The sequence below is a fragment of the Mobula hypostoma genome, chromosome 24 (assembly GCF_963921235.1).
Source record: "Mobula hypostoma chromosome 24, sMobHyp1.1, whole genome shotgun sequence".
NCBI lineage: Eukaryota > Metazoa > Chordata > Chondrichthyes > Myliobatiformes > Myliobatidae > Mobula > Mobula hypostoma.
Window position 1 is genome coordinate 46796117 of NC_086120.1, and position 282163 is coordinate 47078279.

The 282163-nt window shown below is 42.0% G+C and overlaps 3 protein-coding genes across 18 annotated transcripts; all 3 read left to right on the forward strand.

Annotated features, from left to right (window-relative positions):
* The first annotated feature begins 10192 nt into the window (after nt 1–10192).
* On the forward strand, nt 10193–197205 carry LOC134337446 (transcription factor 12-like). Of its 12 annotated transcripts, none has more exons than XM_063032463.1 (20): nt 10193–10469; nt 11306–11397; nt 11920–11992; nt 85929–86005; nt 90952–91054; nt 114980–115047; nt 117248–117383; nt 118353–118402; nt 140355–140457; nt 150539–150678; nt 157375–157522; nt 161110–161174; nt 161528–161606; nt 162610–162683; nt 163775–163978; nt 165995–166115; nt 168882–169044; nt 172454–172683; nt 185195–185340; nt 195174–197138. In XM_063032463.1, the coding sequence occupies exons 2-19, from the start codon at nt 11326–11328 to the stop codon at nt 185335–185337; spliced, it is 2049 nt and encodes a 682-aa protein (XP_062888533.1). In that variant the 5' UTR covers nt 10193–10469; nt 11306–11325; the 3' UTR covers nt 185338–185340; nt 195174–197138. The 12 variants fall into 12 exon arrangements, with proteins under 12 accessions (XP_062888533.1, XP_062888530.1, XP_062888528.1 ...); XM_063032460.1 differs by having other exon boundaries at nt 10194–10469; nt 11338–11397; nt 163772–163978; nt 172451–172683; nt 195174–197135; XM_063032458.1 differs by having other exon boundaries at nt 10194–10469; nt 163772–163978; nt 172451–172683; nt 195174–197134.
* A 9440-nt stretch (nt 197206–206645) lies between these two features.
* On the forward strand, nt 206646–223951 carry LOC134337218 (cytochrome b-c1 complex subunit 10). Of its 2 annotated transcripts, XM_063032046.1 has the most exons (3): nt 206646–206938; nt 214842–214968; nt 220657–223951. In XM_063032046.1, exons 1-2 carry the CDS (start codon nt 206889–206891, stop codon nt 214957–214959), a joined length of 168 nt encoding a protein of 55 aa, XP_062888116.1. In that variant the 5' UTR covers nt 206646–206888; the 3' UTR covers nt 214960–214968; nt 220657–223951. The 2 variants fall into 2 exon arrangements, with proteins under 2 accessions (XP_062888116.1, XP_062888115.1); XM_063032045.1 differs by lacking the exon at nt 220657–223951 and having other exon boundaries at nt 206744–206938.
* Nucleotides 223952–244333: 20382 nt separating this feature from the next.
* mbd3a (methyl-CpG binding domain protein 3a) lies at nt 244334–274826 on the forward strand. Of its 4 annotated transcripts, none has more exons than XM_063032065.1 (8): nt 244336–244499; nt 256521–256619; nt 257387–257546; nt 259347–259484; nt 259874–259964; nt 261066–261243; nt 269816–269950; nt 272450–274826. In XM_063032065.1, exons 1-7 carry the CDS (start codon nt 244390–244392, stop codon nt 269943–269945), a joined length of 906 nt encoding a protein of 301 aa, XP_062888135.1. In that variant the 5' UTR covers nt 244336–244389; the 3' UTR covers nt 269946–269950; nt 272450–274826. The 4 variants fall into 4 exon arrangements, with proteins under 4 accessions (XP_062888139.1, XP_062888138.1, XP_062888135.1 ...); XM_063032066.1 differs by having other exon boundaries at nt 257387–257540; XM_063032069.1 differs by lacking the exon at nt 256521–256619 and having other exon boundaries at nt 244334–244499; nt 257387–257540.
* Nucleotides 274827–282163: the final 7337 nt, after the last annotated feature.

Sequence of the window (282163 nt, forward strand, 5' to 3'; positions counted from 1 at the left end):
CCCCCTACCAGGAGGCTCCTGAACCATCGTGGATACCTTCACTCACCTCAACACTGAGGTGATTCCACAACCTATGGACTCACTTTCAAGGACTCTACTACTCATGTTCTTGGTATTATTTTTTAATTGCACAATTTGTCTTCTTTCGCACGTTGTTTGTTTATATATGTTTTTCATAAGTTCTATTGTATTTTTTTATTTTCCTGTATATACCTGCAAGAAAATTAATCTCAAGTATATGGTAACATATATGTACTTTGATAATAAATTGACTTTGAGTCTTTGCTCAATTTTGCTGATTTGCGCCTGCCGTTGTATTTATTATTCCCATGTATATTGTTTACTCTGGGAGTTTCAAGCACACAAGGAATTTCATTGCACCCTTGTGTATATGACAATAAAGTTATCTGAATCTGAATCTGATCTGGGTCACATGTTTCGTGTATCCAGCTGAGGAAGAATGGGAAAAAAAGCAGCATTCATTCAATCGGAATTTGCCTGGAATGAAGCGTTATATTTATGAAGATAAACTTGATAAGTTTGGAATGTTTTCATCAGCACTGATTAGCAGATAATCCGATTGATGTTTTCAAGATTATGGAGGGTTATAATAAGGTTAATAACTGATAATGGGATGAAAAACTCATGAGAGTTAAAACAAAGGGCAAACAATAACAAATTTATGTATAGGACTGTTAGAATCTGGAACTCAGTGTCATGGGCTGTTGAAGCAGCCAGTAAATAATTTTAATAGGAAAATGATTACTTATAAAGAGGAAAATTGGCACAAAAGGGAAATGTTCAACTGTAAAGAGACATTACACTGTTTAGGGCATAACAATGTAATGAGCAAAGGGATTCTGGGGTGCAAGTTCATAGCTCCCCGAAAGTGGCTACAGAGGCCGATAGAGTCTTTAAGAAGGCATGTGGCATACTTGTCTTTATTAGTTGAGGCACTGAGTTCAAAAGTCAGGAAGTTGTGTTGCAGCTTTATAAAGCTCCAGTTAGATCATATCTGGCGCATTACATAGCGTTCTGGTCGTTCCCATTACAGGAAGAATGCCCAGGCTTTAGAGGGGTGCAGAAGAGGTTTACCAGGATGTTGCCTGGTTTAGAGAGCATGGGCTATAATGAGAGTTTGGAAAAACTTGGGTTGTTTTCTCTGGAGCGGTGGAAACCGAGTAGAGGTCTGATCGAGGTTTATGAGAATATGAGAGGCAGAGATAGAGTGGACAGACTTTTCCCAGGGTTGAAATGTCTAATATGAGAGGGCACGCACTTCAGGTGGCGGGGGGGGGGAATTTCAAAGGTGATCTGAGGGGCAGGTTTTTTACACGGAGATTGGTGGGTGCCTGGAATGGCCTGCCTGGGGTGGTGGTAGATACAGACACATTAGCAACTTCTGAGAGACTTTGAGATAGGAACATGAACGTGAGGGAAATGGAGGATATGGACATTGTATAGGCAGAAGAGATTAGTTTAGTCAGCCACTAGATGGCTACTTGAATAAGCATAGCATTGTGGGCCGAAGGGCCTGTTCGGGTGCTGCACTGTTCTATGTTCTATGGGCTGAAGGGAAAAAAGTGGCCTGAACAATGCTGCAAAAATTCCACACTACCAATTTTTTGATTTGAATAGTTGGATGACTGATTTAATAAATCTTGATATTAATTGAATAATCATGGCATCTTCGATCACCGTAGGACATATTGCCTGATTATAAATGTCAAAATTACATAGAACATGGAAGAGGACAGCATAAAAACTGTGGCCCTTAGGCCCATGAGGCCTATGACAAACGCAATGCCAAATTAAATCTCTTCTGCATGCATATGATCCATTTAGCTCCATTCCCTGTGTATTCATGTGTCCAACAGTCTCTTAAAAACACACACACACACAATATCCTGGAGCAACTCAGCAGGTCAGGCAGCATCGATGGAAATTAATAAACAGTTGACATTTTGGGCCGAGACCCTTCATCAAGACTGGAAATGAAGGGGCCAGATGCCAGAATAAAAAAGTGGGGGTTGGGGAGGGAGGCTAGCTAGAAGGTGCTAGGCAAAGCCAGGTGGATGGGAAAGGTAAATGGCTGGAGAAAAAAGTATCTTATAGGAGAGGAGAGAGGAGGGGCACAAAGAGGGAGGTGATAGGCAATTGAGATGAAGAGAAGAGGTAAGAGGGCACATAGAGTGGGGGATGGAAGAAGAGGGAAGGGGGAGGTTAGACAAATTGATGTTCAGATAAGAGGCCAGAGTGGGGAATAGAAGTTGCACAGATCAAAATTTCTCCTATCTTTTTTTTTTAGTTTATGAGGACACACAGTCCTCTTTTATTGTCATTTAGTAATGCATGCATTAAGAAATGATACAGTGTTTTTCCAGAATAGTATCACAGAAACACATGACAAACTGACTGAAAAACTGACAAAAACCACATAATTATAACATATAGTTACAACAGTGCAAAGCAATACCATAATTTGATAAAGAACAGACCATGGGCACGGTACAAAGTCTCAAAGTCTCTCGAAGTCCAATCATCTCACGCAGACGGTGAACCTCCAGCGCCGCAAACTTGCCGAAGCAGCATCCCGGAAGCATCCGACCACAGTCCGACTCTGAGTCCATCCGAAAACTCCAAGCCTCCGACCAGCTCTCCGATACTGAACACCGAGCACCATCTCTGCCGAGTGCTTCAACCCCAGCCCCGGCAACAGGCAATAGGCAAAGCCAAGGATTTGGGGCCTTCCCCTCCGGAGATTCTCGATCGCACAGTAGCAGCGGCACTGAAGCGGGCATTTCAGAAGTTTCTCTAGGTGTTTCTCCACGCTTCTCACGGCTGTCTCCATCAAATCAGGATTGTGCACGGCCCCCTAGTTAACACGTATCGATATCATTCATAAAGGCCGCGCGCGCTGCGCCATCTTTCCTTATAGTATTATGGCAAACTCCTATTGGATTTCATCAAGCTAGAATCAGAATTGGAATCAAGTTTATTATTGCTGGCCTATGTCGTGAAATGTGTTGCTTTGCAGCAGCAGAACCGTTGCAAGACATTAAGATTTAATATAAGTTACAATAAAAATATATTTTAAATTAAAACCCTATACAAAAAGAGAGCAAAGCCTGAGGTAGTATTTATGGGTTTGTGGGCTGTCTCTCTTCTTTAGTACATGGTGCACTTCACCCACTTGGCATCTGAGCACCATCACAATTGCTTGGAACAGGGGTTCCCAACCTTTTTTTATGCCATGGACCCCTACAATTAACCAAGGGGTCCGTGGACCCCTGGTCAGGAACCATTGGCTTAGAAAATTAAGAAGTCAATGCCCATATGCAGCATACTTAGATGACCCTCAGCCTTGGGTTGATGATGATAAGCAATATTTTGACCAGATAAATGGTCGTATCCTGCAAGAGAATGACTGGCCACTTCACTGTAACACTCACTGATACTATAATTATCATAATTGAATCTTAAGGACCCTGGAGGAAAAGAGGCGGGGTGGGCTTGAGCAGAAAATTATCTACACACTTGGTATGGTTGCAAGACAACATTAAACCAGGCTAGTCTGTACTTTTGGACTCACATTTAGAATCCCAAAGCATTTCCACCATCAAGAATATGATGGAATCAACTTCCCCCAACAGATGGAAAATGTGTAGGACTCATCACCACAGAATGTGGATGAAGCCAAGCACTAAAAGGAATTGGGTATAGTCATTCATTATTATGTGTTGTGTCCTATGATGTGGACAATCATGATCTTATCCATGACCATGATTGTTCTGGGCAGATGTTTCTACGGAAGTTCAAAGTTCATATATGTCACCTTATCCACCGCTGAGATTCATTTTCTTGAGGACATACTCAATAAATCTATAGAATAATAACCATAACAGAATTAATGAAAGACCACCCAACTAGGGCATTCAACCAGAGTGCAGAAGGCATCAACTGTGCAAATACAAAAAGAAGAAATAATAATAATATATAAATAACCTATAAGTATCGAAAACATGAGATGAAGAGTCCTTGAAAGTGAGACCCTTGGTTGTGGGAACCTTTGAACGATGGAGCAAGTGAAGCTGAGTGAAGTTATCCCCTTTGGTTCAAGAGCCTGATGGTTGAGGGATAGTAACTATTCCTGAACCTGGAAGGGTAGGCTCTTCTTCCTGATGGTGTCAGAGAGAAAAGAGCATGGTCTGGGTGGTGGGGATCCCTGATGATGGATGCTGCTTTCCTGCGACAATGTTTCAAGCTGGGGTGCTCAATGGTCAGGAGGGTTTTAACTGTGATGAACTGGGCCATATCCACTACTTTTCGTAGGATTTTCTGTTCAAGGGGATTGGTGTTTCCGTACCAGGCTGTGATACAGCCAGTCAATGTATTCTCCACTGCACATCTATAGAAGTTTGTCAAAATTTTAAATCTCATGCTGATTCTTTGCAAGCTCCTAAGGAAGTAGAGGTTCTGCCATGATTGCACTTATGTGCTGGGCTCAGGAGAGGTCCTCCAAAATAATAACACCTAGGAATTCAAAGTTGCTAACCCTCTCCACCTCAGCAAGACCAAGGAACTGATTATAGACTTCACGACAAGAAAACCAGAGGTCCATAAACGAGTCTTCATCGGAGGATCCAAATCTTCCATACCCTTCAACCATCAGGCTCTTGAACCAAAGAGGATAACTTCACTTGCTCCATCATTGGAATGTTCCCACAACCTATGGACTCACTTTCAAGGACTCTTTATCTCATGTTCTCAATATTTATTGCTTATTTATTTATTACTATTTCTTCTTTTTGCATTTGCATAGCTTGTTGTCTTCTGCCCTCTGGATGAACATGCTAGTTGGGCAGTCTTTCATTGATTCTGTTATGGTTATTATTCTACAGATTTATTGAGTATGCCCACAAGAAAATGAATCTCAGTGTTGTATATGGTGACACACGTGTACTTTGAACTTTGAATGAGGGGTGATTAGATAAAGGTATACAAAATTATAAGGTGTATAGACAGGGTAAATGCAAGCAGGCTTTTTCCACTGAGATTGGGTGAGACTAGAACTAGAGGTCATAGATTAAGGGTAAAAGGTGAAATATTTAAGGGGACCATGAGGGAGAACTTCTTCACTCAGGCATAGTCTCATGGACCTGTACCTGAACGATAGCCTTCCAAAACCCAACCCTTTTCAAAATTTCTCTTAAATATTCACATAAAACCTACATCCACCACTTCCGCTGGCAGCTCGTTCCACTCTCTCACCAACTTCTGAGTGAAAATCTCAGCGGAAAAAGCCAGACACCGGTTCCCTAGGCCTGAGTCAACATAGTAGTAGTTGAGTTCATGAGACTAGGCAGAATAATAGTTCAGCATGGACTAGAAGGGCCGAAGGGCTTGGTTTTGTGCTGTGGTATTCTATGACTCTCTGAAATGTAGTACTGTTGGATGGCAGCAATCTCAACCACAGCCACCTTGTAAACATTCCGAAGGAGAATGAATTAACTGTTTTTTGATCGCAAATGTTCAGGAAAGAATAATAGTCAAAAGTCTTTGTGAAGCAACGTTTTGTGCAGTAATTTAATTTCAAGGAAACAACAATCTAATGGTAAAATTGCAGATTTATTGTGAGTTTTGCAAGAATCCACCAGCTTTTCCGAGTCATTTAGGTCTGATGAGCTCGAGCTAACGTAGAAGGGGCTCCAGACATGCACATTGGCTCACACCATCCATCCCCCCTTTCTACTGTGACGTAACCATCCACCAACACTCCGTACACCCTGCATCCAGTGACTTCAGCCTCCTGTGCTTCTCTTCCTCATGATCTTCCTCCCTGGAGATCTGGAAAGCTGATAGCAGAAATGCCAGGATGTATAACGGAACATCCTTATTCTGTGTATGGCCTGTTTAGTAGCAACACCTCGCACTTACTTAAACTTTCAGTTCAAGTTCAAATTTATTGTCATTCAACCATACACATATACCAGGGGTGATGGATAAGTTCGTGGCCCAAGGTAGAAGGAGTCAATTTTAGAAAACCTAGCACATTCATTTTTCCTACATTTACACACTTAGTCCAGCGGTCGTGGAGCCCTTAGTAGAAGTCTTTGTAGAAGTCGGCGCCTTGGACCTCTAGAAGTGGTCCACAGCATGGGGTGATTGGTAAGTTCGTGGCCTAAGGTAGAAGGAGATGAGTTATTAACTTCAAACTTTCTGTATTTTCACTCAGAGTTGAACTGCACATGCATGTAACAAGAGCTGTATAACTCATCCCCTCCTACCTCAGACCACGAACTTATCAATCACCCCTGCAGCAGACCACTTCTACAAAGAAGGGATCCGTATGCTTCACGACCTCTGGACTAAGTGTGTACACGTGGGAGGGAACTATGTTGAAAAATAAATGTGCTAGGTTTTCTAAAATTGACTCCTTCGTCCTTAGGCCACGAACGTATCAATCACCCCTCGTATGTCACCAAATGAAACAAAATTCCTCCGAAACAAGGCGCAAAACACAGTACATATAACTCACTCACATAACACATAAAGTAATATTATTAGAAATAAATTAACAAATAATGAAGTGCATTTACGACACAAGTTAGAAAGTACATAGTATAAAGCTGCTGGCACTTCATGAGCCCTGGCTGGGGGCAGGGAGTTCGGTCGTCTCACAGCCTGGGGGCAGAAGTTACTTCCCATCCTGACAGTTATTGTCCTAATGCCTGATGGCACCCCCTGCCTGATGGTAGGGGGTCAAAGAGATTGTCGAGCAGATGGGAGGGATCATTGACAATACTAAGGGCCCTATATGTGCAGCGGTCCTGATAAAATTCTCAGATGGATGGGTGGGAGACCCTGATAATCCTTTCAGTGGTGCTTGCAATCCTTTGTAGGAGTTTGCGGTCAGATGCCATGCAATTCCTTGGGACGTATGGAGGTGAATCATAGAACATGGAACATTACAGCACAGTACAGGCCATTCAGCCCATGACGTTGCACCAACCTTACAACCTACTGTAAGATCTATCTAGCGGTCTTCCCTCCCACACAGCCCTCTCAACTTTCTTGTTTTCCTTTGAATTAGTTTTATGTTTCGGAGTTACAAAACATAGGAGTGACCACGAGTAAATTTAAAGCAAACCCGAGATGACTACCTACCTGTTGAAGTGCAGCAAGATGCTCAAGTTTTTAAAAAGCACAGCAAGGAGGTTGAGTTAATAAAGCTCAACCTGCAAAAGGAAAGATGATCCAAGTTTTTTAAAAGGCAGAAAACGTCAGAATTAATGGGTTCACGTCATGAAGGTGCAAAAGTGAACATTGTACCAGAGTGTAAACCTAAGAGGTTCTGCAAATGCTGGAAATCAAGAGCAAAGCAGAATATTGGAAAATTCAGCAAGTCAGGCGGCATTTACCACCAGAATCCCGATGAAGCACCTCACTTTGAAACATCGACTGTCTATTCCTCTCCATAGATGCTGCCTGACTGCTGAGTTCCTCCAGCATTCTGTGTGTGTTGCTTTGGATTTCCAGCATCTGCAGAATTTCCTATGTTTATGACGTGGTCCTCTATTTTTCTATCATCCATGTACCTACCTAGGAATTCCTTAAATGTCTCTAATGTATCTGCCGCTACCACCACCCCTGGCACAGTGTTCCATGCAGCCACCACTGTGTAAAAAATTTCCTCTGATATCTCCCCTATACCTTCCTCAAATCACCTTAAAACTATGCTCCCTCAGTCGGCCATTTCCTCCCTGGGAAAAGGTCTCTGGCTATCCAATCCATCTATGCCTCTTATGATCTTGAACACCTCTGTCAAGTCACCTGTCACCCTCCTTCGCTCAACCTTCTCTCATAAAACATGCTCTCTAAACTGGCAGCATTCTGGTAAATCTCTGGACCCTCATTCAAGCTTCCACATCCTTCTTATAATGAGGTGACTGGAACTAAGCACAATATTCCAAGTCCTTGAATAAAATGTCTGATGACTTGCTATCTATCAGTTCCTTGGCAGTGGGGTTGTACACTCAGTGGCTACTTTAATGGTTACAACCTGTTCTTTAATGCAAATATCTAGTCAGCCAGTCATATGGCTGCAACTCAATGCATAAAAGCTTGCAGACATGGTCAAGAGGTGCAATTGTTGTACAGGCCAAACATCAGAATGGGGGAAAAGAATTGAGAATTTATTTACTTAAATCTTTTACGTCCATCCCACAGTGTGGGAGAGTAAAAATCTTTCTGTTATGACTCCGTTGCAATGTACAGACATGTGAATCTAAGTGATTTTGACTGTGGAATGATTGGTGGTGCCAGACTGGGTGGTTTGAGTATCTCAAAAGCTGCCGATCTCTTGGGATTTTCATGCATCACAGTATCTAGAGTTTACAGAGAATGGTGTGAAAAACAAAAAACATCCAATGAGCAGCAGTTCGCTGGGCAAAAATGCCTTGTTAATGAGAGGACAGAGGAGAATGGCCAGGCTAGTTCAAGCTGACAGGAAGGCAACAGTAACTCAACTAACCATGTATTACAACAGTGGTGCGCTCTGCGCACACATTGATCCATGAAGTGGATGGGCTGCCTCCGTAAAAGACCACAAGCATACACGCAGTAGCCACGTTTTTTGGTACAGGAGGTACCTAATAAAATGGTCACTGAGTGTACTCACTCCCTTAAAAAGTGTCAAGGGAATTTAATATTTAAAATCGGCCTCTTTGACCAAGCAACACCCAATTCAGTGTATCACTGGGATATCGGGCTTCTCATCTTAAGGGAGGGATTGACCTTTGGTTGACTGGGAGCTGTGACTGAGCCAAGAGAACACATCTATCTACAGTCAACACATTAAATGTTGCAACCTTGACCTCTAAACCATCACTTCAGCTGCCCAATCTCTCTAATTTGCTTATTATGGTATCTTTTGATGTTCTAAGACTGGATTTTAGTTCTTTCTGTTATTAAATTACTTCCTTTGTGATAGCTTTCATAGTCTAATTTTAGAACCCCCTCTGTAAAAAAAAAGCTTTGCCTTTTAACTTTTATCTTTAATATTCATAACCATCAACAAATAATATTTAAACATCACTTGCGATTCTTTCACCGAATCTAAAATATTTATTTATTGTTATATAAGGTCTTGGTACCGTGTTTTCGCACTTTGGAAATGTTTCGTTTTAAATGAAACGTGACCACCAAATTGTGGGCAAAATTATGCGGTTATCCTGTTATACCAGTCTAATTTACACAAGACTTTAGCAGCTAGTGCTGAGGCAAACTTTAATTCGGAGATTTCCAATTAGCCTCCAATGCCGATGTTCAGAATGCCACACGCTAAATGGCGTGTTTGCTTGTGATATTTACTTTTTGCGTATCTGGAACGTGGGTGTTGTGTAAAATACACGGCGCATAAGCCGAATCAGAAGACCAACTAAGTTTCGACCATTAAAAATTACAAGTGTGCGTGAAGATGATTCTTCTCGCCCTGAGTGATCCTGTCACGCTGTTTTAAAGAGGGAGATGTCTGATCTGCTAAGGTCTAGATAGCTGAGGCTTTATATGCGCAAAACACATACACAAAAAAAATTAATTCACAATTTAGTTCGGCCCGCACTCCGAGCGCTGCAGCGCCTGATTCGTCAGTAAGCCGGACATTGGAGAAGACTTGGAGGCGCTCCAGCTAAACGATGACATCACCGCCATTCCAAAGTCCTGCTCCAACGAGCTCCGTTTCCTTTTCCTGCGAAACATCAACGCAACATTGCCGGCGTTTTGGGCTGGGATGGGACACCAGTTTGCAATCAAGACTTTGCCACCACTTGGCGTGAACGCCGCGGAACGATCGATGGCCGTTGATGTTTAACATTGCCGCACTTAAAAGCACAGTGTAATCTACGGACTGCAAAAAAATAAAATAGGCTATCACTCCACCCGCCCTCCTCCGCTTCCACAACCTTCCCTCCCCGCACTCCCAGCTCCCAGCTCCCGTGGACGAGCTCCCGGCCGCCCGAGAGCAGCGCCGCGGCTGCCACGAGGGCGGGCGCGCGAGGCCCCTGGGCCAACCCCCCAGCCAATCAGCCACTCGGACGCCGGCCGATCGGAGGCAATCGCGTCACTACAGTGGGCGGTCCGGCCCCTCTGATTGGCTGCTGAGGCCCGCTGCCTGTCACTCAAAGGTGGAAGGGGGAGGGGAGGGGGTGGTAAACCCACAACACTCGAGCAGCCGGCTGTCCGCTTACGCGGAATATATTGTCCCCAGGGAGGAAAGCGCCCCTCCGCCCGCTTCTCGCACGCCGGCCGCCGCAGGGTTTTTTTTTTGTTCGGCAGCCGTTGTCGAGGAGCGCGGTTGGCCGCCCGCAGCGGGGCCGGGTTTTTTTTGTTTCTGCTGGCCGGGACTGAGCCCCCGGATGTTGGCGCAGGGATACCTCCCCCGCCTCACAATGTGATCATGTTTGAAGAGGGTAAATATGTCGGCCGCTGGGGATGCCTCTGCTTGCAGTGTAGCCGCCGTTCGGGGGGCAATTCACCTCAGATAGTCAAAGTTTGCAAAGGGAGGATCCGAGTGCCAGTACAGGGCGGGCGGGCGGGCCGGCGGTTGGGGAGGGGGGGTGGTAACTATACCCTGGGAGGGCGCAGAAACCCCGCTTCCCTTTCATTTAATGTTGGCTTTTCGGATGCTCGCCGAGGAGGTAAACACACGGCATGGACTTTTATTGTTACGGAGTAGAAAGTTGTATCAGGGACCTCGGGTACGGGTGCAGATGGGAAAAGTACAGCCTCTCCCCCCCCCCCCAGGGGCGGGTTGATCTAGAGGGTGGGAGGGGATGTGTCGGTCGGTATCTCCACGGGCCAGAAAAGTGCTTTTTCCCCCCGAGGTTAACTACTGCTGCTTTTTTTTAATGTCTGAAGTTGTTGCGGCTACTCTGGAGCGAGGGGCGCACATGCACAAACGTTACTGGGAATCGGGTGGCTGGGGGTTCGCATTAATGCCCCCATTTTCAATCTGTGAGGGGGCTGAGCACTGCCCCCCCAAACTTTTTACTTTCACGCCCAAGTCAAAGTTGGCTGCCCTTTGTTACTTTGTCCCAATCCATCAGCGATGTTAACTTCTGGTGACTGTGAAAAGTGATCTGTTCTTGCACTACTTGTTCATATTTGCATTTTCTGTGTTTTTTAAATGGCAAATTCTCTTTTCTTTAACTTGAAGACAAGGCGATTTTGAATCGTGATTAACATCACGGTGTGGTCAAGGGTAGTAAGGTTTTCTTTTCCTTTTCTTTTTTAAACCTTTGTTTAGGGGTGTTTTAATTTGTCAAAATGAATCCACAGCAGCGAATGGCAGCCATAGGGACGGACAAAGAGCTTAGCGACTTGCTGGATTTCAGTGCGGTAAGAATTATGGCGGTGTACCATGTATTTATGACCGATATATTTTCTTGCGGTATCGACTCTTTAACGTAATTGTGCAATAGTCACTCGTTTGATTTGCGATTACCACCATTGCAGTGGCTGGTATTTGAATTTTAAGCGTGAAGCCAGTTGGATGTGAACTGTTCCTGGAATGCCATTATCAAGCGACGCTGATACTGTCAGGGGCTCAGTACTGTAGACAATCTTTTGTTTTACCAAATTACTTTATTTTTAACAATACTTAATCCTGAGGATCTGTTGCAAGATGGTAGCACCGATTAATTACTCGGAGCGCGAGTGGGTGCACTTTGAAACGAGTTCCTAGACTTGCGCTGTGGAACTAGTGTGAAATTGCGTGACTGGTTGTGGATTTAATGAATTTGATTAGCGAAAAAAAACTACTTTTTTTAAGCTGCGGTGTTGTTGATAAGACAGATTTTTGGAAAAATGATGAGACGCCCTGTTGCAAAATCCTTTATTCAAGTGACACTTTTTTTTCAGATGTTTTCCCCGCCTGCTTCTAATGGAAAAAATCGACCAACCACGTTAGGAAGCAACCAGTTTGGAGGGACAGGTACTGTGCGCTAATCTTTTATAAAATGGGCGGTGTAATTATGTCAGTGAATTGTATTTTGGCAAAATTTATTCTCTTCAGCCTTAGAATCTGGTTTGAATTGGTAGAAAGGTTGTGGATTGAAAGGACTGGATCCGTATTAGGTCTTAAAAATTAAAAAAAAACAATAGTATAGTTATTCACAGTTGAAACATCAGTGGGGAATGTGGAATGGTGTAAGGTATCTTGGAAATATGCCTGAGGGGATTTTACTGACTAATAAAAAGGCAATGGTTTGACGAACAAAAAAAATAATCGTAGGAATTGTTTTTTTTCCTGATAATTTTGCAATCTACTTGGATAAAATCCAACATCAACAGATTTTTTTAACTTCTATATTGTCTTGTGCTTCAAGTAGCAGTCAAAACATAGGCTCTTCTGGTGAAAACTGCTTTTTTTTTGCTTAGCTGTGGGCATCTTGTCCAGTGATTCATTTTGTGTGTGTGTGTTCCTGCTAGAAAAGCCTCCCAAGTTTGTTTTGAACATAATGCATTGTGTCCTGACATCAGTATTTCATTATCACTGTTATAATGCGGGTAGATTAATTTCCATATGAATGGTTGCACGGTGGTAATATCTTGTGTGGGTAACATTTGAGATCGGTGTCTTGTAACCTGTTTCGATCTCTGAGACCAAGTGAATCAGATGAGGAAACTCCACATGGTGAAACACTTTCTAGTTTCGTTGCTTACCCGTGAACTAAAAGCCAACTTGAGTATTGACAGGCCTCCTTTAGTTGACAACTCTGTATTTAACTCCTTTGGGATCTCCATATTACAGCAATGTCAGGATGGAGGGTGTCTGCATTTTTAAACCAGAAAGTACAATGTGAAATACCTTCAAGTGAGGGAAAATGTAGTATAGCTGAAATGTGAGTAGTTGTTTCATATTATGCTTGGATGATTACAGTTATGTAACTTTTTTGTTTTTCTGCAGCAATGATTATTGAGCTCTGTCATAGGTCACCTGTGGATTTGCAGGCATTTGGCAGTCTCCGGGGTGGTTGGGAGTGAGAATGGGGGAAAGAATAATATTATTCTGCTTTCCAGGTGCTGGTCAATGCAGAATAACAGAGTGACAGGGAAAAGATGGGCAGAAAGGCAGAACCAGGTTTACTATCACTGGTATGTGTTGCAGCAGTACATTGCAATAAAAATATAAATTGCAATAAGAAACTTGGTGTCATATTTGATAAGAAAAATATAAGTTGCAACCAAATTTTGTATATATAATGTGCATGTAGACATGTGTAAATATATATACATAGTGCAAAAGAGAGGAAAAAAGAAAAATAATAGAGGTATGTACATGATTTCAATGTCCATTCAGAAATCTGATGTGCAGTGGGGAAGAAACTATTCTTGAATCGTTAAGTGTGTCTTTGTGCTCTGTATCTCCTGATAGTAGCAATGAGAAGAGGGCATGTCCTTGGTGATGGGGGTCTTTAAAGAGGGATGCTGTCTTTTTGAGGCATTGCTTGTTGAAGTTGCCCTCAATGCTGGGGAGGCTGGCTGAGTTTGCAACTTTCTGTAGTTTTTTTTCCAATCCTGAGTGGCCCCTCTGTACCAGGTGGTGATGCAACCAGTTAGAATGTTCTCCATGGTTTCTGTGATGTAGTGCTCTGACTTGAATTAAAAATTTCTTCCTGGAGCCTTTGAGCAATGTAGGGTAGCAGTGAATTTTCTAAAAGGATAAACTGTTCCTAAATATAAGCATTAATAAATATATATTTATTGAAACTCAGTTGAGATCATTGTCATATACACAAATGTACAGGTGCAATGAAAGACTTGCAACAGCATTACAGACAATTTCTATCATCAAAGATCCCCACCATCCGGGCCATACCATCTTCTCACAAATACCATCAGGCAGGAGCTGCAGAAGCCTGAAGTCCCACGTCACCAGGTTCAAGAACAGCTACCTCCCTTCACTCATTCTGTTATTGAACCTCCCTGTACAGCCCTAATCACTACCTCAGTGTAACCGCACTATGACCACTTAGCACTACAATAGACTTTGTAATTTTTCGTTCTAATTGAGTTTAACTTTTTTTAATAAAAAGTACAATTGATGTTTATTTTGTCTCCATATCTGATGTAATGTGCCTGTGACGCTGCTGCTTGTCAGTTTTATTTATTTGTTTAGAGACACAGCATGGAGCAGGTCCTTTCAGCCCACCAACTTGTGTGCCCTGTAACCCACTTATCTGATACTAGCCTAATCACAGGACAACTTGGAATGACCAATTAATCTGTAACTGGTACATTTTCAATAGGTACATTTAATGTCAGAGAAATGTATACAATATACATCCTGAAATTCTTTTTCTGCGCAAACATCCATGAAAACAGATGATTCCAAAGAATGAATGACAGTTAACTGTTAGAACCCCAATTTCCCCCTCCCACACACAAGCAGCAGCAAAGCAACGACCCCTTCCCCCCAACAGCAAAAAAGCATCCGTGCTCCCCACTGAGCATTCAAGCCTGTAACAAAGCATCAATAAAATTACAGACTTGCAGTACTCCAAAGGCTACTCGTTCACCTAGTAATTCAACATACCATAGGCTCTCTCTCTCCCTAATAAGGGAAAAAGAAGTGACCCCATATCACAGCGAAAGGGGAGACATAAAACAACTCGCTGATTTATGGTGTTAAGAGTCTGCTGCGTCGCTTTTTCTGAGCTCTGTGCCCAAAAACCTCAGGTCTCTGGGCATATAGCAGCAGGCTCGTTGCTTCCAATCTTCCGTGTTCTGCATCAGTTGGCAGCAGCAACACCCAGCCTTGGATCATGCCGGCTTCGCTGCTGCTGCTACTGTACGATCGAGAATCTCCGGAGGGGAAGGCCCCAAATCCTCGGCTTTGCCTATTGCCTGTTTCCAGGGCCGGGGTCGAAGTGCTCGGCAGAGATGGTGCTCTGTGTCGGAGGGCTGGTCGGAGGCTCGGAGTTTTCGGATGGACTCAACAGTCGGCTGTGGTCGGGTGCTTCCAGGGTGCCGCACCGGCGAGTTTGCGGCGCTGGAAGCTCATGGCACGAAGAGTTTTTTTTTCCTTCCTTCTACCATCTGCGTGAGATGTTGGGACTTTCGAGAGACTGAGACTTTTTACCGTGCCCATGGTCTGTTCTTCATCAAATTACGGTATTGCTTTGCATTGTTGTAACTATATGTTAATTATGTGGTTTTTGTCAGTTTTTCAGTCGGTTTGTCTTGTGTTTCTGTGATGTCATTCTGGAGAAACATTGCATCATTTCTTAATGCATGCGTTACTAAATGACAATAAAATAGGACTGCGTGTCCTCATAATCTGATCTAATCTAGAACCACAAAAGTCCATCACCCTGAAGGCATGCTAGTCTTCCAGGCCACATCCTTGGGATATCAAAAAGTGGTTGATCATAAGGCCCTGAGAGTGGGTCCCATTTCTGCAAAGATCTGAAGTCAGCATGAAACTCCAGGTCAGGGTCTTCAAAAGAACCTTGAAAGGGGAAAAAAGAGATATCAAGGTAGAAATAGAGCTGTTTCTGAAGATACAAGTAATGGTGCCGCCATTGGGTGCCATCCTCCCTAAGCTCCGCTCTGGACTGTGGGAGGAGACTGAGTACCCGGAGGAAACCAGTGCATACACGGGAAGGAATTTACAATTTGCAGTGGAAGCCGGAATCGAACTCTGATGCCCAATGCTGTAATAACATTGAGCTGAATACTGTTGCAATGGCATTTTTTAGTGCACCTGTGCATGTGTGAGCATATGGCAATAAACTTGACTTTCACTTTATCCAACTACATTAAACAAAACTTAACAATTTTTGCAAGAAAGAACACAAATAGAATGAAAAATTGTCCTAGATTGCACTGAACTGCTCCATTCTTTCTTTTTCTTTCTCTTTCCTTTTTCTCCCTCTTCCCCTCAGCAAGAGCGGTCGGGGGGGCGGGGTTGGAGAAACAAACTGCACTTTGTGTACAAAAGGGATGTTGAGGCGAGCAATTCAGAGATGTAATTCAATCAGTTTTGGGCTGATATCTTGAACCAAAGTAAAAGAGCTTGAGTTTATAAAAGCCTGTTGGATCCAGAGATTAAATTACAGCCTTGAGGTCCCTGCACAGCATCTGTTGTTTTGTTATAACATGGTTTGTAAATTTTAAGTTGGCTGTGGCATGAAGCTTTTTGTAGGGCGAGAATTTTGGCAGCATTTATCTAGTTGGTGAGATTGTAGAATTGCAGAAAATTTACGATAAAAAATGTGATTCTTGTATTGCATGAAAAACTTAGTTGCACCTTTGAGTAGTAGGTGTAAACACAGATTCTGCAGGTGAGTGCACAGTAGCATGGCAGTTAGCCTGACAATATTACGGCTTTGGCTGTCAGAGTTCAGAGTTCATTTCCTGACACTATCTGTAAGGAGGTTGTACGTTCACCCCATGGTTGTATGGGTTTCCTCTGCGTGCTCTGGTTTCCTCCCACAGTCCAAAAACCTACTGGTTAGTAGGTTGGGTTATTGTAAAATTGTCCTGTAACTAGGTGAGTGGCTCTTTAGGTTTGTATATCTAATAAATAAATCTTGACCAGCACGTAGAAATCCTGATGAAAGCTCTTAGCCTAAAACATTGACAGTTTATTCCTCTCCATAGATGCTGCCTGACCTACTGAGTTTTGTCTGTGATGTTCAAGATTTCAAGCATCTGCAGAATTTAATTTGAGCTGGTAAAATAGTTGGCTACTAGAATCACCTTTTTAATGGCCTCCCAAAGCAATCTGTTGACAAACTTAAACTCATTTGGTATACTACTGCTAGATTTTAACCAAAACCAGGATGGGGGAACATATCACTCCTGTCCTAGCTACTCTGCATTGGCTTCATGTATCTTTTAGAATTTAATATTTTTTTTTAAAAAAGCTCTTAATGGTCTGGGACTGGAGTACTTCACAGAATCATTTTCATTTTATAATCCTGCTCAAGCTCTCAGGTCTTCTGCTGAAACTTCCTCAAAAGATGATTGGTAGGTCAGCTTTTGAACTACACTCAACTGTGGAATTCAGTACCTAAAACTATAGGGGATGCAAACTTAGTTAACACTTCTAAACAGCTTGAAACCTATTTATTTAATCTTTTAACTAAATCTTTTGGTCTTTTATTTTCATGTTTATTTTTATTTTTTTATTTTCATGTTTGCATTTCATCCCATTGTAAAGCACTGTGAACTGCATCGTCGAAATGAAAAATGCTCTGTAAATATTATGACAATAAGTACGAAAGGGAGTTGATGGACGTGTGAGAGAGAATTTATAGGGGTACAGGGAAATAAAAGAGGGAATGGGACTGTGTTGAAACACCAGGGCCTTGCACCTCATTTTTCAAGTATATATCCAAGTACTTTTTAAAGTACTTGAATATATAATTCCCTTTCAGGAGTAGAATTCTAGTAGTCACATTACTAGCTTAGTAGCCCAGAAGCATGGGCTAACATTCTAAAGACCACAATTCAAATCTCACTGTGGCAGCTGTGGAAATTAAGCTCTGTTACTGATCTGGAATTTTTTTAAGAAAACAGTTGTGTCTTTTGCCTAACCTGCTGAGTTTTTCCTGCATTTTGAATTTGTTTCTCTGAATTTACAGCATCTGCAGAATCTCTTGTCTTTTGCAGCGATGGTTATAAGCTGTTGTAACAAACTGCTGTCCATGTCCCATGCCTCTGTGCAAGGTCTTGGAATTGTGGAATCACAGACTTCATCTCCATTTGCAGCCACTGACTTCTGCAACTTGGTGACTGTTGGCATCACAGTAGGCTCTCTTCAACAACTGAGTTTAGAGGCGTGTCCTGGCCTAGGCAGTGTGGCTGGAGTTTCATGTTTTTTCCACTTTATTATGATGAACTGCATTGTGCTCCAAGGTATGTCCAGTGCCTTTGGGATGGTCTCATACCTTTCCCTAGATTTGTTCTTCTCTATTATAATTTCTGTAACTTGTCTTGCGTGGTTCTTTTGTCTTCATTTGGTTTGGTCTGTTGAAAATCTACCATATTGTTGGACCTTACAGAGAGGGTATTTATTCAGGTGATCCTCCAATTTTCTATGTCAACAAATTGGGTGAGTTAGTAAGATAATTTATATATACAATATTGCACCTTACAAAGGAGTTGAATACCTTATCAGCCTCACAATTGTGGCTTTTAATTTTTAGTAAATTGTTCAGAGGGTTTGGAATTGTTTTTCAATGTGACATGATGTACAATGTTTTGTAGATTAGTTCAAAAAATCCTACTTCAATATTTTTTAAATATAGAAAATGAGACAGTAAAATGAATATATAGTTATAGGGGCAGAATACTTTTTCAAGGCATTATGCCGTTGATGGCGGGCAGGCTGGTGCCAGTGATGCATTGGACATTTTTTAATGACCCATTGTAGAGCCTTCCTGTCCGCCGTAGTGTAACTTCCTTACCGTGCAGTGATGCAGCATGTTAAAATGCTCTCGACTCTGCACCTGTAGAACGATGAGTATAGGTGTACATAGTCCAACTCTCTTCAACCTCATTAAAAAGTAGGGTGTTGGTGAGCTTGCCTGGTGGTGTAAAATGAGGGATTGCCCTTAAGGAGTGGGAAATGGGCCGATTGAAATGCGCTAGATGTCCACAAAGGTGATGGGTCTCCTGTGCCCTAAGCACAGGTGATAATTTGATCCAGTTTTTGGAGCATACGGCATTTGTGATGAAATCATTATAGCAGCCCCCTGTACTCTTCCTGGTGCCATTACACCCCTCTGTTAGTATTGTGATCAATCTCTGGCCGCAACATTAAGGTTGTGCAAGTGTTGGACGTTGCATGCAATTTGGTGGCTTTCAGCAGTTTTCCACTTCAGAGCTTGTTACGGCATCATTTTTTAAACGTGGCATGAGAGTTCAAACTCTTGAGACATGTAGGCACCAAATCAGGGAAATGCTTTCCTCAGCATCCGTTTGTAAAATAGGCAACTGTTTTAAAAAGTTGAATGATTATGCTTTTGTTCAGAAATGACTGCTGCCAATTCTTTATTGTACATGGTGGCTGTGTCATTGTTTCATTGTGTGTGAATAGTAATGTGGCCACAGTTGACATATAAATTGTGTTCGTACAGATTTTAAAACAAAAATGTTTGGGCTATTGATATGTACTGTACTGTTGTCAACTGATTTCTGCCTTGTTCTACTTGCACTATTAATCTTCCTAACTTGCATCCCTATAAATACCTGAGTTTATTTAGCACTCCACACCCAAGTGTACTTACTCCATCATCCCTATGCTTTCTAGTTCCGTATCAAGCAAAGTGTTCAAAGCCCTCAATAGACTTGTATTTCCTCTCCCTGTATTTGTAATATATTCCACCTCCAAGAACTTGCTGTTTTAGAAATGCAGTGTCCTTCTGGCCCAATGAGCTACGCTGCCCAGCAACCCATCATTTACAATGACCAATTGACCTATACCCAATATATCTTTGGAATATAGGAGGAAACCAGAGCACCCAGTGGAAACTCATGCATTCACAGGAAGGACATGCAGACTCCTTGCAGGTGGTGCCAGTGTTGAACTCTGAATTCCGGTATGCTCTGAGCTGTAATGGAATCGCACTAACTGCTCTGCCGTGTTTGCTAAGACATCTGTACTCTGCCTTGATTTGTTTTTGATGGTGACTAGATTAGCTGTTGCCCATTCTTTTAGTTGGTCTTAATATTCTCTCCAGAAACGCATTCCCCTTTCTTTCATAGCTTTACAGTAGCTGCATTTCATTTCCTCTCTATTGTGACTTGCTGAACTTTGATAATGTTCTTGTGTAGCACCTTGGAGTATTGTATAATAACTTTGAAGAGCACTTTTCATACAGATATTCAGTACTGTGCAAAAGTCTGAAGCACCCTAGCTATACTTGTGTGCCTAAGACTTTTGCACAGTACTGTAGTAATTGTATGTATTGCATTGTGCTGCTGCTGCAAAAAAAAATAACAGATTTCATGACATGTGAGTGATAAACCTGATTTTGATATGGGTTTCAATTGTGGACTGAGAGTGGGAAGGGGGCAGGCAGAGGGGAATCATGGAAAAGGGGAAGGGAGAAGGGAGCGAGTGGTAAGTGCCAGAGAGACATTCTGTAATGATCAATAAACTAATTGTTTGGAATCAAATGACCTTGCCTGTTGTCTCAGTGCTGCGTGTGTCTGCATCCTCGCAACCCACTGCCCTTGGCACTCCTCAGCCACCTGTCCCACATCCCTCGCCACTCCCAACGTCCTTTGCTTCTGCCAGATTTACACTCTCTGCTGCATAGTACTGTAGTTCAAAGTGGTTTACAATGGGATAAAAGTACAAGTATGCAAAAAAAAACAAAAACAAACATAAAAATAAAAGACAAAGATGTTAGTTTCAAGCAAGATTAATCAAATAGGTTTTGAGCTGGCATTTTGAAATGTCATCTGAGTCTGCATCTCTTATAGTTTTGGGCATTAAATTACAGTTTAGGAATGTAGTTCATATATAAAAAAAAATTGACCTGCCAATTATCTTTGGGGGGGGTTGTTTAAATTTAAGAGATCGTCAGTTGACCTGAGAGTTTGAGCTTGTGGACGGCTAGGTGGTATGGCTCATTAGGCCAGAAGGGCCTGTTCTGTGCTGAATCTCTAAAATTTGGAAGGCTGTGTGGTGTAAAAGCAGCTGTAAATGAAAGGTAGAGTTACGTATAGAGTTCCATTTGAAAATGTTTCAGATTAACGCAAAGTTTTGAATAGTCATTGACCAGGCATCAAAGAGCCTTTCAGATGTTGAGACACAGAATTCATTGAACTTTAAACTGATTGCTTGGGGCACTGGTTCCTTTGTGGCCTCTTGATACAGTAATGATATTTCCTTATGACCTTTGTGTGTGCTTGTAATAATTTTTTGATTGAGGCATATTATTTCCAAAATGACTGACACACAGGATTGCGTTTGTGTGCATTTTCTTTTGTAGTTTCGAGATTTAAATTTTCACTTGACAGGAAACTAGAATGTAAGAAATTCAAGGTTGACAAGGTTAAGGAGCAGAATACAATTTAAGAAAGCTTACTGATAGTGTATGATTGTTAGTTATAATATGACGTTCCTTAAGTATAGCAAGTCATGAGTCAGTGTGCTAATTGTCCAAGAATTTATGTTCTCTATTATTGTGGACTTTTCAGCACATCAACAATCAATGCACATGCAGACAAGCTTTTACAAAGACTCATCATGTGATGAGAAGATTGAATTTTAGAATGAGTGCCGCAAAGTTTTAAAACATTTTTTGGGGTGGTTGTGAGCTTCCTGAACTTTGTCATAACCATGAAATATACACCAAGTGAAATTTTCTTTCTCTATTCCAATTTTCACAACAGTTTTCAGTATTTAAGCATACTGTATTTTCTTACCAATATCTTGATGGTTTTGGCTCCTGAAAGTGATCATAATAGCAAAAGTGCAAACTGCTCTAATATTGAGTAATACTTTTATGTAGTGTTGCAAGATGCTTTGAAATAATCACCTGTTCCTGTCTGCTTTTAATCTCAATCTCAATATTAATTTTCCAAAATCGTCTACAGATTGCGTGACTGAGGATGCCTTTTGATGTGATTCATGAATGTCAGTGAGGCACAAATAATATTCAAAGTTAAAAGTAAATTTTTCAGAGTACATATTATTATGTGCCGTGTTGTATGACCATAAGACAAAGGAGCAGAAGTTGGCCATTTGGCCCATCGAGTCTGCTCTGCCATTTTATCATGAGCAAATCCATTCTCCCATTTAATCCCACTCCCTCGCCTTCTCACCATAACACTTGATGCCCTGGCTACTCAGATACCTATCAATCTCTGCCTTAAGTACACCCAATGACTTGACCTCCACTGCCGCCTGTGGCAACAAATTCCACAGATCCATCACCCTCTGGCTAAAAAATTTCTTCGCATCTCTGTTCTGAATGGGTACCCTTCAATCCTTAAGTCATGCCCTCTTGTACTAGACTCTCCCACCAAGAGAAACAACTTTGCCATATCCACTCTGTCCATGCCTTTCAACATTCGAAATGTTTCTATGAGGTCTCCCCTCATTCTTCTAAACTCCAAGGAGTACAGTCCAATTTTTTTAAAGAGGGGAACTGACCAAAGTATGATGTCAGCAATCATGGTATTTAGACCTTGATTGTTCTTAGCAAATTTTTCCACAGAAGTGGTTTGCCATTGCCGCATTCTGGGCAGTGTCTTTACAAGATGGTAACCCCCGCCATTATCGATACTCTTCGAAGATTGTCTGCCTGGTGTCAGTTGTCACATAACCAAGACTTGTGATATGCAAAAATAAGTAAATATATATATATATAATCACTATATACTACTATTAAGATTAATTTTCTTGCAGGCATTCATAGCACAAAAAATGAAATTGACAATGTGCAAAAGACAAACTCTGCAAATGCAAATGAATAATAAAAACGAGTTAGGTCTTTGAAAGTGAGATTGCAAGTTGTATTATCAGTTCAGTATTGAGTGAAGTTATCCATGCTGGTTCAGGAGTCTGATATTTAAAGGCTAGTAACTGTTCCTGGTGGTGTGGGACAGGAGGATACTGTACCTCCTTCCTGATATCAGCAGTGAGAGGAGACCATGGCTTGGATCCTTGATAGACCCCTCTTCCTGTAATACTGCGGGTTAAAGGTGTGCACACCCCAAGGGGTTCTGGTGAGCTCTGAAACCATACAAGTGAAAGTGACCAGAACCCATAAGGTTGAATGATGGGGATCCTGTGCAACATAATTTCTTCAATGTACAGGCATTTTGTTTTAAAACTTACTGAGCACTTTTAATGAGAATTGAGCTGTGTTTAAGGTAGCACTCATCTATAAATTGTGCAATCCCACCCTTGTGATGACGAGAAATTTATTTTATAAGATGTAAATGAATCACTGTGTATTACCACATAGTTAAGATATTCAGGATTACTAATAAATTCCCCTGTTCAATTGATGCAGAGGTCCTTTTGGTGTAATTTTTCTAGTCGTATGTCACAGAAACAGGCCTTTTGGCCAATCTGGCTCATGCCAACCACTATTCCCATCTAAGCTAGTCTCATTTGCCTGTATTTGACCAATTCCCTTTTCCAATCCATGTTTATTTTCATTTAGATACCATACAGTACCAGGCCCTTCTGATCCAATGAGCATGAGTCGCCCCCATTACACCCATGTGACCAATTAACCTACTAAACCGTACGTCTTTGGAATTGCACCTATCTAAGAATATTTTTTAAATGTTAATGTACCTGTCGCAGCTTCGTCCTCTGACAGTCATTCTGTATACAGACCATTCTCTGGGTGAAAAGATTGCACCTTGGGTTTTCCGTTAAATCTCTCCCCTCTCACCATAAATCTGTGCCCTCTAGTTAATTTCTGAACCCTGGGGGGAAAAAGGTGGTGAATGTGCACTGTCTATGCTCCTCATTCATAAGGGAGGAAAAAAAAGTCCCAACCTGCTCAACCTCTCTCCATAACTCAGTCCTTTGAGACCTGGCAACATCCTCGTAGATTTCTTCTACACTCTTTCTAGTTTAATGGTATTTTTCTTATAGCAGGGTGACCAAAGTCTGAATGCAGTATTCCAGCTGCAGCCGTGCGAGCCACTAAGGACGGTCCGAACAGTGACTTAACCTTTAATTTGCTGTGTTGTAAGTGGGTTTAATATTGAACCACATCATCCTTGGTTATTAAAAGTCAAAGCAGCTTCAGTGACTTTTGACACGTTGAACGTCAATCTTTTTTGGGCCATTTCATGCAATTAAGACAGAAAGCATTGTCACTGTGGTCTAAACTTTAAGGCATTGGGAAACACCTCTAAAACTTGGGTTTCAGTGTGAGTAACTGCTGTATGTAAGGAATGTTTCTGGGAATGGAAGGGTTAAAATGGGTGTTTGATGGCTCTGAGCCTGTACTCGCTGAAGTTAAGAAGGACGAGGGGACATCTGATTGAAACATCAAATATTGAAAGGCTTATATAGTGGATGTGGGAAAGATGTTTCTTATAGTGCGTGAGTCTAGAACGGCACAGCCTCAGAATATAAGGACATCCATTTAGAACAGAGATGGAGGGAATTTCTTTAGCCAGAAGGTGGTGAATCTTTTGGCATTCATTGCCACAGATGGCTGTGGAGGCCAAGATATTGATTATATATAGAGCGGAGGTTGCTAGGTCCTTGATTAGTCAGGGTCTCAAACGTTATGGGGAGAAAGTAGGAGATTGGGATTGAGAAGGATAATAAATCAGCCATGATGGAATGGCAAAGCAGACTGGATGGCCTAATTCTGTTCCTATGTTTGATCTCATGGAAAATGTGAATGTGTACAGTCAGTACTTGCACATCATAAAATTTCAAAGTACAGATGCCTTTTGCTTTTAAAGTAGTTCAGGTGTATTATCAGTACATATATGTCACCATATGCGAACCTGTGATTCATTTTCTCGCAGGCATTCACAGTAGAACAAGAAATATGCTAGTCAGTGAAAATCTACATATAGACCAACAAACAACCAATGTTCAGAAGATAAACTGCAAATAAAAAAACTAACAGTAATAAAAATAAGTTAATAATACTGAGAACGTGAGTTGTAGAGTTCTTGAAAGTGAGTCCATAAGTTGTGAAAGGTGAGGTGAGTGATGTTATCCATGCTGGTTCAGGGGCCTGATGGTTGGGTGTAGTAATTGTTCCTGAACCTGGTGTTGTGGGACCTGAGGCTCCTGTACATACTTACCCATGTTAGTAGTGAGAAGGGAGAATGGCCTAGATGGTGGGGGTCCCTGATGATGAAAGTTGCTTTCTTGTGGTGGTGCTCCCATGTAGATATGCTTAATAGTGGTGAGGCTTTTTCCTGTGATGGGCTGGGCCCCTACAGTTATCTTGTCAGCAGCCACACTCTAGGACATTCACGTTTCTATGCTGAACCTCTTTAATGGCCATCTTCCTTCTGAACAGCATTCAGCATGTGTGAGTGTCGTTCACAACATATTATATGTAATTTTTACAAAAAAAACAATTATAACATCACACATTGTATAGGCAGTATTCACAAGAAAAAATTAGAACACACAACATATAAGCAGCATTCACAGCTTGAGTTGTACAGTTTTGTAAAAACAACAGACTTGCAGCAGCATTCACAACACAAATATAAATAATACATAATTTTTACAAAGAATGCTATTAGAACAACAAAAAGCAAAGTTGATACAAGGTCTCAGCCCGCAATGTAGACTTTCCATTTCTCTCAGTAGATGCTCCTGCTCTGAGTTTGAGCAGTTTTTTTTAAATCTTTATTCCAACTTCCAGCATCATTTGTTTCTCTCCACTTTTCTATTTCTCTCTTATCCCGCTTTTTTAAGTGTCGCTTCCATCAGACTTATGGTTGCTTTTAACCTTTGTGTCGGCTTGACATCTTGTGTTTTCCTTGTGCTTGTTTTCCTTTGATGTACTTGTAGATGTTTCTAAGTTCTAAAACCACTACTCTGTGCAAATGTGGTTGAGGATTTTCTAAACCTGTTTGATCCACTCTTGTATCGGTGGTATTGAACAGTTTCTTAACTTCTGAATAAAATTAAGTAAACAAACTTTTTTGAATTGATGTGCTTGTTTCTGTGATCTATGGTGTTGAAAGAAACCAATATAGTAGTTCCAAGTTGAATGTTGTTGAAGGCTCGGTGGGGGGGTTGTTGCGTGCTGTTCTCTTTATGCAGAAACCACGGACTGTTTTGTGAATTGCTTTTGTATGATCTGCTTTGTTCTCGTTCGTCGATAATGGTCTCCCTGGCAAGAAAATTTCCCCAGGTGAAGTTTTGGGGATAACACCAGGCACTCCCTGGTGACTTTCTGTGCACAAAATAGGCAGACCTGAGACAAAAATAGACCAATAGTTTCACATTTATCTCATTTTAATCACTTGTAACACCTCAATTCAAACTTTGTCAGACCCATTTAAAAGATTATCAAACAAACCTTTCTGGTGTGTCCACTCAATGATTCTATTGCCAGAACAATGGCACTTTCATTCCTTTTAGAACAATGTGAGATCAGGAAGGAAAAATCAGAATCCGATTTATTATCACTGACGTGTCATTAATTTGTTTTGCAGCGGCATAAAACCCATAAGTTACAGTAAGAAATGTATATAAATTAGTGCAAAAAGAGCAAAAAATAGTGAGGTTGTGTTCTTGGGTTGGTTCATTTTGTTCAGAAATTTGATGGCAGAGGGAAGAAGCTGTTCCTAAAACATTAAGTGTGTGTCTTCAGGCTCCTGTACCTCCACCTTGATGGAGAGGGCATGTCTTGGGTCATGGAAATTCTTAATGATGGATGCAGCCTTTCAGAGGCATCACCTTTTGAAGAATCTAGTTGACTTTGTAAATTTCTGCAGCTTTTTCTGATCCTGTGTAGTGGCCTCTCCATACCAGTTGGTGATGCAACCAGTTAGAATGCTCACCAGAAATTTGTGAGGGTCTTCAGTGATTCTCTTTGGTTTGAGCTGCTTCCTTTGCTTATGAGAAATGGCCCATGTTTTCCCACAGCCTGTTTGTAAAGGTTGGGGGAGAGAAGCAGTATTGTGTGGCTGTGGTAGGTTGTGTGTTGACTTTGGTTTTTGACTGACAAGATCCTTGCATTTAGTTGGTTAAGTTTCATTTAATTGGCTCGGCACAACATTGTAGGCCATAAAGGCCTGTTCCTGTGCTGTATCGTTCTGTTTATGACCTGGAGCTCAACTTGTAAATGCGTGGATTTTGTGCACTTCATCTGCATGTTCCCACTCAGCTTGACGTTGAAAGCAAATTTATTATCAAAGTACATATGTCAACGTATACAACCCTGAGATTTGTTTTCTTGTGGACACTTGCAGTAAGTACAAAGAAACAAAAAAAGATCAATAATAAGAATAATAAGATAAATATTGAGAACATGAGATGAAGAGTCCTTGAAAAATGAGTCCAGAGGATATGGGAGAAGGGGTCATTGAATGCTTTCTCCATTTAAAAAGTGTGGAGACAACTGCATCCTATTCATCCTGACACTGGAATCTGGAGGAACAAACAAGACACAGTGGATTCTGGTTCATTGGTCCATCAGTTAACTAGGGCAGCTGCTTACTTGGACAATCCTTTTTTTCCAAAAAAAAAGCTCAAAAGCTAATGGAGAAAATAGCCAGGTTTCCCTTCATCTAGTTGGGATACTATGGCACTTAATTGGATAGGAGACTGTTGTCGAACAGTTTCTAACCAGCATCAGTCGAGTGAATATTGTGTTGACGTTTGACATTATACCGTGCTTACAGCAAACAGTTTTTAAATCTTGTAACTTGCGTGTGTGTGGTTTTTTTTGTGTTAACACAGTTCAGAACTGTTTTGCTCACTGTGTCTTCAAACATTCAGGCTTTAGAGATGCTGTAGACATCCAGGAATGAAAATGAAACAATTTCACTACTTCGTTAAAACTTGTTGAACTTGAAGTAGTGAAATTTTCTTGAATGTTACAATGAAAATAAAGGTTTGGAGGATGCAATCATCAAAGACATTATTTGAAGGCATTATATTATTTGCACTAGGTGTCTGTGCTGATTTTGTATTATTTACAGTCAATCACAGCAACATGCACTGGATAAATTGCTCTGTCGATTATTAGAACTAATATTGTTTTATAATACTGTAGTAGTATTGGTGGTGTTCTAATTCTGTATTTCATTTAATACATAATTTGTTACTCAGTTAAATGTTAGTTTGTCTCTTTTATACCTTTAACTATTTTCATGAAACTTCAGCTAATTGGGGCAGCTGCTTAATTTGGTCAAAATAGACTGGTCCTGATGTGTTCCAACTAACCGGAATCCACTGTGTTGGGGGAACTCAGTGTGCTGAACAGCATCTGGAGGGATATCGCATTGAACAATTTGGGAAACCAACATTTTTTTTCTTGAAGGCGGTCAAGATGTGGCATCTAAAATCCTAGCAGATTCTTCCCTTTCCAGATGCAGTCGTGAATTCATGTCAGTGTTAAGTTTTTGGAACTTCAGGGATGCTGAACTGGTGATTGTCAGCTGGTGCAGAGCTTTTTCCAGTCTGCTATTGGGCAATGAGGCTGATTTATGTAGTGTTTTGTTGGCTGGGGTTAGGTAGTTTCTCCACTGAGTTCTTTTGAAAATGCTGCTTGCATCAACTGCTTCCAGTCTGTATGTTCTTGATAAGCAGCCCTTAGCAGGGAGGGTCCTTTAGGTATTGGAGTTGTTTAAGGGATTGATAGTGTGCATGTTGTGGTTATCAGCTCGCCACTCCATCTCCTGTCCTCTAATTACACTGAGTTCAGCCTCTTCATTCTTTTTTTTAAGCATATTTTTCATGTTCATACTTAGGCAGTGTTGGTGAACTCTGGTAGCTCGGTGTATTCCGGGCACCCCAATGCTTTGTGGCATGTGGAAGTAGTGTAACTGCACTTTTTTTTAATAGAGCCCTTTGATATTTTTTCTTACTCCAGTGTCTTCTGGTGTTGACCTTTTAGAGATCAGTGTGGTGGGGTTGGTCAAGGCTTGGTCCTCTTTGGCACCTGGTGTGGCCACTGTAGACATCCTTGCACTCTCTGGTGGATGGCATCGACGAATAGGTTCCAGATCAACACTGATACCATGTTTTGCTCTCTTCTATCTGATGAAACAGGCCAAGTTGCATTCACTTTACGGAATGTAAATTCTATTGGAGTTAACTTCCCCTATCACTTCCTCCATGATTACCTATCCTAGGGGTTGTGTGATCACTGAATTGGTCATTCATTCCAGCCTTTGAGGTGAGTATGGTAGTTATCCTCTGGTATTGCTGCCTCATTCTGTATTTTAGTGTTTAAAAATTGAAGAGAGTTGTAAACCTACTGATGTGGGAAGATATCTGTGCTGTTAATTTGAATTGAGCAGCTTGTTAATTAAGGAATACAGTGTTTAATGTCTGTCATTTATGTGAGTGGGGGAGGGAGGAATCTGGTAGTTGAGATGCATTCTATATTGAGTTGGAGTGTGTAGCTAAGCAGGGAGGAGTGTTGTGTATTTAACATTTCAGCAGTATTTGAGTTGTATTCTAAATATATTGATTAAGCATTTTTCATTGAATAATTCAGTGTTATATGTAAAAAAAATAAGTGAATTGCATATGTCATGATGCTGCCACGTCATATACGTGTGCCTCGCTTAGTAAATAAGTAATAAGTAAAAACAAAGTTAGACCTGCATTCCTGGCTCCGTGTTTCCTTTCAATTAGTTTTTGTGCATTGGAGTTACAAAACACAACAGTGGTGATGGGGAACTGCTAAACGAACCCAAGATGACTACCTAACCTGTTGAAGTACAGCAAGATGCTTGAGGTTTTTTTTTAAAAAAAGATACAGCAAGGCTAGCACATTCTTCTTGGAAACGGATAGAGGATGTAATTTTTTTTTTAAAAAGGTCAAAACTGGAAGAATACCCAGATTCATAAACAGTGAGTTGCAGGTGATAAATTTTAGAAAAAATACAAATGGCAGGATACATCATAAAGATAGATATGTTCGACTGCACAAGAGATAACTGGAATTTTTATACTGAATAGATTGGGCAGTATTTTGAAGCAAATAAATAGCGAATGAGAAGCAAGTAACAGTTTTGAGTACATTGGGTGTAAAGGCGAGCATTTTGTTTAGAAGTTTAAATGCTCCAGCCAAACCAGCCTACATGAGCTTTGCTGATATTGTGAAAGTGACGTGGGAAAATTTGGAACCAAAACCATTGTTAATTGCTAAGCATTTAGTTTTCATAAGCAAAATCAAGAGGAGTCAATTTCAGTTAGTGTGGCTGAATAGACGAGATTGTCTGAGCATTGTCAGTTCACTAATGGGCTTAATGATGCACTTAGAGATCGTTTAGTTTGTGTAATCTTACAAGTAAGCATTCAAGGCCTTGAGATTTACAACATGTAAGATGACAAACAATATGGCTTACACCAGAAGTGAGTGGCAAATTAATTAAAATGGAATTGGGTACTGGCTTGGTGTTTTCAGTCATTCCACAAAATGAGTTTGAATGGCATTTCACAGATACTGAAGTGAAGAAATGTAATTCCTGTGGGAATAACATTTGTAATAGTAAAATACAACAACCAAGAAGCCACTTTGGGCTTGTAAGTGGTTAAGAAAAAAAACAGGAGGGCTAGCATTGTGGGGGCATTATTGGCTGAGACATCTATAACTTGGAGATCCATCCATGCATTGCATGCCACATCCCCAGGAAGAGAGTAATCTGAGAGCAAATCAAGGAAGGTACTAGATAATGCCACAGCAGTATTCAAGGATGGCATTGGAAAACTTAAACATATCAAGGGTAGAGTAGAGTTAAATGAAAATGCTGCACCCAAGTTTTGCAAAGTCTCTCTGGTTCTTTATACCACCCATGATAAAGTGGCCAGTGAGCTAGATCGCATAGAGGCTGAAGGAATTCTTTCTAATATTGATTGGAGCCGGTGGACCCAGTAGCTAAGAAGAATGGGTCTGCCAGGATCTCTGGTGATTTTTAAAGTCTTCATCAACCCAGTACTGAAAATAGATGACTACCCTCTGCCCAGGATAGAGTATATCTTTGCAAACCCTTCTGGAGGAAAACATTTCAGCAGAGTGGGCTTAGCTGAGCCCTACTTATAGATGAAGATGGAAGAAGAGTCCAGGGTATTTCTCACCATAAACACTCAAAGGGCTTTATCACTATAATAGACTTATTTTTAGAGTAGCAGCTGCACTGTGACAGAAAGCCATGGACCAGGTGCTCAGTGTTAGCTGGGTAACATCATTGTTACCAGTAAGGATGACATGGGTCATCTCAAATCTAGACATTTTAACAAAGATGAGAAATTATGGACTCAACACAATGCAGGAAGTGTGAATTCTTTAAATTTGCAGTGGTCACACCATCCATTTACAAATGTGCTGAAGAAATTCAGTGGTGGATGTCCCAAGGCCGAAGGACATGTCACATTTGAGTCCATTTTGGGATTTGTCAGTACTATAACAGATTCCTGCCAAACCTGGCTACATTGCTCCATCCCTTAATCAGATCAGGAAGAAATGGCAATGGACAAAGCTGGGTGAGGTGAAAGCATTGTCTCGAAGTTTTGACTGGTGGCCTGGGATGGGATAGATCAGTAAATCGAGCAGCTTGCTAAGCACTGTTTGGGATGCCAACAAGTCCAGAAAATGCCAAAAACAGCACCTCTTCATCCCTGGGTAGGTTATAGCTAAGCAGGGAGGAGTGTTGTGATTTAATATTTCAGTAATATGGTAAGTATATTGTTTAAGCATTCTTGTTTAATCCATTATGGGTTGTATGTAAAATAAGTGAATTGCATTTGTCATAACACTACCATGTCATAAGTGCATGCCTTGCTTAAAGTAAAAACAAAGTCCCTCATTGTTTGTTTTGGAGTTGCATTTTGTAACAGGCGGTGTGGTGTTTTACTGTTCGAGAAACCTGTTCTACTCCAACTTGCACTTCTAGGCCACATGCTGGGGAAAAACTGGTACTTGCTATTATGTTGGGCTTCAACTTGAAGTGCTTCAGTTTCAGAGGAAAATAACTTGCAGAGGAAATGTGGGGTTTAAATATCTGGCCCACAGTAACTGACATGGACACAGAGCCCAGCGGTCACTGCCTTTGACTTGCCAATTCTATGACACAGTCGGAGTAAGGCAATCTCAAACATCTGAATGATCCGGAATGAAAGGGTTGCCATTAGGAGTGTTTGATGGCTCTGGACCTGTATTTGCTGGTGTTTAGAAGAATTGAGTAGGGTTCTCATTAAAACAATTGAATGTTGAAAGGCCTAAATAGTGAATGTGGAGAGGATGCTTCCTATAGTGGGGGAGTGTAGGACCGGAGAGCACAGCCTCAATAGAGGGACATCCCTTTAGAACAGAGTTGAGAAATTTCTTTACCCGGAGAATGGTGAATCTGTACTTCATTGCCACAAATGGCTGTGGAGGCCAAGGCATTGAGTATATCTAAAGTAGACATTGATACACTCTTGATTAGTAAGGGTGTAAAAGGTTACTGGGAAAAGGCAGGAGAGCAGAATTGAAGGGGTTAGTAAATCAGCCATGATGGAAAGGTGGAACAAACTCAATGAGCTAGTTGGCCTAACTATTCTTGTGTCTGCTGGTCTAGGATGCAAACAGAATAACTGTACTTAAGACCAGCTGAAACATTGATGACTTTACCAGCAATAGGTATTTAGAAACCATTTGTGTTAGCTTATCTGGTAATGTGTTTAGTTGAGAGTTGTACTTGCTGTTGGAGTTTACTGTCAGCAGAACTCATTTACAGTAGTGTCAGAGGCTGAACTCCACCAAATGGGATCTGAACATCAACATTTTGTTCTCTCAAGTTTAAAAAAAGAGGCAGTGATTAAAATGTAAGTGTTAACAGACCAAAGAGAAACCTGGATTTCAAAATTTCCAATAAATCAAAATTTGGGTTTTCCTAAGAGTTGTTGACTTCCACAAGAAAGAAAGGTTCTTTCAGGGCCTGCCTTAATTGAACATGACAAATTTACTTGGAGATTGCCACTACTGGTATGTTAGGAGTCTGTCTGTACCAGCAAAACTCTGTGAATGCAATTTGCTGAAAGACAGGACATTATCGTGTGTGTGTGTGTGTGTGTGTGTAAATTGTATTGTTCGTCCATCGGCGGTGTCAATGAGGACCTCAACACCAATATTATGGTGTTGAGACTAGCGTGTGATTTGGATTTAAGTGAGGGAGAGTTGCACAGCGTCTGCCTCACTCTCTCTCCCCAATTCCCATCTGGATCCAGTGGCAAGACAGAGTCGAGAGGACTGGAGATGGGACTAAGTGCAGTGGATGACCAGGATATCTTCTGTGTCTTGTCCTGATCTACACATTCCACGATGCTTGTAGACACAGCCGCCTTGACCGTTGGACCTTCCATTGGTCTCATCAGCTCAATCTGCCAGAGTCTGACTTCACACACTGCGGTAGACAAATCCCTATCTCACCTAGGGTTTGAGACCTGTTGGCTATCCTCACTTGGATTAGCCGGCTTGTCGAAGCCATTGCCTGGGGTGTGGCCGCTGTCGCATGCAAATAGCTACGGGGAGCCACAGGTGCAACGAGACCTGGGTGTCATTGTACACCAGTCATTGAAAGTGGGCATGCAGGTACAGCAGGTGGTGAAAAAGGCGAATGGTATGCTGGCATTCATAGCAAGAGGATTCGAGTACAGGAACAGGAAGGTACTACTGCAGTTGTACAAGGCCTTGGTGAGACCACACCTGGAGTATCGTGTGCAGTTTTGGTCCCCTAATCTGAGGAAAGACATTCTTGCCATAGAGGGAGTACAAAGAAGGTTCACCAGATTGACGAAGGGTCTCGGCCTGAAACGTCGACTGCACCTCTTCCTACAGATGCTGCCTGGCCTGCTGCGTTCACCAGCAACTTTGATGTGTGTTGCTTGAATTTCCAGCATCTGCAGAATTCCTGTTGTTCACCAGATTGATTCCTGGGATGGCAGGACTTTCATATGATGTAAGACTGGATCGACTAGGCTTATACTCTCTGGAATTAAGAAGATTGAGGGGGGATCTTATTGACACATATAGAATTCCAAAGGGATTGGATTGGCTAGATGTAGGAAGATTGTTTCTGATGTTGGGGAAGTCCAGAACAAGGGGTCACTGTTTGAGGATAAAGGAGAAGCCTTTTAGGACGGAGATGAGGAAAAAATTCTTCACACAGAGTAGTGAATCTGTGGAATTCTCTGCCACAGGAAACAGTTGAGGCCAGTTCATTGGCTATATTTAAGAGGGAGTTAGATATAGCCCTTGTGGCTAAAGGGATCAGGGAGTATGGAGAGAAGGCAGGTACAGGGGTCTGAGTTGGATGATCAGCCATGATCATACTGAATGGCAGTGCAGGCTCGAAGGGCCAAATGGCCTACTCCTGCACCTATTTTCTATGTTTCTACGTGAGAGCTGAGTGCCAGGTGGGGACCAAAGGTGGACTAACCGCCTTGAAAAAGATGTGACATGTTCCCCCACCAGAGGTGCTACTCCCCCTAACACCCCATACACCCCATGTATGGAGTGTCAATACATTAGTACTCTATATACAGTTGCAAGAAAAAGTTTGTGAACCCTTTGCAATTATATTTTTCTGCATTACTCATAAAATGTGATCTGATCTTCATCTAAGTCACAATAATAGACAATCTGCCAAAACGAACAACACACAAACAATTGTACCTTTCATGTCTTTATTGAACACATTATTTAATCATTCACAGTCCAGGCTGGAAAAAGTATGGGAACCTTTGTTTTTAATAACTGGTAAAACCTCCTTTAGCAGCAATAAGCTCCACGGAATATTTCCTGTAGCTGCTGATCAGACTTGAATAACAGCGAGGAGGAATTTTAGACCATTGCACAATACAAAACTGCCTTAGTTCATCAATATTGCTGGGATACCTTGCATGAACAGCCCTCTTCAATTGAACAGCATCTCAATTGAGTTAAGGTCTGGACTCTGACTTGGCCATTCCAAAACACAGATGTTCTTTTTAAACCATTGTTGATTTACTCTTGTGTTCTGGATCATTGTCTTGTTACATCATCCAATTTCTACAAACCCCATTTCCAGAAAAGTTGGGATATTTTCCAAAATGCAATAAAAACAAAAATCTGTGATAACTTAATTCACATGAACCTTTATTTAACTGACAAAAGTACAAAGAAAAGATTTTCAATAGTTTTACTGACCAACTTAATTGTATTTTGTAAACATACACAAATTTAGAATTTGATGGCTACAACACAACAAAAGTTGGGACGGAGGCATGTTTACCATTGTGTTACATCACTTTTCCTTTTAATAACACTTTTTAATCGTTTTGGAACTGAGGATACTAATTGTAGTAGATTTGCAATTGAAAATTTTGTCCATTCTTGCTTGATATAAGACTTCAGCTGCTCAACAGTGCGTGGTCTCCGTTGTCTGATTCTCGTCTTCATGATGCGCCATACATTTTCAATAGGAGATAGATCTGGACTGGCAGCAGGCCAGTCAAGCACACACACTCTTGTGTCTACAAAGCCACGCTGTTGTAGCCCATGCAGAATATGGTCTAGCATTGTCCTGCTGAAATAAGAATGGATGTCCCGGGAAGAGACGTCACCTTGATGACAACATATGTCTCTCTAAAATCCTAATATACGCCTTAGAGTCAATGGTACCTTCACATACATGCAACTCACCCATGCCGTGGGCACTGATGCACCCCCATACCATCACAGATGCTGACTTTTGTACCTTTCGCTGATAACAATCTGGATGGTTGTTTTCATCTTTGGCACGGAGAATTCGACGCCCGTTTTTTTACGAAAACTAGCTGAAATGTGGACTCATCTGACCACAGCACACGGGTCCACAGTCTTTCGATCCATCTGAGATGAGCTCGGGCCCAGAGAACTCGCCGGCGTTTCTGCATATAGTTGATGTATGGCTTCCTCCTTGCGTAATACAGTTTCAAGTTGCATTTCTGGATGTAGCGATGGACTGTGTTAAGTGACAATGGTTTTCTGAAGTACTCCCAAGCCCAGGTGGCTATAATTGTGACAGTAGCATGATGGTTTCTTAGGCAGTGCCGCCTGAGGGCTCAAAGATCACGCGCATTCAACAGTGGTTTCCAACCTTGTCCTTTACGCACTGAGATGTCTCTGAATTCTCTGAATCTTTTCACAATATTATGTACTGTAGATGTTGAAAGACCTAAATTCTCTGCAATCTTGTGTTGAGAAATGTTCCTTTTGAACTGACTAACAATTCTCTCATGAATTTTGGCACAAAGGGGTGAGCCACAACCCATCCTTGCTTGCAAAGACTGAGCCTCTGATGGATGCTACTTTTATACCCAGTCATGGTACCTCACCTGCTACCAATTAGCCTGCTTAATGTGGAGTCTTCCAAACCGGTGTTACTTGAACATTCTGTGCACTTTTCAATCCTATTTTAACTCTGTCCCAACTTTTGCTGAGTGTGTTGCAGCCATCAAATTCTAAATTTGTGTATATTTACAAAATACAATTAAGTTGGTCAGTAAAATTATTGAAAATCTCTTCTTTGTACTTTTGTCAGTTAAGTAAAGGTTCACGTGAATTAACATATCACAGATTTTTGTTTTTATTGCATTTTGGAAAATATCCCAACTTTTCTGGAAATGGGATTTGTATTAAGTTTCAGGTGACGGATCTGACATTCTCCTGTAAAATGTCTTGATATAATTTTGAATTCATTGTTCCCTCAACGATTGCAAGCTGTCCAGGCCTTGAGGCAGCAAAGCAGCTCCAAACCATGATGTTCCTTCCACCGTGCTTCACAGTTGTGATGAGGTGTTGATGTGCAGTGCCTTTTTTCCTCCAAACATAGCGGTGTGCATTTCTGCCAAAAGTTCAACTTTTGTCTCATCTGTTCAGAGCATTGTCCTACAAGAATTGTGGAATGTTCAGGTGGTCTTTTACAAACTTGAGACATGCAGCAATGTTGTTGTGTTTTTTGGAGAGCAGTGGTGTCCTTCCATGAACACTATTCTTGTTCATTGTTTTTCTTTATAGTGTATGCATGAACAGAGACGTTAGCAAGTTCCAGAGATTGCTGCAGGTCTTTTGCTGTTACCCTTGGGTTCTTTTTCACCTCCTTCAGAATTGCATGTTGTGCTCATTGTGTGATCTTTGCAGGATGTCCACTCCTAGGGAGAGTAGCAACAGTACTGGAAGTCATCATTTGCAGACCCTGGACTGATGAACAGTCGGGACTTTAGAAATGCTTTTGTAGCCTTTTCCAGCTTCATGCACCTCTACAATTCTTCTAAGGTCCTCTAAAAGTTGTTTTGCTTGAGGTATGGTGCACATAAATAGATCTTTCTTGAGAAGAGCAGGTTCTGTCAGTAACCTGTTTTATAGGGCAGGGCACTTCTGCAGCCCACACCTCCAATCTCATCTCATTGATTGGAACACCTGACTCCAAATGACTTTCGTAGAAGCATTATCCCAGAGGGTAATGACCTAGACTTTGATTGTTTAAGTGGTGTACTCAGGATTGACAAGAAGTACAATTGTTAGTGTGTTTTTAGTTTAGGCTGTTTGTCTATTATCATGATTCAGATGAAGATCAAACTACATTTTATGAGTAATGCAGAGAACCAGGTGATTGCAAAGGGTTCACAATTTTTTTTCCTTGCAATTGTATATTAGCTAATCTTATGCAGACGCCTTAAAATGAGTTGCTTCAGGCAGATGGAACTCATCAGCCATGGTTGGCAGCTCATCCAAGAAAAGCAATGCTCCGATCTCAAACTTCTGCTGCCCTGTGGCTATTCCCACTCATGAGGAAGGCTTTGGGAGTAAACCCCGAAGGAAAATCCCGAGCTGGAGTTCTTGCAGCAGTCCTGGGTCAAGTTCAAAGCTGACTAGCAATTCCACTGGTGCCAAATTGTTTTGGTCACTGCTGTTCCGTTGGATTCATCACGTGTGGAGAGAGCGAGCCTGCTGCATGGGCAACAGCTTGTCCATATTGTACTGCCCTGGCTTGCGTACAGCTAGGACGTGACATCCATGGTTGACACCGGCCAACCAAGGGCCTCCATATGCATTTATATATTTTTTTTTGTTCTCCTTTACACTCATCTACTGAAGAATGAGAATAAACAATCTTGAATCTTGAAATGATATTGCAGAGTTTACCTTTCATTAGACTTTTTTTGGATGCTGAGAGAATTGAAAGGATAGCTTGCTTTAGATGGATTATACTTTTTAGTAACTTGTATGCCCTGGGAATGCTTCAGCCTGACTGACAATAATGGGTAGATATCCTTCTGCTCTGAAATTTAGTCCTGACGAAGGGTCTCGGCCTGAAACGTCGACTGAGCCTCTTCCTAGAGATGCTGCCTGGCCTGCTGCGTTCACCAGCAACTTTGATGTGTGTTGCTTGAATTTCCAGCATCTGCAGAATTCCTGTTGTTTGCTCTGAAATTTAGTTGTTCACAAAAGCCTCTAATATATGTGTCACCTTATGTTTTCGTTTCATTTACTGTCGCTTAAATGTACAAGGTCGTAGTTGGCAAAGACAAGTGCATGTCTGTATGGGAATAGGTTCAGAAAGTATCCCTATTGTTAGAATGTTTTAAAGTGGCCCCAGATTTCCTGTTTTTCTTTATTTTAAAGCGTACCTCCACACAATTAGCCTTCCAGACCGCCTGAATTATCCAAAACGCTTGCTGATTTTTCTGAAGTAAACAAGACTGATGGAGTCTATTTATTGCTTATGAGCCTTATCCTGCCTTTATTTTGACTATAAACAGCTCTACAAGTCTGTCTACTCTTGTTAACAATCAGTGATGTTATCAAGGTGATGAAAAACGTTCTCAAATGTGAGTAAATTTCAAAGATTGTGTCATAGAACACTAGATTCAAGATTGTTTAATGTCATTTCCAGTATACAAGTGTAAAGGAGAACAAAATAATTTTGTTACTGTTTTGCATCCAGATCCGATGCAGCACAACACACTAAAATAAAGAACGCATTAAAAATACAATTAATATAAACATGCAAGGTAGCTTGTATACATTGATTATATGTCCACAAAGTGAGGCTAGGCACAGAAGTGTCTGTACATAAGGTTCCTGACAGGAAATGATAAAGTTGTGGTGTTTGGGAGTATGGAAGGGTGGGTTAGTGGGTGGAGGTGTTCATCAGCCTTGCTGCTTGGGGAAAGTAACTGTTTTTGAGTCTAATGGTCCTGACATGGATGCTGCATAGCCTCCTCCCTGATGGGAGAGGGGCAAATGGTCCGTGAGCATGATGTGTGCAACCCTTCAGGATGTTACTGACCCTTTTCTGGCACTTTGCTGTATATATGTCACTATAAGGCAGAAAGAAGCCCTTCAGCCCACCTAATTCATGCCAAATTATTACCAGGCCCATCATTCGACCCCAGACATGGCTCTCCAAATCTGTGACATCCATGTACCTAACCAAATTTCTGAAATGTTGCAAAGGAATCTGCATCCACCACTTCTGCTGGCAGCTCATTCTACACTCTCATCACCCTCTGAGTGATGAAATTCCCTGTCATGTTCCCCTTAAATATTTCACCTTTCACCTTTCACCTTAACCCACAACCTCATTCTAGTCTTACCCTACCTCAGTGGAAAAAGCCTGCTTGCATTTACCCTATGAAATTAATTTGTTCTTTATAGCACTGTGTTCTGTTAAATTCATTGCTTAAGGTTTAGTGGGATTTTCTTTGACGCACATTTCTTTCAGTGAAATTATATACACGCTGTTAAGTCATTACAAGTTTCATACATGTGGAATCTCTATTGAGCAATGTGTGCATCTGTGTAGAAACTAATCCTGAATGGTTTTAAGTTCTAGTTTAATGATCATTCAACCATGCATGAATATCAATGAATACAGCTAAAGAAAAGTGTTCCACCAGGATCAAGGTGCAAAACACAGTACCAACAGTCATATAGGGCACATTCTGATTTGATGGAGACGGACGTGAGAAGTACGGAGGAACATCTGGAAAACTTCTGAAGTGCCCGCTTCGCTGCCGCTGCTACTATGTGGTAACTGGAATCTCCGGAGCAGAAGGCCCCAAAATCCTCGGCTTTCCTTGTTTCAGCGGCCGGGGCAAGGTGGAAGCTGCTCGGCAGAGGATGGCGCTCAGGAGGCTGGTCAGAGGCTCAAAGTTTTCGGGCGGATGGACTCAGTGTCGGCTACGGTCAGCTGCAAGTTGACGGTGCCTGGAGGTTTATGGCAAGGAGTTTCTCCCTTTTGCCACCTGCTATCGGGGACTCGGGAGTCAATCGACTTGGGGGCTTTTGAGACTTTATTTACCGTGCCCATGGTTTGTTCTTCATCAAATTATGGTATTGTTTTGCACTGTTGTAACTATATGTTATAATTATGTGCTTCTATCAGGGTTAGTCTTTGGTTTGTCCTATTTTCTGTGATATCACTACGGAGAAACGTATCATTTCTTAATGCATGTATGCATTTCTAAATGACAATAAAAGAGGACTGAGTGTTCTCATAATCTATAACAATATAACACTCACAACACACTGGAGGAACTCAACAAGTTGGGCAGCATCTTTTCCACAGATGCTGCTCGACCTGCTGAGTTTCTCCAGCGCGTTGAGTGTTGCTTTGACCCCAGCATCTGCAGATTATTTTGTGTTTACTATAGCAATATAAGACAACAGTTGCACAAAAATATAGCCCAAGACCCGAGTGTCATGTCCTATAAATTGATGGTCCATGGATGTCAGCAAGAACAAGCCCTGAGCAATCCACGGACGAGCACACGCATGCACTCCAGCTTGTCAGCACCTTTTTCCTGTTTTTCAGACAATGCTGGTGTAGATGAACTTTAGTGGGGGGGTGCTGATGTTTCAGTGCAATCTACTTCAAAGCAGTTAGTTTGCAATGGAGAAAAAAGTAACATGTAGGAAGTGAAAAATACAACATTTGAAGGAGAAAGTTACAAATTCAGCCAGCTCCACAATGGGCACTAACCTCCCCATCGTCAAGGACATCTTGAAAAGGTGATGCCTCAGAATGGTGGCATTCATTATTAAGGACCCCTGTCACTCAGGACATGCCTTTTAGGAAATTCACTGTTGCCCTGCATCACTGAAGGGCATCAGGAAGAAACTTTTAATTCAAGTACTGTAATGGTTCAGTGCAACCACAAATGTAGACAGAGCAGAAACCCCTGTCACCCAGGACATACCCTCTCTCATTGCTACCATCAAGGAGGTGGTACAGGAGCCTGAAGATGCACACCCCTCTATATCAGATTTCTGAATAGTCAATGAACCCATGTACACTTTTCTTGCTATCCTTTTGTGCTACTTATAAATATTTCTTTTTGTAATTCTTTATGTATCGCAATGTACTGCAACACAAAACTGTGAATTTCACAACATATGCCAGTGTCAGTAAACTTGATTCTGAAATCTTAAACTGCTCTCACTGATGAGAAGAGATGTGTGCAGAAATGTCACCAGCATATTTTCAGTTAATGTCGTAAGCAGAGTTAGTGCAACTAGTATTTATTTTGTCTTTCAATGAGCTACATTCACATTGACTTCCCAGTACATCCTATCCTCATTATATGCGGGGGATACTTTCCTCACAGTCAACGCATAATGTGAAATCACATAATGTGAATAATTATTTAAATGGAGAATATAGGGGTGAGTTCCAGAGGGCTTCCTAAATACGTTTTATCTGTAATTTATTCGTATTTTCATACCAAAACGACACAAAAGCAGTACCACAAGACAACATTTGTATTATATTTCATCAGTTTAAGGTACTATTCAATGTAATAAATCATAGAAAGTTAACATTCTAGTGTGTACAGTACTCACCAACAGTGGCAGGTGTGTTCTCTCCAGGAGATGAGTGGTTGTTGTGGTGTTGGGCAGTTCTCTGTGGGTAAGGTGGATGGTTGTGGTCGTCAGGATCCTATCAAGCACAGCAAAGGCTGAAGGAAGACTCACAGAACTCTTGGAACTGCCAGCAGCAGGAGATGACACCGATTTGAATAAAGTGGTGAGGGTTGTTTGCTTGGCAGCATTCTGTTTTTCAGCATAAATTTGCTTGTAGGGAAGAAGGGTCAATGTCAGGGAACGACTGAAATGCTGACTCCATTCTAAACTTGGGTCCATGTCCATCGTCATTTGTGCCAAGTGTTCTGATTTCCACTATTCCCTCACCATTCGTAAACTCCCAGGATTTTCAAAATCGTCTGTTGTTTGCGGCATCTGAGAGAGTTCGCTGTAAAAAGAAATGTACGCCTTGAATGTGGATCACACAGCTTGGTCGAGTGGTTGAATCAGCGATGTTGTGTTAGGCAGCAGGAAATGCATTGTTATGTTAGGATGAATGCTGTCCAAATGTTTAGGATGGGCTGGCGCATTGTCAAGCAGCAAAAGAACTTTTAAAGGCAAGATTCTGTTCCTGGCAGTAGCGTCCCAGAGCTGTGTTACCGCGCTGTTCATAATTTCCAACTTTTTTTCAAGTGTTAAAGCAGTTCTCTGCTGCTCGCCTGATGGCCCAGGACATGACATCGGACGCTTAGGAGGTATTGTTAAATATTTCAAGCACAAAATCACTGCACCGAAGGTAAAACCAACAAAAGTTTTAGAGCAAACAACAGGAATTCTGCAGATGCTGGTAATTCAAGCAACATACATCAAAGTTGCTGGTGAACGCAGCAGGCCAGGCAGCATCTATAGGAAGAGGCGCAGTCAACGTTTCAGGCCGAGACCCTTCGTCAGGACTAACTGAAGGAAGAGTGAGTAAGGGATTTGAAAGCTGGAGGGGGAGGGGGAGATGCAAAATGATAGGAGAAGACAGGAGGGGGAGGGATGGAGCCGAGAGCTGGACAGGTGATAGGCAAAAGGGGATACGAGAGGATCATGGGACAGGAGGTCCGGGAAGAAAGACGGGGGGGGGGGGTGACCCAGAGGATGGGCAAGAGGTATATTCAGAGGGACAGAGGGAGAAAAAGGAGAGTGAGAGAAAGAATGTGTGCATAAAAATGAGTAACAGCTGGGGTACGAGGGGGAGGTGGGGCCTAGCGGAAGTTAGAGAAGTCAATGTTCATGCCATCAGGTTGGAGGCTACCCAGACGGAATATAAGGTGTTCCTCCAACCTGAGTGTGGCTTCATCTTTACGGTAGAGGAGGCCGTGGATAGACATGTCAGAATGGGAATGGGATGTGGAATTAAAATGTGTGGCCACTGGGAGATCCTGCTTTCTCTGGCGGACAGAGCGTAGATGTTCAGCAAAGCGGTCTCCCAGTCTGCGTCGGGTCTCACCAATATATAAAAGGCCACATCGGGAGCACCGGATGCAGTATATCACCCCAGTCGACTCACAGGTGAAGTGATGCCTCACCTGGAAGGACTGTTTGGGGCCCTGAATGGTGGTAAGGGAGGAAGTGTAAGGGCATGTGTAGCACTTGTTCCGCTTACACGGATAAGTGCCAGGAGGGAGATCAGTGGGGAGGGATGGGGGGGACGAATGGACAAGGGAGTTGTGTAGGGAGCGATCCCTGCGGAATGCAGAGAGAAGGGGGTAGGGAAAGATGTGCTCAGTGGTGGGATCCCGTTGGAGGTGGCGGAAGTTATGGAGAATAATATGTTGGACCCGGAGGCTGGTGGGGTGGTAGGTGAGGACCAGGGGAACCCTATTCCTAGTGGGGTGGTGGGAGGATGGAGTGAGAGCAGATGTACGTGAAATGGGGGAGATGCGTTTAAGAGCAGAGTTGATAGTGGAGGAAGGGAAGCCCCTTTCTTTAAAAAATGAAGTTTTAGAGCGCAAGATCACGCATCCACATCTTGCCAAACCCAATGCGAGACTGGCAGGAGTGAGATTGTGAGGTGCGCGCATGTGACTTGTATTGGCTGGAAAGCAGTGCTCCTCGCATAACTGAGTTTTGGATGCATATAACAAGACGTTGGTAGAAATAGGTTCCTCGCATAACTGTGAATCCGCATTTTCTGAAGACGCATATAACGAGGATAAGGTGTACAGCTGTCTCTTCAGTTTTCATCTACCCAGCAGCAGCCTTAGAGTACATTTTGTTTCATTCTTTTAAGCTGGGCCCTAGCAAACTGGCTTTGTGATTGAGTTTATATGACTATGTAACAGTTTTGGGTTCAAGTTTATTGTCATTCAACTGTATGCGTGTATACTGCCAAACAAAACGAAGTTCCTCAAGACCAAGATGCCCAACACAGTACATATAAATCATACAACAAAGTAACAAATAAGGTCTATTTGCATCACAAGTTACAGAGTATGCAGTATAACAGTACTGGCACTTCGTGTGTGACGAGACCCGTGTGGTGGCAGGGAGTTCAGTAGTCTCGCGGCCTGGGGCAAGAAGCTGTTTCTCATCTTAACAGTTCTTGTCCTAATGCTATGGTACCTCCTGCCTAATGGTAGAGGGTCGAAGAAATTGTTTGGCGAGTAAGTGGAAGAGACCCCGATGATCTTCTCAGTGTTCATCACAATCCTTTGTAGGAACTTGCAGTCAGGTGCCTTTTAATTCCATTGATGCAACTGGTCAGAAGAGACTGCTCCTGTAAAAATTGGTTTGAGGTGGTGGGGGGGCGGGGGGGTGGGTGGTGAGAAGAAGTCTCTCTTGCCTTGGTCTCCTCAGGAAGTGGAGATGCTACTGTCCTTTTTTTGACTAAAGACCTTGTGTTGAGGGACCAGTTGAACTTATAACACCATGAGACATAGGAGCAAATTAGGCCATTTGGCCCATCGAGTCTGCTCCATCATTCTGTCAAGGCTGTTTTATTTTCCCCTCTCAGTACAGCTAGTTCCTCACTTAGTTTTCATGTACCTAGCAGCAGCCTTTTTGAGCACTAGATTCTAAAAATACTGGAGGAATTCTATTCCTGATGAAGGGTCTCGGCCTGAAAAGTCGACTGTTTATTTTCCTCCATATATGCTGCCTGACTTGTTGAGTTCCTCCAATTGGGGGGGGGGCGGGGTTTGGGGTGGGTGGGTGTGTGCCTGCCTGCCTGCCTGCCTGTCTGTCTCTGGATTTCCAGCATCTCCAGAATCTCGTTGTCGAAGGTAATATAGATATTACTGAAAGCGGGGTGATGTAGTTAATATCTGTTAGGAAAGCGAGGAAGCTCTCTGGTTTATGGGGAAAGTTTTGGGACAAGTGAGAGAAGAAATTCTCACTTAAACCAATGAATCACCTTGTTCAGTTTGAGACAGAAGGAACAACTGTGCCACCTTTTGTAGATATCTGCTGAATTTAAATACCTTTTTTGAGACAAAAAGTGGAACATCAAATGATATCTGTATACTTATTTTTGTCCACAAACTGCTTGTAATTATTTTTTTCTCTTGTTCTGGGCTGTTAATTTCAAACCAAACTTCATTGTTTTAGCATCAGCCCTCAATGAATAAACTGAAAGTTAAGTTTTTCAAGGTTTAATGCCATTTCCTATACACAAGTGTATAGGAGAACACAATAATTGTTACTCTGGATCTGATGCAGCACAAACAAACACTAAGCTAAAGAACACATAATAAAAACAATCTAAATAGATGGCTTATATACATTGTGTACATAAAGTGGTGCTAGTTACAGGAGTATCTGCACAAAAGGTGATGATAAAGTAGTGGTGGTTGGGGGTGGGGTGGGTTAGTGGCTGGAGGTGTTGATCAGCCTTCCTGCTTGGGGAATGTAACTGTTTTTTGAGTCTCGTGGTCCTGGTGTGGATTCTTTGTAGCCCCCTCCTATTTGGGAGTGGGACAAACAGTCTATGAGCAGTGTAGGTGGGACCCTTCATGATGTTATTGCCCCTTTTCTGGCACCTTTCTGATACAGTACAGTGTAAAGTCTTAGACATGTTTAAAAAAAATTTGTAAAGTTGAAGTTGCCTTCAAAAGTAATGAAGTTTCTAAATGGCAAAAAATTACTATAAAGAAGTTTTTAAAGGAAAACTAAAATCAATTTTGCATGGTACTGTATATCCTTGATGGGGGTTAGGCTGGTGCAGTGATGCAGCTTGTTAGGATGCTTTCTACTGCGCATCTGTAGAATGACGTGAGTACAGCTTCCTTGAGCCTCATCAGAAAGTTGAGGTGTTGTTGCGCTTTCTCAGAAGGCTTTACCTATGGCTCCATAAGTAAAGTCCTAATATAGTATTTGGTAAAATAGCATGACTGTACTTTGATTTCATGACATTTCTGAACGGTGCAGATTTGAGTTTTGCTGAAAATTGCAAGGTTAATTTTCAAGGTTAAAGATTGCCCTACAAAATCAGCATTGCTCATTTGTTTCGTCTAGGCATGTGAATGAAACAGTAATGATGTACGGGTGTTCTTCTAGTCGGATTACTGTGGTTTCTGCTCCCCATTGTTGATCCATAATCACTGTATTTCTGTCAAATTTGTTTGTAAAGGCTGTTCCCGCAGCAGAAAATGTATGCCACCCACATTAAGAGTGAGAGTGAGCAGTGCTTTCACAAAGAATTTTTATCCTACCAAAACGTAACACCATTTGTCTTGTTTAGTTAAGTGTGGACCTTTTATTAAATGGATCTCCAGCTTTCATTCTGTGCATTGAATGCAGGAATTTGTTTGGTACACTTACGTACACTTAGACCAAATGTTTTGTTTTGGAGAAAACACACCTGTGTTTAAGTGTGTTAAACCCTTATTGCCACATTCTAAGTTTAGAATGTATGTTTTGACTATGCTCAAATGTAAATTCCGATTGAAAGCAAGCGCTACGCTGCTGAAGTATTGCCTTAACTACACCAGTATACCTGTGTAGATAAAGCTCAAACTGGGCTTTTACAAGTATGTTTTGGATAAAGAGGGCAATTCACTAATCTGTTAGTACTCTGCCCTGTATTATGACTGATCTCTGTGGCTGAGAAAAAGACAGCGGGTTTCATAGTGGCAAATTGCAGTTTCCACCCCCTCATGTGGTTTGGACTCTTAATGCTGCTATCAGATAATGAGAACATCTCTGTTTTGCTTGCTTCTCTTTAATTGGGTTGGGTTTGCAACACTACAGCAAGGACGTAATTGGGGACTTTATTTCCATGTTGTTTCTGGCATTGACTTCAGGCTCCTATTAGGAAAAGTGAGTTGGGTGGTAATGGCTTTGTAGAGTATTTGTCTACAAGCATGCACGCATATCAAAGAATTGGATTGCTTAGCACTGTTTTTGTACGGAGCAACTCACAAAATGTTGGATTAACTCAGCAGGTTAGGCAGTGTCTGTGGGAATGAATAAACCATTAACATTTCGGGCTGAGACCCTTCTTCAGTATTGATCAGGGGTTCCCAACATTTTTTTATGCCATGGACCGCTACCATTAACTGAGAGTTCCGTGCACCCTCTGCCATAGATGCTGCCTGAGCTGCTAAGTTCCTCCAGCATTTTGTGTGTTAGTCTAAATTTGCAGTGTCTGCAGAACATCTTGTGTTACTGTTCTTGTATACTTGTGCAATTTATTTTTAATGAGACTTTATAGAAAATTTGGAAGCTTACTGCTGCATTTGGAAGTGTACAATTTTTCTTCTGAGACCTCAGTCTGAAGTTCATTCTTTCTCTCCCCAGTAATCAACTAGATTTTGTCCCAACTTTTCCCACTGCCCTATGCTAATTTTTGAATACAGCAATAAATGAGATGCTAGAAGAACTCAGCAGGTCAGATAGTATCTGTGAAGGGATATGGGCAGTCAATATTTCTGGTTGAGATCTTCATCTGGACTGGGATTTCTCATTCCCCAGGACCAGACCCACCTGGTTTTCTTTACACACTCTGCAAATCAGAGATTGGGTAAATCAGGATGTTGCTGGATCCCAAGAGAATGAATCTATAGAATGTCTATGAGGTGGCTTTTTAGAGCAATTTGTGGTTAAACTCACTAGGGAGAAGGCAGTTTTGGATTGGGTGTTATGAACCAGATTTGATTAGGAAGATAAAGGTAAAAAGATCATAATATGGAAAAAAAATTCACCTTGCAGTTTGAGGGGGGAAAAAATTAGATTTATCAGTGTTACGGTTGAGTAAAGGTAACTATATGGGCATGAGAGAGGAGCTAGCCAAACTAGATTGGAAGGGAATGCTAGCAGGGATAACAGCAGGACACCAATGACTTGAGTTTCTGGGGTAATTCAGAAGGTACAGGATTACTTTATCCCAAAAAAGAAGCATTCTTAAGGAAGGATGAGGCAACTGTGGCTGACTAAAGCAGCATGAGCAAGAGTAATTGCTATACATTATAGCAAAAACTAACGGGAAGCTTTTACAAACCAACAGAAGGAGAGAAAAAAAGATGGAATTGTGAAGATAAACTAGCCAATAATAGGGTGTCAGACGTTTTTTCAGATACTGTAAAAAGAGTAAAAGAGGTGAGAGTGGATATCAGACTGCTGGAAAATGATGCTGGAGAGATAGTAATGGGGGGGACAAAGATGTCCTATGTTCCTATGGCTTAAGTTATAGCCGCTGAAAGAAAGGCAAGGTGAAACACCGTGGGTTTTGTGTTCTACTGACTTTCTCAGTGCTCAACCTAAATATTTGTTGGTCTGACTCTGTATATAGATTAGCAGGAATCTACGTTGGGACACAATTTTGGTACAGTATTGATTTTAATATTGTCTTTTATTTTTTTAAGATGTTTCTAAGTGGGATTTTGAATCCAAATATTGAAAGCTTTTACTTACAAAAACATGGGTTGTTTGTCCCTCCTGTTGAGTGTGTTCTTGGATTTGCTCCATGTTCCCACAAGGAAATAAATCTCAGGGTTGTATATGGTAAGGTGTATGTACTTTGATACTTTACTTTGAACTTTGTACTTAGAATTAAGATTAGTTTACAAATTATCCATTTAATTCAGATTTCAGTAATGCTGCTGTTTAGAGTGATTTCCTGGAACTCTAATTTGTAATGACCATTTGATTGTGGTTATTCAGTAATGGTAAGAAAGCAGCTTGAGCAACTCAATTGCTGTTCATGTGCTTGTAATCAGAAGACAGGATTTAAAGAAACTGGCTGTAAGTGCAAAAATGAACTAAATACCACCAAAAAATGTATATGGAGGAATTGCACTCAGTGGCCACTCTATTAGATGCAGGAGGTACCTAATAGAAGTGGCCACTGAGTGTAAATATCACATAAATAGATGTGTGGGAACTATTTGGAATTCTCCAGAGAGGAGATATGACTGAGTTGTATTTCAACCTGAAGCTGAATTGTAGATACAAGCAGTTTAGAGCAAGGTATTAGAATGTGGAATTGCAACCATAGTACCTATGTAACTGGACTGGTAGCCAGAGTTCCGGTATAATGTTTGAGAAGTGCAGGATTGTATCCTATCACAGCAGCCCAGAGATTGAGTAAGATAACCGTTCGTCTCCGTAGGACTATTGATTTGTTACTGCTGCTTGCCTCATGTGGCCTTTGAGTGCTGTCCACCAGTGTAATTTGGCTCTAGCCCCTTTCCTCACTACAGAGGCAGCAAATGACGGCATTACTGGCAGAGTTTGTCTCATAAATATGTAAAACAGGCCTTTGGTTGACAATGCTGTGCTGGGTGAATTAAACTTGTAATTAAATGCCTACCGAAACAAATCCCTACTGCCTACACAATGTCCATATCCCTCCACTCTTTGCATATTCATGTGCATATATAAGAACCTTTGTCATATTTTCCTCCACTACCATTTTCGGCAGTGCATTCCAGGCACCCACCACTGTGTACCTAAAGAATACCTTGCCCTGCACACCTTTGAACCTGAACCCCTCTCACCATAGATGCACATCCTCAAGTATTTGACATTATTGCATTGGGGATGAAGAATTCTGACTGTGTCTACTCCATCTAATCCTCTCAATCTTAAACTTCTATCAAGTGTTCCCTTGGCCTTTCACCATTCTAGAGAAAACATCTCGAGTTTGTCCAACCTGTGCTCAGCAGTACAGTGCAAGACATAAAAAATTACTGCAAACACACAAAACACAGGATATTAGTCCTGACAAAGGGTCTCGGCCCGAAACATTGACTGTACCTCTTCCTATAGATGCTGCCTGGCCTGCTGCATTCTCCAGCATTTTTTGTTTGTTGCTTGAATTTCCAGCATCTGCAGACTTCCTCGCAAATAGTGCAAAAGATAAATTGTGTGGTAATATTCATGGACAATTCAGAAATCTGATGGCAGAGGCAAAGAAGCTGTTTTTCAAACATTGACTGTGGGTCTTCAGGCTCTTGTGTCTCCTCCCAGATGGTAGTAATGAGAGGAGTATGTGTCCAGATGGTGAGGGTCTTTAATAATGGATGCCACCTTCAGGCCCTGCGTCTTGAAGATGTCCTTGATGGCAGAGTGCATTGTTCCCTTGATGGAAATGACTGAATCTTCAATCCTGTGCATGAACCTCCATACCATATGGTGATGCAACCACGCAGAATGTTCTCACGGTGCATCTGTAGGAATTTGCCAGAGTCTGACATACCAAATCATCTCAAACTCTAACGAAGTAGAGCTGCTGCGATGGTAATCGGGATTGTCCTTTCTAGATGTCATGTGACCTGAATAGAATTGTCTGAAACTTGCCTGTGATGGTGAGGATCTGGGAAGGACGCTGAGATGACAATCCTCCCAGTTGCTATAGCTCAAGATGTTTCTTTGTCATGTCTTTGTTTGGGCCTCTCTCTGCCTTTTCAGACTTCGGCAAAATTGAATAGATGTGTGGTGGAGTGTATATTGACCGGTTGCATTATGGCCTGGTCTGGAAACATCGATGTCCTTGACTGGAAAATCCTACAAAAAGTAGTGGATAAGGTTCATTACATCACTGGTAAAGCTCTCCCTTACATTGAGCAGATCTGCACGGTGTGCTGTTGCAGGAAAGCAGCATCAATTATCACGGGCCCCACCATCCAGGTTATGTTTTGTTCTCACTACTGCCATCAGGAAGAAGGTACAGAAGCCTCAGGACCCACACCACCAGGTTCAGGAACAATTATTTCCCCTCAGTCATTGGGTTCCTGAACCAGCGGCTTCATTCAACTCACTCACCCCAACATTAACTGTTTCCTCAATCTATGGGCTCACTTTGGCACTTCAATCTCATGTTCTCAATTTATTTATTTTTTTTGTATTTGTACAGTTTGTTTTTTCCACAGTTGTTTGTCTTGTTTTTCATTGATTCTAAATTGCATTTCTTTGTATTTACTATGAATGCCTACAAGAGAATGAATCCCAGGGTAGTATTTGTTGACATATATATACTTTTTTTTGACATATATATACTTTGATAAATTTACTTTGAACTTTGATCCTAACAGGCTGCGCCAATGCCCAGGGCTACACATGAAGATTGACAAATGACCAATGTGCAAAAGACATTATGCAAATAAAAAAAATACTGAGAACATGAGTTGTAATGAGTCTTTGAAAGTGTGTCTGTAGATCGTAGAATCAGGTCAGAGTAGTGGTAAATGAAGTTACCCATGCTGGTTCAAGGGCTAGAGTACTAACTGTTCTTGAACATGGTGTTGTGTTACTAAGATTCCTGTACTTCTTGCCCGATGGTAGTAGTGAGAGGATGGCATGGATGGTGGGTCCTTTGGATACTGCTTTCGTGTGGCAACACTCCTTGTAAATGTACTCAGTGGTGGAGAGGGTTATGCCTGTGATGGACTGGGCTGGATCCATCATTTTCTGTAGCCTTTTCTGTTCTGGGCATTGGTGCTTCCATACCATATCAGCCTGTGATGCAACCAGTTAGGATACTCTGCACTGTTGACTTGGCTGAAGATGCCTTTATCCTGGGCTTAGATTGACTTAATTATGTTTTGCTTTGTTATAGTGATTTGGGTAGCTTGCTAGGTTGTTTGAGTCCAAACAAACTAACTCACTGTCTGGAATCACTCAGACCAAACTGGTAACAGAGCTGGGTTTCCTTCCCTTGGCGTTATTAAAGAACCTGCTATGTTTTCATGAATTTGGAAATGCAGCACGGTAACTATCCCAATGAACTTGTGGCACCCAGTTAACCCCATGTGCCCAGTTACCCTAACCTGTACATCTTTGGAATGTGGGAGGAAACCTGAGCACCCAGTGCAAACCCATGCAGTTACTGGGGGAACGTTCAAGCTCCTTACAGGTGGGGTTAGAATTGAACCTGGGTCACTGGTGTTGCATTAGTGTTACGCTAACCACTATGCTACCATGCCACAGGCCCAAAGTTGAGTACAAGGAAAGCATCCACACTAGTAATCATTACTGAACTGAGCTAATTCACGTGGATATAGCAGCTTCCCCACTGTGTTACTATTCTCGTAACCCACAGAAAATAAACCTAAAGGATTTAGAAATGCCAACTTCCCTCTAGCATTGTGTGTGTGGTCTCTGTCTCTGGATTTCCAGCATCTGCAGAATCTCGTTTACGATTCGCACTCTTTCCATGATTTGTTCCAAACTGAGTCCACAGTAGTTCCCACGGTTTAGTAGAGCAGCAAACAGTTTATGAAAATGCTTTATTTATTCCAGAGTCTTAGTATCTGCAGTGGTTTGCCGCCTTAGGCGAGGCGTTTTATACAGGCTCATAACTTGGTTTAAAATCCTCTTTATGACTGCTGAAAGCCCTTCAAAGTTCAAAGTAAATGCATTATCAAAGTATATATGTCACCATATACTATGAGATTCATTTTCTTGCATGTGTTAACAGGAAAATAAATACAATGGAATTGGGTAAAACTATACGCAAATAAAGGATGGCAAAACAAATGTGCAAAAGAAGGCTAAAATCATTCAGATAAATAATATTGAAAAGATGTCGTAGAGTCCTGAAAGTGGAATCACTTCAGTGTTGAGGTGATTATGCTGGTTCAGGAGCCTGATGGTTGAAGGGTAATAACTTACTGAACCAAGCAGTAAAACAATAAGAGTGCAGTTACAGTTACAGAAAAAGTGTTAGTTACAGAGAAAGTGCAAGAAGCCTGATAACAGCAGGAAAGAACTTGTCTCAGAGCCTGTTGGTACATGCTTTCAGGCTTTGGTGAGAGGGGATTGGTATGTTGCAGTTCTAAGGCTATGTACTGTATTAAACCAGTTACAGGTCGAAGTTCACTAATCCGACTACCTGTAATCTGGTTCCTTTTATAATTCGCACTGATTTCAAATTTTCTGTGCAACTGTAATTTCCAGATTTTCCAGGCCACCGTACCAATCTGCTGCGCATTGTTTTGGTTGCACTAGATCTGTTCATGTGTTGGCGCGCTCTTGTAAGCACAGGCAGGCGATTCCTGCTTGTTTTCCTGCATTTATTAATATCATTTGTGTGAGGCGCGGCTGCCCGGCACCTGCCCATCTCACCCGCCAGCGGCGGGGGAGCTGGCGCGCGCTGGGTCGGTCCGCCCTCTTGCCTGCCTGCCGGCAGTCGTGCACTGCCCTCCAGCGTTGCCCGGCTGGCATTCCGTTCTCTTCTGCCTATGACCTCAGATCAGATGTGGTGACCCGCTGAATTTAAACATATTACTAAGTGGAGGAAAAGAAACTAAAGAGGATTCCCTCAGTAACTGCGAGTGCATTGTCGTCTTTGGGGTAACTGCAAGTCTGTGTCTTTGCTATCGCTTAGCTCACGCTTGAGTGCTGGTAGTGGGTGCGCTTTATTTTTTGCCGGTGGGGAGGGGGGATTGTTGCTCGCTGTTGCTTATGCGTGGGAGGGAGGGGAGCTGGGAGGGCTTTGGAGTTCTAACATTTAACTGTCATTCATTCTTTGGGGCACTCCTCTGTTTTCGTAGATGGTTACAAAGAGAAAACATTTCAGGTTGTATATTGTATACATTTCTCTGACATTAAATGAACCTTTGAATCCTTTGATATTTTAAAGGTATGATGAGGCAATTAGCTATTGCTTAATGTGATCCTTCTGTAATTTGGCATTTTCACTAACCTGGCACTCCTCAGGTCCCAATGGTGCCGGATTATAGAAGGTCGACCTGTACCAAAATAAGTTTTTGAATTTTTTAATCATTTCTGTCACTGTGATGTCTTAGATCCAGGAACTATGGTTGTGGGACAGAAGATATTGACTAACTTTAAAGATAGTTGAGATATGTTGTGCATGGTAAATGGATGATAGAAAAATGTGAGAAGGGTGTTTAGAATGATCTTGGAGTAGGTTAAAAGGGTTGGCACAACGTTGTGGACAGAAGGTCCAGAACTGTACTGTTCTTTCTGTTGAGTGGCACAGCAGGCTGTCTCTCTGTTCCGATAACCTTGGGTATTGTCTGTGTGAAGTTTGAACATTCCTCCTATGATTGAGGGTTTCCACAAGGTGCTCTAGTTTCCTCCTGCATCTTATGGAGTGCTAGAGAGATGCAGCCAGAAAACTACCCTTTGCCTACGTGGTCTGTGCTGAGCATCAAGCTCCCACTTCTATGCTAACCCTGCTCGTAGAGTCTTTGTTCTCCCTACATTTCCATCACTTTCTAGGGGAGGGGGATATGGGCGGAAACCAGACCACCTGGAGGAAACTGTGTGGTCATAGAGAACGCGTTCAGACTTCGTACTGACAGCACCAGAAGTCAATGTGCCATCCGCAAAATCAGAATTGAGCTTAATATCACTGGCATATGTCGTGAAATCTGTTGTGTGGCAGATACATATAATGGAATACATAATAAAAAGAACTCAAATACAATAATATGTGTGTATATATGTATATATTATTTATATACACACACACATATATACATACATACACATATATATACATACACACACACACACACACACACACACACACACACACATATATATATATATACACACACACATATATAATATATATATTTTTATATATATACACACACACACACACACACACACACACACATTTCCAGGGTGATGGCAGTCCTTAATGACGAGTGTTGCCTTTTTGAGACATCGCCTTTTGAAGGTATCCTCTGTTGGGGAGGCCTATGATGGAACTGGCTGAGTTTGCACTTTGCTACAGCTTTTTCCAATCTTGTGCAGTGGCCCCTCTATTGCAACCAGGTAGAATGCTCTCTCCATGGTAAATCTGCGGAAATCATCTGCTGGCTGGTAGGTTGGTTCCCTCCTGTAAATGTTTCCCAGTCTAGGTAGTTTATGTGAAAATCAAAATGCGGTTAAAAGGTGTGTGAGAGAAAATAGGGCCTCGTGTGTTGGAGTGAGATTGCTCCAAGAGCAAACATGAATTTGATGGGCTGAATGGACACTCGTATGTCATGGGAAAGTTGCCATTCCACTCAATATAGTTCACTATTGTCACATATTGAGATACAGTGATAGATTTTGCATGCCATTCTCTACAATGCCATACATATTACATTGAGATAGTAAGCAAAGTTGGTAATTTTAAAAAGCTTTTCATTGGAGATGTCCTCTTTTACAGGCTCAGATGCTATTGTGTCATGCCTGCTGTACTTAGTGGTTCAGACTTGAAAATGCAGGGCATAGTTTTTATATTAATGAAAAATTAGTAACTAGTAAAGTTGGTGATGGTAGAATGAAGGTGATGTGGAAATGGGAAGAGATTTTGGAAATGGTGTTCAGTGGTACAATAAGCAGGTATTGCACTAATATTTTGTGACTGTGTTTTATTGTAACTATAGACAGGGTAGCACAGTGGCATCTATGACTCTATTGCAGCTCAGGACATTCCTGAGCTTAAAATTCAATCCTGTGCCATCTGTAAGGAGTTGTTCTCCCTGCAACCGTGTTGGTTTCCACTAGGTGTTCTGGATTCCTCAGTCCCAAGAAGTACCACTTGGTAGGTTGATTGGTTGTTGTACTTCACCCTGTGGTTAGGGTAGTGTTAAATAGGTGGGTTGCTGGGCGGTGCAGCTCATTGGTCTGGAAAGGCCTGTTCCATGCTGTATCACTAAATAGGTGCTGTGTGTGACTGTTAGTGCTGTGTTTTGCACCTCGGCCCCAGAGGAATGCTGTTTCACTGAGCTGTATTCATGTCTGGTTGAATGATTGAACTTGAAATACAGTATATTTAATAGTGAGGGGTAATGTAAATCAGTGTCATAATGGAACAGGCAATTCTGTGGGTGTTTGATCAGAAGATGATGGAGGTGGCAGAGGAGATGGCGAAGTAGGTTTGTGTGCAGCCGTAGGCTGGTATAAGTTTTTCAGGAAGAGAAGGTGAAAGATCTACTGGAATAGTGTCTCAGAAACGTGGGGCTTCAGTTGTGTAGAAAGACTGAAATAATGATCCTTGGATCTGAGAGAGTCGAGGGGTATTGATGGACGTGATTAAATCCAAATAAAGATTTGGTAGAACAATTTACTGGAAGGGGGGAAATCAGAAATCATGGGGTAGTAATTTAATCTGATTTGTGGGGAGAAAACCTGATAAAGAGTCATAAAGCACTACAGCACAGCTAGTCCACACCAAACTGTTAATTCTACCTAGTTCTATCAATCTGCACCTGAACCATAGCCCCCATATCCTTCTCATCTATGTACCTATCCAAATTTCTCTTAAATGTTGAAATCGACCTCGCATCCCCTGGTGGCTTGTTCCATATTCGCACTACCCTCTGGGTGAGTCATTTTCCCCTTTGGGTTCCCCTCAAGTATTTTACCTGTCTCCCATAACTGTGACCTCTTGCTCTAGTCTCACTCAACTTCAGTGGAAAAAGACTGCTTGCATTTACCCTATCTATACCGTTCATGACTTTGAATACCTCTATCAAATCTCCCCTCTTTCTCCAGTGCTCCAGGGAATTAAGTCTTAAGCTATTCAACCTTTATGACGTTCTTGTAAATTTTCTCTGCACTCTGTGAATCTTATTGATATCTTTCCTGCAGCCTATAGGTAGGTAACCAGGGTTGGAAAAAAAAACTCCAAATCTGGCTTTGCCACAACCTTGTACCACTTCAACCTAACACCTGAACTCCTGCATTTAATACTGATGTGCTTCCCTGCCTAGTCTACTGTTATGATCTGATTTGCTTTACCTGGCAGAGCTATATTTGACAGTAATAGTAAGAAAAGTGGGAAATGGAACAGGTGTGGGGCAGTGGTTGCAAGGGTTATTTGGTGGGAGGGTTGTTTTTGGGATTGTTGAGAGTCCCTATCACCCATTCCCATAATCTCTTTGACTCACTACCATCAGGAAGTAGGTACAGGAAGATCAGGAATAGGATGACCAGACTGGGTTAACAGCAGCTTCCCTCAGGCTATGAGACTAATGAATACCTTGTACCACTAAGGTGGCATCTGTAGGACAGCAAACTGTTTACCTGTGCTGCACACTGCATGCATTGGAATTGTATTTATTAACTTATTTATGGTAATATTTTGCTTTGTATGCTGTGAGATAGGTTGTGGTGCACAGTGGTCTGGAGGAATGTTGTTTCTTTTGGTTGTATATACTTAACAGTCAGATGATAATTAACTTGAACTTGATTATTAGAAATTTATTTTCAATGAGCTAGCACAGAAGAATACTTTGATTCTTTGCCTGTATGCAATTCTAACCAGAGCATTCAGTCTGTGGACATAACATTTCCAATTGCTCCACTATTAACTTTGAATTTTTTTTTAATCCAACCTTCACAATTTTCTTGATTCCTCCCTAAAATATTTAGTTTGGTGATACCTGTAGGAAATGTTTCATATCAATGGCTTTGAGTTATTACTGAATTCCCCCTCTCAATTTCCACATTTTCTCAGGTTGGAGAAGCAACATCTCATTCTATCTAGGTTTTTCCCCTTTGCCCTTCCCTGTTCTTTCCCACTCTGACCTCTTACTACTTCTCACCTGCCTATCATGTCCCCTGGTTCCTCTCTTCCTTCCCTTTCTTCCAATCTCTTCTCTAGTCTTTGCCTTTTCCACCTCCCACCTCCCCTCCAGCTTTTTACTTCATTCCCCTCTTTCCCCACCCATATGGCTTCACTTACCACTTTCTAGCTAGTCCTCCTTCCCCTCTCCCCACCTTATTCTGAGATCTCCCTTTCTTTCCGGTCCTGATGAAGGGTCTTAGCCAGAAACATCAACTGCTTATTCATTTCCATGGATGCTCTTTGACCTGCTGAGCTCCTCCAGCATTTGAATGTGTTGCTCTGGATTTCCAGCATCTGCAGAATCTCTTGTGGTTTTGATTTTCACATTCATTTGATCTGCTTATTTAAATAATTGCAGATTTGCAGTAGCAGTTTCTAAGCAACAGTCAATCTATTGGAGGAAATCAGGTTGAGCAGAGTCTATGGATAGGGTAAGGGAAAGGAATTGGCAACGTTTCAAGTCAAACCTTGCATCCATCACTTGAGTTCTTTGTGGGTGACACAGTAGCGTCGTTGTTGTGGCTATCCCTCGAGGTCAAGGATGATGGTCTTCATTCTGTTGATCTACTTATGGGCTCTCGAGTGAGAAGAAGTGGCCCACAGAGCAAAGACTCCTGTGCATATGTTTGTTTAACGTGTGCTTGATGCTTCACTCCAAGAAACACACGATACTTCACAAATCAACCAACTGATTCCAATGGCATGGAAACCACGACAATTGGAGCTGATAGATTTGTTGCAGCCTCCGCCTTCACAGCCGTTGAGTTCGAAATAACTTCATCCACCTGTTCCACCATTGAGGTCTTGGTTGGATTGTTCTTTGTCAGGGACCTCATCCTCGACCTTACTGCCATGGGTGACCCTACCAGGAGCATAGCTCCAGACGGCATCGCTCTCGGGATCACAGGACTACACAAGCTTCTCCACCGCGACAAGGTGACAATCCATGGAGAAGACACAGTAGAGTAGTGGTTAGTACAGTGTTCTACAGCGGCGACTGCCTGTAAGGAGCTTGTGCATTCTCCCCATGATTGCATGGGTTTCTCCGGGTGCTCAGTTTTCCTCCCACTTTCCAAATACATGGGTTTGGGATATTGGTTAATCAGTTGTGGGCATGCTATGCTGGTGCTGGAAATGTAACAACACTTCCAGGCTCTCTACAGTACAAACCTTGCTGATTTGATACAAGCGACACATTTCACTGTATGTTCTGCAATACATGTGACAAAGCTAACCTAATCTGCCATACAGTGACAATCCAACAAGTTTCTGGCAGATAAAATGGCCTTTGACTTGGACCTTAGTCACTGGATTCATTGGATTCATTGCTACAATCCATTCAAATTTACCAAATATGTGGTTCTGAGGTCTGTTCGTATACTGGTGGCTTTTAATGTGTTTTGGCTGCCACACAGATAGTAGCTGGGAGATAATGACATACATGTTGGCAGTTTTTGTTGTAACATAGGATACAGCATGGTAACAGGCCCTTCTGGCTCAACAATTTCACACCACTCAATTGCACCCAAGTGTTCAATTAGCCTACTAACCTATATGTCTCTAGAATGTGGGAGGAAACTGGAGCACCCAGAAGAATCCCACACGGTCACGGGGAGAATATATGAACTCCTTACAGACGGGAATTGAACCTGGGTTACTGGCGCTGTAATAGCACTGCGCTAACCGCAGTGCTCCTGTGCTGCCCCATCCTGACTGTTGCTGGGTGCAAGTTGACATGTTGACTTTTTTTATTAATTATAATTGAGTTCTGAATTTTAAAATTACAGCAAACTGTGTCTGGATTAGCTTCTGTCAGTGCAGAAGTGCCCTTGCTTTTAATCATTGACTGTGGCAAAGTATATAGGCAGATTTCTTTTCTAGTGTCTTCTAAAATATTGAATAAAATACCAAGATCATTTTTTTTCTGCCGAGAAGGCATCTGGTTATAGAATACTATTACATTGCTTTTCAGTTAGTCTATCTAGTAAAAGAGCTGAGTCATACAGGCAAGAGAGCCAGTTCATTCCTTGGTTTATGCTGAATTTGCTTGTTCCAATTGTGGCCATTTTGGGTGAGCTAAATTGGGTTCAGTGCACTCTGTGGATTGGAAAGGAGACAGGGCTGTCATCTTAATACTGGCAACGTGTGTAGAAATTCAGTGACAAAAGATCTAAATACATTACCTGTACTTGCCCTGTGAGATTAACTAGCTGAGTGAATCTAATCAAGGTTCCACATAAATAATAGTCATGTAAGTAAAGTACCCTGGAATTAACAGTGGGCAGAACTATAGTCACTACAGTACAGGATAAATCATATTTTAAACACGAGATTCTACAAATGCTGGAAATCTAGAGTGACACACAAAATGCTGGTGGGTGGGCAAGAAGCTGGGAGGTGATCCAATGGTCCACTCTTCTATCAGATTCTTTCTCCAGCCCTTTGCCTTTTCCACCTATCACCTCCCAGCTTCTTTCTTCATCCTCCTTGCTTCACCTATTACATTGTAGGTCAAGGGTTCCCAACCTGAGGTCTATGGAACCCTCAGATAATAGTAACGGTCCATGGCATAAAAAAGAATCTAGCTCATCTTCCTTCATCAGCCTCCCCCCCCCCCCACCCCCCACCACAAGTTTCTTTCTTTTTTTTTATAATCTATTTTTTATTGAATTTCATCATCAAACAAATATTTCCATAACATATATTTCAGATATTGTACATATATATCATATCATATTTGCCACAAATCTCCGCATAATATTTATCTGAGGTATACACATATAGAAAAGAGAGGAAAGAAAGAACAAGCAAAAGGAGAAAACTATATACAAGTAGGGAGTTTAAACGCAAACAACAGGAATTCTGCAGATGCTGGAAATTCAAGCAACATACATCAAAGTTGCTGGTGAACGCAGCAGGCCAGGCAGCATCTATAGGAAGAGGCGCAGTCGACGTTTCAGGCCGAGACCCTTCGTCAGGACTAACTGAAGGAAGAGTGAGTAAGGGATTTGAAAGCTGGAGGGGGAGGGGGAGATGCAAAATGATAGGAGAAGACAGGAGGGGGAGGGATGGAGCCGAGAGCTGGACAGGTGATAGGCAGAAGGGGATACAAGAGGATCATGGGACAGGAGGTCCGGGAAGAAAGACGGGGGGGGGGAGACCCAGAGGATGGGCAAGAGGTATATTCAGAGGGACAGAGGGAGAAAAAGGAGAGTGAGAGAAAGAATGTGTGCATTAAAAAGAGTAACAGATGGGGTACGAGGGGGAGGTGGGGCCTAGCGGAAGTTAGAGAAGTCAATGTTCATGCCATCAGGTTGGAGGCTACCCAGACGGAATATAAGGTGTTGTTCCTCCAACCTGAGTGTGGCTTCATCTTTACAGTAGAGGAGGCCGTGGATAGACATGTCAGAATGGGAATGGGATGTGGAATTAAAATGTGTGGCCACTGGGAGATCCTGCTTTCTCTGGCGGACAGAGCGTAGATGTTCAGCAAAGCGGTCTCCCAGTCTGCGTCGGGTCTCACCAATATATAAAAGGCCACATCGGGAGCACCGGATGCAGTATATCACCCCAGTCGACTCACAGGTGAAGTGATGCCTCACCTGGAAGGACTGTTTGGGGCCCTGAATGGTGGTAAGGGAGGAAGTGTAAGGGCATGTGTAGCACTTGTTCCGCTTACACGGATAAGTGCCAGGAGGGAGATCAGTGGGGAGGGATGGGGGGGACGAATGGACAAGGGAGTTGTGTAGGGAGCGATCCCTGCGGAATGCAGAGAGAGGCGGGGAGGGAAAGATATGCTTAGTGGTGGGATCCCGTTGGAGGTGGCGGAAGTTACGGAGAATAATATGTTGGACCCGGAGGCTGGTGGGGTGGTAGGTGAGGACCAGGGGAACCCTATTCCTAGTGGGGTGGTGGGAGGATGGAGTGAGAGCAGATGTACGTGAAATGGGGGAGATGCGTTTAAGAGCAGAGTTGATAGTGGAGGAAGGGAAGCCCCTTTCTTTAAAAAATGAAGACATCTCCCTCGTCCTAGAATGAAAAGCCTCATCCTGAGAGCAGATGTGGCGGAGACGGAGGAATTGCGAGAAGGGGATGGCATTTTTGCAAGAGACAGGGTGAGAAGAGGAATAGTCCAGATAGTTGTGAGAGTCAGTAGGCTTATAGTAGACATCAGTGGATAAGCTGTCTCCAGAGACAGAGACAGAAAGATCTAGAAAGGGGAGGGAGGTGTCAGAAATGGACCAGGTAAACTTGAGGGCAGGGTGAAAGTTGGAGGCAAAGTTAATAAAGTTAACGAGTTCTGCATGCGTGCAGGAAGCAGCGCCAATGCAGTCGTCGATGTAGCGAAGGAAAAGTGGGGGACAGATACCAGAATAGGCACGGAACATAGATTGTTCCACAAACCCAACAAAAAGGCAGGCATAGCTTGGACCCATACGGGTGCCCATAGCTACACCTTTAGTTTGGAGGAAATGGGAGGAGCAAAAGGAGAAATTATTAAGAGTAAGGACTAATTCTGCTAGACGGAGCAGAGTGGTGGTAGAGGGGAACTGATTAGGTCTGGAATCCAAAAAGAAGCGTAGAGCTTTGAGACCTTCCTGATGGGGGATGGAAGTATATAGGGACTGGACATCCAAGGTGAAAATAAAGCGGTGGGGGCCAGGGAACTTAAAATCATCGAAAAGTTTAAGAGCGTGAGAAGTGTCACGAACATAGGTCGGAAGGGATTGAACAAGGGGTGATAAAACAGTGTCGAGGTATGCAGAAACGAGTTCGGTGGGGCAGGAGCAAGCAAGGGAGTGATTTTTTTTTACAACATATTGATTTGTGAGAATAAAATCAGGTCTATGGGGTCTTATGTAGTTGAACCATTTTTCCCAGTATGAATCAAATTGTTCCAACTTATGATAACAGATGCTGTTATCTTCTCCATTTTGTAAATGTCCATTGTAATTTCCATCCATGCGTTTAAAGTTGGGCTCTCCTGTGATAACCATTTACTGGTAAGAGTCTTTTTACCAGCCACCAGCAGTATATTCATTAAATATTTATTTCTTTTCAACCGTTCTTAAGGTACATACCCAAAATATATGGTCTTACTTTCTGAGGGTATTTCACATTTAAAAATGTCTTGTATGGCATTGTGTATCCCACTCCAATAGCCTTCGATAACGGGGCAATCCCAGAAAATATGATTTACATTTTGATTTCCTCAATTTCTCCAGCAAACAGGGAGGTCACTATCATAATGGAATTTCTGAGAGGGTGTAATAAAATATCTTATCAAGTTTTTGCATCCAAATTCTGAACTGGTACACTTCCATTGATACCTCCCTCCTCTCCCCCCCCCCATTTGTTATTTAGCATCTTCCCCCTTCCTTTCCAGTCCCGATGAAGGATCTTGGCCAGAAACTTCAACTGCTTTTTAATTTTCATTCTCCAGCATTTCATGTGTGTTGGTCATATTTTGATATTTTTCAGCTGAATGACAAAAAGCAAAATCTTTTTTTTTTTAAATTATGGAGCATTGAAATGAAAACAGCCCATGCTGTCCTTGTCCCGTAATCGGAGGATGTTCATGTGAGCAGGATCTTGGCCACCTGGAGTTCGAGTCTATAGTTTGAAGTCCTGTCATTAGCTAGGTTGGGGGTCAATACCAAATATCGGCACTCAAACTCTACAGCTTGACTTTTTTTTTCTATTTGCATAGTTTTGTGCATTGATTATTTGTCCATCTTTGTGTGGTTATTCATTGATTCTATTATGTTTCTTTGTATTGTTGGATTGGACTGTATGCTTATTTTCTTTGTAGTTTAACAATTAATTCCTTGTTTATATTTTATATAATCACCTATATACATGTAACTGTTTAGTATAGTTCCTTATGATCACAGTATATATATATATATATGTATGCAATTGTTCAGTGTGTTCCCCAATGGTTATCGTCCTTTCTATCATTTTGCATAATTTGAGTAGGGTCTGTCTGATTGGTTACCTCTAGTCTACAAATTTGAATGGAATGCTTATGGTGTAAGGAGGATTGACCATTTTGGCCTGTCATCCTTCTCTTTAGTCCTGTTTTTTGTTCTTAGCTGCTAGTCTTCTGCAACTCTACATTTCAGATTCTTTGTTTTGATTGCACTTAAAAACAAATGTGAAGCAACAAGTTTTGTACCACTTTCTTGATTTCCAAAAGACCCTTGGATTTAAAAAAAATCAAAATCCAATAGTATCTAAAAGAATGCCTAAAAGAAAATGAATCTCAGGGTAGTATATAATGACATATGTATTTTAATGATAAAGGTACGCTGAACTTTGTTCGTTCAGAAGTCAAATATCTGAAGGCTAGATAGATATGTGAGTGGGAGGGAGGAAAGGGGCTTGATATATTGATATGTTCTGTTTTGTTCTGCCCAGTAATGTGGAAATACACCAGAGTGTATGGCAACCCTTGCAGGCTGCCACCAGCATGTTGTGTTGGACATTACCATAAGCATTGCATTTCACTGTTTGTTATCGATGTGATGAATCTGAATATCAAACACTCCCCCCCCCCGCCCCCCCCCACACACACACGGGAATAGATTTTTTTCTTTTAAAAGGATATCTTGATAAATCTTTGGATTAAAAGAGTATCTCAGAAGTGGATAATTAGTAAAATGCTACTTCATGTCATTATTCTTAATTACCTTTCAAATCGCACTTCCATTTTTAGTTTATATAAAAAGTATTAAAGGATTAAGTTTTATAGATTTAGGTAGTCATTTAAGATGGGGCATGCAAGAGGATTCAGATACAAGCATGACAATGCGGGGATATGACCATACGACATGAGAGAAGAATTAGGCCATATCATCTGTCGAATCTGCTCCACTCTTGTATCATGACTGATTTATTATCCCCTCAGCCCAATCCTCTGCCTTCTCCCCATAACCTTTAATGTCCTTAACTAATCAAGAACCCGTCAGCCTCTGCTTTAAATATTGTCAATGGCTTGGCCTCCACAGCCATCTGTGGCAATGAATTCGAGCGACTCACCACCCTCTGACTAAAGAAATTACTCATCTCTGTTCTAAAGTGATGTCCCTCTACTCTGAGGCTGTGCCTTCTGGTACTGGACTCCCCCACTATAGGAAACATCCTCTTCATGTCTACTCTATCTGGACCTAGATATGGATCACGTACTGGAAGAGATTTGGTTTCGTTTAGGTGGACAGATTCCCAGCCTGCTGTTCACGAATTTCTGGGTTGATGGTAGGGATCCATGGCATAAAGGTTGGAAACCCTGGGTTAGGACAACGTTCAGTGCTGGAAGGACTCAGCCGTTCAGGCAGCACCTATGGAAAGGAATAAACAGTCAGTTTTGGGCAGAGACCTTTCATCAGGACTGGAAAGGAAGGAGGAATAAGGTGGAAGAGTGGAAGGAGAACAAGCTAGAAGGTGCTATGTGAAGCCAGGTGGGTGGGGGAGGGGAGTGAAATAAGCTGGGAGGTGATAGGTGGAAGAGGTAGAGAGCTGGAGAAGGAATCTGATCAGAGGGGAGAGTGGACTGTGGGAGAAAGGGAATCTCTTGTGTTTATATGAAATCACATGACTGGCATTGCAATTCCTTCAGTTCAAAGTTCATTTATTGTCAAAGTATGTATACTTTTGGGTGGCGGGGTGGAGCTGCATCTTTACAAGAAAGTGTAAGGCACTTCCCTGTGCTAGCCTGTAGGTCACCCTTAGGCAATGTGTAGGATCTTCTTAACATCCTGATCAGGGTCACGTGAAGCCATGGGAGCAGATGGTGAGTGGTCGTATGAGCAGCTGGTGCATGTCACAAGTTCTGATTGTGCGACCACTGACTCCAGGCAGACAATTTAGGATTATGAAGACGTGTAGTCCTCTTTTATTGTCATTTAGTAATGCATGCATTAAGAAATGATACATTATTTCCTCCGGTGTGATATCACAAAACACAGAAGAAACCAAGACTGAAAAAACTGACAAAACCACATAATTATAACATATAGTTACAAACAGTGTAACAATACCATAACTTGATGAAGAAGTCCGTGAGCACAGTAAAGTTCAGAGTTTCTCAAATGTCCCACATCTCACACAGACGGGAGAAGGAAGAAAAACTCTCCCTGCCATGCCGACCACAATCCGACTCTGAGTCATCTGAAAACTTCGAGCTCTGATCAGCTCTCCGACACAGAGTACTGAGCGGCATCTCTATCCGAACGATTCGGTCGCCAAAAGCAGGCAAGGCCAGGGATTTTGAGGCCTACCCTCCGAAAGATTCACGACCACACAGTAATGACAGCAGCGAACGGGTGTTTCAGAAATTTCTCCAGATGTTCCTCTGTGCTTTCACGTCCATTCTCCATCAAATCAGAATTGTCCACGGCCCCTATTTAACAGATACGGTATCATTTTTCACCGGAGAACTGCGCACCCGCGGCGTGCTGCCATCTTCTCCTCCCGCTATTCTGAAGAGTATTGATAATGACTGGAGTCACCTGTCTTGTAAAGACACTGCCCAGAAGCAGGCAGTGGCAAACCACTTGTTTAGAAACGTCTGCCAAGAACAATCTTGGTCATGGAAAGATAACAATTCAACAAAGTATACTATATACAAACTTGAAATTCATGTCTTACAGGTAACCACAAAAAACAAGGAAACCGAATAGAGCCCTTTAAAAAAGACCGTCAAATACCCAATGTGCAAAAACAAAAGAATAGGTCATTACTTTTTTGTATTTTGGTTTTAGGTGTAGCTCAACATCATTATAGCACCAGTGACCTGGGTTCAGTTCCGCCGCTGTCTGTGGGGTGTTCGTACGTTCTCCCATGGCTGTGCGGATTTCCTTAAGGTGATCCAGTCTCCTCCCACGTACGAAAATGTACAGTTGAGGTTAGTGAAGGTCTTGATCTGAAATGTTAGCTATCCATTTCCCTCAAAATGCTGCTTGATTTGGTGAGTCTCTCTAGCTTTTTTTTTTGTGTGTGCGCCATCCCAGATTCCAGCATCTGTACTTTCTTGTCTCATTTCTGTGCTGTACCATTAAATTTTCTGCAGTGTCAGGGTATCAGAGGCAGTACAGTTGCATAGCGGTTAACATAATGCTATCACAGCGCTAGCAACCTGGGAACAATTCCAGCCACCATCTGTATGGATTTGTACATTCTCTCCGTGCACACATGAATTTCCTCTGGATGCTCTGGTTTCCTCCCACATTCCAAAATGTGTACTAGATTAACTGGGTGCTCCATTGAGCCAAAAGGACCTGTTACCATGCTGTATCTCTATATAACTTTTTTTGAAGTATGTAACATGGTGTTAAACATCAGGTAAGAATTATCAGTTGGGGAAACCAAGAGTTGGAGTGGAGACCCACAGTTATCTCCTGGTCAGGAGGTAGAGAAATGAGTTGTTTTGTTTGACAGGTAGGAGAGTGAAAATGTGCAGTAATTGATTGCATCACTGTCTGATATGGTGGGCACAGTAGAAAAGCTTCTTTACAATGATGCAATGGAATAGGAGGATTAGGTTCTATATAGAGTTATTTGCGGTTGTAGGATTATATGAAGTGAGTATGTAGAACAGTGCACTCCTATCAAGTCACCTCTGCTCCTCTCCAGAGAGAAAAGCTCTAGCTTGCTCAAGCCATCCTCATTAGATAGGCTCTCCAATCCAGGCAGCATCCTGGTAAATCTCCTCAGCACCCTCTCTAAAGCGTCTATATCCCTTCCTATAATGAAGTGACCAGAACTGAACACAATATTCCAAGTGTGGTGTGGGGCCCCCTTCGTTGGTCAGGGTTGACTATGGATGTTGTATCCTAGCTCTCTAGATATGCAAGCCAGGGTAGTACACTATGGAGAGCGTATGCTGCCCATGCAGCAAGCTCCCCCTCTCCATGTATCTTTTGAACCAAAAGGAATGGCAGGGACCAATACAGTTTAGCACTGGCAGCAACGCAGGAGTTGCCAGTCAAGTTTGAACTCCATGTAGGACTGTCTTGGGGACTTCAGTAGTCCCTGAGCCAGATTTTTCCTTCTCCTAGATGAAGTACCAACCACGGCTGATGAGCCCCATCTGTCCAAAGTGACTGGTTTTAAGGCGCTGTTAGCCCACCTTTGCCCCTTCTCCTGTCAGTATAAAACAGTTCCACCAGGCTAAGTAGCTAAGCCACATGTGAAGGCTGGACTTGGTTATCAGAAGCTATTTGAGATTCATGCCATTGGGAGCATTTAATTGGTAGTGGGAGCTTATCCCCATTGCCATCCTCGCCTATAAAACCTTAAGGAACCAAGAGTGGTCTAGCCATGGTTTTATCAAGTTGCATCGTTACCTCACAGCTGTTGAACTCAATGTCCCATCTGAGGCTAACACCTCGTGTGTCTCTTAGTAAGCCTATCAACTTGTGCAACAACTTTGAGGGACTATGGACGTGGACCCAAAGATCCCTCTCTTCCTCCGCACTAAGAATCCAATCCTGGTGAATCTTCTCTACACCCTCTAAAGCTTTCATATCCTTCCTGTAATGAAGTGAACGGAAATTGAACACAATACTCAGTGTGGTCTAACCAGGGTTTTAAAGAGCTTAGACAAATCACTAGTCAAGTCTTGACAGGTCAGACTGCCTTATAATTGAAACCTCAATAAACACAACCACTTAACATTGCATGTACTTGTCATATGATGTCACTCTTTTAAACCAACAGATTTGAATTTTGCCTTTTTCTCCCAATTAACTGTAGTGCAAGCCTGGCAATATAGTTGAGATGGATTTTTATTTGCATTCATTACCCTTCATTAATTCAATGCAGAGTACAATCTGATATTAAATGTCCACTGCAGATGATCTCAATTACTTCCCAATGAGCCAGTTAGTCTACTAAAAGAGGTGACTTGATAGAAATGTATAAAATAACTGGCATAGATAGTGAACAGCCAGAGACATTTTCCCAGGATAGAAATGGCTAATACTAGGGTTCATAAATTCAAGATTTCTATATTATTAAATGACATTTCCTGTGAACAAGTATAAGTAATTGTTACTGTGGATCCGATGCTGCACAATTTTAACGTGATTGGCGGAATGTATAGAGTGGATATCAGAGGTATCTTCGTTGAACAGACTGGTGCGTATGTGAAACACTGCCAGGATGGTGGTAGAGGCTGAAATATTAGGAGCATTTAAGAAACTCTTAGAAGGATGAGAGAAAAATGGAGGACTATGTAAGGGGGAAGGGTTAGACCAGGAGTTCCCAACTTTTTTTATGCTATGGATCAATACCATCAAGCAAGGGATCTATGGACCCCAGGTTGGGAACCTCTGGGTTAGATTAATTTTAGTAGGTTAAAAGGTTGGCACAGCATTGTGGGTTGAAGGGTCTCTGCTATAGTGTTCTATGTTCTAAATGTATCTGGGGTTATCAACTGGATCTCTGCTTGTGCCTTTAACTGCCAGGTAAATAGTGTTGCATCAACTTCAAGAAATTCAAAACCTGTCCTAAGCTCTCGACAAGAATCCTAATCAAAGTTTTCTTCCAATCCAGGAACCTTGTACAAGAGTTAAGTATGTAGTCAAAATATTTTGTTCTGTAAGCTTAATATAATTACTTTCTCATTATTATCCTAACTGAGAGTTCTGCTAATCAGTAGAATACACAGCTAATGCATTTGTCAGGGTATTCCATATCAGCATATCCATAGAGAATTTTAAGATTTGTTTAAAAGTATTCAGCTCTGGTAATCCCTTTGTTTGCATACTTCTCGAGATATTGATCAGAGGATTGACAGTAACAGTGAGGATTGGGTAGACATCTGATTCCCATTATTGTGTCTAAAAATTCATATGTAACAAGCATGTTTTTGCTATAATCACTTAAAGAAAATCAATTAGATTGGAAAGAAAGAGGGCAGAAGCCTGACTTCTGGGGAAGTAAATGGCCAGGAAGGGGTAAGAATTTTTGCTGCTTCCCCTTTTCCTTTCCAGTCCTGATGAAGGGTCTCGGCCTGAAACTTCAATTCTTTATTCCTCTCCATAGATGCATCCTGACCTGCTGAGTTCCTCCAGCATTTTGTGTGTGTTGCTCTGGATTTTCAGCATCTGCAGAATCTCATTTGTTTTTCTAGAAACTTAGTTTTCAGTTGCAGGTGTCACACCACATGAATCTGGCTATTTTATAGGTTAACTGTTATCAATGGAATTCTGTTATCTCTAGTCTGAGTACAAGAAGATCACAATTACGACTTAGTCTGGTCTTTGTTCTCTTGACGCTTTTTGTTCTTTGCTTTTGTAACACTTTAAACAATTGTATGCAATAAGTTTTATGTCTCATTTTTAACTTTTGAAGAGCCTTTGGATTGTAAAACCATCAGGATCCAAAAGATACAACTTAGAAGTGTCGTACTTTGGATTTTATTTCTACTCTATATGGCTCCACATCAGTTCTTAAACCTAACTTGACAGCTGGGTTTGAACTTTATTTTACCAGTTTGACATGAGGATTGCAAACATCGTCAGTGCAGCTTCAAAGTTCAAGTTCTGATAAATTTGCTATCAGCTTGTCATTTTCAACCTTGAGATTCATTTTCTTGCAGACATTTCACTAAAACAGAAAAATATGTTAATGAAAAAGTACACACAAAGGAAGCCTGAAAAATAACCTTGCCAAAGAAGACAGACTTGTGTGCAAATAAGAAATAAATAGATAAGTAAATTAATGAATAAAAATAAAATGATACTGAGGACCTGAGTTGTACAGATTTTGAAAGTGTTGTGTTCAGTGATCATTTCAGTGTTGAGTAAAGTTATCCCATCTGGTTCAAGACCTGTTGGTTGAAGGGTTAAAACCATTCATGAATCTGATGCTGTGGGTCCTGAGGCTCCCTTTCCTGATGACAGTAGCAAGAAGAGAGCATTGGCTGGGCAGTGGAGGTCCTTGATGGATGCTCTTTCTTGTGGCAGCGGTCCTGCTGTTCCTGTATGCTTATGGTTAATATTTCCAGTGTTGGGACAGAAATCCTTGGGGTTTGTTCCTTTTTAAAGGTGTTCTGGCCTTGCGTCATCTGTGTTTTTTTTCAAGTTGGCTTCCCACTGACTTCAGCATAATCTGCAATTTGGCACAGAGTTGAAGTTGGCCTGCCAGTATAAGGATTTCCTTTACACATGCAAACTGCCAGGCTGCTGTTTATTTTCCTGCCGGTTTATTGAGCTTGTAAACTAGTTGATGCAATATGACCAGTTGCTGTTAGCCTGCACTAAATGCTAGTTCATAAAGTTATTAACATCTGACTGTATGATCTAATACAGTGCTAATTACAGTAACAAGTACTGTGTAAAATGCATCTGTAATGCCACAGGAGCAAGAGATTCTGCAGATGCTGGAAATCCAGAGCAAAAACACACAAAATGCTGGAGGAACTCAGCAGGTCAGGCAGTATCTATGGAGGGATATGGACCCTAATGCTGTTTTGTACTGAAACCCTTCATTAGGACTGGAAAGGAAGGTGGCAGTACCTTTTCCACTGCTTCGGCCCCTTCCTTTCCAATGTACAGGAGCTGTTTTCAGACTTTGTCTCATTTGACCATAAGCAGGTTCATTTTGACAATAAAACAATTGCCAATAGATTTAAGGTGAAAGGGGAAAGATTTAATAGAAACTTAAAGGACAACTTTTTCACCCAGAGAGGTGAGTATATAGAGTGAGCTGCCAGAGGAAGTGGCTAAAATAGGTACATTAACAATATATAAAAGTAACTTGGACAGGTATGTGGCTAAGAAAGGTTTGAGGAATATAGGCCAAATGCTCCCAGTGAAATTGGGTGAGACTAGAACTAGTCATGAGTTAAGTATGGTGGGTGAAATGATTAGGGGGAATTTCATCACTCTAGAGCAGGGGCCCCCAACCTTTTTTATGCCATGAACCAGCACCATTAACTGAGGAGTCCGTGGACCCCAGGTTGGAAACCCCTGCTCTAGAGTGATGAGTATGTGGAATGAAGTGGTGGATGCAGGTTCTATTTCAACATTTGAGAAATTTGGATAGGTGCATGGAAGGGGGCGGGGTAGTTGGTATGGGATGTGTATGGTCTGGGTGCTGGTTGATCGGACTAGGCAAGTTAATAGTTCAGCATGGACTAGATGGGCTGAAGGACCTGTTTCCATGCTGTATGACTCTATGCCAACATGATGTGTTTAATGAAAGCTGGATGGAAAGAAAGGCTCATAAATGGCTTGTACGAGGGAGCATAATTTTAAAATGATTGGAGGATTGTATGTGGGGTGTGAGAGGTAATTTCATTATTATAGTGGTGGGTGTGTAGAATGCACTGCCAGAAGTGTTTGTAGAGGCAGATACATTAGGACATTTAAGAAACTCTTAGATAGCCCTCGATTTTTCTATCATCCACGTGCCTATGTAGGAGGAAGGGTTAGATTGATCTTGAAGTAGGGTAAAAGACTGGCATAGTATCGTGGGCCAAAGGACCTGCACTGTGCTGTTCTATGAGTGGTAAATGCAGCAAAACTCCACCTGAGTAATCATTCATTTTTAATGTATCTAGCATTTTTTTGAAACTTATCTTTTTTTTAGTATTTTGTATTTCTGAAATGACTAGGTCTGAAACATTCTATTTATAGAATCCCACAACTGTGAAACAAGTTACAATTTGTGCAGTTTTTTCCACGATTATTTAAAAATAAATTTCATGCTGATTCTGCTAGGAAAGTGGAGGCTTGTCAGACACAAACTGTACATAGGAGGAATCATTATCACATTACTGATGAGAGCTGTCCAACCTACCCTACTGGTATCCTCACTGAACACATTCTTAGAAACTAACCTTGAGCTCCAATTCCACAAAATTTTTATTTGAGGCTGCAGTTTTGAAATATTGACCAAATTATGTGCAGATTTCTGGATGAGGTCTTATTGGTGGATTGCTGGTCAGCATGGCTCAAAGGGCCCAGAAGGGCCTATTCCATGCTGTATCTCAATTAATAAATTAGAGATGCAGCTTGGAACAGGCCCTTCCTTCCCAATGAGCCACACCACCCAGCAACTAACCTAATCACAGGACAATTTACAATGACTAATTAACCCAGTAACTGGTGTGTCTTTGGACTGAGAGGAAAGCAGAGCACCCAGAGGAAATCCAAGAGGTCTCAGGATAAACTCCTTACAGACTATTTACAAACAGCGCCAGAATTCAACTACAAAGTCTGGAAAGCTCCAAACTGTAATAGTGTCACGCTTACTACTATGGTGCCTAACTTGTACTTTGTGCCTTTTGGAGTTGGTGTGTGGCAGTGGAGGGAAGGCATCCCAGCAGTGGTGGAAGGGCATTTGTACCTCAGGATGAAGAGGGAATCGGATCTATTTAGTATGACCATATGCTACTTTCTCCCTGTGCCTGTTTTGCAACTGGTCTTCAGCAAAATATTTGGCATTGTTTTAATAAATACTGCATTCACACTGGGGATTCAATGAGATATTTGAAGTTTTCAACATAAATGTCATATTTCTTCTGGTCTGTTAAGTTCTAATGGCAGCCTTGCCATGTACTGTACTGAAGTTCCAACCTTTGTCTTAGAACTGACTTTAAAATGCTTGATCTCTTCAGATTTCCCTGGGGAGAGGGTTGATGGGGAAATAAAGCAGGCAGTTCAGAGCTGCAGAGAGGCTTGTTTCTTTTGTTCTCACTGGGTGTGTCTATACCACCAACCTTTTCCAGCAAGCTCGTTCAAAATTCAATGTTCCCACATGACCAGCAACTCCAATGCAGTGTGCTGAATGTTTTTTTTACAAATATGCTTAACATAGAAGATAGAGCAGTACAGGTCCTTTGAACCAAGATGTTTTGCTGACCTTTTAACCAAAGATCTATCTAACACTTTCCACGAGCCCTCTATTTTTCTATCATCCATGTGCCTATCTAAGAGTCTCTTCAATATTCCTAGTGTATCTGTCTCTACCACCCCCAGCAGCACGTTCCACGCATTACCACTTTTTAAAAACTTGCTGGAGGATCAACAGAAATGGTTTTTCTGAGAAACACAGAACTGAGAACAGTGCAGTACAGTGCTGGCCCAGAGGCCATGTTGTTGTGCTGACCTTTTAGCCTACTCCAAGACCAATCTAACTCTTACATAGCTCTCAATTTTATTATGCAGTATGGAACAGGCCCTTAGAGCCGCATCACATAGCAACCCACCTATTTAACCCTAGCGTAATCAAAGGACAATTTACAATGACCAATTAACCTAACTGGTACATCTTTGGAAACTGGGAGGAAACCAGAGCACTTGGAGAAAATCCATGCATTACAGGCGACACCAGAATTGAATTTACCGTAATGTAGCTGCTTCTAACCCCATCCCAGCAACACACCCACAATCCCACCACTTTTTTTTAACTACCTGTGACTTCCCTCCTTTACTTTTCCTGCAGTCAAAATTATTGCCCCTTATATTAGCTGATTCAAGATTCAAAAAAAATTTATTGTCATTCTAACCGTACATCAGCTCTGCAGGGCAGAATGAGACAGTATTTCCCAGGAGCAGTGCAATCACCCTAAAAGGGGCGCTGGCTGTCTACTGTCTCTAATCACCTCTGTCAAGTTACCTCTCCTCCTCCTTCACTCCAAAGGGAAAAGCCCTGGCTAGTTCAACCTTTCCTCATTAGCATGCTCTTTAACCCAGGCAACATTCAGGTAAATCAACTCTGAATTCTCTAAAGCTTCCACATCCTTAAAGTTGATCTTGTTCAGGATGTAAACAAAGTAGCTATAAAAATGTACAGTTTAACTTGCTCAGTGAAAACTGACAAAATGTTGTCGATATAAAAGTTGTGCTAAATCTTGATGAAGGGTCTCTGTTCAAAACATCAACTGTTTAATATCTTTCAATAAATGCTGCCTGACCTGCTGAGTCCAGCATTTCATGTGTGTTACTTTGATTTCCAGCGTCTCAAAGTTCGAAGTAAATTTATTATCAAAGTACATGTATTTTATTTCTAGTATGCACACTCAGTAATCCATAATAGAATAGTAACTGTATTGGAATCAATGAAAGACCACACCAACTGGGCATTCAACTAGTGTGCAAAAGATTTTAAAAATTTGTGCAGGTACAAAAAGAAATAGTAATAATAAAAAATAAGCAACAAATATTGTGCATGAGATGAAGGGTCTTTGAAAGTGAGTCCATAGATTGTGTGAACAGTTCAGTGTTGGGGTGAGTGAAGATGAGTCTGATAGATGAGGGGTAAAATTGATTCTTCCTAAACCAGGTGGTGAGAGTCCTGAGGCTCCTGTACCACCTTTCTGATGGCAGCAGTGAGGAGAGAGCATAGCCTTGGGTGTTGGGAGCCCCTGACGATGGATGTTGCTTTTCTGCTACAAGGCTCCATGCAGATGTGTTCAGTGATGGGGAGGGCATCTGCAGAATCTCCATTGCTAGTTCAAAGTTTTAACTATGTAGTGAGGCAGTTTTTACCGTCCATCCAGCTGGTCTAAAGGACTGTGGGCTTCTCATCTGCAGTTTAGTGAATTGTGTATTTTGAACTATGCTTAACTGTATTGGAGTGACCTAGTGTCTTCATTGATAAATTTATTTCTCAGTACACAGTGTCACTGGTGATGGTATACTGTTACTGTATGGGCCTGTACTCACCTGAATTTGGCGGGATGCGGGGAGGATCTTGTTGACACCTATCAAATACTGAAAGGCCTAGATGGGGTGGATGTGAAGAGGATGTTTCCTAGAGTGGGGAGTCTGGAGCCATAGGGTGGTGAATCTGTGGAATTCATTGCCATAGATGACTGGAGGTCAAGTCATTTAGTATATTTAAAGCAGAGGTTAATAGGTTCTTAATTAGTAAGGGTGTCAAAGGTAATGGAGAGCAGGCAGGAAAATGGGTTGAGAGGGTTAATAAATGAGCCATGAGAGAATGGTAGAGCAGACTTGATGGGCTGAATAGCCTAATTCTGCTCCTAGGTCTTGCAGTTACACACCCAGCTGTTCCAATATCATTTATCTAAACAGCTCATTTCTAATGAATGCAAGATGCTGGAGACACTCAGCAGTATAGGCAGCATCAGTGGAGGGAAATTAGACAGCCAATGTCCATTTCCATGGGACATTTCCTGCCAGTATCCTTGTACTTCACTTTGCAGTATCTGCAGTCTCTTGTCACCTGAGAGCCTGACAGCAGGTGCATGAGAAGACCACCTGCAGATTCTCCTTCAGACTGAACTGTATCCTGTCTGGAATGTGTCACAGTTCTTGCATTGCTGGGTCTTAAATCCTGCAATTCCATACCAACCACCAGGAGAATCTTCACCTGGGGATCTGTGGTGATTGAAGTAATTGGCTCCCCAGCCCCACCTAGTGGGCGGATGGTGATGGACGCTAAATATCTGTCTTGCTGGCATAACCCATATCCCAAACCTCACCAAAACAATTATGCAATTTTTTTTCTATCAGTATCTAAAATCTAGCAATGATAAAAATCATTGAGACTTGTAGTTTCTCTTTCATTTTTTTCATCTTTCATGGTGTGTTGGCATGGTGTTTTCTTGAGTTTCAGCATGCCTGTCCTCTCTCAGGTGATGCAAGAATACTGAAATGCCTTGCTTATCTGCCCTGTTCTTTGGAGATCCATAGATTTGGTTTCCATACACCCTGTTTACATTTTTCCAGTGCCATGTATCTGTTGGAGCAACGGATGAGAGGTGTATAAGATAAGAGGCATAGATCGAGTGGATAGCCAAAGACTCCTTTCCCAAGGTGGAAATGGCTATTATGAGGGGGCATATATTTTAGTGATTGGAGGGAGGTGTAGGGAGGATGTCGGGGTAAGTTTTTTTTCACGCGGGTGGTGGGTAGATGGAACATGCTGCCATGATAGAGGTAGATGCATTAGGAATATTTAAGAAAACCTTCAATAGACATACGGATGTTAGAAAAATGGAGTACTATGTAGAGGGGAAGGATTAGATTGATATTAGAGTAGGTTAAAAGGTCAGCACAACATTGTGGACTGAAGGGCTGGAGCTATTTGTAATGTTCTATGTTCTACTGAATATTTCCTCTCCAAATGTCAGCTTCTTTGGATTTAATTCCCATTTGATATTTTATGCATTCTTTCCTTGTCTGTCAAATTTTTGCACCACCTGTGCAGCCACGCAGCAACTGAAATGCTCCTGCGCACATAGCCTTTGTTGCCATGCAGCTGGAATTTTCTTTTCTATAATGTTTTATTAAAGTACTGCAGTTTTCAGGCTGTGTTTTTTTTTTAAATCCTGTTCAGAGCAGTGTTTGGATCACGGAGCTATTTTTTTAAAAAAAAACTTAAAGGGGAATGTTGATTGTTAGTCTAACACTAATTTTCCATAATTTTGTTTGTATGATTTTTTTCATTACTACACCACCTGAGACTTTTCAATGCTGCAGTACTGATGGGTTTGCACTGGCATGGATCAAATGCCATTTTCTGCCCCCAATAAAGCCATCTGTTTACGTTTGACCCTTTTGCTATTTATCCATACAAGTGTCAAATCATATCAGCGAGGATGGGGCTGGATAACCCACAAGTGTCACCATGCTTCCAGCACCAACATAGGGTGCCCAACTTATTAAGCCTAATCCATTGTGCCTTTGGAATGTAGGAGGAAACCGGAGCACCGTGGGGAAACTCGTGCAGTCCTGGGAAGAGTACGGTCTCTTTACGGAGAGCAGCAGGAATTGAACCCCAATCACGATTATTGGCACTGTAAAGCATTACTCTAATCACTACAATGCTACAGTGCTGCCCACAATGTGGATCAGGAGCAAAGTATCCTGTATTTGTTGCTGCCAAAACCTATTGGTTTTGAAGTTCTCTAGTATTAGTGTGTTTCTATACCAGATTTTGAGTGTTGCTACTTTGGGAAATATGAATATTTCTGTCATCAATGTAATATGTTACTATTCTGAAACCGATTTGTGACATTGCCCAATACCCACAGACATATTTCCCCAGAACCGCAACTGGAATCTGATCACTTAAACATCAGTGCTGATTTGCAATTGCTACAACCAGTTGCCAGGGATTGAACTTGGCAACAACTTTGTGACTTGTTAGCAAACCAGAGAGCAAACACAAAAACTGAAGTGTTTTTTCTAATACTGAAGGAGAATTTTTTTCATTTCCCACTTATTCAATATGATATTGTGTGGGAAGATTATTTTTAAAGGCTTCAAAATATTAGTCTGTCATTTATGATGCAGTTGGCAAGTACTTGTGGGAAGATGTATTGAAATGGTAAACATTCTCAGCACAAAGTGGTGGAGCAGTACTAGTCAAAATAATTTCCCTCTTGCCTCTGGAGTTTAGTTTGAATGGTTAATGAGGTGATTCCATTTGCCTGTTAGCTGGGCCTGTAGATTGTGGATGATTCTGTAACAGATGAATTTCTGCTCCTCTAATCTGTTGTTAACCTGGGTAATAACTATTACTGAATAAGTATCTAATTCACTTCTATTTGAATTGTGTTGGTTGTTAATGTAAATGATATGTTTCTATGTACGTGTGATAAATAAAGCTGATCTTGTAAGTGTCATAGCTGATATTATGGCAAAACACGGATTGTTGGGATCCAGAATGAAGCCTTTCCATAAGACCATAAGATATAGAAGCAGAATTAGGGCTTTTGGCCCATTGAGTCTGCTTTATCATTTCATCATGGCTGATTTTAGTTTCAGAGCAAGGAAGATTGTTAAATTTAGATTTATACAGTACTGTGTAAAAAGTCTTGGGCACATATATGGCTAGGGTGGCTAAGGCTTTTGCACAATCCTTTATTTGTCAACGTGCAGCAGAGTGAGTTTGTAAATCTGGCGGGAGCAAAGGGTGTTAGGAATGGCGAGGGTGGTGTGGGACAGGTGGCAGAGCTGTAACTCAGTCCGTCAGTGGCTGCCGTCCCGAATCCGGGGTTGGCGGCTATGCACCTCCATCTTCTTCGATCTTGCAACCGAGTACAGCTTCTTCCTCCAGTTTGTTCTCGCTGGCCGCCTTGGCACCGCCTGCCGCTGAACTCGAGCCTGAAGCCATGTCGGCCTCCAGCCGCAGCCGCTTCTTCAAGCTGGGCCCTTCCTTAGGCGGAGGCCTTGGGCAGGTCCAGGCACGTGGTGCAGCACCCAAGTTCATCATGTCTCTTCTAACTAGGTGCATAGCATACGATTCATAGATACGCGGTGAGGCTTTAATCTCTTCCACGGAAGATGGCAGTTGGCTCACAAAGAGCTCATCTGCCCTTTGTCAGGTCTTGTTTTTTTCAGTCCTGCTGGGTGTCCTCACACCCTCCTCACCAGACTAAGTCCGGTGGGAGAGCCGGCCCAAGTCGTTGACCACGGCCCCCAGCCAAGAGCTGTAACTACCTAATGTTAATTGTTGGATTACTGGGCAACGCACCTCAGTGGGCCAGAAATGCCTGTCCTGCACTGTATCTCTTTAAAAAAAATATATATAAAGCGGACATGGAGAGGATCTTTCCAACAGCAGATGATAGCAGCAGAGTCCATGTCCTAGAAGGATGTCCATTTAGAACTGAGATTAGGAGAAATTTCTTTAGCCAGAGGATAGTGTCTGTGGAATTCATTGCCACAGATGGCTCTGGAAGCCAAGTCATGGGGTGTATATATTTGATTATTTCTTGATTAATCAGGGTGTCAAACATTGAGAGTGGGGATGAGGGAGAAGATAAATCAGCCATGATTGAATGGTGAAGTAGACTTGATGTGCCAAGTGGCCTGGCTCTACAACTATGTCTTCTGGTCTTAAGACAAAACACTGACCGCATCAGCAAACTGAAGGTAAGGTTAACGTGGACTGAGCCCATGTTTGAGGACCTGTACTGCTTTCTCACTGAGACTGGCCTCCCCAAGGCTGAGTGATGGGGTGATGAAAGGCCATTGCCCTGATGTAAACTATTCTCCACAGATGCCCTCTTATCTGTTGAATATTAATAACATTTTGCTTTCTTGTTTGCCTTGATTGAACAGCATAGATTTAAACCTTCTACCGCTACGGCCAGGCTTGTCGTGGACTTATGAGTGCAGTTGCATTCCAAAAATCTTCACTGCAATGAAGATTGCAATCTTTATTGCTGCAGGCTAATTGTTTATACTTGTGGATTTAGATATTGCATTATGGAAAGTTTCCTAATGTGATTATGGTAAAAAAAAATCTTAAGTCTTGTAATATTGATGCTTCCTGTTAATTTTCAGATCTTTCAGTGAACTGAGGCCAATCTATTTCTGAAATGCTTTGGAAAACATACCCTGGCTTGTTTAAAGTAATAGAGAGAAAATGCCGGAGGAACTCAGCCAGTCAGACAGCATCTAGAAAGAAATAAAAGAGTCAATGTTTTGAGCCAAGACCAAATCGTTGGCTGTTTATTTCTCTCCATAGATGCTGCCTGATCTACTGAACTCCTACAGTATTGTGTGTTACTCAGGATTTCCATCATCTGCAGAATCTCTTGCGTTTTATAATACCCTGGCATGTTTAATCTCCTGTTCACTTGAAGCTAAGAGCCATTGTGCCTGCATTTAGTGCTCAAATAGACTTAAAAGATCTTCCTCTCTGTCTACCATACTCCCATAACCTTCAGTGAATTCAGTCTTGTTCAGTAAATGTCACAAGCAGGTATTTTATCTTTGGACTTTAACCTTGCTCCAAGTTGATATTGATATACCAGATTCATTATGTAGCCTGTCTTAGAATGGGTGGACATTAGGAGTGGTTGCTAGCTATTTGATACTTTGGGTTAAACAAATGCTTATACAAATTGTTGCCATGTTCCCTATGTTAGAATTATGATAGCAATTGAACAGAAATAGTTAATTGGCTGAAAAAGGCTGTACGCTGAAGTCTTTTCACCAAGACTTTCTGTAGCTGCCTGACCTGCAGAGTTCTCCAAGACGGAGGGTGGCACGGGAGCATAACGGTTAGCACAAGGCATTACAGAGCCAACGACTTGGATGCTCCTGTTTCCTGCCACGATCCAAAGACTGACTTGTTGATAGGTTAATCATTATCAGTTCTCCTGTAATTAGGCTAGGGTTAAATTGGTTGCTGGGCAGCATGGCATGGCATTCTGCATTGTACCTCAATAATTAAATATACGTGTAACTCATGAAATTTCCAAGTTCAAGCCAATTGACTGGATTGGAAATGTTTTATTTTTGTCACAAGTACCGGCACGGTGGCATAATGGTTAGCACATAGCTTTACAATGCCAGCAATCGCCAGTTGGGCTTCAATTCTTGTCGCTATCTGCAAAGAGTTTGTATGCTCTCTCCGTGACTGTGTGGATTTCCTCCAGATGCTCTGATTTCCTCCCACATTCCAAAGGCTTACAGTCAGGGTTAGTGAGTGGTAGGTACGCTATGTTGGCACCTGCAGTGGGGTGATACTAGTGAGCTGCCCATAGCCCACCCTTCACTGATTAGATTTGACACAAATAACACATTTCAATGAATGCTTTGATGTACGGTGACATATAAATCTATTTTTTCTTTAAAATACCGAATGTTGTTCAAGCTTTTGTATCTTCTACCTGGTGGAGGTGGTGTTTAGAAAAGGGAACGTTACTGGGGTTGGTAGAGATTTTTTTTTACCCACTTTCTTGAAGCAAGAGAATCATCCATGGGAGATGAGGGAAGATTAAACTGCAGAACACTTTTTTTTATTGTGGTACCTCAAGGTTGCTTACTCTTGTTAAATCTCATACACTTATAGGAGAAAATGAGGAGTTAGAAACTGGTTTGCTATCACTTTGTTGTGCGGTAGCAATACAGTGCAATACATTAAAAATATTGGTTATAATAAATGTATAAAAATTAGTGCAAAAATGGGAATAAATAAGACCATTAGACATAGCTGAATCAGACCCATTGAAACTATTTTGTCATTCCATCACGGCTGATTTATCAACCCCACCCCTTTTTTTGCCACCTTCTCCCCATAACCTTTGACACCTTACTAATGAACAACCGATCAAACTCCTCTTTAAATATACCCAAGGACTTGGCCTCCAAAGCTGCCCGTGGCAATGAATTCCACAAATTCATCACCCTCTGGCTAGCGAAATTCCTCTTCTAAGATAGTGAGGTAGTGTCTGTGAGTTCATCGTCCATTCAGAAATCTGATGGCAGAGGGGAAGAGGCTGTTCCTTAAAATGCTGAGTATGTCTTCAGGGCTCCTGCATCTCCTTTCCGATGGTAGCAATGAGATGGGAAACAGTTCAAATGTGGGCACATTACCGTCAGATTGTTGCATACTGTAAGATTAAAAGATCATGAATGGTCTGCCAGGTACTAATGCGTAAAATGTTCATAGTTTTATCAAGAATCTCCAGAAATAACATTTTAGTGTTTTGATACTTGGTATAAACTGATTTCAATTTGAGTTAAAATTAATAGCATGTGTTGTGGTTACCATTTCCTAGTAAGCTGACCCACTCCAAACCTTTACTGTGTACATTGATAACACTTGCCAGTGATTCATTATACATGTGCTTTCTTTTGATAGACCAGTCACCCACTTGCCCAGCCTTGTTCACGTTTTACTTGGCCTGCCTTTCTCCCATTTACCTGCCAGCTTCTTGCTCTTCCCATACCAAAATCAAGTTTATCATCACTCACATATGTCATGATTTTTTTTTGCTACAGCAGCAGTACAGTGCAATACATACAATTACTACAGCTCTGTGCAAGTGTCTTGGGCACCGTAGCTATATATGTGTGCCTCAGATTTTTGCGCAATACTACAGGTCTCAATGATGAAGGGTCTCGGCTTGATATGTGAAATGTTCATTCATTTCCACAGATGCTGCCTGACCTGAGTCCCTCCAGCATTCTGTGTATATTGGGTTAGATTTCCAGCATCTACAGAATCTTGTGTTTAAAAAATGATCATATATCCAGCCAGTTAATGTAAAAATTGGTGAAACAATTCTGCCAGAATATGGAGGGACTAAACTTAGGCGTGGAGATACTTCTGAAATGTACACAGAACAGATGTTGGATGCTGCTGTAAGCTTCATGAACTGGCCTTTTTGTGCATTACTTTTCTTTTTGCTCCGGTCTGGAAATGCCTTTATTTTTGAGCTTTGGTACAGTACAATGAATCAACATCAAACCCACAAAAAACGTCTGAGAAATGCGGCCAGAACATAGTGAGTGGTGCCTTCCTTTACAAAACAAATTGTATTACTGTGTTTCATTTAATGAGATACCAAATCTTCGTGTAGGAATCTAGATAGAGACACAAGTTAAAAGCAGATTCATCACTAGCTTATGTTGTGAAATGTGTTGGTTTGTAACAGTAGTGTATTGCAATACAGAATATATACTATGAATTACAGTAAGTATACAGGTTTCCCCCACCATCTGAAGTAAATGTCGGCCCAGATCAGAGGTGATGCAGTCGGCAATCGCCTCTGATCTGGGCCAACATTTACTTGCCGGGCAGCACCTAATTAATTAGCTTCTTTATTTTGGCTTTTTTCTTAAAGATGTGCTGGGTGCGTCCCAGCTACTGCTGCATTCTCCGCGGCCCGGGGGTTGGGTGTGGTGGGACACTGGAGTGTCATCTCGTCGTCTGTTTCCATCAGGGCAGGCAGGTCATCTTCTTCTATGTCTGCCTGCCTTGATGTCGAAGTTCGAGGTTCGTCGTCTGCTGTGGCTGATGTGAAAGGCTTGAAAACGACAGTATGCTTGACTGCTCAGCCTCGCTCATTTTTCTACCATACAGATCTTTGTAAGCACTCAAACCATCCTGCAAATATGCCCTAAACCAATTAAAGTCGTGCTTTTCTGCAATCATTGCAGCGAAAATCTCACGCAGTTGCTTCACGTTCAGTTCCTGAACGACTTCCCTTTTGGTCTGTTCGCTACTGCATTCGGTTTCAATTGTTATCCATTCCTCTTCCAATTGCATCAGCTCTTCATCTATTAGTTCTTGGGATGCCAAAACCTCTTCAACATCATCTTCGTCAGCTTCCACAAGCCAAACTCACTTTGTCCTTATTTCGTTCACCATGATCGAAACGCTTAATTATGTCTAGTTTTACGCTAAGTGTAACACCCTTACGAGCTCTTTTAGGCTTTTCTGATGCCTTAGAACTCATTTGCAAATGGCTGCTCACAGCCATGTGTTTGAGCAATGCCGGCGAGAATGCAGTTCCGAATCCGGGGGAGGAGTGGCTGTTCGGGGCGCGCGCTGCTTTTTTTTTCATGCGCTGCCTTTTTTTGTAACAGTGAAAACACCTTCTGTTAGCGAAAACAGATAACTAATGTAGGTCTTTTGTAACAGCTAGGTTTCGTAAAGCGAACATTCGAAAAGCAGGGGACACCTGTATATCAAAAATTAAATAGTGTAAAAGGGCGCGGGGGGAATTGAGGTAGTGTTCATGGGTTCATTGTCTATCCAGAAATCTGATGGTAGTGGGGAAGAAGCTGTTCCTAAACATTGTGTTTTCAGGCACCTGTACCACCACCTTGATGGTAGTAATGAGAAGAGGGCATATCCTGAGTGATGGGGGTCAGTAACGATGGAGGTATGCCACCTAATCACAGGACAATTTACAATAACCAGTTAACCTACCAACCAGTACATATTTGGACTGTGGGAGGAAAAACTCATGTGGTCGTGAGAACGTACAAACTCCTTACAGATAGTGGCAGGAAATGAATCTAGGTCACCTGTACTGTAAGGCATGTGCTAACCACTACATTACTTCGTGCCCAGGACACGGGATTCTATTCCTACTGCTATCTGTAAAGAATTTGTGCATTCTCCCATGACAGCATGTATTCTCTCAATCAAATTGTGATCAGTGATCGCCAGCGCTGTAAGTGACTGCTACAGTGCCATCTTATGAAGGATTCCCCTCACCCCCCCCCCGAATTCTAATCAGACACTTGTAGTTATGATCCAAAACGTACTGATGTGGTAGAATGCAAGTACACCCATCCCTTTGAGGAAAAGCATGTTGATCTCAGAGAGGAGGCAGAGGAGCCTCAAGACAGTCAACATTTTAGCAATGGCTTCTTCCCCTCTGCCATCAGATTTCTGAATGGCCATTTGTTCACACTTACGCAAAACTTTTTTTTTGAAAGGCTGCATCCATCATTAAGGACCCCCCCCCCAAAAAAAACCGCCCAGGGCATGCCCTTATCTCATTGCTATCTCGTGCCATCAGATTTCTGAATGGACAATGAACCTATGTACTGTACCTCATTATTTTGCTCTTTTTGCATTAATTATATATAATGAGAGAATTATATGTATCAATAAAATTGTAATTTTGTAGTTTTTAAAGTTGTGTATTACACCGTACTGCTGCTGCAAAACAACAAGTTTTATGCCACATGCTAGTGATCTTAAACCTGATTTTGATTCTGACTACTGTGTGTGTGTGTGTGTGTGTGTGTGTCTTAATATAATTTATTTTATGCATTGCACTGTACTGCTGCCACGAAACAATTTTCATGACATTGAATTATGTTAGTGATAATAAAGTTGATTTTGATTGCCAGGTTGTTGCAATGGATTCCTCAAAATAAATTCGTTTTCCCTGGCATATTTTATACTGTCCTATGATGCAGGTAGCTGATGCATGCAGTATTAGACTGTGTGAATCTGTTAATAAGTGGGGGGGGGGGTCATTTTTGACACTTGAGTGGTTGTGGTTTAATTGGTGGTGGGGGGGTCAGTTCCAACCGAACTCTTTGAATTATGCTCATTATGATTCTGAGACATTGGTGGTATGAACCCCATGGCCAATATTGGGGCATGGGGGGTGCGTGAGAAGGGAGGATGGTGACCTGTTAGAATTTATTACCACAGAGGGGGGTAGTAGAGGGGGTAAGTCATGTATTTCTAGGCGCAGAGAGTATCAAGGGAGACAGAAAACAGGAGAATGCTGTTGGAAGCAAAAATGGCCGCAATTGCATTCAGCAAGTTCACCAAATGAGTGACTAATTCTGTTTTTAATTTGAAGGGCAGGGTGGTGAGAACAAGAGAATTGTAGAGAATTAGTACAGACTCCTCATCAAGCTAAATTGCTTTCTTTAGAAATAAACAGTTAAGTTTCAAGCTGCAACCCTTCAGCAGGACTACAGTCCCAATGAAGAGTCTCAGCCTGAAGACTATTCCTCTCCATTGCTGTCTGGCCTGAGTTCCTCCACTTTGTATCTGTTACTCTGGATTTCAAGCATCTGCAGAATCTCTTGTTTATAAATTATTTTCTCTTCCACTTTTGGTGATTTAGAAGCATTTTATTTTGTTTAAATATCCTACTGATTAAATCTTTTTTTAAAACCCTTCAGGCCTGGACGAGCGAACAGGGGCTGGCCCATGGGCAGGAAGTGGACAGGGCAGTAGTCCAACCTACGAACAACCAAGAGTAAGTCTGCCTTGCTTTTCCCTTCTTACTGTTGGTGGGCAGAGAAGTTGAGAATTGAGCCAAAGGGCCCATTTCTGTCTGAATCTTCCATATCAGTTGTCCTTAACCATCACTAATGCTTTCTGTGCCAGTTCTACATGTAGCCCTTGGGTTTGGCCAGCACATCTTCGTCTAGGGGAAGACAACCTCTGGCCCAGCCAAGCTGAGAAATCTCATTTGTGTGGATGCTATGTGCTGTGACCAGGTTACAAATCCGAACTGCAAAGTATCAGACAGTATACCATATGCAATTAAAAGAGTGAACTTTATAAATCTTAATCTGACTATAGGGTTAGTAAAGAAAATAAGAAAAAAGGGCCCATTTTAATGAAACAGTCTAATGCACATGTTGGAGCTCACAATTCCATCCAGTCGTTTCCCATCGACCTCCAAGTGCCGCCAACCTTCGAACCCTCGCTCGTAGTTCACTCCATCCGGCAGTCTACCAACTCTCTCCGCTCGCGTCTTCTCTCTTCATCTCTCGGCAACAAAAGACCACGAAATCCCTGCTCCCAGACCCACAAGAAAGAACAACATGCCTCTCGTTGGCTAACATACATTCCAAAGATCCTGTGACTGTATCTCTAGTCATAACCCAAACATTGCTGCTACAGAGAAACCATTACCTTAGCAGTGAAACATTGCAGAGAGGCCATTACTTTAGCAGTGAAATGTTACAAAGCGTTACATACACAAACATGAGTTGAACTGAATAATCTACCCAGAGTGTTTTTTTAAAGTCAGAAAATACCCTATTTCATCCAGGTTACAGCACAGAGATGCACTGTTTTTTCATTCAACTGCCTGAATGACTGGGGATTCCCGTGTCTGTGACATGTGAAATAGAGTGATGTTCCCGGTCAAGGATCCATCATCAGATTGATAATGTGTCTGGCCTGCTGAGTGTTTCTTGCATGTCATTTCATTTTAGATTTCCAGTAGTTGCTCCTTTGTATTATTTCTGTAGCTACCATCCAAAAAGGTTTGGTCCTGATCCTGAGACTGAGTCCACAGCCATGGGGCCCATTCATTGCTGCAGCCGGTCTAAGATCCCATTAGTTGCAGGCCACGGCCTCAGTTCAGCACAGAGACAAGTAAACCTTGTGGGGCAGCAAGCTGAACACCGGCTCTTCCCTTGCCTCCAGTCCCGATACCCTAGTCTTTTCAATCTGGCTCACTGCTTAATTTTTCACTTGTTCCAAAATGAAAATCAGAGAAGAGTAGATCAGGTTTATTTGCCATATAAACATCGAAACACAGTGAAACATGTCATTTAAGTCAAATCAGGAAGGTTTGTGTTGGGCAACCGCAAGTATCACCACATCAATATAGCATGCACGCTACTCACTAGCCCTGACCTGCACACCTTTGGAATGTGGGATGACACCAGAGCTCTTCGAGGAAACCCAGGTGGTCACAGGGAGAAGATGCAAACTCCTTACAGAAAGCAGCAGGAATTGAACCCTAATTAGTGATTGCTGGCGCTATAAAGTACCATGCTAACTGCTATACTGTCGTGTCGTCCAATTTTATCATGTGTGCAAAGGAATTAGCATCCAATTATCTGATGATCACTTTTTGTTTGAAACTCCCAGTGCTTTGGCATCTGAGTTGCAGGAGCTGTTGTTCCCATGTTTCCTTTTTAAAAACTCTGTCATAATCCAGGGTCATGACCTGAAATGTTAACATTTCTTCGTCTTCCTTCCGCTGCCTCTGCCTGCCCCCCTTCACCACCACCACCGTCACAGATGCTGATCGACCCACTGAGTTCCTCCAGCATCTGCTAGAAGAAATATAATTGACAGTATTTGTTGTAGTAAAGAAAAAAGTCTATATTCCAAAAGTGCAATATTACTTGCTAAATGAATGTAATAGTATATAATATGTAGTGTGTACTATACATATAACTCAGTGGCCACTTTATTAGTTACACCTGTACAGTTCCTCGTTAATGCAAATATGCAATCAGCCAATCATGTGGCAGTAACTCAATGCATAAAAGCATGCAGACATGGTCAAGAGGTTCAGTTGTTGTTCAGACCAAACATCAGACTCGGGAAGAAATGTGATCTGTGTGATTTTGACCGTGGGATGATTGGTCTCAGATTGCTGATCTCCTTTGATTTTTCACACACAACAGTCCCTAGAGTTTACAAAGAATGGTGTGAAAAACAAAACATAAACCTCCAGTGAGCGGCAGTTCTGTGGGTGAAAATGCCTTGTTAACGAGAGAGATCTCGTTAAACTGACAGGAAGGTGACAGTAACTCATATAACCCCACATTACAGAGCATTGATGTTCAGAGGCACATCTCTGAATGCACAAGCATTGAACCTTGATGTGGATGGGTTACAGAAGCAGCAGTAGACCTTCTGCTTCTGTACCTAATAAAGTGGCCATGGAGTGTATGTAATGCTTAGAAACATCTAGTATGTAATAGAATGGAAGAATGGTGAGTACACTGACTAGTTGCATCACGGCCGGGTATAGAAACTCCAATGCCCAGGAACGGAAAATCCCACAAAAAAGTTGTGGATACAACCAGTCCATCACAACTAGAGCCCTCATCGCCGTTGAGCACTTTTGTACCGAGTTCTGTAGCAAGAAAGCAAAATCTATCGTCAGGGATCCCCACCATCCACTCTTTGCTCTCTTGTTGCATCAGGAAGGAGGTACAGGAGTCTCAGGGCGCACACCAGCAGGTTCAGAAACAGTTATTACTGCTCAACCATCAGTCTCCTGAACCAGCATGAATAACTCCACTCAACACAACTCTGAACTGGTTCTATAACCTATGGGCTCACTTTCAAGGACTCTGTGACTCATATTTGTAGTATTATTTATTTAGTTGTTTATTATTTTTACATTTGTAGTTTCTTTTGCGTACTGGTTGTCAGTCTTTATAGTTATTCATTGCATCTATTGGATTTTTGTTCTATTGTGAACGTCTGCAAGAAGATGAATCTGGGTAGTATTTGGTGACATATGTACTTTGATAAATTTACATTGAACTTTGAGAATGTCGTCTTAATCAGAAGAGTAGATGTAACTGTTTCAATCTAAACAAATATTTGGGTTATACATACTGGAGGAACTCAGCAGATCAGGCATCTGTGGAGATGAATAATCACTGGGGCATTTTTGGCTGAAGACCAGAGGAAACTTTCATGCTTATTTTTTATTTTCATGTTTGTGCTTTATCCCATTGTAAAGCAGTTTGATCTACATTTGTATGAAAAGTGCTCTACAACTAAGTATAATTATAAATTCCTAATATGTGTAATTGTATATGGTGAATAAAGTTGATCATTGATCAGGACCTGTTCACCTCTCACCAGATGTAAGCCAGCATCAACGTTCAAGGTTTTTTATTTTATTTAATTTATTTAGAGAGACAGAATGGAATAGGCCTTTCCAGCCCTTCGAGCCACGCTGCAATTGAGCTCTGAACTTCAATACCCTGAGCTCTAATGGCATATGCTAACCACTACACTACCGTGGCACCCATACTGCCATTGGAAATTCTTTCTTCGAACGTTGCCCAGATTGAAGTACACCTTTCTATGCTGTGACTTGGGATCAATGTTCAGAAGTTCAAAGTAAATTTATTATTAACAGATATGTCACTATATACAACCCCTGAGATTCATTTTCTTATGAGCATTCACAGTAAGTACAAAGAAACACAACAGAATCAATGAAGAACTGTAGCCAAGACGAACAATCAACGTGCAAACTATGCAAATACAAAAAAAAATAATAAATAAGCAATACATATCGGGTACATGAGATGGAGTCCATACATTGTGAAATAGTTTAATTTTGGGGTGAGGGAAGTTGAATGACGTTATCCCCTCTGGTCCAGGAGTCTGATGGTTGAGAGGTAATAGCTTCCAGAACGTGATGATGTGGGTTCTGAGGCTACTGTAACTCTTTCCCGATACAACAGCAAGAATAAAGTATGGATTTTGTATCTGGTGGGGGTTTTACCTAAAAACATCCAGTCTTAGTGCACTGGGTCTGCTGGAAGAACTCAGCAGTTCGAGCAGCAACTGTTGGAGGAAAGGAATTTTTTGATGTTTTGAATTGAAACCCTGTGTCAGGACGCTGTTTAACATTGTTTACGATTTGAGTTTGTCTAAGATTTAAGATTTGTCTAAAATTTGATATTGTTTAATGTCATTTCCAAAGCAAGTCTAAAGGAGAAGAAAATAATTATTACTCTGGATCTGATGCAGTGCAAAAAAAAAACAGAAAAGGAACACAACAATAATTTTAAAAATGCAATAAATATAAATACATAATGTAGTGCTTATACCTTGATTGTGTGTTCATAACGTGAGGTTAGGTACAGGAATGCCTGTACATTGGAGTGAACTGACAGGAAATTATCAAGTAGTGGTGGTTGGGGGTGTGAAAGGATGGGTTAGTGGTGGGGGGGAGGTGTTGATCAGCCTCACTGCTTGAGGAAGGTAACTGCACCCTCCTGGGTTTGTATGCAAAATGCTGACAGCTCCTTTCTTCCTACAGATGCTGCTTGACCCACTGAGTTCCTCCAGCATATCGCAGATTCCAGCCTGTACTTTCTCCCCTGTCTGCTTCTGCATTGTTCTGCTAGGGAAAGAGAAAAATATTTTTTTATTAAAAGACTGGCACAGAAGTTTGTAACTACAGGAGGTTCTGCAGATGCTGGAAATCCAGAGTTACACAGACAAAATGCTGGAGGAACTCAGCAGGTCAGGCAGCGTCAATGAAAGGAATAGAGTAAGCATTTTGGACTGAGACACTTGTTCCTGGATGCCAATGCTTTTTAAAACTTGGAATGTGTTTTGGGTTTACAGCTTTGAAACCCTTCACTGCCATGTATGCTTTCCAATCCTGTTATCTTTCTTTCCCTTTTTAAACAGAGCTATGGTGAGGGTTCCCACTACAGCGATCATACACCGAACAGAGAGTTGTCATCGAGTGAGGGCCTTTCTTCGTCATCCTTCATAAACTCCGGTCTCGTTGGTGAGAATGAAGTGATCTTTACTTCCTAAATTTTCTGAAAGAGAAACTTATTCAAATTTCTGGGGTGTGGTGTTATTGCTATAGAACTTTTGAGTTTTTTTTCCCTCCATGATTGAGCACAGACTTTGCCATCCCAAAATAAAATGTTCCAATAACTGCAGCTCTCATTGGCAGGTGGTTGGGATCAACCATTTTAATTGCATTTTAAATAAATTAATCATTTAATCTGTTGGTGAAACTGGAATGCAATGGGTAGAGCAGTGGAGAAAGGGCAGCTACTGCGTGGTTAAAGTGTGGATGCTGATTTTGGAACAGAATGGTGGGTCAGCTTTCCCAAGGAGATCAACAATCTTGAATTTTTGGCTAAGGAGTTGGAAATTAATGTTGTGGCCCACGCACTACAAAGATAGCCTCTTCAGGCTCTAAGCCTGAGGTAGTGACCTGCAGGCAAGTCAAAAGCCAGAAGCATTTGGTATTTACAGAAGCCTTAAAGGATTTTTCTGCCTTGACATTCCGCCAGCTTATGCCTCCTGGTTTGTCTAGCCTGAAGTGTGCAGCAATAGGCATAACTTCCGGAGAAAGAGATTGTTTAAGCAGCTCGTAATCATTCAGATTTTTATAAAGTATCCACATATTGAGACACATCCTTCTGTAGATAAATCACTAGAACTGTGCTATTAAGTCTTTTAAAAAACAGTAAGGCTTAGGAAGTTCCCAGGTGATGATATTTGAACAGTGCATATCCCCTGTAACTGAACCACTGTGTATGATCATAATACAAAATTCTGTTTCCCAAGAGATTTTGGGAAGATCACTTTTTTTTAGGTTTGTGGGAAGTGAACTTGGGGCTCCCTATGTCCTTGCACAGACATGTCCAGTATGCCACCACTTTTAAGGCCTATTTGACGTTGAATTAGAATTCCTATGCCATAGTCTCAGACTATTTTATTAAAAAAATTTAAGGAGAACCTGAACACCATTAGACCTAGGAGTAGAATTAGGCCATTTGGCCCATTGAGTCTGCTCCCTCATTCCATCATGGCTGATTTATTTTCCCTCTGAGCCCTATTCTCCTGCCTTCTCCCCATCACCTTTGATGACCTTAATAATTTAGTGCCTATCAGCCTCCATTTTAAATATATCCAGCGACTTGGCCTCCACAGCCATCTATGGCAGTGAATTTTACAGAATCGTTAGCTTTTGGCTAAAGAAATTCCTCCTCCTCCCTGTTCTAAAGGGAAGTCCTTCTGTTCTGAGTAACACACGCAAATGCTGGAGGAATTCAGTAGGTCATGCAGCATCTGTGGAGAGGAACAAACATCAACTGTTTATTCCTCTCCACAGATTCCCTCAGAAGTAGTGGATACAGGTTCAACTGAAATACTTAAGGAAAGTTTGGATGGGTATATAGATGTGAGGGGTATGGAAGAATATGGTCCAGATGTGAGTGGATGGGACTCGGGCGGGAAGCAGGCTAGATGGGCGAAATGGCCTGTTTCTGAGCTGTAGTACTTTAACTAGATACAGCTTCAGGGGGTATCCACTATCTAAAGCTGTACCTACACACTTGCAGTGTAGCCAATCCCATGTATTGAGAACTGAAGAAATAGGCCCGGGGTTTGATGAACTATATTCCAGGTATGAGTAGCGGAGATTTGTCAAAACGACTTCCCTCCTTTGCCCATCCCAAGGAACTGGTAAACTTCGAAGGTGGTGGAAAATATATTTTCTGGAATCCAAATCTACAGTTCTCCTGTCTAGGCTTTCCAGTGCTTGAAGAAAAGTTGGCTCTTGCGGTTTGAGGCTTAAGACCTTAAGAATTCTTCTGAAATAAGGAGGTGACCCTGTAATTAAGAAATTGGATTATTACTGTCACATATCCAGGGGTACAGTCTTGGATACTGTTCAATACAGTGCTGGAGGAACTCAGCAAGTCAGGCAGCATCTATGGAAAGGAGTAAGGAATTGTCATTTTGGACTGAGACCCTTCATCAAGACCAGAAAGAAAGATGGCAGAACCCTTCCAGTCCCGATGAAGTGTCTTGGCCTAAAAGGTCAACTCCTTACCTCTCCATTGATGCTGCCTGACCTGCTGAGTTCCTCCAGCATTTTGTGTTACTCAAGATTTCCAGCATCTGCAGAATCCCTTGTGTTTATGATTTGCTGCACCATTGCATACTATTCATACAGATCAGATCATTACCCAGAGCATTGAGGTAGAACAAGGAGTCCTCCAGGGAATTAAATGCTTTGTGGATAATAGAAATCATATTTTAATTTGACATTGTTAACAGTTTTGTAATTCTCTGATCATTGTGTATATTTTGTGAGTGAATAATCTTTTGTAGTTTTGTTTTTTAAAAAAAAATGATAACAATGCAGTGCAGAATATAGAGTAAAAGTTACAGTGTGGGTAGACAAGGACTGCATTTCAGAGTACCCGAACCCACTGCTGTCTGTATGATTTTGTACATTCTCCTCGTGACCTTGTGGGTTTCCCCCAGGTGCTCCGGTTTCCTCCCACATTCCAAAATTGTAACAGTTGGTAGGTTAATTGGTCATTACAAATTGTTCAGGGTTAAATCAAGGATTGCTGGGCGGCAAAATTGGAAGGGGCTATTCTGCGCTGTATCTGAATAAATAAATGTAGTACAGTTCTAGATTAGCCTGGCTTGATGTACTTTTGATTATGCAAATCCTTCGACTGCTCAAACAGAATCCTGATTTTTAACTGGAATGTCAGTGATTCCAAGATGGCATTGGTGATATCTGGTGACGTTTTGATGCCTACTCACAAAACTTCTAGATGTACTTTTTCCCAACATGAGGACCGTCACCAGCACCACCATCTAGGCCATGCTTTCTTCTCGTTGCTGCTATTGAGATAAAAGTATAGGAGCCTTAGATCCCACACCACCAGGTTCAGGAACAATTAATCCCCCTCAACCATCAGTTTCCCAAACCAGCATGGAAAACTGGACTTGCCTTAACATCGAACTGACTCCACAACTGTTGGGCTCACTTTCAAGGACTCAACATTTATTAATATTACCCCGTGACCACATGGGTTTCATTTGGATTCTCAATGTTTATTAATATTTAGTTTTTTCTGTGTATTTGCACATGCATTTATGGTCTTTTTCAGTGTTTTTGTCTATCTTTCTATGCAGTTTTTCATTGATTTTTGTGTTTCTTTGTGAATGCCTGCAAGTAAATCTCGGTAGTATATGGTGACCTGAGTTTACGTGTGTGTGTGTGTATTAAACACTTTAATTATAAATTTACTTTGAACTTTGAATTTTGATCCTTGATGCCATGGGACATGTCAAAGGCACATTGTCCCTTGTAAATTCGAGAATATGAACATGCATTCTAATTAGGGAAGGGAAAGCAGTTGGCTTCTCATGGAAAAGTTCCTCAGAGGTATATATCCTTGCAATTTTCTACTTGAATTGGCTCCCATGCCATCATACACGAAGCATAACTAATGAAAATTCTCTCTCGACAGCCCTAAGCTGCTTTCTGACTACAGTAGCTATTTTAGCTCTGAGCTGTGCTGATATCCCTTGTGTTTTTATGCATGTTGATCTTTGCCAGGTACTCTAAGTATCTTGCTCTGTTATTTTGTACATTGTTTTTGCCCCTTCCCCATTCCAGGTACCTTATTTGTAAACTGCCCCTGAAGAGGGAGGTCCATTCTACATTTTGCTTCAATGAAAATGAATTGGAATCAGCTTTATCTCTTCCTACACTCTTCTCTCTCTTTCTGTTCATTCTGGCTCCCTTCTCACCCCTTCTTTTCTCCTCACCTCCGTTACCTCCCTGTGCTGCCCCTCCTCCCTTTCTCCACTCTTGTCCCCCTATCAGTTTCCTCCTTCAGCACTTTACCTCTTTGACCTATTAGTTTCCAGGTTCTCACTTCATCTCACCTTCCCCTCACCTGGCTTCACCTGTCACCTACAAACTTGTACTCCTTCCCCACCCCACCCCCCTCCAGTCCAAGTGAAGTGTTTTCGGCCAAAATGTCAACTGTTTATTCTTCTCCATAGACACTGTCTTACCTGCTGAGTTCCTCCAGCATTTTGTGAGTGTTGTGCTGGATTTCCTGTATCTTCAGAATCTCTTGTGTTTATGATTAGGGCTCTGTCTTTGTTTTATGATCTGGTTTCTGCTGTGACTTTTCAGTCTAGCCTCTCCTGACGTGCGTCTGCTACCTTTTTCAGGCCCTGTAGCTTTCCCTAATGAGCCGCTGCTCTGAGCTCCTTTGGAACTTATTATTGCCGGCTGGAAATGTGGCACTTTCCCACTGAATCAAACGGTTTGAGACCAATTCCTCACATGCTCCATACTAACACCTTCAGGGACTTGCTGAAAAGGCTATTTCACTACAGAAAATAACTTGGAACAACTAATACTGTATTGGGTACTGGGCCTTATTTTATGCTTATTAAAACAAAATAAGCTCCAGGAAATACAGTGTTGCAATTAAAGCAAAAAAGCTTGAAGGACAATCAAAATGAGGTTTATTATCACTGACATATGTTGTGAAAGTTGTTTTATGTGGCAGCAGTACAGTGTAATACATAAAAGTACTACAAAATGACATTAAGAAATACATGTAAAATTATCTCATCTATGTCATTATGTGCTGTGTTGTATGACTTAGGTGATCGTGGTCTCTGAACATGATTGTTCTTAGCAAATTTTTCTATGGCAGTTTGCCATTGCCTTCTGGGGCAGTGTCTTTACAAGATGGGTGACCCTGGCGATGATCAATACTCTTCAGAGATTGTTCAATTGGCGTCAGTGGTCAAGTAACCAGGACTTGTGATACGCATCAGTTGCTCATACGACTGTCCACCACCTGCTCCCATGGCTTCACGTGACCCAGATCAGAGGGGCTAAGTAAGTGCTACATCTTACCCAAGGGTGACCTGCAGGCTAGCAGAGGGAAGGAGCATCTTACACCTCCTTTGGTAGAGACTTATCTCCATTCTGCCACGCTAAATTAAATAAGTAATGCAAAAATATTAAGGTGGTGTTCATAGGTTGATTCATTGTCTGTTCAGAAATCCTATGGTGGAGGGGAAGAAGCTGTTCCTAAAATATCTTCATGCTCATGTATCCCTTTTCTCATGGTGGTAATGCAAAGAGAGCATGTCCTTGATGATGGATATCGACTTTTTGAGGCATTGTCTGTTGAAGATGTCCTTGATGCTGGGGAGGCTAGTGCCCTTGATGGAGCTGGTTGAGCTTGCATCTTTCTGCAACTTTTTTCTGATCCTGAGCAGTGGGCCCTCTATATCAGACAGTGATTCAACCATTTAGAATGCTGCCCGGAGTACATCTGTAGAAATTTGCTGTAGTTTTTGCCGTCGCACGTACCAATTCTTCTCAAACTCCTAACGTGCCGCCTTGGTAATTGCATCAATGTGCTGGGCCCAGGGCAGATCTTCAGAGATGTTGACACCCAGGAACTTGAAGTGTGTGGTAAATGCACTTATTATTTTTTTTAATTATTTGTTGTAATATTACTGTATGTGTGTGAGAGAGTTGCATGTTCTGTGCTGTGCACTATGGTCTGGAGGATTTTTTTTGGTGGTATACATGTATATGGTTGAATGACAACTTGAAACTGCTCACCCTTTCTGTTGTTAACCCCTCGTGAGAGTTCAGTTGACTTCCCCTTCCTGAAGTTTGCAATCAATTCCTTGGTCTTGCTGACAATGAGTACAAAGCTGTTGTTGTAGCACCACTCAAATAGAATCTGAAATACTGCCCCTTGTAAAGATCACAAGCTGATTATCGTGGTGCACTTGTACTCCAGTAGATTGTTAGCTTATGTTGTGATGGCTGTGTTTATAAATCCTCCTGTGTGCTTGGTGTAACCACAAACTGCATTAAGTTAATGGCCTTGGGCAAAAGGTAGGATATACCAAGAGGATTTGATTATTCAGGACTTAATTTGGTGAAAATAATTCTGTTTTAATTTTGGAAAAACCCTAGATAATTATTTATCCTTTGTCTTAAGTGGCCCTGAGAAAAACCCAGACAGAAATAACTTGGAGATGATAGGTGGCACGGTGAATAGTGCAACAACTTGTAGTGCCAGCTGTAAGATTGGGATTCAGTTCCTGCTGCTGTGTATAGGGAGCTTGTATGTTCTCTCCGTGACCATTTGACTTTCCTTTGGGTGCTCCAGTTTTCACCCACATTCCAAAGACATACAAGTTAGAGTTGGTCAGTTGGGGATATTGCTATGTTGATGCCGGAAGTGTGTCGACATTTGCCAGCTGCCTCCCGTTCATTCTAGATGCAAACCTCGCATTTCAGTGAATGTTTTATATTGCAATATACATCTGACAATTAAAACTAATGTTTAATCTGATCTTTGATAGTAGGAGAGTCTAGAGCCAGAGGGTGGACAACCTGTGGCGGCCAAGTCATTGGGTATATTTAAAGTGGAGGTTAACAGTTAGTAAGGGCATCAAAGGTTAGGAGAAGACAGAAGAATCAGGTTGAGAGGGCCAGCTGTGGAGGTGATGATGGGACCCCAAACTCCAGGCTTGAGCTCATACATCATGCTTGCATGGACATTGATCCTGAGACCCATTGCTGCCCTTACGAGTGTGGAGCAGAGGCTTAGACTTCCAATGCCTTTTGTCCCATGTCCACATCGTTGACCTCTGAGAGCGGAGGCTTGGACTCCAGACATCCTCATGTCCATTATGGCTACAGCTTTTAAATTATTTCGTAGTACCTTTTTTTTAATGTGTAGCAGAAATAATTGTAGTGAGATAGGCAATGCGAAGGTCTTGCATAAGAACATAAGAAATAGAAGCAGGAGTAGGCCATCCAGCCCATCGAGCCTGCCCTGCCATTCAATAAGCTCATGGCTGATATGTCCATAAACTCAGCTCCATCTACCTGCCTTTTCCCCATAACCCTTAATTCCCTTACTACGTAAAAACCTATCTGACTGTACCTTAAATATATTTAGTGAAGAAGCCTCAACTGTTTCCCTGGGCAGAGAATTCCACAGTTTCACCACTCTCTGGGGGGCGGGGGGGGGGGGAACTCCTCATCTCCGCCCTAAATCTTCTCCCCTGAGTCTTGAGGCAATGTCCCCTAGTTCTAGTCTCACCTACCAACAGAAACAACTTTCCTACTTCTATCTTATCTATCCCTTTCAAAATTTCTTATGTTTCTATAAGATCCCCTCTCATTCTTTTGAATTCCAGAAAGTATAGGTGACTCAATCTCTCCTCATAGGTTATCCCCTTCATCCCTGGAATCAACCCGGTGAACCTCCTCTGCGCTGCCTCCATACCCAGTATATTTCTCCTCAAGTACGGAGACTAGAACTGCACACAGTACTCCAGGTGCAGCCTCACCGGTACCCTGTATAGTTGCAGCATGACCTCTCTGCTCTGAATTCAATCCCTCTGGCCATGAAGGCCAACATTCCGTTTGCCGTCTTAATAATCTGTTGTACCTGCAAGCCAACTTTTTGTGATTCATGAACAAGCACTCCCAAGTCCCTCTGCGCAACAGCATGCTGCAATCTTTCACCATTTATTATTCCTTCCAAAGTGGATGGTCTTGCATTTACCAATGTTGTATTCCATCTGCCAGACCTTGGCCCACTCACTTAACCTATCTATATCCCTCTGCAGTCTCTCCACATCCTCTGTATAATTATTTTTCCACTCAGTTTAGTGTCATCAGCAAATTTTGGTACGCTACACTCAGTCCCCTCTTCCAAATCATCAATGTAAATGGTAAACAGCTGCAGGCCCAGCACCAACTCCTGCGTCACCCCACTCACCACTAACTGCCAACCGGAGAAACACCCATTTATACCAACTCTCTGCCTTCTATCGGTTAACCAATCCACTGTCCATGCCAATACACTTCCTCCCACTCTATGCATCCGTATCTTATTTATAAGTCTCTTGTGTAGCACCTTATCGAATGCCTTCTGGAAATCCAAGTATATGGCATTCATCTGTTCCCCTCTATCCACTGCACTCCTCATTACATCCTCAAAGAACTCCAGTAAGTTTGTCAAACAGGACCTGCCCTTCCTGAATCCATGCTACGTCTGTCTAATGGAACCACTCCTTTCTAAATGTTTCGCTATTTCTTCCTTAGTGACAGCTTCAAGCATTTTCCCGACTGCAGATGTTAAGCTAACTGGCCTATAGTTGCCAGTCTTTTGTCCACATCCTTTTTTAAAAAGTGGCGTAACATTTGCTGTCTTCCAATCTGCCGGGACCTGCCCAGAGTCTAGAGATTTTTGATAAATGATTACCAACGCGTCTACTATAACCTCTGCCAATTCCATCAGCACCCTGGGATGCATCCCATCAGGACCAGGGGACTTAGCTGCCTTCAGGCCCTGTAATTTGCTCATCACTATCTCTTTTGTGACAGTGATTTTATCGAGCTCCTCACCTCCCATTTCGTCCATAACATCCTTCTTTGGCATATTAGAGGTGTCCTCCACTGTGAAGACAGACACAAAATAGTTGTTCAATGCCTCAGCCATTTCCTTATCACCCAATAGCAATTTCCCCTTCTCGTCTTCCAAGGGACCTACGTTGACTTTAGTCACCCTCTTCTGCTTTATATATTTATAAAAGCTTTTGCTATCTGTTTTTATACTTTGTGCTAATTTACTTTCATACTCTATCTTCCCTTTCCTTATTTCTTGTTTAGTTGTTCTCTGTTGCTTTTTAAAGTTTACCCAATCCTCCAGTCTCCCACTACTCTTTGTGAGTTTGTACACATGAGCTTTTAATTTGATACTATCTTTTATTTCCTTAGTTATCCGAGGCTGGCTTTCCCCACACTTATTGTTCTTACTTTCGACTGGAATATACTTTTGTTGAGCACTGTGAAAAATCTCTTTGAAAGTATTCCACTGTTCCTCAACTGTCTTACCAAATAGCCTGTGCTCCCAATCCACATTAGCCAACTCCTCCCTCATCCTGTTGTAGTCTCCCTTGTTCAAGGCATAATACACTAGTTTTAGATCTAACTATTTCATCCTCCATCTGAATGCGAAATTCAGTCATACTTATAGGCATCCGTTAGTCTCGTGAGACCGTGGATTTGCACCTTGGAAGGTTTCCAGGGTGCAGGCCTGGGCAAGGTTGTATGGAAAACCAGCAGTTGCCCATGCTCCAAGTCTCCTCTCTCCACGCCACCAATGTTGTCCAAGGCAAGGGCACTAGGGCCAATACAGCTTGGCACCGGTGTCGTCGCAGAGCAATGTGTGGTTAAGTGCCTTGCTCGAGGACACAACACGCTGCCTCAGCTGAGGTTCAAACTAGCGACCTTCAGATCACTAGACATTGGCCTTAACCACTTGGCCACGTGCCAGTCATACTATGATCACTCTTTCCAAGAGCATCCCTGACTACAAGATCGTTAATCTTACCTGTCTCATCTTTAGAGACTGGGTGATATGTTATTTGAACTCAGATGTTTATCGGGTAGCAATGAAGGGCCTCGAACCAGAACGTCAACTGTTTATTCATTTCTGTAGGTGCTGCCTGACTTGCTGCATTCCTCCGGCAGCTAAAGAGTTCATTTGGGCAGTTTATTGGTCAAAGATGCTTCCACTTTGTTTCTGAGGAGCGGAAGATGCTTCTGCAGAAATTCTTGGCTGTGGTACACCAGTTAAATGTGATTTCTGAAGAATCTCTCTTAATCCACTACCAAAAAGGATCCCATGATGTGTGTACAGATTTGCTCCTACAATCAAACGAGATCTTCTTGCATCCAAATCCTCATTTCTCATTCCTCCACTGCCCTCTCCTCCTCATTTGCTTTGTCATTCTACCTGTTAACCACCATCCCTCTAGCTGCTGGCCATTTGATCTCTCCCACCCTCCCAAACCCAACTGGCTAATTGGATTTAAAACAGTGTAAGCTTTGACAATGCTCTTTCGATATGCAGTGCATTGCTGCATATCTATGGGGGTTATGCTGCATACCTCCTTGAGGCATTGCCTTTTGAAGATGGTCTCGCTACTGGAAAGGCTAGTACCCATAACAGAGCTGACAGAGTTTACAACTTTCTACTGCTTTTTCCAACCACCTCCACCCTGGAGTGTCTTTGCTCATGAGTGTAGTTGCATGATTACCATGGGCAAATGACTTGCAGTCGACATTATAAGATATGTGAATGATATTTGTCATATAGGATTTGCAGAGTAATTCGTGAGCATCCATGTGTTAATTCTCCGTAGATTAGGAAAACTATATAGTACCATGTGGCTGCTTTGCACCTGCTACCCCTGAGTGATTAATTTGTGATGCCAAGGGGAAGATTTTTTTTTAAATATCACTGTCTTAATTTGCATTGTTGAAGGAAAATATCTTTGGGGCCTTAACACACTGGATTTTGTTTAGTTCACCCTCTAGGAATTCTATCGAGTGAAGTTGGAGGGGAGGAACTAGGGACAATATTGTGTCTGTATATCTCAACAGTGGATTGGCTTCTTGGCTGCTGGTTGTCTGTTGTATCCAACGATGACAGGAGACCTGTGTAGGAGAGTTTTTTTTAAAGTGGAAAAGCTGTTGCAATGGGATAGTTGCATCTCCCTGACCTCAGAAGTCTGCGTCCAGTGGTTGAGTCGTCGTCACAAACTGGGGTCTTCCTTAGTTGCAGTGGATGACCATAACTACCTCTGTGCCTTGACATACCCTTTGCAGAACTACCATCCTGGCCACTGGATCTTAATGTAGATCTCATCTGATAAGTATATCCCTATCTTACTGGGGTATGAAGCCCGCCGGCTGCATTCACCTGGTTTAGACCTGGTTTAGCTCTCCTGTTGAAGCAGTGTACAGGGAGGGCTTGGCTGCTGTCACGTGCAAACAGCTACTTGGAGCCACAGGTGAGAATGGAGTGTCTGGTGGGAACAGAAGGAGAGTGAGCTGCCCCAGAACTGACATGACAATCCCCATCACCAGAGGTACTATCCCTTCCTGGGCACTCCATACTCCCCTGGCTTTTTGGTTGAAGTAAGTTTAAAAAGTTAACAACATGTACACAGCCAAAAAAAAAGGCTGTACTGTTCTGTGATAAAGTTAATTGCGGTTTTCAACTTTCTTTTCATTTTGTATTGCATTTGGGTGATCACCTGGGTTATAATATGAAAGCATAGTGTATTGGCCTTCAAAGGGTGGTGTATCTGTGGAATTCATTGCGCAGGAGGCTGTGGAGGCCAAGATATGTGGTATAATTAAAGTAGAGATTGATAGTTTCTTAATTAGTCGGGCCATCAAAGGATACAGGGAGAAGTCAGGAGAATGGGGTTGACGGATGATAAATCTGCCATGATAGAATGGAAGGGCAGACTAGATGTGCTGAATGGCCTAACTCTGTTCTGATGTCTTATTAGTCGGGGGTGGGGGGGTGTTTGTTGAGTTCAAGAGCCATGGGGGTTATGTTGCGGCTCTATAAATCTGGTTAGACAATACCTGGAATGCTGTGCAACACACCAAAAATGCTGGTGAACGCTGCAGGCCAGGCAGCATCTATAGGAAGAGATACAGTCAACGTTTCGGACAGAGACCTTTCATCAGGACGAACTGAAAGAAGAGATAGTAAGAAATTTGAAAGAGGGAGGGGGAGATCTGAAATGATAGGAGAAGACAGGAGGGGGAGGGATGGAGCTAAGAGCTGGAAAGTTGATTGACAAAAGGGATATGAGGCTGGAGAAGGGAGAGGATCATGGGATGGGAGTCCTAGGGAGAAAGAAAGGGGGAGGGGGGAAACCCAGAGAATGAGCAAGGAGTATAGTGAGAGGGACAGAGGGAGAAAAAGGACAGAGGAAAAAAAAAAATAATAAATAAATAATGGATGGGGTATGAAGGGGAGGTGGGGCATGAATGGGAATGGGACATGGAATTAAAGTGTGTGGCCACTGGGAGTTTCTGCTTTCTCTGGCGGACAGAGTGTGAGTGTTCAGCAAAATGGTCTCCCAGCCTGCGTCGGGTCTTGCCAATATATAGAAGGCCACATCGGGAGCACCGGATGCAGTATATCACCCCAGCCGACTCACAGGTGAAGTGTCGCCTTACCTGGAAGGACTGTCTGAGGCCCTGAATGGTGGTGAGGGAGGAAGTGTAAGGGCATGTGTAGCACTTGTTCTGCTTACTCCCAGTGGCCACTCATTTTAATTCCACATCCCATTCCCATTCTGATATGTCTATCCACAGCCTCCTCTACTGTCAAGATGAAGCCACACTCAGGTTGGAGGAACAACACCTTATATTCCATCTGGGTAGCCTCCAACCTGATGGCATGAGCATTGACTTCTCTAACTTCCGTTAATGCCCCACCTCCCCTTCATACCCCATCCATTATTAATTTATTATTATTAATTTTTTTCCTCTCCTTTTTCTCCCTCTGTCCCTCTCACTACTCCTTGCCCATCCTCTGGGCTCCTCCCCCCTCCCTTCTTTCTCCCTAGGCCTCCCATCCCATGATCCTCTCCTTTCTCCAGCCTCGTATCCCTTTTGCCAATCAACTTTCCAGCTCTTAGCTCCGTCCCTCCCCTTCCTGTCTTCTCCTATTATTTCGGATCTCCCCCTCCCGCTTTCAAATCTCTTACTCGCTCTTCTTTCAGTTAGTCCTGACGAAGGGTCTCGGCCTGAAACGTCGACTATACCTCTTCCTAGAGATGCTGCCTGGCCTGCTGCATTCACCAGCATTTTTTGTGTGTGTTGCTTGAAATTTCAGCATCTGCAGATTTCCTCGTGACCTGGAATGTTGTGTTCAATTCTGTCCACCTCATTATAGGAAGGATATGAAAGCTTACGACAGGGAGCAGAGGAGATTTACCAAGATGTTACCTGGGTAGGAGAACATGACTTGTAAGGGTAGGTTGAGTGAGCTAGAGCTTTGCACTTAGAAAGGAAGGAGAATAAGAGGTTGGTTATGAAGGTGTATTGTGTTGACCTTCATTAGTCAAGAAGTTGAGTTCAAGAGTTCTGAGATAATGATGCAGCACTATAAAACCAAGTTAGACCACACTTGAAATTTTAAGTTGAATTCTGATCACCTCATTATTGGAAGAATGTGGATGACCATAAGACCATAAGACAAAGGAGCAGAAGTAGGCCATTCGGCCCATCGAGTCTGCTCTGCCATTTTATCATGAGCTGATCCATTTTATCCTATTTAGTTCTACTGCCCCGCCTTCTCACCATAACCTTTGATGCCCTGGCTGCTCAGATACCTATCAATCTCTGCCTTAAAGACACCCAATGACTTGGCCTCCACTGCTGCCCGTGCAACAAATTCCATAGATTCACCACCCTCTGACTAAAAAAATTATTTCGCATTTCTGTTCTGAAAGGGCGCCCTTCAATCCTGAAGTCTTGCCCTCTCGTACTAGACTCCCCCATCATGGGAAACAACTTTGCCACATCCACTCTGTCCATGCCTTTTAATGTTTGAAATGTTCCTATGAGGTCTCCCCTCATTCTTCTAAACTCCAAGGAATACAGTCCAAGAGCGGACAAACGTTCCTCATATGTTAACCCTCTCATTCCCGGAATCATTCTAGTGAATCTTCTCTGTACCCTCTCCAACGACAGCACATCCTTTCTTAAATAAGGAGACCAAAACTGCCCACAGTACTCGAAGTGAGGTCTCACCAGCGCCTTATAGAGCCTCAACATCACATCCCTGCTCCTATACTCTGTTCCTCTAGAAATGAATGCCAACATTGCATTCACCTTCTTCACTACCGACTCAACCTGGAGGTTAACTTTAAGGGAATCCTGTACGAGGACTCCCAAGTCCCGTTACATCTCAGAACTTTGAATTCTTTCCCCATTTAAATAATAGTCTGCCCGTTTATTTTTTCTGCCAAAGTGCATAACCATACACTTTCCAACATTGTACTTCATTTGCCACTTCTCTGCCCATTCTTCCAATCTATCCAAGTCTCTCTGCAGACTTTCCGTTTCCTCAGCACTACCGGCCCCTCCACCTATCTTTGTATCGTCAGCAAACTTAGCCACAAAGCCCTCTATTCCATAATCCAAATGGTTGATGTACAATGTAAAAAGAAGCGGCCCCAACACTGATCCCTGTGAAACACCACTGGTAACCGGCAGCCAACCAGAATAGGATCCCTTTATTCCCACTCTGTTTCCTGCCAATCAGCCAACGCTCTATCCACGTATGTAACTTTCCTGTAATTCCATGGGCTCTTATCTTGTTAAGCAGCCTCATGTGTGGCACCTTGTCAAAGGCAAGGATGCTTTGAAGGGTGCAGAGAAGATTTACCATGATGCTGCCTGGATTAGACAACATGTTCCATTGATTTTGCTTCGACTTGCTTCATCTGTCTCCCCTCTTTTCTCAGTCAGTGAGTTTTTCTCTACCCTCTACCCAGTGTTCTGCTGCTCAGAGTGATGTCAGCCTGAAACTTGGACTATTAATTCCTCACCATAGATGCTACCTGACCTACTGAGTTCCACCAGCTTTTTGTGTGTTACTCTGGATTTCCAGTATCTGCAGAATCTCTTGTGTTTATGATCTTCTATAGTCCAGGTTTTGACATGGAGGCATACAACATGGAAAAACAGGTCACCACATTCACACCAACCAACGGGGATCCATCCATATTAATCCTATCTTCTAGCATTCGGACCACCATCTCCATGACAGCAGAAGGATGGGATTGTTTCAAGGCAACTAAAGCATTGGAGACATGGATTAATCTTTCCAGTTTATTTGCCCTTTCAAGATGAATCAACAAATACCCGAAGGCAGTGTGCGCTAAGCATGTCTACATGTACATTATGAAAAATAAGTTATTTTTTTCTCAAGTAATCAATTTCAAATAAAAAGATGACATGAAAGGTTTTTAAGTTCTAGAGTTTTACACTACTTGGAAAATAGATTAGTTATCATTAGTATTAACCATATTTTCCAACATGCATAATCTAAATAAAATTGTTATTAGTTGGATAATCTATTTTTAAAGTTTGACCTTAAAGTCCTTTAGTGTGGACCAGCCCAGCCTATTGTGGATGTATCTCTAAAAATAAAAAAAAGCTTTCACCATGCGCACCTGTACATAATGGTGGTCAGTCTGTTGATGATCTGTCTTTTATTAGCTTTTCTTTGGAGTTCTTTAGCAAATTCTGAAATTGCATAATCTTTAGTTGGGAAAATTTGAACTTGTGCACATTAATGATTTGTATAGGATCAGAATGTAATTGATAGCTGAGGTCAGGCACCAATTCCCTGCAATACCTGATTAGTTACCACTGCCTCCCCACCCCTGAAAAAGACCTATTTATTTGTACTGTTACCTGATTGTATTGAAAATTGCTTAACCTTACACCTAACATCATTTTTTAACAAGACGACCTTTTATGTGGAACTCCATCACAACCTTTCTCGCAATCCATGAGGATCGCATCAGCTTCCTTCTATTCTGCCAATAGCATCCTCAAACTCGTGTTTGCCGAATACTTTCCCTTTATTACTCAATCATGACTTTTGTCCAGTCCAACTGGTGTTTTTGGAATCAAGTTCAAGTTTATCATTCAACTGTATACTGCCAAATGAAAGTGTTCCTCAGGCCTAAGGTGCATAACAGAGTACTTAAAACTCAGACACATACCACAAAAAAAAACAAATAATAAAATATATTCCACAAGATTGACATTGAGAGTAAGGTGCATTTATGACACAAAAATAAACAGTGTTATGCTACTTGCGCTTCATATGTGATGAGAGCTGGGTGATGGCAGGGAGTACACAAGTCTCATGGCCTGGAGGAAGAAACTGTTTCCCATCCTAACAGTCCCTGTCCTGATGCCTCTTGCCTGATGGTAAGGGATCAAAGAGATTGTGGAACAGATAGAATGGATCTTTGACAATGCTAATGTTCTATTATCTTTATAAGCATCAGATATAGGAGCAGAAATAGACCATTTGGCCCAATAAGTTTGCTCTACCAGTCCATCATGGCTGATGTATTATCCCTCTCACCTCCATTTTTCTGCCTCCTTGATGTAACCTTTGATGTCCTTACTAATCAAGAAACTGTCAACTTCTGCTTTAAATATATTTATGACTTGGCTCCACAGCTGTCTGTGCCCATGAATGCCACAGATGCATCAGCCTCAGAATAAAAAATATTCCCCCTCTTCTCTGTTCTAAAGGAACAGCCGTCTATTCTGATACGGTGCCTTCTGTTCCTAGATTCCCCCACCATAGGAAACATCCTCGCCATGTCCACTCTATCTAGGCCTTTCAACATGTGGAAGGTTTCAGTGAGATTCTCCCTTCATTCTTCTAAACTCCAGCAAGTAAGACCGGCGTGGTAGCATAGTGGTTCACACAACGCTTTACAGTACAAATGACCCAGGTTCAATTCCTGCTGCTACCTTTAAGGAGTTTGAAAATTGCTATGAGTTGGGGGGAGTGTGGTCTTCTGGATCCAAAGTGCTGGTTGGATGTAGGTCCTTGGGAGCCAAACTGGGGAACTCGGCCTAGACCTGATCCCTTCCTGATCATTGTGAATTGCAAGACATCTGACTGCAATACCCTACAAAGGACTCCAAGCCCTCGTGAGAGGATCACTGGGGTCTCCCTTCCACCAATGTGAGATATTTATCATGAGTGTGGTGTACACAGAGCCATTAGCCTTGTCAATGATCCCTCTCACCCATCCAACAATCTCTTTGGCCTCCCACCATCAGGTGGGAGGTACTGTAGCATTAGGGCAAGGACTGTTAGGATGGGAAGTAGCTTCTTCCTCCAGGCCTTATGACTACTGAACTCACGGTCATCACAAATGAAGTGCTGATGGCACTATACTGATTACTTATAACTTTTGTCAGAAATACAAGTCATTTGTTAATTTATTTGTAGTGATATTAGATTAGATTCAACTTTGTCATTGTGCTGAGTACAGTTACAAAGCCAATGAAATGCATTTAGCATCTGACCAGAAATTCAAAGAATAGTGTTATTTGCAGAATAACTGCGAATTAAAAAAGTGCTACAGCACACAAATATAAAAGTACTGAGACAGTACAATACTGATGCAATACTGCTTAGCGCTGTGATGAGAGGCTCAGCAGTGTCACAGCTTCAGGGAAGAAACTCTTCCTGTGCCTGCTACTTTATGTTGTGTGTGAGAGTTGTAAACACTGTGGTATGCACCTTGATTTGGAGGAACATTGTTTCGTTTGGCAGTATACAGTTGAATGACAATGAACTTGATTGTGACCAAACACCAAGGCCAGTAGTGGGTGTACCTGCAGATATCAGGAGAATCATCAGTGGACTAACATTACATGTTTTATGATTTCCTGGTTACTCAAGTGCTAGAAGTAGTGTAGCACACCTTAGTTCTGCTGAGTCATTGATGTAATTCCAAGTATGGAGAAATTATCCTACCATCCCTTCTTTCCACACCAGCCACATGATAACAGTATGGTGACAGCAATTCAAGTCTTCAACATTTTCCTACCTAGGCATATGCCCAACTTCTACATTATTCAATTTGAAAGGAACTTGTATTGAATAAAAGTGAATAATTTTGTTTGTAAATCATGTTGAATTTTTGGTCAAATAAACTATTTCAGGAATTTAGGAATTGGTTTATTATTGTCCCATTTACTGAGGGAGGATAAAAATCTTGTCACATTAAGTACTTTGATTTTCCCCAAAGAAAAAGATCTGCCTTTTTATGCATGACATTTCTGGAGTATTTAGTGAGTAGTGTTTATTTAAAGATGTTCAAATCTAAGCAGGTGCCAGAATACGCAGCCTAAGTATTGATTTTGGTTTATTATGGTCACATCTACTGAGGTACAAGAGAAAACTTTTATTTATTGAGAGAGAGTATGGAACAGGCCATTCTGACCCAATGAGCCACACTGCACAACAACACTCCCACCCCTCCCCCATTTAACCCCAGCCTAATCACAGGATAATTAACCTGCCAACTGGTATGTCCTGGGATTGCGGGAGGAAACCCATGCGCTCACAGGAAGGACAACCAAACTTATAGATGGCATTGAAATTGAACTTCAAGATCCAATGCCTTGAGCTGTAATAGCATTGTGCTAACCATTAACTGTGGCAGACACCAGATTAACTCTGATGCCCCAAACTGTAATTGCGTAGTGCTAACCGCTATGCTACTGTAGCAAACACCAGAATTGAACCCAACGAGCTATGCTGTAATAGCGTCAGGCTAACCGCTACGTATGGCGTATTTGCCTCCTTTCCAGACCATTCATGCCATATGTAAAAGCATCAAGGTGGTTAGAAAGTTCAAATTCATGTTCAAGTTTTTTTGTCATTCAACCATACACAGTATACAGCTAAAAGAAACATCATTCCTCCGAGGCCATAGTGCAAAACACGGTACAGATAGTCACACACAGCACATGTAGTAATGATCCAACACATCGTCACAAAATATTAACACATTTACTGCATGTTTATGTAAAACAGTATAATGTTGCTGATGCTATAATAAAACAAGCAGTCGTATAAAGAAGACAATACAAATTATAGTGTAACAGTTATAGAGGAAGTGTGGTGCAGATAGATCAAAAGATGAACGGTTCGTCCCTTAGTCATACAGTCATTAAAAAGTATACCACAGAAACAGTCTCTTTGGCCTATCTAGTTCATGCCAAGCTATTTAAACTGCCTAGTCCCATTGATCTGTACCTAGAACTTGGCCCTCCAAACCCCTACTATCCGTGTACCTATCCAAACTTCTCTTAAACATTGAAATCAAACTCATGTACACCACTTGCACTGACAGCTTATTCCACACTCTCACGACCCTCTAAGTGAAGAGATTACCCCTCATATTGCCCTTAAACTTTTCACCTTCACCCTTAAACCCCAATGACCTCTGTAGTCTCACCCAACCTCAGTGGAAAAAGCCTACTTGCATTTACCCTATCTATACCCCGATTTTGTATACCTCTGTTAAATTTCCCCTCAATCTTCTGCGTTCCAAGGAATAAAGTCCTGACCTATTCAATCTTTCCTTATAACTCGGGTCCTCCAGACCCAGCAACATCCTTGTAAATTTTCTCTGAACTCTTTCAACCTTGTTTACATCTTTCCTGTAGGTGGGTGACATTGATTGCAAACAATATTCCAAATTAGGCCTCACCGATGCCTTATACAACCTCAACATAGCACCCCATCTCCTGTATTCGGTACTTTGACTTAAGAAGTGTATGAGTGGTCCATTCAATAGTCTGATGACAGCTGGATGTAAGTTGTCCTTGAGTCCATGATGTCTGGTTTCAAAACATCACACAGTTGTCTTCATTCCTTGAGCAGTTTTTGACTGTATAATTACCTTTATCTGATATTGGTTATATTTTATAGATCCCATTGTTCTTGTTTCAAGGTGGTTTTCTTTGGGGCTTCCTCAGTATTTGTCACTCCGGTTGCTGTATTTGTTTGCTCACACTGTACTCGCTGGAGTTTAAAAGAATGAAGGAAGATGCCATTGAAACCTGTTCAATATTGAAAGCTGTGGTAGAAAGGATGTGGAGAAGATGTTTCTTATAGTGGTGGGGTCTAGGACCAGAATGGACCTCAGGGTAGAGGGGCATCCCTTTAGAACAGAAATTAGGAATTTCTTTAACCAGGATTGGTGAATCTGTGATTCATTGCCAGATGGCTGTGGAGGCCAAGTCATTGGGTACATTTAAGGTGTAAGTTGACAGGTTCTTGATTAGTGAAAGGGTATCAAAGGTTATGAGGAGAAGTCAGGAGGAGAGGGTTGAGAGGGATAATAAATCAGCCATGATGGGATGGTAGAGAGACTCAATGGGCGGAATGGCCTAGTGCTGCTCCTCTGACTTACGGTTTTATCTATACCATAACTCTAATTTTTTCTTTCTTTTATTCTCAGCTGTAAGTATTTCTGCATTAGTTCTGTGTTCCTGCTTTAAAAGAACTTCAAAGTTGATGAGCGAGCAACCGCTGTGAAAAAGAAGACAAACTGCAAATGCAAAAAAAGAACAATGATAAATAATTAGCTTGAAGGTGATGAGATATAGTGTACATTGGGAAGTTAGCAGGTTGTCAAAGCATGGCTGCTTTGTAAAAGATGAGCAAACTAGTTCCTTGCAGCAGAAATTGATCAGTGAATCTTTTTGTTGTTAGGAAAGATTGGAGAGAATATCAAGAAAATGGTCTTTGTTTTAATGCAATGGGATTTTAAATTCCAGCTACAGTGGTGTTAGGGGTCTTAGCTCATCTCTAGTGTAGCGCTGTAGACCCAGGTTCAAATCCCACCGGTGGCTATAAGGAGTTGGTGCATTTTCCTCATGACCCTGTGGGCTTCCTCCCACATTCAAAGATGTACGGGTTGGTAGGTTAATTGGGTGGCGCGGTCTCTAAATAAAAATAAAACTGGCAATTTTACCAGTTTGTTTCTCAATGAGTATTTGCATTAACTATGTGTTCAGACTTTGAATGGAGGTGGAACCAGCACCTTCTGACCCAGAGGTGTGAGCTGTACCAGCTAAACAAAGTGAGATTGCAATGAAAATAGTCTGAGGTAATAAATGTGCGTTGCAGTGCTTTTGGTGTCTGGTTTGAGTAGGGGCTGAATCCGATTTTGATTAACCAAATTATGGGAGTTATTGATCTACAACTGAAAGCAATTAAATCCCAGGCTGCCTTTGTCATTAGTTTCCAAGCTTTAGTTAAACATAAAATGGATTTGTTAAAAACGCCCAGTAAATCTTGAGTGAAGCATAGTTTATATGGTGATGGCAGGTACAAAAAGTGTGATGTTTGAAACTTGATATTTTGATCTATTTAATACTGTGCTTCCTGTCGAATATGAACTATTGTTGATAATACCAATGCCTCAAGGTGTTTAATACTTGGATTACTCAGACTAAAGGATCAATTATATTCTTTTATAATCCTTCTGCACATTTAATGTAGCTGGAGCAGCAATTGGTTCCTTTGTACAAAGTAAAGGAAATGTAAGCACAACGGTGAAGATTTTTCGACAACTGATTAGAGAAACTTTTAAGGAAATACAAGCAATGGGGAAATTGGTCGTATTGATGTATTGCAATGCAATACAAATTTGAGATGTGTTGAGTAATGTCTTGTTATTTTACCCAGTATGTACTGTACCTTCACTTTCTGTGCTGCGTGCTTAAAGGTTCCACTTTGGAGGCTCAGCTTTATATTAATTAAAGCTTTGAAGTGTGGGGAGGGGCAGCCATTTCCCAAAACATTAAAGCCTCGGCTTTGGTAATAAAATGTCCAGGTGGATTAGATGATTACCAGAGCACTGGTCTGCCTTTGCATTCCACACAGTCTCGAGGTGGATTCCCTGAGGGACTCCCAAAGCAGTCGATCTCCAGAATTGTTCTTTCATTTCTTATCCACCTAAACTGGTAAATTGCTTTACTGTTGTCAGATATACTGAGGTACAGTGGAAAAACTTTGTTTTGTAGGCTATCTATACAGATCATTTCATCACAGTGAATTAAGCAGAACAATAACCGAATGCAGTTACAGGGGAAGTATAGTGCAGGCAGACATGTAGAACCGTCCTCTTAAAAGCTTATAGTAATGTTCCTTGGAATTAATAAGTAGGTCCTCCATTGATTGGGCTCAACCAGAGATAATACTTCCGGGCTGTCTAGATATACAAGCCAGGGCAGTGTTATATGAAAAGTAAACTGTTGCCAATGCAGCAGACCGCCCCCTCCCAACTCCCAACCCCCCCCCCCACCGCCCATGCAGCTGATGAATTGAAAGGAACAGCTGAGACAATATAGTGTGGCACCAGTGGTGTTGCAGGAGTTGCCCTTCGGCATTGAACTCAATGTCTTAAGGGCTCCTGCTCCAGATTTTTCCTCTAGGTTTACTACTGAAGCCTACCCAGTGAGTGGGTATAGCCGCAAGGTAGCAGTGATTTGAAATCAGAGCTTTCTTTGTAGGTGAGCTGCCAACCACGCCTGATATGCCCCATCTGCCTGAAGTAACTGGTTTTAAGGCACCAGTAACTAAGCCACATGTTGAAGGTCAGGAACTGGACTTGGTTGTCAGAGGCTAATTGAGACACGCGCCATTGGGAGCATTTAATAGCTAGTTGGAGCTTATCCCCACTACCAGCACACCCCAGCTATGACAACCTTAAGGACCTTGGAATTAATTACCTTTTCAGAAACCACCTAGAATTAAGGTTCAAGTTTATTTCTCACTAGCACATCGAAGCATATAATGAAATGTGTCATTCACGTTAACAACAACAAAACCAAGGATCTGCCATTGAAGAATAAAGTAGCAGATTAGTAATAGGCTGTTCGCCACACATTCTTCTGCCAACATAGCATGCCCTCAATGCTCAAACTTCAAAGTAGATATCATTTATTGCAGTAAGCATTCCTAGTAATTGGGAAAAATACACAATAGAATGAAAAACAGCAGGCAGAGACCACAATCTGTGCGGATTGGTGATAACATCTCCTTGCTGACGATCAACACTGGTGCTCCTCAGGGATGTGTGCTTAGCCCACTGCTCTACTCACCATATACCCATGACTGTGGCTAGGCATAGCTCAAATACCATCAATTTGCTGATGATACAACCATTGTTGGTAGAATCTCAGTTGGTGACGAGAAGGCATACAGGAGCAAGATACTCCCAACTAGTGGGGGGGGTGTCGCAGCAACAACTTGGCACTCAACATCAGTAAGACAAAAGAGCTGATTGTCGACTTCACGAAGAGTAAGACAAAGGAACACATACCAATCTTCATAGAGGGATCAGAAGTGGAGAGAGTGAGCAATTTCAAGTTCTTGGGTGTCGAGATCTTTGAGGATCTAACCTGGTCCCAACATGTTAGTGTAGTTATAAAGAAGGCAAGACAGCAGCTTTACTTCATTAGGAGTTTGAAGAGATTTGGTTTTTCAACAATTACACACAAAAACTTCTATAGATGTACCATGGAGAGCATTCTGACAGGCTGCATCACTGTCTGGTATGGAGGGGCTACTGTACAGGACCGAAAGAAGCTGCAGAGGGTTGTAAATTTAGTCGGCTCCATCTTGGGTACTAGCCTACAAAGTACCCAAGACATCTTGAGGGAGCGGTGTCTCAGAAAGGCAGTGTCCATTATTAAGGACCTCCAGCACCTAGGGCATGCCCTTTTCTCACTGGTACTATCAGGTAGGAGGTACAGAAGCCTGAAGGTACACACTCAGCGATTCAGGAACAGCTTCTTTCCCTCTGCCATATGATTCCTAAATAGACATTGAACCCTTGGACACTACCTCAATATATATTCTGTTTTTTTGCACGATTTTTGATGTATTCGATATACGTATACAGGTGTCCTTGATGCTGGGGAGGCTAGTGCCCATGATAGAGCTACTGAGCTTATAACTTCCTGCCATTTTTTTCTCCAGTCCTGTGTAATGGCCCCTCCATACCAGATGGTGATGTAACCAGTTAGAATATTCTCCACAGTCATTTACAAGAGTTTTTGGTGACATACCAAATCTCCTCAAACTCCTAATGAAGTATAGCCACTGGCTTACCCTCTTTGTAATTGTATCAGTATGTTGGCCCAGGTTAATCTTTAGAGATGTTGACACTATGGAACTTGAAACTGCTCACTCTTTCCACTGCTGACCCTTGGTGAGGACTGGTGTGTGTCCCCTCGACTTCCCCTTCCTGAAAAGGAGAGGTTTTCTGCTTCTGTGTTCTAGCTGCATGTGCGGGTTCTTTGATATCAGCTCTCATGGGACTGGATGCTCAGATGCTGTTCCTGGTGTATGATTGCAGAAATGAAAATACTGCCGCTGTAGTAATTTAACCTATTTTGTGACTTGAATGTTCTTTTTGTTAATAGTGAAAAATGCAGAGAGGGTTACATTTCCACCATTTGGAAGAGAATCAACCATGCCAGCATTAAATCAGGTAAGTTCTTTCAACTTGGTTTGTTATTGTCACATATACTGAGGTACAGTGAAAGACTTTGATTTGCATGCTAACTACACAGGTCATTTCTTCACATCCGTGCATCAAATTAGTACAAAGTTCAAAGTAGTAAATATTATCAAAGTATGTATTATCATAATACAACCCTGAGATGCCTGCCTTCTCCCCAAAATCATTGACATCCTGATTAATCAAGAACTTATCAACCTCCGCTTCAAATGTAGCCAATGACTTAGCCTCCACAGCCATCTGTGGCAATGAATTCTGCAGCTTCACCACCCTTTGACTAAAGAAATTCCTCCTCATCTCTGCTCTCAAGGGACATCCTATCTGAGGCCACACCCTCTGGTTTTAGACTTCACCCACGATCGGAAACATTTTCTCAGCGTCTGCTCTAACTTGGCCTTTCGGTATTTGAATTGAATGGGCTGTAGCAGTGGAAGACTATGGACATACACTCAGTGTCCACTTTGTTAGGTTCTTCCTGTACCTAATAAAGTGACCATTGTGTTTGTATATCTAAGCCAAGTCCCTTCTCCCTCTTCTAAACTCCAACAGATTCAAAACTTGCCTGCCGATCCTTTCCTCGGGCAGCTGTCCATTCCAGGTATTCAGTTAGTAAACCTCCAAACTGGATGACCTTGATCATTGCTGTACATTTTGCCCATAAGGTGCTCTCACTGTTGCCTTGTGAATCTGAAGCATAATAGAACATGGTATAGCACAGGAACAAGCCCTTCAGCCCACAATGTTGTGTCAGACCAAAATAAATTAGTAATCAAATGAGCAACTAAACTAATCCATTATCCAGGGATTCCCAGCCTGGGGTCCATGGCATAAAAAATGGTTGGGAATACCTGCCTTCTGCCCTGCCTACACAACGTCCATATTCCTCCATTTTCCTCACAGTCACATGCCTATCTAAACATCTCTTAAATGTCCCTAATGTATCTGCCTCTACCACCACCAGGCAGCGCTTTCCACACATCCACCACTCTCTCTAAAATAACTTGCCCCTCACATCTCCTTTGAAATTACCACCTCTCATCTTAAATGCATGCCTTTTGGTATTACACATTTCACCCTTGGAAAAAAAGCTGTCTATCTACTCTATGCCTCTCATAATGTTATAAACTATCAGATCTCCCTGCACCCTCTGCTGCTCCAGAGAAAGCAGTCCTTATTTTGTATTTGATTCCTATAGAAAATAAACTATAGCAGCCCATTAACTTAATCACATAGCAGTTAGTTTCTATAGACAGTACTATACCACGGTACGTGGTAAATGGGGCTAAACCTTTTAAATCTGTGAGTTTATTTTTTTCACTTTTCCTTCTTCTACATGCTGTGTGACTCCAACTGCAGCTTAAGAAATTTGTTCTTTCAAATGTGGCTGTCAGAAATTTTCAGGCAGATGGCCATGATCAGGGCTCACTGAAGCTCTCATCTAAAATCTCAGATCTGGATGTTGTATGCGAAAGGCCTAAAGCATTGTTAAGGATCCCTATCATCTATCCCACAATCTCTTTGACCCACTACCGTCAGGAAGGAGGTACAGGAGCGTCAGGGCTAGGACTTCCAGACAGCTTCTTCCCTCAGGCTGTGAGATTAATGAATACCTGGCCACCCCTGAGGTCTCGTCACTAGGACAGCAAGGTGTTTACTATTTGCTGTATTGTTTACTGTTTACCTGTGCTGTGCACTGTATGCACTTTGAATTATATTTTATTAACTTATTTATGGTAATACTTAATTTGTTTTATGTGCTGCGTTGGTACAGGGGAATGTTGTTTCATTTTGGCTGAATGTATGTACAGTCAATTGCCAATAAATTTGAATTTTCGTGTGATGTGAGAAATTATAAATAGATTACATGTTAAAATAGATGCAAATTTTTTAATCCTTTATTTTCCCTATGTGTATTTTATAATCCTGGGCGATTGGAACTAATAGCATACGTAAGATGCAGAAGGAGTTCAGCAGAATGGGCAGCATCTGTAGAGAGGAATAAACAGTTGAAGTCTCAGCCCAAAATAGCTACTGCTTATTCCTCTCCATAGATGCTGCCTGACCTACTGAGTTCCTCCAGCACTTCATGTTGCTCAAGGTTTCCAGCATCTGCAAAATCTCTTGTGTTTATGATTGGGTTAATTGTGGGTTTGTTTATTTTATGATGCAGGGAACTTTTATGAATTCTGAAATGGGAATGGCCAATTCGGGAACAATGTCACCGACTGGAGTCAAACCTAGCTCCCAGTATTACCCCTTTGCCAGTAACCCTCGCAGAAGGCCAGTGCAAGAACCAACTAGTCTAGGTAACATCACCAATGTTGTCTTCTGTTATATTACAGTGTGTTCTTGGTGTTCCTATGTGACCACCTGAGTAATTCTGTTTAGAAATTGAAAATTAGCTCCATCCTCTCTCCACAAATGGCTGGAGGATTTCAGCAGGTCAGGCAGCTTCTCTGGAAATGAATGAGCAGTGTGAATGTTTACAGAATAAACATTTCCATAGATGCCGCCTGACATGCTGAATTCCACTAGCATTTTGTGTTGCTGTGGATTTTCAGCATCTGCAGAATCTCTTGTGTCCATCCTTTCTAGTTTTTTTTTCAGTTAAATAGTTATGAGGAAAAAGCCATGATTTTTCACCTTGTGACATAAATTTCTCCCCCCCAACCCCCTCCATCTGTTACCCCAGTCACTGCATGGTAAACACTTTAAACCACTTTTTATAATGCTATTTGCATTGTAAATACATGCTGATATTTATGTATTTTATTCTATACCTGTACTTTAACCTCTAACTTTATTTTCTATATAATTCTTTATTATAATTTTTAAATTTTGTTGTGTTTTGTTGAATGTTGCACCCTGAACAACATACCACAGCAAATTCCTAATACATGTAAATGTATATGGCAAGTAAAGTTGATCCTTGTAACTGAAATGTGGTTTATCATATCAATTTGATCAGATTGCCAAATCTTCTTGTAATCATTACTGGGCATCTGTTCTGTCTGGAATGCATTTCCTTTAGCTTTATATAGATTTAAATCTTGGTTATTTAAAAGGTGATTTTTTTTTTTACCTTTCCTGAGATATCTGATGAATGCATTATGGCATTCAGTAACCCTGTATCTTATCTCTCTCTCTCTCTTTTGCATTCTCTTATCTTTTGTTCAGTGGATTATTCTTCTAAATTATATTATTACTTGATTTAAAAACTTCAATTCCTGTTTATGACTGTTATAATAATTTTGGATCTTCGTTCACATTTTTAGAATCCCAGCCCAAGAAAGTAAGAAAGGTGCCTCCTGGCCTGCCTTCTTCGGTAAGCCTTTTGTTAATTATTTTAACAATTCTAATTTTTTCAAAACAATAGTAAATTCTAAAACTAAAAATAGTGAAAGTATCTCATTTGCTTGCAAGCAAAGTGGCTGAAAGCCTTTGACTACTTCCATTTTGAGTTGTACTTGTAAGTTCTTAATAAAGCTAGCAATCTTTAAAATATTCTTGTATAGCTTGTTAGCAGGCTGCATGAATGTTTATTTTCCACTAAATAAATGAAGTAAGTTTGTTCCCCTACACATTGCTTACTGTTGTAGTATCAAAACTTAATGTTCTTAAGAAAACACATGGAAAAAATATTGGACTCCTTTTCCATGTTGTAAGAAGTATGAGCTAGCTTCCCCGAGGATCATCACCTCGCCGTGGTGGAAAGGCTTGTGAGTTCCTGATATCCCAAGAGTGATGCCATTTGGAGTTTAGCCATCTGCTGCTTAGCTCCCAGTAGGGTCACCCACGTTGGTAAGGACAAGGGTATATTCCAGACTAAGAGAGATCCAGCAGACAGCTCAGAGGTGTGGCTGGCAAACGATGATGACACATCACACTGGTAGTGAAGGCAGTGGAAGGCTACAGCAGTGAAGGGTCCTCAGTTGTTGTACATTCCATGCCACTGGACCGTGACCCCGATCTGTCAAAGATCATGTGATGGCTGACCATGCATTAGGCTTCACAGCCACCTGAACGACCCACCAATAGGCAACCCCATAGGAGAACATTGTACTCAACTACTATGGTGACTACTTCTGGGTACCACGGTTAGCGCAGGGCATTTCAGGGTTTCAAGTTCAACTGTGGCACCTTCTGTAAGGAGTTTTTATGTTTTCCCCACGGACCATGTGGGTTTCCTCCAGGTGCTCTGGTTGTTTCCCACAATCCAAAGACGTACCAGTTAGCAGATAAATTGGTCATTGTAAATTGTCCTGGGATTAGGCCAGTGTTAAATAGGTGGATTACTGGCTAGTGCAGCTCACAGGCGGAAAGAGCCTGTTTTGCACTGTATGTCTAAATCAATACAATACTACTATTGAGCTGGAGAGAGACTCTGGAAAGTGCTTGGTTTGCTGGTGTTTGGTTGAAATAAAGAGAATGGGAAAATCTTAACATTGAAAAAGGTAGCTGCCTTTAAGAAATGAGCATGTTTTTATTCAGAAACTTTAAATCTCTGCTATCTTAAAACGTAAGTATACAAGTACACTCCTGGGAGTTTAGATGCTTTTGAAAGCCGCATTAGTAGCTTGACTCTGGAGACAGAGACTGAACAATAGGTTAAGACTTGAACTTGTTCCAGGAGACAAGCAAAGAGTTTTTTTTATATATATGTTCTCTTGCTTAGGCACATTAAATTGGGAATTTAATACCCTGACCTCTTGATAATTGTGGTTTCGAGGCCATGTTAAACTTTAGTTTGTGTGAGAATTCTAAATAAGACTGTTTAAACTCACTGTGCTCAAAAAGCTAAGCTATGCTTCAAAAATAACTCATAAACAATGAGAAAGTGTGCAGATGCTGGAAAACCAAAGCAACTCTCACAAAATGCTGGAGGAACTCAGCAGGTCAGGCAGCATCTATGGAAATAAATAAACAGTTGACATTTCTGGCCGAGATCCTTTTTCAGGGCTGGAAAGGAAGGGGGAAGATGCCAGAATAAAAAGGTGGGGAGAGAGGAAGGAGGACTAGCTAGAAGGTGATCGATGAAGCCAAGTGGGTGGGAAAGGTAAAGAGCTGGAGAAGAAGGAATCTAGAAGGAGAAGAGAATGGACCATAGGAGAAAAAGGAGGAGGAGAGGACCCGGAGTGAGTGATAGGCTGGTGAGAAAAGGTAAAAGACCAAAGTGGGGAATAGAAGAAGAGGGGAGTGGGAGGGAAATATATATTTTTTTTACCAGAAACAGAAATGGATATTCAACGCTGGAAATTCAAGCAACACACGTCAAAGTTGCTGGTGAACGCAGCAGACCAGGCAGCATCTCTAGGAAGAGGTACAGTTGACGTTTCAGGCCGAGACCCTTCGTCAGGGTCAGTTCGAAGGGTCTTGGCCTGAAACGTCGACTGTACCTCTTCCTAGAGATGCTGCCTGGCCCGTTGCGTTCACTAGCAACTTTGATGGATATTCATGCCTTCAGGTTGGAAGCTACCCAGATGAAATGTAGAGTGTTGCTCCTTCACCATGAGGGTGGCCTCAAATTGCAGTACTCCTCAAAACTTTTTTTTCCACAATGGGGGAGAGAGACATTGTAGGTCATCATATTGGCAAACAAGAGATTCTCACAGCCTTATTTCAGCAGACATTTTAAAGAACCTTATTGATAGTATTGCAGTGGTTTTTACAACTGGATCAAATATTGGTTTATTTTTAGATGAATATTAAGTGAACCAGAGAAAAGGTTAATTTTACATGATTGTTTGGAATGCACACCCTGAAAGAAAGGTAGAAACAAATTCAGTACTTTTTTTAGAAGAAATTAGGTAAATATTTGGAAGTGGAGCATTTTGTCATGTGTGGGGGAAATGAGATTAATTAGATTGCTCCTTCAAACGGACAATTTCACCACAGCAACCATTACAACTTCACTGTAATGTTCATTAATTTTCAGAGGGAAAATATTGCAGCAGAATCTTGACTGTCAAAGTTTTGCAAAATTCTGAAGGAGGTTATTTAAAATGAAAAGCCCTAATGAAGGAACAAAAACTGTTTTATGATGCTCACCTTTGGTTATCAACCAGGTGACAATCTAATAATCAAAAATTAGAAAGAAACAAAACTGAAGAGAAAAGCGAGGAAATTATTCAATAGTATTTAATGTCATTATTTTAAGGAGGTGGAAAGACCAAATTCCCTGTTTTTGAATTCGTCCATGGTCATATTCTTTCTCTCATCGTCCATCCCTCTAATCTGGCACAAACACAATAGGCCAACTAGTCTGTCGTGAGTTTATAATTCTGGGATAGCTGCGCTTTCTGGTCTCCTGACTCTCTAATCCCACAGTTGCTTCTAAGGAGTTTGTACATTCTCCTGTAACCACATGGGTTTCCTCCCATAGTCCAAAGCCATATCAGTCGGTAGGTTAATTGGTCATGGTAAATGTACTATGATTAGGCCAGGATTAAAACTGGGGGGTTTCTAGGTGGCATTACTCGAGGGGTCGGAAGGGTCAATTCCACGCTGTATACCAATAAATAAATAATTACTCCACCACTTAAACCCTCGACTTTGTTCTCAGGACTTCCCCACTGCTCTTCAAAGCTCAAAGTACGTTTATTATCAAAGTATGTATACTGTATGCAACCTTGAGATTCATCTTCTTGCAGGCAGCCACAAAAACAAAAAAACACAGTAGAACCCATTTTTAAAAAAGACAGTCAAACACCCAGTGTGTGCAAAAAGAACAAATCGTGCAAACAGTAAAAAGTAAACAACACATGGAATGAAGTTCACGAAAGTGAGTCCACAGCCAGCAAACCAGTTCATTGCTGCAGCCGGTCCAGGAGCGCAAGTTGCAGGTCACGCTCTTCATTTCACTGCTCTTTTCAAAAACAAAGTACTCCTCAAAAGCTATTTCTTTCACACATATTTTATTCATGTGCCTTAATATTTCCTTGTGAAGCTCGTGCAGTTTGATTTATAGCACGAAAGAGATAAAAATTATCTTAATTTGTCATAAGTACACCAAAACACGCTGTGAAATACATCATTTTCAAAAAAGAGAATCATCCAGGATGTGTTGGGCAGCCCACAACTATTGCCATGCTTCAGACACCAACATAGCATGCCCACAATTCACTGACCCTAACTGGTACATCTTTGGAATGTGAGAGGAAACTGGAGCACCTGGAGGAAACCCACACAATCATGGGAAGAACATACAAACTCCTTATAGGCAGAGGCAGAAATTGAACCCAGTCTGCTAGCACTGTAACAACATTGTGCTACTGTGCCACCTCCCCGCTACTGCATGTGATGTTCTGATTCATTGAACATGCAGTTCTGAGGATGTGACTAAACACATTGATGAAGGTAGAGCTGTAAACGTAGTGTATATGGATTTCAGCAAGGCATTTGACAAGGTGCCCCATGCAAGACTTATTGAGAAAGTAAGGAGGCATGGGATCCAAGGAGACATTGCTTTGTGGATCCAGAACTGGCTTGCCCACAGAAGGGAAAGAGTGGTTGTAGATGGGTCATATTCTGCATGGAGGTCAGTGACCAGTGGTGTGCCTCAGGGATCTGTTCTGGGACCCCTGCTCTTCATGATTTTTATAGATGACCTGGATGAGGAAGTGGAGGGATGGGTTAGTAAATTTGCTGATGACACAAAGGTTGGGGGTTTGTGGATTGTGTGGAAGGCTGTCAATGGTTACAGCGGGACATTGATAGGATGCAAAACTGGGCTGAGAAATGGCAGCTGGAGTTCAACCCAGTTAAGTGTGAGGTGGTTCATTTTGGTAGGTCAAATGATGGCAGAATATAGTATCAGAAGGATCAGAGGGATCTTGGAGTCTGAGTCCATAGGACACTCAAAGCTGTTGCGCAGGTTGACTCTGTGGGTAAGAAAGCATACGGTGCGTTGGCCTTCATCAATCGGGGGATTGAGTTTAGGAGCCGAGATGTAATGTTGCAGTTATTTAGGACCCTGGTCAGACCCCACTTGGAGTACTGTGCTCAGTTCTGGTCGCCTCACTACAGGAATGATGTGGAAACCATAGAAAGGATGTTGCCTGGATTGGGGAGCGTGCCTTGTGAGAATAGATTGAGTGAATTCAGCCTTTTTTCCTTGGAGCGATGGATGTTGAGAGGTGACCTGATTGAGGTGTTTAAGATGATGAGAGGCATTGATCGTGTGGATAGTCAGAGGCTTTTTCCCAGGGCTGGAATGGTTAGCACAAGAGGGCACAGTTTTAAGGTGCTTAGAAGTAGGTACAGAGAAGATGTCAGGGGTAAGATTTTTATGCAGAGAGTGGTGAGTGCGTGGAATGGGCTGCCGGCGACAGTGGTGGAGGTGGATACGATAGGGTCTTTTAAGAGACTCCTGGACAGGTACGTGGAGCTCTGAAAAATAGAGGGTTAAGGGTAACCCTAGGTAATTTCTAAGGTAAGGACATGTTCGACTCAGTTTTGTGGGCCAAGGGGCCTGTATTGTGCTGTAGGTTTTCTATGTTTCTATGCTCTTAATCAATGTAGTCCTTTCCATTGTAAAGGCTAAAATACCATCCCAAGTATTTTATCATACAGCCTTGTAGCTGCATTTGAATTTGAAAATTTGCATTCCTACCTTGGTAACAAGGCCATAAGACATAGGAGCAGAATTAGGCATTCAGCCCATTGTGTCTGCTTCCCTAACAGAAGTGGAAAAATTACTAGTTTCTGTAAGGGAGGGGGCCACAAGTCATTTAAAATGGATCTTGATTTTAGTACCAAGGTTCATAAAATGGAAAAACTAAATCTATGTCTTTGAAAGTAATACCTCGACACTGTTTTATCACCCCTTGTTCAATCCCTTCCGACCTATGTTCGTGACACTTCTCACGCTCTTAAACTTTTCGATGATTTTAAGTTCCCTGGCCCCCACCGCTTTATTTTCACCATGGATGTCCAGTCCTTATATACTTCCATCCCCCATCAGGAAGGTCTCAAAGCTCTACGCTTCTTTTTGGATTCCAGACCTAATCAGTTCCCCTCTACCACCACTCTGCTCCGTCTAGCGGAATTAGTCCTTACTCTTAATAATTTCTCCTTTTGCTCCTCCCATTTCCTCCAAACTAAAGGTGTAGCTATGGGCACCCGTATGGGTCCTAGCTATGCCTGCCTTTTTGTTGGGTTTGTGGAACAATCTATGTTCCGTGCCTATTCTGGTATCTGTCCCCCACTTTTCCTTCGCTATATCGACGACTGCATTGGCGCTGCTTCCTGCACGCATGCAGAACTCGTTGACTTTATTAACTTTGCCTCCAACTTTCACCCTGCCCTCAAGTTTACCTGGTCTATTTCCGACACCTCCCTCCCCTTTCTAGATCTTTCTGTCTCTGTCTCTGGAGATAGCTTATCCACTGATGTCTACTATAAGCCTACTGACTCTCACAGCTATCTGGACTATTCCTCTTCTCACCCTGTCTCTTGCAAAAACGCCATCCCCTTCTCGCAATTCCTCCGTCTCCGCCGCATCTGCTCTCAGGATGAGGCTTTTCATTCTAGGACGAGGGAGATGTCTTCATTTTTTAAAGAAAGGGGCTTCCCTTCCTCCACTATCAACTCTGCTCTTAAACGCATCTCCTCCATTTCACGTACATCTGCTCTCACTCCATCCTCCCACCACCCCACTAGGAATAGGGTTCCCCTGGTCCTCACCTACCACCCCACCAGCCTCCGGGTCCAACATATTATTCTCCGTAACTTCCGCCACCTCCAACGGGATCCCACCACTAAGCACATCTTTCCCTCCCCCCCTCTCTCTGCATTCCGCAGGGATCGCTCCCTACACGACTCCCTTGTCCATTCGTCCCCCCCATCCCTCCCCACTGATCTCCCTCCTGGCACTTATCCGTGTAAGCGGAACAAGTGCTACACATGCCCTTACACTTCCTCCCTTACCACCATTCAGGGCCCCAAACAGTCCTTCCAGGTGAGGCATCACTTCACCTGTGAGTCGACTGGGGTGATATACTGCGTCCGGTGCTCCCGATGTGGCCTTTTATATATTGGTGAGACCCGACGCAGACTGGGAGACCGCTTTGCTGAACATCTACGCTCTGTCCGCCAGAGAAAGCAGGATCTCCCAGTGGCCACACATTTTAATTCCACATCCCATTCCCATTCTGACATGTCTATCCACGGCCTCCTCTACTGTAAAGATGAAGCCACACTCAGGTTGGAGGAACAACACCTTATATTCCGTCTGGGTAGCCTCCAACCTGATGGCATGAACATTGACTTCTCTAACTTCCGCTAGGCCCCACCTCCCCCTCGTACCCCAGCTGGTACTCATTTTTATGCACACATTCTTTCTCTCACTCTCCTTTTTCTCCCTCTGTCCCTCTGAATATACCTCTTGCCCATCCTCTGGGTCACCCCCCCCCCCGTCTTTCTTCCCGGACCTCCTGTCCCATGATCCTCTCGTATCCCCTTTTGCCTATCACCTGTCCAGCTCTCGGCTCTATCCCTCTCCCTCCTGTCTTCTCCTATCATTTTGCATCTCCCCCTCCCCCTCCAGCTTTCAAATCCCTTACTCACTCTTCCTTCAGTTAGTCCTGACGAAGGGTCTCGGCCTGAAACGTCGACTGCGCCTCTTCCTATAGATGCTGCTTGGCCTGCTGCGTTCACCAGCAACTTTGATGTATGTTGCTTGAATTTCCAGCATCTGCAGAATTCCTGTTGTTTTTCTTTGAAAGTAATCCCTATTTTCCACCTGGTCTTTTTCCCTCTGATTTCAAGTGCTTGCTTTACCTTCTAAATTTCCATTGACCACACTTGTTTTAAGAAAAGTTTGTATGCTCTTCCCCAGTCTCTGTTATCAAAGCACTAAAGCAAAGGGTCTCATACTGAAACATCAACTGGTCATTTCTCTCCATAGATGCTTCCTTACCTGCTGAGTTCCTCCAGCATTTAGTGTGTGTTTCTCTGGATTTCTAGCATCTTCAAAGTCTCTTGTGTAAATGAAAAACCTGCATAAAAATGGTGCTGTGTCATAGCCTGTGATGAGAAAATAGAGGAAACTAAAGCATTTAGTCACTTTCGGTGGGAAGAATTTATGCTAAAACCTAGATAATGGGGCATGTTGTATATTCAGTGGCATTTTTCATTAATTTGCCTTGTGCTGTTTGACATTCATTACTTTCTTTCCCAAGGTGGGTGACCTCTTAAAAATGAAGCAGTCAATACCATTTTGGAGAGTATTTGCAAGTTCATGGTTTATCCTGTTAAGCTCTGTTTTTCCTTGGCATTGGTTATATCTACAGGAATTAAACCTTGCAGAGTTTAATTGAAAGGTCACTTTGTGGTATTGCTTTGTACCACTACATTAGAACCTTTTTTTATCAACAGCTGTAGCTTGAGTGAGAAAGAGGGAAAACATGTCCTTCTGTATGAGCTCCGGAAAAGAAGTGACAGGCTTGTTTTTGCATTTCCTATTTCAAAGTTCAAATTAATTTATTATCAAAGTACATATATGTCACCATATAAAACCCTGAGATTCATTTTCTTGTGGGGATACTTAATCTATAAAATAATAACCGTAACAAAATGAAAGACCAGGGCATTCAACCAGAGTGCAGAAGACAGAATTAATAATAAATAAATGAGCAATAAATATCGAGAAGATGAGACGAAGAGTCCTTGAAAGTGAGTCCATAGATTGTGGGAACATTTAAATGATGGGACAAGTGAAGATGAGTGAAGAGCCTTTGGTTCAAGAGCCTGATGTCAAGGGGTAGTAACTGTTTCTAAACCTGGTGGTATGAGTCCTGAGACTCTTGTACCTTATTGTTCATTCAGTTCTGCAGCTGGGTTAATCTTCCTAAGCACTTTCATGGATATTTTAATCCTATAGCATTGTTGATTCCAACACAATAATATGTTTTGGAATGCACTGACTGCAATATTTAAGCCATTAGTTTATTTTCTAAAATAACTCCCATGATGAAACTTGTATTCAAACAATCTGCTGGAAGAATTCAGCAGGTCAAGAAGCGCCTGTGGGAGGAAAGAATTTGATGACATTTCAGGTCGAAACCCTGCATCAGGCTGCAGGACTGCAAGATGACTTTGCATGACTAAGAATTTTGAAAGGGCATTTATAAAGTGCTATTTGTGCATTATATTCTTTTAAGATTTTTCTTAAAAGAAATTATTAACATGATTTTAAATACCAGCAGTTGTTAAATGCAAGTTAATAATAACTGGTTTGTTTAACCTGGAAAATGGGCATTTGGGTCTAGGCTAGGGGTACCCAGCCTTTTTTATGTCATGGACCCCTACCGGTAACCGAGGGGTCCGTGAACCCTAGGTTGTGAACCCCTGGTTGTGACTTACCAGGAATAGTAGGATAAGTAGGCAGCATGGTAGTGTAGCAGTTAGTACAATGCTTTATATCACCAGCTATAAGATTGGGGTTTGATTCTATAAGTAGTCTGTACGTTCTTCCCATGACCAAGTGCGTTTCCCCGTGCACTCCAGTTTCCTTACACATTCCAAAGATATGCGTCTACGGTTAGTCGTTGTTGGAACTGGAAGTGTGACAACACTTGCAGGCTGATCAGCACGATGCTCCCTGATGCGATTTGAGCAAATGACACATTCCACGATATGTTTTGATGTACATGTGACAAATTAAACTCATCTTTAATCTTTTAAATAAAGCTATTGTCTCAATCCAAAATATCATGCAATACTCTGCCTCCAGAGATGCTGCTTGATCTGAATTTCTCAAGCCATTTCTTCTCTTTGCTTTTGATGACAACATCTGCAGTCTTGTGTGTCTCCATATAAGCTTCTGAGACTAGTCACACCTCCTACCACCTTGATCCTTGTATGTTATACCACTTCAAAATTCAAAGTAAATTTATTATTAAAGTATGCAGATGAAATTCATTTTCTTGCGTGCATTCACAGTAGAACAAAGAAATATAATAGGATCAGTGAAAAACTACACACAAGCTAAGACTAATATCCAATGTGGAAAAGACAAACTGTGCAAATGCAAAAAAAAATAATGTTGAAGACTGAGTTGCAGAGTTCTTGAAAATGAGTCCACAGGTTGTGGAATCAGTCAGAGTCAAGGTGAGTAAAGTTATCCACATGGGTTCAGGAACCTGATGATTAAAAGATAATAACTGTTACTGAACTTGGTGGTGTGGGACCTAAGGCTCTTTTACTTCCTTCCCGATAGCAGCAGCGAGAAGAGAGCATGTCCTGGATGGTGGGGTCCTTGATGATGGATGCTGCTTTCTTGTGGCAGCACTTCTTGTAAATGTGTTCAGTGGTGGGGAAAACTTTTCCTGTCCCTATCAGCCTCTCGCCCCTCACCCAGCTCTTGAGTGTCAAAAGGCTAGGATACAATAAATTTCATTGAATTCTAAGGAGTTTCATTGTACACTTCAGGAGCCTGAAGATGCACGCTCAATATTTTAGGAATGGTTTCTTCCCCTCCGTCATCAAATTTCTGAATGGACAATGAACCCATGAATACTTCCTCTGTTTTTTTCTGCTCTTTTTGTGCTGCTTTCTTAATTTTTATGCATATCTTATTTCAATTTATAATTTTTCTTTATATTGCAATGTATTGCTGCAAAACAAAATATTTCATGACATAGGTCAATTCTGATTCTGATTAAAAGTTTGTGAGACTTTTATTTGCAGCCCTTCCTTCAACTCAGTCTTTAAACGCATGTCAGTAAATTGTATGTTTCTTCTATGAGTACAAAATGCTTGGCACGAGAATTTTCACTTAACTGTTCCAGTATTAAAGTGTGTTTTGTTTATGCCATGTGGCATATCGGTGCCCCAGCGGCCCTCTCTCTATAGGTCCCCAACCCACCCCTCAAAATCTCCTTTAGCATCCTCCAGCGTGTTTACTTCATAACTAGTTGAAGTGACAATTAAGGGGGACTGGCGTGTACTTACAGTTCAGGTATTGTTTTGTGCTGTTCTCTAGTGACACAGTTGAGTAGGATAGGGTGAGATTATCTTTCATTATTGGTCCCTGGTGAGTATATTAACGTGATAGTCCATGCTGAGGCACAACGGTGCATCACGTATATTGCGCATTTATTAACTCTGGCCTTAGTTTTTATGAGAAGCATTGTATTTCTCATCTATTGGTGTGGAATATCATCTTGGAGTATGGTTGAATATGCTCGGAAATTGGTGGAAAAATGCTGTAACTTTGGGATGAAGTAGTTTATCTTGTTTTATTAGTCTCACAGAGATTACTTCGCCAAATGTATTTTCCAATGCATCTAAGTTCCCCATGTAAATATTGACTCGTTTTCAACGTCCTCTGAAATTCAGTGCTTCCCATGTAGAAAGAAATATTATTCATACATGCTGGAGTCAGCTGTACTTGCATTGAAGTAACCTGCAGAAGAGGCCATCTAGTTCACGTTGGAGAGGTATCCAGAAAATACAGGATTGTGTAAGTATCACCAATGGATGACTAAAGCAAGGAATTAAAATGAAATTAGAGCTGCTATAATTGGACCAGAATAGATAAAAATCACTTTGTTCTTTCTTGTTAAAAACTCGTACATTCTTGTTTTCAGATTTTTGTTTTACTTTTCAAGTTGCCGTTTTGGAAATGAGGGGATAATTAATTGGAATATTCCTTCTTCAACACTTTACCATTTCCACCTATCACCTGCCAGCTTTCTCAGTTCATGCCACCTTCCCCCTCACCTGGTCTCACCGATCACCTGTACTTGTACTCCTTCCCCCTCCACCTGCTTATTCTGGCTTTTTTCCCCTTCCTCTATAGTCCTGAAGAAGGGTCTCAGCCGAAAAAGTTGACTCCTTATTCTTTTACATGGATGCTGCCTGAGCTGCTAAGTCCCTCCAGCATTTTGTGTGTGTTGCTCTGGATTTCCAACATCTGCAGAATCTCTTGTGTTTATGTACCACTCATGTAATTGTAGTGTGACAAATGTTAGTGGGCAGTTTCAACTAGAAATGTGCACAAAGGAAATAATATCCAATGAAAAATGTGATTTTGACAGAAATATCTAGAATGTAAAACTATGTAGACATGAAGTTAATGTAAGGCAAGACTCGATACAGCCGGGGAAATGTTACACTGACAGTTGCAGGAATTATGCAGAATTTGAAAGTTCCTTGCAGGGAAATAGTTGACCTTTTGGAGCCTAAGACTACATTTCTTACCTCAGGTGGAATTTCACAGGTTCTAGTTTAGTGCAAGAACAGAAAAGATTACTTAGCAATGGATAGGTTAGTTAAACTTGGCAAGCTACAGTTTATTGTGTAGTATTTATTGCACATCTTTCCAGTTCAGTTAAGCTTTTCCTGTTTCCTTGTTCAGATCCATTCTGTAGTTTGATGTAACATGTGGATACTCAAATAAATGGCCCTATATAAACACGGAAATAAATTTTGTAATGAGCATTTTAAATTTGTGGTTGTTTTCAATAAGTGTGTTTTAGATAACTTGCTCTCATTCTAGAAAATTGTTAACAGTTGCGTGGTGGTGAGTGTGACTCTTCCAAAATGCAATTTTCTTATGACAGTATTTGCATATTGGAAATGTGGCAACATAACACGAGATGCTGAAGATGCTAGAAATCCAGAGCAATGCACGCTCACAGACACAAACTGGAGCAACTCTGCAAGTCAGGCAGCATCTATGAAATGAATAAACAACTGACATTTCAGGCCAAGACTACTTCTGGACTCATGAATGAAGGAACTCCACTCAAGGCATCAACTCTTTATCTCTTTTCCATAGATTCTGCCTGACCTGCTGAGCTCCTCCAGCATTTTATGTGTGTTGCTGTGAGAATTTGGTTAAAAAATTTAAAAATTTTGTTTTGAAGTCCTTTTCTGTTTAGTTGAATGCAACATTGGTGAAGTGATTTATTGATATCTCTCGGCATCTATGACTGCTTGTTAACACCTCCATCTTGGGTTGAACTGGTGAAACAGGTTGCCAGATTCCTTCATTTTCACTACTATTCATGGAGTAGATACTTTGCTTATTATCTTTGGCTGCATAGAGAAGGAATAGTTCAATTAAATTATTACTTCTATTTTTTAAGCCTGCATACCTTTGCAACAGGTTTTAGGGCCACTTCAGACAATAATAATGGGGTTGAGAGGGAAGATGGATCAGCCATGATAAATTGGCAGAGCAGACTTGATGGGCTGAATGGCCTAATTCTGCTTCTATCTCATGGTCTAATATTCAGAGTTCCAAAACAAGCAAACATATGTAATTAGATATCTTTTGTGGTGAAAAGATGAGGTTTTGGAAGTTTCTGTCATAACTTCAATGAAGTACTTATATTCTTAAAGCAGCATTGTGCCATTATATAATTCCAAGTCAAAGTAAAATCTGTTATCTGATGACATGCCCTGCCAAAACACTGAAGACTGTTTAATGTAATTTCCAGTACACAAATGTAAAGGAGAATGAAATGTTACTCTGGATCCGATGCAGCGCCAAAAAAGAACACAATAAGATAAAGAGCACAATAATAATAATTTAAAAACACAATAAATAGAAATATATGATAGCTTTATACATAGATTGTATGTCTATAAAGTGACGCTAGTCACAGGAGTGTCTGTACATAAGGTGACTGGCAGGAAATGATAAAGTAGGAGGGGTGGGTTAGTGGGTGGAGGTGTTGATCAGCCTTACTACTTTAGGAAAATAACTTTTTGAGTCTAATTGTCTTGGTGTGGGTGCTATGTAGCCTCCTCCCTGATGGAAGTGGGACAGGCTTTCCAAGAGCATGGTGAGTGGGATGCTTCATGATGTTGCTGGCCCTTTTCCAGCACCTTTCTATGTATGTCCTTGATGGCAGGTAGGCTGGTGCAGTCTTGACTACCCATTACAGAACAATTTCTATACCAAGAAGAGGTGCAGCTTGTCAGGCTGCTCTGTACTGCGCATCTGTAAAATGACTTGAGTAATGATATACAAAGTCTATCTCTCTTCAGCCTCCTCAGAAAGGCATCAGTGAGCTTTCTTGACTGTGTAGGATTGTGTTCTGAGTACATGATAGGTTGTGTGTGATGTGCACTCCTAGCAGTTTAAAATTGCTTTCAGTTTCCACCTTTGTGCCACTGATGGGGGTCTGTGAGCAGTGCGAGTTCTCCTGAAGTCAGTAACCATCTCCTTTGCCTTGTTGTATTAAGGAAGAGGTTATTTGCCTGGCACCAGGCCTTGAGCTCTTGTATATGTCACCCTATGGTGGGCTCATGTTCATCTGCTGCTTGTGAGAAGTGTGGAATTTGGAAGGTTAATTTTAAAGGGAGGACTAGGGAGACAATTATAGAAAAGGCAAACAAGTCCTGGGAAAGGAGGAAATGGTAGAATATGAAAAATGGGGATCTTCGAGGTATGTCCGCTGATCAGAAAGGTAGTAGGATTGATAGATGAATAAATTGGTAAGTGACACTTGCCTTTATCAAACAAGATGCAGAACACAGAGGTCTTTTGTACTTCTTAGTTCATAGTGGATGCCAACAAGAAAATGCATCTCAGGGTAGTATGTGGTGACACAGACATACTTTGATAATAAATTTGCTTTGTACTTTGTGTGCATCCCTAATGTATCTGCCTCTATCCCCACCCCTGGCAACATGTTCCACACACTCACTACTCTCTGTCTAAAAAAAAATTGAATTAAACTTGGTCTTGAACTTGAAAAATCTACCTCTGACTTCCTCCCTTTACTTTCCTCCAACATCCTAAAAGTATGTCCCATTGTATTAGCTACTGGGCATGCTGAGAGTGTGGGGGAGAGAATTAACCAACAGCACCACTGTCATGGAGTTGTATTTTATTTATAGATATAGCACGGTAACAGGCCCATTTGGGCTAATGAGCCCAGGGCACCCAGTTACACCTCTGTGACCAGTAAATATATTAACTTGAATGTCTTTGGAATGTGGAAGAAACCCGCAGCACCCAGAGGAAACCCACGCAGTCATGGGGAGAACGTATGGGAAGTTCCTTATAGGCAGCGGTGGGGAATTGAACATGGGTCACTGGGACTGTAATAATGTTACATTAACTGTTATGCCACCATTTCATTCCCCCAACCAAGTCTCTGACACTTCTAGAAAAACAAAAGCCAAACTTGCAGAGAAGACTGATCCTCCTCCACTTTAGATGAAGACTTTCATAAATTCTGCTGCTGGAAGTTGGGACTTGCTCACCTCATCAGTTTTATTAGGGATGTGATGCGTGCATAGCTCCTACACAGCTGTGTTTGAAACTGGGGCTGTGCCAGAAATGGACAGATGGCAGAGTTATTAGATGTGCATCATTCAATTCCCATCATGATGCTTGCTATTTAATCAGATTATAAAAAAGTCAGTTTTTCGAGATTAATATTCAGCTCGGTAACCTGTACCATTTTTATCCCAGTGCTAATGGGTGGGGGGGGGGGGTGTTGGAAGAAGTAGGTTTTGGAAAAGTACATTGTGCTGCAAAAATATTTTGCTTCCAATTAACCTTATTGACAACAACATTCAAGCATTTTATGAACAGAAACTTTTTATTAACTAATCCACAAGATAAAAATACAGGCAGGGTCCACAGTGACTTGTTAAATTGGATTGGCCATAGAATATGGGGTTGTAGTGGAGCATTGTTCTGACTGGACATCTGTGATGTACAGTGGTGTATTGCAGGGATCAGTGTGGGAAGCATAAGACAAGGGCTGTATTAGGCCATTTGTCCTATTGTCTGCTCTGCCTCTGTTATCCTCTCAGCCCCATTCTCCTCAATACTCCCCATAACCTTTGATGCCCTGACTAATCAAGAGCCTATCAACCTCTATTTTAAATGTACTCAATGACCTGGCATCCACAATCATCTGTGGCAATAAATTCCATAGATTCACCACACTCTAATTAAAGAAATTCTGTCCCAAAGAGATGTCCTTGTATTGTGGGGCTGTGTCCTCTGGTCCTGGACCCTCCCACTCTTGGAAATATCCTGTCCACATCCACTCTATCTAGGCCTTTTGGTAGGTTTCAATGAATTGCAACACTGTTGTGACGCCTGATTCTTGTGATATTTTGAGTGTGTGTGCGTGCACGTACACATGATATGGACAAAATTGCAGGTAGGACCAAACAAAAGTTGGCAGAGCTGCAGATAGTGAGGAAAGCTTTCCAAGGATTCAGCAGGAGGGAGATCAGTTAAATGTGGGTGGAAAAAAGTCACTTTAGTCTGGAGGTATTGCACTTGAAGATCAAATGTAAGAGGAATGTGTATAGTAAATGGGAGAGCAATCAATTTCCCTCTGATTTTTTTTTTACAGCTGTGGGAATCAACAATTGCACTGAGCAGGATTTTTTTACATAGTCTGAAAACTGCACAGCACTTTAGTATTAGCATTATATAAAAGAATTCCAGCTTCGCAGCCACAAAGGCTATGTTCAAAGTAAATTGCCCCAATATAGCATGCCCACAGCTCACTAGCCTATATGTCTTTGGGGAAGGTCATCACTGTCATGGTGGAGAGGCTTGTGAGATCTTAAGATCCTGAGAGCGATGCTGTCTGAGCTTAGTTCCTGTTAGGATCACCCACGGTAATAAGGTCAAGGAGGATGTTTCAGATAAAGTGATCCAACCAAGACCTCACTGGTGGAGCCTGCGGAAGAGCACACATCACAAAGGCAGAGGAAGCCTGCAGCAGTGAAGGGTCCCCAGTCATCTAGCATTCCATGCCACTGGACCCTGACCCCAACCTGTTCAGGACTGTATGGTGGCTGCCCATGTATCAGCTTCCCCATGTTAAACAACGTCACGCATGGGTATTCTCCATTAATGTTATGTTAGGTGTATCCTGGATTGCCCTCTACAGTCACCTGAAGACCCACCGATAGACAATTCCTTTGGACAACATCATACTCGACTCGAGTGATCACACTAGCACACTGTCTTTGGAATGTGGGAGGAAACTGGAGCACCCGAGAGGAAACCCAAGCAGTCATGGAGAGAACGTACAGCGCCTTACTATGCCTAGTAAAGACATAGTGTACTGGTGGGAATTGAACCTGGGTTACTGGTGCTGTAAAGAGTTATGCTAACCACTACACTACCGTGCTGTCACACAGGATATAGTTGTGTATGTGTAACACCTTGTCACTAGCCACTATAGGAAAAGTTGCTCAACCCATTGAAATCTCTGATCTTGATAATTAATTTTAATCTTGGTACTGGTTGCAAATTATCTGTATTGCATTTGTAATTACTAAAAGACAACTGAGTCTTAGGTGACAGCAGTGTTGATTGATGTGGTGAATTTAACGTTGTAATCTTAAGGTGCTTCAGTAGTGAAGAGAGAAATATAGTTAAATGGTATAAAGATCCTGAAAAGAAGTGGGGAGCAGAATTACTGGACCAGAAATTAGTCTTGACCAAGGGTCTCAGCCAGAAACATCGACTGCTTATTCATTTCCATAGATTCTGTCTGACCTGCTGAGTTCCTCCAACATTTTGAGTGTGCTGCCATGCAGGATTACCAGCAGCCATCAGAGCTTAATTAGAAATACAGTGGATTCCAGTTAATTGGGACACATCGAGACCAGTACATTTTGGCCCAGTTAAGCTACTTCCATGGAAATAGTTAAAAAGGCATAGAAAAGACAAACTACCCTTTAATTGAATAATAAATTATAATTTAAATGATATAGAGATCAGATTAGAACACTACCAGTACTACTACAGTACTATAAAACTGTGTGTTAGTGTCTAAAAGTTATTGACAGAGGAAGTAATCCAGTGTATGCTACTGTTCTTTTAATTGACTGTAAATGAACAAAATCAGTGCAGACACCTAGTAAGGATAATGGACTGCTTTCAAACAATGCTTTTGATTATTACATCCTGTAAATCTTCTATTTTCATTGTAACATTCAAAATGATTTTCCAACCCTTCAAGTTCTTCATAGTTACTAACTTGTTGAAGTGGTGAAATTATTTCATTTTCACTCCCAGCCATTTCTGGCATCTCCAAGCCTGAGTGTATGAAACCACAGTGAACAAATCGGTTCTGAATTGTCTTGCTGCTTATTTCTCACCAATTGTTTGTGACCAAAAATCACTGCTTTTCGAACACAAACACATGCAACAGATACGATTTTAAAAACTGTTATCTCGAAGCATGGTATTGTGTCTAACGGCCAGGCAATTGATGCTAGTTTGAAACTGTTAGACAACGGTCACCTGTCCCTATTAAGTGGCACAGTGTCCCAAAAAAAAAGGAAGGGAACCCTTGCTGTTTTCTTGATTAGTTTTTGTTCTTTAAGAGTGGTCCCAAATAAGCAGCTGCCCTGATTAACTGATGGCCCAAGTAACCAAATCCACTGTATAATTTTAAGGATTAGGGTTATCTTATTGGAAAGTGTAACATGGTAGACTCCATCCAAGTATGGTCACATGGGCAATATGGCCCATGGGTGGCATAGTAGTTCAGCAGTTAGCATAACATTTTACAGTGCCAGTGAATGGAACATTGGGGTTCACATCCCGCTGCTGTCTGTAAGGAGTTTGTACGTTCTCTCCATGGGCACATGGGTTTCCTTCGGGTACTCCGTTTCCTCCCAGATTTCAAACATGTATAGGTTAGAGTTATGAGTTGTGACGTGCTATGTTCCCAACACTTGTGGGCTTCTCCCAGCACATCCTCACACTCCCCTCTCAATTGGGTGAATGAATGCTCCCACTCAGCCTTTTTTGCCACACGGTTTACAGGCCATGTAAAATTTTCCTGCTCAGAGTAATGTGCAGCTTTAAGATAAATTAGAGGGAACGTTGCATTCTCGGAGTGTGTTGTATATTAATGCAAAAAAGCATTTCACTGTATATTTTTGTGTACATGTGACAAATAAAGCTGAACATCTAAAAAAAAAGGGTTGGACAAACTGGGATTGTTTTCTCTGGAGACTGAGTCCAAGGAATGACTTGAGAGTGATAGATAGGGCAACAGGTCTTTTCCTGGGTGGATCGAATACTAAAAGCATAGATTTAAGGAAAGAGAGAAAAAGCGAAGTATCCTTTGGATGCACTATATGATGTGTGATGAGAGAGCAGAGAAGATTAGCTTGTCATATGTACATTGAAGCATACCGCGTTGGTGCTGGAAGCATGGCGACACTTGTGGGGTGCCCCCAGCACATCTTTGGGCTATGTTGGTCATTGGCACAAATAAAGATGCATTTCACTGTGTTTTAATGTACCTATCAAAAATAAAGGTAAAATATGGTATGAGTTTGAGTTAATTGGAAGAGTATTTGGCAAGCTTCAGATTTTTTAGCTGAGGTAAAAATGTTTTAATCTTGTTTCCATGTTCATGTAATTGTTCTTGGAAAATGTGCAGTACTGTGCAAAAAAAAATCTCAGGCACATTATATATGGCAAAGGTGCCTAAGGCTTTTGCACAGTACTGTATTTGTCAACGTGGAGCAGAGAGAGAGTTTGTAAATCTGGCAGGAGCAAAGGATGTTGGAAATGGCAAAGGTAGCGTGTAGTGGGAGGGGCATGGAACTGGTGGCAGAGGATTGGGGGGGCTGGTGACGCGGGTGCAGACACACACTGCCCTGAGACACCAGGCAAGGTCATTTGATTACAAACAATTGGTTTATTGATAATCACAGAAGGTCCCTCTGATGCTTTCCGCTCCTCCTCTTCCTTTATCCCAGCAATGATTCCACCCTCCCTGCCTCTTTCCCACTCTCGGTCCACAATAGAGACCCATATTAGAATCAGGTTTATCATCACACACGTACTCAGGAAATGGTGTTTTTTTTTGCTGCAGCAGCAGTAGTACAGTGCAATATATAAAATTACTACAGTACTGTGCAAAATCTTAGGCAACCTAGCTATATTTGTGCCTAAGACTTTTGCACAAAACTATATGTATAACCCTTTTATACTTCTGAGCTATTTAGTGCTTGTGTGCTCAGTATTTGTTTGAGGTTGCCTCGCTCCAGCTTGGCTCTTCCCCTTTTCCACCTTGTGTGAAGCCTTCAGAATCAGGTTTAATATGCCGTGAAATGTGGTTTTCAGCAGCAATACATTGCAATACATAATAATAAAAACAATCATAATAAATTATAACATGAAATGTATTTAAAAAAGAACAAATAAGTAGTGTAAAAAGAGAGCAAAAGAAATAGAGGTAGTGTACATGGGTTCATTGTCCATTCAGAAATCTGACTGCAGAGGGGAAGAAGCTGTTCCTAAAATGTTGAGTGTTTTTTTCTTCTGGCTCCTGTACTTCTGATGGTGACGAGGAGAAGAGGACATGTCCTGCGTGATTGAGGTTTTTAATGATGAATGCCTCTTTTCTGGGGCATCGCCTTATGAAGGTGTCCTCCATACAGGGGACACTAATGCCCATGCTGGAACTGGTTAAGTTTTCAACTTTCTGCAGCTTTTTCCAATCCTGTGCAGTCACCTCTCCATACCAGCTTCTCATTAAGTACAACGTCCCCGTTATCTCTGTGTGGCTCAGCATAAAATTTTCTTCGTAGTATGCAAAGTGAAAAGCATTATTTAAATGCAAATTGTTGCTGATAGAATGAAAATTGCACTCTATATAAGCTACAGTTTAGACTGGCTTCAGCAGCTTTTGTCAATCATTTGAGATTGTTTCAGAATCAGGTTTATTATCACTGACATGTTGTGAAATTTGTTGTTTTGCAGCAACAATACAGTACAAGAAAATTTTTTAAAATTACAAGTTACAAGAAGAAATATATACTCAGTGGCCACTTTATTAGGTACAGGAGTGAAACCCAGCGTGGTCTTCTGCTGATGTTGTTCATCCACTTAAAGGTTCTAAGTACTGTGCGTATAGAGACGCACTTCTGCACACCACTGTTGTAACGCATGTTTGTTGAATTGCTGTTGCCTTCTTGTCAACCTCTCATTAACAAGGTGTTTTCACCAACAGAACTGCCACTCACTGTATTTTTGTTTCTCACACCATTCTCTGTAAATTGCAGAGATTGTTGTGTGCAAAAATCTCAGGAGATCAGCAATTTCTGAGATAGTCAAACCACCCCATCTGGCACCAACAATCATTCCACAGGCAAAGTCACTTAGATCACATTTCTTCCCCAATCTGATGTTTCATCCAAACAACATCTGAACCTCCTGACTATGTCTGCATGCTTTTATGCATTGAGTTACTGCCACATGATGGGCTAATTGGATATTTGCAGTAATGGACAGGTGTACCTAATAAAGTGGCCACTGAGTGTATAAATAAGTAGTACAAAAATAGCAAAAAGATGGGCAATGTTCATGGGAAATTGATTTGAACTACAATTAGAATGAGTCAGATATTTGTGTCAGGGATGAAAAAGAGCTTGTATTTGCATATAGCCTTCAGCATCCTCTGATTCGTTCCAAATGTTTCATTTAGCTGGATGAAGGTAAAATTTGGTGCAAATAACATAACTAGTTCCTGACTACCATTAATTTGAACTTCTGTAGAGTGAAAAACTGACAAAAGAAATCTAAGACAGGCCCTCTTCTCACTGCAAAGGAGATATGAGAGAGTGAAAACCTACATCTTAGGAACAGCTCTTCCACTCCGCCATTAGAATTCCGAATCTTTGGCGACATACCAAATATCCTCAAGTTCCTAATGAAATATTGCTACTGGCATGCCCAGGGAACAAGATCCACTGGCTCTGTCTTGCCTGTCCTGTCTGTTACTTCCTTAAGGAAACCATGCTGACTTTGGCCTATTTTATCATGTGCCTTCAAGTACCCTGAAACTTCATCCTCAACAATGGACTCCAACATCTTCCCAACAACTGAAGTCAGGCTAACTGGCCTATCATTCTCTTTGTTTTGCCTCCCTCCCTTCTCTAAGAGTGGAGTGGCATTTCCAATTTTCCAGTCCTCTTGAACAATTCCCGAATCCAGCGATTCTTGAAAGATAATTACTAATGCCTCCATAATCTCTTCAGCTACCTCTTTCAGAACCATGGGTGTAATCCATCTGGTCCAGGTGACATATCTACCTTTTAGACTTTTTACCTTCCCAAGCACCTTCTCCTTCATAATAGCAATAACACCCACTTCTGCCTCCCGATACTCGAATTTCTGGCATACTGCTACTGTCTTCCTCAGTGAAGACTGACAGGAAAATGTCAATAAGTGCTTCTAATTGATTTAAAGACATTGAAAGTTTTTAAACCTCAGTATTATCACACTAACATTGTTTTGTTCTCCTGTATAGGTGTACGCTTCAACATCAAGTGAAGAATACAGCAGGGATTCAGCTGGGTATTCTTCATCCAAGCCTTCAGGTTCTGTATTTCCAGGCTCATTCTATATTCAAGGTAAAGTTAATTATCTGAATTAGTAGTGAGATTATTTATTAATCTAGAAATACAGCACGGAACAGGCTCTTCCGGCCCAACGAGCCACACCACCCAGCAACCCACCTAATTTAACCTTGGCCTAGTCAGGGGACAATTTACAATGACCGACTAACCAGTACATCTTTGGACTGCGAGAGGAAAATAGAGCACCTAAAGAAACCAAACGCACACAGGAAGAGCGTAAAGACTTTCTATAGAAGATGGTGGAATTGAACTCCAGAATGCCCCAAGCTGTGGTGTCTCTTAAGACATTTGTACTCCTCCCTTTGCCCTTTTTTTGTTGGTAAGTGCACTATCTGTTATCCAGTCTTTGTTGCCAGAACTGAACTCCAAACTCCACTGCAGGCTTTAATAGTGTCGCCCTGACCGCTGCACAACCTTGGCATCCCCAGTAGAGAATGTTTCGTGTTTTCTCAAATTTTGGAAAATGACTCATGATTTTCAGCTGATAAAACGCCTTGTGTGCCAACTTCATTAATACATTTTTAAAAAATTTTAAAGAAATCTGCATTATTATACCGGGGGAGAGTTGTTCTTTATTTCATGTATGTTTAATTCTATGCACAGTACTGTAGTAATTTTATGTATTGCGCTGTATAGCTATCACACAAAAAAATAATCATGACGTATGTGAGTGATTCTGGTATGTCTTTATTGAGGATTGAGAGGGGAAGGGGACAGGGAGAGGTTGAATCATGGAGGGGAAAAAAGGAAGGGAGAGGGGAGGGAGCAGGAAGCACCAGAGAGACCTTCTGTAAAGATCAATAAAACAATTGTTTGGAATCAAATGACGTTGCCTGGTGTCTCAGAGCTGGCTGTGTCTTCACCCGTGCCACCTCTTGCCTCTGGCATTCATTCTCTGCTCTGTCCCACACCCATGCTGTGCTCCACGTTGACAAATGCAGTACTGTGCAAAAGTCTTCGGGCATCCTGGCTGTATATATATGTACCTCAGACTTATGCCCAGTATTGTTTCAACTATCTATTACACTAAGAAGAGTTGTTCTTAATTTCAGTTATCTTTAATTCTATTTACTTACTGCTTCAAAGTACTTACGAATATCACCCAAGTGCATGGAAAATGTGATCGATGCCACGGTAGCGTAGCAATTAGCACGACACTATTACAGCTCAGGGTATCGGAGTTCAGTCCCAGCGTCCTCTCTAAAGAGTTTGTATGCTCTTCTCGTGTGCACATGGGTTTCCTCTGGGTGTTCTGGTTTCTTCCCACAGTCTGGTTAGTAGGTTTAATTGGTCATTGTAAATTATCCCATGATTAAGCTAGAGTTAAACTAGTAAGTTGCTGGGCAACATGGTTTGGTAGGCCAGAAGGGCCTGTTCCACACTGTATTTCTAAATAAGGAAATGATAGTAATAGAAATGAATATATTTTAGGAGGTGTTCTGGAATATTAAATATGACATATATGCATTTTTGTTTGTAAATCAGTAGCTGTAAAATAGCATTTTGATTCACGAAGGTGTATTATCATGTAGACTGAAATAGAAATGATACTCTACTTCTGCTCTTTGTGGGGAAACCCCTTGGGTATTTTGCACTATAGAGTGCTGAATGTGTGTATTTTTAACATTGATGAGATCTAGTGGTTTGCGTTTAATTTGTTCCTCAATGCAGTGTGACCTGAGGTTTAGTTACAGGGCTGCGTCAAAGTAAGTCAGTTACATTGTAGTCTCAGGTGTACTGAGGCATTTGCCTAGTTTGAAAACCATCGAAATACGTGGAATGAACCAGTCGCCCAGTTTACTTCAACTCCTTGTGGATCTTGAGAAGTTGCAAACTGAACCTTCCTTAGACTCTTAAAGGCAACAAGATTAGACTTCCTGGGGGCACTTTCTTCTGCAAGTCCATATAGACACAGTTCAAATGGACCCAGTTCCTTCAGGAGTTCAGTAGGTTCTTAAATTTTATTTTGGGTTGCTTGATATTTCCACAAAATGCCACAATAGCTGCTTGCCTTAGCTTTAGGAGAAGTGTAACACAGAACAGTTCAAGCCTTTCAGCCCACAATATTGTACTGACCCTTTAATCTACTCCAAGATAATTTCCCTCCTACATAGAAACATAGAAAACCTACAGCACAATACAGGCACTTTGGCCCACAAAGTTATGCCGAACATGTCCCTACCTTAGAAATTACTAGGCTTACCTACAGCCCTCTATTTTCCTAAGCTCCATGTACCTATCCAAAAGTCTCTTAAAAGACCCTATCGTATCTGCCTCCACCACTGTTGCCGGCAGCCCATTCCATGCACACACCACTCTCTAAGTAAAAAACTTACCCCTGACATCTCCTCTGTACCTACTCCCCAGCACCTTAAACCTGTGTCCTCTTGTGGCAATCATTTCAGCCCTGGGAAAAAGTCGCTGACTATCCACACGATCAATGCCTCTCATCATCTTATACACCTCTATCAGGTCACCTCTCATCCTCCATCGCTCCAAGGAGAAAAGGTCAAGTTCACTCAACCTATTCTCATAAGGCATGCTCCCCAATCCAGGCAACATCCTTATAAATCTCCTCTGCACCCTTTCTATGGATTCCACATCCTTCCTGTAGTGAGATGACCAGAACTGAGCACAGTACTCCAAGTGGGGTCTGACCAGGGTCCTATATAGCTGCAACATTACTTCTCGCCTCCTAAATTCAATTCAACGATTGATGAAGGCCAATAGACCGTATGCCTTCTTAACCACAGATTTCAACCTGCGCAGCTGCTTTGAGCGTCCTGTGAACTCGGACCCCAAGATCCCTCTGATCCTCCACACTATCAAGAGTCTTACCATTAATACTATATTCTGCCATCATATTCGACCTACCAAAATGAACCACTTCACACTTATCTGGATTGAGCTCCATCTGCCACTTTTCAGCCCAGTTTTGCATCCTATCAATGTCCTGCTGTAACCTCTGACATCCCTCCACATTATCCACCACACCTCCAACCTTTGTGTCATCAGCAAACTTACTAACCCATCCCTCCACTTCCTTATCCAGGTCATTTATAAAAATTACGAAGAGTAAGGGTCCCAGAACAGATCCCTGAGGCACCCCACTGGTGACCAACCTCCATGCAGAATATGACCCGTCTATAACCACTCTTTGCCTTCTGTGGGCAAGCCAGTTCTGGATCCACAAAGCAATGTCCCCTTGGATCCCATGCCTCCTTACTTTCTCAATAAGCCTTGCATGGCGTACCTTATCAAATGCCTTGCTGAAATCCATATACACTATATCTACTGCTCTTCCTTCATCAATGTGGTACATAATCTCTCCATTTTTCTTTCATCCTTGTATCTGCATCTATAAGCAATCCCAACCGTAAATTCCATCCCCCTACCATTCTCTGTGAGGGGGAGAAAGTGTTCTTCTGATATTTCCATATATACCTTCTTCCAATCACCCTGAAAGTACTTTTAAAGTTCAAAGTACATTTATTATCAAAGTATGTATACCATGTAGTACAAACCTTGAGATTCATCTTCAGCTGCAAAATGAAGAAACACAATAGAATCCATGAAAACCCCACACAACAAAGACCAGCAAACATCCAATGTGCGAAAAAAGTAAACAAATAATACACGGAATATGAACAGCAGATTCACTAAAAGTGAGCCCACAGCTGTAGAGCCAGTTTAACACTGAGATGTGTGCAGCCAGTGAAGACTCTTACACTTCGCACCCAATAGTAGTAGCGCAAAGAGAGGGAGATGAGTCAGAAGAAAACAGACGAGGTGGTCTCACATGGGGGATCCTGGCTGACACGGAGTAGTGAGTTGAACACTGGTTCATCCTCCACCCTCGGTCTCAACGCTTTCATCTTTTAATTTGGCTCAGCACTTAAATCAGCAGAACATCAGTTCTTTTCTCATCTGGGTCCCTCCGTTTTAGTCTAGCTCAAAGTCCGCTCCAATAGTGGCTCTGGTGTCAGCCATCAATGCCTGAGGAAAGGCGCTGGCTCTCCACTCCATCTATGCCTCAATGTACATCTCTAACAAGTCTCTCATTCTCTCATTTTCTGCTCCAAAGAGAAAAGACTCAACCTTTCCTATAAGACTTGTTAGATAATGTCAGCTGTTCTCCTGGGATTGGCCACCACGTCCTTTGTCTCAGAGTAATGGCTTCTAAATGAAGAGAGTCCATCTGTTACAACACAGAACACTGAGGAAACTCCGTGGGTTCAGCATCTTCTGTGGAGGGAAATGGAAAGTTGGCATTTCAGATCGAGATCTTTCATCTGGGTCTCAACCTGAAACATTATCTGTCCATACTTCCTCCACAGATGCTGTCTAGCATGCTGAGTTCTTCCAGCATTTTGGTTGTTGCATCAGGTTCCAGTGTCTGTAGCCTTTTGTCTTCGGTGATCCCATCTACTTGTTATAATCCAACTTGCTAGTCAGTTGATAATCAGGATAACTTGAAATATTTAAATATTAGTCATAAAGCTTTTAGATTTTATTTTTTATTATTTTTAGTGTTAGTTATCTTGTGCTTTTTTGTACCGCATCAGATCCGGAGTAACAATTATTTTGTTCTACTTTACACTTGTGTACTGGAAATGACATTAAACAATCTTGAATATTGGAGGCTGTTGAAAGGATATACTTAATTGGTTTGAGGTCAGTAAAGGTGATTCTACAAATTGCAATATCTCCATTTTCCTTTTGTAAAACATGGTTAAGAATGAGTAATAAACTCGAGATTCTGCAGATGCTGAAAATCCAAAGCAACACACACAAAATGTTGGAGGAACTCTGCAGATCAGGCAGCATCTATGGACAGGACTCACTTTCAAGGATTCTTCATCTCATGTTCTTGATAATTATTATTATTGTTGTTACTATTTTCATTTATTTGTATTAAAGTAAATGGGTCTTGGGTTGTTTCTGGTGACACATATGTCCTTTGTACTTTGATAATAAATTTACTTTGAACTTTGAAAGAGCCATTGTTTTGGACCAAGACACTTCAATGGGAGAGGTATAGAAGACTTCAAGGTGTAGTCTTCTTACACCCAGTTTAGGAAGGGTATCTCCTTTTTAAATGATCGGTAGATTCTGTTATACTGCTAGTATCTCTTACATTTGCACAAGGTTTACTATAACAAGAGAGCTAGAATATAAAAACAAGGATGTGATGCTGAAGCTTTATAAGGTATTGGTCAGACTGCACCTGGAGTATTGTGAGCAGTTTTGGACCCATTATCTAAGAAAAGATGTGCTGGCATTGGAGAGGGTCCAGAGGAGGCTCATGAGAATGATCAGTGGAATGAAAAGGTTGACATATGAGGAACGTTTGATGGCTCTGGGCCTGTACTCGCTGGAGTTTAGAAGAATGAGGAGGAATCTCATTAAAACCTACTGAATTTTGAAAGCCTTGGGTAGAGTGGATGTTTCTTATAGTCGGGGAGTCTGGGACAAGAGGGTACAGCTTCAGAATAGAGGGACGTCCATTTAGAAGAGAGATGAGACAGTGGTACAGGCCAGTTCATTGGGTATATTAAGGCAGAGGTTGATAGTTTCTTGATTAATCAGGGCATCAAAGATCATGGGGAGAAGACAGGAGAATGGGGTTGAGAGAAATAATAAATCAGCCATGATGGAATGACGGAGCAGTCTCGATGGGCCAAATGGCCTAATTCTGCTCCTCTGTCTTATGGTGTTATGGTCTAACTGTATTATACCGAACTGAAAACGTTGGGTCAGGTTACTCTGGAAAGTAATGTTCTAATCACCAAATCTACTCAGATACATTTGTTTTGAAACAGATTTTTTAATAACCTGGGAAAGGGGTACACACAGCCCTCATGTTACAACTGTTTGAGTTACAGAGACTTACTTTTACAGATTTCTCAAATCACTACCCAAAAATTTGAGATACAGAATAAAATTCACTCTTGCAGAATTTGTATGGGTGTGTGTTTGGAGTGGGGAGGAGCGGTTAAGAAGTAAATAAATCAGCACTTTTTTTTGTTTTCAACCTGTGTTTCTTGACATATGCATAAATGAAGCCGCTTCACATTATGGAAAATTGAGGTGCAAAGTAAATTTAAAAAAACACTTCCAAGTAAATTTATTACCAAAGTGCATATATGTCACCATATACAACCCTGAGGTTCATTTTCTTGCAGGCATTTACAGTAGAACAAAGAAATACAAAAGAATCATGAAAAACTACTCAAAAGGACTGACAAACAACCAGTGTGCAAGAAGAAATCCTATGCAAATACAAAAAAAATGATAACTGGAGAGGGAGCGACAGAGGGAAAGAGAAGAGGTAGATTCGGGGAGAGAAAGAGGGAGGGGACAATACAGAGAGATGAAAAGTAAGAGATAGATGAGAATATAGGTTGTAGAGTCCTTGAAAGTGGGTCCATAGGTTGTGGAATCAGTTCAGTGCTGACTAAACACAACTCCACCCTCCCTGTAATGTGGGATTCACTGGTGCTGCATTTTATTTAGTATCTTAATTCTTCACTTGCCATTGTTCCTTTAAAATAATTGGCTGGTTGTGTGATAAGAATAGACACAAAAGATCTAGCATTTTCCAAAAAATTACTTTTACTAATTATTATGCTCACCTCCAAAAGATAATCGGAATACTTTCCTTTCTAGCCACTCAGTGCTACCAGCGAGTACTCTGAGATGAAAGAGGGATTATCAGATACAAATTTTAAAATTCCTTCTAGCCTCTCCAAAAACATACTGTTAACCTAATCCCTGAAGAACTCCCTACACAGCACTGGTTGTATTTTTCCAGTTCTTATGCCAAGATGTCCTGCTGTTTATCCAGCTGAGATTGTCCAATTACTGCTGGATTCAGGACTCATGGCTATATGCTCATGTTCACCTTGAGCTGCGCTGCTCTAACACACACATCTCATTGACTCACAGCTCAGCAGAGGAAACTTTTACCCTATGAGTCTGGGCTAGATTCAACTACAGTTTCCCACGGTGAAGGGTGTCTCTAATCCACTGTGCCAAGGTTTCTCCCTGCACCAGTTTAAATGAAACTTTACTGCTGTGTTGCACTGTACTGGTACCGCAAAGCATAAAACATAGAACTGTACAGCACAGAAACAGATCCAACCGGCCACAATGTTGTGCTGAACCAATTAAGTTAATAATCAAATGGCCAACTAAACTAATCTCTTCTCAAGGTTCAAAGTAAATTTATTATCAAAGTACATATGTCACCATATATACTTGAGATTCATTTTAGAAACAGAAACATAGAAAGCCTGCAGCACAAAACAGGCCCTTCGGCCCATAATGCTGTGCCGAATATGTACTTGAGAAATTATCTTGCGCTACCCATAGCCCTCTATTTTTTAAGTTCCATGTACCTATCCAGGAGTCTCTTAAAAGACTCTATTGTATCCGTCTCCACCACTGTCACCTGCAGCCCATTCCACGCACTCACCACTCTCTACGTAAAAAAAAAACTACTTACCCCTGACATCTCCTCTGTACCTACTTCCAAGCACCTTAAAACTGTGCGCTCTCGTGTTAGCCATTTAGCCCTGGGAAAAAGCCTCTGACTATCCACACGATCAATGCCTCTCATCATCTGAGGCACCTCTATCAGGTCACCTCTCATCCACCATAACTCCAAGGAGAAAAGGCCGAATCACTCATTTTTTGATTTCAACTCGTGTTTCTTGACACATGAATAAGTGAAATGACTTCATATGATGGAAGATCAGTCTGCAACTTATTTAGATTGGAAAGGCTCCTGACTGGGGGCGGGGGGGGGGGTGGAACGTGTGGTCCAGTGGCCCTGACCTCACACCTCATAATGACCCAGAGAGGCTGGTCCGGGCTCACGTCCGACCACTGGTCAGATCAGGCTTCGATTCCCCTGCATTTTGCCTACCAGGGGTATACTGGAGTCAATGATGCTGTCATCTGCCTGCTGAACAGAGCCTACTCCCATTTGGATAAGCAGGGTAGCACTGTGAGGATCATGTTTTTTGATTTCTCAAATGCCTTCAATACCATACAGTCCTTGTTGCTGGGGGGAGAAGCTCCATTCAGTGCAGGTTGGCACTTCCATTGTTTCCTGGATAATGGGCTACCTAACTGGTACCTGACATGTATTGGTTCCCTTCCTGCTTACCTTCTTTACCTCAGATTTTAATGTCAAGTCAAGTCAAGTCACTTTTTATTGTCATTTCGACCATAACTGCTGGTACAGTACACAGTAAAAATGAGACAACGTTTTTCAGGACCATGGTGCTACATGAAATAACACAAAAACTACACTAGACTACAGACCTACCCAGGACTGCATAAAGTGCACAAAACAGTGCACGCATTACAATAAATAATAAACAAGACAATAGACACAGTAGAGGGCTGTAGGTTGGTGTCAGTTCAGGCTCTGGGTATTGAGGAGTCTGATGGCTTGGGGGAAGAAACCGTTACATAGTCTGGTCGTGAGAACCCGAATGCTTCAGATAGAACACAGTCATGTCATCTGCAGAAATTCTCTGATGACTCAGCAATAGTTGGGTGTATGAAGGGAGGACTTTGTCAAATGATGCAAACTGAATCACCTGCAGCTCAACATCAATAAGGCAAAGGAGATGGTGATGGACTTCTGGAAGATTAAACCTGCATTGCTTCTTGTTACTATTGATGGTGAGGACGTGGATGTGGTGAGGACCTACAAGTATCTGTGGTGCACCTGGATAACAGATTTGAGTGGAACACCAACACAAAGGCTGTGTACAAGAAGGGCCAGAGTTGCCTTTTACATCCTGAGGAGACTGATGTTCTTTGGAGTATGCAGGCCTCTCCTTCACATGTCCTACCAGTCTGTTGACGCCAGTACAAACTTCTATGCGGTGGTGTGCTGGGTCAATAGCATCGGGTGATTGATTTCTGGCAATTCTGGACAATGTTTCTCACCCTCTGCATGCCAGCTTGGATGAACAGAGAAGCACTTTTAGTAATAGACTAAGACAACCGCGCTGTTCCAAAGAGCGCTGTATGAGGTTATTCTTACCATTGGCGATTAGGTTCTATAATGAGTTGACCTATAGCCGGGGAAGTGATGACCCCCTTCTGTTAGACTTTGAGGTAACTTACTTTTTAGTTCTTACTTCTAATATTTGTATATCTGTGCACTTGTAATGCTACAGTGACACTGTAATCTCCTTGGGATCAATAAAGTACCTATCTATCTCTATTTTGAATAAACATAGCTCTGCCCTCCCTATATCATGGAGTTTCCCTGCATTGAATCTTATTTATCTAATTCCTCGTTTTTGCCATTGTTTCTTTAAAAAAAAACAAATTTTGTCTGGTTGTGTGGTAATAGGTGTAGCCAACCAAAAATGGACATAGAATACTTAGCACTTACTGAAAAAATGTAATAATTATTTAACTACATACTCAGTGGCCTCTTTATTAGGTATCTCCTGAAACTAATAACGTGGCCACTAAGTGTATGTTTGCGGTCTTCTGCTGCTGTAACCCATCCACTTTAAGGTTCAATATGTTGTGTGCTGAGAGATACTTTTCTGCACACCACAGCTGTAGCACATGGCTATTTGAGTTACTGTTGCCTTCCTGTCAGCTTGAGCTAGTCTGGCCAGTCTCCTTTAACCTCTCATTAACAAAGCATTTTTACCCACTGAACTGCTGCTCACTGTATTTTTTTTTTTGTTTTGTTTCTTGCACCATTCTCTGTAAACTCTAGAGACTGTTGCATGTGAAAATCCCTGATCAACAGTTTCTAAGATACTCAAACCACCCTGTCTGGCACCAACAATCATTCCATAGTTAAAGTCACTTAGATCACATTTCTTCCCCTTTCTGATGTTTGGTCTGAACAACAACTGAACCTCTTGACCATGTCTGCACACTTTTATGGACTGAGTTGCTGTCACATGATTGGCTGATTAGATATTTGCACTAGCAAGCAAGTGTACAAGTTGCCTAATAAAGTGGCCAGAGAGTGTATATTTCCGTTCTGGAAGTCTGCGGATATTTAAACAAGCTCTTTAACTTTTAGATGGTATTCACAACAGTCCTGACGTCTGGAGCTCGTCCAGTGGAATGGCTCAGCCAAGTTACGGTGGCTTGATGGGAAATACGACAACCCATTTGTCCCAAGCGAGTGGCTACAGCAACCTTCATCCACAGGAGCGCCTGGTAAATGTTCTTAATCTCCAGAGTGCTAGCAGTGCTGGGGTCGCAAAGTGAGGAAGCTCCAATTAATTGTGAGAGGAAGTGATTGTGCAGAATGTTAGCATGCGAGGAAATTCCTGCATTGTGGAAAAAAGCGATAAAACTGATTTTATTTCTGCAAGTTAATTGGATGGTAATTGCATTATCGCTTAAATTGTTTGACCACTGCTGAATGCATGGTTACCATAACTCAGGTTAAATTTTGTGTCTATCACCTTCTTAAAATTATTTTAAATGTATAAGCTCCTGCAACTATATTCAGAGTTCTTTCAAATCAGCTCTGAGTGAGCCAAAGCAATTTTCCAACTGCTGTTAACAAACTGCTTGGAATTATGGCTTATTTAAGGCAACTTAACAGCATTTCTGGACAGGCAGTCTAGCTTCAAATGTTTCACTTTACATTTTGCATGTGTAATCTGATGTCACGCTTAAATGACTTTTGGGTCAAGTCTAAGACTGAATGCAAAGTATTTGCAAAGAAGTATAGAAGTGAAAGAGGGTAATATGGGGATTGTAAAACCTTTCTGTTGAGATTTTAATTGCAAAAACATGTTTTTTTAATTCTATTAATTCCTTCATCAGTAATTCTGGGAAAAGAAAACTATTTAGAATCTACGTCATACTTTATTAATTAGTAAAATACTTCCATCTGCATAGTGTCACTTGAGACTAGCAGTTTAGTATTGGTGGTGACGTTCAGTCGAGTAACTAGGTCCCTCGCGGGACAAATGTAATAAACCATAAGACATAGGAGCAGAATTTGTCCGTTTGGTCCATCGAGTCTGCTCCACCATTCTGTCATGGCTGATTTATTATCCCTCTCAACGCCATTCCCCTGCTTTCTCCTCGTAACCTTTGATGCCCTGACTAATCAACCCTTTGACTTGGCCTCCACGGCTGTCTGTGGTAATGAATTCTGCGGCTAAAGAAATTCAATAAGAACATAAGACCTAAGAACAGAGCTAGACTGTTCAGCTCCTGTCTACTCTGCCATGTCATCACGGCTGATTAATTATCCGTCTCAACCCCATTCTCCTGCCTTCTTCCCAAAAGGCTCTTTGAGTCAGAACCAGAATCATAAGACCGTAAGAAATAGGAGCAGAATTAGGCTGTTCGGCCCATTGAGCTGCTTCATCATTTCATCATGGCTGATTCATTTCCCTCTCATGCCCATAAAATGACCACTGAGTGTATACTGATAATCAGAATCACGTTTAATATTACTGTCATGAAATCCGTTGTTTTGTGACAGCAGTACAGTACAATACATAACAAACCTATATAAATTAAAAGTTAAAGTTAAGTAGTGCAAAATGTATTCCTGTAATGGGATCCAGTTTCCGATGGACTGGTTAGAACAAGCCGCGAACACGAAGGTGAAAACAATATCTTTCCCTACATTCTTTGCCAATTAAAGCCTCATAAATGCCTCATCTTATTTGCCTCCACCACCACCCTTGACCATGCATTCCAAGCACCACCATTTGTGTGTTTATAATAAACTTAGTTTGAACTTACCCCCTTGCATGCGCTCTTAATGGCTGACATTTTGACTTTTGCCTTTCAAAATTTTATTGCCTTCTGTAAGTCTCTACCTCTGCCTCTGCCACTTCTTTATACTATTAACTGTCTTCCCCCTTGCTTTCCAGTCCTGATGAAGGGCCTCGGCCCGAAACATCAACTGTTTATTCGCTTCCATAGATGATGCCTCACCCACTAAGTTTGTGCAGCATTTTGTTTTTTGTTTAATATGGAAACAACAGTAGTTCTCAAAGCAAAACTGCTGCTGAAGATAAACTCTTAATTATTATTTTATTTAGAGATACAGCACGGTGACAAGCCCTTCTAGCCCATGAGCCCACACTGCCCAATGATACCCATGTGATTGAAGACATACAAATTCCTTACAGACAGCGACAGAAATTAATCCGGGGTTCCTGGCGCTGTAATAGAATTAAGCTAACCGCTACACTGTCATGCCATGTTGCTCCTTAAAGGGGTTACCTTTAACCTATCTTTTTCCTTAGAGTGGTTACCTTTAACCCGTCCTTTCCCTTAGAGTGGTCACCTTTCAAAGGTTCAGAGATTCGTTTATTATCAAAGTATACAACTTGAAATTCCTCTCTAGGTAGCCATGAAACCAATAAAGAAAAGAGAATTAAACCCCAAAGTCCTCCCTCTCTGCACCAAATCAAACAAAAACAGAACAGGCACATCAATCTCCAAATCCCTCCTCCCACACAAAAAACACAAACAAAGCAGAACAGGTACGTTGAATCCCAAATCCTCCCCCCCCCCGCACAAAAAAGGAAAGATCAGGCGAAAAACACAGAATATGAAAGCACTGTAAGACTGGAAAAAAAAGTCTACAGTGGAAGTGCACATCCAAAATGCAGAAAACCTGGGGAACACTCTCTGGGTCCAGCAGCAGACCCTTCCCTCTGTGTAGCAGAGCCATCAGAAGGCAGGCAGCAAACGCTCAGCCTCCGCACTGGCCTCTATGCTTCATTCTCCTTCCTCACTTTAATTGGGAAAATGGAATTGAACAATGCCTTCCCCCCTCCCATCCACAGGGTTATCGCCATGAGGTTCCCACACGTTGTTTCTGTCTCCCAGAATCTGCAGAGCGCTGAAACACCCAAGCAATCTTCAAAGTTACGCATTCACCTTGATGTTTCAATCTCCCTTATCCTTTAACCTGTCCTTTCCCTTAAAGAGGTTACCTTTAATCCATCTTTTCTACTCTACACTCAGAAATCATTCACATTACGAACATACACCCATAACCAATGTGATTTCCTTAACAGATAACATAGAACATTACCGTACAGTACAGGCCCTCCACCCCACAATGTTGTGCCAACATTTTAAACTACTCTATGATCAATCTAATTTTTCCCTCCCACATAGCCCTCCATTGTTAAACCTTAACACACAGGAGCAGAATTAAACCATTTGGCCCATTGAGTCTGCTCCACCACTCACCATGGCTGGTCCATTTTTCCCTCTCAGCCCCAGTCTCCTGCCTTGTCCCCGTATGCCTGCATGCCCTGACCAATCAAGAATCTGTTAACCTCTGCCTTAAGTACGCGTACAGACTTGGCCTCCACAGCTGCCTGTGGTAATAAGTTTCTCAGATTCACCCTTGTCTGACTAAAGAATCTATCATCATTTAAGAGTTTCTTAAATGTTCTGAATGTATATCTGCCTCTGCCAACACCCCTAGCAGTATATCCATTTTATTTATAAAAATTGATAAAATTAGTTTTTTAATGTTCCAATGTACAGTGAAGAGCTTACCTCGCATAGCATCCATTCAGATCAACTCATTACAATGGTGCACTGATGTAGTACAAGGATGTACAATAGCAGAATGCAGAATGAAATGTTAAAGTTACGGAAAAAGTGCAGTGCGGGTAGGTGCAGTCACAACAAGTAGATTGTGAGGCCAAGGGTCCATCTTATTGTATTGGAGCAAAGGTTCCCAACCTGAGGTCCATGGACCCCTTGCTTAATGATACTGGTCCATGGCATAAAAAAGGTTAGGAACCCCTGTCCTAGGGAAATGTTCAATAGTCTTTTAACAGCAGGATAGAAGCTGTCCTTTAACCTGTTGGTACATGCTTTCAAATCCTAGAGTTGGGTCATTCTAAAGCTACGTACCATTAGATATCCACATCAAAAGCCATGTTCTTTAGCTGTATTTTGGCGATAACCACAAAGTTATTACGCACCATCAACTCTCGCCTTTGTGGGTGAGCTTTCATGCTGTAACAGATTAAACAAAATTATATCTTTCTGGTTCTAACTGTAAATTCTCTCATGACTTTGGTGTGCAGTGCAGGCCAACATTCTTGAACATTAAAAAAATGATCGTGATTTTTTTTTATATGCCAGTTTAGCTGTGGTTGGTTCTAATGAGCCAAAAACACTTGGAATTTTCTGTTTGTTTCTGGTCAATTAGAGCAAGCAAAAATCTTTTTATTTAAGACTATTAGTTCTGCTGGGTGATTTGGAATTGACTAGTTTTGTGAATGGATTAAGAATTCCTTATCTTGTTAGAAAAACCTTTTTCAGTATATTTTTATTCTGCCTCTTTAGTGGCCCAACCGCTCATTATTAGCAGATTGCATTGCTGATAACAAACGACTTGGAAAACATAGGCAACATAGTGTTACATTTCTGGAATTATTGATATCATCTGGAGCCGCATCGGTGACTAATGGGAGTGTAGATCTGATTTTATCGTGGCATCAGAATTCAAGCCAGGTCTTCAGGCAGCTTTGGTGAATAAATTTAAAATCTTTAATTCTCTTGGTTCAGGTAGATTTAATTTCATCATCCGAAAGACAGTAAGGTATATTTTTTGCACAAGGTTGTATGTAGGACTTGGGTGGCAGTGTGGAGATACATCCTTATCAAAGGAGGTGTAAGGCGCTTCTTCCCTCCGCTAGTCTTTAGGTCACCCTTGGGCAAGGTGTAACACCTGCTTCCCCCCAACACCCCAAATTAGGTTGGATGGTCAGATGAGTGCTGGTGCATATCAGAAGCCCTGGTTATGCAACCACTGATGCCAGGCACACAATCTCTGTAGAGTATTGATAAATACTGGGGTCGCTCAGCTTGTGAAGACGCTGCTAGAAGAAGGCAATGGCAAACTATTTCTGTAGAAAAATTTGCCAGGAACAAGCATGGTCAGGGATAGGAAGACTATGATTACCCACACCATACGACACAATACATGATGATGATGATGATATGTTGGGCTGTGTAATATTTAGATACACAGTGGGGCTGCCATTGTTATTTGTTAGAGATGCAGCATTGGAACAAGCCCTTCCGATCCACCAAGCCACTCTGCCCAGCAACCCCTCTGTTTATCCCTAGCTTCCTCACAGAACAGTTAACATATTAACTGGTATGTTTTTGGAATATAGGAGGAAACTGTAACACCTGGAGGAAAGCCACACACACTTCACAGAAAGAAAGTACAAACTTTCTTACAGAGGATGCTGAATTGAACTGTGAACTCTGGTGCCCCAAGCTGTAATAGCATTGCTCTAACTGCCACAACACCGTAGCGCCCCCATCCAAAGAAATAAAAGCAAAAATAGCTGGGAATACTCAGCAGGTCAGGCAACATCTGAACACCATAAGAACATTTTTATACATTGCACCAAAGTGCTACCATGAAATAACAAATTTCACAAATATTTATTTTCTTACTATGTAAAGATAACACCTCAACATTTAGCCTAACTTCAAACCTTAGAAAGTTGGCAGTTACATACCTGTTTCAAATAAAGAAAAAGATTAAATTTTTTTTGTCACATGTACATCAAAACATAGAGTGAAATGTGTTCTTTGCATCATGGCTTGCATTGTGCTGGGGGCATCTCACAAGTGTCACCACACCAACACAGTGCCAACATAGCATGTCCACAACTTACTGATGTTGGATTCGAATATCTTTAATCTAAGGTTCTTTCAGAAGTCAGGAATGAGGCACAAAACCTGTTGTTTTATCATTTTATTAAGCATCAATAGAACAAAAAGAATTGAAAATGGGCAGTAATAGAGGTCAAGTAAGTGAAGGGAGGGAGGAAGATGCAGGAGAAAGATGCAGCTCTTTTTTTTACACATAGGTAAAGAACATTCAGTTCAGATTTGCAGTGAGGTGACACTTCACCTCTAACTTTAGTCAGGGTCATATACTGTATCTGGTGCTCCCAGTACAACCTGCTCTACATTGGTGAGAGAGACCCAACACAGACTGGGGAAGTGCTTCAGGTAGCACCTCTGTTCTGTCCACCACAAAAAGTGTAGCTATATGTATGAGTGTGTGAGAGAGAGAGAGAGATATACTTGCATCCTTTGTGTTTGTGTGTGAAAGATACCCTTGCACTCTGTTTCCGTGTGTGTTAAGAGAGAGAAAGAGAGAAAGAACTGCACTGTGTACGGGAGTGTGAGAGAGAGAAAGACCTGCATTGTGCCATGTCATTGGGTATATTTAAAGGAGAGGTTGATAGGTTCTTGATTAGCCAGGTGTCAAAGGTTATGGGAAGAAGGTAGGAAAGTGGGGTTGTAAGGGATGATAAATCAGCCATGAAGGAATGGAGGAGTAGACTCAACGGGCTGAATAGCCTAATTCATCTCCTAAGTTTAGTGGTCTTATAAGAGTCAGCAAATCAAACGGCCCCTATTCAAATGACGTAGACCCAAAGAAGCTTCCAGAGCTTTCCCGAATCATACAAGTGTAACCACTACAGGACACACTGAACAACTACATACACATGCAACACACACACAATGCTGGAGGAACTCAGCAGGCCAGGCAGCATCTAATGAAAGGAATAACAGTCAGCACTTCGGGCTGAAACCTTTCATCAGGACTCAAACTGCTGGTGGAATTCAGCAGGTCAGACACCATCTGTGGAAGGGTATAAGCAGTTAGAACTTCGGGCTGAAACAATTCATCAGGACTTAAAAATACTGTAAAATACAATAGTGCAAAAATAAATGTTAATGTGACAGTAACAGAAAAGATAAAATTAAAGTTTGGGGAATGTGGCAGCACCAGTGGGATGTGGATGTGAAGAAGGTAATTGGTTCTGATAGCAGTGATGAAGAAGTTAGTGAAATTGTTGCTTTCTTTTACAGGGTTATCCAATGCACACAGTGTCATCGACAGAAGTTAATGGGAGTCTTCCTTCTATGTCGGGTTTCCACTGTAGCAGTAACTCAGGTTCAGCTACATTCGGCGTCTCATCTCACACACCGCCAATCAGTGGGACGGAATCCATCATGAGTATGTCTGTCTTTCAGTGCAAGAGTGCGCGGTGTGCGTTCATCTGTTTGGGGTTCTGAAGACCATTGCCTCCGTTCAGCTGGGTTTTTAAGTAGGATCCACCTCGAGCACCGCACCCCTCGTGAGTGAGGCAGATACCTCCTGTGGTCAATGGAGTTGGTTGACACCCAGTGTCATCTGAAGTTTAGCATCGAGTCATAGAGCACTACAGCACAGAGACAGGCCCTTCGACCCGTCCAGTCCATGCCAAACCATTACTCTGCCCAGTCCATAATACAGAAGAGCAGAATATTCGGGCATTTGGCCTATCAAATCTGCTCCACCTATTCATTATGGCTGCTATAATACCCCTCTCAACCCAGTTTTCCTGGCTTCTCCCTGTAACTTTTGACATCCTTGCTAATGAAGAACCACTCAGCCTCCACTTTAAATACACTGAGTGGCCACTTTATTAGGTACCTTTTGTACCTAATAAAGTGGCCATTGAATATAAGGTCATGGTCTTCTGCTGCGGTAACCCATCCACTTCAGGGTTCGACGTGTTGTACATTCAGGGATGCTGTTCCTGTTCATCACTGTTGTAACACATGATTATTTGAGTTACTGTCACCTCCTTGTCAACTTGAACCAGTTTGGCCATTCTCATCTGACCTCTCTCATTAACAAAGCATTTTTGCCCACAGAACGACTGCTCACTGAATGTTTTTTTTTTGTTTTGCATGGCATTCTTTATAAACTCTAGAGATTGTTGTGAGTGAAAAAAATCCCAGGAAATCAGTTTCTGAGATACTCAAACCACCAATCATTTCACAGTCTTAAGTCACTTAGATCACAATTCTTCCCCATTTTGATGTTTGGTCTGAACAGCAAGTGAACCTCTTGACCATGTCTGCATGCTTTTATGCACTGAGTTGCTGCCACATGATTTGCTGATTAGATAGTTGCATTAATGAGCTGGTGTACAGTTGTACCTGATAAATTGGCCAACACTTGGCCTCCACGCCCATCTGTGGCAAAGAATTCCTTAGATTTCCCCACCCTTTGGCTAAGGATATTCCTCCTCATCTTTGTTCTAAAGGAACGTCCTTCTCTTCCGAGCCTGCGCCCTTAACCTGCATCTGGACCATAGTCCTGCATTACTGCTCCCATCCATGTACTTATCCCAAGTAAATGCTGAAATTGAACCTACATCCACTACTTCCGCTGACAGTTCGTTCCACACTCACACCACCCTCTGTGTGAAGAAGTCCCCCCCACCTTAGGTTCCCTTTATATATTCCACCTTTCACCCTTAACCCATGAACTCTAGTTTTAGTCTCCCCCAACCTCAGTGGAAAAAGCCTGCTTGCATTTCCCCTTTCTGTATCCCTCATAATTTTGTATACCTATATCAAATATCCTCTCATTCTTCTAATCTTCGATGTTCCTAATTTATTCAGCCTCTCTCTGTAACTCACATCTTCAAGTCCCAGCAACATCAGAATCAGGTTTAATATCACTTGGAAAAAGTCATGAAATTTGATGTTTTGCTGCAGTAGTACAGTATAATAGATTTTTTAAAAATTAAGTTTGCTGACGACACCACTATCATAGGCTGAGTCAAATGTGGTGCTGAATTAGCGTAAGGGAGGGAGACTGAGTAGTGCCACAACAACACTCAAATTCAGCAAGACCAAGGAGCTGATTATTGACGGGAAATCCATGAAGCAGTCCTCATCGGGGGATCAGAGGTGGAGAATATCAGCAAATTTAAATGCCTTGGTGTTATCGTTTCAGAGGATCCCTCCTGGGCCAGCACGTAAGTGCCATTGCAAAGAAAGCATGGCAGTACCTCTACTTCCTTAGAAGTTTATGAAGATTCAGAATGTCAGCTAAAACTTTGACAAACTTCTATAGATGTGTGGTGGAAAGAATATTGGCTAGTTGCATCATGGCCTGGTATGGAAACACCAATGCCGTCAAACAGGAAAATCCTACAAAAAGCAGTGGATACGGCCCAGTCCATCATGGGTAAAACCCTCCCCACCATTGAGCACATCTCCACGGAGCATTGTTGCAGGAAAGCATCATCATCATCTGGGACCCCCACCACTTAGGTAATGCTCTCTTCTTACTGCTGCCATTAGGAAGAAGGTACATGAGCCTTAGGACTCACAGCACCAGGTTCAGTAATAGTTAATTCCTGTTGATCCTCAGGCTGTTGAACCAAAGGAGATAACTTCACTTGCCCATCACTGAAATGTTCCCACAGTCTATGGACTCACTTTCAAGGGCTCTTCATCTCATGTTTTCAATAATTATCGGTTATTTATTGATTAGTATTATTTGCTTCTTTCTTTTTGTATTTGCAGAGTTTGTTGTCTTTGCACACTTGTTCTCCACCTTGTTGGTGTGGTTCATCATTGATTCTATTATGGTTATTGGATTTATTGAGCATGTCTGCAAGAAAATGAATGAGGGCTGTATATGGTGGCATATATACACTTTAATAATTTACTTCCAACTTTGAACTATAAATTACAATAAGAAATGTATATTTTTTAAAAACTAAAGTAGAATGAAAATAGTGAGGTAGTGTTCATCGGTTAGTCGGTTGCGTGCTCAGAAATCTGATAGTGGAGGAGTAGAAGCTGTTCGTGAAATGTTGAGTGTGTGTCTTCAGGTTCATGTATCTTATTTCTGATGGTAGTAAGAAGAAAAGAGCATGTCCCTGGTGATGGGGGTCCTTAATGATCATGCCATTTTTTTGAGGCATTGCTCTTTGAAAATGTCCTCGAATCTGGGGAGGCCAGCAGCCTTGAATTTTTTTTGCTGCATTCTTTGAATCTTACTGATATCTTTCCTGTAGGTGACCAGAACTGCATACACTGGTGTTCTGTTCTAGCAAATTTTGCAATGCGTGTTATCTATCCTTAAGCTTTTATTTCTTTCGTCACTTCCATGATCAAAGGTCTCTCTCAAGATTCAATATTTCCTAGTTGAGTAAGGACATCAGATACAGGAGCAGAATCAGGCTGTTTGGCTCTTGACTGCGCTGCCATTCCATCATGTCTGATTTATTATCCCTCTCAGCTCTTTTCTCCTGCCTTCTCCCATAACCTTTGACAACCATACTAATTAAGAACCTATCAACCTCCGGTTTAAATATACCCAATGATTTGACCTCCACAGCTGTATGTGGCAGTGAATTCCATAGATTCACCACCCTCTTGCTAAACAGATTCCTCCTCAAGTCTATTCTAAATGGATGTCCCTCTATTCTGAGTCTTTGTCCTCTGGTCCTAGACTACCCCACTATAGGAAACATACTCTCCACATCAACTCTATCCAGACTTTTCAATATTCAATAGGTTTCAATGACATACCACCCCCCCCCCCATTCTTCTAAACCCTAGGGAGTACAAGCCCAAAACTTGTTAACTCTTTCATTCCTGGGAACTTCCTCTGGACCCTCTCCAATGCCAGTACTTCCTTTCTTAGACAAGAGGCCCAAAACTGCTCACAATACTCCCAAGTGCAGCCTGACCAATACCTTACAAAGCCTCAGCCTGCTGGGTTTCCTGTTAACACATCTCTTCTGATTTCAGCTAATAGAGGAAGTTCATCTGGCAGCCCACAGACCTGTGACGCACTGGGAAAGGCTCTAGCCTCGGTAAGCTTAAACACAAGAGATTCTGCAGATGCTAGAAATCCAGAATAACACGCACAAAATGCTGGAAGAATTAAACAGTCAACATTTCAGTCCAAGATTATTCTTGACAGCTTTATATAATAACTTGTATAACAATCTTATTGTAAGGGTTTATTTAACATTCTTTATTTGGCATGAACACAGACTGTTGAATGGATTGGAATATTTAATGCAGCTAAAATTAGAATAGTAGATGTATTTACTGTCCATGTCTCAGGTATCAATATGCAGTGTTGATTTGGATGCAGTTAAGTATATGGTGCCTTTGTGTTACTATCAAATAACTTTAGTTTGGGGACTTGCCTGTTTTCCAGATTTATTCACCAGACCATACCAGCAATAACTTCCATTCAAATCCATCAACACCAGTTGGCTCCCCACAGGCAATTGCAGGTATTTATTATTTTTCCCAGTGGTCTTACAGAAATGCTGTATTTCTCCACATCCTGAATCACTGCTTGTGTTTGAACAGTGCAGCTGTTTTTATCCTCGCAGAAGATGGGGCTATTGCACCACCCAGTGTTCAAGATTGAAACTGCATGATTTATTTCAACTTCGGTGGATTCTGGTTAATTAGGCCATCAGTTAATTGGAGCAGCTGCTTATTTGGGACAACTCTTGAAGAACAAAAAAATATTCAAGAAGATTGCCAGGATTCCCTTCACTTATTTGGGATTCCATGCTGCGTAATTTGGGCAGAACACAGTTGCCGAACAGTTTCTAACTAGTGTCAATCACGTGCACTTGTGTGGACATTCAACACTACTCCATGCTTAGAACGAAAATTTTAGATAGTGTCTTTTGCTTGTGTTTGTGTTCAAAAAATGGTGATGTTTTTGTCACTGATAGTTGGTGAGAAATAAGCAGTCAGACAATTCAGAACTGATTTGTTCACTGCATTTTGGGCTTGGAGATGCCAGAAACAGCTGGGAGTGAAAATGAAATGATTTCACTACTTCAACAAGTTGGGAACCTTAATGAATTTAAAGGTGTCGAGAATCATCTTGAATGTTATGATGAAAATGAAGATTTGGAGGATGCATTCACCAGCAACATTGTATGAAGGCAGTCCATTATCTGCACTAGGTGTCAATGCTGATTTTGTTCATTGCATACACTGGATGAATTCCTCTGTCGATAACTATTAGGAACTAACACACAGTTTTTATAGTACTGTAGTACTATTGATAGTGTTCTAATTTGTTCTGTATTTAACTTAAATACATAATTTGCAACTAAGTTTGGGATTTTTATACATTTTTGCCTGTCTCCATGAAACTTAAGATAATTGGGGTGGCCGCTCAATTGGGCCAAAATGTACAGGTCCCTATGTGTCCCAATTAACTGGAATCTACTGTGTTTATTTGAATAAAATTGGTTATCTGTCTTTCTACAGGTACAGGTCAGTGGTCTAGAACCGGGGGCCAAGGTGCACTGTCACCGACTTACGAAGGGACGCTACATAACCTGGTAGGATTTTTCATAGTGAATTTATATTTTGCAATATTGGATCTGCATTGTACAAAATTTTAATTGTAAATAATTTCAGTGCAACAAAAACACATTTTGGAAGAGGTTATATGCTCTTCACTATCCTTTCTTTTAGTATTTAATTTAAAAATGAATAGAGCTCTTTGCAAAAATTATATCCCAGCAGTAAGCTGTGTCTGTGATTGTGTTTTGTGGTTTTTATGTTGTTCTCTTAGTGAAAAGAAATATTTCATATTTTGCTATTCAATTAAACTTTTCTCCATGTACCTGGACCACCTGAATTGAGCAGAAAGTTAGTATTGAAAGTTTTTAATTAAAATTAAAGTAAGAGCGTTGAGGGGGATAATAAATCACCCATGATCGAATAGCAGAAGAGTTGGGCTGAATGCTGCTGCTGTGTCTTAAAAGACCACGAGACCAAAGACATGGGAGCAGATTTGGGCCATTCTGTCGTCGAGTCAGCTCCACCATTCCACCGAGGTTAATCTATTATCCCTGGCAGCCCCATTCTCCTACCATCTCCCTGTAACCTTTGATGTACTTACTAATCAAGAGCCTGTCAACCTCCGCTTTAAATATACCCATTGACTTGGCCTCCCCTCCACAGATTCACCTGTGGCTAGGAAACTTCTCCTTATCTCTGTTCTAATCAGAAGTCCTATTCTGAGGTTGTGCCCTCTTTTCCTAGACTCCCCCACTATTTAAAACATCCTTTCCACGTCCACTCTATCTAGGCCTTTTAGTATGAGGTAAGTTTCAATGAGATCCCATCTCATTCTTCTAAACTAGAGCAAATACAGGCTCACAGCCATTGAACATTCCTCGTGAGTTAACCCTTTCATTCCCAGGATCATTCTCATGAAGAGTTAGATTGACCTTAGAGTAGTTACAAGGTCGGCACAACATCATGTTCTATATTTTTTTAAATCCTCTAAATTCCACACTTCCAGTGACTAAAATATTTGATTGTTTACTTCCAGGTAGCTGGTCGCAATGGTGCATATAATTACTGCTGCCCTTTGCTTCTTACTTATAGACATATTTGAATATTTAACTTCCTTTCCAAGCAGCAGAATAAAATGGAAGATCGGCTAGACAGACTGGACGACGCCATTCACGTGCTGCGCAGTCACGCTGTTGGGTCAGCAACAACCATGCCCAGTAACCACGGTGACTTGCATGTATTAATAGGGCCATCGCACAATGGCCCAGTCGGAGGTTTAAGCACAGGATTCACACCCCCAGTCCTGTTGCCAGCAAACCGGCATTCTATGGTGAGAGCTCCACCTTCTCAGTCATTTAAACTGGCTCATTGCATGATTGTTTATTTCACAGTATGGTGAAATCATCTCCTTTTGTATATATTAGTTACTGAAGTATTGTTTTGAAATCTATATCTTGTTATCAACAAGATCTGGGGTGTTGGAACACTTGCAATGAACCTGTCAAGTCTCCCGAGAATTGGTGTTTCATCCAGGTTTTCTGTTTATTTTGAGGTACAGCGCAGAACAGGCCCTTCTAGCTCAACGAGCCGCACTGTCAGCAACCCACTGGTTTAACCCTAGCCTAATCACATGATAATTTAAAATGACTAATTAACCTACTAACCAATACATTTTTGGACTGTGAGAGGAAACCGGGGCGCCTGGAGGAAACCCACATGCCGACGGACTGGACGTACAAATTCCCTACAGAGGACGCTGGAACTGAACTCCAGACTCCAGTGCCCCAAGATGTAATAGCCTTGTGCTAACCTCTACACTACCATGATGCCCTTCTTGTTATTTGTATGTAAGACGCAGTCATTTCCAATTTTGATGTAAATCTTCAAGAAGTAACCTTGTTTCCAATTTTTCATTATAGGAAGGACACAAGTTTTAGAGAGGGTGCAGAGGAGATTGACCAGGATGCTGCCTAGATTAGAGAGCGTGTCTTATGAGGATAGGTTGAGTGAGCTAGGGCTTTTCTCTTTGGAGTGAAGGAGGATGAGAGGTTACTTGATAAAGGTGTACAAGATGATGAGAGTTATAGATAGAGTGAATAACCAGTGACTTTTTCCCAGGGTGGAAATGGCTAATACAAGGGGCCATAATTTTTTTTTAGATTATGAGAACACTCAGTCCTCTTTTATTGTCATTTAAAAATGCATACATGCATTAAGAAATGATACAGTGTTTCTCCGGAGTAATATCACAGAAAACAAGACAGACCAAAGACTAGTACTGACAGAACCACATAATTATAACATGTAGTTACAGCAGTGCAAAGCAATACCATAATTTGATAAAGAACAGACCATGGGTACAGTAAAAAAAAAGTCTCAAAGTCCCGAGTTGATCGACTCCCAAGTCCCCGATAGCAGGCGGCAAAAGTGAGAAATATCCCTGCCATGAACCTCCAGGCACCGTCAACTTGCCGATACCTTGGAAGCAGTCGACCCCAGCCGTCACTGAGTCCATCCATCCGAAAACTCTGAGCTTCCGACCAGCCTCTCCAATACAGCCTCCCGAGCGCCATCCTCTGCTGAGCGCCTTTGACCTCTCCCCGGCCGCTGAAAGATGCAAAGCCGAGGATTTGGGGGCCTTCAGCTCCGGAGATTCGCGTTACCACACAGTAGCAGTGGCACCAAAGCAGGCATTTCAGAAGTTTTCCAGATGTTCCACTGTGCTCTCACATCTGTCTCCATCAAATCAGAATTGTGCACGGTCCCCTACTTGACAGATAACAGATATTCATCACCGATGTGGCCACGCACGCTGTTGCACCGCCATCTTCTCCCCCCCTCCCAGGAGGATTTTAAGGTTATTGGAGGGAAGTATGGGGGGGTGGGGATCATTTACACAGAGAGTGGTGGGTGTGTGGAACGCGCAACGCGCTGCCAGGGATGGTGGCAGAGGCAGATACGTTAGGGACATTTAAGAAACTCTTAGATAGACATATGGATGAAAGAAAAATGCAGGGCTATATGGAAGGGAAGGGTTAGACTGATTTTAGAGGAAGTAAAAGTTCAGCACAATATTGTGGGCTGAAGGGTCCATACTGTAGTATGCTTTGAAGTACTATGTTGGTTAAGGGACTTGCGGGTTGGACATTGTTCTGTGTTCAGAGAGGAGATAGATGGACAGAATTTTGACATTTGACAGAGTTGAAAGTGGATCCGAGGCCATGGTCAGATGATCCATGGTCTTACTTTGGGTGTCATATGACCAAATTCTCTTTCTTGTTTCTTCATGTGTAAGCTTGTGGAAAGTGCTGAACACTTGTATCTCACTCTGATGTTTTTTGATCAGGTTGGAGCTCATGAAGAAGGCTCAGGAATATCTAACAACCCTAGTGTTCTGCCCAGCCGTGTGCTGCCATCACAGACCACTGCACTGTCAGATCTTAACCGGCCTCAAGAAGCTTACAGCGGTCAGTATGCACCTATATGAAAGTAAAGCATTGTGTGCTTACTACTTTTTTTTTGCTGCAGAAGAGAAGTTGTTACGAAAACAATGAGTGTGCATCCTAAGGCTCCTGTACCTCCTCCCTGATGGTAATAATAAGAAGGCATGTCCTGGATGTGTTGGTTTGCTTATTTTTTTCTAATTGGACGGTACAACATGGAGTAGGCCCTTCCGGCCCTTCGGGCCACACCGTCCCAGCAAATTCACAACCCCGATTAACCCTAACCTAATCACAGGGCAATTTGCAATGACCAAATAACTTACCCAGCACGTCTTTGGACTGTTGGAGGAAACCAGGGCACCCGGAGAAAATCCAAGCAATCCACAAAAAGGATGGACAGAGATCCCTTAAAGAATGGTGGTAAAATTGAACTCCAAAACATCCCGAGCTGCAATATCGTCAAGCTACCATGGCATAGATGGGGAGGGTCCAAGGTGGGTGCCGTCTCCTTGAGGCACTGCCTTTATGTCCTCAATGGTGGGAAGGCATTTATAACATTATTTTCAGAATGGGACATCTAGTTAATGATCTCTTGGTTCAGTATATTTCATCCATTCCAAAGTCAGATGTCTGTTTTTTGTTTGAAGTTCAAGTTTAAATTTAATTATTATCCAATTGTACTCAAAAATACAGCCAAACTAAACAGCATTCCTCTGGGGCAAAGGTACCAACAGTCACACACAGCATATACAGCACATATAATAGCAGAAAAACATTCAGTTACCAAGTATAGCCTAAATCCCCGATGTCATGGCCTGTAGATTCATGGTGCATGGATGTTGTCCTGGAGCCATGTTTCTACAAGAACAAGCCCCCAGCAGTTCCTCATACTGTGCTGTGCAGCCGCTGACAAAAGCAGTCTAGTTTGTCTTCCACTGAGCAAACACTGGAGGACAGCACTGACAGAAGAGGCCAGCTTCCCATCCACTACTTTAAAATCGATGCAAATTTGTGAAGTGATTTTGTAAAAGGGTAAAATGCTTTAGAGCTCCAACTGATTCATAGCTAATGCTCCCATCCAAATTTGCAGGGGAAGTGTCTGCTGCTAAAACCAGGATCTCCTGGTGGTCACCCATTTCAATTCAACTTCCCATTCCCATTCTGAAATGTCTGTCTGTGGCTGCCTCTACTGCCACGATCAAGCAAAACTCAGGTTGGAGTAGCAACATTTCATATTTTGTCAGGGTAGCCTCCAGCCTGATAGCTTGAACATAGATTTCTCCAACTTACAGTAATTTCTCCCCTCTCACTTCTCTCTCTATCCATTCCTCACTCTTAACTCCCCTCTTAACCCTCCCCTTCTCCTCACCTGCCTATCACCTCCCTCTGGTGCCCCTCCTCCTTACTATTCTTCAATGGTCCACTGTCCTGTCCTATCAGATTCTTTCTTCTTCAGCCCTTTACCTTTTCCACCTAAAACCTCAGCGGTTCCTACTTCTTCTCTTCCCCACCCACCCACCTTCCCCCTCACCTAGTTTCGACTACCATTTGCCAGTGTGTACTCTCCCCTTCCATCCACCTACTTATTCTGGCTTCTGTCTCCTTTCTTTCCAGTTCTGATGAAGGGTTTTGGTCCAAAACATCAACTGTTTGTCCCCCTCCATTGATGCTGCCTGACCAGTTGTATTCCTCCAGCATTTTGTGTGTGTTGCCCAAAAAAAGATAGTGATTTGCAGTATGGGGTCTGTAAAAATAGAAACCCTATAGGTAATTCAATGAATTCCAAGGAAAAGGTAATAAAGAACTTTAGCTAATAAGCTGCATCACTGCTTGGTACTGCACTGCAGCAGACAGGAAGACTCTGCAACTGGTAGTTGAAACTGCCCAAGACATCGCCGGCACCAGCCTACCTGCTATCAAGGGCGTATGTACAGAAAGGTGCTAGAAAAGGCCCAGCAATATCATGAAGGATCACACCCACCCTGCTCATGGACCGTTTGTCCCACTCCCATCAGGGAGGAAGCTACATAGCATCCACTCCAGGACCACTAGACTCAAAAGCAGTTTCTCTCCCCAAGCAGTAAGGCTGATCAACACCTCCACACCCTGCCCCCCACCACCACCACTACTTTATCATTTCACTTTATCAAGTCACCTTATGTACAGATACTCCTGTGCCTGTGTGTCACTTTGTAGACAATCTTAATATATTTATATTTTTTGTGCTGCATCAGATCCAGAGTAGCACTTACTTCAATCTCCTTTGTGCTTTTATACTGGAAATGACATTAAACAATCTTGAAACTTGAATTCTGTTACTTAGGAGCTACCTTCCCTCTATAATTCTTTTTACAGCTGCCCAGACCACCTGCTCTGAGCAGGAAGTTTTTAACCAGAAAGTTATGCGGCATACTTTGAATATTTAGAGTTAAAATAGAAAAAATCGCATACTTTAGATTTTATTTATTAATTGTAGGGTATATAGTACAGTACAACAAAGAAAATCTTACACGTTTCATAAACTTTTTCTACATGTGTTCATTTACTGCGCAGCCATGCACCTGCACAGCTTAGAGGGAACAGTGCTTAGGAGAACAGCTCACTTGCAGTTTAGGACAAGAAATCTGATTAGTTTTTCACCTGCTTGGCATATGTTTAAGAGAAATTTAGACATAGGTAATGCCTCTCACAGCCTATAGACATTCTAAGAGTCTTTCCATCTCATGAAGCACATCTGATCGCTGGTTATATCCTAACTCTGTAACCTCCCTGATTCTCATCCTTTTCCAGGAATGCCCGGTGGTCTGCAGAGATCTAATGCCAGTCAGTCTACTGCGGATATAAAGCAAGAAGAAAAGGAGGACGACGAAAACCACAATTCCTCGGGTACAGAAGAGAAGTCAGATGATGAACGGAAAGATTCCAAAGTGTCATCACGGGCATCAAGAACAAGGTATTATTTCCTCTGTCCGAGAAGTGGTCTCCAGTTTCTTGATGTCGGCTAACTCCTAAGTGCTGTGCTCTTTTGAGTATATCATAACAAAGAATAGAGATTATTATGTAGAAGGTGTAAGCAGGAAGAGTTATTTCCCTGAAAATCTTGGAGTACCTCATCTCCATAGTAAACTAAAAGTTTGTGGAAAGTTTGGGTAAAGTGAGCAAGGCATTTTGAGATTTGTCTGATTCCTTCATCTACCTTGGCTATGTGCTCAGCTGTCATTAATGTTTCTTACAACATTTTAACTATTTGCAACAATTTTACGGAACTTAATACCAAAACTGAGACACTTACACGATGACATTTAGATTTGTGCTGTTCTTGATTATGTGACCTGCACGAAGAAACCTGTGCAGAAAAGTTTTTAAAGTGGAAAAGCTGTCGCACAGGGATAGTTCCTCTCTCTCGACCTCGGACATCTGGGTCCAGAGATACAAGTAGTCATCACATCTAGGGTCTTCTTGGTTGCAGTGGATGACCATGACTTCTGTGCCTTGTCATACCTTTTGCTCTTCACAAAGCATTGTAGAATCACTTTCCTGGCCATTGATCTCTCTGTTGATCTCATCCGCCCAGTCCACTGGAACTGGGCAATGAGCATAATACACTCAGTGGCCACTTTATTAGGTACAGGAGTGAAACCCGATGTGGTCTTTTGCTGCTGTAGTCCATCCACTTGAAGGTTTGATATGTTGTGCATTCAGAGATCTTTTCTGCACCCCACAGTTGTAACACATGGTTATTTGAGTTGCTGTTGCCTTCCCATGAGCTTGAAGCAGTCTGGCCATTCTCTGACTTCTCTCACAAACAAGGAGTTTTCAGTCACAGAACTGCTGCTCACTGTATGTTTTTTGTTTCTTGCACAATTCTCTGTAAACTCTAGAGACTGTTGTGTGTGAAAATCCCAGAAGATCAGTAGTTTCTATACTCAAACCACCCCACCTGGTACAAACAATCATTCCACAGTCAAAGTCACTTAGATCACATTTCTTCCCCATTCTGATCTTTGGTCTGAAAAACAACTGAACCTCTTGACCATGTCAGCATGCTTTTGTGCATGGAGTCACTGCCACATGATTGGCTGATTAGATATTTGCAATAATGAGCAGGTGTATCTAATAAAGTGGCTACAGAGTATACATTCCACTATCAATAAAGACATTAAAGGAGCAGAATGCAAATTCATAAGTTGACATTGTCCTATGAGAAACAAGTACTTTTTTCCTCAATTTTCCCATCCTCTCTGATGACTAGCTTGGTAAATAAGCGTGTGGCATGCAATTGAGAATGTGTAGGTTCAGGCTTGGTGAACCAACCTTTTTAAATCCTATTCCCATTCTAATGTCGGTCCATGGCCTCCTCTTCTTCCATGATGAGGCCACTCACTGGGTGAGAAGCAACACCTCATATTCCATCTGCCTAGCCTCCAACCTGATGATGGCATGAACATAGATTTCTCCTTCTGGTATTTTTCTCTTCCTCCTTCTTTCCGCTTTGTTTACTCCCTACTCTGTCCCCTTATGTTTCCTCTTCACCTGCCTATCATCTCCTATCAGATTACTTCTCCAGTCCTTTACCTTTCCAACCCAACAGGCTTCACCTATCACCTTCTAGCTTGTCCCCCTTACTTTCCAGTCCTAATTAAGGGTCTCGGCCTGAACTGTCAACTGCTTGTTAATTTCCATAGATGCTGCCAGACGTCCAGCATTTTGTATGTGTCGAGACTTGTCGGATTGTGTCGACAAACCTCCTTGACACATGACTTCTAAAACGCTAACTGATGAAGGTTGTAGATTCATGACTGTGTTCCATCTCCCTATTCAAAGTTCACAGTAAATTTACTATCGAAGTACATGTATATCACCATACACAACATCAAGATTCAATTTTCTGCAGGCATTTACAAGAAAATAAAGGAATACTATAGAATTTATGAAAAACTATACATAAATAAAGACAGGGAAACAACCAATATGCAAAAGAAGACAAATTGTGCAAACTTAGATAAATAAATAATAGTGAGAACACGAGTTGTAGAGTGCTTGGAAGTGAATCCATAGGTTGTGGAGTCAGTTCCGAATTGAAGTGAATGAAGTTATCCACGCTGGTTCAGGAGCCTGCTGGTTGTCGGGTAATAACTGTTCCTGAACCTGCTGGTTTGGGACCTAAAGTTCCTTCCTGAAGGCAGAAGCAAGAAGAGAGCATAGCCTGGATGGTGGGGTTTCTTGATGATGGATGGTGTTTTCTTGTGATAGCGTTCCTTGTAAATCCTGTAAGTGCCTTGTGTGAAATACCACTAAGTGTGGTCATGCCCACCAGTGCTTTGTTATTGTCATGGGATGACAAAAGAGGCAGCAAGTCTGACAGTCTCATTGAATGTTTGTTTTATTTTTATTTTTATTCATACCAGATATGCTGCACACAGGTGAAATCATTAATGTTTCTAAGTGAAAATTATTTTCATGATTACATACTAAATGTTACAAAATGTCTTGCAGATGCACCCAAACTGTTCACAAATTTAAAATGTATCTGAGCTTGCAGACAGGTCAAGTGCAGACTTAACATGTTAATCAAGAGGGCAGTGAACTTTTAATAATATGATTCATGATGTGTGAAACTGGGATTTTTTTGTTTGCTAAAGATGTGCAAGTAAGTAAGTGGCAATTTTACAGTGTTTCAAATGTTTTACTTTCTAAGTTTTAAGTGCTTTTATCAAACTGCAGCCTTCAGAAACAATACGCAGTGGCCACTTTATTAGATACAGGTGTGGAACCTGGTGTCGCTTTCTGCTGCTCTAGCCTATCCACCTTAAGATTCGACATGTGCATTCAGAGATGCTCTTCTGCACACCACTGTTGTAACACATGGTTATTTGGGTTACTGTCGCCTTCCTGTTAGCTTGAACCAGTCTGGACATTCTCCTCTGACCTCTCTCATTAGCATGACAGTTTCGCCCACAGAACAGTCGCTCACTGGGTGTTTTTTTTTACCACACCATCATCTGTAAACTCTAGAGATTGTTGTGCATGAAAATACCAGGGGATCTGCAATTCTGGGATACTCAAACCATCCCATCTGACACCAACAATCATTCCACGATCAAAGTCACTTAGATCACATTTCTTCCCCGTTCTAATCTTTCGTCTGAACAACAATTGTCTGCATTATTAAGCAGGTATGCAGGTGTACCTAATAATGTGGCCACTGAATGTAAGTGTGAACATTAAATCTTCGTAATATTACTAAATTATTAGCAGTGTTATTCTTTGTTTCATGTATTTGAAAAGCATGTAGTTGCCTCAATGATCTTCGCTTTTTATTTTGTACTTGAGGGATGTCTTTATTATATTTTGGTCAGTAGTCAAGATGATGACGAGCAACTTCTCCCAGAGCAAAAAGCAGAAAGAGAGCGGGAGAGGAGAGTAGCTAATAATGCCCGTGAGCGCCTGCGTGTGCGTGACATCAATGAGGCCTTCAAGGAACTTGGACGCATGTGTCAACTCCACCTTAACAATGACAAGCCACAGACAAAACTACTTATTCTCCACCAGGCTGTGTCAGTCATTCTCAACTTGGAGCAACAAGTCAGAGGTCAGTTGGCCATAGTGATAACAACTGGCATGGGGGCTTTCTGTACTGTCGAAATACAGCATGCCTATAGGCTTGTCCTCCCTATGCACCATTAAAACGCCGCTCCCTGTTTCTTAAAACTTGCACTTCAGAATCAGAATCAGGGTTAAATCCTGGCATATGTTGTGAAATTTGTTGTTTTGTGGCAGCAGTACACTGCAATATGTAATAAAGAAAACCATAACTTAAAATAAAGAATATATAGATAGAGATAAAGATGGATAGGTATAGATATAGATAGGTGTGTGTGTGTGTGAGATGTGTGTATATATAAAGAAAAAAATAGTGAAGTTGTGTACATAGGTCCATTCAGAAATCAGATGGTGAAGGGGATGGAACGTTTGCAGGAACTTAAATACAAAATGTTCTGTTTCCTGTTGTGCTTTTCTTGATCACTTTCAAGGTGGTAATAACTTGGATTTCATCTTTTGTGTATAGTTAGCGAAGCGATGCACACAGGTATATCTGGTCCAAGAATATCATTGAGCATACTTTCTTCAGCAATACCCACAAAATGCTGGAGGAACTCAGCAGGTCAGGTAGCATCTGTGGAGGGTGATAAATAGTCAACGTTTCAGACTGACATCCTTCATCGGGACTGGATGGAAGGAAGGCAGAATAAGTAGGTGGGGTGAGGGCATAAAGGTACAAGCTGGCTGGTGAAAGGTGAAACCAGGTGAGCAGGAAGGTGGGTTGGTAGGGGAGAGAAGATGAAGTAATAGGTGGAAAAGGTAAAGGGCTGAAGAAGAAGAAATCTTAAGGAAAGAAGAGTTGGACCATCAGTGAGAGGGAAGAAGGGGGAGCAGAGGGAAGTATACTTTTGGCATACTTATTTACGGGTGGGGATGTGAAATTGGGTGACTAAGTTGATTGTTTATCTGTAGGTCAGGCATATTGAGCAATTTAGGTGTAAAGGTGATGCGTTTGGAAATTAGCTCAGCCAGGCCAGCAGTAAAACCACTCCATTTGGCCCCCACATCCTTGGAAAATAAAGGTAAAATTTTAAACCATTGTCCTGTTCCACAGGCCCCAATGTTATGATTTAATGTGTCTGCAGTAGAACATTAGTCCCATAAGGTGTCTTCTGCTCCAAGAAGGGACAGGCAGGTGTAGATGAAGAAAACAGCATTAGGTAATGAGGACAACATTGTCTCCTCTCACACTGCCTAAACTCGTGCCCGGGTGTGGGCTGTACATTGTTAACATTTGTCAGAAGATTATAACTTGTGAACAAACAGTATTCCAGTTTTCTTCCACAAATCCATCTCTTTTCAAAATGTGACTGCAGTTACCTTCTAAACTCGTACATTTATGCTTCAAGTTTAATTGTTATTCAACCATATGTGAATACAGCCAAATGAAACAGCAAAGTGCAAAACACAGTACCAGCAATCATACATGGTACAAGGCACATATACAGTACTGTGCAAAAATCTTAGGCACATATATATATATAGCTACAGTGTCTAAGACTTTTACAACAGTACCTAATATTATGTCTTTCCAATTACTAAGTAACAATTAATACTACTGAGCTAATACAAAACTAAGTACTCTTACTTCTGTTTCCCAACCACCTTCCTATTTTAACCTATATACCTATGTGCAAAAGTCTTAGGCACCCTAGCTATATATATGTACCTAAGACTTGCACAGTATATTGTAAGATAGCAGTAAACATACAGTAACACCAAAAATAATTATATAGCTCAAGTTCCTGGAGTGCCGTGTCCTGTAGATTGATGGTGATGGGATGTTGTTGGCAAGCGCAACTCCACAGCAATCCGAATATCACAAACTAATTTTAAGGAGATGAAAATGGTGGTTACTCCCAGTGCTAAACATGTTCCATCTTTCAAAACCCCGTAACTGTCGAGTAATGCAAGGAAAGAAATGACTGATGGCCAATTTATTCATTTTACTGGGTTGCGTTCTGCTTCACTCTTTAAAGGTTCCCCATAGGTTAGCCTGTTGTCCTTGGTCCTCCTCAACATCCTTGCTTCGTTATTGTGTGTTTCTGTCATGCCTCCTTAGATGTGTCCTGGATTTTTCTCTCATTCATCCATGTTGCTTATCCCTCCTCTGTGCATGGAAATCTTGGCACGCCTCACGCAGTTTAACAGTTCCTTTGCGATTCATTGTATTTGGGACGATTCACATCCGGCCAGCTTGTGCTGTCAGTCATAATCTCCATAACAAATGTGTTCTTCTCTCCTATTAATTCACACAAAATGCTGGAGGAACTCTGCAGGTCAGGCAGATAGATGCATAGACCATAGATGCTGCCTGACCTGCAGAGTTTTCCAGCATTTTGTGTGTGTGTATGTGTGTTTCTCTGGATTTCCGGCATCTGCAGAATCTCTTGTGTTTAAGATTTGCCACTCTTCTGTTCCATGGTTATACACTGGCTGTATTCTGACCTCGTACTTGGTGCTTGGCAGTGTTCAAGGCTGGAAATTGATACGAAGCTATTGAATAATTCAATCTGACGAGTCTGGCAACTCTTTAATATTATTGTTCCAAGTTCTGATTTACTTGGCTCTCCAAAATATCGATTCCAACAGCTGACAAATTAAATGGAGCTTTGGCTTCAACAGACCCTGCATAAACCTACAAAAAAGTAAATTTCAAGCTACCCTGAACATTAAAGGTGAGAGAGAATTCCTAGTTGGCCTCACTTTGCGCACTATGGCATTTAGATAGCCCACACAAAAATAATTACTTCTGTGTGTCAGCGGGGTGATTACAGGTAACCAATGAGGCTAAGGTGAAAAAGAAAATGTGAGCACAGACAAACTGAGAAGTAGTGAAGCTTCAGAAACAAATAAACTTAATTGGCTACCTTTCCCCTATAAATGCTGATGCAGACTTCAAGGAAAATTCTTGTTCATTTTATAAATTTAGGTTATGGTATTCTAAGATTTTGAGGCTTTGAGACATACCAGGTTCCTTTGGGCTGATTTTTAACAACTAAAAACCCATTTGGAAAAGCCATAAGTTCAAAGTAAATTTATTCTCTAAAGACATATATGTCACCGTGTACAGCCCTGAGATTCATTTTCTTTCAGGCATCCACAGTAAATACAAAGGAACACAGTAGAATCAATGAAAAACTGCACTCCAGACAAACAACCAATGTACAAAAGGCAACAAACTCTGCCAATACGAGAAGGAAGAAACAAAATAATAATAATAAGTAAGCAATAAATATTGATAACATGAAATGGAGAGACCTTGAAAGTGAATCTAAAGGTTGTTCAAACAGTTCAGAAATGAGACGAGTGAACTTATCCCCTCTGGTTCAAGAGCCTGATGGTGAAGGGTAATAACTGGTGATGTGGGCCCTGAGGCTCCTGTACCTCCTCTGATGGCAGCAGTGGGGAAAAAAAAGAGCATGGCTTTGATGGTGGGGGTCCTTGATGACAACCAAAAAAAATCCAAATCTGAATGTTGGGCACATCAAGATTTGCGGATAATTATCTGTGTTGTTAGTGGCACCATGGTAGCACATTGTTAGCACGACGCTAATACAGCTCAGGGCATCAGAATTCAGACTTCAATTCCAGTGCCATCTCTGAGGAGTTTGTACGTTCTCTTCATGAGCACATGGGTTTCCTTAGGTGGTCTGGTTTCCAGCCACAGTCCAAAGACGTACCGGTAAGTAAGTTAATTGGTCATTTTAAATTGTCCTGTGATTAGGCCAGGGTTAAATAGGTGAGTTGCTGGGCGGCGCAGCTTATTGGGCCAGAAAGGCCTGCTCTGTGCTGTATCTGTAAATAAAAATATAAAATAAACTAAATCGTGTATTTGACCCACAACTTTGATGTGAACAGCCAAGAAAGATGAAGGGAAATATCCCAAGCTTTGACTGCATAGCCTACAACCATCACATGTAGAAATGTCAAGCCATGCCCTACTGGACATTTTGTTTGAATCCAATTTAGCCTGGTGAAATATTAAAACTACATTTCCTATGACATAATATCGCACTGATGAAAATTATTTTTTTCTCTCGCCAAGAATTTAAGTCAAACTCGCAATATTTGAAAACATAATTCACATTTTAGGGTTCGATAAATTGTGGATAGATTAGAATAATGTCAGGGTATTTTTCCTTTAAATCAGGGGTTCCCAACCTTTTTTTATGCCATGGAGCCTTACCATTAATTGAGGTGTCCATGGACCCCAGGTTGGGAACAGTTGCTTTAAAGAAAATTTAAAATTAATACATGCTTAGCATTTTGTTTAAAAAGAAGTCTCGATTTACAAATCTTGCATTCGGGGTTGATTTGTGATAGGGCAGAACTATCCCTGAAACTATTTTGAAATTTATCCTATACAGCTTTTTACAATTGCTAACGCCACACAGTTACATGTGTGCAACCTGAGTACATAATGCCAACTCCTTTATCAGGGTAATGGAATGGAATGGAATCTCCTGTGCCTATCTCTTTTAGCAGTTTGCTCTGGATGTGAAGCTCTTACAAGCCAGTACGTCTTTTTTTTGTGTGGCTTTCTTTGTTTTATTTATCTATCACATGTTTGTGGTAGTCTGGCTCACTCAACCGAGGTTAACAAATTTGAAAATGCAAACTGATATCTTAAAGCAAATTTTGTGCCTGATATTTTAATTTTTTAGCTTTGTGAAGGTACACTATATATTTAGTTTTGATAGAATCTTTATGCACTGCCAAAGGAAAATGGCTTTTTTTTTTGAAGTTGCCACCTCTAACTAACTCCTATTGGCACTGTGAACCCTGCAGTACTGACGAAGGCTTTACAGGCGAAGAAAAAGAGCTGAAGGACCGGGAAAGGCGGATGGCAAATAATGTCAGGGAGCGAATTCGCATCAGAAACCTTAATGAGGCTTTCAAAGAGTTGGGCCGCATGTGTCAGATGCATTTAAAAACTGATAAAGCTCAAACCAAACTCATCATCCTGCAGCAGGCCGTCCAAGTTATTCTCAGCCTTGAACAACAAGTACGAGGTAGTGTACAGTAACTAACATTGTACTGAGGGCAACCCGCTGGGTTAAACCACTTTTCTCATCTCCACATTTGGAACAAGGAAACCAGGCAGCCTAAAATTTGAAAGTAAATTGGTGATTTAACAGATTTCAAATTCATGTTTATCATCATCTGACTGTACATGTATACAACCAAACAAAACAATGTTTCTCTGGACCACGGTGAACCCACAAAACATAGATTACGCACAGCACATAAAGCAAAATGTTACCATAAATAGGTTAATAAAATATAATTCAAAATACATGTTGTAAACCGTACAGTAAACAGCTCACTGTCCTAATAACAAGACCTCAGTGGTGGCAGGGTATTCATTAGTCTCACAGTCTGAGGGAAGAAGCTGTTACCCAGTCTGGCAGTCCTTAGTCATAAGGTTCTTGTACCTCCTTCCTGATAGTAGTGGGTCAAAGAGATTGTGGGATGAGTGATGGGGATCTTCAACAATGCTTCGGGTCCCTCACCTACAACGCTCCAAGTAAATGTCACAAATAGGGGTGAGGAAGACCCTGGTGATCCTCTCGGTTTTGAGAATTTAAGCTTTGTTTGGATTTTATTAAGAAGATTACAGGTTTATTTTTAATTTCATCAATGCTGGTAAGTTGGGATATGAAGAAATTTGTGAAAGTGCATTTGCATGGTACATTACTGAGGCTTTATAAGACACTGGTCAGACTGCACTTGAAGTATTGTAAGCAGTTTTGCACCCTTTATCTTAAAAAAAGATGTGCTAGCATTTCAGAGGGTCCAGAGGAGGCTCACAAGAATGATTCTGGGAATTAAAAGGTTAACATATGAGGAACATTGATGGCTCTAGGCTTGTACTCACTAGAGTTTGGAAGAATGAAGGGGTTCTCATTAAAACCTATGATATATTGAAAGGCCCAGATAGAATGGGCATGGAGAGTATGTTTCCGATAGTGGGGGAGTTTAGGACCAAAGGGCACATCCTCAGTCCATGTAGAACAGAGATAAGGAACTATCTGTAAGGAGTTGGTATGTTCTCCCCGTGACCATGTGGTTGGTGCTCCAGTTTCCTCCCACAGTCCAAAGACATACTGGTTGGTAGGTTAATTGGTTAATGTAAATTGTCCCATGATTAGGCTCGAGTGAAGTCAGGGCTTGTTCGGTGGCATGGCTTGGAGAGCTGGAAGGGCTAATCCGCATTGCATCTCAATAAATAAATAACATTTCTTTGACCAGAAGGTGATAAATCTGTGGAAATCTTTCACTTAAAGGTGAAGATCCTTCCTCTCCCAGGGTGATGTCTTTGGAGCAACTGTTGGTGTTTCTGTAGCTCTGGGTTTTTTGCTGGATGGGGTTGCTAGCCTGATACCCAACCGCCCTCCTTTCTCAGTTCAGCTTGGGACTGTCCATGACAGTTATTGAAAGTATTTTAGGGTTTAAAAAATAACACAGCAGGTGCTGAAAATCTGAAATAAGGTCAAGCCACATCTATTGGGGGGTGGGGGGGGACTGCTAATGTTACAGTTCAAAGTTGCAACCTGACCTGAGTATTTCCAGCATTTTCTGTGTTTATACCACATTGATGATGAGTTTCAGTTGATCAGATTCATTTATTTATCACATGTACATCATAACATATATAGTAAAATTACATTGTTTAAGTTAACAATCAACAATGTGCTCGGGCCAGCCCGCAAGTTTCACCACACATTCCAGCACCGGCATATCCTACCCACTATGCTTAACAGAACAACACAGAACACAACAAGCAACAAAATAACAACAGCAAAGCAAGCCCCTTTCTCATGACACTGAAGGAGTAGGGCATGGTGGGAAGTATTTCTTGGCCAGAGAAAGGACAAGCTAGCCACTAATATAAAAGAAGATAAAAAAAGTTTTTTTTCAGATGTATAAAGAGTAAAAGAGAGATGAGAGTGGATATCAGACTGCTGGGAAATTATGCTGGAGCAGTAGTAATGGAGGACAAACTGAATAAATATTTTGCATCAGTCTTCACTCTGGAAGAAACTGGCAAAAGACCAGAAATATGAGAATGTCAGGGGGCAGAAGTGAGTGGTGTTACTATTACTAAGGAGAAGATGCTTGAGAAGCTGAAAAACCTGATGGTAGATAAGTCACCCGGACCAGGTGGACTGCAAACCAGGATTCTGAAGAGATGGTGGAAGCATTAGTAATGATCTTTTTAAAATAACTAGATTCTGGAATGGTTCTGGAGGACTGGAAAATTAGAAATGTCACCCAATTTTTAAGAAGGGAGTGGGGTAGAAGAAAGGAAATTATAGGCCAGTTAACTTCAATGGTTGGAAAGATGTTGGAGCCTATTATTAAGGACGAGGTTTTGAGATACTTTGAGGCATGAGGCACATGATAAAATAGGCTGAACTCAGCATGGTTTTTTAAAGGGGAAATCTTGCCTGATAAATCTTTTGGAATTCTTTGAAGAAGTAGCAGCCAGGATAGACAAAGGAGAGTCAGTGGATGTGTTTACTTGGATTTTCAGAAGACTTTAGACAATGTGCCACACATGAGGCTTCTTAACAAAGTAACAGCCCATGGTATTGCAGGAAAGGTATTAACATGGATAGAAGTTTGGCTGACTGGCAGGAGGCGAAGTGGCAATAAAGAAGGCCTTTTCTGATTGGCTACTAATGACTAATGGCGTTCCACAGGGGTTGCTGTTGGGACCGCTTCTTTGCACAGTGTATATCAATGATATGGATGAAGAAATTGATGAGCAAGTTGCGGACAATACAGAGATAAGGGGAGGGGCTGGTACTGGTAAGGAAGCAGGGTGCTTGCAGAGGGACTCATTAAGGGAATGGGCAAAGAAGTAGCAGGCGGAATATAATGTAGTGAAGTGCATGGTCAAGGAATATAGGCATGGACTGTTTTGTAAATGGGAAGAAAATTCAAAAATCAGACTTGCATAGGGATTTGGGGGTCCTTGTGCAGGATCCCCTAAAGGTTAACTTGATTGAGTCAGCAGTATGGAAGGCATATGCAATGTTAGCATTCATTTTGAGAGGACTAGAATACAAAAACAAGGATGTAATGCTGAAGCTTTATAAGGCTTTGGTCAGACTGCACTTGGAATATTGTGAGCAGGTTTGGTTACCTTATTTAAAAAAGGATGTGCTGACGTTGGAGAGGGTTCAGAAGAGGTTCACGAGAATGGTCCTGGGAATGAAAGAGTTAACAAATGAACGTATGTTGGCTCTGGGTCTGTTTTCAGTTTAGAAAAATGAGGGAGGATCTCATCGAAACTTGTTAAATGCTGAAAACTCTGAATAGAGTGGATGTTTTCTGTATAGGGGAGTCTAGAACCAGAGGTCACAACCTTAGAATTGAGAGACGTCCATATATAGCAGAGATAAGGAAAGATATCTTTAGCCAGAGGGTGGTGAATCTGTGGAATTCATTGCCACATAAGCCTGTGGAGGCTAGGATAGGATAGGCTAGGATATTTAAGGTGGAGGTTGATAGGTTCTTGATTAATCAGGGTGTCAAAGGTTCCAGGGAGAAGGCAGGAGAATGGTGTTGAGAGGGATAATAAATCAGCCATGATGGAATGGCAGAGCAGAAGCGATGGGCCAAATGGCCTAATTCTTCCTATGTCTTATGGTCTTTTCTTCCTCGCACACACTCATACACGGACATTCCTCCAATGCTGAACAGGTCTCCAGTCTGTATCTTCCAATCTTCAGGCTTCTGCCATTGGGCTCAGACAATGAAGCTTCCGATTGACCTTTGGGCTTTGATTTTCTGTGTTAAACCCTGGACTAGCCGGTGATGGGACCTCATACTCCCAGCCCTTGTCCATCCTTTTCGCACAGAAATCTGTCCCGGAACCCATCAAACTAGGACAGCGCAACATCAATGGATGTCTTTTGTCACTTGCCCATATCACTGGCCTTCAAGCAGAGAAAGGAAGCCCAGACCCCTAACTCTACTCTGTCCCTAAAACCATCCCTATGAACTTAAAACAAAAGCAATTAAGTCTATGTCAGTAAACTAAGCTATATTCTTTGTTGTTCAGCCTTTTTTTCCTGAAAATTATGAGTGTGTGGAATCTAATCCCCTTGGATTAATAATTCTACATTCCTAGTTTTGTCCTAATTGTTCAAGTTTGTTACTCCTGGCCTGTACTGTCAGCCATTTCCAATCTTCATTTTAGTGTCTGGAAAACCCTTAAATTGAGGCCCTTTTCTCAGTTTCATGCTCATTCTAGCTTCCTGGACTCAGTCTAATCAGCTGCTTAGGAAAGTTTTTTTAATTAGCTAAAGTTTAGCTTTATTGTCGTGTACATCAAAACATACAGTGAAATACATTGCCTGTATCAAATCAAATCAGCGAGGAGTGCGCTAGGCAGCCCACAAGTGTCGCAATACTTCAGACGCCACCACAGCCTGCCTTAATAACCCTAACCTGTACATCTTTGGAATATAGGAGGAATCTGGAACATCCGGAGGAAACCCGTGTGGTCACGGGAAAAACATAGAAGCTCCTTACAGAGGGTAGCAGGAATTGAACCGGATCGGTGATCACTGGTGCTGTAACAGTGTTATGCTAACTGCTACACTACAGTGTTGGTTAGTGATGTTACTGATGCTTGGTACCACATAGACGCAACAGATCGGAGGCAGTAACTTCAGTCAGAATAGGAGAAATTGGTGCCTAGAACTTGCTGATAATCTTTAAGCACTCCTCCTTGAAGGCCAAGACAAGTGTCAACTGCTGACTAGAAAATCCAGCTCCTGAATACTTGGTTCATTATTGTCACACATACCAAGTTCCCAAGTTTGACTTTATTGTCATTCAGCCATGTGCATCTTAGCCGTCTACATAATATGCTAGCCAGGGCCATATGATACAGAGAGCAAACTGCTGCCCGTGCAGCAGGCTCCCCCCACCACCCAAACAGCTGATCATTCCAAAGACTGATGCAGTTTGGCACCGGTGGTATTGAAAGAATTGCCGGTCAGTGTTGAACTCTGCATAGTACTGCCTTAGGGACTCCAGCTCCAGATTTTTCCTTTGGGTAGGCTTTCCTTGTGGGTGGGTATAGATGCAAGGCAGTGGTGGTTTGAGGTCAAAATTTTCCTTCTCCTAGCTGAGCTGCCAATCATGGCTGACAAGCCCCATCTGCCTGGAATACATGTATAGCACTAAACGAAACAGTGTTCCTCCAGACCAAAATGCACAGCACAGTACATATAACTCATAAAGTAATATTACCATAAATAAATTAACAAATAAAATATATTACAGAAGGTTGGCATTTAGCATGAGGTGCATTTACGACACAAGTTAAAATGTAAATAGTATAACACTACTGCTGCTTCAAACGTGATGTGGCCTGAGTGGTGGCAGGGAGTTCAGTAGTCTCATGGGCTGGGGGAAGAAGCTGCTTCCCATCTTGACAGTCCTAGTCCTCATGCTATGGCACCTCCTGCCAGATGGTATCTTTTTTTCCACGATACAGTGCAGAACTTTTTTGCATGCTTCCAGATACATCATTCCAGCCATAAGTATATTGAGGTAGTACAAAGGGAAACACAAAAACGGAATGCAGAGTATACTTTACAGTGTCAGGGAAAATGCAGATAGACAAATAATTTACACGGGCCATCATGATGAGGTAAATTGGAAAATCAAGAGTCCATCTTTATTGCCCAAGAGTTCTGTTCAATAGTCTATACACAAGAGATTCTGCAGATACAGGAGATCCAGAGAATCACCATAAAATGCTGGAGGAAATTAACGTGTAAAGCTGCATCTATGGAAAGAAATAAATAGTCAACGTTTCAGGCTGAGACTCTTCATTGGGACTGTAGTCCTGGCAAAGAGTCTCTGCCTGAAATGTCAACTGTTATTCCTTCTCCATAGAGAAAGCCATTTAGCTTGATGAAGAGTCCGTACTAAATCTATACAGGAGGAGTTCAGCTTGATGTTTCAGGCTGTGACCCTTTATCAATTTTTTTTTTATCTTACTTTAATGAAGAACGAATCTGATAGGAGAGGAGGGTGGACCATGGGAGAAAGGAAAGGAGGTGATAGGCAGGTGAGGAGAAGAGGAAAGAGTGGGAACAGAAGAAGGGGGAGGGGGGAAATTCTGCCAGAAGTTGGAGAAATCGATGTTTATGCCATCAGGTTGGAGGCTACCTATACCTGTTCAGTAGTCTTGTAACAGCAGGATAGAAGTTGCCTTATGCCTGATGTGTTCTTTCAGAGTCTTGTATCTTCCTTCTGACGGAAGGAGGGAAAAGAGACTTCCCAGCTTGGGTGGAGTCTTTGGTTATGTCAGATGTCGGATGCCTTCCCAAGGCAGCAAGAAGTGTAGGTAGAATTAATGGATATAACCTGATGTCCTGATGAAGGGTCTCGACCCAAAACATCGACTCCGTAGATGCTAATTGACCTACTGAGTTCCTCCAGTATTTTGTGTGTTTGTTACTCTGAATTTCCAGCATCTGCAGAGTCTCTTTGTTTTATGGAGGGGAGGCTGGTTCCGTGACTTCATGGAGCGGTTCTAGGTGTTGCTAAAACCCTTTGAAGTATTTTTTTTCCTGCAACAAATTTACCTGATAATTTGAACAAAGAAGGTGTAAAACTCCCTTTTTATTTAAACCAGGGGTTCCCAACCTGGCATTCACAGACCCCTTGCTTTATGGTAGGGATCCATGGCATAAAGAAAGTTGGGAACCCCTGGTTTAAAATAAACTTAATGAAATTTCAGGAAATGGCAATTAAAAGTATGGCAAGTTTGAGTTTATTAAAACAAGATTAAGGAATGTATGGCATTACTCAAGATTCAAATATGATTACTCAATAAGAGCCAATCGGTCTCAAAGTGAAAGCTGACGTTGATTGTCATACATTCAAGTACATGTACGTACAGATACAATGGAAAAACTTACTTGCAGCGGCATCCTATAAAAACATAAACTATACACAACTTTACAAAGAACTCAATTAGAACATTTTTTTAAATCTCCTGTCAGGACTTTCCACACACTCACCATTCTGTGTAAAACAAAATTACCTCTGACATACCCCCTGTACTTTCCTCCAATCACTTCAAAATTATGGCCCCTCATATTAGCTATTTCCACTCTGGGGGGAAAAAAGGTCTAAAAGTTTCTAGCTGTCCGTTGTATCTATGCCACTAATCATCTTATACACCTCTATCAAGTCACATCTCCTCCTCTGCAAGAGAAAAGCCCGAGCTCGCTCAACCTTTCTTTATAAGATGTGCTTTCTAATCCAGGCATCAACTGGTAAATCTCCTCTGCACCATCTCTAAAGCTTCCACGTCTTTCCTATAATCATTATTTGAAGCGAATCTGTAATTTTTTTTTATCTGAAGAAATTCTATACAATTCCAAATGTTTTATTCAAATATTTCTATCATTTTTAAATGGTTTGTATTTTAGTATTTTTTTCTATTACTTTGTCTATAGAGCGCAATTTGAATCCTAAAGCTGCCTGCCTTAAGCGAAGGGAGGAGGAGAAGGTATCGGCAGTGGTAGGGGAGCAGCCACTGCCTCTTTCAGCTACACATCCTGGTCTGGGAGATAATCACAATGCAGTCAGCCACATGTAGAAGGTAAGTCGGAAGTTCTGGGCCTCATATTGAAGAAAGGATGTGCTGGCACTGGAGAAGGTCCAGAGGAGGTTTATGAGAATATCCCAGGAATAAAAGGGTTAACGTGATGATCCTTTGATGACTCTGGGTCTCCACTCACTGGAGTTTAGAAGAATGAGGGGGATTTCATTGAAATCTATCGAATATTGAAAGGCCTAGATAGTGTGGATATTGAGAGGATGTTTCCTATAGTGGGGGGGTCTAGGACCAGATGGTTAACATATGAAGAGTGTTTGATGACTCGCTGGAGTTTAGAGTCATAGAACAGCACAGAAACAGGCTCTTCAGCACCAAACCATTTAATCTGCCTATTCCCATCAACCTGCATCAGGACCATAGCCCCGCATATCTTTACTGTGCATGTATTTGTCCATACTTCTCTTAAATGTTGAAATTGAGCTTGCATATGCCATTTACGCTGCCAACTCGCTCCATACACTCGCTCTCGTGTTCCCCTTAAACTTTTCACCTTTCACCCTTAACCCATGACCTCCACCCAAACCCAGTGGAAAAGGCCTGCTTGCATTTACCATATCTATATCCCTCATAATTGTGTATATCTCTATCAAATCTCCCCTCAATCTTCTATGTTCCAAGGAATACGTTCCAATTCAATCTTTCCTTATAACTCAGGAATCCAGTCTTGACAACATCCTTGTAGAAGAATGAGTGGAGGGATCTCATTGAAACCTACCAAATCTTGAATCTCTAATCTCTACACTCTCTCTCTAAAGCTTCCACATCTTCCGTATAATGAGTCAACCATATTGAATACAAATATGGTGCCAAAACACTTTCATTTTATCTACTTGAGATGACATAAACCCTAAAGTTTTGAAGGGCTGAATCAGTAACACATATCACCAGTGTGGAAAAGACAGCATGATTTGAGTAACTGATAAACAGAAACATTAATTTGTGAAGACATTTTGAGTGGGGAAAACTCAGTGCCGCCATCAGGCCTCTATCTCTTCCATAGAACCATAAGACATATGAGCAGAATTAGGCCATTCAGCCCATTGAGTCTGCTCCACCATTCTATCATGGTTGATTTATTAATAATCTCAAACTCATTCTTCTGTCTTCTCCCTGTAATCTTTGACACCCTGACTTCTCAAAAATCTATCAACCTCCAATGATGAAGTTCGAGTATAATTGTCATTCAACTATTCATGAAATACAGCCAAACAATACAGTATTACTCTGGGGCCAAGGTGCAAAATATAGTACCAACAGTCACACATAGCACATATATAAGAAAGCAGTAAAATACCGTCACTCAAAAAAATATAATCCAGGACCCTGAGTCCACGAATATTGCAGAAACCTGCAGTTGAACACAATATGTCTTGTCTTCTGCCAGGCCAACACTAGGGGGCAGCACTGACTCCAATAGTCTGTATCTTCCTCTCCCTGTCCAGTTACTGTGAATCTCTTTCTCTTTTCCCAGTGAGTCATTCTACAATTTCATCAAGTTAGTTAATGTACCACTTTTCACCATAGTGTTTGAATATTAAACCACATTGGTCATTTTAATTTTAAATGTTGAAAATTTTGTTATCTGCACTCTAAATAATCCAGACTAATCCTTTTCAGATTTATTTATCACATGTACATCGAAACATACAGTGAAATGTGTCATTTGCGTTAACAACCAGCACAACCTAAGGATGTGCTGGGGGCAGACTGCAAGTGTCGCTACACATCCATTTCTTCTGTGCTTGCTAACCTACTTTTAATGTGTACATAAGCAATTCCACTATATCTGTATACAGTTCTTTAATTCCACAGCTCTGAAATTCCCTAAAACTTATTTTCCTAATTTTGATTAATTCTTTTTGTGGTTTGATAGTCACTGCTACATTTAAATAGAAATTGTCACCACTTAGTTGGGTCTGAAAGCAATTTAGAAAGCACAGGATACATACATCCCAAAGAAGGAGCTGTTTTCTAAAGGAAAGGTGACACAACTGTGACTAACAAGAGAAGTCTAAGCCAACATAAAAGCCAAAGAGGGGGCATATCACGGAGCAAAAATGAGTGGGAAGTTAGAGGATTGGGAAGCTATTAAAAACCAACAGATGGAATACGAAAGTCAGCCAGCCAATAACATTAAAAAAAAAACAAAACTTTCATTAGATACATTAAGTGTAAAAGAGAGGCGAAAATGGTTAGCAGACCGCTTTAAGACAATGCTGGAGAGGTAGTAATGGAGGGCAAGGAAATGGTGGACAAACTGAGTAAGTATTTTGATTCCCTCTTCACTGTGGAAGATACTAGCAGTACGGTGGAAGTTCCAGGTGTCATGAAGTGTGTGAAGTTACCATAACTAGAGAGAAGATTCTTGGGAAACTGAAAGGTCTGAAGGTAGTTAAGTCACCTGGACCAGATGGTGTACACCCCAGGATTCTGAAAGAGGTGGCTGAAGAGATCACGGAAGCATTAGTAATGATCTTTCAAGAATCACTAGATTTCGCTGTGGTTCAGAAAGACTGGAAAATTGCAAATGTCACTCCACTCTTCAAGAAGGGGGAGAGGCAGAAGAAAGGAAACTATAGTCCAGTTAGTCTGACCTCAGTGGTGGGAAGATGTTGGAGTCTGTTTTTAAGGTTGAGGTCTCAGGGTACTTGGAGACATATGACAAAATAGGCCATAGTCAGCGTGGTTTCCTCAAGGGAAAGTCTTGCCTGGCAAATCTCTTGGATTTCTTTGAAGAAATAACAAGCAGGATAGACAAAGGAGAATTGGTTGATGTTGTGTACTTGGATTTTCAGAAGACCTTTGATAAGGTGCCATACATGAGGCTGCATAACAAGGTACAAGCCCATGTAATGACAAGAAAGATTCTAGCATGGATATGCAGTGGCTGATTGGCAGGAAGCAAAGATTGGGAATAAAGGAAGTCTTTTCTGGTTGGCTGCCAGTGACTAGTGGTGTTCCACAGTGGTCTGTGTTGGGACACATTCTTTTTACGTTATATATCAATGATTTGGATGATGGAATTGATGGCTTTGTGGCAAAGTTTGCAGACAATATGAAGATAGATAGAGGGGCAGGAAGTTTTAAGGAAGTAGAGAGGCTACAGAAGGACTTACACAGATTAGGAGAATGGGCAAAGAAATGAAAGGGTTGACTATTTTCTAAATGGAGAGAAAATACAAAAAAACTCAGGTGCAAAGGGACTTGGGAGTCCTTGTGCAGTATTCCCTGAGGGTTAATTTGCAGGGTGAGTCTGTGATGAGGAAGGATAATTAAGGGTTATGGGGAAAAGGTAGTTAGGTGGAGATGAGTCCATGGCCAGATCAGCCATGACCTTATTGAATAGCAGAGCAGGCTCGATTGGTCAGATGACCTACTCCTGCTCCTATTTCTTATGTTCTTTTGTTCAAATGCAATATTAGCATTCATTTCAAGAGAGCTAGAATATAAAAGCAAGGATGTAACAAGCAAGGACATTTCCTTATTCATTCTAGAACGAAGGAGATGTCCTCCTTTTTCAAAGAAAGGGGCTTCTCTTCCTCCACCATCAACACTGCCATCAACTGCATTTCTTCCATTTCAAGCACGTCTGCTCTTACCCTATCCTCCCACCACCCTACCAGGGATAGGGTTCCTCTTGTCCTCACCTACCGCCCCAACAGCCTCCACGTCCAGCACATAATTCCACAGAACTTCCACCATCTCCAACAGCATCCCACCACCAAGCACATCTTTCTCTCCCCCTCCACTTTCTGCTCTCTGCACGGATCGCTCTTTACGCAACTCCCTTGTCCATTCGTCCCTCCCCACTGACCTCCCTCCTGGCGCTTATCCTTGCAAGCGGATCAAGTTCTATACTTGCCCCTACGTCTCCTCTCTGACTGCCTTTCAGGGTCAAACAGTCCTTCCAGATGAGGCGACACTTCACCTGTGAGTCTGTCGGAGCCATTTACTGTGTTCGGTGCTCCAGTTGTGGCCTGAGACCCGGCATAGATTGGGAGATCGTTTCACCGAGCATTTACACTCCGTCAGCCAGAACAAGCGGGATCTCACGGTGGCCAGCTATTTTAATTCCACTTCCCATTCCCATTCTGATATGTTAATCCATAGCCTCCTCTACTGTCATGATGAGGCCATATTCAGGTTGGAAGAACAACACCTTCCATCTGGGTAGCCTCCAACCTGATGGCATGAACATTGATTTCTTGAACTTCTAGTAATGGCTCCTGCCCCTCCCCCTCCCTCTCTCACCTTATCGCCTCCCTCTGGTGCTCCTCATCCCTTTTCTTTCTTCCATGGCCTTCTGTCCTCTCCTATCAGACTCCCCCTTCTCCAGCCCTGTATCTCTTGCACCAACTTCCCAGCTCTTTCTTTCATCCCTCCCCCTCCCAGTTTCACCTATCACTATGTGTTTCTCTCTCCCCTCCCCCACCTTTTAAATCTAATCCTCATCTTTTCTTTCTGTCAGAGGCTGTCAGCCCAAAATGTCGACTGTATTTTTTTCTATAGATGCTGCCTGGCCTGCTGAGTTCCTCCAGCAATTTGTGTGTGTTGCAAGGATGTAATGTTGAAGCTTTATAAAGCACTGGTGAGGCCTCACTTGGAATATTGTGAGCAGTTTTGGGTCCATTATCTTAGAAAAGATGTGGTGAAACTGGAGAGGATTCAAAGGAGGTTCACGAAAATGATTGCAGGATTCAGTGGGTTGTCATATGAACAGCGTTTGGCTCTGGGCCTATATTCATTGGAATTCAAAAGAATGAGGGGTGACCTTATTGAAACCTATCAAATGGTGAAAGGCCTTGATAGAGTGGATGTGGAGAGGAGTTTCTTATGGTGGAAGAGTAAGACCAGAGGACACAACCTCAGAAAAGAGGGCTGTCCCTTTAAATCAGAGATGAGGAAGAATTACTTAAGCCAGAGAATGGTGAATCTGAAATTCTTTGCCACAGGTAGCTGTGGAGACCAAGTCTTTATGTATATTTAAGGTAGAGGTTGATAGATTCTTGATGGGTTAGGGCATGAAGGGATACAAGGAGAAGGCAGGAGATTGAGGCTGAGAGGAAAATTGGATCAGCCATGATGAAATGACAGCAGAGTTGATGGGCCAAATGGCCTAATTCTGCTCCTATATTTATGGTCAGCTAAGACTTAAAAGCAAAAATTACAATATATTCCTCAATATAGTTGCTTAGCAATGTAGTCCTAGAATACTACAGCACAGAAACAAGCCCTTCTGCCCACCTGGTCCATGCTGATCTATTATTCTGCTTAGTCCCATAGACCTGCACTTGCAGCATAACCCTCCATATCCCTCCCATTCATGTACCTTCCTTAATTTCTCTTAATTGTTTATATTGAACCCACATCCGTCACTTGTGCCGGCAGCTCATTCCACACACTCACCACCTTCTGAGTGAAAAAAGTTCCTTCTCATGTTCCCCTTAAGCATTTCACCTTTTACCTTTAACCCATGACTTCTAGTTCTAATCTCACCCAACCAAAGTGGAGAAAACCTACTTGCATTTACCCTATCTATACCCCTCATAATTTTGTTTACCTCTAGCAACGGTCCTCTCAATCTCTACATTCTAAAGAATACAGTCCTGATCTTTCCTTGTAACTCAGGTCCTCCAGACCCAGCAACATCCTTGTGAATTCTCTATGCGCTTTCAACCTTGTTTACAGTGGTGCTGTAAAGGTGATGAACCCTGTAGAATTTTTTCTACTTCTGCATAAATCTGTGATCAGATCTTCACATAAGTCCTAAAACTAGATAAAGAGAACCTAATTAAATAGCACAAAAATTATACTTGTTCATTTATTTATTGAGAAAAATGATCCAATGTTACACGTATTTGTTGGAAAAAGTATATGAATCTTTGCTTTCAGTAACCGGTGTGACCCCCTCGTACAGTAAGAACTTGAAACAAACATTTCTGGTACTGATCAGTCTTGCACATAACTTAGGTCATCCCTCCTTACAAAACTGCTTCAACTCTGGGGTGTTGGTGGGCTTCCTCGTATGAACTGCTGGCTTCAGGTCCTTCAACAACATTTCTATAGGATAAGATCAGGACTTTGACTTGGCCATTCTAAAACATGAATTTTCTTCTTTTAAAACCATTCTGTTGTTCATTTGCTATTGTCTTTCAGATCATTGTCTTGTTGCATTATCCAGGTTCTATTAAATTTCAGATGACTGACCGCTACCCTGACATTCTCCTGTAAAATTTCTTGATACAAATTTGAATTCATTGTTCCCTCAACGATTGCAAGCTGTCCAGGCTCTAAGGCAGCAAAGTAGCCCCAAACCATGATGCTCCTTCCACCATGCTTCCCAGTTGGGATGAGGTTTTTGTGCCCTTTTGCCTCCAAACACAGTGATGTACATTTCTGCCAAAAAGCTCAACCTGTGTCTCACCTGTCCACAAAACATGTCCCAGAAGCATATAGAACATCCAGATGTTTTTTTGCAAACTTGAGACTTGCAGCAATTTTTTTTTGAGAACGGTGGTTTCATTCTTGATGTCCTTCCATGAACACCATTCTTGTTCAGTGTTTTTCTTATAGTGGACACATGAACAGAGACACTTAGCAACTTCTAGAGATTGCTGCAGGTCTTTTGCTGTTACCCTTGCATTCTTCTTCACCTCTTTCAGCACTGCACATTGTGGCTTGGTGTGATCTTTGCAGGACACCCACTTCTGGGGACAGTAACAACAGTGCTGAGTTTCCTCCATTTGTAGCTCATTTCTCTTAACCGTGGACTGATGAACATTCAGGTCTTTAGAAATGCTTTCATAGCCTTTTCCAGCTTGATGCACCTCAACAATTCTACTTCTTAGGTCCTATGAAATTTGCTTTGATCGATCAAAGCAAATTTCAGAGGACCTGAGAAGTAGATGTGCAGCAATGTTTTTTTTTGGAGAGCAGTGATTTCTTCTGTGGTGTCCTTCCAAGAACTTCATTCTTGTTCAGTGTTTTTCTTACAGTGGGCACATGATCAGAGTTCTAGAGATTTCTGCAGATCTTTTGCTGTTGGGTTCTTTTTCACCTCCTTCAGCATTGCATGTTGTGCTCTTGGTGTGATCTTTATAGGGTTCCCATTCCTAAGGAGACTAGCGACACTACTGAGTTTCCTCTGTTACGTACCCCGTAACTGGGTTGCCAAACCAGCAGAAATGGATCACTCAGTTGGAGTCTGGAGTACTAGAACTAAGAAAGTTTTATTAAAGAAACAAGCAACACAGTAATCGAAAGGATAATAAATGCAACAATTCAACAATGATAACCACACATGTGCACAGAATTAAGATAACAGCATCAATCAAGCTCTATCGTTGTCTAGGGGTAAATGACCAATTTCAAAATGACTCAAAGTTCAGTCCAGTTAGTAGTTCAGTTCGCAGTAATCGTTGCCATGGCGATGGACAAGGTGGGGGAAGAGAGACATAGAATAGGAACAACTCATCATTCAGCACAGCTTCACTCACAGACCAGCGAGATTGCTCACGAGCAACTTTTGGGCGGGTCCTTGGTGATGTCACCTGAGGTCACCGACTGTGACCCCTCCTCCAGATGCGGTCGATCCTCTGCAGTGAACCCGGTACCCAGGCAAGGGCGGACACACACCGGGTTCCCGCTGATTGTACCTTTCCACCCTTGTCGTTGTCTGGCACTTCTCACCCACTCGTGAGAGGCGCACCGCTTCCAGGGTCTCGTTACCTCGGGTGGCGTGTGTCTCGCCTTAGCGAACCTGTCCCTTTTTATCCCCCTGCTGGGGTATCGCCTGTCCATCACTTCAGACAGTTCAAGGTTCAAAGGGGGGAGCCGCTCCAGACACTCTCTCTCCCACATCCCTTCATTACACATCTCCAGACGCTGCTCCATTGTTCCTTATCTCTCCTTCCCCTGAGGGCAGGTGGCAGACCAACTGCTGATGCCACTGATGCTAGCCCAGGCCAGCAAACATCTTAATTTTATGTGTATTCTCGTAACACCTCTCATTTGGGGTCAATTTCTGTTACTGTGAACTGTTGAACACACTAGTCTTTGGAAACGCCTTTGTACCCTTTGCCAAGTACAATTCTTCTAAGGTCCTCTGAAATTTGTTTTGATCGATGCATTGTGCACCTAAACAAATCTTTCTAGAGAGGAGCAGGCTCTGTCAATAACCAACTTTGTGTGTTCTTTTTATAGGACAGGGCACTTCTACAACCCACACCTCCAATCTCATCTCATTGATCTGACTCCAAATAGCTTTTGTAGAAGACATTACCCCAGAGGTTCACATACTTCTTCAAAATAAAACATAATATTGCATTATTTTTCCCAATAAGTAAATAAATAAATGGACAAGTATAATGTTTTTTGTGTTATATATTTAATTGGGTTCTTCTTTAGGGATTATGTGAAAATATGATCACATTTATGCAGAAATAGAAAAGAATCTACAAAGTTCACAAACTTTCTAACACCACTGTACATCTTTCCTGTAGGTAGGTGACTAAAACTATACACAATACTCCAAATTAGGCCTCACCAACATATTATACAACTTCAACATAACATCTCATCTCATGTACATTGATTTATGAAGGCCAATGTGCCAAAAGATTTCTGTGTGACCCTACCTACTTATGATGTCTATTTCAATGAATTATGGAGTTGTATTCCCAGATTCCTTTGTTCTACCACACTCTTCAGTGCCCTACTGTACACCGTGTAAGACCTACCCTGGCTGGTTCTACTGAAGTGCAAATCCTCACACTTATCTGCATTAAATTTCATCTGCCATTTTCAGCCCATTTTTCAGCTGAAGCAGATCCCTCTGCAAACCATGATAGCCTTCCTTACTGTCCACTACACCCCCATTCGTCGTATCACCTGCAAACTTGCTAATTCAGTTAACCACATTATGATCAAGATCATTGATATAGGTGGCAAACAACAAAGGACCCAGCACCAATCCCTACGACACACCACTAGTCACAAGCCTCTAGTTAGAGAGGCAACCCTCAACAACCACTCTCTGGCTTCACCCACAAAGCCCATGTCTAATCCAGTTTACTACCTTATCCTGAATGCTGAGCAACTGAACCTTCTTGACAAGCCCCCATGCAGGACCTTGCCTTCAATCTACTTTCCTGGTAACTTCCTCGAGAAACTCTATAAGGTTGGTTAGACATGACCTACCACACACGAAGCTATGCTCACTATCCTTAATCAGTCCATGTCTATCCAAATACTGATATATCCAGTCCCTTAGAATACCTTCCAATAACTTTCCCAGACTGATGTTAGACTCGCCAGCCTATAATCTCCTGGTTTATGTTTAGAGCCTACTTTAAACAGTGAATTTGTTTTATTAGTCATGTAATGCCTTTGCATTACATGCCTTTACGTAGCGGCCACGGTAGTGATGTGGTTAGCGTGACGCTGTTACAGTTGGGGGATGTTGGAGTTCAGAGTTCAATTCTAATGTTGTCTGCAAGAAGTTTGTACAACTTCCTGTGACTGTGTGAGTTTCCTCTAGGCACACTGGTTTCCTTCCACAGTCTAAAGGCTTCGTAGGTTAAATGGTCATTGTAAATTACCCTTTGATTAAGCTAGGGTTAAAATGGGTGGCTTGCTGGGCAGTGTGGCTTGTTGGGCCAGAATGGCCTGTTCCACGTTGTATCTCTAAATAATAATTTATAGAATTCAATGATTTGCGATCGGTAATAAACTGTTAATAACTCTCTGGAATATAAATTATTAATACTGTGCAAAATGGTAAGATTGCCTAATTATAACTTTCCATTTCTCTCCAGCTCTGACTGCCTGGTTTAACTGAAGGTGGTAAGCAAGAACGACACATCATCTGTCATCTTTCTCCTTGAGGAAGAAACCTTGTTCTGCCAAAAACAAAATGATAAAACTGACAAATCCTTTTATCTGGATCAGAATTGCAAATGTGAACATGCACATTTGTCATATCTATCTAAAGAGGGGGGACAGTCGATGCATATCATTAGAAGTACTGGATCTCTGTGCTGCAAAGGTTTTTTGCTACAGTCCAAAAGGGAAATAAAAAACCCTTCCCCGACAGTGGAAGAAAGGAGTTAGTGCCTGAGCTTATGTTAAATCCCAGTATGTTTTAATGAAACCTGCAAGGATGCGAGGTTGTTTTGGAACAAAATTTCAAAAAAGTCCTTTTTGCTTGTTTTGTAAGCAATTTGTCTTATTGTTTAACAAAAAATAATGTCCTTGGTTTACAGCATTCCCAGAAAATATTTGTCTTACTCAACTGACACGCAACCACTCCACGTCTCCCTAGTACTTGACTGGGGTGGGGGAGGATGGGAGGGGATTGTTAGCCAATGGACAAAATATCCTACAGACCTTCTCTTGTCCTGCATTTGCGATCAGGTAAATGTGGAGGGCCAACATAATGAGTGCATTACTGAAGCTAGTTCATTCATTTGTAGGGAGTTATTTTATGTAAAATGAGCAAAACTATATTTTTGCATTATTAGACTTTACATTGTAGTTTTTTAAGGTAGCTGGACATAGTGCGTACTCAGAACTTGAAAGGTCTTTGGAGACTTTCATACTGCAGCAACTGTGCTGCAGATTCTAGATAATGTATGACCATAGGTTTGTCATGGATTTATTCAAGAAGTGGGAAACGTTTCCACGATATTGTAGATTCCTACACAATGTAATATTCAAATGTTTAAGAATTCATATGAATTGGTCGTGGAATCTAATACGGATGTGAGCAACTTACGTAAAAGTGGCTTGCCTCATGCCAAGCTGAATTCATTTCTGCCGCAGCCTGTGTACTGTGGAAACGAACCCATTGCAAATCAAAAAAAACACGGAATCAGTCTTCCACTGAAAACGTACATTCACAGACTCTCACCAGCCAAGCAGAAGACACAGTACTTTTGACGTAACTTTTTTTATTTTTAAAAAAGGTGTGAACAAGTGGAAAACGGACAACAAAACCGTGGGACTGAATGAACAAAATTTTTGACATTTGAGGGTAAAATGCCTGACATTACTAGAACTGCATTAAATATTGTGCAGTGACATTTCTCAGCTCATTTTGAGTATTGCAGATGTATGTAATAGTTAAAAAAATTACATGTGGCCTTTTCATTCTTGTACTTGTGATGCAATGTGGACAGAATGAAAAATGACCAGTGCCTAACATTTCATTAAAAGCCTCTTTTTTGTCTAGTGCTTTTTTTGCTAAGAAAAGACTTGCAGTATACCCTTACAAAGTGAAATTTAAGGAAAAAAGTTGGCTTATTTTCACAACAGCAATCCTTTTATACCATAAATCTTGAAAATGTCTTGGATTCCGAATGTTACTTTTTGTAGATTTTTACTCAATGTCTGATTCGAGAAGTTTATTTTAGTACATGTAGGTGAAGCTTCTTCTAGCACCCATACAGTACTTAAATGTTACACAATTAGATTTCTGATTGTGTTGCTGAGTGCCTCGAGTTCCTTGTGTGTTTTTTTTTGTATTTATACAAGCATCAAAACAGCTGGCTGGAGTATTCAGAAAAGTAGTTTAAATCATTTCCTTTTGCCTTAGTAGTTAACGAGAGCTGTCATGTATATAACAGTAATGTAGCAATAAATGTGCCATTTTTATAACAGGAATGCCCCTCCTTTTTAATGTCCGTTTAATCTTGTATACCCAATGTCATTGTAATAAAGGGTTTTCCTTAAATTTAAAGAAGTGTTTCCTTTTCCACTGTGTAAATTAACAAATATGTATTATGGAATAGATCAATTATAATTTGCACCTATAGCTTTTCACTTTTGTAACAATAGCAAAAAGTTCCCAATTCAAAAACGTATTGTGTTTTGGAAGACCATAATTGCCCACGGGCCACATAATAACGATGATGATTATGTTTTGCTGAACTACAAACTTCTGGCTAATGTTATCTGGCAGGGTACTTGTAATTACACTCATCTGTGACTTTTCTTCATATGCATTATAGCATTTATGACTTATTATTTTAAGGAAAATGCTGATCAATTATTTGTGAAGTTCTTGAAAATTGAGGCGGTACTGTGTAGCTAGGTTTTTTTTCCCCTCACAGCTGTTGGTTGTCCATCGTATGCAACAATGACAGGAGGACAGGAGACCTGTGCCGGTGAGTCTTTAAAGTGGAAAAGCTGTTACACTGGGGAAGTTCCACTCTCTCAATCTTGGAAATCCGGGTCCAGTGATAGAAGTACGAGTAGTCATCACAAGCAGGAGTCTTCCTTGGTTGCAGTAGATGACCATGACTTGGTCAGTTTCTTGTCATGCCCTTCCCTTGCCACAGAGCGTTGCAGAACCACCTTCTAGGCCATTGGATTTTACTATTGATCTCATCTGCCATTCCGCCAAGAGCTGACTTTGCATGCTAGGATGGACATGCCCCCATCTCACAGAGCATGAGGCTCACCAGCTACCCTCATCTGATTTAGCCTGTCTGTAGAAACAGTGTTCATGTGTTTGGCTGTGACTTGGAGCCACAGGTGAGAGCGGAGTGTCCTCATAGCTATTACGTATTGGTATACATAATATCCTGAAATCTCCGTAGATTATGCAGTTCGCCTCTGTGTGTGAAGCTTTTGGTAGCAATCTGGCCTGAGCTAAAAGTGTGGATACAAGATTTTCTTCAAAAATGTCATCGTGGATTGTTGGGTTTATCCCACTGCTTTGCTGGTCTGTCCTCTATTGGAATGAGATGTTAAGGTGAGGTCTCATCATGCCTTATGAACAGAAATGGTAGATCCCATTGCATATTGTAGTAAAGCAGAAACATTTCACCTGGTTTCCTGATTTAATATTTAACCCACAAGCTCTATCATTAAGGTATGTTATCGTTATTAGCTACAAAAAGAGAAACATTTGGGGGATATTATGAGCTTGGTAAATGCACTTTCATCTACCTTTCTTTGACTCTTCACCCTTATCTATCTTCTCTCTCCTCCCTTTCTAGCTTCTGTGTCTCTCGAGATCCCTCTTCATTGCACTAATTAACACAACATAGTGCTGCTCCACATCATCCGCCATCTTCGATGGGACCCTACCACCAAACACACCCCACTCTCTGCTTTCCGCAGGGATCGCTCCTCTCAGATTCCCTTGTAAACCTGCCCCTCCTCACTAATCTCCCTCCTGGCACATATCCCTGCAAGCAGCAGAAGTGCCACACCTGTTCATTCAGGGCCCCAAACAGTCGTTCCAGGTTAAGTAACAGTTCACCTTGCAAGTCTGTCAGAGCTGTACACTATACCCAGTACGATCACTTTGGTGAGTTCCAGTGTAGATTGGGGGACCACTTTACTGAGCACCTTCACTCCATTTGCAACAAGTAGGATTTGCCACTGGCCAACCATTTTAATTCTAATCCCCATCCCATCCCCATGGCCTCTTCACCTGCCATGATGAAGCCACTCTCAGGTTGGAAGATTCTCACTCTCAGGATCTGTTTCAGAGGCCAAAATCATAACATCTTAAAAGACTATGAACCCTTGTATGGCAACAGGCCCCAATGGAGTACCTGGTAAGGCTGCCAACCAACTGATGGGGGTATTCAAAGACATTTTCAATCTCATTGCTACCGTCAGAAGTTCCCATCTGCTTCAAAACAGTCATACCAGTGCCCAAGAAGAGCAGGGTGAGCTGCCTTAATTAATGACTTATTATCCAGTAGCACTCACATCTATCGTGATGGAGAGCTTTGCGAAGTTGGTTATGGCTGGATTCAACTGCCTAGGCAAAAACATGAACCCACTGCAGTTTGCCTGTTGCCACATTAGGTCTACTGTGGATACGATCTCATTGCTCTTCACATGGCCTTGGATCACTTGGACAATGCTAATGGTACATCAGACTGCTTATTGGCTACAGCTCAGTATTTAACACAATCGTTCCTGCTTCAAAGCCTGGGCCTCTGTATTTTCATCTGCAACTGGATACTCAACATTCTCACTGGAAGACCATAATCTGTGCAATCGGAATTAACATCTCCACCTTGCTGATAAACGATACTGGCACACCTCAGTGATGTATGTTCATCCCACTGCTCTACTCTTTTTATACCCGTGACTAGGCACAGCTCAAATACCATCTATAAATTTGTTGACCATAACTATTGTTGGCAGAATTTCAGATGGTGACAAGAAGGCTTACAGAAGCAAGATAGTTGAGTGGCATCGCAGCAACAACCTTGCACGCAAAGACAGTAAGACCAAAGAATTGATTGTGGACTTCAGAAAAGGCAAGTCAAGAGCACCCACATACCAATCATAGAGGAATCAAAAGTAGAAAGGGTGAGCAATTTCAATTCCTGAGTGCCAACATCTGAGGATTTATCCTGGGCCCAACATTTTGAGGCATTTACAAAAAAGGCACGACTGCGGCTATATTTCATTAGAAGTTTGAGGAGATTTGGTATGTCACCAAAGAAACTCATAAATTTCTACAGATGTACTGTGGAAAGCATTCTAATCTGATATGGAGGGGCCACTGCACAGAATTGGAAAATGCTGCAGGAATTTGTAAACTCTGCCAGCTCTATCATGGGCTCTAGTCTCCCCAGCATTCAGGACATCCTCGAGGAGTAAGGTGGCATCCATCATTAAGGATCTCCATCAGCCAGGACATGCCCTCTTCACATTGCTACCATCAGATAGGAGGCTAAAGGCACACACTCAACAATTCAGGAACAGCTTCTTGCCCTCTGCCATCAGATTTCTGAATGAATATTGAACACTACCTCAATACTTACAAACATAGAAATCTACAGCCCATTACAGGCCCTTTTGTGCCGACCATGTAACCTACTCTAGAAACGGCCTAGATTTACCCTACCGCTGAGTGCATCTTTGCTCTATCATCTGCTTATCCTTCGTCACAAACTCCCTACAAACTGTATCTACTTGTGCGCCAACCGTCCCATCTTCTGCCTCTTCACTTCAGTTCCCACCCACCCACCTTCAAATCTAGTTTAACCCCTGCCTAATACCATTAGCAAACCTCCTCCCAGGATATTGGTTCCCCTCCAGTTTAGGTACAGCCCGCCCCACTTGTACAGGTCACCCCTTCCCCAGAAAAGGTTCCAATGATCCAAAAACTTGAAACCCTGCCTCCTGCACGATCTCCTCAGCCACTCATTCATCTGCGCGATCTTCCTTTTCTAACTTCCCCAGCTCGGAGCATCGGGAGTAATCCGGAGATTACCACTTTAGAGATCCTATTCTTCAATCTCCTTCCTAACTCCCTAAATTTACTGCAGAGGACCTCTACCCCTCTCCTGCCTTTGTCATTGGTACCAATGTACCACGACCTCCGGCAGCTTGCCCTCCCTTTCCAGAATATTCTGCAACCACTCAGAGACATCCTGGACCCCAGCACCCAGGAGGAAACACACTATCCTCGCGTCTCTTTTGCTGACACAGGACTCCCATCTGTCCCCCTATTAAGTCCCCAATGACTATTGCTCCGCCTGACTTCACCCTACCCTTCTGAAGCTCAGAGCTGGCCACAGTGCTATTGATCTGGCTATTGCTGCCTTGCCCAGATAGGTCATCCCCCTCATCAGTATCCAAAAGAGTAAACCTTTAGCTGAGGGAAATGGCCTCTTTCTCCCTTTACCTCTCTCAGTGTTCACCCATCTACTCCCCGAATTCTGCACTCTGGGTGTAACCACCTACTCAAAAGTCGTATCTATCAAATGCTCTGCCTCCCGGATGATCTCTTTTTGCACTACTTATTCAATTTAACTTTAATAAGTATTTAATACTTAATACTTAACTTTGTAAGTTTTTATTATGTATTGCAATGTACTGCTGCCGTATAACAACGAATTCCACGACATACACCTTTGATCTTAAACCTGAATCTGATATTCCTCATATTCAGTCTGGGCAGCCCCCAGCCTTATGGCACAAATATCAATTTTCTCTAATTTGTAGTAATTTCCCCCTTCCCTCTCCTCCCCTCCCGCTTCTTCCCTTTCTTCCATGGCCCACTCTCCTATCAGGTTCCTCCTCCTGCAGTCCTTTACCTTTTCTACCAATCACCTCCCAGCTTCTCTCTTCATTTCCCCACCCACCTAGTCTCACCAATCACCTCCCAGCTTCTCGCTTCATTTTCCCACCCACCTATTCTCGCCAATCACCTCCCAGCTTCTCGCTTCATTTCCCTACCCACCTAGTCTCACCAATCACCTTCTAGCTCGTCCTCCCCACGTGCTCAGGAAAAACCTTACAGATTAAAACAAAAGAAATCCGAGCAACGCACTCAAAATGCTGAAGGAACTCAGCAGGCCAGGCAGCATCTACGGGGGAAAATAGTCATAGTCATACTTTATTGATCCCGGGGGAAATTAGTTTTCGTTACAGTTGCACCATAAATAATAAATAGTAATAGTAATATTACTATTAGTAAATAGTAATAGTCATGGAAATAATAAATAGTAATAGAAAATAGTAATATGTAAATTATGAAAATAAGTCCAGGACCAGCTTGGACAGCATCCTCTTTTCAGACACTATCGTCAGAGAGTCCAATTCCATCCCCACAACATCACTGGCCTTACGGATGAGCTTGTTGATTCTGTTGGTGTCTGCTACCCTCAGCCTGCTGCCCCAGCACACAACAGCAAACATGGTAGCACTGGCCACCACAGACAAAAAAAGTACAGTCGACGTTTCCGGTTGGAACCCTTTGGCAGGACTGGAGAAAAAAAGCCGAGTAGATTTGAAAGGTGGGGGAGGGAAGAGAGAAACGCTCGTCAATAGGTGAAACTGGGAGGGGGAGGATGAAGCAAAGAGCAAGGAAGTTGTTTGGTGAAAGAGACAGAAGGCCATGGAAGAAAGAAGAAAGGGAGTGGGGGAGGGAGGAGCGGGCAAGGAGATAACATGAGAGAGGGACAAGGGAATGGGAAATGGTGAAGGGAGGCATTATTGGAAGTTAGAGAAGTCACAATGTTCATGTCATCAGGTTGGAACGGAATATAAGGTGTTGTTCCTCCAACCCAAGTGTGGCCTTATCCCGACAGTAGAGGGGGGCCATGGATGGACATATCGGAATGGGAATGGGAAGTGGAATTAAAATGGGTGGCCACTGGGAGATCCCACTTGTTCTGGCGGACGGAGCATAGATGCTTCGCGAAGCCGTCTCCCAGTCTACGTTGGATCTCACAGTCATACAGGAGGCCACACCGGGAGCACCAAACACAGTACTGAGCCCAACAGACTCACGGGTGAAGTGTCGCCTCACCTGGAAGGACTGTTTGGGGCCCTGAATGGTAGTGAGGGAGGAGGTGTAGGGGCAGGTGAAGCACTAGGCCGCTTGCAAGGGTAAGTGCCAGGAGGGAGAGCAGTGGGGAGGGTCGACTGGACAGGGGAGTTGCGTAGGATCCCTGCGGAGAGAAGATGGTGGGGTGGGGGGAGGGAAAGATGCGCTTGGTGGTGAGATCCAGTTGGAGGTGGCAGAAGTTTCGGAGAATTATGTGCTGGACCCGTGGTAGGAGAGGACAAGAGGAACCCTATCCATGGTAGGGTGACGGGAGGATAGGATAGAGCAGACGTGCGTGAAATGGAAAAGCGGTTGAGGGCAGCGTTGATGGTTGAGGAAGGGAAGCCCCTTTCTTTGAAAAAAGAGGACATCTTCTTCCTTCTAGAATGAAAAGCCTCATCCTGAGATCAGATGCGGCGGAGACGGAGGAATTGAGAGAAAGGGGATGGCGTTTTTACAAGTTGCAGGGCGGGACGAGGTAGCTGTGAGAGTCTGTGGGTTTATAATAGACATTGGTGGATAAGCTGTCTCCGGAGATAGAGACATCTCGATCGAGAAAGGGAAGGGAAATGTCGGAAATGGACCAGGTGAATTTGAGGGCCGGGTGGGAGTTGGAGGCAAAGTGGATGAAATCGACGAGTTCAGCACGGGTGCAGGAAGCAGCACCAATGCAGTCATCGATGTAGCGTAGAAAAAGAGCGGGACCGTCACCAGTGAAGGCTTGCAACATAGACTGTTCCACGTAGCCAACAAACAGGCAGGCATGGCTGGGACCCATGCGAGTGTCTATGGCTGCCCCTTTAGGTTGAAGGAAGTGGGAGGACAGGTTCCGCCAGCCGGAGGAGAATGGCGGTGGCGGGGGGGGGGGGGGGAGAGCTGAAGCTGGAACTGAATTCCGACACTCGAGTTATAATAGCGTCACAATAAATGCTATTCTACCGTGTTGGCCGACTAAAAGTAACCTAATTTCTACAAAACGAATCCAAATCCCTTTGGTAAAAATGAAAGGATATGAAAAGGCATTTTGATTGAAGCTGTGGGGAAGAATACGATAGACTTCGTTGATCCGTTCTTCGTCCATTGAACGTTACAGCCATTCGGCGCACAATATTGTTTTATTCTCAATGCCACTTTATATCACGACCTCTTCCTGTCTACATTCCACATCCCTCCATTCCATTCGTTTTCTAAAAGCCGCCTGCTTTCACTGGTAGCCCATTCCAGGCACCTGTCACTCTTAAAATACTTTAGTTCAAGTTCAATTAATTAATTAATTTAGAGATACAGCGCGGAGTCGGCCCTTCGAGACACACTGTTCCGCAATCCCCGACAAGCCCAATTAACCCTCACCCAGTGATTCCCAACGGGGGCGGGTACGTGTTAGGGGAAATAGAAATCAGCGGGGGGAAGCGGGCGTTCAAGATTCTTGGGGAGGTTAGAGGCACCCTCACTTGAGCTACGAGACCTGACCGACCACGAGTCAAAAGGCACTTCCAAAGAAGGATGGATGAGGCACTGGAACACGGGAAGAACCATAACTCTGTAGGCGGTGAGCACTCATCACAACGAGTCTGAAACTCGGCAATCTCGTCCGACCTTACCAACCAAACAGACATTATTAGGGATGCATAAATTAGCGGCCAGGGTGCCCAACAATTCCCCTGGATTCACGGCACGGAATGAGTTCATCCAATTTAACAGCTGGTAAGTCGAGTACGCCCCCTCAACTTTATAGATCTGCAGCAAACAGGTTGCGCAGGCTGGAACCAAACGGTGAAACAGAGCCAGGCAGTGAACCTGCCGACCCCGAGGATTCCTCTCTTGGCGAATTTGCGTGTCGTGGGGGGTTAGGCGACCTCCGCTTCATACGTGCGGTCAAGAACCATTTTTAGGAGACCTTACCTGATCGGCCAATCGCGCTAACTGGAATAGTATAAGGGTAGCTTGCCGAACGCCAGCTCTACCGCAACTAACATTCAGATTCCAATCTGAATCCCTGTCAATGTTATGTATGCTATTGTTATCGTCTTCATCTTCGCCTCGCCGTTCCCTTGCATGTCAACTCGCTGCTGTCGATTTTAATTTAGCCCCATTAATGTTGGATAAATATGTATGTCGCGATCTCCGTGAGTCTGAAGGCAGTGAAGCCTTTAATTCTAATCCTGCTAAGAAACAGAGACTACAGAAAGTGTGTCAATACAATGTTACATACCTGGAGTATGGATTTATTCCGTTCCCGTCAGATCAACACTGTGTGTCCGACAGAGTGATCAGCAGCACTGGGGCTCCACAGGGGACTGTCTTGTCTCCTTTTCTCTTCACCATTTACACCTCGGACTTCAACTACTGCACAGAGTCTTGTCATCTTCAGAAGTTTTCAGATGACTCTGCCATAGTTGGATGCATCAGCAAGGGAGATGAGTTTGAGTACAGGGCTACGGTAGGAAACTTTGTCACATGGTGTGAGCAGAATTATCTGCAGCTTAATGTTAAAAAGACTAAGGAGCTGGTGGTAGACCTGAGGAGAGCCAAGGTACCGGTGACCCCTGTTTCCATCCAGGGGGTTAGTGTGGACATGGTGGAGGATTACAAATACCTGGGGTTACGAATTGACAATAAACTGGACTGGTCAAAGAACACAGAGGCTGTCTACAGGAAGGGTCAGAGCTGTCTCTATTTCCTGAGGAGACTGAGGTCCTTTAACATCTGCCGAACGATGCTGAGGATGTTCTACGAGTCTGTGGTGGCCAGTGCGATCATGTTTGCTGTTGTGTGCTGGGGCAGCAGGCTGAGGGTAGCAGACAACAACAGAATCAACAAACTCATTCGTAAGGCCAGTGATGTTGTGGGGATGGAACTGGACTCTCTGACGGTGGTGTCTGAAAAGAGGATGCTATCTAAGTTGCATGACATCTTGGTCAATGTCTCCCATCCACTACATAATGTACTGGTTGGGCACAGGAGTACATTCAGCCAGAGACTCATTCCACCGAGATGCAGCACTGAGCGTCATAGGAAGTCATTCCTGCCTGTGGCCATCAAACTTTACAACTCCTCCCTTGGAGGGTCTGACACCCTGGGCCAATAGGCTGGTCCTGGATTTATTTCATAATTTACTGGCATAATTTACATATTACTATTTAACTATTTATGGTTCTACTACTATCTATTATTTATGGAGCAACTGTAACGAAAACCAATTTCCCCCGGGATTAATAAAGTATGACTATGACTATGACTATGAAGTTAAATCAAGCGATATGGGTGACAACAGGGCTTTACTTCCAGATGAGCTCGATGTCTTCTTTCCAGTCCAGATGAAGGGTCTTGGCCCACAATGTCAACTGTTTACTATTTTCCATAGATGCTGCCTGGCCTGCTGAGTTCCTCCAGCATTTGCAGATTCCTCTTGTTTGTGAAAGCATCAGAATTAGGTTTACTATCACTGACGTGTTGTGAACTTGTTGTTTTGTGGCAGTACAGTACGGTGGAAAACATAAAAGAATTACTATAAGTTACAATAAGATTTTAAAAAATAGTGCAAAAAGAGAACAAAATAGTGACGTAGTGTCCATGGTCTGATGGTGAAGGGGAAGAAGCTGTTCCTAAACGTAAAACTTGCAGACTGTGTCTTCAAGCTCCTGTACTTCCCTGATGATAGGAATGAGCAGAGGGCACGTCCTGGGTGACAAGGTCCTTAATGATGGATGCTGTCTTTTTGAGACATCACCTTTGGAAAACGTCCTCAGTGCTGGGGAGGTTAGTGCCCATGATGTGTTTGCAACTTCCTGCAATTTTTTTCCGAGCCAAAGTTTCTGGGGAAATGGAACAAATAAAGATTGGTGTGATGCAGGTTGTTCTACCTTGTGCTCCGTCAATGCACTGTGCAATGATCCGATCTGACAAGTTTTGTTCATCACAGTCCTCGGGACATGGACAATAATAATTTCAGTTCCACCGCCCACCACAGGGGACAGCATACCGACGGCGCGATAGAGACGACAACACGGCGGCTTATACCGTTAAATGCAAAATATTTAATTTCAGAACAAAAGAAAACATAACGTCGTGCCAATGTTTCGGGAAATCGGGATGGGTTTGGGGACGGAGACGATGTCTAATCTTCTCGCAGGCGCTGCCTGGGCAGCCGCTGAGGAGGGGTCCTGCGACCATTTTGTAGGCGGGCAGTCGGTCGACCGGGAGGGGACGAACGGCCGCCGGGATGTTGGAGCGAATTCTCGGGCCCAGACACGGGCAGCTGCTGAAGAACTGGTGAGGGAGTGCGGGCGGCCGGGGAGCGGGGTGTGGGTGGGAGAGGGTGAAGTGGAGGTGACCCCGGGGGGTTTTGGGCCTCGGGCCTCGGGCCTCAAGCCTCGAGTTGGAGCCTTCTCCCCGCATCACCACCTCCGCGGGGAGCTGAGGCGATTGCTGAGCCGGGATTTACGGACGAAAATGTGATTGAAGGTGAAGGTCTTTTGGTAGGGCTCCGTTCTGTTGGAGGTCAGTGCCCAGCCACGGGGAAGTCAAGAGTGTCCTCAACGTCCTCAGGCAACGAGGCCCTTTCCCCGGCCCCGGAGTGTATTTCTTCCTCGCCCGTCTCCCCCCCCCCCCCCCCTCCCCCTCCCCCTCCCCCTCCCCCCTCCCCCCTCCCCCTCCCCCTCCCCCCCCCCCCCCTCCCCCCTCCCCCCTCCCCCTCCCCCCCCTCCCCCCTCCCCCTCCCCCTCCCCCTCCCCCTCCCCCCCCCCTCCCCCCCCCCCCCCCCCCCCTCCCCCCTCCCCTCTCCCCCCCTCCCCCCTCCCCCTCCCCCCCCCCTCCCCCCCCCCTCCCCCCTCCCCTCCCCTCCCCCCCTCCCCTCTCCCCCCCCCCCCTCCCCTCTCCCTCTCCCCCCTCCCCCTCCCCTCTCCCCTCCCCCCCCTCTCCCCCCTCCCCCCTCCCCCCCCCCCCCCTCCCCCCCCCCCCTCCCCCCTCCCCCCCCCCCTCTCCCCCTCCCCCTCCCCTCTCCCCCTCCCCCCTCCCCTCTCCCCTCCCCCCCCCCCCCCTCCCCCCCCCTCCCCCTCCCCCCCCCTCCCCCCTCCCTTCTCCCCTCCCTTCTCCCCTCCCTTCTCCCCTCCCTTCTCCCCTTCTCCCCTTCCCCCCTCCCCCCTTCCCCCCTCCCCCCTCCCCCCTCCATGAGCAGGGTGGGTGGGATCCTTCAAGATGTCACTGACCTTTTTCTGTGTATATGTCCTTGATACAGTGTGTATGTCCTTGTAACCCAGCTTTTTAAAAAAGGAGGGAGAGAGAAACTGGGCAATCGGTGGTAGGGAAAATGCTAGAGTCAGTTATCAAAGGTGTGATAACAGCACATTTAGAAAGCGGTGAAATCATCGGACAAAGTCAGCATGGATTTGTGAAAGCAAAATCATGTCTGACGAATCTCGTAGAATTTTTTGAGGATGTAACTAGTAGAGTGGATGGGGAGAACCGGTGGATGTGGTATATTTGGATTTTCAAAAGGCTTTTGACAAGGTCTCACATAGGAAATTAGTGTAGTCAAACTTAAAGCACACGGTATTGGGGATAAGGTATTGATGTGGATAGACAATTGTTTGGCAGACAGGAAGCAAAGAGTGGGAATAAACGGGATCTTTTCAGAATGGCAGGCAGTGACTAGTGGGGTATCACAAGGTTCAGTGCTGGGATCCCAGTTGTTACAATATATATTAATGACTTAGACGAGGGAATTAAATGCAGCATTTCCAAGTTTGCGGATGACATGAAGCTGGGCGGCAGTATTAGCTGTGAGGAGGATGGAGGGTGACTTGGATAGGTTAGGTGAGTGGGCAAATTCATGGCAGATGCAATTTAATGTGGATAAATGTGAGGTTATCCACTTTGGTGGCAAAAACAGGAAAACAGAATATTATCTGAATGGTGGCCGATTAGGAAAAGGGGAGGTGCAACGAGACCTGGGTGTCATTGTACACCAGTCATTGAAAGTGGGCATGCAGGTACAGCAGGCGGTGAAAAAGGCGAATAGTATGCTGGCATTTATAGCAAGAGGATTCGAGTATAGGAGCAGGGAGGTACTACTGCAGTTGTACAAGGCCTTGGTGAGACCACACTTGGAGTATTGTGTGCAGTTTTGGTCCCCTAATCTGAGGAAAGACATTCTTGCCATAGAGGGAGTACAAAGAAGGTTCACCAGATTGATTCCTGGGATGGCAGGACTTTCATATGATGAAAGACTGGATCGACTAGGCTTATACTCGCTGGAATTTAAAAGATTGAGGGGGGATCTTATTGAAACGTATAAAATCCTAAAGGGATTGGACATGATGCAGGAAGATTGTTCCCGATGTTGGGGAAGTCCAGAACGAGGGGTCACAGTTTAAGGATAAAGGAGAAGCCTTTTAGGACCGAGATAAGGAAAAACTTCTTCACACAGAGAGTGGTGAATCTGTGGAATTCTGTGCCACAGGAAACGGTTGAGGCCAGTTCATTGGCTATACTTAAGGGGGAGTTAAATATGGCCCTTGTGGCTAAAGGGATCGGGGGTATGGAGAGAAGGCAGGTACAGGGCTCTAAGTTGGATGATCAGCCATGATCATACTGAATGGCGGTGCAGGCTCGAACGGCCGAATGGCCTACTCCTGCACCTATTTTCTATGTTTTCTATGATGGCAAGTCACTTACACACCAATAAATAAAATATTGGTGTGAGAGAGGTGAAAGGAGACACAGTCTGAGGTATCTCATCAAACCAAGTGACTAAGATAACCTCACACTTTTAATTCTGGCAGGAACATGTTCAGTTGTCAAGACTGAGCTGTTGTTTCCCAGTCTACCTACTTTCAGAAGCTCTGATCTTGGTCATCTTGCATGGCTCAATGACAGTGTTTCTCTAATAATGTTCCTACAATGCCTCTTTGGACATTTTGATATGTTAAGTAGGTCATGTAAACAGAGGTTATAGTCATATTAATTTATAGATTAGCAAATAAAATTCGATTTCCTGATTGAAAATCGTCAGATTTGTATCTTAACCACCAGGTGGCAGCTTATTCCACAAGTTAAAACTTTCAGGATCTAACAGTTTTACTGACATGCCTGATGTTGCTGCTACATTTAATTCAGAGAACTGTATGTCTCATCTGTTTAGCAGCTGTTGTCTTAATAAATCCCATTGTCAAATCTATATATTGTGCACCTACATTTACTGAGCATATCCATGCTAAATTACAAACCACTTGGAATACAATTTGGCTCCAGATGATTAGAATTGTATCAGCTCACCCAGAACAGGCAAAAGTCAAGAAGAGATTTGATGCAGAGGACCAAGTCATCAATAAACATATGCCACCTGATATGTTTTTGGATGTTGTTGCTAAGAGCCATCAGGTAGATCAAAAGAATGTATCCTTGGCAAGAAGTGGCTTCTTGAGCCTAATAAGTGAAACATAACGAATATTGAAAGGCTTAGATAGAGTGGATGTGGAGAGGATATTTACTATAGTTGGAGAGTCTAGGACCAGAGGGCATAGTCTCAGAGTAGAAAGACATTCCTTTAGAACAGAGATGAGGAATTCCTTTAGCCAGAGGACTATGAATCTGTAGAACTCATTGCCATAGGTACCAGTGGAGGCCAGGCCATTGGGTATATTTAAAGCGGAGGTTGAGAAGTTGTTGATTAGTTAGGTTGTCAAAAGTTACAGGGGAGCAGACAGGAGAATGGGGTTGAGGGTGATAATCAACCAACCCTGATGGAATGGTGGAGCAGGCTTGATGTGCTGAATGGCCTCATTGTGCTCCCATGTCTTGTGGTCTTAATGAGGGAAAAGAAACTTCCTCATTAAATTTTTAAAAATAATGGGAGCAGGAAAAGAATTCAGTGCAAGATGTTCTCTGGATAGGCAAGTGTGGGTCCCACTCAGCTGGATAGTGTAAGAAATAAAATGGAGGAGGGTGGGATACAGTGAGCCATGGGAAAGGTAGGAAAGTCTAACGATGGTCACTGGCAAGTAGGTTGTTTTCATTGCCTTTGCTTAGGACTGTGTCAATGATTTCTGTAGAATGGAATCCTTGTAATTATAAGAGTGAAGTATTGTACAACCTTTGAACCTGCTCTACAATCAATCTAAGCTTCCTCTCCTCTGAAGCACATGACCCTCCATTTTACTTTCATCCATTTTCCAGGCACTTATCGGAATCAGAATTAGGTTTAAAATCACTAGCATATGCTGTGAAATTTGCTGTTTTATTGCTTCAGTACATTACAATACAATATAATAAAATCTTTAAATTACAGTAAGAAGTATATATATTAAAACAATTAAATTATTTTAGTGCAAAAAGAGAGGGGGGAAGATAATACTGAGGTTGTATTCATTAGTTCATTGTCCATTCAGTGATCTTATGGCATTGGGGAAGAAGCTGTTCCTGAAACATTGAGTGTGTGTCTTCAGGCTCGTGTGCCTCCTCTTGATGGTAGCAGTGAGAAAGACAGCATGCTCTGGGTGATGGGGATCCATAATGATGGATGCTGACTTTTTGAAGGTGTCCTGGATGCTGGGAAAGCAAGTTCTCCACAGCGCATCTGTAGAAATTTATGAGTGTCTTTGGTGACATACCAATTCTCAAACTCTTCATGAAATATAGCCAGCCACTGGCAAATCTTATTTGTAAATGCATCAATATGTTGGACCCAGGATATATCTTTAGTGATGTTGTGACACCCAGGAACTTGAAACTGGTCACCCTTTTCATTCCTAATCCCTTGATAAGGATTAGTGTGTGTTCGCCTTCCTGTAGTCCACTATTTGAAAATCTTGGTTTTACTGACATTGAGTGCTGGGTTGTTGCAGTGACACCATAGAACCAGTTGATCTATTTCACTCCTGTACACCTCTTCACTATCTGAAAATGTACCGATAATAGTTGTGTGATAAGCTAATTTACAGATGTTGTTTGAGCTGTGCCTAGCCACACAATCATAGGTGTAAAGGCATAGAGCAGTGGGCTAACCCACATCCCAGAGGTGCGCCAGTTTTGATGTCAGCAAAGAGGAGATGTTATTTCTGATACACACAGACTGTGGTCTAGTGAAGAAGTTAAAGATCCAATTGCAGGGGCCAGGTAATAGATCTTGTTGATTAGAACTGAGGGTATGATTTTGTTGAACACTGAGCTGTGGTCAATAAACAGTAGACTGATACAGGTATTACTATTGGCCAGGTGATCCAGGGCTTACACTCTTCGTGTAAGAATAAAAACTACCTCTGACATCTCCCATAAACTTCCCTCCATTCACCCTAAAATGCCTCTGCTATTGCTGTCCTGCAAAAAAGGCGCTGGCTGCCCGCTCTATGCCTTTCATAATATCATACACCTCTATCAAGTCAACTTTCAACTTTCATCTTTCTTCACTCCAAAGAGAAAAGTCCTAGCTCACTCAACCTCTCCTCAAAAGATATTTTTAAACTTCCCTTATATCTTCCAAATAAAAGCTAAAGCTTCCATTTGAATCACTTCCCTACAACTTTTTAACAGATACTGTACTCTTCTTGATCCCATTAAATGACCATTCAACCCCATCCTGATGATTCATCGGGTACCAATGTGACCTTTAGGTTTTTGATGACTGGCTGAAGCTTCCAGTTGGAAAATTTCAGTCAATAAAATTAATGGAAGTTACTAATGTTCCACTTGCTAATTATCTAGTTAGGTACTTCTCCATTACATCAAAAAACTGTTCACTTGTTTATTATGAAACAGAAGGAGGCCATTCAATCTGTTGGCTCCAAACTAGGTCCCAAAAGAGCAATCCCATCAGTTGAACAAGCACAAAGCTTGTTCTTACAGCTGAATGAAGGCAAGTCTGAAGTTGTCCTATTTGGCCCCCCTGACTCTATCAACAGCCTTGGTAACTTGTCCACCCTTGTCAAACCCCATGTTAAATCCCTTGATGTGATATTTGATTCCACCTTTTAAGTTTGACAAGCTAGTTAATGCAGTAGTAAAAGCCAGTTTTTTCCAGCTTCGTATTAGGTACTATTGTCAAAATCAAGCAGTTTCTCTCTTTCAAAGATCTTGAGAAAGTCATCCACGCCCTTATATCCTCCCGTTTGGACTACTCCAATTCCCTGTATTCTGGGATTAGTCAGTCGTCCCTGTCTCGTTTGCAACTGGTCCAGTACGCTGTAGCCAGACTCCTGACAGGTGCCTGGAAGAGGGACCATATTACTTCTATCCTAGCCTCTCTCCACTGGCTGCCAGTACGGTTCAGAATTGATTTTAAGATTCTCCTGTTTGTTTATAAAGCCCTAACTGGGCTGGCTCCCTCCTATATCGCAGACCTTCTAACCCCTTATTCTATTTCCAGGTCCCTCAGGTCGACTGACTTGGGGCTTCTGGCTGTCCCACGATCTAAACTTAAGCTCAGGGGTGACCGTGCCTTTGCTATTGTAGCCCCTAGACTGTGGAACAGCATTCCCTTCCCTATCAGATCTGCCCCCTCCATCGACTCTTTTAAATCCAGGCTCAAAACTTACTTTTATTCACTAGCATTTGAAACCCCCTGATTTGGCTGATTTTTGGCTTGTGCCTAGGCCCTTGTGCTGTTTCTTTTGTGCCTATCAGCTGTTTTGCCTTGTTGGTTATGTCTGTGTTTTTGTATTTTGCTCTGATCTCTGCAGATCTTTGGTCAACGTGGGTTGTTTTAAATGTGCTATATAAATAAATTTGACTTGAAAGTGCTGGAGGAACTCAGCAGGTCAGGCAGCATCTATAGAGAGGAACAAAGAGTTGATGTTTTGCGCCAAGACGCTTTATTGAGACTGGAAAGGAAGGGGGCAAAAGCCAGAATAAGCTGGCAGCTGATAGGTGAAGCCAGGTGAGGAGGAAGGTGGGGTAAGGTGAGTAGCTGGGAGGTGATAGATGGAAAAGCTGAAGGGCTGAAGAAGAAAGAATCTGTTAGGAGAGGACAGTGGACCATGAGAGAAAGGGAAGGAGGATGGCTACCAGAGGGAGAAGAGAAAGTATAAGAGGGGAGCCAGAATGAGGGATGGATAAGGAAAGAAGGTAAGAGATTACTGGAAATTGAAGAAATTGATTTTTAAGTTGGAGGCTACGCAGATGGAAAATAAGGCATTGCTCCTCCTCATTGTGGCAATAGAGGAGGCCATGGACCAAAAGGTCAGAATGAGGATGGAGAGTTGAAATTAAAATCGATGGTCACCAAGAAATCCTCCCTTTTGTAGATGGGGTGAAAGTTCTAGGTAAAGTGGTCCCCAATCTACGTTGTGTCTCGCTGATGTAGAGGGGCCACATCAGGAACACCAGGTACAATAGATGATCCAGCAGATTTACAGGCGAAGTATTGGCCTCACCTAGAAGGACAGTTTGCGGCCCTAAATAGTGATGAGGGAGGTGTTTCCCTTTTTCCCCATAGCCCTTCAACTTGTTCTCTCTTGTATTCCCCAATGAGTTTTTTTTAAAGATGAATGTTGATATTTACAGTAAAATTACAGCGAAACGTATTAGATCTAGCAAATGATCTAATTTGCTAGATCATTCATCATTGAGCCATTAGGGCCAAAGGAAATGTATCAAGATTAAATTCAAACTTATTGTTATCTGAAAATAATTCCTGTGGACAATGGTGCACCGACAATACATATATCACACACAGCACATAAAACAAAATATTTTACCATGAATAAGTTAATAAAATATAATTCAAAGTATGTAGTGAGCAGCACAGCTCATTGTCCTAATGATAAGACCTCGGTGGTGCCAGGGTATTCATTGATCTCACAGCCTGGCCTCCTAGAGTTGCTGCCTGGCCTGCTGTGTTCACCAGCAACTTTGATGTGCATTGCTTGAATTTCCAGCATCTGCAGAATTCCTGTTGTTTGCCTGAGGCAAAAACCTGTTTCCCAATCTAGCAGTCCTAATCCTGATGCTTCTGTATCTCCCTTCTGTTGATAGTGAGTCAGAGATTGTGGAAAGTAGTCGAGATCCAACAATGCTTTGAGCCCCTTGTCTACAGTACTCCCAGTAAATGTCTCAAATAGGGTGGAGGAAGATCCTCGTGATTCTCTTGGTGGTTTTTACTATAGAGGGTCTAGTCTGATGCGCTGCTGCCTCCGTACCACACAATAAACAAGATTTCATATTTAATATTTTGATTTTATAGGATTCCAACTATCACTACATGGGGAGCTGTGGCTGGTGTACTGCTAGTCTACGCTACAGATTGGAAAGTTGTAGTTAGCCGTATCCCATACATAAAAGGAAAACTCAAGAGTGATTGAAGATTAACGGTAAGCTGTTGTTCCATTTGTTTTCAGAAATTTGTAGTTAGTGTGAAAAGTCATTTTGTATAAATTCAGTGAAAACTTACCTGAATATATTAGTTTTAACTAAAATAAGTAAGTTGGTTCATTAAAGTGAATGAAATTCTTCTATAATTGGTGACCAATCTGTGTTGTACTGTGTTCTTTCTCCTTTTGCCCATTACTCCTACAAGGGCATAGGCTGTTGACAGCAGCTCACCAAAGTCCTCAATCCTGGGCCAGTCCTTCAACTTGTCCCCAGGTGTAGCTCATCTTTGAAGATCCTTCCTCTCCCAGGATGAGGTCTTAGGAGCTTCTGTTAGTGTTTCTTTAGTTCTCTGTTTTATGGGAACAGGCATTCTGGTCGCATGCCAAAATCTCCTTTCACAGCCAGGTTTGGGAATGGCCATGGCAGAATTATGATCGTGTTTAGTCAGTCGAAATAACTTGAAAAGTTTGTTTTAGCAACCTGAAAGCCTCACAATATTTTTCCTTTCCTATACTGTGTCACAAGCAAAACAGTCTGGAATTGCTTCCTACTTCAAATCTTCAGGTTCAGTGGCACAATATCATATCAGTTAGTGTAGCTTTTTATAGCAGAATTTCAGTGATAGAAGTTCATTCCCCACTGTTATCTGTAAGGAGCTTATATGTTCTCCTATGACAAGTTCTCCTCCAGTTGTTCCGATTTCCTCCCACATTCCAAAGGTGTATGGGTTAGGGTTAGTAAATTGTGGGCATGCGATGTTGCTGTCAGAAGCATTGTAACACATTAGATTAGATTATGAGGATACGCAGTCCTCTTTTTATTGCCATTTAGTAATGCATGCATTAAGAAATGATACAATATTCCTCCGGTGTGATATCACAGAAACTCAGGACAGACCAGGACTAAAAAAGCTGACAAAAACCACATAACTATAACATATACAACAGGAATTCTGCAGATGCTGGAAATTCAAGCAACATACATCAAAGTTGCTGGTGAACGCAGCAGGCCAAGCAGCATCTATAGGAAGAGGTACAGTCGACGTTTCAGGCCGAGACCCTTCGTCAGGACTAACTGAAGGAAGAGTTAGTTAGTCCTGACGAAGGGTCTCGGCCTGAAACGTCGACTGCACCTCTTCCTATAGATGCTGCTTGGCCTGCTGCGTTCACCAGCAACTTTGATGTATGTAACTATAACATATAGTTACTTAGCACGGTAAAAAGTTCAAAGTCTCCCGAAAGTCCCACATCTCACGCAGACGGGAGAAGGAAGAAAACTCTCCCTGCCACACCCGACCACAGTCCAACTCCTGAGTCGTCCGAAAACTTCGACCTCCGACACCGAGAACTGAGCACCATCTCTGCCGAACGCTTCGACCCCAGCCCCGGCCGCCAGCAACAGGCAAAGCCGAGGATTTTGGGGCCTTCCCTCCGGAGATTCTCGATCGCACAGTAGCAGCGGCAGCGAACCGGGCATTTCAGAAGTTACTCCAGATGTTCCTCCGTGCTCTCACGGCTGTCTCCATCAAATCAGAATTGTGCACTGCCCATATTTAACAATATGATATCATTTCACCGGAGAGGCTACACGCGCTGTGTTGCGTCGCCATCTTCTCCTCCCGCCATTTCGGGCTGCCCTCGGCACATACGTTGGTCATAGACATAAATGATGCATTTTACTGTATGTTTCAAAATGCATGTGACAAATAAAATCTTTACCTTTATCTTTATCTTTAATCTTTGCTGTGGTACTGACTGATTTAAGTCCATCACCCTTAATAGGCAGTTGACAGCAGTTCACCAGAGTCCTCTCCCAAGGATGAGATCTTTGAAGCTTCTGTTGGTGTTTCTGCAGCACTGGGTTTTTACGGGATCAAGTTGCTAGCCCATGCCAACCCTTCTTCTTTTGTGTCTGGGCTTAGGATCATCCATGGTGGTATATTAACTTTAGTAGTAGTGTACCAGAAAGGAAAAAAAAAATCAAACAAATACATAACCACCTTGTTATTGAAACTTCTACCTTCCTGGATTTTCTAAATTAGTGGTTTATTTTCTGAAACTTTAATTGCTTCCCCAGAGTTTGAGGTTTAGGGGCCTCTTAATTAATTGCCTCATGAGGAATAAAACCAGAGGCAGGGTTTCAGGCAGTTGTTCCACCATTCAACCAACCATTTCAATTCTGATCCCCATCCCCATTCTGACATGCAGGTCCTTGGCCGCCTCTTCTGCTAGATGAGGCCGCTGTCACGTTGGAGGAGCAACACCTCGCATTTCATCTAGGTAGCCTCCAACCTCATGGCATGAACATAGATTTCTCCAACTTCTGTTTTTTTTTTCTCTTACTTCTTCTCACCTGCCTGTCACCTCCCCCCTGATGCCCTACCTCCTTCCCTTTCTCCTATGGTCCAATCTTCTCTCCTAACAGATTTCTTCTTCTTCAGCTCTTTACCTCTTCCACATCACTTCCTAGCTTCTTACTTCATTCCCCCCCCATCTTATTCTGGCTTTTTCGCCATTCCCTTCTTGTCTAGTTCTAGTGATGAAAAGTCTCTGCCAGAAATGTTGACTGTTTATTCCTCTCCATAGATGCTACCTGACCTGCTGAGTTCCTCCAGCATTTTGTGTGTGTTGCTCTAATATTTAGGTAGTGATTTGTGAATACTGTAAGGGCAAATTCTGTAATCCAAACAGGTTTAACGTGGATTGCCTACATGCACACTGACCTTGGGTAAAAATTTCAGATATCCATTACTCTCTTGGTTAAGAAATTTCGTATATCAGTCAAGCAAGACAAGCCTCTTATCTTGAGACACTAATTCCTGGTTCTAGTCATCCGGCTCAGAAGAATAGTCATCCCTGCATGCACAATGTCAAGCCCCTTGAAAAATGTTTTGTGTTTCAATGATGTCACTTCCAATTCTAAACTAAAAAATATCAGCCCACACTGCGTTATTTCTCCTCAGAGTAATCCCTTCACTGGAATCAATCTCAGGAGGCTTTGCTGCAGTGTCCACAATCACAAGGTTCTCCTTCCTCATGAAGTGAGACCCAGACTGGGATTCAGATTCAGGGAGACCCAGACCCGAATTCAGTATTCCAAGTGCAATCTACATAATAGATTGTGAATCAAACCAACAGGACTGGTGTGTGGGGTGGGGGCAGATGTAAACTCAGTCAGCTCCATCATGAACAATAGCCTCCTCGGCATCCAGGACGTCATCAAGGAGTGATGCCTCAAAGGGCGCATCCATCATCAAGGACCCCCATCACCGGGACGTGCCCTCTTCACCATCACCCAGGACACGCCCTCTTCACCATCACTGGGACATGTCCTCTTCACCATCAACCAGAGCATGTCCTCTTCACCATCACCCAGGACACGCCCTCTTCACCATCACCCAGGACACGCCCTCTTCACCATCACTGGGACATGTCCTCTTCACCATCACCCAGAGCATGTCCTCTTCACCATCACCCAGGACACGCCCTCTTCACCATCACCCAGGACACACCCTCTTCACCATCACCCAGGACACGCCCTCTTCACCATCACCGGGACATGTCCTCTTCACCATCACCCAGAGCATGTCCTCTTCACCATCACCCAGAGCATGCCCTCTTCACCATCACCCAGGACACGCCCTCTTCACCATCACCCAGGACACGCCCTCTTCACCATCACCGGGACACGCCCTCTTCACCATCACTGGGACATGTCCTCTTCACCATCACCCAGAGCATGTCCTCTTCACCATCACCCAGAGCATGCCCTCTTCACCATCACCCAGGACACGCCCTCTTCACCATCACCGGGACACGCCCTCTTCACCATCACCCAGGACGTGCCCTCTTCTCACTGCTACCATCAGGCAGGAGGTACAGGAGCCTGAAGACACACACTCAATGATTCAGGAACAGCTTCTTCCCCTCTGACATCGGATTTCTGAGTGGATATTGAACCCACAAACACTACCTCACTACTTTTTTTTCTTCTTTTGCACTACTACTTTAATTTAACTTAAATACATATATTTACTGTAATTTACAGTTTTTATTATGTTGTAAGGAAAAAGTTAAATGTTATTCCTCCTTGGTATATGCTAAAATAAATGAAAGTCTGTAAGACGAAGTGCTGTTAGCTTGGAGAGGGATTGTTCTAAGTACAAGGGAACCAGTCCAAAGTACAAGGGAACCAGTCACAGCAATGTTTTGAGAATGTTACGGGAGTACAAGTCTAGCCATAACAATGAAAGATAGTGAAAAGCATGTTTTTCTGGTGAAGGCAAGGTCGTTGTGCAGGTATCAAATGTATGGACAAGTACCAGTGTAAAGGATTTTAGACCATAAGACAAAGGAGCAGAAGTAGGCCATTCGGCCCATCGAGTCTGCTCCGCCATTTTATCATGAGCTGATCCATTTTATCCTATTTAGTCCCACTGCCCCGCCTTCTCACCATAACCTTTGATGCCCTGGCTACTCAGATACCTATCAATCTCTGCCTTAAATACACCCAATGACTTGACCTCCACTGCTGCCCGTGGCAACAAATTCCATAGATTCACCACCCTCTGACTAAAAAAATTTTTTCGCATTTCTGTTCTGAAAGGGCGCCCTTCAATCCTGAAGTCATGCCCTCTCGTACTAGACTCCCCCATCATGGGAAACAACTTTGTCACATCCACTCTGTCCATGCCTTTTAACATTCGAAATGTTTCTATGAGGTCTCCCCTCATTCTTCTAAACTCCAAGGGATACAGTCCAAGAGCGGACAAACGTTCCTCATATGTTAACCCTTTCATTCCCGGAATCATTCTAGTGAATCTTCTCTGTACCCTCTCCAATGTCAGCACATCCTTTCTTAAATAAGGAGACCAAAACTGCCCACAGTACTCCAAGTGAGGTCTCACCAGCGCCTTATAGAGCCTCAACATCACATCCCTGCTCCTATACTCTATTCCTCTAGAAATGAATGCCAACATTGCATTCACCTTCTTCACTACCGACTCAACCTGGAGGTTAACTTTAAGGGAATCCTGTACGAGGACTCCCAAGTCCCGTTACATCTCAGAACTTTGAATTCTTTCCCCATTTAAATAATAGTCTGCCTGTTTATTTTTTCTGCCAAAGTGCATAACCATACACTTTCCAACATTGTACTTCATTTGCCTCTTCTCTGCCCATTCTTCCAATCTATCCAAGTCTCTCTGCAGACTCTCCATTTCCTCAGCACTACCGGCCCCTCCACCTATCTTCGTATTGTCAGCAAACTTAGCCACAAAGCCATCTATTCCATAATCCAAATCGTTGATGTACAATGTAAAAAGAAGCGGCCCCAACATAGACCCCTGTGGAACACCACTGGTAACCGGCAGCCAACCAGAATAGGATCCCTTTATTCCCACTCTCTGTTTCCTGCCAATCAGCCAACGCTCTATCCACGTATGTTACTTTCCTGTAATTCCATGGCTCTTATCTTGTTAAGTAGCCTCATGTGTGGCACCTTGTCAAAGGCCTTCTGAAAATCCAAATATACAACATCCACTGCATCTCCCTTATCTAGCCTACTGGTAATTTCCTCAAAAAATTGTAATAGGTTTGTCAGGCAGGATTTTCCTTTAAGGAATCTGTGCTGAGTTCTGCCTATCTTGATTTTATTGGGTATAAAAAGAGAGTTTTGTCCTCCGCTAGGTTGTGGCTGATGACTAGTGCTGAGATGGGGAACAGTACGTCGAGAGAGTCGAATATATCAAATTAGAGTTGGATGTAGAGAGACGAGGCTGTGTGGAAGCATTCTGCACATCAGCTCAGTTAGAGGACGATAAGTATTATTTTAATTTCTGTACTGCTACTACTCACCAGAGATTTGTTTTTCCATCTATTTCATTTGTGCTGGTTCTAATAAAGTTTTTCCTTGTGACCTTGAACACATGTGTCATCTCCTTTGTTTGCAAATACCCTGAGCTGAAGCAGGAAGGAACACAATGAATTTTAAAATAATTTTTGTTTACATAGGTATTGCGATGTACTGCTGCCACATAACAACATATTTCTTGACGTATGCTGGTGATATTGTGATTCTGAGTCAGTAATCCTGCACTGCAGACTGTTTACTCCTGTGTCATCCTTCCACTTTTTATACAGGTTGAAATTTAGCACTGTCAATTTTTTTTTCATTTCCTTTTGTAATTTCACACTTTCCCCTGGTCCTTGTTTTTTTTTTAGTAAATAACTAACCTTAACCTTGCCTTAGAAGACTAGCCCTTGAGTAATGTGTTGGAAAGTGTATTTTAAAAGAAAGGGGTAGTAAGTGCCAGACTTGAATTTGCATTGCCTATTGAGCAGATTTCTAGCAACAAAATGAATAGTAACTTTTGAGAGGAATTATAAAAGATTTAGTCAAAGAAGTGATCATGAAAGATGATATTAAAGGAATCAAAATCAGGTTTAATATCACTGGCATACCATGTGAAATTTGTTGTTTTGCAGCAGCAGTACGGTGCAATACATATGTAACACGCTGTAAGGTTTCACTGCTAATGTAATGGCCTGTCTGTAAGATTTCACTGCTAATGTAATTGTTTCTCAGTAGCAGCAATGTTTGAGTTATAACGGGAGATAACGGGGCTTTGGAATGTGGGGGCTATCCAATGAGAGAAATGTTCTTTCTTGTGGGTCTGGAAGAGAGATTTTTGCAGTCTTTTGTTGGCGAGAGAAGAGAAGACACGTGTGGAGAGAGCTGGGAGACCACCGGATAGAGTGGACTGGGAGCGAGGATCCGAAGGTCGGCGACGCTCGGAGATCGATGATTGATGAATGGCCGTATTAGTGAGCTCCAACGTGCACGTTTGACTTTTTCCTTAAAATGGACCCTTTTTCTTTTTATTTTCTTTACGAACCCTATATTCAGATTAAGATTTATAAAGTTCAATCATTTAATTGCGTTTGGTGTACTGTCTGATATTTTGTGCTGCAGATTTGTAACCGGGCAACACATCACATAGCATCCACACAAATGAGATTTCTCAGTTTGGTGGGGCCAGAAGTTGTCTTCCCCTAGACAAACATGTGCTGGCTGACCCTGAGGGTTACACATAATAAGATATAAATTACAATAAGATAGATAGATAGATAGATATTTATTTATTTATTTATTTATTTATTTATTTATTTATTAAATAAGTAGTGCAAAAATAATAGGTAGTGTATATGAGTTCATTGTCCGTTCAGAAATCTGATGGTGGAGGGGACAAAGCCATTCCTGAAACATTGAGTGTAGGTCTTCAGGTTCTTGTACTTCCTCCCTGATGGCAGCAATGAGGAGAGGGTATGTCCTAGGTGATAGCAGAAACTGGTGTCCTCTGTAGGGAGTTTATACGTCCTCCCCGTGGAATGTGTGGGTTTACTCCGGGTGCTCCAGTTTTCTTCCACAGTCCAAAAGGCATACCAGTCATTAAGTTAATTGCTTATTGTCCCGTGTGTTGGCGTGTGGCCACGTGGTGAAGGCGTTCGTCTAATGATCTGAAGGTCGCTAGTTCGAGCCTTGGCTGAGGCAGCATGTTGTGTCCTTGAGCAAGGCACTTAACCACACATTGCTCTGCGACGACACCGGTGCTAAGCTGGTATGGGTCCTAATGCCCTTCCCTTGGACAACATCGGTGGTGTGGAGAGGGGAGATTTGTAGCGTGGGCAACTGCCGGTCTTCCATACAACCTTGCCCAGGCCTGCGCCCTGAAAACCTGCCAAGGCGCAAATCCATGGTCTCACAAGACTAACGAATGCCTATTTTATTTACTTAAAATTGTCCTGTGATTAGCTAGCGTTACTTAGTGGGTGGCTGGTGGCGTGGCTAGAGTTAAATTAGTGGGTGGCTGGTGGTGTGGCTTGAAAGGCAGGAGGGACTGTTCTGCGCTGTATTTCTAAATAGACAAGTAGATAAATGTGTCAATAGATGGATGGATAAATGAACAGATGAAATTGCAGAGAGCAACATTGAATATTTGAAGAAATGGCTGCCAAAAGTGAAAATGAAATCATGACAACTGCTGGTCTGGGAGTTGGTTGCAGAGTTTGGAACTGGGAAGAATAACGGAGATGCAAGACACTGCAAATGCTGTAATGTGCAGCAACACACTAAATACTGGAGGAACTTAGTGGGCCAGGCAGCATCAGTGGAGAGAATTGGACAATCAGTATTTTGGGCTGTGACCCTCATCTGTACAGATGATTTTGTGCGTCACATCGGGAAGAATAAGCCCATTGAGAGATAAAGATGAGAAAAATATTTTAAAATAGAATTGTTACAGCTGTTGGATTGGACTGTGTAATTGTTACTTTCTCATAGATTAACCTGTTTGTATTTTTATATAATTATCTACATACACATAATTGGTGTATTTTCTAGTGGTTTCAGTTGCCTTAGTAACAACTTGGTTACAGTTGCAGTATCACATTTCTTGAATGGGAGCAATCTTATTGGTTGATTTAAGTAACAGAATTTGAATGGAATATGTTATCTATGGAAATTCAGTCCAATTAGCTAGCAGTGTATGTTGGCTTTTTCCTCCGTCACTAGGATCTCTCTCTCCCCTTTCGGCTTCTCTCTCTCCCTCTAAATTTTAGTCCAATTTTACAAAGTATTAGTTTATAGTTGTGGATTCATCCTCCGTCGGATCCACGCCTGCAATCGCCGTTTTTTTGACTTTGTCATGTTAGGCAAAGATCGCAAGATCTTACATCTACGGACTCCAGAGCCTGCCGGCCCCGACTCTAGCAGGCATGAACTTTCAATTGTGGCCCCTGCCATTGATCTCGGCGGCTCCAACACCTCAGGACATATTCAAAACCCGGACTCCAGCAACGACCATGGACACATTCGAAGTGATTACGCAACCACCAACTGCAACTCCAACCTTGAACACCAGGCCGGGTCTTTATGTGCTGCTGTTGTGACTCCCGTCTCCCCTTCCCCCACCACCACTCCGCAGCCCCGTCTTCCTCAGATCCCACCGTCAGCTCCTGGGTACTCAGAGGCTCCATCTTTCTCTCACCCCAACCCTCCCCTCTCCACTGACACCCCCAGCCTCCCCCCTCCCCCCTCTGATCCCAGCTCTCATCCGTGCCGGGTCTTTACCATCCCCTCCGACCTTCAACTGTCGGAGGCAGAACGCTCTGTTCTCAGTAAGGGCCTCACGTTTGTCCCCCTTCGCCCACACCTCAGCGAGTTCCGTGTTCGCCACGATGCGGAACTTTTCTTCCGCCGTCTCCGTCTCCGAGCCTACTTCTTCGGCAAGGACTCTTCCACCCCCACCGATGACCCCTTCTCCCGTCTTCAACCCTCCTAGTCTTCTGCCTGCTCTGGATCTCTTTATTGCCAACTGCCGACGGGACATCAACCGTCTCGACTTCACCGCACCTTGTCCCCATTCCAACCTCACTCCTTCGGAACGCTCTGCTCTCCACTCCCTCCGCACTAATCCTAACATTATTATTAAACCCACTGATAAAGGGGGTGCTGTTGTAGTCTGGCGTACTGACCTCTACCTTGCCGAGGCACAGCGACAACTCGCGGATACCTCCTCTTATTTACCCCTCGATCGTGACCCCACTAAGGAGCACCAGGCCATTGTCTCCCACACTATCAACGACTTTATCCACTCAGGGGATCTCCCATCCACCGCTACCAACCTTATAGTTCCCACACCCCGCACTTCCCGTTTCTACCTCCTACCCAAGATCCACAAACCTGCCTGTCCTGGCCGACCTATTGTCTCAGCTTGCTCCTGACCCACCGAACTCGTTTCTGCATACCTCGACACTGTTTTATCACCCCTTGTTCAATCCCTTCCGACCTATGTTCGTGACACTTCTCACGCTCTTAAACTTTTCGATGATTTTAAGTTCCCTGGCCCCCACTGCTTTATTTTCACCATGGATGTCCAGTCCTTATATACTTCCATCCCCCATCAGGAAGGTCTCAAAGCTCTACGCTTCTTTTTGGATTCCAGACCTAATCAGTTCCCCTCCACCACCACTCTGCTCCGTCTAGCGGAATTAGTCCTTACTCTTAATAATTTCTCCTTTTGCTCCTCCCATTTCCTCCAAACTAAAGGTGTAGCTATGGGCACCCGTATGGGTCCTAGCTATGCCTGCCTTTTTGTTGGGTTTGTGGAACAATCTATGTTCCGTGCCTATTCTGGTATCTGTCCCCCACTTTTCCTTCGCTACATCGACGACTGCATTGGCGCTGCTTCCTGCACGCATGCAGAACTCGTTCACTTTATTAACTTTGCCTCCAACTTTCACCCTGCCCTCAAGTTTACCTGGTCCATTTCCGACACCTCCCTCCCCTTTCTAGATCTTTCTGTCTCTGTCTCTGGAGACAGCTTATCCACTGATGTCTACTATAAGCCTACTGACTCTCACAGCTATCTGGACTATTCCTCTTCTCACCCTGTCTCTTGCAAAAACGCCATCCCCTTCTCGCAATTCCTCCGTCTCCACCGCATCTGCTCTCAGGATGAGGCTTTTCATTCTAGGACGAGGGAGATGTCTTCATTTTTTTAAAGAAAGGGGCTTCCCTTCCTCCACTATCAACTCTGCTCTTAAACGCATCTCCCCCATTTCACGTACATCTGCTCTCACTCCATCCTCCCACCACCCCACTAGGAATAGGGTTCCCCTGGTCCTCACCTACCACCCCACCAGCCTCCGGGTCCAACATATTATTCTCCGTAACTTCCGCCACCTCCAACGGGATCCCACCACTAAGCACATCTTTCCCTCTCCCCCTCTCTCTGCATTCCGCAGGGATCGCTCCCTACACAACACCCTTGTCCATTCGTCCCCCCCATCCCTCCCCACTGATCTCCCTCCTGGCACTTATCCGTGTAAGCGGAACAAGTGCTACACATGCCCTTACACTTCCTCCCTTACCACCATTCAGGGCCCCAAACAGTCCTTCCAGGTGAGGCATCACTTCACCTGTGAGTCGACTGGGGTGATATACTGCGTCCGGTGCTCCCGATGTGGCCTTTTATATATTGGTGAGACCCGACGCAGACTGGGAGACCGCTTCGCTGAACATCTACGCTCTGTCCGCCAGAGAAAGCAGGATCTCCCAGTGGCCACACATTTTAATTCCACATCCCATTCCCATTCTGACATGTCTATCCACGGCCTCCTCTACTGTAAAGATGAAGCCACACTCAGGTTGGAGGAACAACACCTTATATTCCGTCTGGGTAGCCTCCAACCTGATGGCATGAACATTGACTTTTCTAACTTCCGCTAGGCCCCACCTCCCCCTCGTACCCCATCTGTTACTCTTTTTTATGCACACATTCTTTCTCTCACTCTCCTTTTTCTCCCTCTGTCCCTCTGAATATACCTCTTGCCCATCCTCTGGGTCACCCCCCCCCCCGGACCTCCTGTCCCATGATCCTCTCGTATCCCCTTTTGCCTATCACCTGTCCAGCTCTCGGCTCTATCCCTCCCCCTCCTGTCTTCTCCTATCATTTTGCATCTCCCCCTCCCCCTCCAGCTTTCAAATCCCTTACTCACTCTTCCTTCAGTTAGTCCTGACGAAGGGTCTCGGCCTGAAACGTCGACTGCGCCTCTTCCTATAGATGCTGCTTGGCCTGCTGCGTTCACCAGCAACTTTGATGTGTGTTAGTTGATAGTTGTAAAGTAATTCTGCATTAATTACCTATCACTTCATGATTAATCTTGGTTAGAATCTGTTGACTGTTCAGTTTGGAATGTTTTAAAGAACGGAATGATTGATCCATTTTTTGAGTTGTCCGTGTAATTAATCTTGTCTTGATAAATGCTCAGTAGAGGTTGCATAAACAGCAAGTAGCCTATTTACGTTGTTCTTGTCCTGCAGGCTCTATTCTGATCACTTACATATTTTAAGTGTTTCATTGTATTTACTACCACAATGCACTTTTTTACTGGCCTTCCAAAGCAATCTGTTAACAACTTCAGCTCATTCGGAACACTGCTGCTAAACTTTTAACCAAAACCAAGATGAGGGAACATCTCACTCCTTTATTAGTTGTTCCGCTTTGGCTTCCTGTATCTTTCAGAATCGATTTTAATGTCCACATATTTGTTTTTGAAGCCTTTAATAGTCTGGGACTGAAGTACATCATAGAATTCTTTTCGTTTTGTAATCCTGCTCAAGCTCTCATGCCTTCTGCTGATCTCTTAAATTTAAATATTCTCCTTCAAAAGATAATTGTCAGGTCAGCTTTTTTGAACTACGCTCCTAAACTGTGAAATTCAATACCTAAAACTGTAAGGGACGCAGATTCAGTTGACACTTCTAAACACCAGCTCAAATCCAACTTACTTAACCTTGCTTTTAACTAATACCTTTTGGTCTTTTATTTTCATGTTTGTACTTTATCCCATTGTAAAGCACTTTGAACTACATCATATGTATGAAAATGCTCTATAAGTAAGTTATTAATGTTATATTCCAGATTTAGTTTATTATAGTTCCACCATGTCTAATGTTTTTAACTTGCATATTGTTTAGTGAATGAACGAGTGGGGTGTCACTTAGGTCGGTAAATCTGTACAATACGTAGTAGACTCCTCGGTAACAATAGTTTCTTTATGAAAGGTGTTCCTGTAGCCAAACTGTCATGCAAGATATTTGCTAATGAAACAAAAAGAATTGAGCTGTCTTACACTAGTGTTGTTATGTGTATATTTAATACATTCCTTGGTTTATTCAGTCTTTTCTTTTCTTCCTAGGATTTAAGGGAATAATCTGACCAAGTGATCAATGACAAACATTGAGGCATTGAAGAATTTTGTGGACTGAACATTTCTATTGTGAAAATTTAAAGCTGGGCAGGAATCAGTTGTAAACACCTTTTGAGGGGTGATTGTATTAATGTGAAGCAGGTTGTATCCTCTGGAATCATATCTGCGCTGATTCATGGGAATTGTTTGAATTACCTCAATGTTTCCTTCAGCTTCTGAAATAAAGTATGGAAACCTGTAATATACAAATAAATGTTGATCATTTATATATAGTTTCTCAACTGAGATCTGAATGTACATTGAATCATTCTGGGCTGGAATACAAACTAGATTTATTATCAAAGTACGTAAATATACTACCTTGAGTTTCATTTTCTTGCAGGCATTCACAGAAGAACACAGGACTGACAAACAACCAATGTGTATTTTGTTAGTGTTCCTTTGGCCATGAGTGTATGTTTGTGTTCATGTAGATTCCCCAAAAATTTGTTCATTTGTTATGTGCCGTGTTGTATGACGAGGGCAATCGTCGTCTTTCCATGATCATCATTGTTCTTGACAAATTGTTTTACAGAAACGGTTTGCCTTCATCTGGGCAGTGTCTTTACAAGATGGGTGACCCCAACCATTATCAATACTCTTCAGAGATTGTTTGCCTGATGTCAGTGGTCGCATAACCGAGACTTGTGTTATACACCAGCTAACAAAAGCTGTAACAAAATACAACCATCCACCACCTGCTTCCATGGCTTCACGTGTTCATGTGACTCTGATCGGGTGGGTGGGGGTGCTAACCAAGTGCTACACCTCACCCAAAGGTGACCTGCAGGCTAGTGGAGGGAAGGAGCACCTTACACCTCCTTTGGTAGAGACACATCTCCACCCCACCACTCCAACGATTAACCTTATTAAAAGAAGCAAAAGATCTGTATTTTACATTTATTTATGATTTATGATTCTTTGCAGGAAAGAGCAGAAGCACATTTACCTTGATTGCTCAATCTTCAGGATGTCAAGTGGAAGTTCCTGTGAGTTAAACACAGATTCTGCAGACACTGGAGATCCAAAACAATGCACACAGAAAATGCTGGAGGAACTCAGCAAATCAGGCAGTATCTATGGATAGGAATAAACAGTTAATATTTCAGGCTGAGACCCTTCGTTAGAGCTATAAAGGAAAGGGAAAGAAACCATAATAAGATGGGGAGTGGGAACGAGTATAAGCTGACAGGTGATAAGTGAGACCAGGAGAGGAGGAATGAAGAAAGAGGGAGGGGATAGGTGCAAGAGTTAAAGGACTCTGTATTCTAAAAGTATGTCCTTCTAGGGCTGTTTTGGAGTTTTACTTAGGTTGTGCAGATTCAGCGTGTCATCTAAAACTCTGACAAACTCATAGATGTTTGGAGGAGAGCATCTTGACTGGTTGCATCAGGACCTGGTATAGGAACACAGAAGTAGTACATATAGCCCAGTCCATCACAGGTAAAGCTGTCCCCACCATTGAGCACATTTATGAGGAGCGCTGTCACAGGAAAGCAGCATCCATTATCAAGGATCCCCACCATCCCAGACATGTTCTCTTCTCACTGCTGCCATCAACAAGGAAGTATAGGAGCCTGAAGTCCCACATCACCAGGTTCAGGAACAGTTATTACCCTTCAGCCATCAGGATCCTGAACCAGAGGTGATAACTTCACTCATCTCAACACTGAATCGATTACACACACTATAGACTCACTTTTAAGGATCTACAATTCACGTTCTCAATATTTTTTTTTTCTTTTATCTATTTACATAGTGTTGTCTTTTACACATTGGTTGTTTGTCGTGTGCAGTTTTTCATTGATTCTGTTGTGTTTCTTTGTATTTACTGTGAATGCCTGTAAGAAAATGAATTTCAGCGTTGTACATGGTGACTTGTGCATTTTGATAATTAATTTACTTTTAACTTTGGAATGTATGATGAATGCTCTTAGCCCAAAACGTTGACTGTTTATTCCCCTCTATAAGATGCTGCCTGATCTGCAGAGGTGCTCCAGCACTTTGTATGTATGGAGTTAAGTGTTCTGCTATCTCGTAACAAACACAATCATGCACAGTGCTGGTGATTAGTCATCAGCCATCTGGAATAATCAGCATTCCTTCAAACTGATCTTGTGTCCATTGGACAAAGTGTAACTGTAGTGTTTGATAGGCATTTGCACACTGAAGGGTGGTGCCGTAGTGATTATTGAAGAACGGAGGGTCTTCAAGTTCAAGTTCAAGAATACCTTGAAGGTGATAGTACAGGTAGATAAATTGGTGAAGGTGGTGTGTGGGATACTTGCTCTCATTAGCTGGAGCCTTGATTACAAGAGGAGGTTATGGTCATCATTATCATAATGTGCCATATCATATGATGTGGGTAATCATGGTCTTTCCATGACTACTACTGGGCAGTGTCTTTACAAAATGGGTGACCCCAGCCATCTCTTCAGAGATTGTCTGCTAGCATCTGTGGAAAAGAGTAAACAATCAACATTTTAGACAGAGACGCTACTTCAGGACTGCTCACTTCGCACTTCATCCTCCCTCCCTCCCCCATCCACCTGGCTTCACCTATCACCTAGCTTGTCCCCACCACCTTCCTTTCTAGTCCTGATGAAGGGCCTCAGCCCAAAATGTTCAAAGAAAAGTTTATTGTCAGAGCACAAACTTGTCAAAGGATTCAAAGATATATTTAATGTCAGAGAAATGTATACAATATACATCCTGAAATGCTTTTTTGCAACCATCCATGAAAATAGAGGAGTGCCCCCAAAGAATGAATGACAGTTAAATGTTAGAACCCCAAAGTCCCCACCAGCAAAAAAAAAAGCATTGGCACCCACCACCAAGCACCAAACATGCAGCAAAGCAACAGCAAAGACACAGACTTGCAGTACCCCAAAGACTATTTGTTCACCCAGTATTTGACATACCTCTCTCTCCCCCAGTAAGGAGAAGAGGTGCCTCTGTTTTACAGCGAGAGGGGAGACACAACAAACAACTCACTGGTTTACGATGTTAAAAGTCCATTGCATTGCTTTTTCCGAGCTCTGTGCCCAAACATCTCAGGTCTCCGGGCACACAGCCAGCGATCTTCTGACTCGCACAACACACCAATTTCCTGCTGGGACACTGTTCTTCGATCTGTCCATCGCCAGAGCCACGAGATCCCGGACTTCCGAAGATGAGCTAAGCTCTTGGCATGTCGAATAGTGGCCAGTTGTGAAACCCCATGAGCAGGTTCCATTCCCACAAAGGACTGAAGTCAGCATATAACTCCAGGTCAGGGTCTTCAAAAGAACCCTGAAAGGGAAAAATAGAGATACTAAAGATGGAAATAGAGCTGTTTCCGAAGATGCAAACAAAAGAGTCACTGTGCAGCACCATCATAACTAAGCTCCACTCTCCATCACCACATACAACCCTGAGATTCTTTTCCCTTCAGGCATACTCAACTAATATATAGAGCAGTAACTAAGCAAGATCAGTGGTCACATAAGCAAGATTTGTGATGTGCACCAGCTGCTCATACAACCATCCACCACCTGCTCCCATGGCTTCACATGATCCTGACTGGAGGGTGGTGGGGGGCTAACCAAGTGCTACACCTTGCCCAAGGGTGACCAAGCTTTTGGAAGGAATGAGCGCCTTACACCCCCTTTTGGTAGAGATGTATCTTCACCCCGCCACTCCAAAGATTGACCTTATTAAAAGAAGAAAAATCTGTATTTCACATTTTTTTTCTATGATTCATCAAACTTTGCAGGAAAGAGCAGAATACATTTGTCAGGCTAGCGGAGGGAAGGAGCACCTTACACCTCATTTGATAGAGATGTATCTCCACCCCACCACCCAAGGTTATGGCACAACTCTATGAAACCGTACCATAACTGTTTGACTGCCCCGGAGTACAGTGCAGTTCTGGTTACCGCACTACAGGAATGAAGATAGAGAATTGCCTGGATAGAGGACCATAATTACAAGGAGAGATCAGATCAGTTGGACTGGTTTTCCCTGCAGCAAAAGAGGCTAGGTACTAACTGATGGAAGTAAGGGAGTTATGTGGCATAGATGAGATAGATAGACAACATTATTTTTCCTCAACAAAAGTTGATGATTTAAAGGGCATCTCAAGATTTTTTTTAATGCCGAGTTGTTGATATATGAAACACAGCAGCGCAGAGTGTGATGGAATTGAGTGCAATTACACTTAAGAGGCATGTGGACAGACATGGACTGAAATAGGTGAGTGTTTCAAGTATATGGAGAGACTGAATAGGCTGTGTTTGTTTTACTTTGAGCAGAAGAGTCCAAAAGGGTCCTGTAGAAGTGTACAAAATATTGAGGGGCATAGCTGAGGTAGATGGTGGGGAAACGTTCCCTCATTGCAGAGGTGTCTAAACTAGGGGGCACAGGTTTATAGTGAGGATTAGAGGTTCAGAGGGGATGTGAGGTCGAATTTATTTCACCTAGAATGTAGTTGACGTTTGGAGCATACTGCCCAAGCGTTTAGTGGAGGCAGGTACTTGCACAAATTTAATAGGTGTCAAGACAAGCAATTAAATCACCGGGTCGTGAAGGCTACTGACCAAGTGAGATCAGAATAGAGAGATAATCAATGGTTGGTATGGGTGTGGTGGCCCTGTTACTGTGAAATATGATTCTTCAACTCATTTCTGCATCTTGACATGATATGGACACTAGTCACACCCAATGTAAACATACGATACCAGCTCTGGAGAATTGACCATTTGGACCACACTAGGTTTCCATTGCCGTTGATCAAAAGACTTCCCACTGGAGTTATTAGTACTTATTAGTAGATTTAAACCTATTCCAATCTAACCCGTACAATAGCCCACTTCACAGCATTGGCAGGGTGAGACAGAGAATGCCAGTTCACCAGAAATTCCCAACTTGCCACTGTTGGAACTTTGAAATAGAAATACAGTGGAGGGAGGGAGGGATGCCACAGTAGTGTAGCGGTTACACCATGCTATTACAGCCCGGGGTATTGGAGTTCAATTCCGGTGCTATCTGTAAGGAGTTTGTACTTCCTTCCTGTGAGGGTGTGGGTTTCCTCCGGGAGCTCCGATTTCCTGCCGGTCCCAAGATGTACCAGTTAGTAGGTTAATTGGTCATTGTAAATCGTCCTGTAATTAGGCTAGGTTTAAATAGGAGGATTGTTGGGCTGGAAGGGCCCGTTCTACGCTGTATCTCTAAATAAAATGTTAAAATACTGCAAACATTCAGCAGGTGTGATCAGTCTGTGCAATCAGAAACAATTAATATTTCAGGATGAAGACCTGATAAAAAAATCGAGACCTAACTGGTAATTCTGTAGGGGCTGCCTGACCTGCTCTGTGACTCCAGCATTTTCTGTTTTATTTTACATTGACATCAAGGCTTTTAGTTTAGTAATGACCTCTCACTCAATGTCAGCAAGACCAAGGAGCTTCAGGAGGAGGAAACTGAAGGTCCGTGAGCCTGTCCTTATCGGAGGATCAGCAACATTACATTCCTCGGTGTAATCATTTCACAGGACCTTCCCTGGGTCAACATGTAAGTGCAATTATGAAGAAAGTACTCCCTTGGGAGTTTACAAAGATTCAGTGTGACATCTAAAACTTTAACAAACTTCAATGGATGCATGGTAGAAAGTATATTTTCTGGCTGCATCACAGCCTGGTATGATGGAAAATGCTACAAAAAGTAGTGGATATGGCTCAGTCCATCACAGGTAAAGCTCTCCCCACCATTGAGCACATCTACACAGAACGCTGTTGCAGGAAAGCAGCCCCACTACCCAGCTCATGCTCTTTTATCGCTGCTGCCATCAAGAAGGTAGGGGAGCCTCTGGACTTGCACCACCTGGTTCAGGAACCCATAACCATTGGGTTCTTGAACCAAAGGAGATTATTTCACTTGCCCATCACTGAAATGTTCCCACAGCCTATGGACTCACTTTCAAGGACTCTTTATCTCATGTTTTTGATATTTATTGCTCATTTATTTATTACTATTATTATTATTATTTCTTTCGTTGTGTATTTGCAGTTTGTTGGTGCATTCTTGCATTGATTATGGTTATTGGATTTATTCTATGCCCACTAGAAAATAAATTTCAGGGTTGTATATGGTGGCATATGTACTTTAATAATAAATTTACTTTGAGCTTTAATATCACTGGCATGCAGTACTATGTAAAAGTCTTGGGCATATGTAAAAGAAATTCTGTAAAGGGAAGATGCTTTCAAGAATAATGAAATAAAAATTTTCTAAATATTAAGAAAACTATGAAGAGCAGTAAACAGTAAAACAACACTAAATAAAATAAATATCTGGTATGACCACCCTTTGGCTTTAGAACTGCATCAATTCTCTTGGGTACACTGTTGAGTAGTTTTCTAAGAAAATTGGCTGGTAGGTTGTACCACGCTTCTTGGAGAACTTTGGCTATCTCACTTGTGTCTACCTCTCTGGGGAATCCCAGACAGCCTCAATGATGTTGAGATCAGGCCTCTGTGGAACTTATACCATCTGAAATCATACAAAAAATCTAGGGTGCCTAAGACTTTTGTGCAAGACTGTATGTCATGAAATTAGATGTTCTTCAGCACCAGTACAGTGCAATACATGATAAAAAAAAACTCAGTGACAACATGAATGCTGTATATCTATCTAAAATAAATAAAGAGAGCAAAAAGAGAAAAGTATATAGTTAAGTAATGTATTGGGTTTATTGTCCATCCAGAATTCTCAATATACAGATATGATGAAATGCTCTTTATGGATGCACGCAAAAGAATTTTTTTCACATTATTCCGACATAATTATCCAATTTACCAACCAAAGCAGCATAAAAATATGCTGTTCTTTAAATAGAAGACGGAGACACCAGAAACTGCAGATGCTGAAACCTGGAGTAGTAAAAAGCAAACCTGTCAGGCAGCATTGCAAGTTGAGAAGCTGGACAGTTCAGATGAAGGATCTTGACACAAAACATTAGATGCTGTCTAACATGCTGTGTTCATCCAGCGATTTGATCTTTAAACAGTACTGTAATTGGGCGAAGAAAACTACAGATGGTTGAAATTTGAAAATTATTTGCTGAGAATTCATGGTGTTTTTATGATGTTTAATTTCTAGCATTTCAGTACATGTAACATCAAATTATGTTTATGTTTTGCAGTGGGTTTGAATCCATAATCTTCTGAGTTGCAAATGAAGCATCTTAACTTTTTAAAAAAGCCTTTTATACAAAGGTCAAATCAATGAAAACAGCAGAACATAATTGCCACGAGGAGAATTTGAAAATAGTCCTGTTGGGTTTCACTGTACATCTATAATGACTCATGAATGCCAATTCTTGCACTTTAACCTCAGTCAGTCTTAAACACAATAGTTGCCAGTTGGGAGCACAGTGCTTATCAATTTGAATTAAGAGCTGGTGAATCCAGCAGCAGGGATTAATGACACCGTGGCAAGAATAGATGTTCTCTTGCTTCTAGGTTCTGCGAAGATTTAAGAAGGTACTGTGTTTGGGAATTGCTATATGAAAGGTAGGTATGATCCATTCAACTATTGACTTGGACTCCTGAGCAAAGCCAATAGTGCTTCTGGAATAAAAATGATGTGATAGTTATAATCCATTTCACAGCAGCGTAGTTGTTAGCACAATGCTCTGCAGTACCAGCGACCTGAGTTCAATTCCCGCCACTGACTGGAGGGAGTCTGTACGATCTTCTTGTGACCCTGTGGGTTTCCTCCCACAGTCCAAAAATGTACCGGTTCATAGGTTAATTGGTCATTATAAATTGTCTTGTGATTAGGCTGGATTTCTGGGTTTGAAGGGCCAGAAAGGCCTGTTCTGTGTAGTATCTCAATAAATAAAATAAAATAATAGTACTGTAGATGGAATTCATGCGCTGTCAAAATCAGAACTTTGTTTCAATGTTTTAGGTACGAGAAGCATTAAAATTTAACTTATGACAGGGATTATTTGAAAGGTTGGATTTAACCTCCTGATAAGACCATAAGAAATTATAGATAATTATACATAGATTATTGTATGAAATTTAATGATGAATATAGCTGCTTGTTAGGACGTGGAACATCAGGAACAATCAGAATCCCCTTATAAAATGGCAAGACGCAAAGATCAAGTGGACAGCCAGAGACTTTTTCCCATGGTAGAAAAGGCTAATATGAGGGGCATAATTTTAAGGTGATTGGAGGAAGGTATAGGGGGGATGTCAGAGGTAGGCTTTTAACACAGAGAGTGGTAGGTGAGTGGAATGCACTGCTAGGGGTGGTGATAGAGGCAGATACGTTGGGGATATTTAAGACACTCTTAGATAGGCACATGGATAATAGAAAAATGGAGGGTAGGGTAATGTGGGAGGGAAGGGTTAGACCGTGGGCCAAAGGACCGGTACTCTGCAATTCTGTGTTCTGTGTTCTAAGTTGGCTTAGCGACTAGCAAATTGGACTTTGTTCTATAAGCAAAGGGAAGATAGGCGGACATGATTTTAGCCTTTTGCACAGTCAAGTAAAGAGCTGAGGCCGTGGTCGGGTGATCCACAATCTTACTTGTGGGTTGACGGTCAAGCTCCCCCATGTCACCATATCTACAGCACGTCCTCGGACTGTGATGGTCATCGACACTCTATGTTTCAATGTACTTGTGGCAAATAAAGCTCATTTGTTTTTTAACTGTAGGTTGTTTTAGAGCCTATGAAAATGTGTACGATTAAATCAGGAATTCCCAAACTTTATTATGCCGTGGACCAATACCATTAAGCAAGGCATCCATGGACCCCAGGTTGGGAACTCTGAATTTAAAAATGGTGGAAAAACTCAAATTTATTCATAATTTTCTTCTCAATTTTTCTAAAATTCCAATCAAAAGTCCCACTTGTTCTATGCAACTGTTACTTTACTTATAATTTAGTATGTCCTCTCAGTTTTTTTTTCGGTAACACGAGATGGCAGCACTGAGTTGATCTAGTTTGAACAAGCAAATTCCAAATGGAAAAACTGCACACTATTAAATATTCACTGAATCAGACTATTGACCTAATTTTCATATTATATCTGAATAGTTAAGTTTAAAATATTGAATAATCCTGTTTTCTTTTTCATTGTAATATGAAATAGATTATCTCCTGTGCAGTGGCAACATACAATCAGTACCCACTTTATTAGGTACAGCTGTTCACCTGCTTGTTAATGCAAATATCCAATCAGCCTATCATGTGGCAGCAACTCAGCGCATAAAAGCATGCAGACGAAAGAACAAAATTGAGGATCCAAGGGTAAGATTGCTGTATCAGTGGGAAATGAGAAATTACTGTGTTCTGTGATTCACAGAGACGTGGTTCACTCCAGATACATTGGTAAGACTTGAAGGTTTCTCGACACATCAGATGGGCCAGACTTCTGATGTAGACAAGGCAAAAGTAGGAGAGGAGGGGGTTTGTGTTTCATGACAAACTAGATAAACTTTTGGACACATCAGTCTTGTCACACTCTTATTCCCCCCAACATGGAACATCCGATGAGTAAGTGTCAAATGCTCTACTTGCCAAGAGAGTTCTCCGTGACCCTGACTGCAGCTTACATACTGTCAAAGGCAGATGTTAAACAAGCACTCAGTGTGTTAAATGCCATGATTAGCAAACAAGAAACAGACCACCTCAATGCTTTTCAAGTCATTGTTGGGAGTTTCAATCAGCCTTGTTTGAAGAAATCTCTGCCCAATTATCATCAACATATCACCTGCAGCACCAGGGATCCCAGCAAACTTGACCACTGTTACACTAACAGGAATACCTCTCATTCCACGCCTTGACTGCATTTCCGGAAATCTGGTCACTTAGCTATCCTCCTCCTACCTGTGTCCAGGCAGAGGCTCCAGAGATTAGGACAACAAAGAAGGGGTTGCAGTAGGCCGAGGAGCAGCTACAGGATGGCTTCGAATTGGTGGACTGGGTCGTGTTCAAGGATCTGAATGAATAAACCACGGTTTTCACAGACCTTACAAAACCAGACAGAGATGAGTATGTTCCCACAAAATTATTCAGTCTTCCCTAACTAGAAGTCCTGGATGAACCACAAAATCCGCAGTCTGCTGAGGGCCAGATCAGTGATAGTTGGGTGTGGTGACCAAGCACGAAGCAAGAATCCAGCCACAATCTCCAGAAACACACATCAAAGTTGCTGGTGAACGCAGCAGGCCAAGCAGCATCTATAGGAAGAGGCGCAGTCGACGTTTCAGGCCGAGACCCTTCGTCAGGACTAACTGAAGGAAGAGTGAGTAAGGGATTTGAAAGCTGGAGGGGGAGGGGGAGATGCAAAATGATAGGAGAAGACAGGAGGGGGAGGGATGGAGCCGAGAGCTGGACAGGTGATAGGCAAAAGGGGATACGAGAGGATCATGGGACAGGAGGTCCGGGAAGAAAGACGGGGGGGGGGGAGTGACCCAGAGGATGGGCAAGAGGTATATTCAGAGGGACAGAGGGAGAAAAAGGAGAGTGAGAGAAAGAATGTGTGCATTAAAAAGAGTAACAGATGGGGTACGAGGGGGAGGTGGGGCCTAGCGGAAGTTAGAAAAGTCAATGTTCATGCCATCAGGTTGGAGGCTACCCAGACGGAATATAAGGTGTTGTTCCTCCAACCTGAGTGTGGCTTCATCTTTACAGTAGAGGAGGCCGTGGATAGACATGTCAGAATGGGAATGGGATGTGGAATTAAAATGTGTGGCCACTGGGAGATCCTGCTTTCTCTGGCGGACAGAGCGTAGATGTTCAGCAAAGCGGTCTCCCAGTCTGCGTCGGGTCTCACCAATATATAAAAGGCCACATCGGGAGCACCGGACGCAGTATATCACCCCAGTCGACTCACAGGTGAAGTGATGCCTCACCTGGAAGGACTGTTTGGGGCCCTGAATGGTGGTAAGGGAGGAAGTGTAAGGGCATGTGTAGCACTTGTTCCGCTTACACGGATAAGTGCCAGGAGGGAGATCAGTGGGGAGGGATGGGGGGGACGAATGGACAAGGGAGTTGTGTAGGGAGCGATCCCTGCGGAATGCAGAGAGAGGGGGGGAGGGAAAGATATGCTTAGTGGTGGGATCCCGTTGGAGGTGGCGGAAGTTACGGAGAATAATATGTTGGACCCGGAGGCTGGTGGGGTGGTAGGTGAGGACCAGGGGAACCCTATTCCTAGTGGGGTGGTGGGAGGATGGAGTGAGAGCAGATGTACGTGAAATGGGGGAGATGCGTTTAAGAGCAGAGTTGATAGTGGAGGAAGGGAAGCCCCTTTCTTTAAAAAAATGAAGACATCTCCCTCGTCCTAGAATGAAAAGCCTCATCCTGAGAGCAGATGCGGTGGAGACGGAGGAATTGCGAGAAGGGGATGGCGTTTTTGCAAGAGACAGGGTGAGAAGAGGAATAGTCCAGATAGCTGTGAGAGTCAGTAGGCTTATAGTAGACATCAGTGGATAAGCTGTCTCCAGAGACAGAGACAGAAAGATCTAGAAAGGGGAGGGAGGTGTCGGAAATGGACCAGGTAAACTTGAGGGCAGGGTGAAAGTTGGAGGCAAAGTTAATAAAGTCAACGAGTTCTGCATGCGTGCAGGAAGCAGCGCCAATGCAGTCGTCGATGTAGCGAAGGAAAAGTGGGGGACAGATACCAGAATAGGCACGGAACATAGATTGTTCCACAAACCCAACAAAAACACCTCCCTCCCCTTTCTAGATCTTTCTGTCTCTGTCTCTGGAGACAGCTTATCCACTGATGTCTACTATAAGCCTACTGACTCTTCATTCCAGACCGAACTTGAATCACAGAAGGATGATCAGTAGCTGTAGCAGGGCTTCTCCGCTATCACCTCCTACAAAGTGAAGCCAAGCAACATAATGTAAGTGATAACAGGGTTTGGCTTCCAGATTAGGTCAATGCCTTCTATGCTCACTTTGACCATCAAAACATGGAAGCACTTTTACAAACACCCACACCCCAATAACCCTCTGATTTCAGGCCAATGCGAGAGCATCATTCAGGAGGGTGAACCCAAGGAAAGCATCTGGCCCAGACAGGATACCTGACCAAGTACTAAAGCCCTGTGACTGGAGTGTTCACCAATATCTTGAACCTTTGGCTTCGGCAGGCTGAGGTACTCACCTAGCTTCAGTTATACTGGTGCCTAAGAAGAACATGGTGACCGGCCTCAACAGCTATCGTCCAGTAGCACTTACACCCACTGTGATGAAGTGTTCTGAGAGGTTGGTGATAAAACAACTCCTGGATCCGTTCCAATTTGCCTACCATCACAACAGGTCCACAGCAGATGCCATTTCATTAGTTCTTCACAATGCTGGAACATCTGGACAGCAAAGATGCATAAGTCAGGATGCTCTTCATTGACTACAGCTCAGCATTCAATACTATCACCCCCTCAAAACTAATCAGTAAGCTTCATGACCTTGGCCTCGATACCTCTTTGTGCAACTGGATCCTCGATTTCCTCACTGGTAGACCTCAGTCAGTTTGGACTGGCAACAACATCTCCTCCACAATCTTCCTCAGCACAGCTGCACCACAAGGCTGCGTGCTCAGCCCCCTGTTCTACTTGATTTATATTATTATTGTGAGGCTAAGCAATGCTCTAGTGGCACATTTAAGTTGGCTAGGAAGACTGGAAGCCTGGCTGAGTGGTGCCACAACAATAACCTCTCACTCAATTTCAGGAAGACCAAGGAGATGATTATTGACTTCATGAGGAGGAAACCAGAGGTCCGTGAGCCAGTTCTCATCGGGGGATCAGAGGTGGAGAGGATCAACAACGTTAAATTCTTCATTGTTATCATTTCAGAGGATCTGTCCTGGGCCCAGCACGTAGGTACCAATATGAAAAAAGCATGACAGCACCTCTACTTTCTTAGAAGTTTGTGAATATTTGGCATGTCATCTAAAATTTCAACTAACTTCTATAGATGTGTGGTGGAGAGTATATTGACTGGTTGCATCACTGCCTGATATGGCAACACCAGTGTTCTTGTATGGAAAACCAGCCCAGTCCATCACGGCTAAACCCTCCTACCACTGAGCACATCTACACGGAGTGCTTTGCAGGAAAGCAGCATCCATCATCAAGCACCTCACCATCCTTTTTTTTTTACCGTGCCCATGGTCTGTTCTTTATCAAATTATGGTATTGCTTTGCGCTGTTGTAACTATATGTTATAATTATGTGTTTTTTGTCAGTTTTTTTAGCCTTGGTTTGTCTTGTGTTTCTGTGATGTCACTCTGGAGGAACATTGTATCATTTCTTAATGCATGCATTACTAAATGACAAAAGAGGACTGCGTGTCCTCATAATCTAATCTAATCCAGGCAATGCTCTCTTCTCATTGTTGCCATCAGGAAGAAGGTACAGGAGCCTCAGGACTCACACCACCAGGTTCAGGAACAGTTATTACCCCTCAATCATTAGGTTCTTGAACCAGCGGGGATAATTTCACTCAACTTCACGTGCCCCAACACTGAACTGTTCCCACAACCTCTGGACCCACTTTCAAGGACTCCATCTCATTTTCTCAATATTTATTGCATATTTTTGTTACTTTTTTTGTTTCATTTTGTGTTTACTGTGAATGCCTGCAAGAAAATGAACCTCGGGGTTGTATACAGTGATATATATGTACTTCAATAATAAATTTACTGGGATTAAGAACTTCAAAAATAACTCCATCAATTATATTATCAAGACAGTTTGGGTGTGTATTTCCTTGGGGTTTAGAAAGATTTAGAGTTTAGAAAAGCCTTATTCAAGCATATAAAATTTTCAGAGGGCCTGACAGGGTAGATGTTGTGATGCTTTTTCTAGTAGGAGAAGCATAAACAATGGGTTATAGCTGCAAAATAAGGGACATTTTTTAAAAAAACCAATGTGTGTAGAAATTTCCTCCCTCAGAGGGTGGTGTATATCTGGAACTCTCTGCCTCCAAGGGTGCTGGAAATCCATGATTGATGATCCCAAGCCTGACTGTGAAAGGAGGAGGGTGGGTCATGGGGCTAGCAAACACATCCTGAGAAAACCCAGAGCTACAGAAACGCCAACAGGAGCTCCAAAGACCTCATCCCCAGGAGAGGAAAGATCTTCATCTAGAAAGCGTATGAAGTTATGTGGTGAAAGCCGCAGGGCCAATCATCACTTGAATCACCACCACTGGAATGTGGAAGAAGAATTAAGGAAAAGAGGAGGGGGATGGATAGGACACTCTGCATAAGCCAGGTACCAACATCACCAGGAAAGCATTATCATTGAATCCCTAGGGAAAGTGGAAGAGAAGCTGGCCAAAGAACACTTGTGTGGCCATTAGACACCACACTGTGCTGAGATTGAACACTTCTTAAGTAGTGTCAGTTGTGTGTATTTGTGTTCAAGAGCAGTGATTTTTTTGTCACCGTTAGTTGGTGAGAAATAAGCAGTAAGACAATTCAGAACTGTTTTGCTCAACGCAGTTTCAAGCATTCAGGCTTAGAGCTGCCAGAAACAGCAGTGAGTGAAAAAGAAACAATTTCACTAACCCAAGTTAGGAACTATGAAGAATTTGAAGGTATCGACAATCATCTTGAATGTTACAATAAGAATGAAGATTTGGAGAATGCCATTATTGAAAGCATTGCATGAAGGGAATCCATTATCTGCATTAGGTGTCTGCGCTGATTTTGTTCATTTACGATGACGATGTTCATCATCAATCAAAAGAACATAGCAGTGTACGCTGGATAAATTCCTCCATCAGTAACCATTAGGAAAACAGTTTTATAGTACTGTAGTAGTATTGGTAGATTTCCAGTTTGTTCTGTACTTCATTTAAATACATAATATGCTACCTAATTAAATGGTAGTTTCATTTTTATTATTGCTTTTTAACCATTTCCATGAAACTTTGGACAATTGGGGCAGCCGATTAATCGGACTTAAATATAATGGTCCCATCATGTCCCAATTGACCGAAATCCACTGTATATTGCGAAAGTTATTTTTTTGAAGGTCTTCCACTTACCAACATATTGATGCAGTTACAAAGAAGGCCACAACAGTAGGTATATTTCATTAGGAGTCTGAGGAGATTTGGTGTGTCACCAAAGACACTCGCAAATTTCTACAGATGTACCATGGGGAGCATTTTAACTGGCTGCTTCACCGTCTGGTATGGGGGGGGGAACACTGCAGAGAATTGATATAAGCTGCAGAAAGTTGTAAACTTAGTCAGATCCGTCATGAGCACTAGCCTCCCCAGCAATCAGGATATATCTCAAAAAGCCAGCATCCAACATTAAGGATCCTCATCACCCAGGTTATGCCCTCTTCTCATTGCTCTTAATTGGCTGGTGTCTTGTGATTTAGCAGGCTACCAATCCCATGGCTATGGGATATTTAAATATTTTTGATGCTTTTCTCAAAAGTTAATTCAGGTACCCAAAAGTTATTTGATTAAATTCTTACCAGTAATGCAATAAATCATAAAAACAAGAGATTCTGCAGATTCTGAAACCTCAGGTCTCACACCACCAGGTTCAGGAACAGCTATTGCCCCCTCAACCATCAGGCTCTTGAACTAAAGGGGTTAACTTCACTCACCCCCTTAGAGAACTGTTCCCACAACCTATTGACTCACTTTCAAGGACTCTTCATCTCATGCTCTTGATATTTATTGCTTATTATTATTTTTTATATTTGTAATTTGTCGTCTGTTGCATGTGGGTTGTTTGTGTGTGGTTTTTCATTGATTCTGTTGTTTCTTCGTATTTAGTGTGAATGCCCGCAAGAAAAAAGCGTTGTATATGCACTTTGACAATAAATTTACTTTGAACTTTGTATGTAGTTAGGTTTTGGATTTATGCACGCTGCCAAATTCTTGTCTCCAGCAGGACTGGCCTTGGGTACGCAATGTGCTCTGACTGGGCTAAACTCTGTTGTAATTGGGTGCGGATTAGCCATAAATGATTAGGGAGTAATTTAAAAAGAGGCACATGCAACAGGACGGCTAGATCCCTGCAGAGGTTCAGGCAATGTTATATTTGGAAAAGTTTAACTACAAAACTAGTTGAAGGGTTGTAGTGTGGGTTTGGGTGTGAAAATCCCCACCACTTGTATACTTTTTCATTTGTGGACACCTAATAGCAGATTTATTTTGTTTTATTTCGACTGATTTAAGCTGTATTGCCTTAAAACGAACAGGGGAAAAGGTGCGTGTTATTTATCGTTGACGGAAGGGAGAAGATCCCTGTTATTTGTCGTACGGATTAAATGCAGAGGAGGAGCCAGAGTGGCCGAAGAAGTTGGCGGCGGGCCAGTCGCGGGACTCGTTGCTGCGCGGAGTGAGTCGGGTTGGCGTGGCGTGGTGCGGCGCGGCGGGGCGGACTGTGCGCGGAGGAGTTTGCGGCACGGAGCCGGGCAGCCTGGCGGGAGGAGGAGGAGGAGGCGGCGGGCGCACGGACGGCGCGGGATCCGCCGTTCGCTTCTCCTGAGGGGGAACGGGCGGGGGGCGGGCGGAGGCGGAGGGTGGGGACTTTTCCGTCCGCGCTCGAGCCACCGGCGCCCCGGAGATGGAAAGGAAGCGCTTCGAGTGCTCGGCGCTGCCCTCCGGCTGGAAGCGGGAGGAAGTGACTCGAAAGTCGGGTCTGTCGGCGGGCAAGAGCGACGTGTATTACTACAGGTGAGCGAGTGCGGGCAGTGGCCCAGGCCCGAGTGAAGGCCTCCGGGGGGGCTTAGCGGGCGGCCTTAAGGTGTGTGTGTGGGTGGGTTGGGGTGGGGGGTAAACCTAGCTGCAGATGCCCGCCTCCGTCCTGCTCACCGCCGGGATGCAGTACCCGAGCATTGTTTGGGGGGGGGCGTCGGCAGCTTCTGCCGAGGTTGGGGGGCGGCAGTCGCGTGGGTTGTCGGCCGGTTGAGGCCGAGGCCGGGTGAGACTGGTGGAGTTCTGGCCGTGTGGCGGAGCGGGGGGTGGGGGGTTTGGTTTGTGGTGCTGTAGGGTTTGGAGGGTTTAGACCAAACCCCTGTTTAATTGTGGACTCCACGCTTTAAACTTCACCCCCCCCCCATTGTGTAGCGAGACTCAGGTTGCGCTGCACCATCCAGTCTGATGGCCTCTGCATTGTTTCCCCGCAAAGGAGGGGGACCTTTGACAAGGAAGCTCCTCTCAAAGTTGCTTTCTTTGGCGTTGTTATTTGGAGGGGAAAGGGCATCAGAGTTGACCCTTATCGTTTATCCTTTCTGTTCTCTGCAACTGAATTTTTTTTGCCAATTAATGCAAATTAACGGATGACTGCGTTGTCACCATCTTTTTTTTTGTACGTCGCTGTAATCGAAACAGTGCAGTGCCAGCGGTGGTTTTACACGTGGCTGTCGAGTTCATTTTGTATCTGGACTTGAAATATTTTATATCTTTATTGACAAAAACAAAATCCCCCGCATTTTCTGAATTTACTCTTTGTGGGATTAATGGGGCTAGTTTATCATGCAGAAATTTTCTGAGTGAAATTTATTGTAAACTGGAGAATTGTTCGAAGTTGTGTAGTATTTCTTGATGGTCGTGATGCTTTGCAGTCTAATACAGTAGAATCAGATTTTGAAACTAGGATTTCAGTTCCACTTGATCCTGTGTTGATGGGTCGTCCTTGATGTGACTACAGCTTTTTTTTAAAAGAAGTGTGTGCAAACTGAAAGGGTATTGCAGTAAATTCCTTCGGGGACGTCCAGTTACAGATGTCCAATTATGGTTCTGTATGGAAATCAGAATATGAGTCTTGGTTGTATTGTTTGAGCTCCGTTTGGAGTGTGGATCCAGTGCAACAACCTTTCTACTTTTAAAAACTCCCCTGCACAGGTCTCCTGTCATTTTTGGATATGATGAATGTTAAAGATACAATTATGACCTGTGACGAATATTGGGCAATCCTCAGGATACAAAAGACAATTTCTTGCTACTAGCTCATTGAATGTTCTGCATTTCTACCAATAGTACAGTAGAATTGTTTTCCAGTCCAAGTATCAATTCATATTGCTGCCATCCACAAATAGAAATGTTTGCCACAGATAGACTTTTGGCCTACCTCTAGCATTGACTGTGATGCCTGTCTTGGCTAATTCCATTTGCCTACATTCCTATTTCCCTGTGACTTTCCTAATCAAGTACCAGTACAAATGCTTCTAAATGTACTAGTAGCATCTGCCCCCACCACCACTTGTTCCTGATACTATAGCTTGGATCTCAAATTTCTCCCCTCTCATCAGCATAGCTTTATGGAACAAGAAGTCACTCACCAGTCTCTTGTATTTGAGCAAGTTTATCCAAAAGGGAGGAGGTCCTGAACACGGACTACAGGGAATTGGGAAGGAAGTTGAGAAGCAGGTGATAGAGAAGGGATACGGTCAGACCAATAGTTTGAGAAGTGTCTATTTTAATGCAAGGAGCATCATGAACAAAACAGATGAGCTTAGAGCGTGGATGAGTACTTGGAGCTATGATGTTGTGACCATTACAGAGACTTGGGTGGCTCAAGGGCAGGAATGGTTACTTCAAGTGCCAGGCTTTTGATGTTTCAGAAAGGATAGGGAGGGAGGCAAAAGAGGTGGTTGTGTGGCATTGCTGATAAGAGATGGTGTCATGGCTGCAGAAAAGGAGGAAGTCATGAAGGGATTGTCTACTGAGTCTCTGTGGGTGGAAGTTAGAAACAGGAAGGGGTCAGTAACTCTACTGGGTGTTTTTTATAGACCACCCAATAGTAACAGGGACATTGAGGAGCCGATAGGGAGACAGATTCTGGAGAAGTGTAATAGTAACAGGTGTCAGATCTCTCAGTGGGAGAGCATTTTGGAGAGTGATCACAATTCTGTCTCCTTTACCATAGCACTGGAGAGGGATAGGAACAGACAAGTTAGGAAAGCGTTTAATTGGAATAAGGGGAAATACGAAGCTATCAGGCAGGAACTTGGGAGCAAATGTTCTCAGGGAAATGTACGGCAGAAATGTGGCAAATGTGCAGGGGATATTTGAGTGGCGTTCTGCATAGTACCTTCCAATGAGACAGGGAAAGGACAGTAGGGTACAGGAACCATGGTGTGCAAAGGCTGTTGAAAATCTAGTCAGGAAGAGAAGAAAAGCTTACGAAAGGTTTGAGCATATAGACATTAAGAAAGGGGATGTGCTGGAGCTTTTGGAAAGCATCAAGTTGAATAAGTCACTGGGACTGGATGAGATGTACCCCAGGCTACTGTGGGAGGCAAGGGAGGAGATTGCTGAGGTTCTGGCAATGATCTTTTCATCATCAATCGTGATGGGAGAGGTTCCAGAGGACTGGAGGGTTGCAGATGTTGTTCCCTTATTCAAGAAAGGGAGTATATAGGAAATTATAGATCAGTGAGTCTTACTTCACTGGCTGGTAAATTGATGGAAAAGATCTTGAGAGGCAGGAGTTATGAACATTTGGAGAAGCATAATATGATTAGGAATAGGTAGCATAGCTTTGTCAAAGGCAGGTCATGCCTTACAAGCCTGTTTGAATTTTTTTTTTGAGGATGTGACTAAACACGATGAAGTTAGAGCAGTATATGTAGTGTATAAAGATTTCAGCAAGCATTTGATAAGCTACCCCGTACAAGGCTTATTAAGAGAGGCATGGAATCCAAGGGGACATTGCTTTGTGGATCCAGAATTGGCTTGCCCACAGAAGGCAAAGGGTGGTTGTAGGCGGATCATATTCTGCATGGAGGTCGGTGACTAGTAATGTGCCTCAGGGATCTGTTCTGGGATTTCGTGATTGTTATAAATGACCTGGATGAGGAAGTGGAGGGATGGGTTAGTAAATTTGCTGATGACACAAAGGTTAGAGGTGTTGTGGATAGCGTAGAGGGCTGTCAGGTTACAGCAGGATGTCGATAGGATGCAAAACTGGGCTGAGAAGTGGCAGATGGAGTTCAAGCCAGATAAGTGTGAGGTGGTTCATTTTGGTAGGTCAAATATGATGGCAGAATATAGTATTAATGGTAAGAATCTTAGCAGTGTGGAGGATCAGAGGGATCTTGGAGTCCGAGTCCACAGGACGCTCAAAGCTACTGTGCAGGTTGACTCTGTGGTTAAGAAGGCATATGGCCTTCATCAATTGTGGGATTGAGTTTAAGCGCCGAGAAGTAATGTTAGCTTTATAGGACCCCTGGTCTGACCCCACTAGGAGTACTGTGCTCAGTTCTGGTCACCTCACTATAGGAAGGATGTGGAAGTCATAGAAAGGGTGCAGATGAGATTTACAAGGATATTGCCTGGATTGAGGAGTATGCCTTATGAAGAATAGGTTGAGTGAACTTGGCCTTTTCTCCTTGGAGTGACGGAGGATGAGAGGTGACCTGATAGGGGTGTATAAGATGATGAGAGACATTGATTGTGTGGATAGTCAGAGGTTTTTTCCCAGGGCTGAAATGGCTAACACGAGGACACAGTTTTAAGGTGCCTGGAAGTAGATACAGAGGAGATGTTAGCTAAGTTTTTTTTACGCAGTGAGTGGTGAGTATGTGGAATAGGCTGCCAGAGACAGTGGTGGAGGCAGATACGATAGAGTCTTTTAAGAGACCTCTGGATAGGTAGATAGAGCTTTGAAAAATAGAGGGCTATGGGTAACCCTAAGTAATTTCTAAACTAAGTACATGTTCGGCACAGCTTTGTGGGCCGAAGGGCCTATATTGTGGTATAGGTTTTCTATGTTTCTTATCTCTTTATACCTAAAGGAAAAACTGAAATCATCCTGGTTACCCTGTTCTGCATTCTCTGCCAGAACATCTGTGGAATCTAGAATTTTCAGGTACTTAATGTGACATTTTTCCAAGGAAGAATATGTTGAATATTCTTAGCAATGGGAAATGTGAGTTTCTGTATGAACTGAAGTTGGTCCAAGGAGAAAAGCTAGCTCCATCTGAAGTGAATAACCCTTCTGGACCAGAAGGAATGCAATTCTACTCCCTGTTTGGAGGACCTTAAAAGCTTTCCACTTTCTAGACAATTGGGCTCAGACTGGGTCGTCAATTTGTCCAAGTGTGGATTGGTTAGAGAAAGCCTTTGAGAATTTCTTTAAGGCAAATCATGTTGTCTGACTTGGTATTTATTTGAAGTACCAGAGGGTTGATGTGTATGTGGATTCAGAGGATTTGATCAAGATTTAAGCCCATGAATCAAAAAGAGCTGCAACACCATGGATGTGAAACAGTATATCTGTTTATTGACTGTAGCTCAGTGTTTGTTACCATCATTTCTACAGGTCGCTGTACCTCCCTTTGCAACTGGATCCTCAACTTCCTAACTGGAAGTTCACAATTCATATGGATTGGAAATAACATCTCCACCTTGCTGGCTGTCAACACTGGTGCACCACTGGGGTGTGCCCTTAGCCTTCTGCCTCCCATGATTGTGTGGCTAGGCATAGCTCAAATGACATCTATAAGTTTGCTGATACAACCATTGTTGGCAGAATCTCAGATGGTGAGAGGGCATACAGGAGTGAGATCTACCAGCTGGTTGAGTGGTGTTGTAGTAACAACCTTGCACTCAATGTCAGCAAGACTAAAGATTTGATTGTGGACTTCAGGAAAGGTGATACAAAGGAACTCAGAACCTATCCTCATTGAGGGATCAGAAGTGGAGAGAGTGAGCAATTTCAAGTTCCTGTGTGTCAGTATCTGAGGACCTAACCTGGTTACAGCATATTGATGTAGCAAGTCAGTGGTTATATTTCATTAGGAGTTTGGGGAGATTTAGTTTGTCACTTAAAATACTCTGTACCATGCAGAACATTGTGACTGGCTGCATCACCGTCTGTTATGTGGGGGCTACTGCACAAGATCAAAGTAGTTGCAGAAAGTTGTAAAATTAGTCAGCTCCATCATGGGTACTGGCCTCTGTAGTATCCATGACATATTCAAGGAGTGGTGCCTCAAAGTCGGCATCCATCATTAAGGAATCCCCCCACCCCTCAGCACATACCCTCTTCTCATTGTTACCTTCAGGAAGGAGGTACAGAAGCCTGAAGGCACACTCAGCAATTCAGGTACAGCTTCTGCCCCTCTGCTGACCACTTTCTAAATGGACATTGAATCCATGAGCACTACCTCACTACTTTATTTCTGTTTTTGCACGATTTAGTTTGACTTCATTGTACTGCTGCTGCAAAGTTAACAAATTTCAGGCTATTAAACATGATTCTGATAATAGTTGCAAAGAACTTTTGCCGGTGGGGGTAGGGTGGAAGGAAGTGTATAATGGAGCTTTCCAGATGTTAAAATGGTCCCTTTTTATGTTGATGCCTTGAACTTGAGTCAGAATAGATGACTTAATGAAGGTGGATGGGTGGCAGACGAAATTGAACACTGAGAAGTATTCTTAAGCAAGGGCCGCTCACAGCAGGTCAGCAGAGTCCTCTTTTCTGGGCCAGTCTTTCAGATTGTTCCCAGGTATAGCCCATCTTGCATCTAGGTGAAGATCTTTCCTAGGGATGAGGTCTTCAGAGCTTCTGTTGGCATCTGTGTAGCTCTGGGATTTTTACGGGATGTGGTTGCCCAACTCTCCTTTCACAGCCAGGCTTGAGATATCCATGGCAGAGTTACTGAGGAGTATGACATGTTAACATTTAGTAGCAAGAATAAGGTACAATCCTGAAAGGTATAAGAGCAATGGATGTATGTGTATAGTTCATTGACCAAGGCAAGACAGCTTGAGAAAGTGGTTAAACAAATCCCAAGTTTTATAAAAGTACTACAGCGGAGATTCGTGATAAATCTAAAAATCTGCTACGTCTGCAGTTGAAGTATTGTCCAATTTTAGGCACCACTTTTTAGGGAAGGTGTAATAGGTTGTCAGATTTGTTAAAGCAATCCTGGGATGAAAGACTTCAGTTGTGTGGATAGACTGGGCTTGTTCTCCTTTGAATGTTATAGATTGCAATGGAATATGATGGAGGCATTAAAAAAAAACAAGTTATGAATGAGGAAAACCTGTTTTATGCAGTAAGTGGTGAGGTTCTAGAATACATCTCTAATTATAGGGAGGTAGATTCAACTGTGGATTTCAAAAGTGAGCTGGCTAAGGACTTGAAAGGAAGGAATTTATAGGGCAGGGCGAGACAGTGGGGCAAGTTGGAAAGCTCTTGAGGTCAGGCTCAAAGGACTGAAAGGCTTCCATCCATGTTGTAATTGTTACTATAGCTTTAAAACTGCACTTGCTGTTTACCTGGAAGTGAGGGTTTGTTCAAAGTTCACAGTGGATCTTTTAAAGTGCGTATACATCACATGTTACTTTAAAATTTTCTTGTAGGCACTTACAGTAGAACAAAGTAGTACATTAGAATCAGTGGGAAAACAGCTAAGGATGACAAGCAATCGATGTGCAAAAGGAGACCAACTGCAAATAAAAAAATAATAAATGCTGAGAACATGAGATATAGTGTCTTTGAAAGTAAGTCCATAACTTGTGGCGTAAATAGGAGGAAATCTGCAGATGCTGGAAATTCAAGCAACATGCACAAAAAATGCTGGTGAACGCTGCAGGCCAGGCAGCATCTATGGGAAGAGGTACAGTCGACGTTTCGGGCCGAGACATCGACTGTATCTCTTCCTGTAGATGCTGCCTGTCCTGCGTTCACCATAATTTGTGGTAATCTGGGGTAATAAGTGTTTTGCCATCAGTGAATTATTTTTGAACTGCAATGCCTGTTATAAAACATGTCAAATGGCAGCTTATTTGTGCGCACAAATTGCTACACAATGTTGGGTAAGACTGTACGCTCTAAATTGCAGCATAACTAATGAGTGAGGGGAAATTATCATTTTAATCTGGTGTAATCCTAGAGTAATAAATCTAAAGCAAATCAATACATTATAAATTGAAGTATCCTAATATATATCATCAAACCGCTGTAATAAAGTATTTTGACCTTTTGATTTTAAGTTTGTTATAGGATCAGGTTTAATATCATGGGCATATGTCATGGAATGTTGCTTTATAGCAGCAGTACATTGTAATTTATAGATTTTGTGTATTGTAATAACAAAATACATGCAAAGAAATAAAAACAATAGTGAGGTAATCTTGGATGAAAGGCCTTGTCCCGAAAAGTCGACTGTTTACTTTTTTCCATAGATGCTGTGTGGCTCGCTGACTTCCTCCTGTATTTTGTGTGTGTTGCTTGGATTTCCAGCAAGCAACTGCAGATTTTCTCTTGTTTATGAGGCAGTGTGCATGGATTCATTGTCGATTCAGAAATTTGATGGCAGAGGACAACATTGTTCTTCAGGCTCCTGTAGCACCATCTTGATGGTAGCAGTAAGAAGAGGGCATGTCCTGGGTAATGAGGCCCCTTAATGATAGGTGCCATCTTTTTAAGGCATCCCCTGTTGAAGATGTCTTCGATACTGGAGTGGCTATTGCCCACGATGGAGCTGGCTGAGATAACTTTCAGTAACTTTTTCCAATCCTCTATACCAGGCAGTGATGCAACCAGTTAGAATGCTCTTCACTGTACGTTTGTAGCAATTTGCAAGAGACTGGTGATGCACTAAGGCTCCTCAAATTCCTAATGAAATTTACTGCTCATATTGAGAAATAAATCCAGTAATTATGTTCAGCTTTATAAGATTTGTCTTTCATTATGATTCTCCTGAATGTGTAATTATGAAGGTTCAAGACGGTGGACTCAAAGAACCAGCATGCTCTGCAGTATCTTAGAAAAACTGAAATTCGAAGCCATTGGGAGGAAGACTTAGAAAATCACCATCTGAATTTAAGATTCAGAATTGAGAAGCAGAAAGTTGGTCGAACAGATGTCAATTAGACAAATGGTAACATAGCATTGTCATTTCTTCTTGCAGCATACTCAGGATGTACATGCTAAATTCAATGAATTTGGGCCATATGGCAGATTGAATCTATAAAACTATTTCAGTGTCGTGCCATTAGCAGGAATACGTAGCTTCCAGGACCTGGGAACCAAGTATATCAGAAACTTGCATCTCAAAGGAAGAGGCGCAGTCGACGTTTCAGGCCGAGACCCTTCGTCAGGACTAGTAGTGACGAAGGGTCTCGGCCTGAAACGTCGACTGCGCCTCTTCCTATAGATGCTGCTTGGCCTGCTGCGTTCACCAGCAACTTTGATGTATGTTGCTTGAATTTCCAGCATCTGCAGAATTCCTGTTGCTTGCATCTCAAATCCTTGTTTACCACTGAAACAAAATTAAACGTCACTGTTGAAAATAAAATCTGAGGTGTGAGTGTTGCCTCAAGATGAAGGTGTTTGATAATGTGTATTTGTCCAAGAAGCCATTGAATATTTCAACCCAATGATTGAGGTCAAATGAAGTTACTGGTGAAATCTAGTACAACTGGAACTGCTGTACAACAGGAGCACAAATGACTAGCAGTGACCTTTTTGCTTTGAAAGACACTGACACCTAAAGCAAAGTTTGAAGATGCATGAGACTCACACAATTCATTTGGAAACATTTTGAATCAGTACTTTTCCTCTACATATGTTGAGGAAATAAGAAAACTGTAATAATTTGATTGGGGGGGAAGAAGGTAAAATTTTGGTTACAAGATGGTTGATCTGCACTTCTAACAGTATTAATATTCCATGTCCTGCATAATGTGCTGAGCTGGTCATTTATCTGAAAGCCAAGCTACCATAGCATTGCCCAAAATGGTTTTTTAAATACCCTGAAAATCTAATGGGGCAGTATCCAGTTTTTGTTATTTGCATGGTGTCTGCAGGAGTATTGGTTCAGTTGAGACGAGCCTCTATCAAAGCAACTGCAAAGCCACTTGCAAATCAAACTCATTAAGGCACCATTTTTTGTTTTGTATTAAATATGGGGCATTTCCACATTAATATGTACCTATCAGTGTCCTTAGAAGTTTGGGAATATTATTTATTTGGATTAGTTTCTTCACAACAGTCTTTCATGTAGTGGCGTTAATTGAAATGAATGCAGTTAGTTCAATGGTGCTCGATGTTTCAGGGTAAGGAAACTTTATACCAGAAGTTTCCTAAATCTGTCACTCTGAAATATCTTATGTTTGAGTGTGGTGTGCTGTCCAGTTAAATTGGTTGTATTTGCTTTGTTAATTGCATTTTACCTGCTTGTGTTAAACTTAAATGCTCTTTATGCACCATGTTTGGCCAGCAAGAATGTGGGACTGCACCACTGCAAAAGTCCTTGTTAAAACCTAATTAAGGGATCATTGTATGCAAAAACACCCCTGACTAAATTTTCACAAAAAAATCTTTGACCTAATATAGTTATGTAAGTTAAAACAATTGATTTGTGTACGGAATATTCTTAGAAAATACAATAACTTGTTCATCTATCTTAATGGGTTAAAAGATGAAATTTGGCCAAGTTTTGGGCAATCCCTGAATAACGTAGGCTAAAATTATGTCTAGTATATGTGGCTGCACCATTGATGCCAGAGCACTTGTGGAGTATCATTGAAAATAAGGTTTTAAAGACAATTGTGAACTTGAATATTTCACCACCTCAATTACAGTTACACATTGAAGAGATGGATGATCTGTCATCATTACTGATGCTGATTCATTCGGTCCAAAGGTTTTATGTCGGTGTAGTAAATGAGGTAGAGGTGAAGAAAAGTTGTTTTTTTGATTCCAGGTGTTTCCAATGGAAGATGTTTCTCATCTTTGTGCCTTCCTTTTCAAACCCTTTGATTAAAACAAATTTGACTGGCTTTCCCCTTTCTCTTCCTGACCCTACAATTGTCAACCTTGTTGAGTGGCAAATACTATTTATTGTTTGATAATTACTTTGGGCTTGATTTAATAGATTGAAAAATTAAGTGCGGTGACTATAACCCCTTTAAGAATTTGTGTATAATGGATAATTTGTGGATAATGCTTCTTGTGGAAAAGTGCAATGACAGTAATCTGATTAGAACAATTTTCACATGTGAAGAATAAATTAAACACTGGCTCTCATTTTACAAACGTTTGTAAATTAGTACATTTTTTCTGCGGGTCACAAGATGATTGGAAGTAGTTCATAGTTTTCATTCTTTGCAGGTTGAGCACAGATATAGCACAAAGTTGCTGAGCCACTTAACTCAGTATTGTTTGTGTATTTGTATAGCACCCTCTTAATACTGTAAATATTGTGCTATTTGCAGGTTATTTATAAATTAATTTGGACCTATTAGCTGGTCACTAACTGTGATGCTTATTTCAAAGAAAGAACCAGTTGCTTTCTGCCCTTTTCCCCTCACACCAATTTGCTTCCATTCCCATATTTTCTGCCAATCTCCATATCATCAAAAGCACAGTGGGTCACAAGACTCTTCTAATATCGTCCAGTTCCAGTGCTGTTAAACTCTAGATCTTTTCTGTTGTTGCAATTGCAGATCCCAAATCTCCACTTTAGATTACAGGTGCAACAAATTCTCAGCATGCCCCAAATTTCCAAGATCTTCCTTCTGCCTCCCCTCACTTTTCCCCTCAAGTGCCTCCAATGATTCTGAACCCCAGGGCCTTTGTTTCTACTTTAAGTTCTAAAGATACTGGAATTTTAAAACTAGAAATAAAGTGAGAAGCATAAGAATTAAGCCTGATTTAGAGTGTTGTGAAATCTTGAGGTAAAGTTCATGATAATTAGATTTAAAGTTCATCTTGCTGCATGGCATATGCTCATTAATGCAATCATTGGTTCACAAAAGAATGCCATATAAATTAGACTTCTGGGCTTCCTAATTCAACATGAAATTTATTTTACTAAATACGTTTTTGTAGTTGCTGTCCTTGCTAACGCCAGGTGTCAGTATGCCCTGCGATGGATGTTTACAATTGAGAGTTTATGATTGGGTGTGAAGTTTGACAATAATAGTATGAAAGGGGGCTGTTCAGCCCAGCAAATGCAAACACACTACAGCTAGTGTCACTCTTCTGACCTCATGACCCTGCACCTTTTCCTCTCCTTTTCCCCACAACCACCAAGTGCTTACCTGCAGTTTCCCTTTGAACATCATGATTGAAACTACCTACCCCAGTCCTGGAGCTGTCTCTTCCAGATACAAGCCACTTATTTTGCAGATCATTCTTTCTCGTGTCACTTTTGGTTCTCTCGCTGAATGTCTTCATTTTGTGTCCTTTCTCTGGATTAAATTGGGAAGCTTGGAAGTTTGTTTCTGCATAAAATGTAAGATATTTGGGGGATATTAAAACTAAGAAATGTAGTACAGTATCAGTAGATTTATTTCATTAGAAAGTTTCTTCCTGATTTTTGTCAGGTCATAGTAATTTTCAGCATTTGGATCTTGCTGAGACAGTGACATTCAGTGGATAAATAATTCAAGATTATGCTTGATAAACATATGCAGGTCTCATCTTGAAATTAATTTTCTGGTGAGTAGGAAGCCCAAATGCTCCTAAATGGACCAATGATCAGTACAGATCTTAAATACATTAAGTTGGTTAATGGAAATAATTTCCAGCAAAAAAAAAGTTCAAATATATGTTTATTAACTTACATCAGTTGTCATTAAAGCTACTAATAGTCCAAACCCTTTGTGTCTAAAGTGGTATCATTTTATAGTTTGAGTTCTCAGTGAAAGTGATGGGGCGGGAAGAATTCAGAATGCTTAATATGTTCCATTTCCATCCCCCATTTTAAATTGTGTTTCTCCCCTCTTGTTTAGGTTGCCAGTACATCACGCACCATTCCCTGGCCAAGAAGAGAGACAGGTGATCTGCTACCAGGCCTCTGCCAATGTAGCTCTTGAGCTGTCCACTAGGAGGTGCGTGAGAGACCTTTTTCTTCCCCATGGGGAAGCGTGTGACACCTTCTCCTTCTCTGGTGTGATTGAGATCAGGAGATTGGTTTGTGGGGATCATGGCTCCAAACAACTAACACAGTAGAAGTTCTAGAGTTTCTGGACTGTGAAAATATTGATACAAATTTAAATACCTCAACTTTCAATTGTATTATATATTCCCCACCCCACCCACCCCCGTCTCTCTACATAGTTCGTCTTTCCTGTTGAGAAAACGTGAAGTTCTGCTTCCAGACCCCTCTCAGTGCTGCTGAATAACCAGCTGCTTGGAGGTCTGTGCAAGTAGCCTAAGAAATAGCACCATTTTTTTCCTGCTTTCCCCTGCCCTTTGAATTTCTTGGCCATTACTTTACATAACGATGATCAACATCTAATATGGAAAGTTGAGTGCTCCAAACTGTGCTGCTGTGCCAATGCCAAATGGTTAAATTTCAATGATGCCCTTAATGTGGATTCTGCATTCTTTTGGATGATCATGACTGATCACTTTAGCTCATCTGAAAAGTAGATAATAAGTGATCATAACATTTAGATCAACTTTCATACAAGGTAACTGCTTAGTTGACTAGTGTTATGTTGACCCTATTGAATAGCGGTTTCAATACCTTGTCTACATTACCTGTGCGTGTGTATGTACCACATTAGTAGGTTTTAGTTTTTTTGAAAAGTGATTCCTTTGAAAATGTTTTATAATGCAATAAGAAACACATTTTGCCATTGCATTGTTTTAGCCCAAGTGGAAAGAAGTTCAGAAGCAAGCCGCAGCTTGCACGGTATCTGGGGAACTCAATGGACCTGAGCAGCTTCGACTTCCGAACAGGAAAAATGCTCATCAGCAAATTGAATAAAAACCGACAGAGGCTGCGCTTCGACTCTGCCAACCAGGTCAAGGTATTTAAGATTCTGACATTTTCACCAGTTATTGTATTCCACAGCGATTTGAAGAATGATCCGTGTTGTTAACCCAATTGGCATTTGTCTGTCTAAAGTTAGAATGAAAATGGACTCTGTGATATGTACATCTATCCAAGCCAGGATATTTAAGATATACACATTGAAGTTGATGAAATTGTTCTGTAAGTCTGGAATGGTTTCAGTGATTTTTGAGCTTGGCACCCCTTGGACATGTGTGCCAAGCACCTATCAGTGCTGGCTGAATAATCAACTGGTGTGTAAAATTACCATCATACATGGAACACTTGGAAGTGTGGTTCCTGCCTATCACTTTCTGTAGTTTGGCAACTTGTTGATTTATTTTTGAAAATCGGATTATCTTCAGTCGCGTGTAGTCCATTGTCACTGGTGAAAATGTCTGGGGAATCTAGAAATATCAGCATGCAGTGACTTTTCCAAAAGATAATAATTGCTTCATTCTGGTGCTCATTCATGCTTTGGAGTGAATGATATTCCTGGACTAGTGCATCAGTTTTTAATTTTTCACAACTAAAGTAGTTAACATTCCAAGATCTTTCTCCATTGTATTTTCTATTACCAGCTGACTGTGTACTAAAATTTCAAAGACAAAATAAGTGGAACTTGTGCAAAAATAATTAACTGAACTGAATATTTAGAGTTGCTTGTCAACATAGACCCTAATACAGGATTAGTGTTTTTATTGCATCTTGTTCAAGCTACATTTGAAAATCTAAGTCTGAACAGTGTAATTTTATAATGTGATAAGTGTTTGCAAGTAACAATGGCAGGGATTAACTTTTTAAACTTTTGAATTTGTCAGTGGCTTCACTGGATTTGATAAGCAGGTAGCGTGAAAACTTGTTGCAAATAGAAACTATCCAACTGTAAAGTCAATTTTAACATAAGGTATCAATGGGGATAGAATTGCTTCTTAGGTGGGCATTTAACTAAACTATACTTCTGTCCTGATGAATGGCCTTGGCCCAAAACATCAAGTGTTGATTCATTTCCATAGATGCTGCCTACCTACTGATTTCCTCCACCATTTTGTGTGTTGCACTGGATTTCTGCAGAATCTCTGGTGTTTCTAAATATAATTTTTGCCCTTTTTATTGTAATTTGTTTAACATCATAGCACCTGTTGTGTACCTGCAGAATGGTTTTTAGAGTGGGTTATTTAACTTGTAAAATATTAGTTAAACTTAGTCATAATTAGTGATCTAAACTTTCCTCAGTCTGTTTGTTCAGGAACTGAGCCACCACTGCATAATCAGGAATTTGTTGACTTTACCTGGAGACCTCCATCTTAAAGATAGCCACTTTTTTTATTTGCTAAGCTTTGTGGTGCCCTCTCAGAATTGACATTGGTTGAGATTGGTGTCAATGCAAAGGGAATAATTGCATGTAACCATGATGCTGTCTGGCTGTGCACATTATGCAGCAGAGGTGATTTTGGGAGTAAAAATGGAAAATTGGGCTTTCAGGTTGGTTCAGAGAATACAAGTTCCCTACTGAAATAACTTGAGAATTTGCATGTTGACTGCAAAATGCCAGGGCACTCAAAGAAATTATTATCTCTGGAAAATGCAAAGCTCTGAACTCCCCATATAATTTGATGTATTTTTAAAAAAACCCAATGCTTGTAATTTATCACAAATGTATTTTTATAAATTGCATGGTATGTTTTATAGTTGTGAATTCCTAGATTCTGATATTAATTTGTGTCTAATTTCTAAATTATCCATACTGAAGAACTAATTTATTTTTTTTTTACAGGGCAAGCCAGACCTGAACACTTCACTCCCTGTTAGGCAGACGGCTTCAATCTTTAAGCAGCCAGTTACTAAAGTTACCAACCATCCCAACAACAAAGTAAAAATGGATCCTCAGAAAGCTGTTGAGCAGCCACGACAGGTAGATGATATTGTAGATTTGTGCCAGCTTAATGCAGCATTACTTCATTGTTTTATAAGTATTTGGCTATCTATATTTGTTTCCTTCCGATTCCTTGTCACTTGCCCAGAGTTTACAGGCACCAACATTAATTGCAGAACGGCACCAAAAATGTTGACTGGTTAATTGACCCTGTAGGATAGTTCAATTCTGACCTTGCCAAGCTTTTTGGGAAATGTATTGGAAAGTCCAGTTTATGCATTTGCAGCATTAGCAAGGCATTAAGGGAAAGTTTTAAATATTAAAATTCTAAAGCTGATTTTCCATATTTACTTTAAGGTAATCAGTCAGGTTAGAGCTTTAAATTGTTACAATTTTAAAGTTTGCTCTTTGAAAAATTACTTTTTTAGTTATTCTGGGAGAAGAAACTTACTGGATTGAATGCCTTTGATATTGCAGAAGAAATAATTAAGACTATGGATCTACCTAAAGGTTTACAAGGCAAGCAAAATTTTTATTCCTGATTTATCTGGTTTCAGGGTAGATTTTTGAAGATGTTTTCGATGGAATTTGCTGCTTGTGAGTTGAGGGCAGTGCTTCTATGGAAGTAATTTTAGGTTGACTTTTGTTTGCCCACATATTTGCAACTTGTTTCTGTGTAGGTTGGGAGAGTCTCCACTGATTCATAAGCAACTTGTATCGATGTGATATACAGATATTTTGCCATGCCTACAGCTGATTCCTTGACTGGTTCCTGTAGCAAAAATACTTAACCCACATGATGCCCGCTGCTTGGCTGCCTTTGTGGATGTCCTCTGCTGGTCGGGGCCAACTTGTCGATACACGGCAGTACGATGTGGAGAGCAAATTGTTGCACATGCAGCAGGTTCCCCTCTCCACGCAGCTGATGAATCCAGATGAACTGCAGAGACGATTTGGCACCAGCAGCATGGCAGGAGTTTCCAGTCAGTATTGAGCTCAACATGGGACTACCTTAAGAACTCCAGCTCCAGATTTTACCTCTGGGTTTATTCTTGAAACCTTCCCGTGAGTGGGTTTAGCTGCAAGGCAGTGGCGGTTTGAAATCAGAGCTTTCCTTCTAGATGAGCTGCCAACCTTGGCTGACGAGCCCCATTTGCCCAGAGTGATTGGTTTTCATGTGCCAGTCATCTACTTTTGCCCCTTCTCTTAACAGAAACTATTCCATCAGGCTTGGTAGTCACATGCTGAAGGCAAGGAGCCTGGTTGTCAGAGGTTTTTTGAGGTGCACCCAATTGGGAGCATTTTATAGGTAATGGGAACTTATCCCTGCTTACTCGCCCAGCTGTGACAACATTACAAAACCTATATGAAACCTGAGGGAATGAATTGAACTTTCCACTGTCTAATTGGAACAAAATATCCTATGAGTTATAACTGATTGCTTGCACTGAATGATAAACTACGTTCATGTTAGTTTTTGTCCAATGTACTCTTGATGTAAAACATTCTCTGCAAGTTATTGATTACTTGAAGCGCTAATGAACGAATGAAATTTTAAGTCTGATTCATGAAAATTATGATTTTATTTACTGAAACATCTACTTGTGTGTTCTTTTGCAGGTGTAGGGCCTGGATGCACTGATGAAACCTTGTTGTCTGCTATTGCAAGCGCTTTGCACACTAGTTCAAATCCTATCACTGGCCAACTCTCAGCAGCAGTAGAAAAGAATCCTGGTGTATGGCTAAATACCTCTCAACCTCTCTGCAAAGCTTTCATGGTCACTGATGAGGACATTAGGTAGGAACTCTAAATGTCCTACTTGGAAACTGTATCAAGTGGTACCATTAGGTTAACTGGTGTCTCCTATGGCATGAAAAGATTTAGAATTTGAAAACTGGGGCCTAGTTCTTTTGGTGTGTCTCATTAAAGACCTTGTATTCTTCGTCTAGAAAATAAGATGGAGTGCTTACCTCCCAGATTGATGAGAGAGTGTTGTAGAGCAGATATTCAAAGTCGAGCAATTGCTCTCATTACTTACTAGATTGGCATTAGTGGCTTGTCATAGAACAGGCTAGACTTATATCTGTTTTAGTTTCAAAGAATGAGGTGACTTTATTCAATAATGTATAATCCCTAATGGGATAGACTTTAGAGAATTACAGTGAAATGTTTGTCAAATCAGCAAAGATTCTGCTGGGCTGCCTGCAAGGGTCGCACACTTCCGATGAGATCAAAGCTGCTTCCTAACCTGTATACCTTTGGAATGTGGGAGGAAAGGAATGACCAGTGGAAACCAAACAGTCATAGGGATAATGTGCAGACTCCTTACAGTGGCAGGAATTGATCCCTTATCTTACAGCTGGTACCTTAAAGCAATTGTGCTAATCACTGCAACATCTTGTGGGAGAATCTAGAACTAGGCAAATTGAAGATTGTGAATCTTAAAAGATTCTTTCTCAAAGGATGGTGGAGGTAGACTCTGCTTTTAAGGCACCATGAATGTAATTCAAAGGGGTGAAAGATTACAGGGCACGGAAGGGACGAGTGAATTCTATTCAGCAGCACATTCCAAACTCGGCCTTTACCAGCTTGGAAATTGTCCTCCAACTTACTCACCATGCTAACTTGGAAATATATTGCCATTCTCATCTGTCACCATGTCAAAATTCTCGAGCTCACTCCCTAACAGCATTGTGGAAATGCCCATGCTTCGAACTGCGGTGATTCAAGAAGGTGGCTCACCAGCATCTTCTCAAGGGCAATGGCAGATGGGTAATTAAATGCTGGCTCACCCTGTGAAGCTACATCTCTTCAAAATATGAATGGCAGAGATTTGTATATTGTATTCAAGAAATTCTAGACACAACCTGTGTGAACTACGATCTTTACCAGAGTGCTGTACCAGAATTATAGTAAGCTTATTTTCTGAAAATGAGGAAAGAATCTGTTGGTAACAGACCAGTTCAAACCTCAGTAGCTGTCTGTGGGCACACTCGAGCTTAATGATCAGTTATGCAGATTTTTTCTGACCTGTGGGTGTTTCTGCGTTTTGCTGTTTGGTAGGTTCAGTAGCTGCCCGCCCACAGTGTGCACCGTTTTCAACGATAGTGATCAGTGTGACCTCACCGTTTGGTTTTCACATTGCGGTTACAAGAGATGTGTATCTCTGTTATTGCTTTTTCACACATGGTACCACTAACGTATGGTTCCTGGGAACTGATCTGGTAGTAGAAATTTGCATAGTATAGAGATGACTTTTAAGAAAGACCTGTGTATTCAGAACAGCTTGGCAGCTCCAAGATTTCTGCTTCTGAACAGGACTGGTACCAACTTAGAACTGCTTACTCAAAGATGATTTTCCAGAATAGCGCTTCAAGCCTTCAGTGGTAGATGTAGTGATTATCACCTACAAGGTATCCAGTAATGGAACTAAATCTTTTCTTTGGGGTATTAATTTTTTTTTGTTCTCCAGCAAATTGATAATTGAACTGAGTTGTATCTGGGCTTGTGTTGCTATCCTGAAGCTTGTGAAGCATTGGAGAATAGATTGAAATTGGGTTTATTGTCACTGATGTTGTGACATTTATTGATTTTGTGGAGATTATATTGACTGGTTGCATCATAGCATGGTATGGAAAAACCTACAGAAAGTAGTGGATACAGCCCAGTCCATCACAGGTAAAGCCCTTTCCACCATTAAGTGCATATACATGGAGTGCTGCCACAGGAAAGCAACATCTATCATCAAGGATCCTCACCGTCTAGGCCATGTTCTCTTCTCATAGCTGCCATCAGGAAGGAAATATGGGAGCCTCAGACTGACCAGGTTCAGGTATAGTTATTACCCCTCAATCATCAGACTTTTGAACCAGAGGGAATGACTTCACTCACTCCAACACTGAACTGTTTCCACAACCTCTATGGAGTCACTTGCAAGGACTCTTCATCTCAACCTTTTCTGGTTGGCTGCTGGTGACCAGTGATGTTCCGCAGGGGTGGGTGTTGGGACTGCTGCTTTTTATGCTGTATATCAATGATTTAGATGATGCAATAGATGGCTTTGTTGCTAAGTTTGCAGATGATACAAAGATTGGTGGGGGGGCAGTAGAGTTGAAACAGGTATGCTGCAGAAGGACGTGGATAGATTAGGAGAGTGGGCAAGAACAAGAGAAAAGCTGTAGATGCTGGAAATCCGAGCAAAACAAACAAAATGCTAGAAGAAATCATCAGGTCAGGCTGCATCGATGGGGGGTGGGGAAGTACAGTCAATGTTTCAGACCAAAACCTTTCCTTCAGCAGGAAAGTGGTAGATGAAATAATGTTGGAAAATGCATGGTTGTGCACTTTGGTAGTAGGGGAAAAAATGTGCAGACTCTTTTCCAAATGGGGTGAAAATCCAAAAATCTGAGAAGCAAAGGGACTTGAGTCCTTATGCAGAACACCCTAAAAGTTACCTTGCAGGTAGAATCGGTGGTGAGGAAGGCAAATACAATGTTAGCATTCATTTCAAGACGTCTAGAATACAAGTGCAGGGATGTGATGCTGTGGCTTTATAAGGCACTGGTGAGGTCTCACCTTGAGGATTGTGAACAGTTTTGGGGTCCTCGACTAAGAAAAGATGTGCTGGCATTGGAGGGGGTTCAGAGAAGGTTCACAAGGATGATTCCAGGAATGAAAGGGTTATCATACAAGGAACTTTTGCCTCTGAGCCTGTACTCACTGGAATTCAGACAGATGAGGAGGGATCTCATTGAAACCTTTCGAATATTGAAAGGCCTAGACATAGTAGATGTGGAAAGGATGTTTCCCATGGTGGGGGAGTCTAGAACAAGAGGGCACAGCCTCAGGATAGAGGAGTGTCCATTTAAAACAGATGCAAAGAAATTTCTTTAGCCAGAGGATGGTGTGTTTGTGGAATCTGTTACCACAGGCAGCTGTGGAGTCCAGGTTGTTGGGTGTATTGAAGTCAGAGCTTGATAGGTTCTTGATTGGACATGGCATCAAAGGTTATGGAAGAAGGCTGGGGAGGAGGAAAGAAAAGATCAGTCATGATCGAATGGCGGAGCAGACTCGATGGACCAAATGGTCTAATTCTGCTCCGATGTCATATAGTCTTCTCGATATTGCTTATTTTCTTTGTATTTACTGTGAATGCCTGCAGGAAAAAAGAATGTGTATATGGTGACATACATGTACTTTGATAATATTTATTTGAAGACATCTAAAAAAATTAAGTTGCGATTTTAAAATGACACTCAAGTGGAATTGCAAGTTTGGGTTCATGGCCATTCAGAAATCTGATGGTGGAGGGGAAGAAGCTGTTCCTAAAACATTGTGGTGTACTTCCTTCCTGATTGTAATGAGAAGAGAGCATGTCCTGAGTGGTGAGAGTCTCTAATAACTGGCACTGCCTTTCAAATGTGTCTCAATAGTGGGGAGGCTTTCTGAGTCTAAATTGCTCTGCCAACCTCTTTCAATCTGTGCATTGGGGCCTTCATATTGTGTGGTGGTGCAACCAGTTTTAGCCTGTTTTATTCCATGAATTGATATGATAAAGTAGCATCAATTTAGTTTGGAAGTGATTTGTTCATTTATAGAAGTTTGCATCATTCTGCAGTTGAAATACCCTAGGCATGAAGGTGTTCTATCACTACATTGTGTAAATGTACTGTATTTAAATTTAAAAAATCTAATTCGTGGAACTTGCCCACTCATTTCATAAGAATCACTCTTCAAGTTTAATTGCACCGCTCTCCTAAAATTCATACCTGACATTAGTAGAATACCCTCATGAAGGCTTCCGAATAATCCAACTTTGACTTGCTTTTGTCCATTTTTTTTTTGAGGGAGACTTCAGTTACAGGTGGTTGTGGGATGGTCATTGAATGTTTTTTACAGATTATATTCATACTTGTTCATTTCCAAGAGCATTACCTCAACGAATATTCTCACTTCCAGTTTCCTTCACATAAAATTATTAGTAACTAATTTGGAAATTTAAGCAAAAAGTTGAATAACATTCTTGAACATTGTGATTTTGATTTGTACAATATGTGGGAAATGGTTTATTGTCACGTGTACTGAGAAACAGTGGAAAAGTTGTGTTCTTGTAATCTATCCGCACATTCATTCCAAATGTAAGTAAGTACGATGAGGTAGCAAAATGGGAAAAGTAACGCATAATAGTGTTACAGCTGGAGAAAGTGAGACAAATGAGGTGCAAGGGCCAAGTGAGCTAGGTAGAGAGATCAGTCGGTTACATTTTCACTATTTTTTTTCTCACTGAAGACAATGAATCTGATAAAGAAATGGTCTTGTCTGTTGTTTTCTAGTGAAATAGATCCCATAATATTGATTTGAAGGAGTTGTATTTATCTTGTCCTACAATATTAACCAGAATATTACTGGTCAATGTCACATTCTATGATCAGTGTGTACAAATAAGTTGTACCGTTCCCTACATTAACAGTGATTATATTTTTAAAAACACTTAAATGTGTATACTTTGGAATGCCCCTGAGGCATAAAGGGTGCCATTTAAGTGGAACTCCTGAATCTGCCTAAAAATACTTTTGACACCTGCCAGGGAGTGAGCAGTTGCAAACTGCCACTTCCCGTTCATGTTAGGAAACGCTTTCAAGTGGAACACTCAATCAGCCATTGTTTCCAATAATTTACTGTTTTTAAGTTACAGCTCATCAGGTAGGGAAACAAAGTTCAAAGTGAAGTTATTGTTGGTGTATATGTTACCATATACAACACTGATTAATTTTCTAGGCGTACTCAGTAGATCCAAGAAATGTAATAGAATCAATGAAAGACCACACCAACAGGATGGGCAGACAACCAATGTGCAAAAGGTGATAGACAGCAAATACAAAGAGAAAAAATAAATAATACACAAATAAGTAATAAATATCGAACATAAGATGAAGTGCTTGAAAGTGAGTCCATAGATTATGGGAACAGTTCAGTGATGGGGCAAGTAAAATTATCTGCACGGTTTAAGAGCCTGGTGAGGGATAATAATTGATCCTGACCCTGTTGGTGTGGGTCCAGAGATTCCTGTACCACCTTCCTGATGGCAGCAGAGAGATTATGGCCTGGATGGTGGTCTTTGGATGCTGCTTTTTTGCAACAGTGCTCTCTGTAGATTTGCTCAGTGGTGGAGAGGGCTTTACATGTGATGGTCTGGGCTGTATCCATTACTTCTTGTAGGATTTTCTGTTCAAGGGCATTGGTGTTTCCATACCAGGCCACGATGCAATCAGACAATATACTTGTCACCACACATCTATAGAAGTTTGTCAAAGTATTAGATGTCGTGCCAAATCTTCAGGCTTCTAAGGAAGTAGAGGTGCTGCTGTATTTTTCACATAATGGTACTTGCATGCTGGGCCCAGGACAGATACTCTGAAATGATAACACTGAGGGATTTAAAGTTGATGACCCTCTCCATCTCTGATCCCCTGATGAGGACTGGCTCATTGACCTTTTGGTTTCCTCCTCCTGAAGTCAATTAGCTCTTTGGTCTTGCTGACCTTGAATGAGAGGTTGTTGTGGCATCACTCAGCCATAATTTACTCCTACATGCTGAATCGTCACCCCCATTGATTCAGCCAACTACACTGGTGTGATCAGCAAACCTAAATATGGCATTCAAGCTTGCTTACTCAGTCGCAAGTATAAAATGAGTAGAGCCGGGATCTAAGTAGACAAATAAGGTGCAAGGGCCATGAGAGATTGAGTTCATCTTTATCATATGAGAATTTCACAAAAGTGTTGTGGCATGGAATATGAGTTGGGAGATTTGTTGCAGATTTACCAAAAAGCTGCTTAAACTACACCTGAAATACTGAATATTGTTCTAGTGAGCACATTGTAGGAAGCGTGTGCTTGTATCAAGAGGTACAAAGGAGATTTGTCAGTATGTTGCCTGGATTGGAGGACTTTGGTTGTGGAGGAAGATCGGATAGGCCAGGCTAGTTTTCTTTGGAGTGAAGGAAGCTGAGGGATGACCTGATGGAGGTATAAAATTGAGAGGCTGGAACCTGGATAGTCAGATGGTAGGGTATTGAGAACAGGAGGACATAGGCTAAAGGTTAGGATGAAAGAGTTTTAAAGGAGATCGGAGGGGATTTGCCTGTCAGAGGAAATGGTGGACTTGGATAGTCTAGGTTTGAGAGATGCTGAGACACAGACAAATGGGCAAGGCGTAGAAAGTTCTGGACCTAATGTGGACATATAGGCAAAAAGGTTAGCATGGGTGGGTTAGGTTTGTTGCATTTGAGTATAAAATAGTTTTTCCTGTTGTTTAACTTTGCTTAGTTTTATATAATCAGCTATTTGTGTAATTCAGTGATTTTTTTTGGTAATTGTAGTTCTGTATTTTTCTAGAAGTTCCTCTGCAGCCTGTGTCTTGCCACTGAACCTGATTGTTTCATAGGTTCTTCCTCGTCTCTTGTCTGGGCTAGTTTTTATTATAAGACGACTACAACTTTGTTCTTCATTCTTTATTCTAGCCCTTACAGTAAATTGGTTATTTCTTTATCATAAAACCAAACTGTTGTAACCACATTTTATGCCTCATTCTTGACTTTGAAAGAACCTTGGGATCAAATATCTCCATATCCAACAGTCCAAGTACTTGTTTCAATGTTGTCTACCTGACTCAGCCTAAAATTAGGGCAGTTTCCATTTTGGATCATAATTTGCCTGACACAAATCAAGAGTGACCAAGTGATGACTGAGAATCTCCAAGCAAATTCTAGTGGTAGACCACAAATTATATAAACCCACACCCAGTTAATGGTTTACCCAAATAAGTTGGGGTAAGGCTTGATGGTGAAAGAATGGTGTTACTAGTGTTTACTAGTGTTGCCTGTGAGAATTTGTGGAGTAGTGTTGGTTTCTATTTTCCTTACAAAAGTGTAGGTTTTGCTTCTGTTTTGGTCATTATCCCTTCATGTGCTTCCTCCACTCCTACTCTTTCATTTAAATAGTAACCACAATGTGAAAATGTAGTTAATTCTATTGTTGAGGAATTTTCACCAGTGCAGGTCTAATAACTTGTAATGGTTTAATTTCAAGAATCAGTCAGGTTTATTATCATTGACATGTCGTGTAAATTGCTGTTTTGCAGCAGTACTATAGATTACAATAAGAAATTGTGTATAAAAGGTGTGGTTTTTAAAAAAAAAAGTGAGGTAGTGTTCATGGACCATTCAAAAATCTGATGGAGGGGAAGAAGTTGCTGCTAAAACATTGTCTTCAGGCTCCTGTACCACCATCTTGATGGTAATAATGAAGAGGGCATGTCCTGGATGGTGAGGGTCCTTAATGGATGTCACCTTTCTGAGGCATCGCCATTTGAAGATGTCCTCTATGCCGGGGAGGATAGTGCCCATGATGGAGCCAGCTGAATCTACAGCTGCTGCAGCTTTTTCCGGTCCTGTGCAGTGGCCTCTCCATACCAGATGGTGATATAACCAGTTAGAATGCTCTCCATGATACATCTGTAGAAATTTGTTGGGTCTTTGACAGTCCTAATTCCCACAAACTCCTAATGAAATATAGCTCCTTTGCAATTGCATCATTAGTTAAGTTGTTTTATCTTGGTTAATTTGTCAAGAGAACATAAAGGATGCATGTTGAGACAGACTGTGCTTGTTAATATTCTAGTCACTGAATGTCAAATGCCTGTATATTGGTAGGGGAATGGTAAAGTCAAGGTCACTTTTGGGTACATCGGGGTTTTAGTTTCTAAGCTATTTTAAAGTGTTTCAGAACGCACACCTCCAGGACTATAGCAGTTAAAGAGGGTGCCATCACCATCTCCTCAAGAACTAGAAATGGCCAGTTGAACACTGCCTTGGTCTGCAAAGCCCTTAATCCTTGAAATAAATCACTACAGTGATAAGAAATTTGACCCTCTTGGCACGGATTCATTTATAGTCCCAGCATATATACTGCTGTATAATGATTCTGTTCCAAATTAAACATTCAATCAGAAAATATGATGCCACCATTCCTATATATTGTTATGGGTCACCTACAATAAAGAAGAGCTCTCTTGTTCTACCTTTTAGAGCTGCTCTTTCTGTCCAGTCACTGAATTGACCAAGGTAACCTCAGCTCTGAGACATTTAAGACAAGTGACTTGATTCAAGAAGCAGACGTAGTAGAAATATTCGTTAGTGCCCATTGGAACTTTGCTTATGTCGCATGTTCATTAAAGTTCATCATCTGTTCAAAGACTCGGAAGATCTGTATGTAGACAATGGTACATTTGAGAGATGCATGCTGTGTAACTTCGTTACTTGATCATCGTTGAGCTAGCTGAGTATATTGCTGCTGAAATTTATTGCAGGAAGCAAGAAGAACTCGTACAACAGGTACGGAAGAAGTTGGAGGAGGCACTGATGGCTGATATGCTGGCACATGCTGAAGAATCTGGAAAAGAATCGGATATAGTGCAAGATAAAGAGGACGACGTATAGCCAAGGTATCACAAATGGTATTTGCTGTAAATATCATCTGTATGTTGTAAATCTTGCATAATTGAGTAGTACAAGTGCAGCACTTGGTGTTTCTGAGGCAGTAATCCAGAAACAGCAGGGTTCAAATCCAACTTTGTTATCTATGGAATTTAAATCTGGTTATTCTGGGATTTGGAAGAATGACAGCTAATCTTAATGACTGCAAATTTATGCATTGTTGGTTTAAAAGATCTGTCTGGTTTGCTAATGCTCTCCAATGGAACAAATCTGCTTTCCGTGTCTGGTCTATGTGACTCCAGAAATCTCTGACCCTTCCATATGATTGACTCTGAAAATAGCCAAGTAAGCTACCCAATAATGGATGGCTCCTTACTTCAAAGGTATTTAGAGATGGGTAATAAATGTAGCTTTTGCTGGTAATGCTGAAATCCTGAAACACAAATAAACATACACAAAATAATCTTTCTGCATTGTCTGTACCCCATTTAAGTTGAGTGATTGACATGGGATAGGAACCGCTCTCAAAGATGCTTTTGGTATATGAGCAAAATTGTCCGGTAGCAAGCTGGATAACATTGTGTGCTGTAAAAAGCTGTGTACATTTTTCTTCCTAAGAATTTCCCATGTTTGTAATCAGAACATTTTACGTTAGTTTTTATGATCTAAAATGAAATTCAGGTGCTTCAGCTATTTTATTTGCTGATTATTGATGAACATTGTCAAAAGCTTATTAGCATATTGTTGACTTGGGGCCAACTGAGAGTTTGTGCTGCTGACCTTGTCTAGCTAGAATCAATCAAGCATACCACCTCTTAATGTGTAAGTGTAGGAGAACTGAAAACGGCTGATGTGGAAAAAGGCCTTTTGCTGGGAGATTACATTTCTAAACTCAGTGCTGAACATAATTTATGACTACCCCTGTCGTACTGTCAAAGAAATCGGCCAAATCAAATACAATAATTTTGTTTCTGGTATTGCAGCTGAACACTAGTCTGCACAGAATGTGTGTGTGTATGTACGTGTGTGTGTGTGTACATATGTATATGTACATATTTTTAAGTTTGCATTTCTCTTGGACCACCACTTGGGGATTGACTTGGTAGTACAGGTATCTTCAAAATGTCCTGAATATAGCAATGCAAGTTCAGTAACTGGTTTCAAGTGATGGTCCTTTTCAAGAATCCACCTCCAGTTCAAATAATTTCTCTGCAGTGGACTGTGTGTATCATATTGATAAAGACCTGTGGTAGATCCAGCAACTTGAACTGCTAACATTTAACATAGTACAGCGGTATCTTCAAATTCTGGCAGGTGGAGAGACTGTTCCTATAAACATCTTGGAGTAACTCTCAGAATAAGGCAAGGGGAAAGGATGTTGTGCTCACTGTGGCTTAGGCAGATACTCTCATCAAGAGGTTTTCCAGCATATAAAGCCTTTCAAATCTGACTAAGCCTGTTGGAAATTGTCTGCTCCTGTTTGAATTGCCTTTTAGGGGTTTGCCAAACTTATTTAATGTGTGGGGGAAGGGGGGAAACCATGTAAAACTTTAGGCTCTCTGTTCTGAAAGTCCTAAATGTTACTATGCTTTAGAAATCAACATGTGTCTCTGATGTGAAGGATGTACTTCCATTATTTTGTCCTTAATTTTGATGCTTAGTCAGTGTATTTTGGTTAGTCTAAATGAGTTTTAATTTTGCAAATCTGAGGTTTAATCCAATGCAATTATTTGTCTCTACTGACTGCCTCAAAGATGAGTTTCCTTGAGTTAGAACTACACGCATTCATTACATCTTGGCAGTTTCATAATAGTTTGGACCAATATTCAGATTAAATGTGCTCACTGGGAGGGAGACAATGATTAATCCATCTGCCATTAAATCTTGATTGTTCCTGATGATGGCTTGACTTTTTGTTTTAAAATTAAAGGTAATTTGCCATGTAATCAAAATTATAAATGATCTTGGTTTGTACCAGATTACCATCTGTAATTTTGAGGCTGGAAGGAGATCTGGTCTGAGAATATATTGACTTGGCCTTTGCATTTTGTTTGTTTGTCAAGAAGGCCACATGTTGTATTTTGTCTATGCATTGGGGAATAGTTAAAACATTGTATCCCACTTTCCATATTTTCAATATAATATACTCTGTATATTTGCACATACTTTCCTTTGACAACTGAAGCCAGTCAGAATTCAGAGCAAGGGCTAACCTATAAGTTATATATGAATTCAGAATTAGGTTTACTATCACTGGCAGATGGCATCTGTTTTGTGGCAGTACATTACATTGCAATACATAATACATAGAAATTACAATTAGAAATGTATATTACAAAAAATAGTGCAATTTCTATTGGTGAGTCACATGGTAGGTTATGAAATTCCAAAATTAACCACTAGCCTGCAGCATTGCATGATTTGGCAAATTAATATTTGTCCTATAACAGAATCTGAGATCTATTCCTGCTATATGAATTACTTGGTTGTTGTTTTTTTTTTGGCAGGTTGTTACTTGAATCCAGTGTTTTTCAGGGAAGTGTGGACAAAGACAAGTGAAAACATTTGAAAGAATGAGAATCAATGAATAGTTGAATCATTTTGGAATCTCCACACTCAAGCTGGTTTATATGTTTGAAAAACTACTTTTCCAGTTTTTAAAGTGCTTTTTGTCAGATGGAAACGGTCATTTGTGATGGGCATGTAGACCATTGCCAGTAATCATTTTTAAACTTGGTTTGTTTTTATATGCATATTTTTTAAAGCTATGTAAAATATTGTAAAAATGATATGCGCAAGTTGTCTAGCAATAGGTACATCCTAATGTTTGTGATTTAATTGTGAAATAAGTGTACATCTTTAGTGACTCGTGCACTAAAGAATGACTCAGTATTTCTAGTTTTGTTTGTTACATTTCTAGAGCATTGCCTCATTAAAGGATTAAGAATGCATTCTCAACCCAGAAACTGCATTCATGCATGTTCTGTGAAATTCGTTTGATTTGTTTTATAATGCATGTCTACAGTTCCTCCCACCCTTGTTAAGTGTACATTATGTGTAGTGGAACTAAACTGTAAAAGTTGGAATAGCTTGTCAATAAAATCTTGTTGCCATATGTTTTCTATTAAAACCAGTAACATTTTGAAATTATTGTGAATGAGCTTGGATTTGCGGTGATATACAGCAATGTTCTGTTTTAGATTTGGGTGCAACCAGTGTATTTAACTGCCAAAGGCAAAGGAAAGCTAGTTTTTGTATAAATAAAGGCAATGGTGAACTTGTGTTTTGAAGTAATTAAAATTCCAGTCCTATAGATCTTTGAAAATTTGAGGAGCAGGTAATAAAACTAATGAAAGCAAATTTCAGAAGTTTCAAATCTCAGTAAATTCTGTAGCGGAATTAAGGTCAAATGTGATGAAATGTGTTGTCTCTTTTTCCTGTGTGGAAGAACCTCCAGCAATTTGTATCTCATTTGTGTTACTGGCAGAGTGATGTTAAAAAGGATGTTTAGATCATTTCAGTATCCTGTAGTTGTACCCTCGGGGCATTCTATAATTAGTAACACAAAATTCTGGAGGAATTCAAGTGAGGCAGCACCAATGGAGAGGAATAAACAGTTGACATTTAAGGTTGAGCCATTCATCGGAACTGGAAAGGAACGGGGCGGAAACTAGCAGATTCTGGCCGCTGTCCCTTTTTCCAGTCCCAATAGAGTCTTGGCACAATGTCAACTGTTTATTCCCCTCCTCAGATGCTGCCTGATTCGCTGAATTCCGCCAGAATTGAGTGTAGCCTCAAGGTTTCCAGCATCTGCAGAATCTTATTTTGTTTCATTTTTTTTTAAATTATTGACATGAATAGGCCCTTTTAGCCCTTTGAGGCACACCGCCCAGAAATCCCCCAATTTAATACTAGCCTAATCCTAAGACAGTTTACAATGACCAACTAACATGCCAACCAGTATGGCCTTAGAATGTACAAACTTCTAACATGCAGTGGTGGGTCAGACTTTAATGCAAATAAATCTGGAAACAGCAGGTCAGGCAGAATATGTAGAGGGGGAAAGTTGATGTTTTGTGTTTGAGATCCTTTGCCAGAACTGGAAAGGAGAAAACCAGTTCATAGTTCCAGAGGTGGTGTGGGAGGGTGAATAGAACAAAGACTTCATTTTCTGAGAACTGTTTGCAACCTGAACAGTTGTAAATGTAAATGCAGAGTTCCGGTATGGCAGAAGATTCCTGCAGCCTTATTTGTTTTGTAAACACTGATTTGTATGTATGAGCTGTACAGAAGATGGATAGCATCGGCATCTCTAGGGTGAGACCAAAGGAGTGAATTTAAATGTGCCACACAAAATGCTGGAGAAACTCAGCAGCTCAGGCAGTATCTGTACAATACAAATCTGTATTTTTTTTTGATGGTCGAAGAGTCTGTCAAACAGGTGTTAGGATATGATACAAAATAGGATGTGAAGCTTCACTTAATGAAACTTAGAAACCTCCAATGAAACACTACACAATATCACTGACTTTTCTCTCCCCCCCCCCCGAAAAGTTCTTTATTCTAAAGATCATGCATGTGACATAAGACATAGAAGTAGGATAGGGCCGTTGAAACTTCTCTGCTGTTTGATTGCTGCTGATGAGGATTTATTTTGCAATATCCTGTCTGATATTTAAATATAAATTGAGATCACAAACTAAAATTTACCTCAGTAGTAGGACTTTTTAAAAGAAAACCACTTAATTATGAGAAAATTAAATTCATAAGTGATTCAAGAGTGTGATTTTAAAAGTTGAAATAATGTTTAAAACTGCTAATATTTTAAATGTGAGTTATGAAATTTCAGTTGTATTTAAGCTTGTTTCTAGACTAAACCAAATACATTTTACATGACATGAAATAAGATGGTGTTGCATTTGTCTGGCTGGTAGTTGTTGATTTTAAAACGTAAAAGAATGGATATTACACTTGAGGACAGCCACAAAATGTTAGAGGAGCTCTGGATCTCCAGCATCTCTTGCATTTATTACACTTAGGCCTATCCTGTGGTGCGGCATTCTTGGTCTGGTGAAAAATATTTTTGATAGAACATAGAAAACCCACAGCACAATACAGGCCCTTTGGCCCACAAAGTTATGCCGAACATGTCCCTACCTTAGAAATTACTAGGCTTACCTATAGCCCTCTATTTTACTAAGCTCCATGTACCTATCTAAAGGTCTCTTAAAAGACCCTATCGTATCAGCCTCCACCACTGTTGCCGGCAGCCCATTCCACGCACACACCACTCTCTGAGTTAAAAAAAAAAGAAACTTGTTGGAAAAATACTAATGAACATAAACAAACCAGGACTGAGACCACTTAACATTTATGTTGTTGACATTTGCTCAGCCAATGAGAGTGCACTGGAGCTGGGCCATTGACTGAAATGTGTCATGATTCCTCTTTAGAGCTGATTCAATTATCATTCCTGTTCCCAGAAAACAAAACCTGGCTGTTAATTAAGGTAATAGTATATATTTCTTGATACCCCAGGTATCCTGAAAATCTAAAGTTGGATTTGCATGTTCTTAAGAAATTGGTATCCAATATTACTAAAGGTACAAATTTGCACTCTTATAGTTGCACAATTCCAGGTGTGGAATAGTCTATCGATTTCTTTTCTGCTTGGAATTGTGGATGGACACTTTTATTTGGGTCTTGAAGTTACATTATAACCTGAACTCAGATCTTTTGCTAACCTGGTTTGAAACTGTGGTCTTGTATTTGCTTAATGAGATAATACTTCACATTATTTGCAAATTTATATAACATCAGTACATTTGTATATTATAATTCTTAAAACTAAGAAAAGGTTCTAATAAATCAGGTTTTCTGCATGAAATCACACTGTTCACAAGAAGTATAAAAATCACAAACTTCATTTTCTGGGCATTGAATAGAATTAATTAAGAAAGATAAGCCACTGACATAAAAAGTCACGTCCTGCTATACACTCTTCTCAGTCCCAATCCCAGTTTCACTGGAAACAATTCTAATTTTTTTTTAAGCAGCGCACATAAAAGTTGCTGGTGAACGCAGCAGGCCAGGGACCATCTCTAGGAAGAAGTACAGTTGACATTTTAGGCCAAGACCCTTCGTCAGGACTAACTGAAGGAAGAGCTAGTAAGAGACTTGAAAGGGCGAGGGGGAGATCCAAAATAATAGGAGAAGACAGGAGAGGGAGGGATGGAGCCAAGAGCTGGACGGGTGATTGGTAAAAGGGATATGAGAGGATCATGGGACAGGAGACCTAGGGAGAAAGAAAAGGGGGAGGGAGGAAGCCCAGAGGATGGGTAAGGGGTATAGTGAGAGGGACAGAGGGAGAAAAAGAAAGTGTATATAAATAAATAAATAATGGATGGGATACGAGGGGGAGGTGGGGCATTAGTGGAAGTTTGAGAAGTCAATGTTCATGCCGTCAGGTTGGAGGCTACCCAGATGGAATATAAGGAGTTGCTCCACCAACCTGAGTGTGGCTTCATCTTTGCAGTAGAGGAGGCCGTGAATAGACATATCAGAATGGGAATGGGACGCGAATTAAAATGTGTGGCCACTGGGAGATCCTGCTTTCTCTGGCAGACAGAGTGTAGGTGTTCAGCGAAATGATCTCCCAGTCCGCATCGGGTCTCGCCACTATATAGAAGGCCGCATCGGACGCCATATATCACCCCAGCCGACTCACAGGTGAAGTGTCGCCTCACCTGGAAGGACTGTCTGGGGCCCCGAGTGGTGGTAAGGGAGGAAGTGTAAGGGCATGTGTAGCACTTGTTCTGCTTACAAGGATAAGTGCCAGGAGGGAGATTAGTGGGGAGGGATGGGGGGGACGAATGGACAAGGGAATCGCGTGGGGAGCAATCCCTGCGGAAAGTGGAGGGGGGGGAGGGAAAGATGTGCTTAGTGGTGGAATCCCGTTGGAGGTGGCAGAAGTTACGGAGAATTATATGTTGGATCCAGAGGCTGGTGGGGTGGCGGGAGGATGGAGTGAGAGCAGATGTGCGTGAAATGGGGGAGATGCTTTTGACAGCAGAGTTGATGGAGGAAGGGAAGCCCCTTTCTTTAAAAAAGGAGGACATCTCCGTCCTGGAATGAAGGGCCTCATCCTGAGAGGAGATGCAGCGGAGACGGAGGAATTGCGAGAGGGGGATGGCATTCTTGCAAGAGACAGGGTGAGAAGAGGAATAGTCCAGATAGCTGTGAGAGTCAGTAGGCTTATAGACATCAGTAGATAAGCTGTCTCCAGAGATAGAGACAGAAAGAGCTAGAAAGGGGAGGGAAGTGTCGGCAATGGAACAGGTAAACTTGAGGGCAGGGTGAAAGTTGGAGGCAAAGTATTTATTTTAAATTTGATACTAAAAAAATCATTGCTAACTAAGGGTAGTAAGGATAAGAGGCTAATGCACAGCAAAACTGAAATAATCCACAATCCTTATTTATTGCTCATTATGGTGCAGTGAAGGTCCTCCATCCCTGTCCTTGGCCATCTTCTCTAATATGTCCCAGGTGTGGTTTAGGGTTCTCATTTCCGCCTCTGTGGTACAGTGCTAAATTGTCTTTGGTGTCGTATGTTTTCTTCGCTCTTCAGGGGTCTAATGAAGTGCTGTTTTGATTATGGAGTTGGCCTCTTCTTATCACATGCCCAATCCAGCTCTAACACTTCCTCATGATTGTGGCCATGTCCTCTTGGTGACACTGAAGGACGAGGGTGTGGTTGGAGATCTTTCTTGGCGCGAGGATATGGAGTCTCTTGGTGGAGGCGAGGTCGGTTTCTGTCGTGCACCATAATTCCAAGGCTGTAACAAAGCATTTCTGCAGTTATTTGTGCTAGCTTACCAGTATTATACATGCATTGTACATCCCAGAAACCAATTTTGTTCTTGGTGTTTAGGCTTCCTTCGCTGTGCCAGTAGCTTCCTCTTGGTTTTCATTATGGTCAGCCATGTAAGTCCTAGGTGCAGACTCAGGAATACCATTGCACTCAGATGTAAAAGGATTGTTTGACCAGAGAGGGTTGTTAGCTCTGAGCTGAACCCCTGAATCTGGAGAACCAGTGGACCACTCTTAGTCTGGCCTCTACCCTTTTGACATGTTTGGCATGGGTGACCCTACCAAGAGCCAAAGCATAAGGTGCGGACTCCAGCCAGCATAGCCCTCTAGGTCATTGAGGGACCTAAGCCTCCCAAGTTCATTTAAAGCTCACTGGAGTCTCAGTTTACTGTGTATCCTTTAAACTTACCCGATTTATGGGAAAATACAGTATAACATCAGAAAAGTAGTTTTAAAGTGCATTGGGATATTAATAACAATAAAATCAAATAGTCTCAAAAATCTGCCAGACTGGTACCACCAAGGTTCTCAGCAAGCTGGATCAGGAGTTTAACTGGAAGGTACTGTACATGGGTAGGAAAGGTTTAGAACAGGGATTCCCAACCTGGCATCCATAGACCTATTTTGGTTAATGGTAAGGTTCCATGGCATTAAAAAAAAGGCTGGGTACCCCTGGTTTAGAGGGATATGGGTCAAACACATGCAATGGGAATCTCTTGGTTGGCATAGACCAGTTAGGTTGAAGAGCCTGTTTACATGCTGTGTGATTCTAGGACTAGTTCACCCCCAGGGTTACCGCGGGATTCAGAATCAGTTTCATTTATATAGCACATATACAGTGAAATGTGTTAACTGCACACAAACAATCAACGATGAGCCTGACATCAGTAGTGGGAAAGTTATTGAAAGGTATTCTAAGGGACCAGATATATGAATATTTGGATACAGGAACTGACTAGGGATCATCAGCATAGCTTTGTGCATGGTAGGTCATGTCTAGCCAATCTTATAGTTTTTCAAGGGAAGTTACCATGAAAATTGTTGAAGGCAAGGCAGTGGATGTTGACTACATGAGCTTTAGCAAAGGCGTTTGACGAGGTCCTGCATGGGAAGTTGGTCAGAAAAATTCACTCACTTGGCATTCAAGGTGCAGTAGTAAATTGGATTAGTCACTGGCTTTGTGGGAGAAGCCAGAGAGTGGTAGTAGGTAGTAGACTGGAAGACTGTGACTCATGGAGTGCCGCAGGGATCTGTGCTGGGTCCATTTTTGTTTATCATCTATATCAATGATCTGGATGATAATGAGGTTAACTGGATCAGTAAATTTACAGATGACACCAAGATTGGGGGGTGTAATGGACAACAAGGAAGACTATCAGAGCTTGCAGTGGGATTTCGATAAGGTGGAAAAATGGAGGTAGAATTTAATGCAGACAAGTGTGAGTTGTTGCACATTTGCAAGACTAACCAGGGTGGGTCTTAGTGAATGGTAGGACACTGAGGAGTGTGGTAGAACAAAGACAGCTGAGAATACCTTGATTCATTGAAAGTGGTGGCATAGGTAGAGTTGTAAAGAAAGCTTCTGGCACATTGGCCTTCATAAATCTAAGTACTGAGTACAGGAGATGCTATGTTATGTTGAAGTTGTACAAGACATTGGTGAGGTCTGCTTTGGAGTATTGTGTGCAGTTTGGTCACCTACCTACAGGAAAGATGTAAATAAGTTTGAAAGAGTACAGAGAAAATTTACAAGGATGTTGCCGGGACTGGAAGTCCTGAGTTATAAGGAAAGAGTGAATAGGTTAGGACTTTATTCCTTTGAATGTAGAAGATTGTGGAGAGATTTGATAGAAATATACAAAATTATGAGGGGTACAGATAGGGTAAATGCAAGTAAGTTTTTTTTCACTGGGACTACAACTAGAGGTCATGGGTTGAGGGTGAAAGGTGTAAATAAAGGGGAACATGAGGGGAAACCTTCACTGAGAGGGTCTTGAGAGTGGAACGAGCTGCCAGCGAAAGTGGTGCAAGTGAGTTCAATTTGAACGTTTGCATTCGTACATGGATACTAGGAGTATGGGTGGCTATGAACCGGGTGGAGGTCGATGGGACTAAGCATTGACTAGATGGGCCACAGGGCCTGTTACTATCCTGTACTTTTCTATGACTCTATGCTGGAGGCATCCAGCAAATGTCTCCACACATTTCATTACCAGCATAGCGTGACACAACATTCAGAACAACACAAGTAGCAAGAACAAAACAACAGCAAAAATAAAAGTCCCTTTCATCCCTCCCACCCACACACATAGATAATAATAGGACCAAGTTAGCAATGTCATCGATCAAAATCATCAACAATTGGACTTTTCAAGCCTGATCCATCATTCAATATGATCATGGTTATCAATCCAAACTCAAATTCAATATCCTGTTCCAGCTTTCTCCCCATTTTTCTTGATACCCTCAGCCCCAAGAATAATATTAAACTCCCTTTCGATATATTTAATGATTTGGCTTAAAATGCTTTCTGTGATATTGAAATGTACAGGTTTACATTTCACTGAGAGAATGAATTTCTCCCCTTTAGTAGTCTGATTCTTCAACCATAACCCTTGGTACTGGACTCCACAACCATCATGAAACTTCCCTACTATTCCTGCTCTGAACAATCTGCCGGAGGTCGAGTTCTTCCAGCAGATTGTTTGTGCTCCGGATTCCAGCAGCTGTCGTCTCTTGTGCCTCTTGTCTCTGTTCTGTCCTGCACTTCTAGAATTTTGTATGTTTTCATACCTCTTTATTAAATTACATTTTAATTGGTATATATTTTGCTTTGGAATAACACTTAATTCTTGATTACTGAGTTTAATATAAATTTCAGTACTACCTCTTGGAAGTATTTCAAAATTCAAAGTAAATTTATTATCAAAATACCTTGTATGTCACCATTCACAACCCTGAGATTCATTTTCTAGTGGGCATACTCAATAAACCCCACAACCATAATTGAGTCAATGAAAGACTACTCCAACAGGAAGGACAACTAGTGTGCAAAAGACAATAAACTGAGCAAATACAAAGAGAAATAATATAATAATAAGTAAATAAGCAATAAATATCGAGAATCTGAGGTGAAGAGTTTTGAAAGTTAGTTGATAGGTTTTGGGAGCAGTTCATTGCTGGGGTGAGTGAAGTTATCCCCACTGGTTCAAATCCCAATGGTTAAGGGGTAATAACTGTTCATGAACCTGGTGGCGTGGGTCCAGAAGCTCCTGTACCTTTTTCCTGATGGCAGCTGCAAGAAGAGAGTATTGCCTGGATGGCTGGATCCCTGATGAGGGGGCTGTTTTCACTGCGACAGCATTCTATGTAGACGTGCTCAGTGGTGGGGAGGGCTTTACCCATGATGGACAAGGATGTATCACCACTTTTTTAAGGATTTTTCATTCAAGGGCTCTGGTGTTTTCATACCAGGCTGTGATGCACCCAGTTAAGTATTTTGTCCAAGTGGTCATCATTAATGCATGATGCTTAATGTAAGGCCAACTATCAAAACATATAGTGAGACATGTCATTTTGCATCAAAGGCAAACAAAGGCAGGCCACAAGTGTTGCCATGTTTCCGTTGCCAACATAGCATTCCCACAACTCACTAACCCCAACTGCACATCTTTGGAATATGCTGTTTAACAAATTTCACGTCACATGCCCATTATAATAAACCTGATTCTGATTCTAGAATGTGGAAGGAAACCAGAGCACAGGCAGAATGTACAAACTCTTTAGCAGCAAGAATGATTGGGGTGATAGATGACATTGTAAAGCAATTGCGCTAAATGCAACACTACTATGCTGTCCCTAAGAAGAGCTATCAGAAATTAACTAAGAGCTATCTTTACCCAATTTACAAGGGCATCCATTCAATTAATAGTAGCTTAAGCGCACCTGCCACCATACACCTAACCAGATGTATGAATGGCCCCAGACCTAAAAAGTTAACCATTTCACTTTTCAAAGATGTTGCAGAATTTTTCCAGCATCTTTTGCTTGTTTTCCAGATTTTCAGTATCTGAATCATTTTTGATTTCTGTTGAAATCACTGCTAATTCCTGGAACGCCAATTTTGAAGATGTTTTCCACTGTTCTCTGGCTGGATTTATATCTCTTTTTTTGTCTTCTTCACACTCAGTTCTTTCTCATTCAGTATTTGATGAGGTGTCAACCAAGATCTGCATACTCACAGCCCGCAAATCTTTACTTAGAACCCTAACCATGCCCAAATTCCACGCTTCACAATTTCAACACACCCAGAAATACGTTCAACGTATTCTGCTGAAACACGAGTAAAAGAT

Excerpts from the sequence above, each read along its gene's own strand:
- LOC134337218 (XM_063032045.1), top strand. The coding sequence starts at position 206,759 with ATGGGTTTGGGGACGGAGACGATGTCTAATCTTCTCGCAGGCGCTGCC. Across the intron at positions 206,939-214,841 it reads GGGCAGCTGCTGAAGAACTG|GATTCCAACTATCACTACAT; the intron begins GTGAGGGAGTGC and ends TTGATTTTATAG.
- LOC134337446 (XM_063032452.1), top strand. The coding sequence starts at position 10,668 with ATGTTGGCTTTTCGGATGCTCGCCGAGGAG. Across the intron at positions 157,523-161,109 it reads TGGGACGGAATCCATCATGA|CTAATAGAGGAAGTTCATCT; the intron begins GTATGTCTGTCT and ends TTCTGATTTCAG. Across the intron at positions 161,607-162,609 it reads CTCCCCACAGGCAATTGCAG|GTACAGGTCAGTGGTCTAGA; the intron begins GTATTTATTATT and ends GTCTTTCTACAG.
- mbd3a (XM_063032065.1), top strand. The coding sequence starts at position 244,390 with ATGGAAAGGAAGCGCTTCGAGTGCTCGGCGCTGCCCTCCGGCTGGAAG. Across the intron at positions 259,485-259,873 it reads CTGTTGAGCAGCCACGACAG|TTATTCTGGGAGAAGAAACT; the intron begins GTAGATGATATT and ends TTACTTTTTTAG. Across the intron at positions 259,965-261,065 it reads TCTACCTAAAGGTTTACAAG|GTGTAGGGCCTGGATGCACT; the intron begins GCAAGCAAAATT and ends GTTCTTTTGCAG.